General features: G+C 40.0%; 1 protein-coding gene across 13 annotated transcripts; it reads right to left on the bottom strand.

Moving 5' to 3' along the window:
• Positions 1-17,557: 17,557 nt before the first annotated feature.
• On the bottom strand, positions 17,558-185,598 carry MYO6 (myosin VI). 13 transcript variants are annotated; one of them, XM_065588046.1, is made up of 38 exons: positions 172,216-172,337; positions 171,377-171,422; positions 143,758-143,859; positions 142,834-142,971; positions 131,953-132,022; positions 126,644-126,717; positions 124,296-124,425; positions 121,803-121,908; positions 119,632-119,687; positions 116,452-116,549; positions 115,300-115,464; positions 108,052-108,132; positions 105,215-105,395; positions 95,778-95,922; positions 89,157-89,314; positions 87,121-87,212; positions 79,944-80,016; positions 70,821-70,948; positions 69,153-69,248; positions 68,042-68,215; positions 64,561-64,599; positions 61,324-61,417; positions 56,832-56,962; positions 56,618-56,695; positions 55,731-55,860; positions 55,012-55,102; positions 52,399-52,549; positions 50,462-50,670; positions 49,835-49,913; positions 43,569-43,729; positions 38,319-38,360; positions 37,856-37,885; positions 37,381-37,419; positions 28,186-28,289; positions 27,319-27,450; positions 25,183-25,209; positions 22,813-23,031; positions 17,558-20,944 (listed from the first exon to the last, which is right to left on the bottom strand). In XM_065588046.1, the coding sequence occupies exons 4-38, from the start codon at positions 142,951-142,953 to the stop codon at positions 20,745-20,747; spliced, it is 3,903 nt and encodes a 1,300-aa protein (XP_065444118.1). In that variant the 5' UTR covers positions 142,954-142,971; positions 143,758-143,859; positions 171,377-171,422; positions 172,216-172,337; the 3' UTR covers positions 17,558-20,744. The 13 variants fall into 13 exon arrangements, with proteins under 13 accessions (XP_065444118.1, XP_065444117.1, XP_065444116.1 ...); XM_065588045.1 differs by lacking the exons at positions 171,377-171,422; positions 172,216-172,337 and adding an exon at positions 185,308-185,401; XM_065588044.1 differs by lacking the exons at positions 143,758-143,859; positions 171,377-171,422; positions 172,216-172,337 and adding an exon at positions 185,308-185,598.
• Between the last annotated feature and the right edge of the window lie 23,637 nt (positions 185,599-209,235).

The following is a 209,235-nucleotide window of genomic DNA, read 5'->3' as shown; positions in this document are numbered from 1 at the left end:
ACTGTTAGTGTTTAAAATGTACAATAGTTGACTTACCTTAACTCTTTTTGCCTCTGTTGGCTTGTCTGGTTATGCTGAAAGAATGACAGGAGACATTAGACATGGGTTTAATTAGGCCTCAACTTTATTATTAGACAGATGTCTGTGACTAACCCGGTGGATAAAATGTGTGCAGTGCAGATGCAAAATTTATGTCCCTTCAGCAGATTCACTGCCGGGACCTTACCAATTCCAACCAATTTTTTTTTTTGGGGGGGGGGGGGGGGGGGGGGACTCTTCCACAGCTCCCCCATCTACCATGCCCCCTCGTAGGAGGGGTTAAGGTGGACTATAACGATGAGGGGGGCTGGCTCCCTGTTGTACCAATCATAGGAGTCCCCAACTGCCCCCCGGCTTGCTAAATTACCAAGCACCTCTCCTTAATTTCTTTTCCAAGCCATTTTTTCGTTCTTTTGTGCCTTAATTTATGGAGTACCTGCACTGAACATCCGCTATACACTTAAATAAAAAGTTGTGACATATGACCTACAACCCATCATGCTTTGCATGAACACAGCCTACCTGAACCTGCTGCGAGGAAGGCGAAAACCCCCCCACTGCACCTGGCCAATATGGTAGTAAGGGAAAAATTCCTTCCCAGCCCCCCTTAATGGGGCAGCTAGAGTAATGCCCACAGCAGATATAGCTAAACACCGGCATATTTGTGACCTAATTGGGGAGGGGGAGGTTGGGTGCTGCCCAGCCTGTTCTGAGTGAAGAGGGGAGGGGCCAGGCCCAGCTGACCTTTTTAAACCCCTCATTCCTAGGTGGTGAATCTTCCACCATGCTTACTGCTCTTCCAGCAGCTTTAAGTCTTCCCTCCTCCCTCGAACCAGAAAGCATTGCGCCTTCTTCTGGCCAGCCAGCCAAACTCCTCCCTGCTTAAGTGCAGGGTGGCGATTCTTAGAGAAGAACAGGATGTTGATGCTTGAAGCTCAGATTGAGTTCTGAAGGGACACTGCTGAATTCCCTATATGCAAACTCATGATAGCAGACTTGCTGTATTTTGCAACAATAAACTTAACTGGGATCTAATGCCCATAATATATCTACCCAAGATCATGATTTTGCAAGGGCAGAATTTTGTCCATAGAGTCAAATGGCTTAGCTTAAATGCAGATAATGAACATAATGAGAATGCAAGTTTATTAAAAATAATGAATACAATGCCTGTGAATTGTGTCTGGTTACATACTTATATAATTCCAATATAAACTTAAAAAGCTTGTGCAAGCAAAACCAAGAAAGGTATGAAAATAGCAGATCATTGATACCAATGGAAGTACTTCCAAGTAAGAACTTGGCAAGGCAAGTAAAATTCAGTCCAATGTTTGCTTCATTTCCAAAATTACTTCAAACCTGACTGATTTTCACTTCTGATAATCTATGAACCTACCTTCTCATAGAAAAACCAGAGGTCTCACCCAACATTTTGGAAGAGGTTTATTTTATATTAGAGTAGTGTAGTATAAAGCTTTAGACAGCACTTCTCAAGTTAGAGGTCACCGATGAGCAAAGTATAGGGAAGATTTTTAAAAAGAGATACAATTAGAACATATGGAACAAATTCCCAGGGCATTCACGTGCAGGGTTTGGTTTGGCCTCAGTATAGAGCTAGGAATCAGCCACAAAGCTCTGTTCTATATGCAAACTTCCTCACGATTCAGGGGTGGGGAGACAATACTTCAGTCTCCAATTGTTTTATATTGATCATCATGAACTTGAAGATATATTCTTCCATGTATTATTAATCATGCTGCTTCATATGGAAAGACTCTTTTTGATTAATTACAATGAGAAAACTGTTCTTATACTTGTTGGCAGTTTTCCCTGTATTTTGGACACAAGTACTTTGTATTTCCTGCCCTCAGTCTTATGTTTGTTTTTTGCTTTTCCCCCTCTTCCTGTTTAGATGCCCTGTACGTAGGCACCGGTTTTACCAAGGAGAGCGCTGTGCAAAGTTTGCTCCAGAGCCTATACAACCCTTCATTTTAAAAGCTGTGGTTCTTAGCTTATTAAGCCTTGTTTTTCTTGTCATCATTTTAATTGTTAAGATAAGAAGAAAATGCAAAAACCAGACTAATTTGGAGTAAGCAGCTCATGATTTTTCCCTTCACATTTGAAAATTAATTTTCAATAATGTTCCTTAAGTTACAGATTCTTACATAAAACAAAAATGTTCTGCATTATAGAGGTCCTGCTGCTCCCAACAACTGTGGCACAGAAAATGCTGTAAGAATTAATCCCATTTTTGAACATGATGAGCCCATCTCTAGCTTTAGCCATATGCCTTGTAGTGTAAGTGCTTGTGTCAGTTCTTCAGAGATCATTAACCAACAAACATTACACAAATATGGAAAAACAACTCAGTGTGAAGGTAAAATGCATGCACATACATTCTCATCCTCTTCAATGTAAGTTTCCCCAAAATAACAACATGTCCACTTTCATGCATAAACTTTACAACTAAATCAGGTTTTGGTTTGTTTTGCCTCTTGCCTTAGCCATTTCAGAGCTAAAAATACTAATCCCTAAATTTACTAATAATCTATAATATTTACTGCTGCATAAGTTTCATAATAGAACTTTAGAAATTACCTTTTTACAGCTCTTCTGCATGGCTTTGGTGGTCCATTCTATTCTGATGACTTTCCTAATCATTAATGCAATAATTAACCCTGAATATCCTTATTTTAATATTGTAGGTCACCAGATGATATTACAAAACCAAGACTGACAAGTTAGTGTCTGAAATTATGGAGTTCCAGCATCAGCCAGATAAGATAAAGGTTTGTGACTCCATTTTCAAGAACAGTGTACCATTTAATGTTTATTCTCAAGTTTACCATTTGTAGATGTGACCAAGAAACCTCTCTCTGTACTAGTTTCATATTCCTTTTGAAGCTGAAAAGAACATGTACTGTATTTTCCGGCGTATAGACGACCTTGTAACCCAGGAAAATCTTCTCAAAAATCGGGGGTCGTCTTATACGCCGGGTGCTGAAACTTCCGAGCCGAATCTGCGGTCACCACATATGTCTCCCGGGCTGCTGCAGCTGCCTCCGCTCCCTCCCGCCCTGACAGGAGCGTGGGAACCAGCTGCGGCTGCTGCGGAGTGCCCGGGCGGGGGGGATCCCTACGGGGGAAGGGAGCCACGATCCGCACAGGAGCAGGCCAGGGGCGGATCGGGGCGAACAGCGGGGGGCGGGAGGGCATCTTGCCCCAAGGAGTGACGGCTCCCGGACAGAGAGAGTGAGCGGCACTTACTTGATGTCCTCCCAAGCCTCCGGGCCGTAATTCCGGATCACCAGCAGCTCCAGGGCGTGATTGATGAATCCGTACTGGGGACAAGGGGCGAAGGGGTGGGCGTCAGTCACGGGCGGCGAGCAGCGAAGGTGGGGGGCAGGGGACAGTGGAGACACCTGGGAAGGGGTCGCTTATAGGAGCAGTGCGGGGGCGCAGTCATTTGCTGTGGCGGGCCGGGGGAAGGAGACCAGCACTCCCCCTCCCCTCCCAGCCTGCATCCCCTGGTGCGTTATGGGGCCGATCATCCCGCGTGGGAGAAAATCCCCTATCGAGCATCGCCCCCACAGCGGGGCGCCAGCCCCAGCCTGAGCCGCCTCCCCCAGCGCAGCACCCCTCAGGCATCTGCCTTCCAAGGGGGTTGCACGCCCCTCTGCACCCTCCCCCGCCTTCACCCGGCCTGCCCTCCCTGGAGAATCTGCGGTCACCACATATGGTGGGGGGAGCTCAAAAATGGCCGCGGCCGCATGAAAGCAGCAAGGGCGGAGCAAGCAAGAGAGAGAGCGGTGCTGTGCCCAGAAAAACACGCCTCTTTCACCCGTCTGGCCCGCCCTTGTATCCTATTACCTCCTTCTCTGCCTCTCAGATCTCGCTCCTGGCGCGCATGTGCGAGATCTGAGAGGCAGAGAAGGAGGTAATAGGATACAAGGGCGGGCCAGACGGGTGAAAGAGGCGTGTTTGCGCTACCACTCTGATAGTCTTGGAGACAGGGAGGGCTGGGCAGGCAGGGAGAGCTGTGAGGAAGCAGAGAAAGAACTGACAGGAAGGGGATGCAATGCTGACCAATCCAAGCAGGCTTTGTATACAACAACCAGCCAATCGCCGTTAAGGTACATCGCTTGCCGTGATTGGCTGGTTGTTGTATACTGGGTACTACATACAGTACAGCACCAGTATCTGTACCTGTTCATACAGTACAGCACCAGTATCTGTACCTGTTCATACAGTATAGCACCAGTACATACAGTACAGTATACAAATGTCCAACAGTCAAAACCCCATCATGGCTCCACCAGCAAGAAGAAAGAAATATGAAGCCAGTTTCAAACTTAAAGTTGTAAACTTTGCCATGGAACAGAATAACTGCGCTGCTGCAAGACAATATGGAGTAATAGAAAAGATGGTTCGGGACTGGAAAGCAAATGAAAAAGCATTAAAGAGTATGCCAAGGGGTAAGTGTGCATTAAGAAGAGGCACCCCACATTGGCCAGAACTCGAAAAACATGTAGCAGACATGGTGAATGAGCATCGCCAAAATGATTATGTAGTGACACGAAATAAAATACGTTTGTTTGCACTTCAGTGGGCCAAATCTAACCCAGATCACAGCAACAGATTTAAGGCCACTGTATCCTGGTGTACTAGATTCATGGAAAGGCATAATATGGTACTGAGGCAAAAGACGAAAATTGCCCAAAAATTACCTGCAGATCTTGATAGCAAAGTAAATAGTTTCCATCGATACATAATAAAACAGCGCACTAAACATGGCTATGCGTTAAGTAGTATTGGAAATATGGATGAAACTCCAATGAATTTTGATATGGTTGGAAATAAAACTGTCCATCAAAAAGGTGAAAAAACAATTTTAATTAAAATAACAGGACATGAGAAGTCCAGTTTTACAGTGGTACTAGGATGCACAGCTGATGGTGGCAAACTGAGACCAATGATTATTTTTAAAAGAAAAACAATGCCGAAACTCAAGTTCCCTGTTGGTTGTTTTGTACATGTGAATGAAAAAGGCTGGATGGATGAAGAAGGGGTAAAGCTATGGCTTGATAATGTATGGAGCAGGCGACCAGGTGGACTTATTCAAAAATGTAGTCTACTGGTGTGGGATATGTTCAGGGCTCATTTAACTCCCAGCACCAAGCAAAGGCTTGCAAGACTAAACACAGATGTGGCAGTTATTCCTGCAGGATTGACATCGTTGGTACAGCCACTGGATGTGTGCCTAAACAAGCCATTTAAAGATCGCATTCGAGAACAGTGGAGTGAATGGATGGTTAGCGGCGAAAAGTCATTCACAAAAGGAGGAAACATGCGTGCTCCACAGTTGGATGTTTTGTGCAAGTTTATCATAAAAGCCTGGAATGATATTGATGCAGAAACAGTAATCAAGTATTTCAAGAAGTGTGGCATATCAAATTCATTAGATGGTATGGAGGACGACTACTTGTGGCAAGATGAAGAGGAAGCCGAAGCTGAGACCACACCATCTGATACGGAATTCGATCCATACGATGACTGCCTTACAAATGTATCACAAGATGTCATTGATGTACTTATGATATCAGATGACGAACAGGAGGATTTTGAAGGCTTTTAAAGGGAAACTGTCACGCCAGCAAAACCTGTAAAAATACTGTAGCTTGCAGTTATGATGGGCGTTGCTAACTCACCAGGGACTTGCCCGGCACTTGCTCTCTCTCTATTGTTTGTTATCTTCCTCCTATCATCATCAGTTCCAGTTTGGTTGACAGCTTAGAAAACAAACAGCATGGCAGCTCCCATGGGTTTATTGTCTTATCCTTCCTTTCAGCTTTAGAGTGAATTAGGAAAAGTTTAATCCACTTGCACTGTTTTATGTTTGATGACAAACAGCCTTATGTTTATAAGTAACAGTTTTCCTGCATGTCATAAGCATTTGAATTAAAATTACCATATTGAAATCAAATCTGATGTTTTTTTAATTTTTATTTGGTGTGCATTGGAAGAGGGGTAGTCTTATACGGCGAGTATATCCCAAACTCTATATTTTAACTGGAAAAGTTGGGGGTCGTCTTATACGACCAGTCATCTTATACGCCGGAAAAATACGGTACTTTTTTGTTGAAAATGACTTTTCCTTTGGGAGCTTGATAAGTTAGCTACATTCTATTTTGAAGTGCTTTTATGCAATACTGTGCCATTTTGTATGCCAGCTTTCAAACGCAGTAGTCTCTAAAAGACACTAAAATTGTAACGGAGAAGGAGAAAGACCTCGGGGTCCTTGTAGACCGCAGGATGACTATGAGTCGACAATGTGACGTGGCGGTGAAAAAAGCCAATGCAGTCTTGGGATGCATTAGGCGAGGTATATCTAGTAGGGATAAGGAGGTGCTGCTTCCGTTGTACAAGGCGCTGGTGAGACCTCATTTGGAGTACTGTGTGCAGTTCTGGTCTCCCATGTTTAAAAAAGATGAACTCAAACTGGAACGGGTACAGAGAAGGGCCACTAGGATGATCAGAGGAATGGAAAACCTGTCGTATGAAAGGAGACTAGAGGAGCTCGGGTTGTTTAGCCTGACCAAACGAAGGCTGAGGGGGGATATGATTGCTCTCTTTAAATATATCAGAGGGATAATTACCAGGGAGGGAGAGGAATTATTCTAGCTCAGGACTAATGTGGACACGAGAACGAATGGATATAAACTGGCCGTGGGGAAGTTTAGGCTTGAAATTAGACGAAGGTTTCTGACCGTCAGAGGGGTGAAATATTGGAACGGCCTTCCGAGGGAAACGGTGGGGACGAAGGACCTGTCTGGTTTTCAGATTAAGTTAGATAAGTTTATGGAAGGAATGGTTTAAGGGGATAACATGATTTTAGTCAAAGGAACAGCGTTCCATGGCAGGTAAATAGTATAATGGCTAATGAGGGTGAGGCTGGAGAATCTTGCCTACGTGCTCGGGGTATTACTGATCGCCATATTTGGGGTCGGGAAGGAATTTTCCTCCAGGGTAGATTGGCAGAGGCCCTGGAGGTTTTTCGCCTTCTTCCGCAGCATGGGGCAGGGATCGCTGGCAGGAGGATTCTCTGCTAATTGAAGTCTCTAAGCCACAGGATTTGGGGACTTCAACAGCAGAGTCAAGGGAAAGGGTAGGGACGGCTTTGTGGCCTGCATCATGCGGGAGGTCAGACCAGATGATCATAATGGTCCCTTCTGACCTTAAAGTCTATGAGTCTATGAGTCTAAAAGAACGAATGTTAATAGGAATAGTAGTCATATACTTTCACTTATTAGTGCAATGTAAGGAGCTGAGATTACTTAAATTTGGCACAAGACCTTCATACAAAAGGCTCCTAAATTTGAGTTTGAACACTATACTGTATTTTACTTTGTGTATCTAGACTTTAAAATGTGCGACTTGGAGTACAGAATCTCTTGCTTATATGTAACAAGATCTAACTAGGAAGGGTAGAAACTCGATTGAGCTGAGAAGTTCTCTCTGTACTGTCAAGCTATGTCTTCCTTCTTTCTCTAGCCTTAGTCCCATCTACATGGGGTTGGCTCTGAGTCCATCTTTTCCATCCCAGTCTGTCTTGAAGCAGTTACTCAGAAACTCTACAGCTAATCAGTTCCTTTTGTATATCCATCCATCCATCCAGTTTTGGGTCTTCCAACCCCTCTCTTACCCTTCACTTCTAAGTTTAATGCCCTGTTTCCTGTATATTCTACCAATCTTCTTTTCACATGCCCAAGCCAGCTAAGCCTGGATTCCTTCAGTTTCCCTGTAAATAGTACCAGCTTCATACTTCCCCAATTCATTTGTTCAAACGTGGCCTATCGTAATTCCAAGCATCCATCTTACCATTTTCATTTCCACAGTATTCAAGATCTGCTCCTGTCTCTTCCTCAGTGTCCAGCATTTTGAGCCATTCAAAAATGCAGGCCTAATTACTGTCTTGTAGGTCTTACTTTTCAGTTTGATAGGCATTTTCCTAGCATAGATCACTCCGCTCACTTCTCTCCATTTAGTCCAGGCCTTTCCTGTTCTGCTTGTTAAATTCATTGTTGAGTTCAACATTATCTTGCGTTATCAAACCTAGGTACTTGAACTTCTGTATCTTTGTTGGGGGCTGGTCCCTCTAGACTTACAGTCTTGTTGTCTTCAAGGTATCAAGATACCCCTCTAATGCATTGAGCACCGATATGAACAAAAAAGAGGTTTAGTGCCAAACCTTGATGTACTCCAGCTCTTACTAGAAGCTGTTCAGTTTCCCCACATGGTCTAAGTATGGTAGCAGCACCTTCGTATGTGCCTTCAGGTATCGGTTTCATTCTCATACAGCAACAGATAGCTTATATGACCATGTTCTGAGAGACGTCTTCTCAATATTGATGAATACTACATGCAGGGATTTCCTCTTTTTTCCTATATTTTTCCACAAGCATTCTTCATGAAAAGATAGCACCCATTGTTGATTTGCCTGGCACCAAGCCAAACTAATTGTCACTGAAGTTGTGTTGGTTTGTTCCTTCAAAATATTCCACTATTGTAATTTCTCTGAATCATAGTCTGCAAAAGAATAGATTAATTTACTGGATTACCAGGGTAAGGGGAGCAGAGAAACGAAGTGAGTTCTTTTCACTGGTCTTTGCCACGCAGAGGATGTTGGGGAGATACCTACCTCAGCCTTATTCTCTTCAAGTAATAAAAATGAGGCACTGTTATAGAGGAGGTGCTAGAACACACTGATAAAATGAAGATCTGTAAGTCACCAGGGCTGGACTGTATACACTCAAATATTCTGAGGAACTGGACAATGAAGTGGCTGAGCTCAGCTGCTAACAAAAATAAGTCTACTCTTAAATCAGCTACTATAGTTGAGAACTAAAAAGTTGTGTATATTGTACCTGTCTTTAAAAGAGGTGCTTGGGGGGTTATAGGAATGATAGACCAATAAGCTTTACTTCCATACCAGGTGAACAGGTTGAAATATTAAAACACATGGTATTATAGAAATAAACTAACACAACTTCTCCAAAAGAAAACCATGCCTCTCTAATCTATTAGAATCCTTTGAGTATGACAGTGGGTAAAGGAGACATGGTTACCATTTTATTTGAACCATCAAAAATACATTGACAAAATTCCTCTCAAGATTAGGACAGCATTAGATAGTCATGGGGTGAGAGCTGAAGTACTGTCTCAGATTACGAACTGGCTAAAATAACAATAGGAATACTTGGCCAATTTTCACTATGGCTAAAGTTCACAGTGTAGTGCCCCAAGATTCCATGCTAGGACTGATGCTTATTGTATTTGTTAGTGACTCGGAAAAGGTGCTGCAGAGGGAGGAGGCAAAAGGTGCAGAGGACACAAAATTATTTGTGTTAGTATCGAAGTAGCAGCTGTGGAACTATAGTGGGACCTAACAAAGCTAAATGAATGGGCAGTGCAAAAGCTCGGTTTTACCATCTGGAGAATACATATTCATATGGGCTGGGGTTTTCAAAGGATACTACGGAAGTTAGACATCCAAATCTTCTTGACTTTCAGTAGGACTTGCATGCCTAAACACTCTTTGGTCTCTGACAATCCCAGCCCAGATCCTTAAGAAATCATTTTACCAAGGCTTGAAAAAAGACCCAACTCCTTCAAACCGGTGTGTGGTAGATAGAGACGGTAGAAGTAAAGGCTGTTCAGTACACCTTAGCCATAGTCAAAGATAATTCAGAGTTCATAAAAGGGTACGTGAAAATCCAGTATATAGTGCAGAAGTTGAAACAACTCCTTTAGTCTCTACATAAGCTTGAAAATTGCTTTCATATGAAGTCATATGATTACCAAGTGAAAGGTATCTGTGATTCCAAAAGCAAGGATGTGACTGCTCAGAAAAACCCTGCTCGTAACCCAGAAATCAAGTGGTCAAACGAAAGGATTCATGACTATGACGAACCAGGCCCTTATTTTGAAATAAAAGATCCGTGCTCAAGATCAAAAACAAGTTAACCTTGGACAGGGCTAACCAATCTGTAAACCACAGCCTGTGCTAGGGTGATCAGGATCACATGGACTCTGTCCTTTCTCCCTCAAAATATTCCGTAATGGAAGGAAAAAGGGAAAGCTATATGTGAGTCTTGCTCCTCTCTGCAAAGGAAGCATATCTGACACTGAATTTGGGTTCATGCCTGCGCTCAAGCAGACCATTTCATGTTGTAACTTCAGGCAAGCAAGACCAAACCTAGATGACCCCATATGTCAAAAGTCAAACATACAACAGTCCTTAGGAAACTATCCAAAGTTGATCTGATTTTTTGCAACCTAAGCCATCTACTAAGTTGCTTTTCACTCCTGCCAGGTATAGAGCTGAAGAAAACCTCTCTTTCAAAATGCACCATTTCTATGGAAGTATGTAATAGGGGAGATAAAGCTCCTTCCTGAATCTTTAAATAATATATTATCACAGCATTGCCTGTCAGAATCAGTGATGCCTGCCTTCTGATCAGCAGAAGGAGTGTTTGAAGCAGCAGCACATTACTCACAGCTACAAGAGGTTTGTCTGGAGTCTAAGTTTGCTTGACTTTCAAAGCCCAGACATTTTCAGTTGACTGAAATGGACCGCCACAACCCAGATTTGAATATCAATGTCTACCACTGTGAATAGCATCAGAGGTGAGAAAGGCATCCCTTTCCAGGCATTGACTGACACCGTCCACCAATAAATCTAAATATTTGATCTCCTTAAGAAGAAAGGGTCTTATCTGGATTGAGTACAAAGTTCGGTTTGCAAACAAAACTTACGCAACCTTGCAGAAGGCACATTTGCAGCCTTGCAAAAAGTGCAGGAAGTAATCAATTGTAATAGTTTTAGACAAAACCCTATTTCAGACCCTGCCTTTGAGAGCATTTGTAATAGGTTTGCAAGATTCTGTTAAGAACAGGATAATTCTCTCCTGGAGTCCCGAGGCGTCACTATAAATGTCCCATTCAAAGGAGATGGACCCAAAGACCTCAAATAAAATAATTTAGAAGTACTAGAACTGAAGCATATGGGATCCTCCTTAGGTAAATCTGAGGATGATTTCTTGGATTTCAAGTCATTTGGTGCTGGATCTGCCTTATGTGAACACAGGCTCTTCCCACGAAACAGCTGTTTGGGACTGAAGGTCCCGAAGGGCTCCCCCATCATACACGTCTCAATGTATAGTTCCTTTCTCATCTGACCCTGGGGAAAAAACAGCATAACACCCTTCACCCAAGTATTCCAATCACCAGGGATGTTGGTTGGAATTACACAATTTTGAGGAGAAGGAGGAATGCCACAATTTCTTTTCTGCTCCACATCTCATGTATTAGACAAGTGGTCTCAAGAGTAACTGAATTATTGAAATATTCATAGACAATTTTTTTTAAAGTACAAAAGTACAGCAATAGAAATAAGTCTATCTAAGAAAGCCAGATCATCACACAGGTAGGAAGGAGAACTGAGGGACCATTAAGAGACATTTTGGAGAGGGAGGTGGAATGAGAAGGGCTATACCCTTAATTCCAGAATGATAGTTCTGAGGTTTGGAAATTGTTCTGTGAGTTTGTAAGATAAGCTACCTTTACACTGAGACTATATACAGGCAAAGTCATGAAGGAGAATGCTTTATTTCAGCTGCCAGAGCTATTGTATTTATGGATCCATAAATATTTCATATGTGACTACTTCTTCAGAATATTGTATTTCATTCATTGTTTAATGATCAGGAATATACTATTCAAATGAACATACTATTCATGCACCCTTTCACTGAGATTTTATATAAAAACCCCATAAAGCTAAGCACAACAACAACATGACTGCTATAGCATTATCTCTATGCACAACTAAATACCTGCAAGTAGGGGACTACAAAATTCTATTTGAAACAACTTGGAAAATACCCAATATGATTTTAGAGAAACTTTGCCTGCTGATTACAGTGGTGTAGTAAAACATATTCAATTTATTTCAATTTGAGAAAACTTTATTAAAAGACTTCTGTAAACTTTTAAAAACGTTTCTTACAAGAATTTTTTCTTACAGGTATTCAGAAACAAGTTCTGCATTATTCAAGACTGGAGTTCAGGCTAAACTATGTATATGGGCAAATTTGGGGATTACAGAAAGTCTTACAATTTTGTGTTGAAACGGAAGCAGACATCAAGTGAAAGTCACTGTTTTGTTAATGGAAAGCTGCAGCCACTTTGCTCAGTGCAACAGTCTAAAAATTCATCGTGAATAGTGTTAAAATGCATTTATTAAGTGTTCAGTGTTAAAGTATAGTGCTTAAAGATTTTAATTAGTTATTTCAAAGATAAGTGATGCAAGCAGATATCTTGCTGGTGTTACATTCCAGTATGAGAACCCAGTAGAAAAGAACACTTGTATTTGTGCAGTTCCAACCTGCTATTATAAATAGACGTGGAAACATTAGATTTTTATCAGTAAACATCAGTAAACATCAATTTCACTGTACACACAGAGAAAATATTTCCATCAATAATAATCAACATTTACAGACAGGTAATATACAAAAATGCTGCTTGAGAACTTAGCATTTAAGTATATTTACTTTTTATGAGAGCTGTCAAGCGATTAAAAAAAATTAATCGCAATTAATCGCACTGTTAAACAATAATAGAATACCATTTACTTAAATATTTTTGGATGTTTTCTACATTTTTCAAATATACTGATTTCAATTACAACACAGAATACAAAGTGTATAGTGCTCACTTTATTTTTGATTACAAATATTTGCACTGTAAAAAACAGAATAGTATTTTTCAATTCACCTAATACAAGTACTGTAGTGCAATCTCTTTATCATGAAAGTTGATCTTAAAAATGTAGAATTATGTACAAAAAATAATTGCATTCAAAAATAAAACAATGTAAAACTTTAGAGCCTACAAGTCCATTCAGTCCTATTTCTTGTTCAGCCAATCATTCAAACAAGTTTGTTTACATTTGCAAGAGATAAAGCTGCCCGCTTCTTGTTCACAATGTCACCTGAAAGTGAGAACAGGCGTTCTCATGGCACTGTTGTAGCCAGTGTCATGAATTATTTACATGCCAGATGCGCTAAAGGTTCATATGTCTCTTCATGCTTCATCCACCATTCCAGAGGACATGCATCCATGCTGATGACAGGTTCTGCTCAATAACAATCCAAAGCAATGTGGACCGATGCATGTTCATTTTTATCGTCTGAGTCAGATGCCACCAGCAGAAGGTTGATTTTCTTTTTTGGGGGTTCCGGTTCTGTAGGTTCTGCATTGGAGTGTTGCACTTTTAAGATTTCTGAGGCTCCACACCTCATCCCTCTCAGATTTTAGACAGCACTTCAGATTCTTAAACCTTGGGTCGAGTTCTGTAGCTATCTTTAGAAATCTCACATTGGTACCTTCTTTGTATTTTGTCAGATCTGCAGTGAAAGTGTTCTAAAACAAACATGTGCTGAGTCATCATTCGAGACTACTATAACATGAAATATATGGCAGAATGTGGGTAAAACAGAGCCAGAGACATACGATTCTCCCCCAAAGAGTTCAGTCACATATTTAATTAATGCATTATTTTTTTAACGAGCGTCATCAGCATGGAAGCATGTCCTCTGGAATGGTGGCCAAAGCATGAATGGGCATAGGAATGTTTAGCATATCTAGCATGTAAATACCTTGCAATGCCAGCTACAAAAGACCCATGTGAATGCCTATTCTCACTTTCTGGTGACATTGTAAATAAGAAGTGGACAGCAGTATCTCCTGTAAATATAAACAAATTTGTTTGTCTTAGCGATTGGCTGAACAAGAAGTAGGATTGAGTGGACTTGTAGGCGCTAAAGTTTTGCACTGTTTTGTTTTTGAGTGCAATTATGTAACAAAAAAATTCTACATTTGTAAGTTGCATTTTCATGATAAAGAGATTGCACTACAGTACTTGCAGAACAGTACTCACTATGAGGTGAACTCAACAATGCAATTTCATTTATCATTTTTACAGTGCAAATATTGTAATAAAAATAATATAAAGTGAGCACTGTACATATAAATATATTTGAAAATGTACAAAAACATCCAAAATATTTATTAAAATTCAATTGGTATTCTGTTTAACTGTGTGATTAAAACTGAGATTAATCATGATTAATTTTTTTATTTAATTGTGAGAGTTAACTGCGATTAATCGACAGCCCTGCTTTTTATATTTTGACATGCAATGTTGACAATTTGCATTTTAACAGTTAAAGCTTTAATTTGTTAATCTCAACATCTACTGTCATTAAATAATTATTGTCTGACCCCAACCCCCAATAACACTTTACATATTTAATTGTTTAATTCATGGTGAAATGGTCTCTCACTCAGATTTCACACTTTTGGATGGAGCAAAATGATTGCAGTTTTCCTGAAAGTAGGCTTTCCAGGCATAAAGAAATATTCTGTAAATTTTACAATGTACATAAGAGATGTGTTTATGATTACTGTATGGTAGCAAATAGAGTGTGTGTGTGTGTGTGTATGTATATATATATATATGCACATACATACCCACACAAATAATATCTATTCAGCATACACACAAATCTCTCCTAATGGTTACCATTAAGTTTCTGCAGAAGGCATCTCTACAAGCAATGGGCAGCCATACACTTATCACCCATCTGTGCTAAATTGTTTCATAATCCAGATTCAAATATTGATGTTACTTGTCCTATTCATGAGTCTGTCTATGCTGCATCATTGTTTACCATTTATTGTACAACAAAAACTGTAATTAAAACTTACAAGTGCGGTTCTACTCAGTACAGTGTACTACAGCAACATGGTACCTGTTTATTGAAATCTGAATCTTGTGTGTATTCAGAATATTATCTGCTATTTTAGTGACAAAAATTAAGAGTTTACTTTTTAACTGTTAGTGCTGGAGAGCCAGCAGAGGAAAGAGTGAGGAGCTTTATTCTGTGTTATCTTGTGCAGTGTCAACAGAGTAGATGACAAAGTTCCACTTAGTTACATCTGTGCAAACCATAATTTGCCATGCAGAATCTGTGTTACTGGTGCTCATGTGCAAGGTAAAAGAACCCATTTTAAATCCCAGGTTGAATTTGCAGGGCTGACATAACATCTTTATGACTTATAAACTGAGTATTTTGAGTAGGAAATCATTGAGACAATAAACAGGGAACCCATGATGCTATTTTACCAAGTCACATCTCAGAGTAGAACCTCATTTAAAATATTTTTCAGTGGGCACTGAAAGATATCTTCCAACAAATGTTAGCTGTAACTGCTGATCATATCACTTAAGAATGGAAAAAACAGACTATTTTGTGCAATGTATTTAGTATATTTCAATTCACATCAACTCTTCGTTAGTCAGGCAATAAAGAAGACATTCTTAAATGTGTATTTGAATAATGAAATGATTGCTCATGACTATTTATCACTATCAAATATTAATTACCAAATACACTTGCTGGATGTAAACCTTTTGTATTTCAATAAAATATAATAAAACTGTTTACCTGACAATTGTGTAGGAGATTCAATCAGTATTTAATCTTATTATCATAATTATATCCTAATTTGATGTTTGGGTCTTAAATTAATTTGGAAATAAAACTGATAAAAACTGTATGTCAGGCAAGTAGAATCTAGAGTTGAAATAGGGTAGCCATTTAAATCCAAAGGGATGCTTAACATCACTTCACCCTTGTCCCAGACATGCGGGAAGAAAGACAGTTTGCAAGGAATGTGGTTTAATTAGGCCGCAACTTTAATAACTTGTCTCATTGCTGGCTAGTTCCTAGGTAATTTGTACAGTGCAGATCATGATTCCTTCCTTAATCGCTCTCATCTGATGCCATCAGCTCCCCACTCTTCCACAGCTGGTCCCAGCCCATTGTTGGGACCGCTTCTCCAATCCTTTGTACCAGAGTGAAGAGGCTGGACAAAGGGTGTTTTTGCTGTGCCAGATATCAGGAGCCCAAATCCCATTTCCCAGCTGCTTTAGGAAATGCCTTTCTCTAAATCCACTTCCAGCTTATCCCCTGTGGAACAATTCCTTGCATTGGACACATGCCACAAGGAGGCACCAGTCACTTTACTTGGTTGCCTCACACCAGCCCCAGCTGGGTTCCCAGATAGTTAACAATTTCCTCTGTAACAGCCAACAATATATCTGCTCCCTGCTCAGGAAGGTGTACCTCATTGTCCCTGAATAATAAGGTACCAAATACAATAGTTTTGGGTGGGTAATTATGGATCTTCTCCATTCCTGATGAGACATACACCTTCTGGCCTTGTCAACCCAGCATTTCAGATCAGTCAGCATCACCCCCTGAATCTGGATTTTCCCTAAATATCTCTGTGCCCTGATGATCACATCACCCGCTTACAAAATCCCTACTCAACTAATGAACTATAATCATTTCAGGTGTCTGTTTCCGGACTGCCAAAGAATGTAAAACAGACATCAGCTGGTCCCACAGCACATCCCTTCTGCAACGACAACTCAGATTCACCTTGCCTCGCCACTGAGGCCAAGCTATGGACCTCCAGGGGAACCGACTGCCTCCCTATGGTCCCAACACACAGGGCCGGCTCCAGCATTTCTGCCGCCCCAAGCAAAAAAAAAAAAAAAAAAATCTGCGACCGCGATCGGCGGCAGCAATTGGAGAAAAAAGAAAAAAAAAGCCGCCTCTCCGTTGGCCGCCCCAAGCACCTGCTTGTTAAGCTAGTGCCTGGATCCGGCCCTGCCAACACATAATTTTGTGCCCACAGATGCAAACATCAAGTCTCATGACCTGCCCTGCTCCATGTCTCCTGCCAACTCAGAGCTTCAGCCCAGCAATGAACTTCCAGGGGGAAACAACCATCCACCTTTGAGCCAAATGCATAATATTGTGTCCGCACATCCAGTCACCAACTCCTGTGATGCGTTCACATGATTCTGAAGGAAGGGACAAACAGGGAGAGTTTAGCACATATAAACCACTGAACTATTTTCCTCTACAAGGGCCTCCAAACCCTTCTATGCATTTGGATGCTGCCATTGACAGGCATAACATGTTGGGCTCTTATTCCAAACTACACTCTGGATGTAACCAGCCCAATGCTGAATGAATGGGATCCCAATTCACCAGCAAAAATCTCAACATTATGCGCTCATTGACATCACCATAAAATGAAATTTCCTCTTCTGAGGTAACTTCCTTTCCCATGAAGAAAGAGTGGTCTGAACACTAAGCCTGTCTGTATTGCTTGGACTGGGCAACTCTGCTAGTACTATAACTCACCTGGCCATCCCTTAAATGATTTTCTGACACTCAAGTGACCTTAACAACTCATCTACAATATTTCTTTTACTTCAGAAAGGCCTTTCTGCCTTTTTTATATTTTTCTAAACATGGTCAACTTTTCCCACTTAAACTGCAAGTATTGGGTTAAAAGAAAGGAGATACCAGATAGATTTCAACATGGGATGCATTTATTTTGTGTAATTTTCAGTACATCATTAAGAGATCAGTTTAGGGAAACTACTTGAAAAATATTTTTAAACAAAAACAAAAAAGAGGATGCAAGTGCAAAAAGAAACATAGAATCTCATCAATGGAAAGAAAAGGTAGATCCATATTCTTGGGTCATGTGATCAGGAATACAGTCTGGTATGTGTGTTTATTTCTTTTTATTTACTAACATGCTACATGTGAAAAGTCCCAGCTACTCTGGATATCAGGTTTGGTTTGGTTTGAAATCATTCAAACACACAGAACAAGAGACAATGTTTTCTATTCATTTTCCTGTTGACGTGTCAGGTCGGAGCAGTTCAAATTGCTCCTTACTGCTAGATATCAGGAGCAGCATTAGCCAACACTGTATTCTCCATATGGCAACTCCTTATCACCAATGCGATAACCAAGTGTCTAATCTAGCAATCAGCTAGTGCAGAGGACTAGCAAGCAGTCGATTGTGGTCTCAACCGCAAACTTGATTCTGATTTGAGAATGACTTCTGCTGTACTAACAGGCTCAGCCACGCAGCCACTTCCAGCAGAGACCTTTACTGGAATGCGTACTACCCTGTCAAAACTGGGAAATTCTAAACTTTAGAAATTTTTCTCAAATTAAGACAAGAGCAAGTATCAAGAGCAATAGGAAGATGTGGGAAATGTGTCATATGACAACATCCAGCCACCAGTTCCATTTTGACTAAAGTAAGAAAGATTTCTTGGTTATCCCAGACCCATTGCCATGATATCTGAGTGACTTACAAATATACTCTGACATAAGAACCTTGAACATGCCATACAGTATAATAAAGGCTAGTTTCCTCCCGATGTATAACCATAGTTACTATTGAGGGAAGTTATGGGTATGCATCAAGAGAACACTTTTAAATGTGTTAATATCAGGAATAAATCAATACACTGTATTTTTTAAAACTCTTTATAATGTACCAATAAGATCATGAGACTACACATAACTAGGCAATAACTAAAATTCAGATAGACAAAGAAGAGGGCGAGCATCTGAGCTCCAAGACAGTTCAACACTTCCTTAAATGTGTCTATTAAATGCCAGAATCTCTTATAATGTTTAGGATTTCCAAGAATCTGGTGACTGGAGGCTATGAGATTCTGGTCCTAATTCAGCAATGTACTGAAACAAGTGCCTAGCTTCAACCACACAAGTAGTACCATTGAACTCATGTAGTTGAATATATGCATGTGATTGAATAACTTGCTGAATTGGGGCCTTATGCATGCATCTTTCATACTGCAGTCAATAATTACAGCTTAAGTGAAGTGTTGGGTGTGGGAAGAGAAAGGGCATTTTGAGAGCCTGACCAATGCCACCACATGACCTAAGAGCGATGCGATACTTACCTTGAAAGAAAACACACAGAGACATATTCAATGTTCAGTTCAGAGACACTGTCAATCACTTGTGTAGTGGATTCATAAATAAATAACTAGTTCTTTACTAAAAGATTTTCACACTTATTACAACATGGAGTGTATTTCTGATAACAGACTGACTGGCACACAAACAATCTCTACTCTGACAGTTAGGAAGTTTTCTCATCACTTTTTTCTTACTGCACTATTGAACTGTACCTTTTCTTAAGTTCACAATGAAGGGAATTTAGAAACTAAAGTTTTCAAAAAAGATTTCAACCTTAGGATCCAGAGAGGAAATCAGTTTATCTATATAGATAAATAAACTGAAGTCTGTAAGCTTTATTCTTCACTACCAGAAAAGAGAATATTTTGCTTTCAAATGATGCCTATTTCATTTTAATTAGAAGGCATCAAACTACATCTCTATTTTTCAAATGTCTAGCACTGAGATATAAATATCAAGTTTTAATCTGCTGATATATGGCCAGCATTAGGAACACCCGGATAAATAAATAAAAGGCAGTTTTCATGGTGTGAAATGATAATTCCTATACACAAGCATTTTAATTGCAAAGCAAGGGCACTATTACATAAAGCTAGAAACCCTGAAGGGAGATTAAGTACAAAGAAATCAGAGTGATTGAAGGAAAAAGTTTATTACTGGAGACCAAAAAATGTAGCCATTTGAAGTAGCATACTGTAATTAGACACTCCAGTGATGTGTTGCTGGTCAAGACTCTGATGCCATCTAACAGAAGTAACAATGTGTGTGCATGGATTAAAGTAAAAAGGATCTCTGAAATTCAGTCCTCTGTATTCTAATAAGCTATGCTACTATTTAAAAAAAGGAAAAAAAATATTTCCCTTATGCTTTCCTTTACTCTTAAATGTATCTAAAGAAATATCTTAGACAATTTTTGCATCATATATTTAAATTACACTACCTGGGTAATTTAACTATCGAAGGACTCCTAACAAAGTTTTGTCAGAAAAATATAATTGGTGTTTGCAAGAAATCTGCATTAAAAAAAAAATCCTAAAGAAAAAAACCCGCAAGCCTAAATGTACAACCTTTGAGTCCCTCCATTATTACACAATACTTCAAATACCTGTGTGCTCATCTCAAAACATATAGAAGAACAATGTCAGTTAAACTATGAAACAAGGTAAGAAATTAAAGATTTCCCATAAGTTTCTGAAAAAGTCAGTACATACAGATGTTGAGCAGCTTTCAGATCAGGACATAAAATGTCTTTGATCATATAGAAGTACTGTGCACTCCAACTTCTCTGGAGAAGAAGTTAAAGCTAAGGCCTCACAATTCCAGTTATAAGATACATTGTACCCTCTTCACTAGACCATCCTTGAAAGGTTACTATTGTGCATGTTCTGAAGAGGATTTTATAAAAAGGAAGTTGTAATGGAGTTTATCCTAGTATGTACCCTAAGTACAATAGTGTTATTTTACAGTGTTAGCATAACAACAGAAGCTTTTGAGAAGGATGCAGCATATAAAGAAAATGCAACAAACATATTTGACTGAAACTTCTGCAGGGTCCATAGAATTAGTGAGTTCACTACACAAATTAAACATCAAAAATACAAATTAAACTCCCATGATTAATAAAATCTGTTCACTTTAAATTAAACATCTCTAACACAATTACAGACTGTTTAAATCCTCTGTTGCATAGAGGAACTCTTCCCTTTATATCATGGTAAGAGTTCTCAACTCTAATATCAATGTGCAAAGTGACTATTTTAATAGGCTTTGCAACATAGCTGTTGCATATGTAGGGCGAGCTTGTCTACTCTTAATTGCATTTTGAAGATATTGGATGCCTCCACAGCGCTCCCAAATCTCTTCAAACTGTCTCGGCAAAATTTCAGCACCACGCTTTCGAGTTAAGCCAGTCTCTTCAAGATTTAGTTCACACATCTCCATATCATCCTTCCCTGAAATGGTTAAAGCAAAATTGGTTTTATAAAACCATTTACATGGTTCAAGATCCCATTAACAAAATTTACACATCTGCTTTGTTTCTTCCCCCCCCCCCACTAAAATGCGTACAATTCTTTTAAGAGATACAATGTTTTACTGTAGTTTACAAACAAACATTAGTGATATGAGACCAGTTTGATAGTCCAAGAGACTGAAGTTCTCCTACCCATTAAATAAGTATAGCCTATACTGCAGCTGTCCATGCTAATACTGCATGTTTTAACTGACTTGCTAATGTGCTTCAAAAGTGAATAGACTACAATACCTGCAAGGGTCTTTTCTGCTGAGATCACTGACAAGGATGGGTTTTGAGATGTGGGCACCCTGTCCACTAGGAAATTACGAATCAGTTTGTTTCACATAAGCCACTGAATTATCATTATTAAACTTGTTCATATCTGAACAAGTGACCCAGAAGTTAAAGGTGTTGTGTAACACTGCCAAAAGCTGAATCAGCCAGTCTCCCAGACTAAACATTTAAAATGACATTTGTCAACTGGTATTACCTATATGTACATTAAATCCAAATACATGGAGAATGCAGTTAACCAACTAATTTTTTTTTAACTGTGCCAGGAGGTACATTAAACAGTGTACCCATAGGAAACAACATAATTGTGTGTGTGTGTCTCTCTCTCTCTCTCACACACACACACACCCCTTATACATGAAAGAGGCACCAGATAGATAATTCTATAATTATTAAAAATACTATTATTTCTAATTAGCATAGAGAGAACAAACTTCGCTGCTTGGAAACGCACCCTGACCATAAGACAACGCACAAGTAACCTGGGAATGCTCTTCACTAGGGCCTTGTCTACACTACTGGGGCAAGTGGACCTAAGTTACGCTTAGTTTAGGTCGACTTACTGCGGTGTCTACACCGCATTGCGTTGACGGGAGATGCTCTTGCATCAACTTACCTTACTCTTCTCATTCTGGTGGAGTGCTGGAGTTGACCAGAGAGCATTCTGTGGTCAATTAAGACCCACTAAATCGACCCCCGCTGAATCAATTGCAGCAGCTCGATCCCCGGTAAGGAATATTTCAACACAAAGAGAGGAAGGGTCTAACTGATTGTTTTATTTGGGGTCAGGAAATAATTTTCTCCTTGGTGAGATTTGCAGAGACCCCAAGGGGTTTTCACCTTCCCCTGCAGCATGGATCGCTTGCAGGTTTACATGGTGTAAATTGTGAATTGTCTGTAACTTGAAGTCTTTAAATCATGATCTCAGGACTACAACAACTCAGCCTAAGGTTAGGGATCTATTACAGGAGTAGGGGGTGAGGTTCTGTAGCCTGCAATGTACAGAAAGTCAGACTAGAAGATCGTGATGGTCCCTTCTGACCTTAAAATCTGTGAGCCGATAAAAGTAGCCACTGGGGCATGAACAGGGCAGCAGACTGAGGCAGGCGGTGAGAGGTGACAGAAGGCGTCTCCCACAAGTCCAGGAAACATTTATAAACACATTGTTAAATACAGAAGTATTCAAAATTGTAGATAAATGGGTTTATGCCCTAATTTCTGACTTTTTAAAATTATCCTACTATTATAAACTATTTTTCATAATGGAATGATATATTGCTTAAATCTCTCCCCACCCCCAACTGCTTTCACTACTACCTAAAATAAAATAAATAAAGCAGTGACCATGCATTATTTCAGATCACTTTATGTCAATCTTTAGTTCTGATGTTGTTTTGGTCCAGAGGTTATCGGAATCTGTAAAAAGCCTTTTACAGCTACAGTATAAACATGAGCACGGAATATTTTCTATACTTGAGTTTTTCTTTCCAAAAGTTGAGAAAATATACCAACCCGCTACAAGCAGAATAGGTGGCTTGTCAGGATGAAGTTCCATTTGTCGAGCAATCCAAGGCCCATCAAAATGTGCATACCACCAACCTTTCTTCTTGTTCTGAGGATCTTTATACTGGTCCGCTGGGCGAATGAAGGGAATACGGAAGTAACGCTGTTGTCTGTTTATTTCAATCTCCTGTTGCCTGGCAGGCAACTGAGCTGTTGGGTTCTGTTGAGCTGTTTACAAAAAACAAAGTTACAACTGCAGATAAAACAGCAAAAGCAGCCCTAAATGCCTTCTTTTTCACGTGCAAAAATCTGAAATTTCATCAAATAAATACATAAATACATAAATAAATAAATAAAATCAGTGCTAGAAAGCAGATTAGCTAAAACCACACAACTCAAAATTTACCCTCCTGCATTTTCACAGTTAGCACTCTTGCAAGGATAGTGACTTGGAAAGAGCTAGTGTTGGCCTACTTGGTAATTTTCAGCACTATGCTGTCTGGCCTTGAGCACGTCTAGACAATGGGGTGGCTAAAAAGCCACTATGGTTTACAGTAATATTGAAGATATACTATTTTTTATCCAACCCTTTACAAACATAAAAACAAAGTATTAAGCAGCAACTAGGGATAGACTGTCTATATTACAGTCTATCCCTTCACAAAATCAAGTCATACCACAGAGAAGCAATTTTAGGTATAAAAGGCTAATGTAACATTGTAATATCTAAAGAACGATGTTATTTTGATAACCAACAGAAAAATCTTGTAATACCATTAAAGACGTCTAATGTGTTAACAGAAATGCTATTACTGTCCTTTTATTACAAAACACTCACCAAAAATTGCTTTCTGAAATGTGCATTGAACTTACAAATTAGGATTACTTTCTGAGACTCTCAGGGCTTGTCTCCACTTACCGGGGGGATCGACATGCAGTAAGTTGACTCCAGCTAGGTTATTCATGTAGCTGGAGTTGCATAACTTAGGTCGACTTAGTCCCGTAGTGTAGACCTGCCCTCAGAAAGTATTTACTGTATGTCATTAAAATCAGCTCAGTTGAAAAAAATTTCCATGAGACAAGCATATTTTTAGCCAACTTGTTTCTTTTTTAAGAAGTTCTGAAAGCAAGGCCAATGTGATCTTCTAAACAGCAACTTTAATATTAATCTATATTAGTCACCTATAAAGTAGCAAATCTATACTGGACCTTTAATAAAATTAAAACATGGCAGTCACATTTAATGTATATATTTTTGCAGTTTCATAAACAAGACATTAGTAAACAAAATAGCAAGCCCCACTTGCTATCTCTTCCATTTGTACAGAACTAGAATGGTTCATTAAAGTGTAGAAAGCAACATCTGAAAAAAGGCCTGAAATGTAAATGTTAGTGCCTGAAAATTATACAGAAAACAAGAATTTTTCATGTCCACATAAGGAAAACAAGAAAAGCTTTTCTACAGAACAGATTTTTAGTAATGTTTATTACATACGAGTTAGTTATCTGTGGACGCCACTTTTATACACTAGCATTGATAAAACATGTTCTATATGAAAGAATAAAATTCTGAATTTATTTATATTAAACTGCATAGAACTTCATGAATCTTTTTGAATTGCCTAAATGTGCATCACGTCACACTGAAGACATACTACTATAAAACACATCTCTGCATTACAACAGCAATCAGTAGGTCTTGTTTCTATCCTTGTGCACATTTACAACCAACAGTAAATCTAAAGGCTAGAAATTCTGAGCAGTCAGCTTAGCCTTCACTTTTCAATGCTAGATATTTTGACACATACAGAAATACTTCATTTAAAAAAAAGCAGCCAGCATCCTAACGTTAGTTTTTGTTCTAAGAGAACAGCTGCTATATTAAGTTGATTGCAGAGTTTTGCTACAATAGAAAAACGTGTACAAATACTGTATAATAAAAAGGGTAGAATTAAAATAATAGCATAGCATTTCTTGAAATAAAAAAAATGAGATTAACCTACATCAATAAAGTGTTTTTCCCAACATGTAGGATCTAATTATGAAAAGAAATTCCAAAAATATACAACCATTAGAGAAACCAAGTGGGTGAGATAAAATCTTTAATTGGACCAACGTCTGTTGGTGAGAGAGAGAAGCTTTCAAGCAACACAGTGCTCTGGTAATTTAATACATATAGCCATTAGGTGTCCACATGTTGAGTTAATGTTTTTTGTGGTTGTTTTTGTGTTAAGTAGAAAATAGTGAATTATTATTTTTGATTGGTATACTTCGATTCTACATAAAAGATAGCAAAACGCTGTTCAACTGAAGTTAGTATAGAGCTTATAAATGGTTCCTATTTGTTAAAGTTATCTTAAATAACCATCTCCCACTTACTTGAGTTGTTGAAAAATGGTGCAAAATCTGTAAACAAATATTCCATATTGAAGGAAACATAACAATGTTGATGCTGTTAAAGTTAAACTTTACGAAATACTGAAAATGCATCACCAAACCAGATGACAAATGGAGATTCCACTTGTAATGGAAAAGTGGGCGTTGAAGCAATTATCTGCATTTCTGTGCTATTTATTGACAAGAAGAAAATGTTTTCTTTTATTAAGTTTCACAAATCTATGGTTGCTTATAGTCTAACTGGGATATAAATTTGAAATTGATATTTCAGTGACATAGTTCCAGTCACAAAAAACAAACGAACAAAAAACAAAACAGTGGTACAGGTGTACTCAGCACAGATTGCAAGGATAAACCTTTGTTAGTTATTTCATGTGATACCTTTAATAAACTTTTGACATTTTGACATGGAAAGAAAAAGGATTCCTAGATATTAACAGAACTGTGGCAAATTGAAGAAAGAGAGATGCAACTCAATTTTTTTTGGCACTATAAAACCCACTAATTCTAATCCCTTCTCTGAACCAGTGCTAACTTAACATGTTCCATTTCTCATGAACACTGACATCTAATTACTGGACAGTTTGCATAAAACTACAAATATACTGGGTGAGTGGATAAAAACGGAAATATGTCATTTGAATCATGTATTCAGTGACATCTAAAAGAGTTATAGCACAAGCACCCAAGAAATCAGGTAAGTGATTATTCTCTATATTGAAGGTTAGTTATAATAAATGGAATTGAAATGTTCATTTAGTGTAATTACTCACAATAAGAAGAATTTATTGTGACTCTAATATGAATTTCTAAAGGTCAGTATTATGATATTACTACATTTCTCTATCAACAGCAATGATCCCAACTTTTAACAACAAAATATAATGCCATATTTTAAGAAAATGAAGGAAAAAACTATAATGAAAAACTAGAGTTGCTATAAATTTGATTGCTATGTGGTTTATTCATTCAAATACAATACAAATGTGGGAGACCCATAAAAGAGTTGCACACACACATCCAAAGGTAGATTTGTGCTCTTTATGGCACATTATTCCCATTAACACCAAATAGTGTTATATGCAATTTATTAAAATACACCTTTATCTTCCATCTAATCTCTTAAAAAGCAAACACATTCATTCTCATTAGTGCAGTATTTGAAATTTCACATAGTGAACACCATTTCTGAGACCAGCAGGATGAGAGTCACATACTGAAACACAGACTGTAAATCAACTATCATCCCATTTTCACACATTTTTAATATTAAAGTTTATTAAACAGAAGTTAAACTGTAAAAAAGTTAAGATGTTAGTTAAAATGAACCAGCAGGGAACACAAGCTGTTGATGGATAAACAAAGGTTAAAAAAATCTTGTCTTCAATATATTTTTATGTCATGCTCATTCTGAAAACAATCATACCATGGAGCAGCCACCAGCTAAAATTGTCTGCTTTTTTATTAGTATTGCAGCAAGCCAATTATTATTATTATTATTATTTTACAGACACTGTTGGTTCAGGTACAGCAGGTTGACTCTGAGGATAATTAGAATCTCTGATTTGGTCTATCTTTGATAATATCTACCACACAGAATTACATCAAACAGCAGAATTCAGAGAGAGGGTTCTCTTCTAACAATAATCTGATTCCTAAATAATCTAAACTTTTTTTGTGTGTGTTATAGGATGTAGCTGAAGTAGCCTCTAGTAAGGTTTTATGAAGAGTGATCTTCATCAGCTAAGCCTGAAGTATCTTTCTGCCCAGTGGTTAACTTCTAACAAACTGCCAGCACACAAAATACCAAATCTAAAACTATTTCTAATTTATAGCAAATGTGAATTAGTAAATATGATTGTTTAGAAAATAATTATTTTAATTAACATAAATTATACTGGATCTTATGAGTAACACTGTATTTTAACTGCAAACTATTGATCTTAAAATCTGTTTAACGGAGTATTTTACCTACTTTTATACAAACATATTTAAACAAAATAATCCTTTTCTTCAACATAACAGAGCAAAATATTTTTAAAACAATCTGCTTGTTTATTCTAGAAACATTTCACTTGAAAATTTTCCCCTATTAAAAAAAAAATTAACTTTTCTCACCATAGTCAGTGACTGATTTTGGAGCACGCTGTTCTGTTTCTGTATTACGTTTCTTATTCTTGGATTTCCACGCATGATATACTTTTAGTCGTCTGTGAAACTCTTCTCTGCAAGCTGCCAGTAGTTCAATATCTGTCTCAAAAACGGCAGGGAAGGAAAGAGTGCGAAAAATCAGAAGAGAAACCTATTTATAAAACATGTTTATATATATTTGTTACATAATTTTAGAACAAGTTATAACATCACTGTATTCCTTACAATGCAAGTAAATTGAAAGCTTGTAACAAGTGAGAGACGATTCTAAACTGAGCAAAGCAGGCAGATAGGTGCTATGAAGGCTTATTATAGAAATGGCAGGTGACTGGCTTCACATCACACTTGAAGGTGGATCCAAATGCTGGTGAGACCCTCTTCACTGTCCCTCGCTCACATATTCTTCTCCTTACTACAGTCCCGGGACAAGATCACCACCTATGCTCTGTCCCCTTTGTGATGTGTAAAAAAGCCCAGTGGCATAAAGGGAACCTCAAAAACCCATATTCAGCCCTAGAGGATTCCTAGTTCCATTTCACTGAAATATAAATTATTTTTAAACAAGGTCATTAAGAATTTATAGCAAGTTACTCCTGACTGAAGTGTATTAATTTCACAGATACAACTATGAGTATAACAGGTAACATAATAGGATCGGTTTCCTCAATGGGAAATGGTATATTTGCTCTCTCCTTTGGAGAAAAGTCATTCAACTTAGTTTTTCATCTGAGACTAAATTAGTGAGTTCAAAATGCTGTCCTGGTGAAAGAGGCAATAGATTTATTGTACTATTGGAACACAATCCCCATCAGTCCCAAGCAAACACAAACTCACCACAGGAAGTATTGATTGTGTCACGAAGTTCTGCATATTTCCACTTACTAAGATCATGCTTCTTAGTGCCAGCCGCAGCTTTTGTGGCTTGAACTGCAGGGCCCCTACGGTTATAACAAACAATAATAATGTTCAAGGTACAGAAAGGAAAGGAGAGTGAGAAGAAATATTAGTGACAACAGGACAAGCAGATTGCACAATCATCTCTGTGCAATACACATTGCATTGAAAAACATTATATGTTCTAAGAGCTGAATGCAAAAAAGGTAAGATAAAATTCACCTCATAACTTTCAGCAGCATAATATATCTTTATTGTAACATATTGGCATTATTAAGTAGAATATAGATCCAAAATCTGACTTACCTCAAATATATTTTGTACGTACTTTGTATTCTAAATGTTCAATTTGCTCATTGCAAAGAGATTAAAACAAACTAGAAGTTAATATACAAGTGTGGCTTGCTGAAAACAAGGCTGTGTGTATTCCTTTTTGCAGCACCCTTTAAATATAAACTGTTCCCAGAACTACGTATAGTCCTGAGGACATCAATAATAGTGATGCAGAATAAAGGCAGTAAACAACAGCAGCAAAGTAAATTTTATGTTCCACTAGCAAAACAAGGGTAGGGGGAAAATGACTAAGTAGAAAAGAACAAAACTGAAAAGGAAACACCTTACACTGTCTAAAAGCAGGGAGAATAAATGAAATAATCAACGTTTCATCCAAATCTCCCAATGTAATAGAAGAAATAAAATTAATTCTACATTAAAGTATCTTTAAAGTGTCTCACTTATTCACAAAAAATCAGCATTAAGTAACACGGGTGGAAAGGTCACGAGACACCACCATTCACAGAACAAAGGCCGAAAGACATAGGACCCCATGGTAATCCATGAAAGTTAGGATTAACTACATCAGGCCCAGACAAATGATAAAATGACCAAAGTTTATACTTTGATGATTTTTCAAATATATCAGTCTTCACTGTAATACATTCAAGGCAGACAAATTTAACATCCTATAATATACTACTGTCATTTGATTTTGAGCAGCAATGATACAGATAATATCTTTATTTTTCGTTCTTAGCAGTTATGACTGAGGGATGAAAGCACTCTCTTCATATCTGTGATTATCCTGTGCATGAACAGTACAAAAATTGGGATTGTAGCATCACCATCCCTAATGAATGACAGAACATGCTGAATTGTTGAGTGATTTGAGATAACAGATGCATGATTTTGGTAGCCTCTATTAAAGCCCAGGAATAAGCTAGGAAGCAGACTAAATTATTTTTCAAACTCTGGGAGGATCCATTCTCCAGGCCAGGGGTTGAGGTTACCAGGGTAGCACATCACTAAAAAAATGAACAGAAGAAACAATATACCATGTCCTTCTTGTGCAACTGCATATTGTAGTCATGTCTTTGCATGAGTACAATATCATTAGAATGCAACTAGGTATATCTATATGACTGAGAAATTTTACTTTTCTGTAAAGTTTAGAGTGATATTTAGATATAGTCTCATTTTGTTTTTAATGAAGTTACACAAGTTCTCCAAACTCCTAGAGTTTATTACACTTATAAAAGTATCAATATATTATATTATTATTATATTATGTAATTTATACAAAAATATATTAATCATGGAATCTTATTCAGATATAGGTGTTTGGAGAACTTGTGTAACTTCACACACACACACACACACACACACACACACACACACACACACTATATACACATTCTATTCAGGATTTCTCCAGTGACATGAGGCATCTAGTTGTGATTGTCCTTGGAGCAGACAGAATACTACATACACAAATCATCATCAAGGGGATAGAATAAAACCAGCTAATTTATGCAAACATCCTTGTTAACAGCAACTCAAACAACTCCTCACATGTAAATGATTAACTCTGCAATTCCTTACTCTTTAAAGCAATCTCAAACCTGCTATGACCATTCTCATGTGCACCTAGTGACTTGTAATAACAGCCCTTGATTAGAAATATATTACTATACATGTGACAAGTTTCATACCGAAGTTATATTCTTCATCCACTAAACAATATAAAGTTGAAATACATTTTGAAGACATTTCCTACCCCCTCTATAATTACAAGACATGAATATAAAATGTATATAAAATCTCACTTGTGAAACAAGTTACCAAATGGAATACTACTTTTTAAAATATATTTTAATACACTATTAAAATATCAGTACCATGCCATTAAAGGATTGTTGTTAAATGTAATTTCCGCTACATGTCTAACCTTCCTGAACCATTAATTTGACAAATCCTGAGGATTTTCCTTATTTAACAACATCATCCATCACTCCTAAGAATCCCCTACAGAGTTTAGATCAACAGAAGTAGGCCAAAAGGTCTCTGGTCAAACAAGTAATCTTTATGAATGTTAATCCAATTGAATGGCTTAGCCTTTCCATTACAGTACTACTCTGTGCTGAGATCACCACTTTGTTTTTTTCTACGTGGATTTAAATAGCCGGGAAGTAGCAAGAACAAGAACACCTCACTTCATACTGGTTTCAGAGTGGTAGCCGTTTAGTCTGTAGAAGCCCTCTACAACATTCCATACAAAGATGGGCTACAAGCCGTCAGGAACAGTATCCCCGAAAATGTCATGGCAAACCTGGTGGCTGAACTTTGTGACTTTGTCCTCACCCACAACTATTTCACATTTGGGGACAATGTATACCTTTAAGTCAGCGGCACTGCTATGGGTACCCGCGTGGCCCCACAGTATACCAACATTTTTATGGCTGACTCAGAACAACCCTTCCTCAGTTCTCGTCCCCTAATGCCCCTATTCTACTTGTGCTACATTGATGACATCTTCATCATCTGGACCCATGGAAAAGAAGCCCTTGAGGAATTCCACCATGATTTCAACAATTTCCATCCCACCATCAACCTCAGCCTGGACCAGTCCACACAGGCGATCCACTTCTTGGACACTACAGTGCTAATAAGGAATGGTCACATAAACACCACCCTATACCGGAAACCTACTGACCGCTGAACTTACCTACGTGTCTCCAGCTTTCATCCAGACCACATCACACGATCCATTGTCTACAGTCAAGCTGTAAGATACAACCACATTTGCTCCAATCCCTCAGACAGAGACAAACTCCTACAAGATCTCTATCAAGCGTACTTAAAACTTCAATACCCACCTGCTGAAGTGAAGAAACAGAAGAATACCCAGAAGTCATCTACTCCAGGACAGGCCCAACAAAGAAAGTAACAGAATGCCACTAGCCGTCACCTTCAGCCCCAACTAAAACCTCTCCAGCGCATCAAGGATCTACAACCTATCTTGAAGGACGATCCCTCACTCTCACAGATCTTGGGAGACAGGCCAGTCCTTGCTTACAGACAGCTCCCCAACCTGAAGCAAATACCAGCAACCACACACCGCACAACAAAAACGCTAACCCAGGAACTTATTCTTGCAACAAAGCCCGTTGCCAACTCTGTCCTCATATCTATTTAAGGGACACCATCATAGGACCTAATCGCATCAGCCACACCATCAGAGGCTCGTTCACTCACTTCTACCAGTTTGATATATGCCATCATGTGCCAGCAATGCCCCTCTGCCATTGGCCAAACCGGACCGTCTTTACGCAAAAGAATAAATGGACACAAAACAGACGTCAAGAATTATAACATTCAAAAACCAGTCAGAGAACACTTCAACCTCCCTAAATTACCAGAGAACACTTCAACCTCAATTACAGACCTGAAAGTCGCAATTCTCCAACAAAAAATCTTCAAAAAGAGACTCCAGTGAGAAACTGCTGAATTGGAATTAATTTGCAAACCGGACACCATTAAATTAGGCTTGAATAAAGACTGGGAGTGGATGGGTCATTACACAAAGTAAAAACTATTTCCCCATACTAATTTTCCCCCTACTGTTACTCACACTTTCTTGTCAACTGTTTGAAACGGGCCATCCTGATTATCACTACAAAAGTTTTTTTTCTCCTGCTAATAGCCCACCTTAATTGATTAGTCTCGTTAGAGTTGGTATGGAAACACCCATTTTTTCTTGTTCTCTGTGTATATCTATATCTATCTAAATCTTCCTACTGTATTTTCCAGTGCATGCATCCGATGAAGTGGGTTTTAGCCCACGCAAGCTTATGCCCAAATAAATTTGTTAGTCTCTAAGGTGCCACAAGTACTACTCATTCTTTCCACTTCATACTGTTAGTCTTCATTACTCTATACAACAATCCAAATAATGGGTATGGATCAAAACCAAAATGGCAGTTGATTATTAATATTCTGTCTCAAAAAGGAGGTTACTTACCTGTAACCAGAGGTTCTTTGAGATGGCTGGTCCCTATCTGTATTCCACATGGGATATACACACGTACACTGTGTGCCTGAGTCCAGAATTTCTTTCAAGCAGCATCCGTTGGCCCACATGTGTGCTGTAGCTCTCCTTGTGCTCCCGAATGGAGGACATAATGGGTTGATGCCTGTCCAGTTTTCCACTCTTACCAGAGTATAACCAATCCACAGCTGTGGGGACAGAGGGTGGGTAGTGGAAATCAGATAGGGACCACACATCTCGAAGAACCTCCAGTTCCAGATAAAAACCTCTATTTCTTCTCTGGGTGATGGTCCCTATTTGTATTCCACAGGTGGAAGATTAACAAGCAGTAAGCAAACAGATGGTGGGTGCGAGGATGCAGAAGTGATAGCTGTCTGTAGTACTGCTTTCCCCACAGCTGTATGCGCAGTTCATAACTGCGGCAGGGGATAATGTCTTGTGAAGGTATGCAAAGAGTTGCAAGAAGCTGTCCTACATATATCTCTAGTACGGGTACGTCTCTCAGAGATGCAGCTGAAGTAGCTTGCCCCCAGCAGAATGAGTTTTTACCTCTTGGGGGAGTGTGTGTGGGGGGAATAGGAGGAGAATGCCAGCTAGTTGGTAACAAAAGGGTAATACAACCCAAGATCCATTTCAAAAGTCTCTAAGCCAATATACGTTGATTTCTTGATTGCTCAGCAATGGAAACAAATAGTTTTGGTGTCTTTCTAACATCCTTTGTTCTATGTAGATAAAAAGCCAAAGTGCTCCAGATGTCCAGAAAATGCAGTCTTCTCTCCTCTTCCGAGGCACATGGCTTAGGAAAAAATACAGGTGAGTGGATGACCTGACTCATTTGAAACTCGGAAACTACCGTAGGTATGAATCTCAGGTGGGGGCGTAGCAAGATCTTTTCTTTATGGAATGTAGTTTATGGTGGGCCTGCGACACTCTCAGTTCACTGACTCTTCTGGCTGACGCTATAGCTATCAAAAAGGCCACCTTCATGGACAGATGGGTCCTAGAGCATGTGTCCAGCAACTCAGAGAGTCTCTTAGGGAGAGTGATGATAGAACATTTGTGGAAAGGAGTTATCAGAAACTCAACTAGATAGCCTCCACAGATAATGTCTAATACCCATTTATCTGTAGTGAGGTTGCTCCAGTCTTTGACAAACTGGGTAAAGTGGCCTCCAAACAATCTGAACAGGGGAATGAAGAGGTATCAATAAAGGGACATGGGTCTTGAGAGTCTCATCAAAAGAAACGCTTCACCTAGGGATTAGACAACAAATTGGCAGTGGATGTTGCAGAGGCTAGGTTCCTAGGTCTATACACCCTCTGTCTCTTGCGTGGTGGCTCCTGAGGAAGTTGATGGTAAAAGGCCTTAGGAACTGGTCTTGCCCTATACCACTGTCTATGAGGCTTCCTCTTGTGGTATAAATGCCCAGCAAGTGAAGCGCTGTTTGAGTCTTTGAGGGAGTGGTGATAGTATCAAAGGAAAGATCTTGGACAGTACTCCTCAGCTCTCTAGGGAAACCTGAGGATTGCAACCACAAGTCTCTCCTCGTGACAACGGCCACAGCATTCCTCTCAATGTGGTATCTGCTACATTCACCATGAGTTGGAGACAAGTTTTGCCATCAATTTGCCCTCATCTACTAAGGCCCGGAAGTGGGATCCATCCTCCACAGGGATCTTGTCCTTAAACTCTAGAAATCTAGTATAATTGATAAAATTATATTTGGACACGAGGGCCTAATAATTATTGAGATCCTGACCTGGAGGGAGGTGGAAGAGAAGACCTTTCTTCCAGCAGGTCGCATCCCGTGTTCCTTATCAGAGGGAGTATCCTTTGGGTGCTGTTGCTTGGACTGCTCTGTAGCCATATTCACCACCAGCTAGTTTGGCAGAAGGTGAAAGAACAAGAACTCTCCCCACTTGGATGGGACATTGCAATGCTTCTTGGCCCTCTTAGGGGTGGGAGCACAAGAAGCAGACGTGTGTCAAACGGCCTTTGCTGGGTTCATGATAATTTCATTGACAGGGAGGGCCATTCTACAGGGACTGGAGGGCTGCAGAATGTTTAGTAAGCTGTGCTGAGGCTCCTGAATTTCCTCCAGCTGGATCTGTAGCACTGCTGCTACCCTATGCATGAGCTCTTGGTACTGTTTAAAGTCCTCCAGTGGAGACAAAGAAGATGGAGTGGTCACCTTATCCAGTGACACTGAACAGATTGCTCCCAGAACCATCGGATCTGGCTTGCCATCCTCCTTTGAATATGCCAGTAGGGCCAGTTGTGTAGGGCCAGGCAATGGCAAGTAGGACTCATGCATAGATCCTAGGTGTCTGGGGGTAGAACTCCCACGATCCGCAGTAATGCCAATAAGATGGATCCATTGGAGGAGGGGGACCCCATGGCACAGGATAGCCCATGTCGGATTGGAGGCCTGAATCCTGACCTTCTAGAACCCATGTCCAAGGCCACCTCTCCTCCATGCCGCAGAGACTCCTGATGGCTGTGCTTGTAGGCTGGCAGATAGAATCATCACCCCATTCCATCTCCTTGTGATAGATTCCTCCTCCCGTGTAACAACATCTTGGAATATGGATGGACCCAATGGAAATGGTGAAGGTGGATGGGGGGAGACCAAAAGATGTCCTCCAGGGAGACACACATCTCTGACCATCCTAGAGTATGAGGAGAGTCCATTGGGGGGAGCCGGAGCCTCTCTGGTCACGTGGTGGTTGGCTTCCTCCAGGGCAGCATTGCTATTGGTAATGCCTCGTTTCCCAAAGTGGATCGAAGCACCAGGCGCTACCATGTGTCTTCACCACTAGAGCCAGTGTTGGAAGCATGGATCCGTACCCTTGTGTGCCCTCTTGACTTGTCAAGAAGATTTAGGGGGCTGAAGAGCTGAGCACCCATGCGTGTTGGCTCTCCTGAGGGGGTCAGGGAGGGATCCCTTCTTTTCAGACATAAATGACTGTCCTTATGTCTATGAGAATGCCCCTTACTCTCCTATGAAGCCTTCTCTTTAGGCTTAGCAGACTTAGCATCTGTTCCTCAACCCATGCTCAGGAGGTACACTGCCTGCTTATTGAGGATGATGTAGAATGTGTATGTGGGGGGGTCCACAGCCCAGCTCTGATTGGGACTTCATTGCCTTCTCCATGAGGTGTTTTCTGACTCTCAGTTCCCGACCCTCACGAGTTCTGTGGGGGAAGTGTGGCAGATGCTTCACTTAGCAGAAATGTGAGCTTCACCCAGGCAGTAGAAGCAGCGTTGATGTTCTTTGCTCACACTAAAGGAGTGAGGGCAGGAAACAGTTTTTAAACCCCCAGAGCCTGGGCAGAATCCCAGACTTCTTGGGGGAAAAGTTCCTGGGCAGGAGCTATCTAATTATCTGCGCTATACTATAAAAACTACAAAAATTAACTATATAAAATTCATAAAGGAATGACACAGTAAAAAGGAGCTGAGGACACCAAATATTACGACACACACCACATGGCGGTAAGAAGGATCTGGAGAGGCATCGGTCTGCACCGTCCTTTCTGCTGTCAGTTGTGAGCACAAAGATCTACGAAGCATGTGCAAGCCAATGGACACTGCTTATAAGAAATTCCAAACTCAAGCGCATATCTCATGTATGGAATAAATATAGGTACCACCACTCAAAGAAGAATCAAAAGTTTCTAAACAATTGAATTTAACAAGTTACCAGTCACACTAGTGTACATTAAAAATGCTAGGTTATGGACAGAACTTAAAAACTATGCTCCTGCCACTTTTGACCAAAATTCTTGTGATACTTTCTGGAAGCTAAGGGCATGTTAACTCCAGTGACTCAGCTACTCTACAACCCCGCTACCTATGTTCCCCAGCAATTTCAATTGGATGTGCTAATCTTCCTTTTCGCCTGTTCAAAAATACTGCATGTAATGTTTTTGTGCAAACGTAAGCATCTGCTGTGTTTAATACTATCAGCACTACAATTAAGAAATGGCACAACAAACATACTAATATCGTAAGATCACATACACACACACACACAGCATAATATCTTGTTTTCTGAAGGGTTTATTTTTAAAAATGAAAAAGAAAGTAAGATTTCATGTGAACGTCAGACAGCATGTCATAAGGCTGCTTTTTATCCTTGAGGTTACCAAAGACACCTTTTAGTTAGTAACTCAATAAAACAGAATTTTATTTAGAATATAAAACTGCTACATTATTATACCAAGATTGCTGAACAGACACCATCTGGCATTTTGTGTTTCAATGCTTCAGAGAGTACTTCTTCTAGGGTTCTAACAACAAAGTAAACCTCAAATTTTCATTTTGTTTGAAATGGAATTATGTCTGGATTTAATTTCTTATTAAAAAGCTACTTATGGTTACATAAACATAACACTTTTTATATCCTTATTAACACCATCCTGAACTTGTGAGCATGCTGCCTGAAAATTTTGGAAACTTGTCAGTGTCATCTCAGATACAGTGGGAAAAGAATGCTCTTCGAAGCTTTTCCTTATCTATTGAAATTATTCAAAAAGAAACCTTAAGGTGCAATTTACTGATAATTTCCTTCTGAGCATGTTTATGCAATCAAATAAATGTCATGGCAAAATAATTAAAGAAAGAAATCAGATAATGATTTTGAATAGGAAGCATACTGATACAGCAATTTCATTCAAAAGAAAAGGTTGATTTATTTCATCGAGCAATTAAATATGGAATTACATTATTTTATATGCATCAGCCCATTTCAGTTTATGATTTCATTTAATTGAGTGATTAAATTAATTTTGGAAGGTCTATTCACCCACCTAGACAAAACGTCTGACATTTCTTTGGCCATTTGTTCCCTATAAGAAAAGTGATAAGTGTACATAAGAAAAGTGTTATATTCAAATATTAATAAGGTCTGTTATGACTGATGGTATATTATGTCTAAGATAAAACTAATGCAGGAGCAATAAACTTCAACCAAATGCTGATTTATATTGTGGTAACTCCTTATGAATGTTTGCCTCTTTCATACGGGCTAGTTAAAATTCATGGTATTTGCTAGATACTGAATTTACATACACTATTTATAATTAACTTTAAATATTTCTTAGACATAAGCAAAGTATAAGGTATGAAGTATTAAAATTGATTATCAAAGGTCAATGTATAACGATGCTTACTATTATAGGGGAACAGATTAATAAAAGGACAATACAAGAATTTCTTCTAATAAGGGAATTATTACTATAATAAGAAAGTAGTGCAAAACTCAATGAAAATAAAGTGTCATACGCAGTCATTTGAGGCCTTGTTCCATTGACTCTGCAAACAGAAGATATTTAGGTTAGTCTGGCAATTTCCTAATTAGCTTTCTAATAATCTGAAATGTCAAGAGGACAATCAGTTCAACTTTTCCCTCTCTCCCATCCTCCTCTTATTTATCATCTAATGATTTTATTTGATCTAGGCTCAGCATTATGAAGCCTTTTTTTCTTCTTTAATCTTCTGAATTTATGATCAGAGTAACACAATTAGAAAAAGTGAAATTAAAATAATTCAGAAAAGCCTTACTCCATTTATAGATGGCCTTCTCACTTCACCATGACTATGTTTATTACTCTCCTATTATAACCTGGAATTTACTTATTTGTACATAATCAGTTGATTTAATCTTTCTGAATCAAAGACTCAGACATGCAACAGATGTACTTATGTGTGGTTGAGCAAACTACAAAAAAAAGGGAACAATTCTTACTTAGCAAATACTGGAATAGGCTGAATAATTTCAGCATCCAATCTGTGAAAAGACACTTAGAATTGAAATGGTTTGTCCTGAATGTACACAAATACAGTATCAACAGTAATCCATATGGCATACATCCTTATGTACAGTACACAGTTATTAAATACATCCATATTTAGATTTCTCTCCAGAAATATGTAATGAAATAACATATTCAAAAGTGACAGACTAACCAAAATTTAAAAGGGTTAGTGTGTATTTTGATACCAGATACTGTAACCAAGCCAGTAAATGTCAATAGAATAAGAAAACAAAATGGCAATGTATTCATTTACTTAACCTGAAAAGTCAAACAGATCAAACACACAGAGTGTGTGTACACTGAATAAAAATTGAGGCCGTTTACAGAAGGACATGCTACAAATTGTTGTTTTTTTAAACAGCATGATAGGGCAGAACATATTAGTCACTACTTAGGCTCCTTAGAAACAGAACGTACTATTGTATCATCACATGGCTTTTGGCTAAAAAAAAAAAAAGCTCCTGGTGCTGATTATTAAGTACTCCAAAAGGAGTATAGTTCAATGAAAAAAAATACTTTTGCTCATGTCATGATGCAAAAGTAAAACCAAAATTGTTTGTGGAAATGCTATGCGAAGCACTGGAGAGGCAGTGAGGCTGAATGAGTTCAGTATACTTAGTATGTTATGCAACAATAAGGTTGAACATGGGGTGAGGGAGGGGAGAGAAGAAAATGCAAGTTACAGCAATGTAAGCCTGTGCATGTTGGAATGTGCGGTTCGTCTGCCGCCAAGGAAAACACAAAGGTATTAGAGTCTGCTAAAATTTTAACAAATACCCACTGAGCAAGAATGTTCAGCAGTGATTTTTCAATACTTAACTTGTTATGTTTAGTTCCCGCCTCTCCAAATTTCACAAAGGAATTTCTTCTCTCTGAGCACTATTTCCATGCAATGCTTCAAATTTCAAACCTCTCCCTGCAGCCAACGTGACTAAAATGCCTTGTGAGGATTTGTGTAAAAGGGATTTAAAAAAACTTGCTGAACTCAATTTTATCCAGGGGTTCTCAAACTGTGGGTCACGACTCCACTTTAATGGGGTCGCCAAGGGTGGTGTTAGACTTGCTGGGGCCCAGGGCCGAAGCCAAAGCCTGAGCCCCACCATCCAGGGCTAAGGTTATATGCCCCCTGCCCGGGGTGGTGGAGCTCGGGTGGCAGGGGTCGGGTGGACTCAGTCTTCAGTCCCCACTCCTGGGGTAGTGTAGTCATTTTTATTTTCAGAAGCGGGTCACAGTGGAATGAAGTTTGAGAACCGCTGATTCAGACTGAACTAAATTTCCACAACTTTTCTAAGCACGTTTTCTAGGTGCCTATACACAAGCAGTTAGAAATTAAATTAGTTTGCTTATGCCTCAGAGAAAGTTATAACGAAGGCAAACTAGTTTCTTCACTGCATTTACAGTTGAAATAATCTAAGAAAGGATTTACACTGATGGAAAACAAGATGGACGTTTTTGTAAAGTGTTGTCAAAGCTTCCCAGTCAAAAGTATTTTCGTTTTTAAGTGTGGTTGCACTCACTTATTCCCTGAGCCTAGATAGTGTTGCTGGGTTCCCAACTCTCACCATGTGTGTGCGCACATGTCCATGCCCATGCACAAAAACAAAAAAAGGGAGGAAGAGACTCAGTTATAGCTCAAAATGGGTAGATTGTTTTTCAGGTGTGTCTAGGATATCCTGAGATCTCTAATGACACTATATTGCCACATTAAGCTGTCCAGATCCTTGTTCTCTTTCCAGTGGTTCAGAGCAGAGGATTCCTTCCCCTACCATCTGAATAGATAGAGAAACTGGAGAAGTTATGAGGAAAAGGAAGATTAAGCATCCTTTTTCTCTACTCATCCTATGTGCTTCAAAGGGCATCCCAGGCAGGGAAGACAGAAGGGCCAGGCATATCCTCTGGCAGCAGGAAAAGTGGGGAAGATCAGAGCTTGAGTGAATCTCTTGCAATGCTTTTACACTGCTACACCTCTCCCTGCTCCTCCTCCTCCTCACATGTCTTGCAAGGAAGGTTACTTGCCAACCAGTCCCCCTTCCTGGGCTCCAATTTCTGCCTATTTCTTGGCACCAAGGGACATGTCTATCTACTCCCTTTTCAAACTTGAGGGAGGGAAGGTTACGGAACTAATGCCTCTCGTATATCCCAACCCGTGTCCCTATTTAATGTAGGGACTATAAAAATAAAGGGGTTGCTCAGATCCTTACACACACACACACAGTTTGCCAGAAGCTGGGATTAGGTGACAAGGCATGGATTACTTGATGATACAACCTGTCTGTTCATTCTCTTTGGACCACCTGCCATTGGCCACTGTCAGAGGATAGGATACTGGGCTTGATGAACCTTTGGTCTGACCCAGTATGGCCATTCCTATGTTCCCTCCAACCCGGCATTTCTAGGTGCCTCTGGTGCAGCTCTACTCCTTCCCCTCAGCTGTTGAAAAGCTTCACTGGCCTTCCTTTCCTGGGAACCATGTCTCTTGCTCTGTCATCTAAAAGCAAATTCTCAAGCAGAGCTCCGGAAGTCCCTAAACCTCCTCAAAACAAGTATATGTATATAGAATATCCAATTGGGACCATAATATAATCTAAACCTCTTTCTTCACCCTCACAGGTTAAGAGAAGGTCAGGGAAATGGAAGCACTTTAAAGAATAAGATCTATTACTGATTCAAACCTACAGGAGCTGATCTGTCTGCCACAAACTTGCCCTCATTATCATCATGTAGAGCTGCATACCTTAATTTACTCATTTTGCATTCCTACGCATGGTTTTGAAAAGTTGCTCTTTGATTTGAGAGACAGATACAAAAAAGCATAGATTGTATAGGAAACTAAAGACAAGGGAGGAAGTGAAAGCTTCCAGAACTCTGTCTGTGTAAGTAAGTATCACACTTGAATTTCCAACTGCAAGTTACAGTGGTTGCTGTTAAAACATCAACATTTATCAACTGATACCAAACAACAGTATCTGAGATAACTATTGTATGATGACTGTTAGTGACTGTTGACTTTTCAGTGGCAACCTCTGCAAGTCAATACAGGAACTCAACAAAAATACATATCATACCATGTATTTTATAACCATATCATCTATATATACACTGAAGTAAAATGCTGTAATAAAGAATGTAAAAGAACAGAAAAGGATTTTCTGGGTTTTTTCTTGAGTTTTTAGAAATTCCTTATCGTCTGCCAACTTTTCAAGATGCTTCCCTTGTACAAAATAATCACTCTATTCAATCTGTCTTAGAGTGGATTATGGAGGGTTCATTGTTCTTCATTTGACAAGTAAATGGCACTCATTTTTTTAACATTTTATATTTTACTCCTGGGGGAATTCTGTGCCATTGCGCAACGCAGAATTTTGCAGAAATTAATGTTGTGCATGCAGAATTTCCTTCCCCCGCCCCCACCTTCAAAATGGGCTGCAAAGCTTCTGGTTCCCACTGGGGGCCGCTGGACCAGGCAGAGCCCAGCTCTCAAACAGAAAACACTCATCCCGGGAGAGGGAGGGAGCTGGAGGGTTCCCTGCAGCTGCAGTTCTCTGCGCACCCCGAAGGAAGGAAGCAGCGGCACACAGGAAACTCCATGCAAGCACAGGACCCAGCATAAGGCTGTTTCACCCTCTGGATCCTTGGGTGGAGAGGGGATGCCAGTGTCTGGGCCGGGGGGTCTGCAGCTGGGCTCTGCAGAGAAGCAGGAACTGGGTTGTCATAGGGATTTCTTTAACTCTCTACTCCTTGGGGGGGGAGGGGGGAGGGGGGATTTTTTGTGTGTCTGTATTGTTAGAGATATCCTTGCTGACAGGTATTTTTAAATAAATTACCAAAATAATTGAAACTGCAAGATCAGATAGTGCTATTTTTGACAACTAAAATATGCAGAATTTTAAAATATTGTGTGCAAACTTTTTAAAAATTTTGGTGCAGAATTCCCCCAGAAGTAATATTTGTATGTTGATTGGCTGACAGCAGGAGGGTACAAGTTTACTATTGTATTCCTGTACGTATACAGTGAACAGTGATAGAATATTCCAATAGTTTTATATTACTCAGAAAACACACAGACTGAGTAATCATGGCAACATTTAGTTTTCTGGTACACTGTACATTATGTACAATACTTTTCTGGTTTGTAAAAAGTTTATTTTTTTCATTATGTCATGGTTTCTAAAATAGAATTCTGACTGACAAAGATACAATATTGAACGTACAAAACTGCCTAAGCTCTTTTTCTTTAATTCTATCTAAAATATTGGAATGGATTTATTACTGGAAACGTAAAGTAAAAAATATAAGCTTGCAAATATAATCCCTTCTGTAACTGCCAAGGTGTCATCTCAGCTACACCAAACTAAACAAGGTTCATTACATTAAAAGATAGCTCCTTGTTTTGTATAAAATTACCATTATCAGTTTTGTGAAGTGTTATGAAAAAGAGTACTTATATTGTTCTTCTATGTGTAAAATTAAGATCATGGAGATTCTCTAAACTGAATTTTGTAACCACAAGTCACACAGGGGAAAACGCATTCAACACACACAATGAAGAACAGATGAATAGGGCCAAGTCTCACAGAAAATAAAACAGTTATATGTATGTTAGCTGTCTAAGAAGTTTATTAGTAAATACCCAATGCGGCCGCGTAGTACTTACCCTATAAAATTACATGAAAGACAACATAATATCAACGACAAAGCAAATGCTGTGACATTATCTAAAAAAACATTTGGAGGGTCTATATCTTTTAATAGAGTGCCTAAAAAGTCAGTTCATATAGGCTTTTTTTTAACCTTGACAGGATTATGCATGCATTTCCAATTCTGTATTTGCCAGTTAAGATACAGAAGAACTCAGGTGATAGAAACTTTGGGACTGTCCAAAGACTGAGGTACCCCTCTCTTGTTCACACACCATACAGATACTTAGCCAGTGCCAAAAGGGGGATTACATATGATTATATGCACATTGCAAACTAACTAAGAGTTTTTAAGCCAAGCAAGCTATTTTTCAACAAATTTGACAGCGTTATTTGGAAAATTTAATACTCCAATATATTGGTTTGAAAACCTCATTTTACTTTTATTTCTTAATTAAAAACACAAGATCTCCGTATTTTATAACAATAGGATCTGTAAATGAAAAGGTTTGAAAGTAAAGTAAGAGTACTAAATGACCATACCTTCGCAATCCTAAGTCAAGCTGAGCCTCATCACTGATGAGCTCTGCTTCACTCTGTGCAATTCTCATCGCAAGTTCACGGTCACGACGTTCCTGTTCAAGGACTGCCTGTTGTTGGGTCTCTTCTTCACGCTCTCTAGCTAGTTGTGCCTCAATGTCAGCCTGCGTAGTATAAACATATGTTTTTAATAAATGCTTTATACTCACCCACCCACCATGAGAAACTACTACAAAGGTAAACAACTAGGTAAGTGATATTACAAAGGTGAATTTTGAAAAAAACCAACAAACTATAAATACATGATTTGCAGAATTAAGCGCATTATTCTGCATGCAAAATTCGCTGATAGTTTAAAGCTGTCACATCACCAGTCTGACTGAAGAGCAAGTTATACATTCAGCTATAGAAAGGATACCTTCAATGATCAAAGAGGACCCACTGAAACAGCTCGGAAGACTGCTCAAGTGGTAGTTACAGATGATTGGGAAGGAAGAAGGTAATAGCAGGAAGTATTAATGAGGGGAGACAGTGGCAGCAGTAGAAACAGAAAAGACACAGGGATCATTTTCTGACACATGTAAATCAAGAGATACATTAGGGGAAAATAGTTTCAATATCAGCTTCATTCCCTATGTGGTTTATCAAACCATTTGAGCCCATTAACTTAATTACAGCCTCATAATTCAAAAGATGAGACAATTATTCCATCTATAAAACACATCAAGGTCTCCTCACAATTCTGTTAGGCATGAGAGTCAGGCAAGAAGAGTTTATGGAGTCAAAGCTCAGATGCTCTGTAGTACTATAGGTAACATTCCTGAATTTATCTATTTAGAGTATTCCATAAGACTTTGGCAATGAATACTGTTTTTACCAATTCATTTACAAATATGTTTGTAAATATGTTCCTGCATGTTTGTTTATGGCCCATCAGGGAAGGGATCAGGAAAATTACTGTAAATCTCTAAGGGCCTGATTCTGCCTGAAGTCAATGGCAAAACTCTACCAATTTAAATGTAAAGGTACGGGAACAGTTTGTTCTTTCTCACAAGTCCATTTTTAACCACTGGGGTCATGCGTGCATATCAAATGCAATCTGAGCATGTTACCCAAGTGAGCAAAGTTCCATGACCCAACTATCATCAGTTCCTCTCCTCCAGTCAAAAATCTAGACTAAGACTTCAAAGAGATGGTGATGGAGGGCAAGTCCGCGATGCAGTCAAATAACATCCTTAACTGCTAAGTAGTCATCCTTTCTCCTGCAGAGATTACCCTCTGTAGAGTCCTACATTAGATTAGCTAGTAGTAGCAATAAACAGAAGGAGAAATGAGTAATTAACTTTACACAAACCAAAGAAATGCCCTCCTGAATTGGGCATCTGTGCTAGACCCAGAACAGAGAGATTGGAGCTGAGTAGAAGTGTAAGACGTACTTCACATTGCAGACCTACAAATTTCAGACCCAGAAATACAACATATGCAAGCCACAAAGACAATCATAGTGCTAGCTGATCAATTCTTAAATCCTTCTAGCAGTGGGACACTTGCTTCCTCAATGGATACAATTTAATCCATTTAAACTATCTCTGAACAGAAATTATTTATCCCTTGACTTTGAGCATCTGGTATAATCTTGAAAAAAGGGCTTGGATTCAACCAAATAGCAACTAATAGGTCTTTTTACATCAAATTTATGCAGTCTGGCAGTATTTATTATTTTGATAGAGAGACTGGTCCCAGCACAATCAGTTAACGTTGAGCTCATTTTTACAACTGAAGCAGAGATTCAGCCTCTTTGTTATGTGTGTCATGCTAGTTCCACACTTTTGTTTACTACTACTACTATGTGGGCCAGGGTGAGTGAAGGGGAGGAGTAAACAGGAGCGAAGGAGGGTCAGGGTACTGTGGGGGGGGGGGTGGAGAGGAGCATGAAAGGCAGGTAGAGCAAGGATGGCAGCACAGGGATAGCAAGTTAGAAGTGAGAGAAGAGTTTGGAAGAAATCATAGTGAACAGAGTTTAAGGCACTCTGCTGACATTACTGGGCCTTTTCCTGCAGCCTCAATATTGCTGCAAATGCACCCAGCTCCTTCCAGGACAGAGACAATATGCTCTTGGTGGCTACCTTCCCAGCCGGCAGCTCCCAAGGTTTCAGAAAAAAAAGAACAAAAAGGTAATGTTCTGATTCAGAGAATTCTAACATCACCCTGGGAAAGAATTTTAAATAGTAAAAAAGCCTAGATTATCAGTGTTGATAAATGTAAAGTAATGCAGACTGGAAAACATAATCCCAACTATACATAGAAAATGATGCTGTCTAAATTAGCTGTAATCACTTAAGAAAAATCTTGGAGTCATCATGGATAGTTCTCTGAAAACATCCCCTCAATGTAGTCAAAACAGCTAACAATGTTGGGAATCATTAGGAAAGGAATACATAAGAAGACAGAAAATATCATATTGCCTCTATATAAATCCACGGTATGTCCTCATCTTGAATACCGCGTGCAGATGTGGTTGCCCCATCTCAAAACATATATTGGAATTGGAAAAAGGGCAAGAAAAATGATGAGGGTATGGAAAAGCTTCCATCTGAGGAGAGATTAATAAAACTGGGACTCCTCAGCTTGGAAAAGAGATGACTAAGGGGGGATATGATAGAAGTCTATAAAATAATGACTGGTGTGGAGAAAGTAAAGAAGTGTTATTTACCCCTTCTCATAACATAAGAACTAGGGGTCACTAAATGAAATTTACATGCAACAGGTTTAAAACAAACAAAAGGATTTATTTCTTCACACGATGTACAGTCAATCTGTGGAACTCTTTGTCAAAGGATGTTGTGAAGGCCAAAAATATAACAGGGTTCAAAAAAGAACTAGATAAATCCATGGAGGATAGGTCCATCAATGGCTATAAGCCTCTCTTTGCCAGAAGCTGGATCACTTGATGATTACCTGTTCTGTTCATTCCCTCTGAAGCATCTGGTGGTATTGGCCACTGTTGGAAGACAGATATTGGGCTGGATAGACCTTTGGTCTGACCCAGTATGGCCATTCTTATGTTCTTAATTTGGGATGAGAAAAACATCACTGTCTTCATGAATCTAGGAGGATGGAGTTGGATCTGCATTGCATCTATCCATCTGGATGATATATTTGCAACTAAAAGATGTCTTCCAAGAGAGTTTTGTTCCCCTTGATAGCTGTAAGCATCCTGGAACTCTCTAGGTTTATGTTAGGATTGCTATCTGCATTGATATAGCCTGATTGTAGCTGTGATATGGCTTTTAGTAGTGCAAATCTGATGCCCTCTCTTTACCAAGCTGCAAAAGCCTTAAAGACTGAAACATGATTTTGGGAATGAGCTTTAAAAAAAATATATTTAAAAAGTCTAGACTATTGAAAGGCAAAGGCCAGCACCTTCACCTGCACGTCCTCGGAGAGACCAGATATTTTTAGTCCTAGCCGTTACTTGTTCTTAACACTGACCGCTGAAGCAATGGAATGGATTTGAAATTTATAACTATTGTTTATAACTATTTAAGAGAATGTTCGTAAGTAGAGACTGATAAGATGCCAAGAAACATTAGAAAGAATTGTTCTGTAACCTGCCGTCAATAGTGAGAAAAAAAACATGCTTTCTACGTGGAACAAATAGAACAGTGATCCATGGTTGGTGTGTATGTGAGACTTCAATATTTAACACACTGAAATGGTTCTAGGACTCAGGAAAGTATAAGAAGTGACAGACAGCTTCCTGAAGAACTCCAAAATTAACAAAGAATTTGCATGCATTACATGTTCTTCGTTTGATTAACAGTCTGTTATGAACAGCAGGAAAGCAAAGGTGGGTAGGAAGGTAGATGGGATTGTGATATCAATGGCAATTCTGTCAATCATTCTACAGCAGGCTTGCTCTTTTACAAGCTTGTTTTACTGTAAAAATTGTTCTGGGATTTGATTACTTCTAAATTACAAAAACTCTAAATATTCATTTATATCAACAGCATTATGCTTATATGCAGAAATAAGTACACCTCTACCCCGATATAATGCTGTCCTCGGGGGCTAAAAAAATCTTACCGCGTTATATTGAACTTGCTTTGATCCGCTGGGGCGTGCAGCCCCCCCCCCCCGAGCACTGCTTTACCGCATTATATCCGAATTCGTGTTATATCGCGAGTAGAGGTGTATAATGTCTAAGTAAAAAAATCCTATCTCCAACTAGCAAGAAATATTATATTTTACAATTCTTATTTAACGGTAGGCAATTTAACAAAGCTATGGCATAAGACTTTTAAATTAAGATATTTTTATTTTTTAAAACAATTTGAAGTCAAATGTCACAGCTGTAAATAATAGACTTCTCATTACTTCCCTGTAGCAAAGTGTTATATTTCCCAGCTGGGATTTATTTTTCCTTCTTCAACTACTGTATATAGCTACTTCAATGCACAAAATTATCTTAATGCCACATTAGATCAATATTTTAAAATTAAAGCCATGATATTCAGAGTTAAAATTTACAAAATAACTTTAAATTAACCAGTTACATATTATGGATTGCAACAGTGTTTTTTTTATTACATGATTATATTTCATTGAACTGTGACACTTACGTGGTAAGTATATCAGAACCTCACTAATTCTCACTTTGGAACCCACCATATAGAGAACTCATTAAGAAAGGAAAAAAAGGGGGATGGGGGGCTAAGTCTAACCTCACTTCGCAGATAAGATTTAGTAGCACTGTGGTGTGGTTAGGTATCATACTACTAACATTACATTATTTGTAGAAAATACACCATTAGTACAGCCAAATCTGATAATTCATAGAACTTAATTTAATTTACACTTTTTGAGCTGCTGGGGGGAGTGGGAATGTGCGTCAGTGACGCAGAGACAGAGAAAGTGTGTGTGTGTGGCCTCCTGTTATCAATTCAATCTCCTTTTGTAACAATATTGATTCATTTCAATCTTGATTTTGGTTTAATCATATGCAAAATGCTCTCCTCAGTGTAACTAACAACAGTTCTGCTGACAATGACCCCTTCTCCCTCATTTTCCTTTACCTTGGGGGAAGCACAAGCCACTGTGCATTGTCTTGGACAGCCTCTATAGCTACAAGAACATTTCCAGTTCCTTTCTGTCTCAGTTCTACTCCTGCCCATCATATCCCTTGTTCTCCTATACTTGTGGCAGCACTGCCTCTACCTGTCCTTTAATTAAAAGATTCAGCCCTTGGTTTTTCTAGTTTTCTTCCCACACAGACATTTCACGTCTGCCTTTAGAGATGGAGTGTACTAAGGAGCGATTGTTAAAATGGCACCTTCTGACTCTGCTCACCATCTGCATTCAGTCATATCTACAAACAATGCTAACGAGTCCCCATGAATTTGAGGACTCTATTCAATATTGCCTTCTGGTTTTTAAGAACTTCCATGGACTTGTTCATGCTCAGCTCACATAAATAGCCTCAGCTTCTCTTTATCATTTCATCTGTCACTGCTTTCCTCAATGCTGTTCCCAGGGCCGGCTCTAACTTTTTTGCTGCCCCAAGCAGCAAAAAAAAAGCGCCGCCCCCTGAGCCCCCCGCCGAGTGCCGCGCCACCCCCCCCCCCCAGCGCTGCCCCCGCACCGAGCGCCGCTGGAACACCCACACACACCCAGCGCCGCGCCCCATGCCACCCCCCTGCCGAGCGCCGCGCCGCCGGAGCCCACCCCCGCCGAGCGCCGCCGGAACCGCCCCCCCCCGAGCGCCGCACCACCGGAGCCTCCCCCCCTCCCCACCGAGTGCCGCCGGAACCCCCCCCCCCCGCCCCCCCGCCGAAGCCTGCCCCCGCCGAATGCCGCACCGCGCTCCCCCCGCCACCCCTTACCAGGTGCCACCCCAAGCATGTGCTTGGGTGCCGGCCCTGGCTGTTCCACACAAGCTGGACACTGTTTGCACAAAACCCTATACTGCAGCTCCTGCCATCTAGAATAATCTCTCTCTCTCTCCTTCTCATTCACACACACTTGTATTCCTACCTGGAAAATGTTTTTTTTCCTTACCAATCACTATTAAATTCTCCCTCTTCCCCACTTCTACAGTTACTGAATTACCTAACTATAATTCCACTATTTGTTTTTGTCAATGCTTATATTAACTATGGTAACCACAACACTTTTATTATCTTGAGAATAGAGTCTCTAGTTTTACTTGCTCAAAGAGGATAACAGGATGATTTAAATGAAAGATCAGGAAAATTTAATTAAAATGTTACCTGAATACGTTTTTCTTCCTCTTCCCTCTTCTTCCTCTCTTCTTCTTCCTGTTTTCTCTTTGCCTCAATCTCAGATTTTCTAATACAAGAAATAAAAACAAGAGAAAGCATTTGGTAATTACATAAATTATAACAGAACATAAATGAATAAGAAACATAGTTGGAGATTTTTAAGAGCAGGTTAGACAAACATCTGTCAGGGATGGTCTAGATAATACCGAGTTCTGCCATGAGTGCAGCGGACTGGACTAGATGACCTCTCAAAGTCCCTTCCAGACCTACGATTCTATGATTCTAAGCATCTTACATAAATCTAAATGGCAACTTGAGAGGCAGAGTAGTCCAATGGACAGGGCTTTGGATTGGGAGTCAGGAGACCTTTTATTCCCACCTGTGCCTGAGGCGTCACTTCACCTCTCCCTGACTCTAGTTTTCCCTCCTCCATTTGTCTATCTTGTCTATATTTAAACAGTAAGCTCTTCAGGGCAGGGACCATGTCTGTACAGCACTTAGCACAAGGGAGTCCCAAGGCCTCTAGGTGCTTCTTTAATATTAATAACAAATGGATTAGACTGTCATTTCTGTTTGCTTTTGAATCCAGAACTGATTATGTAATTCAAGACTCACAGTCGCCTTTCCTCCTCTTCCTTTCTGCGACGTTGCTCCTCCTCTTCACGTCTTTTCCTTTCTCTTTCCATTTCCTCCTGGATGCGTCGCAGCCTCTCCGCTTCCTCCTCTTGCTGCTTCTTTTTCTGCAGCTCACTCAGAAGCTGCTCTGAGCTCTTAACTAGAGCATCATACTCTTTCTGTATCTGTTCCCTAGTCATCACAGTGGCCTGGAAAATAAAATATGAAATATAGGGGATAATATTCAGTAATGCTTGTACTACATTTTGAAAAATATAAAGCCCTATAAAAGTGCATTACAGGTACATTGCATTTGCATTTTTGTTTTGTTTTGGGGGAGCACAATAGGGAGTTCTATTTTGTCTCACTTGTCACTTTAAACTACAAATAACCTTCATCCTTACAGCTGAGGACTGGCTAGGACCTCACTTCTTTGAAGCATGTCATCCCTTTTCAATCCTTACTCCCTTAAGAAAGATATTCATGTTGATCAGTTACATACAATACTAATCATATGGCAACACAGCGGATGGTTTTACACCTCTCGTTACCCTGGCACTCATATCGTTGTATGGTATTTTTACTAGTCACCAACATTTAAAGAAACAAACATACCAGTATTTAAAATGAGCTTAATATGATGCAAATTATTTAACTGGACAAGGTAATGGTCCCCACTACTTTTTTTGAAAAATGTTTGATAGCTACAGTTTTATTTAATTCCCACTTCACTGTCTTCCCCTTTTCACATTGATTCATGCAAACAATCATGACATTTCATTTATATTCAGTTTACTTTTTTCCTCAGATGTCTTGTGTTCTATGCATAGTAGAGGATTCATCTTTTTCACATGACTATTACTTTTTTTTTTTTTTTTTAAATAGGCACTATAAAGGTTGACTAAGGTCAAAATTCTACCTGCTCTGTGTTAAAAACTTCAGTATCTTCTTAACTGGGATTTCAAATGTCAAAAAAAAGATACTATCCCACTGCAATGGGACCATTGCTAAAACGTCATCTTCCTAGACAGTAGAACCATTCACAATTAAGTCTAATATGTTAGGTTTCTTTCAATGTGCGTCAATTTTGTGTGGACTTTCTCTTAACAATGCTTGAGACAAACGTCAAAGCTACCAGCCTTGGTAGAGTCCTTTATTATAGTCAAAGTTGTCGCCATATAAGACTAAAATCAGAGTTTTGGCACTGCTTCAGTAGAACCAAACAATAAAGACATAGTCTCCTTAAATTATTCCTAGCGCTCAGTGTTTTCATTCTTCTGAGCTAAACCTGCTATTCCCAGAAATTCTTCAGTCAGATATCATACATAAACCTCTTCAGGAGGCATTTTCAAAACCAACACATGAGCTCACTGAGAAGCAAAAAGAAAACATTTAGTCTTTTTAGATAACACTGTTGGCCTTGTGGTAATCTTCTTTGGCTTGATAGTTATGCAAAACCTCTTAAGCACCATGTTCTACTAAGCAATTAAGGTAATACCAAAACCCCAATTAATTTAAAACATTGCTACTGTACATTATTCTAAGCACCATATTTTGCAGCACTAGACGAAGCTTATGTAATACGTTTATCTCACAATATCAAAAGGGTTGCTACATCCATCACAATATGCATTAAGACCAAACTTTCAAACTTATATGCTTAGAGTTAGGGTGCCTAAATATCGATTTAGGTGCCAAATAAGCAGGCTTATTTTTAGTCATGCTGAGCACAACTAAATTTAAGGGGATTTGGCAGTGCACAACACCTCTTAAAATCAAGCCTCTTTATTTAGATGGCTAAACATGAATTTAGAAGACTAACTTATGGCACTTGTATTAAAAACTCTGGATTAAATGCTAACTATAAATAAAGGCTTTGACCTTCTATTTCAGATGAAGTTAAAAACCATCTCAAAAGTTCTATTGTTATGTAGTACCTTAATCTTGACCATCAAAGCATCAATAGATAACTCCAGATCCCGGATCTGCTTGCTCATCTCTGGTTTTCCCTCTTTCAGAGCACTTACTACTTCATTAAATTTATCAAGTCTCTTTTTCAGTGTACGCACTTTTATTAGGCCATTAATGCTGTGAATATAAAAAAAAGATCACTATATTTTAAGATGTTTTTGTAAAGTAGGCGATAAATATTTTTTTAAAGTATCAGTAAATATTCACATTGATTTCTAATCCTGTTTTCCCTTTTTAAATCTGCTGTTTAAACTATGGGCATGTCTTCACAGGTTGGAATGGGGGTAATGTGCACTATAGGAATGTGATTTCTAAAACACACTAATGTGATGCATGTAGGCCTGCTGATGTGCTTTAACTTAGTACTTTTTGAAATAGCACTATGTTAAATCCTACTAGTGGACACTGACAGGGTCCACACAGACAACTAATATGCAACACGCTAGTGTGCTTCAGTAATCTCACACCGATTGTGTACACTGCCACACCATGTAAACAAGCCCCGTAACTCTGCAAATCAAACAAACACATAGGGATTGCATGGCACAGAGGAAGAGTACTGGCATATCGAGCCTTTGACTATTAATAAAGTGAACCCAATTAGCAGTGACTAAAGTCTATGGTCAGAAAGTGACCTACAGAATGTGAAATGCATTTGTGATCTCTAGTGTCCACATCTCAAAAACAAATTATTAGAGGCACCATTATTGGAGAAATCTGAGTGGTTAAAAATTAAGTTTTGCCATTTAATTAACCTGAAGCAGTACTGGAACCTGAATCATCACAGAAACTCAACTACCCAGAAGGTGATCCCTGCAAGGTAGTCAAGGCATATAAATAAGAACTGGAGGAGGAATTCAGCACCTGTGCAGCACAGGGCTTCAGCAGGACACCTTTAAAAGGACTGAATTGAGCAAAAGGAACACAACCAATAAAAATTGAAGTAATTTTGGGTACAACCATGCGTTTTTTGTGGTTTTACAACCACATTTTCTTATTTTTTTTAAAACGGCTTTTCTCTCCTCCCTGTTATTGTGTGAAAGACTCAAATAAAAGAGGAAAATTGCTATCCAGAGAAAACAGTAAAATAGAAGACATCAAATGCAGAACGTACACAAACTGAAAACAAAGATAACAATATTTCACCATGTCTGTTTCAGCTATAGTAGTCTTAAGTGATACCTGTAACAATAGATAGAAATATTCAAAAAGGAGAGGTTGGGTTTTTTAAGTTGAATCCCTTAGGTAATAAAAAGTCCTTCATACTAGCCCTTCATTTGTTCAATAAGAATAGCCAAGTGCTCCCTGCTAACATGGTAGCTGGTTGAGAGAAGTTATCAATGGTTCAGTCATGCTGGAAGGGCATAATGAATCAGTCCGGTTCTGTTCAATATCTTCATCAATGATTTAGATAATGGCATAAAGAGTACACTTATAAAGTTTGTGGACAATACCAAGCTGGGAGGAGTCGCAAGTGCTTTGGAGGATAGAATTAAAATTCAAAATGATCTGGACAAACTGGAGAAATGGTCTGAAGTAAATAGGATGAAATTCAATATGGACAAATACGAAGTACTCCACTTAGGAAGGAACAATCAGTTACACACATACAAAATGGGAAATGACTGCCTAGGAAGGAGTACTGCGGAAAGGGATCTGGGGGTCAGAGTGGACCACAATCTAAATATGAGTCAACAATGTAACACTTGCAAAAATAAACAGCAAACATGATGCTGGGATGTATTAAAAGGAGTGTTGTAAGCAAGACATGAGAACTACTTCTTCTGCTCTACTCCACGCTTATTTGGCCTCAACTGGAGTATTGTGTCCAGGTCTGGGTGCCACATTTCAGAAAAAAAATTGGACAAATTGGAGAAAGTCCAGAAAAAGGCAACAAAAATAATTAAAGATCTAGAAAACGTGACCTATGAAGGAAGATTGAAAAAACTGGGTTTGTTTAGTCTGGGAAAGAGAAGACAGAGGGGACATGGTAACAGTTTTCAAGTACATAAAAGGTTGTTACAAGGAGGAGGAAGAAAAATTGTTCTTCTTAACCTCTGAGGATAGGACAAGATGCAATGGGCTTAAATTGCAGCAAGGGAGGTTTAGGTTGGACATTATGAAAAACTTCCTAACTGTCAGGGTGGTTAAGCACTGGAATAAATTGCCTAGGGAGGTTGTGGCATCTCCATTGTTGGAGATTTTTAAGAGCAGGTTAGACAAACAGGGATGGTCTACAAAATACTTAGTCTGGCAATCAGTGCAGGGGACTGGACTAGCTGACTTCTCGAAGTCCCTTCCAGTCCTATGATTCTATATTACTGGTCTTTATTTGAGAATGTCTATACATAGATTAATCAGAATACTGCACAATATTTGTATTAATTTTCTAATAAGTGTTACTCGTCCATTCAATTTGAATAAGCATGAATGCAAAAACTAAATCCACACTTTAAAAATATTGCTAATATAAGTTATTGTTTGACACCCTCACCTTAAGACTATTCAGTTAGGCATAAGAAATATCAACATTTAAAAAAAAAAAGTTTTTGAACCTTATGAAATCCCTCCCTTCTTACCGTGGTTTGTGCTTTCTCTTGCAAAGCCACATACGAATAGTCTTTTGTATTTTAATGCAGGCACTAGCTCGGTATTTTATTTTGTTTTTCACTGCAAACACACAAAATAAATTCAATGAGTCTGAATGATTTTATAATTTTAAATAGTTCAAGGGAATGCCTACATTCCCTACAAATACACGTTTGATAAGTCCACAAGGTATTTATTTTTAAAAAGTGATGTCCCAGAATGATAAATATATGACAAGTCTCCAACTCTCATCTATGATTAGATGCTTTTTCAGATTTAGCTGATCTGTGAATTAGGTAAAGACTTATTTTCTCATAAAAGTCTCTAACACACAAAGTCCACCAAACAAACCACTATTTCCTTAGATGTAATTGTTTTAAGGTGGCAGGCCTTCTGCTCTATTATTCCAAAAAAGTAAGGTCATTAAGTTGTATAAATTTCTAGATTCTAAATATCCTGGAAAAGATTCATGGGTGATACAAACGTGAATAAATTGGGACCTAAGTGAGTATGTGTAAATAATATGAAGCACTGAGCAGTCCCAATGACTCCGAAGGGATTATTCACATGCCTGAAGTTAAGCAAGTAGGTATTTGCAGGCTGGGGGCCTTAATTAATACTGTTCAAATTACGAAGCAACGATCCAGTTGCTGTGCTATACTCTGTTAGTATATTTTGATTTACTAAAAAACAACATTAAATTACATACATTTAATCACCGAGAGAGAACACCACTGAACTTTTTTCCAGCGACTGCAGATAAGCCAGTGATTGACTCGTTTAACCAGCTCCGCTAGATGATCTGGATCAGACTTCATTATCTGATCAAACTCTGCAAACTAAATACATAACCAGTTTTACATAACAAAAGAATAGATAGAAAATAGACAGTCAACATTATAACCTAACAGAGCACTGAGGACAAAGGTAAAATATCAGTACAGTAAATAGAACCTTGTAACCATGGGAACTTCAGTTCAACTTCCAATTAATTCAAACACGTGAAAAGGTAACTTTGCTTTCACATTTTAATAGGTTCTGTTGATAACAGAAATGACTACTTCCAAGCCAGGCATTTTCTGACAGTTGCTGAGTGCTCAGTGGTTTTGAAAATCCAGAAACATATTTAGGTGCCAAAATAAAGATTTATGGCTACGATTTTCCAAGAGACTTCTCATTTTGAGTACCCCTTTAAGGTATCTTAGATTGGGTACCCAAAGAGAGAAGCCCCCAAGACATTTTTGAAAACCTTGACATACCAGCCTAACTTAACGGCATCCACTTTTTAAAATCTTCAGCTTTTGGATAATTATGTTACTGAGTAAGACAATTACATCTCTGTACTGAAGTCTCACTCCTAGATATAAAAGCTTTAATAGCTTCTCGTCCCTTTGCTCCAGCAACAGCAATGCTCATATTCAGAGAAAGATGATTTGAATATGGATATGTTTTAATGGGAAACCTTTGTTTCTCTGCTATAACCTTTTTTATTTTAAGCATGCAATATATTTTCACTCTAAGGCAATACTTTTCTGGAAGTTTACATAATCTTCAATACTCTATGTTCAAAAGCTGCAATTGAAAGATACTATTTACCTTGCCAGGTCTAAAAAACACCTTTGTTAATCCAAATTTGTAATCATTTTCATTTAAGCCCAAGGCTTTAAATAGTGCCTATAACATAAGAAAAAAAATCAGTTTCATTCATATTCACAAAAAAAGGCACAAAATAAACCAAAATAAATATTTTCTATCAGAGATGAAGAGAAAAAAATATGGACAATTCATTTGGCACTCAGGTGGTTGTTACCTTGCAGAAAAGTCTAGGGTCCAGTCGAGCTAGTTTTGCAGGCATATACTTTTTGTACATATTGTATAGCTCATGAAACGATGCTCGTGATGGGAAGCCACCTTGCATCAAGTCCAAAACAGACACCATACCTATATTCACAGAAATACACACAAAAATATGTATGTCATTAAAATTTAAGTAAAGCAGTTGTTTCATATTAATGAGCAATTAATGGCTTAGGCCATTTGGACATGCTCAAATGCTTGGCCTAAGTCCCCAATGTAGTATGTGGTTCTGCATGGACTGGCCCCAGCATCCACCATTTCCTAGTCAAATGGCCTGTAAGCGTGCGGACTCACCCCTGCGACGCCTCCTGCTGGTCTCTCAGGGAATTAGCTCGATTTCCAGCCAGGAGCGCCCTCTGCAGGCCGGTGATCCATCACAACTGGGCCCCGTGTTCCCCCCAGACCCTGGTGCCTGTTTTCTCTGGGGTGCTGCCGACTGGCAATACCCCAACAGTTTCTGTGGATCTCCCCTCCCCAGGAAACCCCCACCCACTACCCCCCACCTCGCCTCAGTCTGGGCTACTGCCAGTCCTCATCTAGCCCACTCACTGGGGCAGACTGCAGTATAAAAGCCACTCATCACAGGCAAGGGGGTTTGACCTGCTGCCTTCTTCTACCGCCCAGTACCTCTGTGGTCCTGGGACCAGGCCCTGCAGCCTGGGGAGTCGCCAGGATGTATCTCCCCTGCTCCTTTGGCTCTCAAGAGGGTACCTGGGAGTGAAGCCAGCCCTGCTTCACTCCCAGGTACCCTCTTATTCCCCTGCAGCCAGGCCGGTCTCCCTCCACAGCTAGAGAAGAGACTCTGCTCAGCTTCTGGCTGCCTGGGCCTTCTTATAAGGCCCTGCTGCCCTGATTGGGGCATGGCCCAGGTGTAGCTCCTTCCCCAACCAGCTTGGGCTTTTTCTCCTAGCCCCTAGTCCTCTCCCCGGCTGGCTTCTACCCTGTTAGAGTTGGTGCAGGTAACCACTCCGCTACATGGCCATTTATATGAAGTTATTCCTGAATGGCTGAGACAGTCTGCAATAATATTCTGAGTCCTTGCCAGATACGTGGCAACTAACAGACTTCAGTGGGTTACTCTATTAAATCTTTTTTGGCAGATCCACTACTTTGCTGTTCCTTGCCTAAAGCACTGTCCCAATAATTTCTGAACAGACAAAGACTATTAATGTGTACGATGGCACACCAATGATGTCAGCGTGAGAGGCAGTTCAGAGTGCAAAGGTGCAGATGACTGGCATTAGCACCTGTGCCGGCACACCCCGTTTACATATAATGCTGGGATGTGCCTTAGCTGGTGAGATAGTGGCAGAGTGGAATGAGTCTATTATAGATAATCCTAAATACTGCCATCATCTCCAGAGGTGCAACTTATTGCTACCCAAAACAGTAAAAGGCTGGAGATGCTTCAAACAGTAATTAAAACAGACATTGCAATGCCAGAGAGTACGAGTCAAGGCTAAATTCATGCCATGAGCTGGAGTGCAAGAGAGTTTCAAAATCACCCCAGATCTCAGAATTAGTGGGAGAACCTCTGGGATGCCCCAAAATTGCCCAAAAATATCAATGTCTTGATGCATCAAAATGCCTCCAAAGTTGCCTGGTAAGAGTGTCACAGCACAGATACAGGAATTTCATGCCATGCCTTCTATACTCTCTTTCATGCAATGATCTCAAAATACTTAACACCACAATCTCCATGGCAGTTAAATATTAACATATTATACCACTTAGCAGAATGAATAGGAAACTAGGAAAATTGGGTTACATTTTGGAAGCAAGAGCCATCCTTGACCCACTCCCCCCAATTCCATATCTCATTATATCCTGCAGCTAAGTAACATACAACCAGCCATGTGTGTCTGCTAATTTTGAAAAATTCCTAGCAATAGATCTTGTGTATCTCATTTTTAATTTTATTTGTGATTGTTTTTACTGACTCTTTTTGCCACCTTTCCTTATTGCATATTTGTTCTTGGTGAAGTTTGTGCTATTGTCATTCGCCTTTTGATTTACTTCCATTAATACCTTTTTAAAAAAAATTCATATTATAAGTCGCTCTTTTCTAGCTTAAACTTTACTTCTCTCCCCCCAAGTTTAATGTTTATGTATATTTGTTATTTTACCGAAACAGATTATGGTGAAAAATAAAAAGTTTAGTCTATTAATTTGTTTAGTCTCACAAACATAGCCAAGTGCTATTAGCTGCTGATAATGGCGTTAATGGAATCCTAATTCAAGCAACATTGTTAAGCATTTGTGTGTCTATGATTAGCTAATTTTTACTTAAACATAACTTGGCATGACAAATATAAGTATGCTTGCCAAAACACCAGATGCTGAACCAGGAACTTCTGTAGAAAAACTAAGCTCAAACTACTGAACCCACAAAAGGATAATGGAAACAAACACCTGGACAGAAAAGGACTTATGAAGAATGATTCAATTTAATATTATTGACTTATTTATATTGTGCCACCATGATTTTCTGGGAGTAAGTTCATTCTAGTAACCCAGTAAACCATTCATATCAAGCATAATAGTGCAAGAACAAGGCTGAATAAATCTGTAAACAATACCATAAAAATTAAAAGGACCTTGTATTTCCAGATTCGTAACCATGCAGCATCGTTAAAAAAAAAAACTAGATCGGATTGCTTGTACTCATTCTGCATTTGAGTTGTGGGGCAGGATTCAGGTGGGCCTACTTTCAATGGATCAGCCCAGGCGCACTGCAGAGGTCTCAGCTGAACGGATAAGCTACATGGCTGAAGTCACTGAAACGGATGGTACAGGGTGATTTTGGAGTTCATTCAGATGGCAATTCTTCTGCTCATGAATGACAACCAGGGGGTTTCTGGCATAACTCACAGTGTGGGACATATTCAAGATCTGATATTTTGGTTGAGATTGGACCTCAAGGAGGTAGAGATTACTCTAATGGTTACAGACCAACCATTTACCTTCTTCTGTTTGAGGGCAGAGTGGCACCTTGCCTATTTTGATGGTGTACCCTCAGACGGTAATGGAACCAGAGAGCTCTCAGGGAGAATACTATTTAGTCAACAGAAAATTCAGTTGATAATTGAGAGGAACTTCAAATGAACTTCAGTACTTGTCCATCGATACCGTGGCCCCTAAACAAGTTGCTCTGCAACTTCACTATTACAGGTCACTCTTGTTTACAGCTTACCTGCAATAGCTGAAGTGATATGAAAGACGGTTAAAGTGCAAATGGCAGAAATCTCATGCCAAATCACATCTCTTGCAGTCTTCAAATTAAGACTAGATGGCTTTTGGAAGATACGCTTTAGTCAAACACAAATGACTGGGGTCTATACCACGGTAGCTAGGTGAAATTTAATATTCAAAAATTCTGATATTCAAAAAGTCAGACTAGATGACCTGACAGTCCCATCTGCCTTAAACTCTATGAATCTATGACAAGTGCACAATGGAACGGTCTTGTTAGATCCTTCTCTGCTGCTGGATGTTGAGATATAAGCTGTTAGCAAGAGTGTTTTTTTCTACAGATATGTTTAGCAAGAAAAGCACACCTTTCCCTTCAGATGCACATCATTCCATGGATGCCATTCATACATTTGACACTTCAAGCACTACAATGAGTGCAAAATGGGGGATACATCTACCAATCAATCAGAAAACTGAAGATGCTGCAGAATGCGGCTACTTGCTTATTAAGGAGCATTTCGTGCTAAGAACACATAATACCATGATCTATACTGGCTGTCTATTTGTTTCCAGGCAGAGAACAGGGTGTTGGTATTAACATATGAATCCTTCAGCAGTTTGGGACCTGGCTTTCTGAGGTACTGCCTCTTGTTCTATGCAACACTCCTGAAGTTCAGCAGATCTGCTCAAATTGGAACACCATCAGTTTAAACATGAAAAGAGTGCTGACCAGGTGTTTCTTGTAAAGAGTCTTCAACTCTGAAACCCATGCCCTCTGCTCAGTCCATCTTTTGGGACACACTACAAGGTTCATCTTTATTTTCAGGTGTTTGGGGAGGAAGAGGGTAGAGGATTAAAGAGTGATCAAATGTGGAGGTTGCTAGACTTTTTCTTATCTGAGCAAGTATTACATGGGCGATCTTATAATATGCATTGTGAATCTGAATTTGTATTGTATATTTTAATGTTGTTGAGTGCATAGTGCTTGCCAGCTTTTTTTTTAACACTGAAAAAAGTCTAATTAAAAATAAATTTAATTAACAATTATCTGATTACTGAGAATCAAAATTAATTAATAAATACTCATTAGATACAAATCATTTAATTATATCTAGAGACCATTAAATTAAGAACAGAAATATTTGTCCAAACAAGGAAACATTGTTTCAATGACAGACATTCCAACTTTGTGTGAATCTGTAATACACAAAATAAAAAAAAAAAAACAGAAATGAGTAAGAGGCATATATTACCTGAACACTGAAGCTGAGAGAGAATCTGTCCCCCTTCGAAATGGTGACTTGTCATCTTTAAATTAGGTTTGATGCAGCGAATAAAGCTTGACCCCTATTGTCAGGACAACAAGTTAGCAGAATCTACATCAATTTAAACCTTCTGAATAAGTGATCATTTAAAAATTACAGAACAAAGGAATAGTACTAGATTTCTAAAAAGGGAAACTGACTTTTTATGCTTTTCAGTCTTTTCATATCCATTTTGCACTCAACATATGTTGACGCAATTGATCTCAAAGTTCAAACTGTCAATTAGAACCTCACCTTCTTTTCATTCAATTTTTTTCTTACCACCAATAACTGAATCCAATTATTACTGCATTAGTCTAGATGCACTTTAGCTCCACTACTGCAATCATCTTCCTTGAAAAAAAGAATAGCAACTAATACCATCTCTTTGCATCTTTCTTTATGCTTCCAACCATCTTTCTCTCCATACTTTTCATCCCTCAAAATCGTTCCTTCTCTAACCACTCATCCCTGGCTCACCAGCCCAAACATATCAGTGTCTTCCCCAACATTTATCCCCATTCATGTTATGTGTTAGAATAAAATTGGGATTAATATGACCTGTGACTACCCTCACTGTGACCACTTTGACTGTACCTTGCATCTCTCTCCCTCTCCTCTTGGGACCAAATCTCAGCCAAGCTGTAAAATTGTGCTCAGCACAGGTCCTGGGGGACAGGGAAGGAAAGGAAAGGGTTGGGCAAAGGTAGCTGTATGTCACCTTTATGCCCCCAATCCTGGTAACTCTAAGACCACTGGAGTGAAGTAGCACCCTGGCCATGCTCCCTTCCCCTGGACAAGTTCTTGAATACTCCAACGGCTGAAAGAGGGCTGACGAACACTTAGCTACATTGATTCTAAGATTTCCCTAGGAAAGAGGAATTTTCACTGGTCATTCAGGCCAGCTTTAAGTCTGGGGCAGGGCAAAACATACTTGATGACTAGGATCCAGCTCTCTGGACTGTCTTTTGTTATGTCTGAGAAGTGCTAAGCATATTTTTGGATACTACCCTAATATAAACAAGAAGAATTTTAGTGTTCCTACCAAAGTGTCTGAAGACATTAGCTAAAGTAATACTGAAAATAGGGAGAGGCCCCGCACCATTCTGAAGCTTAAAAAGCAGAGAGAATATAAATGGACAAAAATTTAATGGTTCTCTATGATCTAATTTTGTTTTTAAGAAATTAGATCAAATCATAAAGTTTAGCGATTACTATCCTATTTAAATAAGCAGGATAATTTACTACATCTAAAAATTTTTTAAAAGAAGTTTCATTGGCTAAAATAATGTTTTTCCACCTCTATTTATAGAGTTGTTGATTTCCCCAAAGCTCAAATATAACTCAGTTTGATTACTTCCTCTGACCATATTGTTAGAGAAATTGTAAATATATAACTTCACAAGTATGGTAACTCTGACTCAGTGAAAAGTGAGGTAACACACCACTAATTCTGAAATCTATTTCCTGAGCTAAACTCTCTCTATACTAATGGGTAATCTTTCAGCAAGTAAAGCAGAATTTGTTATCCAGATTAAAGATGTGTGAAATATAGGTTGGATTCCCCTCGTCATGTATAGAAACCTTAATTTCTATGCCCTAAGCACTGAAGAAAGACACAAAGAATGAAAAAGGAAGAGAGAAATTTAAAAAACCTCACAGGATAAGACAAACATAGGAGAGAGATTTAAGTATGGAACAGGAAGCTGCTGGTTCATATTTATCACAGAGCATAAGGATACAATCAGCTGTGATATCCTCTCATGAAGTGAGCTGTTTAATGACAAGGAGGCGGTTGTTTTGATAGGGAATACTTCTTGACCTACAAAAATACTAGGAAGATGTATCCTGCACAGAAGAGGTTTCTAAGAAATAGAGTACACATTTATGGAGGGCTTGCAAGAGTAGACTGTTTGCTTCTCTGTAAATCCATATCAAAGACAGAAAAGGTATAGTGGCTTTTTAAGCCAAATTCTAGATACTGAGGGATCAAGCAATGAGTTGTGGAGCCGACGCAATCAGGAAGTTAAAAATCAGACAAATGGCTGTGCAACTCCAGAAGCCATGAGGAAGTAGCAAAAGGCTGTGGAACATGGTTAGTCATGTTTGTCTTTCACTAATGAACTAAAGCTCTTTAAAAATCAATTAATTTGGCTCAAGAGCTTCTTCGAAGACTTTTAATGGAGCAAACCTTTCTAACACTGAAGCATATCAGCCATTTGGTAGTTACAATCAGCATCTTTTACTGAAACTCATGCCTACTATCCTTTGAGGGTCTGCATAAAAATAAAACAAAACAGAATTTACAATAAATGAGAAATATGCTCATCTAAATCCTGGACCTGAAATGTAAAGAAGTAAAGCAAACTCCTCCATCTACCAGCAGTGCTGACCGGCTATGGAGGGAGGGTTACCGCCAGGTAGAGTTTTAAGGGGTGTAGGTGAGAGAAGCAGAAACAAATCACAGCAGAGGATTAGAGAGACAGTGACTGTGAACTAATTTTAATATTGGGAGTACGGATGGAGGTGGTGGTATGAGATTTTTTTCCTGATACCAATTCAACTACATGAATGTATTAGATTAAATTGCCAAAAAACAGATAAAAATTCATCCCTAGATTTTCTAAACTCCCTTCTCACACTTGAAAATGTGAATGTGTAGTGAAAAGGGGATGGAAAAAAAGTGCCACTCTACAACAAATAAAAAATAAAATTATCAGAGTTAAGAGTTTTCCTAGAACTTGTTCAAAACCCTGGCTGTTCATGAGTTAACTACAGATATATAGTGATTCAAAATCTGGTCACAAAAATAAATCAAACACAGGATGGCGGAGTACCCATGAGTGAGAAGCAAATAAACTAGAGGAAAGGGAAATGATCAGGAAAGGAATTGGAGACTTGATAAAACTAAGTAATATTAATACACTTTATCTGAATTTGGTAGAATTTCCATGCTACAATACAAAATAAACTTTCCTTTCAGTAACTTTAATATTTAGTCTATGAATTTAATAATATTAAACATCCATGTAGCAATACACTTCAAAAATGTCATCCGGTTGCAAAACAGGATAATTTTAATTGACTATTTATTATTATAAAACATTAAATTTAAGCCAAAACTCTTGGTTAACATGAGAGGAGTGATAAAGGAAAATACAGAATTTGCATCATATTTATACTTACAGTACTGCGAAGCTTTTCAAGGAGGAAATTTAATTGAGTCTGTAAAAAAAAACAACAACATTCAATACTTCATATTAGAGAACCATAAAGTGTCCGTCTTACTATGATTGTTATAAATAGGTACACAGTAGAGTGACAACACTATTGCATGCATGAGTTATTGTTAGGTGTGTGTGAATAGTAGCTCATTCAGATTTGATAAACCACACATGAACAAATCTTAGACAACATCATGCAAGAATACTTGAGTGACACCAAAGAAACTGCTTATGTTGAATACTCTTGTGTTGAATGGCATAATAATAGCATGCGTATATCTCTTTATTGTCTGAAAATTAGCTATTAGATATTCAAAGTACACACACCAGTAGGAAAATAAATAAGGAAAATGTTGTATACATAGTAGAGTTAATGAGGAAAGTGATTGGACAGCAGTGATATGAATAATTTAAATCAAATTTAAAATCTGTGAAAAGCTACAAACAGTAAGGAATAATGTGTATCAGTATGTCAAACACTACATGGATAAGGACATTCCCAACACAGTTTGCACATCAAGACATTTAATACCACTTTTTTTTTATTAATTGTCTTTACAAGAGATGCTGTGCTCACCTTTGACTCAAGGCTATCTAAGATTCTGATTTAAATATTAATGTGTCATATATTTGGCCAGCTAAAATCCTCAGAATTACTTTACACTGAACTGTTCTTTGAATATGACAATCAGCAGATAAGTCTTCATTTTATTTGGGGGAGAGAGGGAATCCTATATTTATCCTAGATGGAATTTAAACACTGAGAATTTAATTAACGCCTTGATGCTGAAACTGACTGTGTGCGGCAAAGGATGAGAGCCTTAGGCCTCAACTATAGGTACAAGCATCTGAGTAGTACATTACAACTTCTACATATTAGAGTTTGGTTAGGACTTACATATGTGGGGAACCAGCTCAAGAGACATGGTTAAATTTTTGGCAGGGGAGTAGCCTGATCTTTCACAGACTAATGTAATGTTTGACTTGCTGATGCTTACAATACTGATTGTCGAATGTGACTTTACACAAAATTCTGATACCAAGTGGTCAAGCACATTTCTGCCATTACTACTGTACTGTGTACCATAAAACAGAGGCTTGTTTTCAAAATTCTTATTTTAGACTAGCTGGTCTATTATTCTCAGGGCACCTAGTGTGCAGGGATCTATGTTGGGGCCTACCAAAAACATTGCTACTGCTCCAGCTAAATCTACCAGAGTCTCTCCTGCAGAGAAAGAAGGGGTCTATTGGTTATTCTTGCAGACGAAGTTGGTGGACTGTAGCACATACAGTTGGGATGAGTAAAGGAGTGTCATGAGAAGTTGGGCAGGCCCGGCCCAGCGAACCTGCTACTCAGATTTCACTGATGCTACATACTTTCCTTATCTAATTTTAAACAAATTATTTATGTTTACCTACATTTACTAAGGAATGTATTTTATATAAGCATTGTTTTGGAGGAAATAATTGAGTATCAATATGCAGTTTTTTAACAAACAATAACTGCTTTATGCAAAATGTATATATGCTCATGATTCAGTAACAAGGAATGATCCAGTGTGACCCATGAACAAATTCTGTAAATGGGTTCATCTTCTCTCAAGTTGCTCAGATGAATCAGGCACACTTTCAAAACTGGTGCTATTATTGGAAACACTGGTCAGATCCCGAGAACTGCTCAGCACCTGCATCTTGCATTGATTTCAATAGAAACTGCAGAATCTCAGGACTTTTAAGAATTTGATCCATTGTTATCAATAGTAGCGTCTATTGCTCACAAAGTATCGGTTCCTCTCCAGATTAACTTGCCCATCGTTCACTCAACCAATCTGTCTGACTTAGTTATTGGGTATTGGGGCAGGAAGGTGGGGGAAGTGAGACAGAGGTGGGAAGTCATTTGAAGCGCAGGAACAATTTCTTTACTAACCATCAAATAACAATCTTATTTTATTATTGATCTGAGTGTCAATATTGTCTGTATTCAGCAGCTCTCCGGTATTAATTTTAAAACTTATTCACTCTATGTTATAGATGCTTACATTTTATATAGTTTATTTCCCTGATGAGCATTACAAGATTATCTTTTTCTAAAATGTAGTCACTTTGTCTTTTACAAGGACTTCTCTCTCTCTAGAACATTATCTAGGTAACTGTTACAATTAGAGAAATTCAAGATTGATTTATTCACATTTCTCAATAATAAATAAATTTTTTAATAAATTAATGGAGATATCCCATCTCCTAGAACTGGAAGGGACCTTGAAAGGTCATCAAGTCCAGCCCCCTGCCTTCACGAGCAGGACCAAGTACTGATTTTGCCCCAGATCCCTAAGTGGCCCCCTCAAGGATTGAACTCACAACCCTGGGTTTAGCAGGCCAATGCTCAAACCACTGAGCTATCCCTCCCCTCAATATACAAGTGAAGAATTTCCAGTCTTAAACCACAGAGAAAATAAAGCCTCCTATGGTAGTGATAGATTCCCCGGTGCTATCTGAAGTGAAACTGAAATTTCCAATGTGCTAAGTGTTCATTAAGGGTATGTGTTATGTCTGGGAAATTAACACTAATGAATTACTGTAAGTAGAACATATACACTCAAACTGCCACAGAGGTACAAAACATTATGAACACTGATGTATTGAAAAGAAGAACTCATGCTGAAATTGCAGCAGCTATGAAATAATGAGTCCATTAAGGTAATAAATTTACCTGCAGCCCCTGGCTGTGCCTGCTTTTCCTCTCTCAACTTCCCTATAGTTCTCTCTAGCCATCCTGAGCTGAAATAATCCAGCTAAAAATAAAACTGCTGAAAGAGGAAAGGAAGTAGAAAACATGTGGAGAAGACAAGGCTTGAAGGTCAGCTTTACAGTAAGTGGAAGAAAGGAAAAAATTAGGAGAAGCATCAGATACTATGGTCAGGTAGTGAAAAAGGAAGTACTCAGCACACTGAAAATATTTGTCAAAGCAATCACTATTGCTGTCGTATACCATTTTAAATGAGGAAAACCAGTTTTAAGGTTAGCTTTTAAATTTTGAGGTGGCAACTTACTGACAAACTGTTACCTCTATACCTTCAAGTAGAACGGAAGAACACTTTTTGTCAAATTTAGAACTATAGGTTCCAGATTTAGAACAAGAATTTGGAACTTATGCTTCAAAAGCATTATTTGGATTTGGGGAAAAAAAGAATTATAAGCTGCTGCATTTTAAAATAAAAGCAAGGATTACTTTCAAACAATCTTCATTATTTGCATAGCACAGGCCATCATTTAACTTGAATATGTGGTTTTATTACATTTATTTGAAGAATAACTGTTTAAGAGGATTTTTTTCATGAAACTCAAATTATCATCTGATTCTTCCATACTTAAAGTTCCATTCATTTCAAGCAATTTAAAAGCAACATAATAAAGGAAAGAACTCATTTTTAATATTCCAATACCTTGAATTTGTTTCCCACACTGATGAAGCTAAGCTTTCCTGCTTTTTGTTTGGGATCCTTGTTGTTATTAGTGGTAGACTCAAATAGTTCCCGGACAAACTTATCCTTGGATTCGCATATAAGAGATTCAAGGGACATGTGCAAAGCATCATTGTTTTTCTCCACAAACTGGGTCTGAAAAGAAAACAAACCAGTAAAGCGTTGCATATAAATTTCACAGTACTAATAGGTTTACTTTGTCCTACATAAAGACGTCCTTTGTCAAAATATCCCAACAAAAATACCTAATGCTAAAATACCAGGAATTTGAGGGGGGAAATATATTGAGAAAAATATTTAAAATGTAATTGTAGAATATTTATTGTCTATGTCTGACACTAACAACAGTAAAAGGAGAAAAGCTGGTTATATGTTTAAAGCACGGAACTGGAAGTCATGAGATGTGATTTGAAATCCTGGCTAAGCCTAGTCCATACTGAAGTCAGTGCTAGTTCTGCCATTGACTACAATAGCATCAGAATTTCACCCTTGGCTTCTATTTTCAGCTCTCATTACCTCACCCCTCAGCTGTGTTGTGAAGCTGGATATATTAATGCTTGTGATGCTCTTTGTGATCCTTAGAAGGTGCTGTAGAAATGCAGAATTATTATTCAGACCTTAACTAGTACATATTAGGGTTGGCAAATGAAGTGAGAAATAATTGAGATATTTTAGTTGCTAACTTGAAGGTGCATTTAAAAGGTCAGTTTTACCAACTAAATTTAACTAAAACCAAAGACTGAGAAGTTTGCACCCAATGTTATGGTATTGGAATCAAGGAGAATTTTGCTAACAACAAGCTATTATATTTATACTTCTATTGATTAAATAATGGTTAGACGTATTGGGTTAATCATCATAAAGAAGAATTTGAAGTGGCCATGTCTTTTTTTTGGGGGGGGGGGGGGGGGAAAGGAAGGTCATTTAAAGTTAAACCTGAAGAATTTTTAACTTGCCTGATTATGCCAAGCGGTCTCAATTTCCTAGCTTTTGTAAGAAAACACTAATAATATAAAGGAGAACAGAGCAGTATAAATTAAATAATTAACATGAGTTTGTTAAATCAAGTTACCGTCTCATAGCACACTGCTCCAGCAAAATGTCGGATAATAAAGCCCTCATCGTCTCTGATATTTCTGTGAACAGTCAATTTAGACTTCCTGGGAATCTGCAATAAAAACCCAAGTTACACAGAAAAATCATTAGGGACAAAATTCAAACAGTAAATTTTCAAATAATATTTTCTGCCTTTCCTACAGGTTAAGATTAAAGCTGTGAGAAACTCCACTATTTCAGTTCATTGGGATTCAAACTTTTTCTTCATCCCGAGCTTTTTCAAGTTTGAATGAGCCTGCAACTCACAGTAAAATGCCACTGCAACTGCCAAGATTAATAATTTTTATCATCACAACTGCTTCCTAGTCCAACATTAATTCCCACAGGTGGCATAGAATGTTTGGTTGGTGCACAGTAATAATAGGGGATAGAGGCTCAAATTTATCTTTTGGATGAAATTATTTACAAGTAAGACAGTGATGCTGAAATTTGCCTTGGTGAGTTGTCCAAGCATGGGTGTCACGGAATGGAAGCTACAACAGCTGCAAATTAGCTGTGTAGACTTCTGAATTAAGAGCTGAATAGCTGGATCTTTCACCTTGTATCCAACTGTCAGAGCCAGGACTAGGAACCAAAGGCTGCAAGTAACAGCGGACTACTAAAATCTAAAGCGTCTGATAAGAATTTCTCATAGCACAGGAATCCAGTTAAGGAAATAAGTATTAATTTAGAGGAAAACATACTTTTGTTAAATTTGCCTGTATTTATGGAAGTGGCATTTCTTGTGATTTCGTATTTTAAAATTTGCCTGTAAATACATAGTCTGGGATTGTGTTAGTCTTCTAACAGTATATGCCGGGGGGGCGGGAGGGGGGGGAGCGGGAGGAGACACACAAAAAACACTATCCCAGGTGGTTCTACCATTTCATCTTTAAAGTACTAACTGGGAAACTGAGAAAATTGGACTAAACAGATATTTGCCAAAACTTAAAGCTAAAAATCTTGGAGGAATTTGGAGAGATAAGGAGAAAAGGGCTATTTGATGGTATCCATTCTGCCTTTATAAAAGCATCTAAGTGAAAATCCTGTTTATTTTATTTTCATACCTGGAAATTAAAAGACATGCATGGGAGATTGTGATATCCACTAAAATTAAAATTATGCACAAGTTTTACAGAAGTTAAACCTTTAGTGAACCTTTCAATAAAACCTAAACTGAGTTTAGTTTGTAAAAATGTCTGAATGTCATATGATTGGCATTGCATAAAGAAAGGTTTTCACAGAATTAGTTAAGACACCAGTCCCACTTTGTTTTTTTAAAAGGGAGAGATGAATACGTAACACTTTCTAAAATGAAAGTTTTTCTACTTTTCAATAAATCATTCGATAAAGTCTAAACACTGGTTTGCACTGGAATGATCTTGGCCTGGCCATCATTCTGGCCAAGAAAGCTCCAAGGGTCCATTGAGAGAGAGAGAGACTAGGGCTGCCTACTGTTGCCATCCTTCAGACCCGAACTGATTTTCTGAATGGGAGTGCAACATGCTGCCACCAGACTGCATGAACATCACTGGAGGATTCCACTTGTTTTTTTATTCACAGTGATTTCTAACTTACGTCATATTAGCATCCACTCTGGGAACTTATTTTTATAAAATAATGAAGAGGTCATAAGTAAACCTACAGATAGTCTGAAATGCTCCTTGTGTTTTTGATGCACCACAGAAGTAAAATGCTGGTCACTTGGTTGTGGAAGACGATTTTCTTCATCCAAAATATCCAGCACACCTACTAATTTTGCTTCAATCAGATCTATTCGTAAAACAGAAATCAATACGTTTGTGAAAGTGCTATATATAAAATTACATATCAGAACAAGAATATTACATCAAAAATATTACCAACATGGTACCGTATAATTATTACAACCATCTTAATTTAGGTTAAGGAGAAATCTAATCACTACAAACAAGTTTGGCATATATAGCTATTGATTTAAGCAGTATTCTGTAGCTCGTTGTCAAGTTCCAGCTATGAAACTGGGATATGATGGAAATACACTGGTGTACTAGGTCTTTTAAGCCTATACACAGTTTTGATTTTAAAAGTCTCTCACACAGGTTTCTCACTGTGCTGAATCAACAGTATGAGGAAGGATCACAAATCCATGATAGCAACAAGAGAGGATGACCAAAAGCTTAAAAAAGCTGAAAAGACTTCAGCATACTCACAGCAGCACTGGGCATGATTGCTTTTTAAAGCCATGGTGCTTTGACTGTTTATATAAACCCTCAGACTTAATACGTGTGAATTCTGTTTTCTGAAGATAATAGTAATAAGTATACCCATGCTCTTAGGTTAATGCTAAATGACTAAGAAATCTAGGACCAGATGCTCAAAGGGACTTAGGTGCCTAAACTCGAGTTTAAAGTGCTTAAGTTCCACTTTTAAGCACCACTGAAATCCACAAAACTCCTCTTGGCTGATCTCTAGCCCTGTCGGCACCAAAGCTCACTCAGCGCCTAAATTTTTTATGTATTAAAACTATTGAAGTGCATAAGTTCCCACTCTGTGCATAGACCCAGTGCCTCTCTCGAGTTATCTGGATGCCTCTCTCATGCTTAAGCCCCTTAAACTAGGTGCAGATAGGTGTTTTCCAGTCTATCTTGCCTGCAGAGCTTGATCTGGCAAGTGTGCTATCAGCATGCCTACTAGATTGGGACTCATTCAAAATCTGACTAGAGGAAAATAGTTAAAAAAAAAATATATATATATATATATTAGCAACCCACTAATAAACAAATATAAATATAAAGTAAATACTATATTTACCAATAATCACATTTACTATTTGCCCCAACCAAAAAAGTCTCAGCTTTGCCCAGTTGAGAAAGAAGCTATATAAAACCCGCAAAGCCATAAAAGCCATTTTAAATTATAAAAAGGCCAAATGTAAAAAAACCATCATTAAAAACATGCAAAAATGGCAAATTAAAAACAAAATAATGTTACAAAAGCTAAAAAAAGCAGCCCACACCCTAAACATTAAGTGGGTGGGTCCATACTCCATTGTAAACTGCATCTCGCCCGTAATGTACCAGCTTCAACTACCAAAAAAAACTAAAATGGGCACATGTCAATCAGCTCAAAACGTATATTTTTCCCTAGGCTTCTGGTCATGGCGTCATGGGCGTCGGTTGTAAACCAGCCACCTGCCTGGACCATCCAGGTTTCCAGATATCCATAAAATTATCTAATAATTATAATATTAAAAAAATGCCTCCAAAGGCTATCCCTGGCTCACGCCGCTAATGGGGTCCGAACCACAGAGTGGCGCAAGGCTAAAGGGGAGGTGCCTTAAAAACAGTGCATAGTCCGGATAGACACAGCAGGGCCACAGGAAAATACCTGGTGGGTGGCCCCCCAAACCTCCCATGAACCCCCAAAGGGCAAACCCTGTTCCTCATGTAATGGCCTAAAGAAAAATAAAAGGCCCTTTGGCAGACAATAGCAATTATTAAACCCCAAATGCAATATCATTGTTGTAACCTCCTAAACCAAGTAAACAACATCCATAATAAAAGCCAAAAAGGGCTGTAAACAAAACAACTAATAATTTAGGGAGTTTTTGGTCTGTGCCTCAGTTTCCCCAATAGGTGCATTCATGTTGTTCTCTCTCTTTCCTCTTTTGCTTTGTTAACAAAACCAAGCAGTAATAGCAAAAGCCCAGGAAAACCTCAAACAAAAGTGGTGGAACCCCTCTTGCTGCTTCAGGCCTGCAAAATTTATTAATATAATATAACGTACACATAAGTAGCGCATATCTATAAAAATCCTCGGGTGTCCAACGCTTTTGTCCTCCTTTGTTAATTTTACCACTGTTCAAAATTAGCCATGGTAAAAAAAAAGGTCAATTATCCACTGGCAGGGGGGCAATTGTGGCTTAGCATACTAAAAATGTGGCATCACATATTACCTGAGTATTTTTCCAGGGGCCCTGCGTATCCCTCCCCAATAAAATCCCAAACGGAATTAACCCAAAAGGGCCCCTGCTATAAAAATCCAACCAGGCCTTTAAAAAGGCTGCCTCTAAAACTGGGTGGCCCATCGCAACATATAAAAGGTGGTGCCCCCCCACTAACATGGCTAAGCAGTATGTGCTGACTACATCTTCTATCAGCACATATAAATTGCAAAGGGCAACACTTAGCAGCTGTGGCTTATAAAGCCCCCTCAAATAATATATATATATATAAATATTAAAAAAGGCACTGCCAGGTCACTTTTGTAAAATAAATCAACACATCTTCCAAAAAAAAAAGCATCAAAATATGCCCCCACTAAGGCCCATGTGTTTACCAATACCTCTGCGTGTGTTTAAAAAACCACCTACCTCAGGGTGTCCCTTAATTTGCTGTTACACTCTCAGGCACATCATTTCTGCAATGCATTGGCCCGCCGTTATGCAAAGTATGGTTAATATCTCTAATTATGTGGTGTTTAATGTGTTCCTGCCCTTAACACACACACACAAAAACAACTAAAATATTCCAAACAAATGCCTCCTCCTTCACAGTGTGACAGCACACGTTTAATCTAAAAAAAGCTGTCTTTGTCACAGCCATCCAAATGGGGCATCTATGCCAACAAAAAAAAACATGTTATGCTATGTTACTAATGAAGCCAGAAGCCAATACTGGCTAGTGTATGCAATTGTTGCTGCCCTAACCATTTTGTTTGTGCTATATTGCTGTTTATGTAAAAAACCAACAGTAACCCTAGCCACCGTGTCCAAGGGAGGGTAAAAACTTAAATGGTGACCCCTCACAACAAAATGTTGACTCGGGATCAAGAGGGGACTGTCACAACGCAGGGGCCCCCCCTCCCTCAGGGGGTCCCCTGGGGAGGCAGATCAGCATTGCATGTTGCTAACACTGTTGCAAGCATCGCAAGACATTTTGGGAAGGGTTAAAGATGTAAGTGTGGAATGAAAGGTTTCTTTACAGGTGACGAAAGGCCGGAGGGGGAGAAAAACAAACAAACAAACAAACAAAAAACAGGTTAACTTGATGTTCCAGCTACACCCGAAGATAAGGAGCTGACTCCAGCCCAAGGCCATTGCACACACTCTGCTACCTGCCAAGAAAGAATTAGGGGAGTCCACCCCTCCCCCAACCAGCCGTGAGAAAGGAGAGTGGCTGAATAAATTGCAGGGGCTGCGAAAAGGAATAAAACAACAAGGAAAAAATAACTAACTATCTCTCAGCCACCGGTGTGTTTTGGGGAAAGCTGAAAAGGCCACAAAAAACCAGTTTGGACTGGTACAAAAAGCACCAGGAACAGAGGGCCCTAAACAAAAACACCCCCAAAAGAACCCATGACTTAAAAACCCTCCCAAAAGCCAAAGCAAGTCAAAAACCACAGCGGACCCTAAACAACCCGTGCACAGGACAAAAACTCCCATCCACCCTTCCCCCCTTTTCTTCTTACATTACACGCAGGCTTGGTCAGCCTCGGGTACTGCATGTGTAAGTATAAAAGTGGGTTAAGGCTAGGGTACTAACACTTTCTTGCTTCCTTTAAGTAACATAAAAGCAGTCCCAACACTCTCTGCTGTTATTTTATTATTTTATTATTTTATTAATAAAGCTTTAAAATTCAGTCACTTGGTGTGCTCTTCCATCTCCTCCCCTAAAAATCCTGCAGCCTCAGCCTAATCACCTGACGCCCCGGGCAGATTGGTAACATAAATCTGTCACAGTAGTCCCTTATAGCTTTTAGCCTAGCGAGTAGAGCACTCACCCAGGATATGGGAGACTCAGGTTCAACTCCTTCCTCTGATTGATAGGGAGACAGGATTTGAACGGGGGTCTCCAACCTCTTCAGAGAGTGCTCTAAAATGCTGGCTATAGGATATTCTGATGTGGTCTCCTCAATCTCTCCTGATGAAATTGCTCCAATTTAGATAAATACTTAGTCATTGGGCCAGAAAGAGAGAGAAAATGACTCTATAGCCTGGTGGTTAGGACACCCATCTAGATGGTGGAAGACCCAGGGTCCAGCCCCCCTGCTCCAGTGATTCTATTTATCCAAAATGGAACAGCTTCAATCAGAGTGATGGGAGAGCCACATCAGATTGTCCCATAGACCAGTAGTTATGACACTCTCCTCAGAGGCAAAACTCCCCTATTCAAATCCTCTCTCTCCAGCAGGGATAGGGGGCGTTAAACCTGGCCTCCCTGCAGCCCAGACTTAGGGTACGTCTATACCTAGCCGCTAGTTCGGCGGCTGGCAATCGAACTTCTGGGTTCGACTTATCGCGTCTTGTCTGGACGCGATAAGTCGAACCCGGAAGTGCTCGCCGTCGACTGCGGTACTCCAGCTAGATGAGAGGAGTACCGCGGAGTCGACGGGGGAGCCTGCCTGCCGCGTGTGGACCGAGGTAAGATCGAACTAAGGTACTTGGAACTTCAGCTACGTTATTCACGTAGCTGAAGTTGCGTACCTTAGTTCGATTTGGGGGGTTAGTGTAGACCAAGCCTGAGGTACCTAACTCTTGATAAAGTCTCCTAAACCCCACCCCTCCCAATTTTTAGGACACCCTACTCATCTGCATCTCGCTTTGTCTAGTTCAGGTGGCTCTGCACGTGGTGTGCTGGCTTTCTAGTCTTAGGCACCTATCTCTGCACATGCACTGGAGAGGGTGGTGGTAACTTAAGTGGGAGTGGGGATTACAAACTAAATGCCTCATTCTAACCTCCTCATGATGCAACTCAAGCACCCTTCATGAGTAGCGACCAGGAGAGGGCTGCCTCGACTTCAGTGTAGGTATTTACCTAAGCCAAGAAACTGACAAAACAGGCAAGGATCAAATTAGATCGGACTATGCCCAGCCCAAAAAGGTCTGTGCCAGCAGTTTGGGAATTTCCGCTACCACAAAAATTTGGCTAGATAAAAACAAACAGATTGTTTGGCAACAAAATAAGAGTACACATTGGAACATGAGAATGCTATATCAATGCGGCAAAGCCAGAATGTTAGTTAACAAAACTATAACTACATCCTTTTCTATAGACAGTCTCAGAATATGTGAAACACACAGGATTGGAAGTGGCGAACTTTCCATAAAGCACTGTAAAATCATTTACTTTGGAAAGACAGACATGACCAAACAAAAGAAGTTGCCTTAATATTACCAGAAAAAGCTTACAGTTCTTTGAAAAGCTATACATGTGTCATCTCACATAATGAGCATTAAACTACAAGGTATGTGACTATAATACAAAATTACACACCCACAACGAATGCAGAAGACAGCATCATAAGCCAATTTTACAATGAACATCAAGAAGAGATTCCCAGAACCCTCTCTAGAGCTTTTTTGGTCACAATCATAGAATCATAAAAACATAGGGGGTACTTTACTGCCAAGTTGAGGAATGAAAACATGGACTGGGAGACCTGGGAAAAGAAGGCATAGAAATGAGTAAGGGGACAGATTGTTGGCAGCACAGAACTGAAGCAATCTGTTTAAATAACACACAGCATATCAGCACAGATGAGTCAATAAAGAAACAAAGATTTCTAATGATGATACTACAAAAAACATGATCAAAATCATCTTAGTAAAACAACACTGGAAAACAAGTGTCCAAGACTGCAAGATCTACTGAAGGCTAAATACAAACTCAGACCATGGGGCAGTGATTGCTCTGAGTTTGTATTTAGGCTTTTGAAATGTTAATTTGCAAAAGATGACAAAGGGGTCTATGGCATCAAAGCTTTGAAAAATACAGACACTATGGTGACCTTTCAGAACACCATTAGTGGCCACTTTGCCCCTCTCTTAGACCTAGAGAACACACCAGAAGAACAATTCTGGGAAGAGGCAAAATACATAAATTCCTGCCATGAGCAAGGAGCTTTTGGGGTGAGGCCGTATCCAAAAAAGGAAAGACTAGGTGACACCAGAGACTGAAAACCTAACTAGAAGAAATAGAAAGTATAACATCTGAAAGCTAAAGATTGCCCGGAGTGGAAAAAAGAAATGCAGACAGCTCCACAAGGAATTAAAAAGAATGGTTTAAAAAAAAAAAACTATGAAAGACTGGTTTGGGAGAGAAGGCAAAGAGCTTGAACAATACTTACATAAAGTAATGCTAGAGGGCTTTTTCAGAAAGTCAGATTACTATCAAAGAAGTTAACACCTATAACAAGTCAGCTACATCATGCTCAGGGGAACTATATAGTAGATAAAGATCAAAAGACTATTTTAATCAGCTATTGAACACGAATAGTCTTTGAGGCTATCAACTGTGAAGGCAACAATGAAGGAAGACACATATTGGAATCAGAAACTGCAATCATGCCCCTGAAAAATCAACAAGACACCTGGTACAGCTCCTTTATAAACTATTCAGGGACAAAGAGCGAAATCCCTGAAACCTGGCAATACTAAATTATTGTATCGCTATTTTAGAAAGGTGAGCTGACAGATTATGACAACTACAGAGAAATAAGTCTTATAAGCATTCCTAGCAAGGTATTCGTAGAGTGATTCTCGGCCAAATGAGAAGAAAAGCAGAGGAAATCCTTTCTGGCTTTAGACCTGGATGGTCCATCATAGATCAGTGATTTGTATTGCGTCAAATCTTTGGGGGAAGGGGGCAGGAGAGAGAGATCAACTAATCTATTTTGCACATTCGTTGACTTTCAGAAAGTACTCAAATGGTATAGTTTTAGCAGGAAATTGATTCAAATATCGCAGTGTCTGTACAGCCTAGGTTGGCATGCAATAAGAGTCAGTGGGGGGGTCGACAGAGTGGTTTGAAGTGAAAAGGGGAGTCAAACAGGGATGCGTACTCAGTCCAATACTCTCTTAGTAACATCGGTGGAGGCTCCAGAATATTGGGGATAAATTATCCATCACCTTGCCTTTGCAGATAATGTAATGATACTCCCTGCGGAGGAATGCAACCAAGAAGCAGCAACTAACTTGTACACAACATCCAAAGAATGGGGATTAAAAACAAATGAACGAAAGACCAAACTAATGGCAACATCAAAAATCAAGCAACAGGCTAAACTAGTCATCAGTGGTGTAGTAACCAACAAGGAGATGGTTTATGCAACTTGGGTTCCATCATAACATATAACAAATGATGTGAAGATGACACAGAAAGGCAGATAGCTATTGACAACGAATGTTCACGTGCCTGAATAAAAATGTTCGGATAGTTAAATCCATGTCTGTGACAGCTAAAACTAGATTTATATAAAAACAGTCATTATACCCACATTACTTTATGGTTGTGAAACATGGGTACTGACAAAGAGCCTGGAGCAAAAGCCACAAACATTTGAAATGAGGTTCTTGTGCTGTAGGCATAGGTGCTGGAACTAAGGCTAAGGGGTGCTGCCGCATCCCCAGCACTCGAAGTGGTTTCCATCATTTACAGTTTGGTTCAACGGCTCTCAGCATCCCCATTATACAAATTGTTCCAGCACCACTGGCCGTAGGTGTAACAACACTAGATAAACTAGATAAACCACAGAAAAGTGAAAAAGTGCAGTGAGTGACTACAATCATCAAAAGATGTTAACTACAATGGTTTGACCATGTCACTAAAATGACCCCATACCGACTGCCAGCAATTGTTCTCTGTGGAAGAGTGCATGGAGAGAGAGAAGACAGCTGTATAACACTGTATATAAAACGATCCAGGCAACACCTTAACAACAGGCTCAAATGGCAGCTCAAAACAGGTTTGCGTGAAATCTGCTCACAACCTTGGCCCTACCCAACCTTGGCTTTGGAAAAAGGAAAAGATGATGATTTGAAAAGTAACTGTCTAAACCAACATAATCTACCTTTTTATGCTCTCTGTATGTGTGTATATATATCTCCTCAATATTTATTCCACTCTATATGCATCCGAAGAAGTGGGCATTCACCCACGAAAGCTTATGCTCCAATACTTCTGTTAGTCTTAAAGGTGCCACAGGACCCTCGGTTGCTTTTTACAGATTCAGACTAACACGGCTACCCCTCTGATACTAAGCAATACCTATATTTTTATTTTGTTTTTAATTCACCCTGTTCAAGCAACAAGTGTAAGGGGAAAAATCTGACAAAAAAATTTAAATACAAACATCTCTGCTTTGGTTCACAGATCTTTTAATCTCCTTACACAACAAAAATATTGCTCTGTATACCTCACATTATCTGCTTTGACTAGTTTACCTGGAAAATTCCACATGTTCACCACTCTCAGATAATAAGATCTTCAGGGCAAGTCCGATGTCTGAGCATTTATTTATATGCACCTATCACAATGAGACTCCATTACTGATTGGGGTTCTGTGTGTTACTATTATATAAATAGGGCAGAAGACTCTTCCCCGAATTAATTTCTGCCAGAACTATTGGCCTACTCTCTGCAAAAATAAACTTGCAGAGACTCTGATGAAATCTCCACCTTTGACCCTCAGCAGAAACAACTCAGTGGGCAGAAGTAGGCAGTACTTAGAGAGGTGAAGGGTCATCTGCAACAATGGCCACAATAAAATAAAATAAATATGCCCCGATCTTGCAACTGCATCAGTGAAGAGACCTCTGAATCCACACAGACACAGTTGCAGCATCAGGGACTAAAACCCCAGAGCAGGATCCACAATGCTGGGATGGTCACTGATACGACAAAATTACTACACTACTTAACATATTTTGTCTATTCTATTGAAAGCCACTGTGCTCCAGGACCATAACACTTTAATGACACAGTATACATGTTTTTCAAGTACATACCTATACAATCCTGATTATCTACATAGTGCACTTCATTGACTCCTAGATCTTCTTTCTGGTAAAGTTCTTGTTCCTAAAATAGAAAAAATAAAAATATTTAGGGGAAAATACCGTTTGCCACAGTTTTTCCCATGCACCAAAAGAGACAATTTTAACTTTTCTAATGACAATGAATAAACAAACAGGAGATTTTAAAGTGCTTGGATACAGCTTAATATAGTTCCAATTCTATTTCCTTAACACTAACAATACAATATGTATTTTAGATAAATTAGGATAAAGAACTTCAGTGAGATGTCAATTTTTGGCTTGAGAATATTACTTCCCAGTGTTAGAATCAATTGGAGTTCAACACTTTGTGAAAAATAATTAATATGAAAAATTAACAACAGGAAAAACTGATCTTTAAATTTAATTTATTTCTAGTTTTTCAGCAGGGTTACTGGATTACTTTCCAACATATATGCAAGAATTTTAAAAAGTCTAAACAATATATTCTTGATTAAAAATAATGACTTCCTAAAATGAATACAAAAATATTCTAAAAAGCTCTGAATCCCAGTTTAGACTGTCACAATAAACCTGATGAGAAAATTATGACCTTTTCTCCTTCACACCTTCAACATAGGGTACTTTATATTACAGTATATTTTAAGTGCCAATTTGAGCATTCTGATGATCATAAAAGTTTCTCCTGTGCTGTGATTCTTAATGACATGTGAAATGGTTCTAAGAACCAAGTGCAACTAGCACCACTCAAAACATTTTTAAATTCTTAAAGTTTCAGAAATATATTTCAGAAAACATTAAGATATTTTTGTCCATTAAGCTACATCTCAGATACATAGCTCCTTTGTGCCTTCAGCCACCCAAAGTGTGGTAGTAGATGTCGCATGAAGATTATAAAATGAAGAGGTTTTGTTTGTTTTTAAAAAGGGGGACATTTAAAACATTTTTAAATGAACCTTATAAACTTTTGGAGTTCCCTCCCCAATTTCTAAATTCTAAAATTATATAAAATACATTAAGACTCAATCATTCTTCCTCCTTTCCAACTTCCTCCCTACCTGCTCCCCCCCCCTTTTAAAAAAAATATACCTTTTTCCAAACACAAATTGATTTTCAATGCTACCCAGACATAACTGCAGGACACCTTGGACAATAAACTGCTTAGGTTTAATTTTTCTATTTGAAATTCAATTGGGAGCATTAAATATTTCCCAGCTGTGCTTTTACCACCATTTATATTACACAGGGCCCAAACAGGATTGTGGATCTATTCTTTTTCCATGAAAAATGGACATCAAGGTAGAAGACACAGAGATTATTACATGAAAAGTTAACCAATAAGTTGTGGCCCTGGGTGCCCATCAATGCCAAATGACAGAGGGCCCACCATAATGCAACTCACATCACGCTTGACACACTCAGTACCCACAACACACAGTTGTCATAAGTGGCATATAAAAAGGTGTCATGTAAGGTATCATATGGAAACAGACTAGTGACACACTGTTCCCAAAAAGCATTGTGTACAGGCTGTATAAAAAGAGTTATATGTGTGTGTGCTGGAAATATATGTTCTTCAAGTGTGTTTGGAAGGCAGTGCACACACCAAGCCTGATAAAGGAATGTAGATTGGCATGTCTGGCTGGCTTGATTACAGAGTACAAGGAAAGTATATTTACATATAAGGTAAACAAAGCCATCAAGCTAATGAGTGGCAAAGGAGACAATTTAGTAAGCACAGGGGGCGGGGGGGAGAGAGAGGAGGGAATCTGCATCCCAGGAAGCTTTCCTGGCTCTTGAGACAGAGACTATGGATTTTTGGTAATAGAAGGTGCGGAAAGACATTTTAGTTAACCATCATTTAGGGAACACAGGGAACAGCACTCTCTGAGCCTGTGAAAATTGGATCCCTTGGCCAGGAGGACCAGAGATGCTGGTAACTTGATGTATGTGAGGAAACTAACTTGTAACAGTTTGTTACTGCTAAAATTACATTTTAGACACTAAAAAGCGTGTTTTGTTTGCAACCATAGCTGTCTCTTTTTCCCTTGCTTATCATTTAAATCTGTTCTTTGTAAATAAACATATTCTTAGTTTTACTATAAACCATCTCAGTGCTGTTATATTGAAGTAAAATGTGAATCTTCAGCTAAGCTAACAGGCTGATATGTGCTCTGTCTCTTTGGAAGCATTGAATTTCATAATTTCTGTGGGTGTCCAGTGAATACACCAGGAGACATCTCTGGGGAACTCAGGAATTGAGGTGAATTGCTTGTTACCTACAAGACGGTTTAAATTGGCAGGTTCTCGAGGAGTTTGCTGGCAAGGCAGACAGGCTGGACTGGCAGGGAGCTGACACACAGCTTAGCAGCAGCAGAAAAGCTCTCACTTGCTGAGGCAGAGGGGTAAGACAGTGGCTTACAGTTCTGGGAGTCCTGATCAGAACATCACAGTGGCGTGGTCTGGACAGGATTTACACACTGCCGACTGGTTGACTGATGTTCACATTTCAAGCACTGATAAAGTAGATTTTATGTGAGAAGGCTGGGAACAAGTCAAAAACAGTTACAGTTTGTTGTTTTCTGTTTATTTCAGGCAATGAAAGAAAGACTAAAACTGAGCAACACCGAAACATCTATGAAATTAGAAATAGCCAGATTGATGGCTGAACAGAATGATAAAGAATGAGCAGGTGTGACAGCAGTGTATGAATACCAGAAGTGGGAAGCTGAAATGAGAGCCAGAGAAAGACAACAGCAAGGAGAAGCATACCAGAAAACCCTGGAAGAGGAGACAGCTGCCCATTAGAGAAGCATGGAACTGAAAAAATGGGCAGCCCAAAAAAAGGGTAGGAAAGACAGTGTAACCTGAGCTGGTAGGAAAAGCATAGACAGATCCCAAGTGTTCCCTCGTCACAAGGAATACCCAGCTGAGATAAATTATCCCCGAATACAAAGGATCAGATTGTATTGAAGAATACTTCTGTACTTTTGAAAGACTGTGCAAATTACATAAAATTCCAGAAGCCCAGAAAGTGCCCACAGTGATTGCAAAGCTCTCGGGTGAAGCATTAAATGTGTTTAATGAAGTGGAAACTGAACAGAGTTTGAAGTATGATGAATTTTAAAAGGCTGTGTTGCAAAGGTTTCAAATTACCCTTGACGTGTACAGGGTGAGATTTAGAAACCTCCAAAAAGGTGATGAATCACAGAGAATGTGTGTGTAAAATGTGCGATTTGATGAGCAAAGGGGGAAGGTGCTGATTATGACCCCTGTGCATTAGGGCATTTACTGAGCGTTTGCTCTGAGATCAGAGAAGCCATTTGGGATAAAACTTTAGGTTCTGTACAGGAAGCAGCTGTACAGGATCTAGCTGTTTCCTATGAACAAGACAGAGCATCCAGTGGGTGCATGCCACAAAGAGAAGGGCAAAAAGCCTGGTGTAAAGGGGAGACTCCTTTTCACCCTAGGAAAATGTCGGGTGGTTGGAGCCCAGAAACTCCCCAGAGCCGACCCATCATGGTAATCACATTTACAGACCCTAGAGGATGGTCTAAGAAGGTGTTACATATGAAACTCCACTGAACACCTGAGGAACAGTTGCCCTAAGCAAAGGGAATCTAAGCCCACATACCACCCAGCCCACATCTTTGGCAGAACAGAAGGTGGGGGCCATGTGATAAGAAAAGGGAGTGAACAAGTTGGAAAAAACAAACTTGTGAATGACCTAGAAGCTTAGGAGATGGTAATGAATACATCTGCTCTGACTCTAAAGCCAATGTCTGCTCCTGATATAAGAAATGAGCCTTCCTATAGCCACTGAACTAGCTCTGTAAATGCAGATGTGGAGAAGGAAATACTAGGATCTCTTTCATAGAATTAGAAGGAGCATACCCCTTAAAAGATGCAAGACACTCTGAGAATAAACTATCCATCAAGAAAGTAGCTGGTGCCAAGATACAATTAGCTTCATAGAATGCCTACTGGCTTACCTATGGATATTTATATCTTTAATTCAAAATTTTCAGCCAGTATGTATACAAGCAAATTAAAATTCAAAGGCAGTGGCTCCAGACATCTAAAACTCCACACATAGGCTCTAGAGTTTGAGGTACTCAGGAATCCCCACAGGTCCATAGTAAACCTTTCAGGTAACTACAAAATTCACCTTGTTGAAGGCATCAAGAAGAATAAATAGAATAAATGAAGTTTAGAATTTCTATGCCAAGCTGTTCTAAAAATATGAAATAAAAAAAAGAGTTAAGGTACTTTTCAGGGGATATGAACTCATGTTTTCAAACTTCTGATCTTGCAAATATCTTGTCCTATAACTCCGCAAACTTGTGGCAAAACACTATTCCTATATGTCACCAGTCCACAAGGACATTCAGCCAGATTGATTTACTTCTGACAAAATTGGAGGGAGGCATTCAGATAGAGCTTGTAAGAGAAACTTAATTAAACTTTAGATACATTTTGGAGAAATCATCCTCTCTCCACAAGGTTATATTTCATTTAAATGTAGTAACAAACTCTAAAGCCATCTCACATTATAAGTCACTAAATGAAACCCAATCTAAAGCGTTCAAACTGTTAAAATTATTTGATTATATACTCAAATGCCACTTTCATCTGTACAAAGCTTGCAAGCTCTGAGTATGCATCAATTACTGTTTTTTCGATGTATTGTAATTTTAATTAAATATTCTTCCAAGCACTCACACGAATAGGCAGACAACAGCTTTTTTTATTTCCTTATTATTGGCCTGTCTTAGCAAATTTGTGTCTGCAATAGACTGCTAGGCATATTGCTAAATATATAATCTTTCCTTTGGCCACGATCAGGAGCGCCGCCAGCTTTTCTGAAATGGCGCCCCCGCACAGAGGCGAAGGAAGGTCCCGCCGCGGAAATACCGCTGCGGTTGCCGCCCCCGAAATCACAGCGCCCTACGCGACCGCCTAGGTCATCTAATGGATTGCGCTGGCCCTGGCCATGAAAGGCTTTAACCCAGCACATGTGAAGCAGTTCAAATAGTATCCAAACTTTGAAGAAATGCACTATAAACAATGTTTAATATTTAAAAAGATAAAAGGGTCTGCTTGGCTTTAGTATATCTTCAAGGTAATTGCAGTACACTAACTATTTGCTCAGAAAAATGCTACTCAGTATAATCTGACCTTTTACCTAGTTTTCTAGTATGCTTTATAAAGTAATAAACATTTGTTATTTATAATTGTTCTCTGAAAGTACTATCTCACAGAGATGACAAAGTCTTATCTTGCCTTCAAAAGTAAAGCTTGTATGTCCCTTCTAACTTCAATCTCCTAGGAAAAAAGGGCTACCACTAGATCGAACCCAAAAGAGATTTAGTTAATGTTAGCTTACTTTTTTTTTTGTTTTTAAAGTGCTTACTGCTATCAATAATTTAGTGAGTCTTATAAAGGAAGTACATTAAATTTAAATACAGCTAGTAAGACTGATGAGAATATTAGCTCCAAGCCCTGCTACCTCCATACAATCTCAGACTATCAGGACAACATCTATCCAACAGAAAATCCAAGAACTCCAAAAGCTCAGGATGTTTGTAGGTGATTAAATGTCATCATAGTGACCACAAGACTTTAGAAAGGTTTTTGGCCTTGGAATTTGAAGCATTTTCTTAATGTTCCTGCCATGCTGAGGAAAAAAGGTACTCAGACAAGAAAAATCATCTCTCTCACAAGTCTGATGAAAACCTCATTTTCCAACAATTTAGTCACCGATGCAGTTTTACTTAAAACAGCTCTATCTGGGAGTTCATCCAGAAGTTCTTAAACCATGATTACAAAGTCACTTTTCTGATTGCATGGTGGAGTTTGATATTCTCTTTCAGTGACTTACATAGCAAACGTTCTCAGGTCACAAGTCCTAGATACACAGTCCTAAAATTAAAGTTAATTAGTTCCTGGGGATGAAACTGTGCCAAAGCAGCCAGCTTCTTTCTTGCCCCGAGCTTCTAAAAAGCCTGGGTCACTTAATCCAGTGTTCAGGGGAGCCTCTTCAATCTGCCCAATCCGTTACTCTTGTTCTTTAGGAATATGATAAACAATTTTGACCTCTTATGCTCTTATCCCTTTCCTACCTAACTCTTCAATATTACAGGCAGACACAAGATAAGGAGCTGTTTCTGAGTCTTGCCCTTCTCAGACTGCTCCAGCCAAAGTACCAGTGGTCCTTTTCAGAGTTTAACCAGTAGTTTATCCAATCATACTGGTTTTCTACAAAGTCTTTTCAATATGCAGCAGAAGTGCAACCTGAACACAAGTGTTATTTTAGTTTCCCCCCCACACTACTTTGAAGTCCTAGATCAGGTTCAAACATACTGATTTCATGAGCACTACCTTTTGAGAATGGGTCACATTTGATAGTACTATTTGAGGAGAAAGTATTTCTTAATTGAGAGCTTACTGAATTCTGAAAGCTAAGCAGGAAGTTGGAGTAGTGCCAAAATACTTGTGCAGTCATGGGGCACATGCAGTTTAATAAGGGCCCCTGAACTCTCTCTCCCCCCTTTTGCACAGGGAAGACAAGGAAAGCCACAAAAATGGAGCATTTTAGATTTCACCTTGTAGTCCTCTTTCAGATCCCTCCTTAGAAATCTTCTCTGCCACAAAGCCTACACTAAACAACGGTTAGGCATTTCGTGTGCTGTGACCAGTTTATCAAACTAATATGTCATTGTTTCCTGGTGTTTCCCACCCCCATCTGTTGCCTATAATCTCATACTCAGATTGTAAACTCTTCAGATCCAAGACTGTCTCCATTGTATGTCTACTCTAGCCTCTAGATGTTAACACACTACAATTAATAATAATAATTGCTTAGTACAGGAAGATGTGAGGTGCATTAATGCATGTTCCCAAAGATGAACAAAGCACCAACCAACTCAAACTGGGAAATAATTTGACATATTCAACAAATGAAAAATGCTTCAACCAAAAGCAAACTACACTTCTCAAGTATACACCTGACTCTACACTATAACAGACACACAAAGTTCTTTAATTGTAATTAAAAGGAAAATGAACAAAATTTATGGAAAGCATTGCTATTTCACATACCCTTATCTTAATTTTCTTTTCAGAAAAGTCAGTGGGTTACTCAGACATGAAGTGGGATATAAATTACCTCTTTCAGAATCCTTTCATTGAAGAATTGCTGCAGCTTTTCATTACAGTAGTTAATACAAAACTGTTCAAAACTGTTGTGTTCAAAGTATTCTGAAAAACAAAATGTTAAACTGCTTTGAATTATGATAAATTAGTATTCTGAAAATTTAGTTATATAATGTTGGGGGGGCAAAGATTAGTAGAGTTAACATTTTAACATCAAATCTTTTGTTCAGATCCATGACAAGCATATAGAATGAAGTGGTTTTACTGAGTCTCATAGTACCTGTAATAAGTTGGGTATAAACCAGAAATAAAAAGGACGTGAAAGTTCATGTTTCTGGAACCAATAACTTGCAGTTATATCTGATCTCACACTCTCCATTACAAGTTATTACTATTATTATACACAGCAAGAATGCAGTGGAACAAGGCCCTTATCTCCACACTACCACCCTGAAGCTACTTCACAGCACAGCCCTTACAAGAGCCATACCACCTGTGGCTCCCCTGGCCATCACTACGATGGCTGATATCCAATTTCCCTCTTTCTGTTTGTGGTGTTCATCCTCACCAGGAGTGCTTCCACCAACTGAAGAGCAGTGTGGGGGGCTGAGAGCCAAGGCTCGCAGCTCCCCACGGAGAGATCTGCTGCCCCCTAGGCTCTCAGCTCCCTGCTGGGAAGGGGGGGCGGGGGAGGAGAGGGGAAGACAGCCACCCAGGCTTCTCACCTCCCTGAGTGGGGAGCCTCTAGGCAGCAGCTCACCTGGGAGTGGGGAGCCGGGAGGTGAGGGGGGGGGGGCGATGGAGCCATGAAATTGACAAGAAAGCCTGGCAACCATGTAAGTAACGCAGTGTCTACATAGACACTGCACAGCCCTAACTACACCAACATAAGCGCTACACCTCTCATGGAGGTGGAGTTATTATGTTGGTGTACTAGCACACTTACATCGGCAGGACAAGGCTGTAGTGTGTACACGGACATAATTAGTTTGATGTAAGCTGCCTTATGTCGATCTAAGTGTGTACTATAGACCAGGCCTCAGTCTCTTTCTTATCTGCATATCAGTCAGTATACTCCACTCCCCCTAAGATTGTATGAGAAACTATAAGCACATTCAGTGCTGCTCCTGATCGCATTGGTTGTCCAGAACCAGACCCCACTCAAGGCTTTATCTTGAGGAAGGCTTGGGCAGCTCAGTACAGCTTTATACTGACACCTCTAAAGAGGAAGGCTCCCCTCAGAACAGTGAGTAGTCAGTGCTGCTGTTAAAACCACAGAGGGTCATGGAAAGGATCAGATTTTTATCAGTAAAGGTTGGTAAATGTCAAATTGATGAAAAAATACTTCCATAGATAACAATCAACATTTACACACAGACAAATTAAGAAAAATGCTACTTAAGAACATGATTTAAGGACATTTACTTTGTATATTTTGACATGTGATGTAGCCAATTTGTTTTAATGGTTATAAAACTAACTTTTTGACTCTCAACCTCTACTGTCATTAAATAATTACTGTATGACCCCTCATCCCCAGTAGCTTCCCACATCTGTGAACCTTTAAATCAATTAAAATTGAAAATAATCCTTAAAAATAAACATCTATATTATCCACCAAAACTGTAAAAATCCAATTCTGCCATGCCTAGTCTGGGAACTTTCTTGGACTCAAACTGCACAGGCTGGACAGAGCTACACACAGGAAAAAGTGGTGTCTGTGTAGACACTCCAGTGTTCTGAAGTCCAGTTTCAAACAAATAAACCTGTCCAGCTTCACATTTGTGATTTAGAGATTCTGTTAATATCTTGAGAAACTCCCCTATACCTTTGTATCTCAGAATTATCATTAATATACCATTGTACCTACCCACAATGTGTGCACACATACACGAATGATAAAGGACAAGAAAATCCAAAGAACTTTCTACCACAAAATCATGTATGAATCACTGCATCTCTGATAGCAGTAGAATAGGTAGAGCTGATTAAATAATCTGGGAAACATGAAACTGGCACAGACAGACAGACAGACAAAAGAGCACTTACCAAAACCAGCTATATCTAGAACGCCAATGAAGAAAGAGGAGGTCTCAAATGGAAAACACTGGTTTACTCGGTTTACCACATGATCAAAAAGATGACTATATACAGTTTTAGCCAAGGCATCACGTGCATTGTTTGCTTGTTCTACTTTCAAGGGTACCCTACAAAACAAAAAACAGAGACATCGTTAAGTTTCAGAATCTTTTCACTGTTAAGCATTTGAGACTACAAGGATGGAGGAAGACATCTTTTGGTTAAGGCACTGGACTAGACCACTGAAAACCTGGATTCTAGTGCCAATTCAGACACAGCCTTCTTGTGTGATTTTGGGTAATTCAATCACTCTGTGCCTAACTACACTATCTGTAAAATATAGATAAATCTTCCCAACGTCATAGGAGTGTTGTGAAGATAAACTCAGACTCCCATAGGGATAAGTGCCATAGAAAAGCCAATAAAATAAATAAATACACCTCAATGTAACAAAATATTCATCAGCTGCCACCATGATGGTGTCATGATTTTATTTTTGCTTTGTGTTTATTTATTCATTATAGTTTACTATGCTTTTACAAAGACTAGGACATCAGTTTATTAGTAATTGTGGGGATGCAAAACTGGACACAAATCTAAATATAAATGACAATTTGTTTATATGCTAAAAAGGAAGGGCTGGGTTTTTTTTTGTTTTTTTTTTAGTTTTTTTTTAATAGTCTGGAAAAGGAGAACATGTCCTTTGGTTTTTCTTTTTAATTTTCAGCCTTTACACTGCAATGTACTTTTCCCAGCTTCACATTGCTTTCTTGGTTTTACTGTTTAAAAAGTTGATTATGACTTCAAATGTTACAAAATACATGATGAAAAAGCACATTGGGTAAATCCAAAACCAGTTAAGTAAATCTAAGTTTAAATGTATTTTAAAATGTCTATTTACCATATTGGCTTTATGAAGTAACTATCTAATCTCCTGAGAATGCAAGTCTTTTCAAAGCTAGTTGAAAGATTTACATATGAAAAATTACATAAGAATGAAGTATTATATCATCTGGACATCACAAAAATATAGATATACCTACAGAAATCCATCAAATAGTCAGATATTCATATGTGCAATAAGTTATACATTTATTACTAGAAACCAATGTACAACTAGATGTGTGGAGAAAGACATCTAAAACAAGGAAACGTTTAGCTTCAATAGAAGTCAAAATATGGAAAAAGATTTTTTTTAATATATTTTAATATGGTAAAAAACCCAAAACACACACTCAAGCCCCAGTCCTGCTGCCATTGAATCAAACTGCAAAACTCCCACTACCTTCAGTGGTGCAGGATCAGGCCCTTAAAAGAGCAAAATTTTGCATGGAACTGTTAAGCCCCCAGCAAAACCTGCTGTAAACCTCTTTTAAAAGAAAATTAGAATACAATATTGACAGTGCTTTGCTGATAATGGCTATTACAATTTTGTGCAGGGTAAGAAAGGCATGGAATTTAATTTTTCTTAGGAGAACAACTATATGTCTTAGTGTTAAAAAAGATCAGTGATGAAGTGGGATGGACTGAAGGGTAAGGGCATTGGCAGTTGTGCTGGAACTAAGGGTGCTGGGGTTGCTGCCACACCCCCTGGCTTGAAGTAGTAATAACAAATGCATGGTTTCCACGGTCTCCATCATCAGGACCCCCACTACTAAAACTGTTCTAGCACCCCGGGGCTTTGGTATTCAAATATGGAGCTTTTCAAACGGACAAGAATCTACTTATCCCCAGCCCCCACAACTAAAATATGTGCTGCTGACATCCATTTAAGAGGTCGTGGTTTTCATAATTATGAAGCATTAACTACCCTACCACCCCTACAGGGCTCTTTTTCAGTTAGGGTTGAGAAGAAATGGCAGGTCAGAGTGAGAAAGCTTATACAGTGCAGATGTCCATGTTATACTCGTTCTGTATATCCATAGCAGAGTTAGTCTCCTTTTACAAGCACTACATTCTCTTGAAAAAAATGTGTTTTCAAAGACAGTACTTCTAATGTCTGAGATCACTTTCTATCGTAAATGATAAATTAGGAAAGCAAAGACTCCATTCACTATGGACAACTACAGCTACATTACATTAGATAGTAATTAGCCTTAACACACAATCTCTTCTTCCACTAAGTATCTCCTGATTTATCTTATGGTAACAAGTACTGACAGTAATCTTATCTTATAAATAGAGGCAAGGTACCTTTATATTCCCTTTTGATATATTTAAGAGATCAGCCTGGTAATCTTCACAACAATTCATGTCAACTGCAGTTCTCTTATATAATCCAGTATACCATATTTATTTAAGGATATAATTATTTTAGCTATAAAGTATGTAAATGGTTATAAAAAACTGAGATGTTAAATCATTAACACGTGTAGCTAAGAAACTGCTAGGGTATTTATTCTATTAAAAATATTAGAACTACTCAAGATTGAACTACTGCAGCAATATTAATTCCAGGACTGCACAAAACAATTATTGTGAGCACCTACTGCAAACAGAAGAAACCCATGGAAAGAGAAATCTGGTTCTACAAATGCATTTTTCACAACTTAAAATGCACAAAAGAATTACAATATAGTGTCCTGACATTGCATTGAGATGATGGAATGTGGTTGGAGAGTTATTAGGTACTGACACAGAGTAATAATGCAATATCATCAAACTACTTACTATCTAAAAGGAGACTTTTTTGTGATCCAAAATCAGATCTAGATTGAGGTAGTAGTCCCAACTGTTTGTAGTTTGTGAACTCTAGGTTGTAAAAGACTGCTTTACTCCAAGCAGTATTACTCCAAGACTAAGCATAAGAAGCTAGAATGATACCATTTGAAAACATTTTACACTGTATCATCTTCTCCAAGTATATCACCTATTTCACCTTGCACAGTTCTTGTCTCGAAGGATGCATGGAGGGAGAAAAGCTGAGTAACCAAAGATACCAAGGTGCATTAATTTTGAGAGGAATATCAGATTTTGTATCTGAACACATTATTTCTATCTGTAGATTTTCTGGCTATGCATTGCAAGACAGCCATTGCTCTTTCAGGTAAGCTAACAAGGACAGATACATTTAGTGTCACTGACAAGTTCCCTTGGCATGTCCACTTCAGAATAATATTTAATAAATCTATGAAGAGAGCATTTAACATCACCCTTCTTGATGGCTCTATTGTGCATAGCAGAACATAACCTTTTTTATGCTCTGAGCAGAGCTATTTCAGTTGAGCTATTTCTTCATTGTGACCTACTAATTCTCTCAGAAAACAGAAATGGAGAAACCATGAACATTTTTTAGGATATACGTTTCTTTAAATCTAGAAGAAAACATTTTTGTTTAAGTATTATAAGTATTAAACACAGGTTTAACCAATTATTTTTGAAACTATTTAACTGGTAAAACCTAGATATTTCATGAAAATCTAGTGCACACTAATCTGCTTTCATTATAGATTCAATAAGGCACAAGGGAAAGAGATAAGTTTGTTAATGTGTGGTTTTCTTAGCTGAATAAGTTTAGAATAAGGCTGGAGCAGGGGGCTTAATGCAATGATTTCAGGTCTGCAGAGCTCTTCTTACTAATCCACAGAGTAAAATATTGTGAAAACTAAGCAGTAAAAGATCTACTGGCATAAAATAGTATAGCCACCTGAAACAGCATCTGTTAACATTGTGTCAGAGTTACCAATGAAAACATGCTAGTCAGAAAGAACATAGCTGGACTCCTACCCAAGGGGAGTATGCAGGTCTGGCAGTTTAAATATATATATATATATATATATATATATCGGTCATTTTAGTTGTAAATTGAGCAAATTTGATCTGGAAAACCATTATTACAGTCATTTTTAGAGAAGAAGTACCATAGAGACATTTGGAACAGCTTCCATATGTGGAGAGGCTAAAAAGATTAGGGTTGTTGATCTTAGAAAAGAGATAACTAAGAGGGGATACGACTGAGGTCTATAAAATCATGAATGGTGTTGAAAAAGTGAATAGAAAAGTGTTATTTACTCTAACTATATTTCAGGGGGTCACCTGATGAAATTAATAGGAAGCAGGTTTAATACAAACAAGCTGGGAGAGGAAGACAGGGACGGATCATTCCATAATTGCCCTATTCTATACACTTCCCCTGAAGCTCTGGTACTGGCCACTGTTGGGACAGGATACTGGGATAGATGGGCCTTTGGTGTGTATGGCAGCTCTTATGTTCTTAAACATTTGGGGAAAACTGGTCCTGTCTGCTCCAGAGGATTTAGAACACTCCTTCACAGATGCCCCCCTTCCTATTTCCAATCCCATTTTAATTTTTACCGGCAGTGGCCATCCTGAAGTTCTCACTATTGAATTCCCTTCCCATACACAATGACAAGCAGGATGAAGTGTTCACATCACTGCCTAAAGATTCCAACCATTTATTCCAGGTGTGGCCAAACTTACTGACCCTCCAAGCCACATACAACAATCTTCAGAAGTTCGAGAGCCAGGATGCATCTGCTGGGGCTCAGGGCTTTAGCCGCAGAGGGGGCACCTGACAGGGTCCAGGGCTTCAGCCCTGCTCCTATTGAAGCCCCGAGATGACCTCCTGCCCTGCTGGGGAGAAGCCCCTACCCCACCACCCTGCATTTAACTAGAAATGAGAGGAAAGGTCACAAGTGAACAGCCACTTAGTATAATGTAGTAGTGGGAGAAAAAGATGCAGACTAGAGAGCACACATATTGTGGGGTGCAGAATCAATCTTAACAGAGACCTAAAATACTGTATCAGCATTAGTATGGTTCAAGCCTGGAGACCATTCTAAATAGTCTTCAGTCGGGAAGCAGGCCTCAGTGTTACCTACTTTTAAAAAAAAAAAAAATCTCTACAGCAGTTCAAACAGCAGACTTACCTACATTCATGTTGTGGTAAGCAACTCCATTAGATCCTTAAAGTTCAGAGTATGACCAGAGAAATGCAAGTGTTCCAAAGTGTTTTAAGATCAATTTTTCACATCATAAGTATGATAGAATATAAATGTACATTAACTAACTTGCTGCAGTGCTCAACTTACACTCAAGACCATAGCATGATACACCAAGGTTAAACCAAATTATTGCTCATTTTACAAAACCATTTGCTATTTTGTATAGATGTACAACACTTACTCTATTTTTGAAATTATGACAATATTTAGTGCTACAAAATACAAAAAAGATATCAATAGTTATGAGTAGCATTTTAAATCTCAAGTGATATAAATATTTAATAAAAATCTATATAATAAAAATACTTTTAAAAGGAACTTCTGGTTTTTTAATGTGTTATTACTATTTACACAAGTAAATTCAATAACCCTTTTAATGGCTAAAGCACACTTCTTTCCATTTTAGTTTGTCCTCTTGTTCTATTTTTCTAACATTCCTAATGAAACAAAAGCTAACTGTGCAGTTTTCTTTAAGTCTTTGTTGATGCATATAAACCGCAACTGTACACACAGTTCTGCAAACATCATTTGCTGCAGTAGTTAACTGTTAACAGTAGAAGCTCAAACTTCATTGCCAAGAAACTGGAAAAATCACCCATTTTTCTGCAGACAATCATAAAAATTGTATATTTAAAAATAAAAACAGTTTAAAATCTGGAGGACATTCCCAACAAGATTATAGCAATCATATATTAAAGTTTTAGGCCTAATATTAATTAACAGTGCCAGGGTCCCCTTAAATGAATATTTGTTAACACAGAAAATTAAATATTTTGAGAGGTTTAAGTATGGATTTAAGAAGTTACTGTTATACATTTAGATTTAATGCCAACTTCATTGATACAGAAGTTTAAAAAAAATTCAGAAAACTTAGTCAATTTTAATTTATTTAAAATCATTACTTAATCATAATACTGTAGAGCAATCACATTATCCTTCAAAATGAAAGCAGATATAAGAACACAGAAAGGCAACAGATTGATTTTACTAAATGATCTAAAATGTAACTACTATAATAACCACCACAAGCAACCAGCACAATCACCATTACTTACAAGCTAATATTTTTCACTTCCATCTCCATTTGCATCTTGAAAGGTGCTGCACACTTAGTTACAACACTACGTTTTCCCTTACCTTTTAAGTAATCATTGTTATGCTAAAATTGATTCAGTTTGTACTTAAAAGTGGTTAAGCATGTGCCTTAGTTCATTTGACCTTTCTCAAATGTATAAGCAAAGGGCTGAACTTTCTAAACAATTTATTTCAGTGATGCTGCTTATATTGTATTAAATATCTCATAATTGCTACTTTTGTTACACAGATAGTATTCAATTCCTACAGCTGAAGGTGGGGGTAAGAGAATAAAAACTGGTATGGTGGTAGGCATTTTATTTACTGTTTCAAGCACTTTGGTATCAGGAAGTTGACTAACTTACTAAAGCAATGAGAAAGACTGAGAAATCTGCATCAAAGTCCATGTTTTAGAGACTGTTTACAGACAACCAGATGTATGTTGAACAATGCAGTTATTAATTAAAAAAATATCTATAATCACTTTTACCATTTATTTTTAAATGAGCTACTTTTGCATTTACAGCTGAACAGTGGAGTGTTCTGAACTTACTTTATAACTGTTCCTTTGGTGCCCCCTGCTGTTGTAAGCATGACTCTGGTGGTTAAGCTGACACGTAGATCATCCTGATCCAAACCTAGCAATTCTGCACAGTATTCTAGAGACTGACTAGATTTGTTCTTCAGAATGCATCCACCTAGTGAACAAGTTAAGAAAGATGTTACAACAAAAGCCAGCTGAGATGACAATTAGTGACTATTTAAAAAAAAATACTGATAATTTAGTGATTACACGCTATTTACTGAGATGTGCAACAGAAGTTTGAGAAATATAAACAAGTCATATAATGTTATATTAATATGACATCTTTGTATTCACAAATCCCCTTTTTACTATAAAAAACAGCTCCAGTCTAGGAGCAGAACAGGACCAGAAAAAAAAAGAAAACACTGCAACCTGAAGATCGATTTTCCTAACCCATAGAATTCTCGACATCAAAGGATGTATTTCTTGGTTCTAAAAACTAAAGATATATAAAAAGAACGGTTACTTACCTTCTGTAACTGTTGTTCTTCGAGATGTGTTGTTCACGTCCATTACACATTAGGTGTACGCGCGCCGCGTGCACGGACGTCGGAAACTTTTTCCCTTAGCGGCTCCCGTCGGGCCGGCAGGGCCCCCTCCTTCCCGCCAGAGCGGCGCCCCGCTCCAGGGTATATATATCCCTGCCGACCCGACCCCTCCGGTTCCTTCTTGCCGGAGACTCCGACAGAGGGGAAGGAGGGTGGGAAGTGTAATGGACGTGAACAAAACATCTTGAAGAACAACAGTTACAGAAGGTAAGTAACCGTTCTTTCTTCTTCGAGTGATTGTTCACGTCCATTACACATTAGGTGATTCCCAAGCTTACCATTGGAGGTGGGTAGGAGTCAAGGTACAACTGACTGTAGCACAGCCCGTCCGACCATCGCGTCCTCTCTGGTCTGATGATGGATCGCGTAGTGGGCTGCGAACGTATGCACGGACGACCAGGTGGCCGCCTTACAGATCTCCTGGATAGGGACCTGCGCCAAGAAGGCCGTTGAGGACGCTTGGGCCCTAGTCGAGTGGGCCCGGATCTCTGGGGCCGGAACATCGGCGAGCTCATAACACGTGCGTATACAATGCACAATCCATGCCGACAAGCGCTGTGTCGAGATAGGCAAGCCTTTCATACGTTCCGCAATAGCAATGAACAGCTGAGGTGTTCTGCGGAACGACCTGGTCCGTTCCAGGTAGAATGCCAATGCCCTTCGAACATCAAGGGTATGTAGGCTGCGGTGGTGAGGGTCCGTATGGGGTTTAGGGAAGAACACTGGTAGACAAATGTCCTGTCCCATGTGAAACTGCGATACCACTTTCGGAAGGAATTTGGGGTGCGGCCTCAGTTGCACCTTATCCTTATGAAAAACTGTATAAGGGGGTTCCGAAGTGAGGGCCCTCAATTCCGATACCCTTCTGGCCGATGTGATGGCCACGAGAAACGCCACCTTCCACGAGAGGTGCATGAGGGAGCAAGTGGCTAGGGGGTTCAAAGGGGGGACCCATGAGCTTTGTTAGGACTAGGTTCAGACTCCACACAGGGACAGGCGGGCGCGAGTAGGGAAACACTCTCTCCAGCCCCTTGAGGAATCGGGCCACTGTGGGGTTGGAGAACACTGACACTCCCAACTCACCCGGATGGAAAGCCGAAATGGCGGCTAAATGCACCCTAATTGAGGCGGGCGCAAGCCCTTGATGCTTGAGTTGCAGTAAGTAGTCCAGGATCGACGGAACTGAGGCCTGTAAAGGCTGTATGTGCTGAGGCTCGCACCAGTGGGAGAACCTTTTCCATTTTGCCAGGTAGGTCGCTCTTGTAGAGGGCTTCCTACTACTAAGGAGGATTTGTTGAACCTGGTGAGAGCACCTGTGCTCTGCATCGTTCAGCCAGAGAGATACCACGCCGTGAGATGTAGCGAAGACAGGTTCGGGTGGAGCAGGCGACCCTTGTCTTGTGTGACTAGGTCGCGATGGAGGGGGAGGGTGATTGGGTCGGCTATGGACAATTCCAGCAGGGTCGTGAACCAATGCTGGCATGGCCAGGCCAGGGCGATGAGTATGACTGTCGCCCTGTCCCTGCGGGTCTTGAGGAGAACCTTGTGTATGAGTGGGAACGGAGGGAAGGCATACCTCAGGCTCCCTCCCCATGGGATCGTGAAGGCATCTGCTAATGATCCCTGGCTCAGGTTCTGGAATGAGCAGAACTGAGGGCATTGACTGTTGTCCTTGGTGGCGAACAGATCCACCCGGGGAAAGCCCCACCTCCGGAAGATTGAATGCAGGACGTCTCGCCTCAACGTCCATTCGTGCATTCGGTAGGATCGGCTGAGGCAGTCCGCTAAGCCATTTTGGATCCCCGGAAGATACGTCGCGATGAGGTGGATCGCATGGGCTATACAAAAGTCCCATAATTGGAGTGCCTCGCGACAGAGGGGAGAAGACCGGGACCCGCCCTGCTTGTTTATATAGAACATGGCGGTAGTGTTGTCCGTCAGGACTGCCACGCTGTGACCTTCTATGGTGGCGTGGAAGGTCTGACAGGCGAGGCGAACCGCTCTTAGCTCCTTTAGATTGATGTGAAGCAGTTTGTCTTCTCTGGACCACAGCCCTTGGGTCCGCAGTTCCCCCAGATGCGCCCCCCAACCCAGGTCCGATGCATCTGTTACCAACGTCAGAGTGGGCTGTGGGGCAGCGAAGGGGATCCCTTTGCAGACCTGCTGTTGATCGAGCCACCAGCGGAGCGAGCCCAACACCTGATCTGGGATCGTCACCACTCGATCCAATGGGTCTCTGTTGGGGCGGTACGTTTGGGCAAACCACAACTGCAAAGGCCGGAGCCTTAGGCGGGCATGTCTGACCACATGTGTGCAAGCTGCCATATGCCCCAGGAGCTGCATGCAACACCTTGCCGTTGTCGTGGGGAATTTTTGGACTGAGCTTACGGCCCTCTGAATTGTCAGGAACCGTGACTCTGGGAGGCTTGCCCGTGCGGTCACCGAGTCCAGGGTCACGCCTATGAAGTCCAGTCTCTGTGTGGGGACTAACGTGGACTTGGGCACATTGACCCGGAGGCAGAGTCTGTCGAATGTCTGCAAGGCCAGCGTCATGTGAGATCGGACCTCGGCCTCCAACCTGCCCGCGAGAAGCCAGTCGTCCAAGTACGGGAACACACGCGCATCCTTCTCTTTCGAAGGAAGGCTGCTACCACGGACATGCATTTCGTGAATACTCGTGGTGCTGATGCCAGGCCGAAAGGCAGGACCGTAAATTGGAAATGGCGCTGGTTGATAACGAAGCGCAGGAACCGCCTGTGGGCCGGATTGATAGCGATGTGAAAATAGGCATCTTTCATATCGAGGGCAGCGTACCAATCCCCCGGATCCAGGGATGGGATAATAGTTCCAAGGGAGACCATACGGAAGCGCGCTCTGGTCAGAAACTTGTTTAGGTCGCGCAGGTCCAAAATAGGACGGAGGCCCCCTTTTGCCTTGGGGATCAGGAAGTATCTGGAGTAGAATCCTTTTCCCCTTAGGTCTGGTGGGACCTCTTCCACTGCTCCTGCTGCGAGAAGGGTCTGTACCTCCTGCATGAGAAGTTGCTCGTGAGAGGGGTCCCTGAAGAGGGACGGGGAAGGGGGATGGCAGGGAGGGGGCGAGGAAAACTGGAGGGTATAGCCCGCCTTCACTGTGCGCAGGACCCAGCGGTCCGATGTTATGCGCAACCATGCCCGGTAGAAATGGGACAGGCGGTCCTTGAAACTCGGAGGAGGATCCGGTATAGAATGTGGTACGCTTTCCTCGGGCGTAGCTTCAAAAGCCTGGTTTGTTCCCTGGCTGCGGCTTGCCCTGGCCGTGACCTTGGCCCTGGTTAGGTGTATTGTTACGTCTCCGCCTGTTATCCCTGCCACGACGGCGGTACGGTTCGTGCCGAGGGCGAGGGTGGTACTGCCTCTGTGGTGGCTGAGGTTTAAAGGGCTTGCGCTGTGTCACCGGGGTGTGCATACCCAACGACTTAAGGGTTGCTCGCGAGTCCTTAAGGCTATGTAGCCTGGCGTCCGTTTGGTCGGAGAACAAGCCCGAACCTTCAAACGGGAGGTCCTGCAGTGTGGTCTGCACCTCTGGTGGAAGGCCTGAAGCCTGTAACCATGCCGAACGCCTCATCACTACCCCGACGCGATTGTTCTAGCCGCTGCGTCGGCTGAGTCGAGGGAGGCCTGCAATGAGGTCTTGGCCACCGCCATCCCCTCGTCCACCAGGGCCGTGAACTCAGGATGCGCATCAGGCGGTAGGGAGTCCTTAAACTTGGAGACTGATGCCCAAGAGTTAAAATTGTGTCTGTTTAGAATCGCCTGGTGAAGGCCCCCAGATGAATAGACTTTCCTCCCGAACAAGTCTAATCGCTTAGCTTCCTTGCCCTTGGGCGCAGGAGCTTGCTGGCCATGACGCTCTCGCTTGTTGACCGCCGAGACCACCAGTGAACAAGGGGACGGGTGTAAAAAGAGGAAGTCAAACCCTCTAGATGGGGCGAAGTATTTCCTCTCCACGCCTCTTGCAGTCGGTGCACTGGAGGCCGGCGTTTGCCACACCGTCTTATAGTTGGACTGGACTGTCCGTATAATCGGGAGAGCGACTCTGGAGGGCCCCTCCGGGCTCAGGATATCGACCATGGGGTCCTCCTGTTCTACAGTCTCCTCCGCTTGCAAGCCCAGATTGAGGGCTACCCGACGAAGCAGGTCTTGGTGCGCCCGATGGTCAATCGGGGGAGGGCCGGACACAGTCGTGCCCGCTACTGCCTCGTCCGGCGAGGAGGAAGAGGTCGGGGCCTTCTGCCCATCCTCATCTTCCTGCAACCCGGCATCGACCGGTTGCTCCTCTGGGGCCTGACCCACAGTGTGGGACTGGGACGGTACCGTGCTCGGTGCCGAGTCCACTCCCTCCCGCTCCGGCAGTCTAGAGACCGTTGCCTCCTTATGCGATGGCGGGCGGTACCGCGGGGAGCAGGATCGGTACCCTGATGGCCCGGATCTCGAGATCCTCGATGGGGGCCCTTGCTGGTGGTAGGCCCAGGGTGTCCAGAATGGCCATTGGCTCGGTTGGCCCCACTGGGAATGACCATAGGCTTCGTAGTCCCTGCTGGCCTGCGCCCTATGGGCATACCCGCCGTACCGGCCCGAGTCAGTCTCCGAGATCACGGACGGTGACCTGGAAGGCCACGGCGGAGCCTTAGGATGGTGCCGGTCCGGGTTTGGGGAGTAGCGCCTCCACAACCGGGACCTGGAGCAGCGTCTCGCCGACCTGGACCTGGATCGGTACCGGTGATCGCGGGACCGGGAACGACTACGGCTGGTCGGCATCGGGTAACGTACCGCCGACGCCTCGCGGTGCCGACTCGTGCTTGGTTGCTGAGTCAGTGCCGACCGCTTGTTGAAGCCCAACTGCTGCGGTGCTTCCTGCGCCGAGGGCAACCAGGAGTCCACTGAGGCGGAGCTCGACCGGGACCGGTTTCCTGAACGGTGCCGAGACGGCGACCGTGATGGGCGCACCATCGCCGGCTTGCCTCTGTGTGGCAGCTTCGACGGAGCGTCCTCAGTACGTGTAGGGGCCTCAACGGACAATGCAATGAGGTCCTTAGCTGCCTCAAATGTGTCCGGAGTGGAGGGCTGTTCCAAGAGCTCCTCCAGCCCTTCATCCTCACTCGACGCGCCTATCCCGGGGCTCGACGGGCCTTTCGGCGCCGGAGCCACTACCGGGGTCTGTGCCGGGGCCGTACCGGCCTTAGGCGCACTTGAGGTCTTCACCAGCGCCGCCCTCTTATGCGGGGAGCGTCCTCGGGCCTTGGGTTGGCCCTTCGATTTTGCCGGCGAAGACGACCGCTGTTGTACATGCCCCCGTTGGGTCGGTGCCGTGGGCTTCGGGTGACCCGCCGGCGCCGGTTCCCGCACCGATGCCGGGGCGCTCCGCACGGAGGCAGACGGTGCTGCCGAAGTGGAGGGCTGCAACGCCGTCTCCATGAGCAGCTGCTTAAGGCGAAAGTCTCTTTCTTTCTTAGTTCTGGGCTTAAAGGCCTTGCAGATCTTGCAGCGCTCTTTCTGGTGAGCTTCCCCCAGGCAGCGGAGACACGAGTCGTGGGGGTTGCTCAATGGCATAGGCTTGCGGCACGTGGCACAAGCCTTGAAGCCTTGGGCGTGCGGCATGCCCCGCCGCCCAGGGCCGGTGCCGGGGTTGACCAAGCAACCACAGCAGGAACTTTAAGTACCTAATGAGCTGTTAACTACTAAGCTCAACACTACTACTAAATAACTGATAACTGCTAATAACACTAATGACTATGTTAAGGGACACTCTCAGACGAGAGACAGAGTTGTTCCAACGCCGCCACGGACGGTAAGAAGGAACTGGAGGGATCGGGTCAGCAGGGATATATATACCCTGGAGCGGGGCGCCGCTCTGGCGGGAAGGAGGGGGCCCTGCCGGCCCGACGGGAGCCGCTAAGGGAAAAAGTTTCCGACGTCCGTGCACGCGGCGCGCGTACACCTAATGTGTAATGGACGTGAACAATCACTCGAAGAAGAACTACCAGCTCTTAAAGAAAGGATTATCTCAGAACATAGAAAGAGAGTTGGAGAAATAAAGGTTAATGTTTGATAATGTAGTTGTTTATACTCTTCCTAATTAGTTATTGTTATACTGCTTTATTGTATATATTTTGATAGCTATTTTAGAAAGACTTTTTAAAAGATTCCTATGTTTGTAAATATTTCACCCATATATTTACAAGTCTAACAAAATTATTACATATCTTAGTTCTTATTTCACTTGATGCTTGTTGCATTTAATTTCTGAAGCAGTTTATCCCCACATGCCATATAATAAATCAGACTTTACTATCTCAGAAACATGGCACTAAACATGATAACCCTGAAATTAGTTAACCATAAACTTATATATGGTACATAAGAAAAATAAGGGTTGACTTGGCAGAAATGACACTAGTTTCCATTAAATGCTTTCTTTGACAAATGCACAGTGAAGGACTTTCCAGCATTACCATGTTTCATGATGCTGTAAAGTGTAATTAGAGTAATAGATTTTTAAGGCCAAACCTGTCTGTACTATAGCAATTCTCTTATAAAAAGACAACCAGTCTTGATTTAAAGATTTCCAAAGCAAGAGAATCCACCACATCCTTAGGTAAATTGTTCCAACTGTTAATTACCTTCAGTATTAAAAATTTATGCTTTATTTCTAGTCTGAATTAGAATCTGCTCATAGACCCACAACAGTTTAGCAAGGCCTTGACATTAAAAATCAGCATTTTCCCATAGTTAAGGTTTCTGTATCTTCAATAAAATAAAATAAAATGTTATTACTTTTGCCAGAAGCACAAACCTTTTATCCCTCATAACCCTAAAACTAAGGTGGAAATATTGTGAGGGTAATCACAAATGATGAAGAATTAAGGGATTCAGGCAGTCCTCCACTAACTGTTCATTGACAGACAATAAAATATTTGAGTTCTTTAAAAGACTAGTGGTTTTGTGAGAAAATGTAATGCCTGGGAGTAAACTGAGCTCCACTGACATGCCACTTTCAAACATAACTTTTATAAAACACAAGATTTTGTCTGGAAATTCTCCAGCTTTCTGAAGCAGCAGCAAAAGTTTAAATCAGGTTGGTATAAACACACTTCAAGAGTGGAGTCCTGCTCCAGCAGAATATATACGGCCCATCAAAGCTAGGCTACCTTTCTGCAAGTTTCAGCAAGTCTTTTTGACACCTCTATGTGTGTACATGGGAGGGGGGAGAATGGGTGGGGCTTTTACTCACATTTAAAAAACTTTGAGCTCTTAAAGATTTTATTCTAGAAAATAGTTTGAATTCTAAGTTTAAATAAAAGACTCTGCCCTTTTATGTCCCCCTCCATCCATTTCATACCGTTCCCAATCCCTGACAGTCTTACTTCCATGTCTTCTGGCCTCTGCAACTCCCTCTTCCTCCCGACCTGTCTCCTTGCTTCACCCCAACTCCACCATGCATCCCATGCTCCTGCCCCTAATCACCCATTTGCAGGACCAAACAGTTCCTTACTACCCCAGCCCACTGCCCATCTTTCCCAGCCTTCTCTTCTTTCACATTTTCCACACCCAATTCATGCCTGGAACAAAGAGCTAGTCAATTTACACTTATAAACCTCTAAAGCCTCTAAAAATAAACCTACCTTATAAACCTCTAAAAATAATTTTAAACATTCCTCTACATGCGCATTCTAACAAATTTGTACAAATATGGACCTGGTTATGCAGGTTGCAGGAGGTGGGGAAGAGAACAACAAGTTAAAAAGCCACTATCTTACCATCTTAGTTATACACAATTTCCACACAGAGAATATTTCTATCCTGGACAAATTCAAAGTGTCAAGATTGGGGTTCTCTTAAGTCTCGCCCACAAAACAGAGCAGCAATAAATAAATAAATTTAAAAGAAACAAGAAGGATAGCAAAATGGTAAACAGACCTAACAAAGTCTCGTAAATTGCATAGTAAGATTATCAGTTTCCCAGCTCCTCCGTACTTCCCCTCCCCCAGCCTTCCTGTACCTTCAATTTATATCTCTGCTCTAGTTAGCCCCCAACTACCCTCTTCCCTACCAATTGTAAGATTATAAAGCAGATTATATTACAGATCTTCCTTCAGCCCGAAATTACTAAAAGGAAGGTATTTCTCTATACCCAAGTAAACAAAACAACAGACAGCTGAGTTTCTAATCCAAGACATGCTAGTGATAAGAGCCAAAATCAAGCTAGAAAATTTTTAAAAATTGAATGATAGGTAAATTTTCAAAACACAGCAGTGCAAAACTTCATTTCTGATTTCTACCAACAACTTTCCAGGAAACCTGTTTCCTGAACAATTTCGAGGGACTGTGTCAGTGCGTTTGTATATTTGTTGATAAAGTTAGAAAACAGGACTTCAAAAAAAAAAGAAGAGGTTGATAATGGGCAGCTAAATTAACTTTAGCTATGGAGCAGATATTGAACAGGATTGTGTTTCAGAATGTAGTGTGCAGTTTACCTCAGTTAGCCATCTTCTTGACAGAACAAAAAGCAATGGTCTCAAGTTGCAGTGGGGGAGGTCTAGATGGGATATTAGGAAACACTATTTCACTAGGAGGGTGGTGAAACACTGGAATCAGTTACCTAGGGAGGTGGTGGAATCACCTTAGAGGTTTTTAAGGCCCAGCTTGACAAAGCCCTGGCTGGGATGATTTAGTTGGGGACTGGTCCTACTTTGAGTAGTGGTTTGGATTAGATCAGCTCCTGCGGTTTCTTCCAACCCTGATCTTCTATGATCTAGTCAAGAAACATTCACACCTTTTTAGAAGAAGACTACAATAATTAAAAATTTCATCTAACCTGAAGTACTCCCAGCTTCCTCAAAATCAATATTTCCAAGGTGAAGGACACCAGCTACTACTCTGAAAAGATCAAGCTTCTCTGCATCATCCAAGCCAATCTTTTTCATTGCTGTGCACATTCTGTTGAAGTCTCCATGGTCATCTAGTAGAGGATCCTTCAGGGAACCTACTTTTAGGTACTATTAAAGAGCAAGAAAAGCAGACAATTTAATCAAATGATTGAAAGTAAATTGTAATTAATAATTTAGTTTATGAACAAGCAGCACAAAACATGCAAAAACAAAACCATAAAAATATATAAAGGGACTAAAGATGTTACTATTTGTACATGCTTAAAAATACAAGTTATAGTATTTTTAAGTGTCCTTAACTCTTAGAACATTAACCAATCTTCAGAAGAGACCTAACGAAGTAGGAGAGTTTGACAGCTAGGGGAGGGGAAACAGGAAAACAGAAATGGTTCAGCAGTAGGTAGCATGGGTGATGGCAAAAAAGCAGTTGTGAAAGGTTCAGTATATGAACTGGGGTGCGTTTCTAGTCTTTGATGGGGAAAGACAAGTTGGGGGGCTAGTGACAACATTATTATATGTATGACATTGACAGAAGGAAGGAGAAGGGGCTACAGGATGATTCAAAAATGGAAAGGAATGGGAGTCTTTCATCGGGTGGTTTACAAAAGTATACTTGTTTGCATTTCCTGTTCAGAAAAGTATATTTGTCTGCAGTGCTTTAAAGGTTAAAAGACATGCACCTGTTAAATATTATATTCATCTTTTACTGGTTGTCTTGACACCAGAATATCACATAACTGTATTATTTCAGGGTGGCGATAGTAAACAACTGCTTGCAGCCAAAAGGCTAAATCAAACGTATACACAATTTTTAATTTTACAATTAAATTTTAAAATGCTTTAAATTGAAAAAGATTCCTAATTTAATTGAAATAAGAGTCCATAGAATAGCCGATAGTGTTTTCACTATCATGTCAGAATAAAATAGCGCATGCATCTGAAAGATTCACGTCAAACAGTAGTTAGACACACACACAAATTAAACTACATTTTCTAATTATGTAAAATGATCACCTCATCTTCCTGATCAGGAAAAGAAAAATAATTTCAACATTAATTTACCATTGAGCTATTTCTATTAAAATATACAAAGGGAACAAGTTTAATAAGTGACAGAGCAAAGAAGACCACTGCCTATCTAAAAAGAACTGGACAATACAATAGTTTCCAGTTAGATAGCTAGACTTGAGGTCCTAGTGGACTATGAAAAACTTGCTTTTTTCTATTACTCCTCAGTAAATAGTTTGCCATCCAATCCCAAAGAAATGTAGTTCTTCAAAGACAAGGGCTTAATACTTAGTGGTATCATGTGTTTCACTACTTAGTGGTCAACATTCATTTTCAATATCATCTCTTTCTTTTAGTACATTTTAATTCAGACATTAACAATGGTTTCAACGTGAACTTTGGTATAAAAAGTGTCCACCAAAGAACAGTATTTCTATAGCTCAGCAGCACTCGCAATGAACTATTAGATTAAACATTTTCTTTGATTGGCTTAATTATCTGCCAAGTAAGACATTCATGATGATACCTTACAGCTTGGTAGTGGAAAGTCAAAATTTAACGCTCCCTCTCACCCACAAAACAGTAATAAACCACTCCAGGGTGCACATTAATAGGCTATTGGTACACGAGTGGGATGCATTATCAGGCATTCAACCAAAGATCAAGCGCCTTGAGCCACCTGAGAAGTTCCATAATAGCCTTGTTTAACTACCTGAAGTGGCTTACTGTTATTAGAACATCAGTTCCAGTCATTTAAATTACAGTTTACAAAATAATTAGTTTATTTTTGTGGGGGAGGTGTGAATTTTCACATGTTCTACTCAGAAATGCATTGTTCCACTGGGAAAAATAGTTCCTACTAGTAGGATAAGAGAAAACAGTTGAGAAAAAAAAAAAAGTGTGGTGAAGAGAACGTGCTCTTCCTGGGGATGAAGTCATAAATTGTGCTTAAAGAGTTGGTGTGTGGCTATAACACCACTCAAAAGGCCTAGCCAGCCAGTGAGATCATGGCTTTTGACACTTAGTGCCCCCAGTCACATGCCTAACTTAGTAACTACTATGAAATACAGAATTGTTCAAAACACCACAACAGCACCAACAGAGAGATTTTTTTTTTAAATTATGAAAAAGAGAATTCAATCTCAACTGGTTAAACTTTGTAACAGAAAAAAAAAGCTTTACTTGTATTTTCTGCTTATCTGTTTCTGCATCTAACTCATAGGAATATAATTAATTATACAGTAATTCCAAATAATTCTCTGGATAAATATATCATAACCAGCTATTAACAAAAACAAAGCAAAAAGGTTGTCAACAAAATCGTAAGTGGTAAATAAACAATGCTCTGCAAAGTATCACTGTAAGAGAAACAAGAATTAAGATAACATTCTGTACAAGATATTTGTTTTGTCTCCTGTTGAAGATCTGCTGGGCCATTAAGACAAAAATAGATATTAAAGTATGATGAAAATTAAAAAGGGATTTTTAAAATATTTTAGGGGTTACATTTTAGGCTATAAATTTACATTTTTGGTTTTTAAAAAGTCCTTCCAGTATTGAACCTGATAATAAAATATTAGTAATACTCCAAAACTAGAACTTTAAACATGGCAGCCAGTTCCCATTTAAACCTGTCAAGTAAGATGTGTAAAATGAACATTTCATTTTATTCTAAACAAGTGTGACTGACATTTTTAACATTATCAGCATAAGACAGTAACTTGAAGTAACTGAAAAAGTGGAAAATATACCATACCTCAGGACTTTTGCGATTTTGCAAAATTTGCTTGTCTGTCTCTTTGGTAGCAAAGTATCTAGTGCAGCCACGATTTAAATACTATAACAGAAGGGAAAAATGCATGTCATATATAAATACAATAAAACAGCAAGGAGATAATTAGCTAATGAGCTAGTGCTTCGGACAATTACAGTATATTATACTAACTCAGAGGTGCATAACATCTTCTAACTTCAACATATGACACCAATTGCATACTATCGGGCATTCAGGATTACTTCCTTGAAAGCAATATTTTATTTATAACAATCATATCACAGAATTGGAAGATGGGAACAAATTTGAAAGTAATTTAATTCTAACAAAAGTACTTCTTGTAAGCAAATTGGGAAGACACAGTCAGAACTAATAAATGAACTATTAAATCAGACACACAGCTATTAAAGGAACATCTTTGTGACTTGAGAGAGACATATAATTCATATACATACCTCAGCATTTAGTACTGAATTAAATCAACCTCTATAAAACCTTGCAAGTAAGTAACAAAAGAAAAGGCGCTACTTCGTAGAAAGCCAGCTGTCTGTTTCAGCATTTCAATTGTTCAGCACCAAAGTACATTCTGTGATATTAAGTACTCTTGTAAAGCACATCAAGTCAAGTCTAGACTATTCTCAAGTAATTTCAGTTTGGGTAACACACACATCTCTTCAAAATTTTATAATACATATCTGAAATCTCTTAAAATTTATCTCCACACCAAAGAAATTAGTGATACCTCAGCAAAACAAAAGCTAATAATGATGACGTACATCAGACCACTGTGTGAAATTTCACACCAAAAGGACACCTGCTGTTGGAGGAAAACATGAGTTTATGCCCCATTTTAAAAAGCAAAACATATGAAGATGCAACTGGTACCCTCATAATGGACTGCTTTCAAAAAATAAGAGAAATGAAGCTCCAGATAAGAGAAAAATGGTTTAGAACTGGACAAAATGTGTATTCCTACACCCATACATAACTGCAGTCAAGCTTGGTTTTGGGGAACTGCATTTGCCTTCCCATTTGTAGTAGGAAGCTGCAGGGGGGCATCAAATAATAAAAACAGTACTTACTAGCATTTTACATTTTCATTTACATTTGTGCGATACACAAACTTTACCTTAATTAATCCTCAGAGCATTGTTATGAAGATTGGTTAGTATTATCCTCAATGTTAACAAAGCTGCCAAGTTTTACACTGGTGAGAGAGACAAGCTTTCAAGCCACACACAAAAGATTGTCTCTCTCACCAACAGAAGTTGGTCCAATAAAAGATATTACCTCCCCCATCTTGTCTCTCTAATATCCTGGGACCAAAATGGCTACAGCTACACTGCATGCTGTTTCATGGATAGGTCATGGGCAGTAAACAAAAATTCATGGCCCGTGACCTGTCCATGACTTGTACTATATACCCCGACTAAATCTTGGGTGCTCTGGGAAGGTGGGCAGCCTGGAGATGCCACACCTGCTGGGGAGGTGGGTGGGCAGTGAAGAACGGCCCACGACTCCCGTTGCTGCTGGGGATGACGAGGTTTGGCAGGGCTGGCAGGCTTCCTACCTGGCTCGGCGTGGCTCCCCTGACACGTCTCTCAAGCTCCTAGGCGGAGGTGCGGCCAGGAGGCCCCACATGCTGCCTCTGCCTCGAGCACTGGCTCCGCAGCTCCCGTTGGACAGGAACTGCAGCCAATGGGAGCTGAGGGGATGGCGCCTACAGGTGGAGACAGCGCACAGAGCCCACCTGTACAATACGTTTTAAAAACAGAAATGTTTCTCTATGCAGTGAAACACTTAAGGAGTTGACCTCAGAAATAGTTTTGTAATTGAGAAAAAAAGTTATATGTTTACATGAACAGGACTTGAGGTTTCCAGTGGAAATCTTACAGGTTGACAAAGTGAACGACTGTGGAATTTAATAGTTTCCTATAAAGAAGAAGCTTAATCCAAACATTGTGGGTTTTATTATAAAACAAAAAACTCCAGTCAATATATGTATTAGGTTTAGGGCAAAAAGATATTTTCAAAGCATATAATAAAAGATGACGATTAGGGTTTTCAGAGTTTAGCAAGATTAAACACCAGTGTGTCATTTTCTTCAACCTTCACGGTATTTGTTGTCCACTATCATCCTCAATTATAAATAAATAAGGGATTGCATAATAGATTTGAGTCCTAAGAGGACTGACACTAGTTTGGGACCTCAGTTTGTAATCCTGAAATCTGTGAGACTACTTATATAAAAATAACCTTAATATAAAAATGAATTTTATGGAAAGGGAGTTTTTTACTTCAGCTTTTCTAAAATAATCTTAAATTTCTGTGATAACTGAAGAAAAGATGATGTACCTTAATCTCAACAAAAGAGGGAGGAAGAATTAAAATGTTACATTTGCTGTTTGCACAAAGTGAATCTTTCTCACCATGTAAGTCATTATTTGAAAGCACTTGATTAAACATCTAAATAAAACGTAAACTATTCTGCAATTATGCAGACTGGTGAAAATAATCTTAAAACATATTCAATGAAACTGAAACACCTGGGAGGAAATAATGTTTAAACAACCTAACTTTAGTAGCGAACAGCAAATCAAATCAGTTTATAACCTGGTACAATTGCAAAAAAATAGCCAGTGTGATTCTAGGCTCCTTAAATAAATGCATCATCATAAAACAGTAAAGTAACAGCACTTCTGCATAGGCAGTGGTACCAGTTGTTACCAGCGCTGGTCTCAGAAAGCTCAATTTTAAGCAGAGCATAAATCTGGCCTCCACTTTTATAACTTTGCAGAGGTTTGAGATTCAGCTCCTGCAGCAAAAATGAACAGGTATGTAGGAACACAATAAAGAAGGTAACTGTGGAAAATTGTTTCCACATGATGTGAAAACAAACGGATTTGTTAAATAAAAAACACCCGAAAACAAAAAACAAACAAAAAAACTTTTTTAGTCGCAAGTATTTCTGGAGGGAAAAAATCTCATCCTAAAGAACTGAAGCTGTCTTTCCTCAGTTACCACACACTGTATGGGCTTCATACACAATAGATAAATTGAGCAACAACATTAGAAGAATCATAGGAAGAATTTGTAAAATGCAGAATAAAAAGCATTACAGATCTACTGCTATCCCTGGAGCCCAAGAAAGTATTTGATAAAGTAAAGTTCTTAAAAACACTAATATTAGAGATGGGGTTTTGAGGCAATATGAAGACCTGGCTAAATATATTATGGGACACCACTTCCTCTGCCAGGATAAAAATTAAGGTGTTCAACTCTAAAGAATTTCATCTACAAAGAAGAATCAGACAAGGTTGTCCTCTATTCCCTTTGTTGCTAACCCTCTTCAACGAACCTGTAAGAATAGCAGCATAGCAAGGAGTTACAGTTAATAAAACAGAACATAAAACTGCACTGTATGTAGATGATGTGCTATTAATGCTTACCAATCCAGCATAATCTATTGCTTTCTGAAAGAAATTCATGAGTTCAATGATAAATCAGGCTACCAAAAATACTAAATCTGAAGCATCAAATATAGGGCTTGAGTAATCTACAGTGAAACAGCTACAAGATACATATGAGTTTGTATAGACTAAACAAAGTACTTAAAAGAAAATATTTCTCCTAACCTCCATCAGCTACATGAATTTATTTTCCTCCCATTATTCCCAAAAAAATGTGTTGGATTGGAATAAACCAACATTTTTGGGGGGCGGAAACTACACCCACTACTGGAAAGTCCAACTCAACAGGCCCCAATCTCCACATGGCATACGTTGTTACTGATCGATCCAGCAGATAGTGATGGAAAAAATGGAGAAGTAGCTAAGAACATATTATTTTGGATCAATGGGGAAATGTCTGGAAATGTCTGTGTAATCACTATGGAAAATTATTATAAAATACTTTATGAACAGTACCTCACTCCATTTAAGCTAAGAAATTATACAGAAAGGAGTCAACTTTAGATATGGGGGAATAGGGTCTGTATTATCTGTATTACCATAGCACTTAGAAGCCCTAGTCATGGTGTTGTACAAACACAGAACAAAAAGACAGTTCCTGCACCAGAGATCTTACAATCTAAGTAGAAGACAAGAGAAAACAGATAAATACAGGCAGGACAACAGGGGAATACAAGGAAACAATGAGACAATATTGGTCAGGATGAGACATCATGGCAGAGTTCTAAGGAGACTCTGAAGGAGAATAATAAGGCAGCTTTGCAGATGTTTAGGGGGACTTCCTCCCAAGCATGAAGGGCAACATAGCAAAGCATGAAATTTGAAAATGAAACAAATGAGTATGGGATGCTAGCATCATGGGCTGACTGGAGATGAGAATAGACATCTGGATAAGTGTATGGGAGGCCATAGGTAGGTATGTAGGGATAATCTATGAAAGGCCTTAAAAATGGAAAAAAAGCAGCTTATGTTTGATGCGATAGAGAAGGAGAAGTCAAGAAGAGAAGGGGGACATGGTCAAACTGATGGACTAGGACAATGATCTTTGCAGCAGCATTCTGAAGGGATCTCAGCAGATTGCATTTGTCAAAATAAAAGATGACGATGTCCCAGGAGACAAGACAATGAAAGACTGGAGGAGCATTTTAGCTGTGTGGGTGCATGAGAAAGGCCATATCTTAGAGATGTTATGCAGAAAGAATTGGCAAGATTTAGACTTAACCTGGATGCGAGGCGAGAGAAAGGTCCAAGCTGAAGAGGATGCCCAAGTTATGAGCCTGACAAACAAGTATGATGAGGGTGTTTTCCATAACAAGTGAGAAAGGAGGTCGTGGGGAACAAATATATTTTAGTTATGTTTAGCTTAAATTGAGGGCTACTCATTCATGAGGAGATGTCAGACAAACAGGCCAAGATTTTAGTTTGGATAGAAGGAGAGAGGCCTGGGGTAGAAAGGTAGATCTGTGAGACCTCAACACAGAGGTGATAGCTGAATTTATGTTTGCAGATGAGATTATCCAGAGGTAAGATATAGCAGAAGAAGAGAAGAGGACCAAGGACAGAGACCTGTAGAACCCCCATTGAAAGTTGGAGAGGGGATAAGGAGGATCCTCCAAAGGACATGCTGAAGGAGCATTTCAAGAATACAAGGAGAACCAGGAGAGGATGAAGTCACAGAAACCAAGGGAGCACAAGGTTTCAAAAAGAAGAAGATGGTCAATGGTGTCTAAGGCAGCTGACAGATCAAGGATAAGGATGGAATACTGGTTCTGAGTCACTGGGTCAAGTGGAGGGGTTAGGAAGAGGGCAGATGAGAAGCCTCTGACTGTCACAAGGAGACTAATAAAAGCATTGTAAGAGGGGAAATGAAGGCAAGCCAAGGGGATGGGATTTTGTGTGTTATATTTTGTCAATTGGACTCAGGGAAGAAATTGGCAAGATCCTGTGCAGAGAGGAGAGTGGAGGCAACAAGAAGGGAGGGTTTGAGCAATGAGTCAAAGACGACGAAAAGGCAGCTGGGACTGCAGGAGTGGGATTCAAGTTGTAGTAGTAGAGATGTTTAGCTATGAAGATGGCAGAATTGAAGGAGGAAATCAACCTGATTACAGGATTCCTGCCAGAGAGACACTGTTGCATGCAAGGAGGAGCAGAGGAAGCAGATGTGCGGGGAGAGCAGGGAAAACTTTACAATGAGGGAGAGATGGCCTAAAGAGTCCAGGATGGAAGGGAGTGAAGCGTACAAAGAATCAAGCACCATAGTAAGGAAGAAAGAGAAGAGAGGACAGGGCTGAGAGCAGAAGAGAAGTCATCAACACTGATTTACTGGAGATCATGGAAAGGCCAACTGACAGGTTATCGGGGGGGGGGGAGGGAGAATCATGAGGGATGGTCAGAGAGGGGAACTCAGCAACAGAGAGATTAGAAAGAGAGCAGTGCTTGGTGAAGACTAAGTCAAGTGAACAGCCCTTTGGCTGAGTGGGAGAGTTCAACCAGGGCTGTGGATCAATTGAAGAGGTGAGGGTGAAGAAGTGTGCAGTCGAAGAGTTGGATGGGTCAACAACATGGAAATTGAGGTCACAGACGATGAGTGTGGGAGATAAGGAGAGGAAAAAAGAGAGCCAGGAGTCAAAATCAGAGAGGAATGCTGACAGTAGATGACAGCACCATGGAGTGGAAGGAGAGTCAGATGCAGTGTGGTTCAAATAAGGAGAAAGTGTGGAGAGTGGAGGGTTGGAAGCAGCAGGAATGGGAGAGAAGCCCACCGCAGTCTGATCCAGAGCAGAAGTATCAAAGAAGTCTCTGGCAGATGTGGCAGCACTAAAGGAATGTCCTATGAATGGATCCTGATCTCTGAGAGAGCCAGGAACTGGAAGGTGTGAGATACAAAGAGGTCATGGATAGCTGAAATCTTTTTAGAAATGGAGTGGGAAATCCAGAGACAGAAAGAGAAGGGGAGGAGGGATGGGAGAAAGAAGGGGATTATTGGCAGGAGGTTAGGTGGCATGAGAGGGACAAAGATGGTGGCAGGAATGGATATGGGAGGTGGAGATTGTGGGGGTAAAGGGAAGGGCAGAGTTGGGGTAAATGTCAACAGAACTTAGGAGGATGCCACGAATGTGGGACCTAGATTTATGTTGGTGGAAGGAGATGAGGGTGGAGAAGGGAAGATGAGTGGGTGGAGCTGGTGGGAACTAGAGGGGGATGAGAATACACAGGAAGAGGAGACAAAACCAAAGAGGAGAGGGTTCAGGGGGAGGGAAAGGATGCTATTTCCTGGACCTGCCTGCATATATAATGCAATTCCTTAAGATAACAGTATTTTGGAGAAAAATAAGTTTAAATTGTCAGGGCAACTGAAGTTAGGTTACCCACAGAACCCACAGTTGATTCCATTAGGTTAAAGTCCAAAGGAAGTATCACTGATAAAAATCACTACTACGATCCAGATGTGTAATAGCTCATTTTTGTAAAAGCACAAAAATTCCCCAAGATTAGTGGCATGGAGAAATAAACTACGGGAAACCTTTTAAACAGAAAAATGATAGACAGCCTTATATTAGGATCAAGTAGATTTTATAATGGTTATGATCAATGAATAAATAAATAAATACACAATAATAAGAGATTAACACCACAAATTGGTCTTTTAAAGGTAATAAATAGAGGTTATGAATAAGATTTGTTGACATTTGTTTGAAAAGTTCAGGTATGTTAATAACTAGATAAAAAGGTTAAAAAAAAACAGCAGCAGCAAACTCACCCTAAAGTTATCTGGAGAGCTTAAATACAGTTTTTGCCTAATATCTTCAGGAGCACCTGCACAAAGCCTGTAAAAGATGTGGTAATTCCTCTCCTCTTTGCCTTGAACACAGATCCTGGATTTCTCCAGAAGATAATGTGACACAAATCCACCAACCACCAAATTCTAGGAGAAAGAAAAACAATTACATTTTTAATCATCCAAAAAAATACAGACTTTTAAAAATATTTCTGCTTGGTCTGATCAAGAGTGTTCCAACTGTAGGATGGCCACTACCAGGCAAAAGATGAAAACATTTCCTTAGATACTATTATATATTTAAAACTATTTTTAAAACACAAATTAAAATATAACTTTTGTTAAGCTGTATAGTTATAGGCATTTTTGGCACAAAAAACTCAGTCCAACAGTATGATTTCATTCAGCCCCAAAATACCAGCTATAGACATGAGGGTCCAAATTTTCATACAAACGCATAAAAATGTTCATTCCTCATTTAGGTGTGCAAATCCCCAAATGTATGCAAGTAATGCATGCACACCCTATGCATAATGTGCAATGTTTACTTTTGTACACATATCAGGAGAATTGTGTGCCAAAACCTGGTTAAAATCTGTTAACAGTACATTTTTAAATGGAGGGGAATATCATTTTTTAAAATTAAAATAATATTCCATCAGTTTGGCCCCACAGTTTGCCAGTAATGACATGGTAAGGGGTGGCTTCAATTCTCTTTTTCAAGGACTGCAGAATACAACTTTCCCTTGAGTCTGGTAAGCAAGCTAACCATTGCTTCCACTCAGTCTACTTCTGGTCTGGTGTATCTGTTCCCAGGCAATGGTTGAATGCTGTATTTGCAACCACTTGAAAATGTGAAGAGATTATCTTCAATCCTCTATATCAGAGTTTCTAAATCTCTTTGATATCAGGGACTGGCTGCTGCCTTCCAAAACTGTGTCAGGGAGATCTCAGGGACCAGTGCCAATCCACGGACCAGTAATCGAGAAACACTGCTGTATATGAATCAACAATGATTGAGGATGAACAGAGATTACATATTCACATGATGTAAATTTTGTGCCACCCACAAAAACCTATGCCACCAAACAAAACTCACCACTGAATACCTAACTACAAACAAAGTACTCAAACCTTTTCGTTGAAGTGGATTTCTACAAATTTTCCAAAACGGCTGCTATTGTTGTTGCGAACAGTCTTTGCATTTCCAAAGGCTTCTAAGAGTGGATTGGCTGTTTAAAAAATAAAAGATTTCAAAATTTGATTCAAAGATGACTAGCACAAAAAAAAAAAAAAAGACTTCACATCACTTTGAATAATTAGTTATCGTAACTGTAAAGTAACTACTGAGGATGACATTTGAAAGTTGAATAAGTCTTTCCTTTAGAAATAAAATTAACATGGAAAACAGCATTTTTTTTTTCCAAATTGTACTGAATCTATTGCGGAAGCAATTTGTAATACAAACTTTAAATATTGTACACCAGGTGCAGTTCCTGAATCTGAACTATAAAATATTTGGTGGCTATCAATCAAAATGATTCAGCTAGTATTTTCCTAAAGAAAACTGGGTAAATAATAACAAACAAAATACGATGGACAATTTGAGCTCCAAGTGGATTGCCCCAAAATACAACTAATTTTCCCACCTATTACTCAGGCAAAAGCATGAATAAGTATATATGAGGTGAACACTATGCACAGTAACATTAATAGGGGGGGGGGACCAAGAGCTGTGCTCTAAGAAAACCCAGCATCTATCCCAACAACATTTAGTTTTAAGGACTTAAAACTGTTGTTAGAATGAGGTAAGCTCTTCAGTAGCAAGGACTCCAAATCACATAAGGCTTTACAGTTCAAAACTGACACCTTGAATGCCCACAGATACACAATGGAAGACGGTGCTGACTTTGGAGAAGACTTGGAAGGTGCCTCCTATCACTAAAGTCCACCAAGCAGGTAGCCACATTCTGCAGTAGCTGTAGCTCCCAGTCTTCAAGAATAGCTCCATCCAGAATGCATTGCAATAATTCAGTGCACACATATTAAACATGCACCGTTTAAGCTGTGCAGCACAGTGCTTCTGAAAAACAATTTTGCTAGCTAGCAAAAGCAGCAGTAGCAGGCTTGGCAAAACTGTTTCCACATTTTGTCTATCAAACCATAGAAAACTATTTTTAAGGAACTGCTGACAACCTACAGTGACAGACTGACAATATCCTGTAATATCCTGAGGAACCCTTATGGAGTTGAGATAAAGTTTACTGAATTAAGGTTTATTGAATTAGGGTTGATACCTTTGGGGTACATTGTTTTAAAATGCAACTGTGTATGTATTATTGTGGCTTTGTATGTATCTTCTCTAGCAGGAGGGGGATGCTAACATACTTCCTCCATTATCAGCGGAAGCCACCCCCTCGGCGAGGCGTGCATATACAAGTTCAAACTGGATTCTCCAGGGACCAACAAAGAAAGGATTTTTGGATAAGTAGCCTGGTTTTAAACTGGCTCACGGCCTTCTTCTTGATCCATGGAGGGCCCAATCCTTAGGGTAGTTTTGGAAGGACTGGTCCTACTGAAGCCTCTGAAGATTATGTGCTTGTTCTAAGCTGAAACTGTGATGAATTTATAACTATAAGGAACCCCTTGGGTGGGAATTTGAACTATGCCTGCCAGAATCTATGTTAGGGTTGCGATGAAACCTGGTAAGCTTATTAGCAAGCCTGCAGGTTCTTTTATTGTTTTTAATGTTTTCTCTGTAATGCTTTTATCTTAGGAATAAAATAGGCTTGCATAGAAAGAACTGTGTGGTAACTTATAGTTGTTGACAATCACTCTTATCAGTCTCTGAAGAGAAATCAAGCAGGTGTGCTCAGGCAGCTAGTATCTGCTGGGAAGTAACACAGTGAAGGCAGGGAACAGTGGAGCCTGGAAATTCCCCAGTCAGAAGGGGTGACATATGGTTCTCCACTCAAAAAGGCAATGGCTGGGGAGCTGGAAGCCTGGATGTCCTGGCTGGACCACTGAGAGGAAATACAGGTGTAGTTGCTCTGCACTGTGACACATGCCTTCACCTTAAAATTGAACTCTATTAAAACTTAAAACTAAAGAAATTCATTGGGAACTGTTCCAAATTTAAAGTCTCTTGAAATTATCTACAAATCAGATGCTACTAACATTAAAAGGTTATCAATAGGAAACCCACTATAGTGAGATAAATTAAGGATGATAAAGTGTCAGCCCTTCCTTGGAATTTTGTTTTTTTTTATTCAAAATTATAACCTGATGGTTAAACTTCTTAATATGGCTTTCTTAACAGTTGTTATAAACAAAAAAAAGTTTATGAGATATGAAAATCTGGGCTTCAAAGTTGCTACGTTAATAATAAATACTTATTGAAGAACTTAAAAATAGCTTTACAGAAATGTGGATTATTGAATAAAAAGGTGACAAGAGGTCTTTCAGATCAGTTACAGGTTCTCCTAACAATACAGCGGTTGTGAGCATGCTTGTTAAGAAGGTGTTTACAATTGATTAAAAATTGCTTCAAACGTGCAGTAGATGCTATTGTAGATAGCACAATTATTTCACAGCTTTTTCCAAGAATACCTACAGATACCAATCAACATTATGGAATGCAGCTTCAGGCATTATGTCCAACTGTCAGTCACTTTCTGAGATCCCACGGCACATAACATGGATTTGGATGTTTATATACCCAGCTGTAATTAAGCAACATCATGCTTATTATACCACATCGATAAAAACAAAAAATGAAAGCCTGCTCTATTTCTCTGAACAAGATCTAATGGCTAGAAGTTGAGGCTAGACAAATTTAGATTAGAAATAAAGTGCAAATTTTTAACAGTGAGGATTATTAACCATTGGAACAACTTAATAAGGATTGTGGTAGATTCTCCTTCACTAGAAATTTTTAAATCAAGGTTGGATATATTTTTAAAAGACATATTCTAGTTCAGGGAAGTCCTGTGGCCTTATTATACAGACTAGATAATCACAATGGTTCCCTTCTGGCCTTATAATGTATTAATATGACAAATGTAAATCCAATAAAGATGACATGGAAGTAGTATTAAGAATGAGTTGCTTTAAGACATATATGAATTAACATGGCAGAAAGATTGATTGGAGAAACCTTATTCTTGAAAATTGCTTCTGTGTTTCCTACCAATTTTGAGCAAAACAAAACAACACACCCAATTCCACTAAAAAACACTGTTGTCAATGATTGTCTAACTGCCCCTACACATATCAAACCAAGTAAGGTTTGTTCACTTTAATAAAATACAATACCTTCTACTATTCTTTCATCAATATCTTGACCGGTACCATAGGATTCAGTCAAATACCTGTAAAGAAGAATAAAAAACAATGTCTCTCTTTTACTCCCAAGTAACGCTGCCTCAGTCTAATTGAGGAAATTGTTAAATGTCTGTATTATATGTTGGCCATTTACACAGAGGAGAACATATCTGAACATTTTAAATGGAAGATTATTTTACAAGTTCTCTGTGCATAGGCATTTAAATAAGTTAAAACACTCTTCTTTTGTAAAAGGAACATGCGTATTTTTGTTGGCTTTAATGTGGTTTTTGGTATTTCTGACTTCATTTTTACAATCTTTTCATAGCTGTATATGTATATCAATATTTGTAGAAGTGAGTTTTTTTTTGTCAATTTGACTAGTATATTATTGTGCCATCTGTAGCTATTTGTTAAGCTTTTATACAGCACTTTTTATCCATACATCAAGAATTAATGATTATTCACACACATACTGTCTGGTAGCCTATAAACAAAATCCTGTTTGGATTCTGGAGGAGCAAATTGCAGCTCCGTAATTAGGACGGTGGCCTCCTAAGCTGTCAAAAGGCAGAGAACACCACTGAGGAGCAAGTGATTTTGGGCAGTGGCCATCTTTTCTGGAGTTCAGAAGGGAAGGAAAACTAGGGCATCTGCATGCAATGAAATGTGGGATGCAGAAGGGAGGGGGAAATTAGATGTGCCTACAAGGGAATCTGGAGGACAGGAGGAAGATGGAAAGTGATATGTACACTCTCTGCATTACAGTACTCTGGCAAAGCAAATGAGCTGATAAAGTAGGCTTTACTGAGCAGTATTCTCTAATTGTGCTGTTCCAGCGGGGCATCAAGCAGCCAGGGCATAGCAGTCAATAGAGTCATAAATGTTAAGATAAAATAAAAAATGATTTAAGGTTGATACTATGCATCTTCAAATCAATATCACATTAGTGTTCTCAGTATTTGTTGTTTAGTGTTCACATAAAAACAAAAAAGAAATTCCCAATAAAACCCGATGTTATGCTGTGGTTGAAGTTGAGCATACATATCAGTATTTTTAAGATAATTACTTTTACTCTAGACTAAGAGTTAGAAACCCAGGAAATTCACAGTTAAGGTTAAACTTAAAAGAAATACAAGCATGGTAAGGTACAGAAATGCACAGTTAGGGTATAAACCATAATTCTGCCCTAGCAGGACACCATTAAGGAAAACAGTAAAAAAAAAATCTAGTATCTGTAAAACTCATCTTTATCTAACCTGGGACAACAAATACCAAAACTCCCAAAACACAATCATATGGTTATTGCATTATGTCACTATGGTGTAGAGTAAAGGTTGTTTGGGAGCTCTGTCATTTCCATATTTTATCACTAAAGCTACAGATTTGGCATGAAAATTTTGAGTAGAGTTCATGGCAGACGTGCAGGGAAAAAAGTCCCACACAAGGGTCACCAAATGTAGTTTTCACTTTTACGTAGTAAAATTAACGTTTCACCCCAAAATATCATTTAATCCATAACTGCAGTTGTTGGTAGGCTATTTGGCTATATTTTTCTTTTAAAAGGAAGACTGACACCAAAAAAGTGTACCATGGGGGCGGGGGGACGAAGGTGAATAAAATAGTGGATTATATAGTGGGGATGTTGAAAGGTGAGGCCCAGAACATGGGAGGAAGGTTGGAAAGCAATGATTCCTACTGCAATCTGGTTACAGCACCACTGAGGTTTGGCCCATCCGCTCTCCCATCTCTATCTAGGGAGGATGGACAAACCAAACCCAAGTGGCGCTGCAAGCACATGTGCCAGGTTGCAATGCCCAGTATGAAGAGCTGGCCAACCAGTGTCCTGCAGGACAGGAGCCATTGCTGCAGGGTGAGCCCATTACTGACTTTACTGAAACTCATGATTACTATGAACACAGTGACCACCATTCCAAAAATCAGTCTTATTTATCCTGTTTGCATTTCTTTTAAGTTTAACCTTAACTGTGTATTTCTGAAATCAGAGGGTTGGGAGCATTCAGCTGTCTTGCTGGATCATGCCTTAAATATATATTAATAACATTACAAATGACTTTAGAATTTATCTCTGAACATGATATACTAATGTATCAATACAAAAGATTCCCATTGAATAATTTTCTGGTTACACATGTACAAACCTCAGAACAAATTTTGTATTTTCTGTCTTGCCAGCTCCTGATTCTCCAGAAACTATGATGGACTGACTCATCTTGAGTACTTTCATGTCACGGAATGCTTTATCAGCTACAACAAAAATTACATTAAAGGACACAAAGTTATGTTACCCTTCCTACCATCAACTGATAATCAGAATTAAGTTATGCTGTACATGACACCCAATTTAATCCCTTTGAGAACAAAAATCAAAAAACTCTACAAATTTAAATTTCTGCATTACATCCTATGAAAGTCCATTTCTGCTACCTCCGTACCTTACATTACAGTGGCCCACCCTCAAAGAATGAAGCCTTGTATCTTCAAAGAGGCTGTGGCAGCAGACCAGACAACCTATGTATGACCCATAACAACTTAACAAGAGGCATTTGTATGCAGACAATTCACTTGTATGTGAATTTCAAAGAGATGTACTAGAGTAGCAATCAACTCATTCATTTTTAGTAATAGAAATCAAGGGTAGATACTAAGTGTATTTGTCTGTGTTTACCTATATTCTGTTAGATGTTTAACAATGTAACCAAATTAGCTTGTAGATGATACATGTGTTAATTGCCTTAATTATGTATGTGACTGTGTCCAGATGTAAGATACTGTAGGAAACTAATAATATTATTATCTACATTGTCTTCAGCTTAACTATCTATGATATAGTATGATATGATCATAACTATCTATGATATCAGATTAGCCGGAGAATCGGCTAATTGCCTTATGTGAATGGGTGTAACTAGTTTACCTGTGTATGCATAGAAAATAGAAGATTAACTTCAAAGCAGTGGTCCACAGGCCATCTGCACTGCTATTCTTCCTTGTGGGAAGGCCCTGCTGTGACAATTTCTGTGAGGAGGCTTGTCAACCTGCTAGAAGAGCTATAAAAGAGAAACCTCGGGCCTGATCCTGCCATCTCTAAACTTTGAACAGGGAAAGCATAAGTCATAAGATGGAGATCTTCCAAATAAGTATTTGGAATACCTTGGAAAATGCTTGGAAAGACTTTAACAGACTTTACATTTAAGCAGCCTTTGGATTCTGACCTGTTGGGATGATTCCAGAGAGACTTTTACAAGTTTATTCCATCACTGCTGTGATTTTCAACTATGAACACTGGAAGTCACTTGTATGTATATTGATATTTTAACCATTTATAACTCTCTTCTTTCTTTTATTCATAAATGTTAGATTTAGTTATTAAGGATTGGTTGACAGTGTGATATCTGGGTAAGATCTGAGATTCATATTGACCTGGAGATAATTGTCTGTTCCTTTGGAACTGGTGAACCTTGCATATGGTGAAGAAGGTTTTCCAATAACTTTTCATTATATTAGACATGGTTGTATTGATGGGAGCAAAGAGCTGGAATGCCCACAGGCTCCTTGTTAACCAATATGGTATTACAGAAGTTCTTTTGTTACTGCCTTGGTGAATCGAATTATAGAATAAACCACCAGTTTTGAGGAGTATTTGCCCTATTTCCTGCAGTCTGCCCTGAACATGGCATTCTCAGTCTGGCCCATCCAGGCAGCAGAGGCATAGACCCACACGGCTATTGTTACACAGGGGAACAAATGCAGGGCTAATAGAACTGAACTCTGGAGTTTATTTACAAAATAGCGGAGGGTTGATTTTATAGCTATGAAGGTGTTTTATTAAGAAATTTTCAGCTTCACATGACATTGTGACAAATTATATCCAGACACACTGACTCATTTTCATATTGTTTCAAACTTCCCACATTTTGTTGCTGTGTAAGAGATCCTGAAAAGGAACTTTAATGAAAATTGTTTAAATGTTGTTTGATCAAAACAAAAAAAAGGATAGTTTTCATACTCTGTGAGAGAAAGTTAGCAGCACATCAAATTGATTCAATTATGACTCATATTTGTTGTCTTTTTGAACAATCTTCTATACACTATATTACCTTCAGACTAAACATATAAAGAACTTAATATTCATATTAACTGTTTTCTTTGTTTAAATCAATCATTTAAAGGCATTTTAATGCATAAGAGGCAAAATGTAAAAGAAGGAACAATCCACACTGACAACATGCTGAAGTAGAAAGGGAATGAACTTACTACTTACTGGCAAGGATTGAAATTTTCAGAATGTGGATAACATCACAACAGAGGCCATCGTTCAGTTTTAATGATGGCATTTCTCATTTTTTTAAATATTGTAGTCTCATTTTTATGATGCTTTGATTGCATTGTTTATTAAACTATACATAATCTACAGTCTAAGCATTTTTGTTGGGAGATCAATAATATATTATTATTAAACACCGAAGCAGTATATCAAAGGTGAAACGATTAGTCATTTTAGTACTGATTTATCTTATTTAAACATGGTTTAAAAACAGATGCTATTATATATGTTATTTAATATGTGATTGCAAGATGAAGTGGGGATAAAAGCATATTTTACAGAAGAAAGGCATAAATGGTGGACATACCTATTGCGTAGACATGTGGTGCTAATGTCCCAAGTGATTTACCCTGGTACTTTTTAATAGTCTCCAGAGAATAAAGTTTAGGAATATCAAAATATGGGTTCACTGCAATAAGAATGTTGGCTACATAGGTCTGTGAAGAAAAAAAAAATCATAGTAAACCACTAGCAAGAATTCAACTAACTGGTTAAAAGCAACTCTGAATTGCTATTAAAAACAACAGAATTCTATCTCAGAATTTGGAACAATGAAATTAGATTGGGGACACAATCAAATATTGCCAGAAAAGTCTCATTGTTTAGGATTATATACAACTAATTCTGACACCATACTGCAAATACAGACGGGTAATGCGCTCTTGGAGTGGCTGTATTTCTTAACAGTATTTAAAAGACATCTCAGAAGAAAGCAAAAACTTCCAAAGCACTTTCTAAAAAAAACCACCCTCATACCCAGTATAACTGTGCCCTAGACAACATTCTACCCACCCCATAAAACAAGTTCTAAGTCACAAAGATGTGTGTAACCTGTCAATGAGCACATGAAGGCTGCTGTGAATCTACACAGCCACTGTATTACCAATGTGTATCTCATTGGTCTTGGATGTATTGATCATCAACATAAGTCCATATTCTACTGGAATAAAATTCCATAGATACACAGAAAAACATTATGCAACAACTAAATACATAATGTAGATTTTCTATCAAGCTAGAAAACAATTTGGGGTGATACAACTTTATATTCACTTTTTAAAAAATGTTTAAATAGTTAAACAGCAAAGGTAGCAGATCATACTATCCCGCATAGCAATATAAGGCTATTCTTCTGATTCACAGTTACAGCCAGACCGGACAGTCACAATTCCAGGGGTGGAATGGGGAAGAATGAAGATTCCCTACCTCACAGAGGAGTTATGCGGATAAATTCTTGAATGTGTGGGAGGTGCTCAGATACTAGTGATGATGACCAGATTACATAAATGAATAGTTAGATGCCTGAGGATGAGACAAGAGATACTCTTGCACAAAAAAAGACCCTAAAAAAGCCAGATGATGAAGTGACTCAGGCTAACTCTTTTCATTTGCTGTTCTGAGTTGAGAATAGTGGAAAGCCCCAAGAAGGGGGTTGGATACGGGCCACTAACCCAGCATACATGTTCTGTGTTGAAGTGGGGAGAGAACTACACCTGCTCACAGAAAGGTTATTTCAGCTACTTCTGTTCTCACTATTTCCCTGAAGAAAATTGTATGTGTAAAGATGTTCAAGAGTCACTAGTACTAATATAACACTCCTGTAGGTAGCTAGATAGATTACATACCACTGATTCTGAAAACAGCATACAAAATAATCTTGTTTACTCCAATTATATTTGACGTTACCAGGGAAAACTAGTTATAACAAAAATTGAACCAAATTGTATACAACATAGATTCTGGGAAACACATAGGTAGCATTTATTTAAAACAGTTTATTTAAAACACTGTTTCAACCTCGTCTTTTCTGCTTTAGATATCTGTTTTGTGTATTTTGGGTTTTGTTTTTTTTGTTTTTAACTGCAGTCAAATTATTGACACTACCAGCATGGTTTCTAAAGCGGTTGACTGGTATTCTGTAAATTATTCATAGCTGTATAGTGTTCAGTTCAGCAACAACTGAAAATGAGTGAACACAATTTTTGATGGGAAAGCTTAGGTCTAAACACATTTGAGTACAACTGATTTTTAATGCAAATGTTGCCTAGCTCTACCATCTCAATGCTGATTTTTTTTTTTTTAAGGTGAAGAAAAATAATTTTATATAACTACATGGATTTCCCCCCTGCCCAATGCTTGTTGCCTCTCTTCTATTTCACAGCTGTCATTGCCAGGGCAGATGGCAAGGACTAAATGTAATTTAGTCAGAATTCATTAAGTATAATTAGGCAATTTGATAGCAATATAAAAGATTAAGATGGTCATCTGAGCTAGAAAGTGTCAAAGGAGGCACCTGTTTGCTTCGTTCAAAAATAATGAAGAAAAAGAGCCATCTTTGGTAACAGCAGACCTACTGGCAAAGTAGCATACCTAAAGGAATGCAATTTGCTACCATGTAATAAAATAATGAACTAAACAACATACAGAAAGTCCAAATTACCCAATTTACCTAATTAACGGACTACTTTTACCCATCTGAATGAGGTGGCACACCAGACTTTCCTTAGCAAAAACCCTAACATTCATAAATGCTACCAATTATGCTTGGGCTATTTTCTGCTATAAAACAAAATGGCACAAAAATATTACATAAACAACAGCATAATTACATTTATTTGGCATATTATACAAGCTAATACAATATGTAATACTTACATAAATTCTGTCTTTACAGTACCGCACTTTGATATTGTGAAGGAGTGTAGCTTCATTTAAGTACATTAGTGAACCTGCAATTTAAAAACCCACACAGATATTTTGACAAATAACCATCTTAGTGTACGATCACTAAACTGAAATTCAGCATTAAGAAGAATTCTGCTTCCCCTCCTCTTTTTTGGCCCATGAGTAGTTTAATCCCGCTGATTCCTTCAAAACCTTTTAAAGGGACACTATCAACTTAAAGAAATATAGTTTGTCTGGAAAATGTCTACCTAAATTTACTGTGACAATATCAAATAATATTATTTTCTTATAACATTTAATAAAGAACATTAGAACATGGAAGTATCAATCTCTGACTTCACTCCATCAATGATAGCAGCCCCAAACTCCCTCAACAGCTTTTCCCACAAGCACATTCATGCTTTCCTCCATACTGCCCCTTATACATGGCAACAAACTTCTTGTAAAAATCCATAAAGGCACCAACTTATCCTCCTTCAAATCTTTCTCTGCCATTGTGCATAGAGAAAATGCAATCTAACAGCTAGGTAGTTGAAATTGCTAATTCTTAGCATATCCAAGTGGTGATTTTCAAATATTCACAACTTGGTCAAATCAGGGTGTATTTTCATGGGGACAACAAAAAGCATCCCTCTGATCCCTGGACAATTGTCTTGGCCATATATATAAAATCCCTGCTCCAAACTCTGTAGGTGCGCAAAGAAACTATTAAACAAAACTACCTATTTTTCCTTAACCTCCTTGCTGAAAATGGGCAAACCAATTTTACTGAAAAACTTTAAAAAACCCATCTTGAGACAGAAAGCAAGCGTAGAAAGTTTCAGCCTGAATAGTTAACGTTTGGCAAAGCTATAAAGAACTGAAAACAGGGTTAACAATGGAAAGTGTTAGGCAGTCTTAATTCTAGGGCATCAATACCCGCTCCATCTATGTCAACAACAGCATTATCCCTAAGGCTATTCTGTGAACATCTCTTACGTAGAGCTTCCTCAACCTAGGAACTTCCTCTACTCCTGGTCTCTCTAGTTTCCGGTTAGAATTTCAAACACAGAACACACACATCCTTACTTTTCGGTTTCAAACAACACCTCAGACTGCTAAACTTTAAACAATCAGCAACACAAAATACTCTATTATTTCAGTTGGTTTCCTTTGAGCATTTGACAGTACTTTGTTTAGAGTCAAGTTTCACTGTTTTCTTGATGGCCAGTTGTACTTCCTGTCTCAGGAGCTCTCTAACTCCTCTACTGATGCATTGCTCATGTGCAAGTGCTCACCACACCCTGCAAGAAGACATTGACCCACAAAATGAAAGAAAGTGACCACTGTTTCTGAATTTGGGCCAGGAAGGACACCGTTTCCAGGATTCCTGCACAGAAAAACATGTTTTTTCTTCCTCAACTTCCTGAGGCTCAAATAACTCATTCTATTTCCAAACACCAAAAGCTTAGTATAAAATGGTACAAGACCCACTACCAATCAGGACCCTCTCAAGCCTTAACTTTATACAGTTATTTAACACCCCTCTGCAACAAAACCATCCAGTTCTTATTGCTGAAGGTCAACCTTCCCAGCTACTTCAATCCACAGGGACATCAATCCCTTGGGACCTCTGAGGCCAGACAGGCAGCTGGTAACCTCTTCATCATCCTCCTTCTGCCACAATCAGCAACTACAGTCCAACAGACCTTAGCAGTGGACAATGGGAGCTTGGCAACAGCAGCAGAGCCCTGTCTGCCAATGCCATTCACTCCCTTCAGCAGTGAGCAATGAATCTGCCTCCTACCCAAATGTGCCAGACCAGCTTGCAACAAAAGCAGATTCCCACGGCCACCCTTTGGTGTGTACAGCTCCAGCAAGAAGCAGCGCTTCCCTTTCTGGAAGCGATCTAAGAGTAACTTGACTTCACATATGGACTGCTTAGGGAAGGCATTTTTAGCTATGGGAGGATACGAATAGATACTAGCAGAAGGAAAACTCCTTTCCTACACATCTAAGTCTTCTATGGTAAGGTCAATGAAGGAAATACTTAGGCTTTATCCTGAGCAGACGCTCGCTCTGGTCTGCAAATCACTCAAATTGTTCCTCATCCTATTTCTCAAACTAATTTCTCTCCTCCCGAGAGGACAGCCTGAGGTGTTCTTACTGAACCAGACAATCGGGTACTTTAATGAGATTTATTTCTCATCCATATGTTCCATCCTACCAAACTCTTTATCCTTTTCCCTTCCAGGAGGATTATACTTGGATGGGGAGAGAAAATCAGCCAAATAGGCAACTTCTTTCCACACTCACGGTGAAGTCTCTTCCTCTTCTGATTTCTCCCAGGAGTATAATTCAGATTCTAACCTTGTGGGACAAGTTAATTTCTTGAATATGTGGAGATTTATAATCCCATGACTATTAAAAGAGAGACCTCTCAAAATGAAAGAAAATATAGAGGGAAACAATCCTCTCCTATTTCTGCATCTTTAGAAAATACTACCAAGTCAGAAAAAGTTCTTTGAAGGGAAGAAGAGAGCAAGCTTATGAAGATCCTAAAGATAAAGGGTCCACATTTTGTTCTGTCCCTAAAATAAATTAAAATCTCTTCTCCCATCAAAAGGTTGTTGCTTCAGTTGAAGGGGTTATTATTTTTTAAAGTTTGTTTATGAGAAGGTCATGTGATACAGTAACAAAAGCCTTACTAAAGTCGAAATCTACGATAGCTACTGCTTCCCCCCTATCCACAAGGCTTGTTACCCTGTCAAAGAAAGCTATAAGGCTGGTTTGGCCTTTTTAATTTTGTCCCTACATGCTTGTTGTTGGGTTTATGTTCATCCTTTGTAATTTGACCTAGTTTTCACTTCTTGTAGGACTCTTTTTCGAGTTTCAAGTCATCGAAAATTTCTTGGTTAAGCCAGATTGGCCTCTTACCATATTTCCTATCTTTCTTATGCATTTGGATAGTCTGCTTTTGTGCACTTAATGTCTCTTTACAAAACTGCAAACTCCTGAGCTCTTTTTTCCCTTTAGACTTGCTTCCCATTGGATCTTACCTACCAAATATCTGCCTTTGTGGAGTTCATTGTCTCTATTCTGCTGTTTTCCTCCTACCATTCCTGAGAATCATGAACTCTATCATTTCATGGTCACTTTCACTCAAGGTCCTCCCTGTTTGTCAGCATCAAATCCAGAATAGCCTCTTCACTAGTCACTTTCTCTGTCTTCCGTAATAAAAAGTTGTCACCAATGCATTCCAAGAACTTGTTGGATAATCTATGTCCTGCTGTATTATTTTCCCAACAGATGTCTGGGTAAGTCCCCCATCACCATTAAATCCTCTGTTTTGGAAGATTTCATTAAGTTGTTTAAAAAAAGGTCTCAGCCACCTTTTCTTCCTGGTTAGGTGGTTTATTTTAGAACCCTACAATGATATCTTCATTTTTTTACCGCTTCTACCCTTACCAGAGACTTTCAACAAGTCTGCCTCCCATGGCTATCTCAACAAGGATGCTTCCTCTTTCTCCTCCACACTGCCTGGGCACAACCAGGGAGGCACTGAAGGCACAGGAGAGAGAATCAGCTCCCAAGATTCATGAGGAGAAATTGTAGGGAAAGTACTGCTCATCCCTTGCAGTCCGGGGATGAAGCATGCTCACTTGCTCTGTGGAGATAGCTCATTGTGCAGTCCAGGCAACGGCTAGGAGATGTGTAGGGATGGAGCATGCTCACTGCAGATGGAATCTTTGGAGAATTTAGTTGCCAAACTCCAAGAAGTCTCTACTGAGTATACAAGAGGTCACTATGTCAATGTGGGCAGCCACAAACCATGACACACATTGTTGAGGACTGCAAAATGACTGAACTTCCTAGAGGTATTCGTGCCTTGAACATTGCTGATAAGAACGCTCTGGCTTGGCTTGACCAGATTGCTTATGTCAAATAAAATAAATAAATAAATAAATGAGAACTTATATTCAGATGCTTATATCCCAGTCAAACTGGGGGGATTTTCACAGAGATGGTAAAATGCACATCCCTGTTACCACAGGGTAACTTCCTTACAAAACATCAAGTTCCTGCTCCAAAAAACTAAGGTTCTAGAGCATCTCAATGAAATGGCAGTGAACAATTTAAAAAAAAAAAAAACACAAAGTATTTTTTCCTAACCTTGTTCTCAGAAACTGCTCAATTATTTGACACTTTAAATCAATCAATAAATAAAAATAAGCCTGAGACAGACACCCAGCATGGAAAATTACAGCCCAAATAGATACGACTTTGGCAAAATTATAAGCAGTGAAAAGACAACCTTCTAACAGAAAATGTTAGCTCCCAATTCTGCCTATAATGACCTTACACTGTACATGATATCACGAGCTTCAGGTCTTGTTTTCTTCATTGTTGCAGAGTGGCTACATATCTAGGTTCAGTCACAGGAAGTAGATGCTATTGCTTTCAATGAGACTTAAGGTCCTAAGTCACGTAGTGCTTTTGAAAATCTCACCCTCTATGTATTTTATATTAAGAACAGCAGAAGCTAGTCTTGGCGACCATGTAAAAGGCAATTTCAAACATCCAGGCCAACAGTCCCTGGGAAGCAAAATTTAAAAAGACAATTTCTTCAGTTTTTTCCCCCCACAGAAAATAAAAAACTCTGCAAACAGATTATATTGCATAAGGCAACAACAAAATTATAGCCAGTGCTGCCAGATTAAAAAAAGGAGGAAAAGTACAGAAGCTTACAATAGCCTTAACATTTTGGGTATACAGCATCCCTCTTCCATTACTACCCCCCAAACTGGAGTACTGTTTGACAAAACAGGTAGTTTTTCAACACATAACAAAAGATCAAATCAAGCCCTGTATTGCTGCATGTAGCTCACTCTACTGTCCATTAAACTGATGAATCGTGTCACTACTGTACTATGACGCAGTTGATTTAACATATTCAAATCAAACTGACACAAGTTTTGTTACAGTTTTATAAGAGTACTGCAGCTCACACGCTGGAATGAAACATGCTCCTTTTGCATGCTCATTTGAGAATTGAGAACAGCAATAAATGTAAGGTACAACTACCTCTTAAAATTGGTTTAAACATAGGACACATTTATAGCAATAAAGATCCATTAATGCTATGTGCAACTTCAAGCAAACAAACAGAGAGAAGTAGAGATTTGGTTACAAAACAAATGGATCCTTGCTATTATACATATACATACACACACACATATACATACACACACACATATACATACACACACACACACACACACTATAAAATACATACTTACAATTATCCTCCATATCCTTTTTACTGTCCTCTTCTGCAGGAAACACTTGGTTGATAACAGCCAGAAAAGTCTGTCAGATAAAAACATTGATATTCTCAGAATTTCAACTGCAGATGGGAAAGTAGCTCTAAGATGTTGTGAGCTATGTTTTCAATAAGTGTATTATTTGTGTTAAGTAAAGTGAAAATTTGCCATTTCTATATTCTACTTGGCAGGTTTTAGTGTGTTAACCCAACCACCACAACAATTTACTTCTACTGCAGTTGCTCCTAAGGACACTGATCAAGGATTTGGGCCTCATCACAATAGGTACTGTATAAACAAAGATACACCCCTGATCAAGAGCATTTATCATTCTCGTATTTAGACAAATGGAGGGATGCTAATGGTAAAGATAGCTGCACTACAGCAATCATTGTAGTCTCAACTGTACTACTGCTACTAATACTTGGGGAACTATGGATGAAAAATGTTAAGTGCTTTAAAGGTAAGCACTATCCCCACATATTTAGATACTTCAGTGATGGGCATTATAGAAAACAGTAACACAGTTATATGTATTTTATTCAAAAGGAAACACATTCAAAAAGGATGGGACTTGTTCAGAGTTATACAGCAAGTCAACAGCAGCTCTAGGGAATAAGATCCAAGTCTCCCGATTCCTAGCATAGTACCCGCAATCATGCTTCAGTACTCCTATCCCATTTAAATACATTCCCATTTTAAAATGCACTACATTAGTTATATAAATAGTAACACACAGTATATTCCCAAACACTGAATTTTGATTTTACAAGCACTTCCTTTAATCCTTTATTTCAGTTACACAAGAAAACCACTTACCCAGTGTTCATCACTCACTGGAACAAATTTGTAGCAAGAGCAAACTTGCCTCTTTAATACTCCAGAAACTGTAATTTATATTGTTTTAAAAAAGGAAAGAGACACATGCAAGAACAGATCTATCAGAGTGTCCACAGTGTATAAACATGCATTGCATTTTTTAACAAATTACACACTTTTGTTCAGACATTTTATCTGAGTCTATACAGCATGCACAGGTTATTTGCACTAGAGAATTGTAGCTATCTATGAATGAACCTTGATGTATCAATTAATGTTACAGCTCCTATGCTGCTACAAAGATAATTTCCATGAGGAGAAGGGGATTAAGGCAGTGAGATTAGTCTACTTTAACTAAAATGGCAAAAGACAAGCAACAAGATCTTTATCTAGCATAAATAACGATCTTAACATTTTAAGCAAGTTTGTCTATTTAAAACTTTGCTCAGTGAGAAACCCTCATGATAAACATCCTGTTTTCTGTCACAGTCTAAGACACCCTCTTACTTCGGTACAATAGAAACAATACAATGTAGGTCACACAATCTAAAATTTCACACAGCATTAAGCAGCCACAATTCCATTTCATTTTGAAGGGGCAGGTTCCTTAAATTGAAGTATTAAAGTATCTATAAACTAAGTGTCGCCAGTTGGAAAACAGTAAAAAAGCTTCCATGATTTCCTTCCCTGGTATAGGAGACGCTTCATGGGTCATACACTTCTTGTCCTGACAATCACTTTTTTTTCCTCCTACCTCTCATTAATGCTAAAACATTCTAAAGGAGGGGCTACACATTGCCTTGGAGATGGTCAGAATCTAGATTAGCCAGACCTCCTCGGGAAATCTATATAGCTGCTAGATACAAATGTTGTTCAGTGAAGCATGTTGCAGCCATGGAGAGCCCTTTCATAGGTGACACATGGGGGGGGGGGGGGGGACAGGATCACGTGCTCCCTCCCTCCCTCCCCCCCCCCACCCAATTTCTGCTTGGCCTGCTAGGGGGGAATAGGGGCTCTCCCCCACGCCTAGCATGCTCAGCCCCTTTCCCTGACAGCCGGGCCAAGAGCAGAAGGGGCAGGACCAGCCACTTCTCATGGTGGCCACTCTGGGTCGCTGCTCTGTGTGGCACAGCCGCTGCCTGAGAGAGCCTGGCTGAGGCAGCAGCAGCAGGCCAACTCCTTCCCGGACCCATCTGCTGAGGACAGGGGCCGAGTGAACCGGAGTCCACTCTCTCTCCCGGCATGTTTCCTTTCAGCCTGCTTGAAGCTTGGGGGCAAAACCAGTCCTGTCAGTCACTGGTAGCAGAGAACTACTCAGCCTCCTGAAATTCTCCCCAGTCAGAAAAAATTCAAATCTACTTTCCTAAATTACAGATTATGTTAAATATACTTTGAAGGAAAAGCACGACAATTTCTCCTACTGAGAGGATGGTAAATCCCACGTAACAAAACAAAACAAAAAACCCAAAACAACAAAACCCACAAATCCTTAAGTGTCAATTTCCATCTCTATCCTGGATGATCTATTTGTCTCCAGGGTAGGACAGATCTGAGGACCTTATTACCCAAAGAAAGGAAGTTTTCAGGTAAGCATGAATACAGTTTCCTGTTTCTCTTCATGCTAAGGTCCACAGATCTATTACAATGGCGCTTTCATAGCAGTGTGCCTCCAGGATGGGAAGCAGGAACATCCTTTAAATGTGGAAAACCAAAACAAGGTAAATATCCTGTACAAATACCTCCTCCACCAAACCATGTGCACTAAGGCATAGATAAGACTTCTGTCAAAAAAAGGAAATGGCATTGGCTAGAATTGAATGACCAATATGCAGAATTTGGTGAATTTCTGCTTTATTGGCCATCTAGCAGGTTTCTATATTGGAGATATGACAACACTGCCCTGAGATTTTCACTGCTCCTAAGTGCTGGACTATGATACTTAACCAAAGGAGGAATAGTCTTGAATGTACTTAGGAAATGAATGCTGTGACAATTGTGAGGACTGAATTAAAAGTAGAATATTGGGTCCTGTTAGAGGAAGCTTCCAACTTCAAATAAAAAAAAATTGTCTGATTGGAGATGATAGCCATTTTAAATCCTACTCTAACGGATAGGAATGTAACAACACCTCCTGCAGAGGTTCATTCTGGGTAGTGCTCTGAAGAGCAGAATGAGGTTCCAAGGTCATGCTCTATGGCCTTGCGGGGCTGGAATAAAAGCAATGCCCTAAGGAAGCATTTAATGTTGAGATTTGTATAAAACTTGCTTTTCATTAACATTTTAAGAACATTATGCTACAGAGACTTGACCTTTTTGCTTCAATATTCATACACCCACAACATAGCCTTCCAGTAGGAACTCAAGGTTGCATACACAAATGCAAGAAGCCTGGGAAACAAGCAGAGAGAACTGGAAGTCCTGGCACAGTCAGGGAACTATGATGCGATTGGAATAACAGAGACTTGGTGACTGGAGTACTGTCATGGATGGATATGAACTGTTCAGGAAGGACAGGCAGGGCAGAAAAGGTGGGGAAGTTGTGTTGTATGTAAGAGAGGAGTATGACTGCTCAGAGCTCCAGTGTGAAACTGCAGAAAAACCTGAGAGTCTCTGGATTAAGTTTAGAAGTGTGAGCAACAAGAGTGATGTTGTGGTGGGAGTCTGCTATAGACCACCAGACCAGGGGGGTGAGGTGGACGAGGCTTTCTTCCGGCAACTAGCAGAAGTTACTAGATCGCAGGCCCTGGTTCTCATGGGAGACTTTAATCACCCTGATATCTGCTGGGAGAACAATACAGCGGTGCACAGACAATCCAGGAAGTTTTTGGAAAGTGTAGGGAACAGTTTCCTGGTGCAAGTGCTGGAGGAACCAACTAGGGGCAGAGCTTTTCTTGACCTGCTGCTCACAAACTGGGAAGAATTAGTAGGTGAAGCAAAAGTGGACGGGAACCTGGGAGGCAGTGACCATGAGATGGTCGAGTTAAGGATCCTGACACAAGGAAGAAAGGAGAGCAGCAGAATACGGACCCTGGACTTCAGAAATGCAGACTTTGACACCCTCAGGGAACAGATGGGCAGAATCCCCTGGGAGAACAACATGAAGGGCAAAGGGGTCCAGGAGAGCTGGCTGTATTTTAAAGAATCCTTATTGCAGTTGCAGGAACAAATCATCCCGATGTGTAGAAAGAATAGTAAATATGGCAGGCGACCAGCTTGGCTTAACAGTGAAATCCTTGCTGACCTTAAATGCAAAAAAGAAGCTTACAAGAAGTGGAAGATTGGACCAGGGAGGAGTATAAAAATATCGCTCAGGCATGCAAGAGTGAAATCAGGAAGGCCAAATCACACTTGGAGTTGCAGTTAGCAAGAGATGTTAAGAGTAACAAGAAGGGTTTCTTCAGGTATGTTAGCAACAAGAAGAAAGTCAAGGAAAGTGTGGGCCCCTTAATGAATGAGGGAGGCAACCTAGTGACAGAAGATGTGGAAAAAGCTAATGTACTCAATGCTTTTTTTGCCTCTGTCTTCACAAACAAGGTCAGCTCCCAGACTGCTGGACTGGGCAGCACAGTATTGGGAGGAAGTGGCCAGCCCTCTGTGGAGAAAGAAGTGGTTCGGGACTATTTAGAAAAACTGGATGAGCACAAATCCATGGGGCCGGATTCGCTGCATCCGAGGGTGCTAAAGGAGTTGGCGGATGTGATTGCGGAGCCATTGGCCATCATCTTTGAAAACTCATGGCGATCGGGGGAGGTCCCGGATGACTGGAAAAAGGCTAATATAGTGCCTTGCCTTTAAAAAAGGGAAGGAGGAGGATCGGGGAACTACAGGCCAGTCAGCCTCACCTCAGTCCCTGGAAAAATCATGGAGCAGGTCCTCAAGGAATCAATTCTGAAGCACTTAGAGGACAGGAAAGTGATCAGGAACAGTCAGCATGGATTCACCAAGGGGAAGTCATGCCTGACTAACCTAATTGTCTTCTATGATGAGATAACTGGCTCTGTGGATGAGGGGAAAGCAGTGGATGCGTTATTCCTTGACTTTAGCAAAGCTTTTGATTCAGTCTCCCACAGTATTCTTGCCGCCAAGTTAAAGAAGTATGGGCTGGATGAATGGACTGTAAGGTGGATAGAAAGCTGGCTAGATCGTCGGGCTCAACGGGTAGTGATCAACAGCTCCATGTCTAGTTGGTAGCCGGTTTCAAGCGGAGTGCCCCAAGGGTCGGTCCTGGGGCCGGTTTTGTTTAATATCTTTATTAACGATCTGGAGGATGGTGTGGACTGCACTCTCAGCAAGTTTGCAGATGACACTAAACTGGGAGGTGTGGTAGATACACTGGAGGGTAGGGATCAGATACAGAGGGACCTAGACAAATTAGAGGATTGGGCCAAAAAAAAAAAAAAAAAAAAACCTGATGAGGTTCAACAAGGACAAGTGCAGAGTCCTGCACTTAGGACGGAAGAATCCTATGCACTGCTACAGACTAGGGACCGAATGGCTAGGTAGCAGTTCTGCAGAAGAGGACCTAGGGGTCACAGTGGACGAGAAGCTGGATATGAGTCAACAGTGTGCTCTTGTTGCCAAGAAGGCCAACGGCATTTTGGGCTGTATAAGTAGGGGCATTGCCAGCAGATCGAGGAACGTGATCGTTCCCTTTTATTCGACATGGGTGAGGCCTCATCAGGATTACTGTGTCCAGTTTTGGGCCCCACACTACAAGAAGGATGTGGAAAAATTGGAAAGAATCCAGCGGAGGGCAACAAAAATGATTAGGGGTCTGGAGCACATGACTTATGAGGAGAGGCTGAGGGAACTGGGATTGTTTAGTCTGCAAAAGAGAAGAGTGGGGGGGGATTTGATAGCTGCTTTCAACTACCTGAAGGGGGGGCTCCAAAGAGGATGGAGCTCGGCTGTTCTCAGTGGTGGCAGATGACAGAACAAGGAACAATGGTCTCAAGTTGCAGTGGGGGAGATCTAGGTTGGATATTAGGAAACACTATTTGACTAGGAGGGTGGTGAAGCACTGGAATGCGTTACCTAGGGAGGTGGTGGAATCTCCTTCCTTGGAGATTTTTAAAGCCCAGCTTGACAAAGCCCTGGCTGGGATGATTTAGTTGGGAATTGGTCCTGCTTTGAGCAGAGGGTTGGACTAGATGATCTCCTGAGGTCCCTTCCAACCCTGATATTCTATGATTCTATGTCACTGGTATATCACTGTAATTAAATATGGACTTTGCACCAGGCAGTAGAATAAACTGTATTTGTTGACTTCTCTTTTGGGGTCCCTGAAAACAGTAATCACTTAATACAAGTATTTATTGTAAACAAGTTTGGTCTCCGATGGATTACTGGTCTTGCGTTAGCTCACCTCCTCTGTATGACAGAGGCATCCAAGGAGCCAATACTATATTATAGCTCTCAGGCTTGATTAACCTCTTTAGCCAGAAAGGCCTAAATAGATATCACTGCTGCTCCCTTGCCCCATTTTTGGAATCTCCTGAGGAGCTGTGAAAAAAGTGGGAAGACATATGTAGTAGGGACCTTGACTAGGTTTTTAAGATGCCATTCACCACTCCACATCCAAGGTCCTGACAGAGAGGCTGTAGAGCACTTTATTTACTATTTCCGTATGCAAAAGGGTCAATCAGCAGCCCACCAAACTGACCTGCAATGAGCGATGTATTTTGGAGAGCATCAGTCACTCTGCAAATCTGATTTTGCCAGATAAACCTTGGTGTTAATCTCCCCATTGATAGGCACTGTGATGGTGTGGGGAAGACTGTCTGTGTCCAATTACGAATTCCATTTGGTTTTATAAATGCTATTTGTAATTGTAACAGTCACGTGGATTTTTATATCATTCATTTTGTAGTAGGAACTTGGCATGTAGTGAGGAAGCTGTCTGGAAAGCCATAACAGAACCATCAAAGGCCATCAGCATTGAATGGCTCTCCCATTGGGATACAGTGGGACTGCTACCACCAGGGCCATTGACTCTGAATGGAATCTGCAGAGGAGTCTGTCTTGGGGAAGAGAGCTGGAAATCCCCTGTTCAAAGCACATGGCTGTGAGAACAGGGTTTTTTTCCCCCATGACTAAAGAAACAAAGGCCATTTTCCAAGGGGTGGGTGTCATAACCAGAACTGTTCTGTTATCCATGGAAGGAGCTGTGCACTGAGACCTCAATAAATCATTGTGTTCTAGCTGATGGATGCTGTGCTGTCTCCATCTGTTACATATACCCTGAACTGAACTGGGAAGATGTTTAAAACAAAACAAAAACAAAAACCATGATTCTCTGCATTCACCAGTTGTAGGAACAGAAAATATAGATCTGCCAATGGATGAAGTAGCAATGTAGAAGGGATACAGAGAATTACTGGATAGGTATCATATGAACTCTGGATCACTGAAGCATGCCTGTGTATCAGACCAGAAATCCCAACAGGAACCAATAGGAATTGGGTTTGCATCTCTTTGACACCACTTTCTATTATGGCCATCTTCATCTTCTGTTAACCTTCTCCTTGAGATGAGATCTTTTACCTGATAGAGTCATTCTCAGTTCAGGGCCTATGACTGGCTTCCCTGGCACCATGTATTTGTGTTTGCCCTGAATCCAAGATACTCCAGGAATCACATCACTCTATGTGTTTGCTTCAGTTTTTCTGTCGTCCAGAACCCAGGTCAGAAAAATTGTCCAGGAAGAAATAAGTGAATTTTCTTCTTTTCTAAAGCCAGTATAATTACTACCAAGATCCTGGAGAGAGACCTTGAGAGCACATGTAAAATAGTATGGTAATATTTGAAGTTGGGAAAAGAAAACAGCTGCCATCCATCTGCAAAACATAGGAATTATCTAAGGATAATAAAATGGGAATGCTTTGAAGACTAGCCTCCACTCAGAACTTATTTAGATGTTTTAGACAGGGCTCTGCTCTGCTTGTCCCCAATTCTCTGAGGCTAGAAATAGCATTGGGAGCAGGTAGCAATATTCCAATCTGAAGTAGATTTTGGATTACTTCATTCATGTCATGGTCTTTCCAGGTTGCTGGGACTGGGAATGGGACAAAGTTGCTCTTGAAATTTTTGCACAACTCTACAGGGTCCCTCCTCACAATGTCCAGTGAGCTCATTTGATCAAAGCTATAGGTAGCCCTTTTGCTCCCAAATTGAGAGAGCCTGGCACCAATTTAGGGTCTAACTCCAGACAGCCATTTGTCAGAGATAGCTCTGAGGCAAAAATGAGCAGCTAATGACCCTACTACCACTTGTGAAGAGATTATTTTCTCCTATGTACTTCACAGACTGCTTTACCTTGTCACATGACCTGTATTCCTTTCCATAGTGTGTGGCAGGAGTCAGGATCATAAGTTGACTTTTCTGTTGGCTCTGAATAGCCGCTGCTTTCCATAAAGTTTATTGTACCACTAAGATAGCTCAGAACAGATTTCCCTGAGTATTTGATTCCAAGGACCAAAGCCCCATACAGCTGCATGAAACATATTTGAATGACACTTTTTTATTCTTCTCTTTCCAGGGAGAAGTCTGTAGGACATGCAATTTTTAGGACGAGAGGCAGCATACTCATAATACTGTCCACCCATGCTAGTATTGCTTATGAAAGCATACAGAGTTACTTAGGAATCAGATAACAATTCACATTTGTTTATTCATTCTTGCTGGCCCGATGCCACGTGAGAGTTTTCACGGCAAAGCAGGGGCTGAGATAATGCCTGCATGGACTGGGCTGCCAGTGAAGTGCCCACATATTGAGGAGGCCACTCTTTCAGGTAAAAAATCTCCCACAATTAGAAATTCCGAGTCCCTGCCCACTGTGGAGAATATTCCCATTTATCTTTGGTAATGATACCAAGTTAAATATTGACCAGTGTACACGGAGGAAACTTCTGGTCTTAAAGAATGAAGGCCGGGAGAGGGTGTGGTAGAAAGAAAAACCATGGACCAAGAGGCCCCTCAAGGCCTTCTGGTTCCTCCACATCCGGGGTGCTGTCTCTCATCTGCTGAAGGGAAGAGGTGGTGGTGCTGGCAAGGCATAAAATTCTGCAACAGAAGCTTGGAGCAATAACCTGGATATTAGGGCATTGTGTCCCACAGCAGCCACTGAGAATGATGGTTAATAATTTAGGGAATGGTGACCTACAGCTTTCCCAGGCTCGTAGGAGTGGCAAGAAACCCCTGTTAAAACTTTCCAGGGTAGATGAGAAAGGATATATAATTTGTCTAGGTCATTTGCAGACTTCTTAAGAGTAATTTCACAATATGCAGTACACTCCCACCTGAAAGTTCGGGTTCTGACACCAAGGTGTAAACAGGCTGAAGTGCCCATTGTATCTATCTGTGGCTCTTACCATGAAGAAGAATGACATCAGATGGCATTACACTTGGTTTATATTGTTATCAAGCAAAGATGACCAGCTTCCTATTCAGGTTTCTTCCTAAGATATATACCCATGTCCCCCAGAAAAGGAAGGTCTGCTCTGTCACCTCTTGACCTGTCACTAAATTCCCTGCAATTGTCAATATGAGAAAGCTGATGAGAAAATGAGGGTATTCTCCTTTCTTACAAATTAAGTTATAATGAGGGGGAACTTGTTGGAAATCACACACAATTTAAGTAATCTTCAGAAACACCAGAACATGAAGACTTTCAAACAGAGCTGCTACCATTCTTGCCAGTAAAATGTAAAAACATAACTTCTTGGCTATCTGAACTAAAATAACTGGGTAGCATGACATTTCTTATAATATGAAGATATTCTGTCATAAATTGATGTTCAACTTAAGACTACTGGATGTGAATAACATTGTGAAAACTCCACCAATTTGAAAGTTCATATGTCAGGACAAGGAATCCATCTCCTCTTCAACATGGGGGGGCAGGGGGGGAGGGATAGCTCAGTGGTTTGAGCATTGGCCTGCTAAACCCAGGGTTGTGAGTTCAATCCTTGAGGGGGCCATTTAGGGTACTGGGGTTAAAAAAATAAACACCCTCTGGGGAATTGTCCTGCTTTGATCAGGGGACTAGATGATTGCTTGAGGTCCCTTCCAACCCTGATATCCTATGATTGAATTAAGCCACTGCATCAAATTAAGTGAGAACCATCACAAAAATATAATCCAAAGAGCTCTTGGGGTTTGAGACCATATTACTTTTGAAGAGGTCATCTGGAGGAGACTGATGGAATGTAACTGTTGCTACTAAATTCCTTAAATTACTCCTTAAAAAATGTTTTTCCCCAGCAACATGGGTATTGTTCAATTACCAAAGTTTCCCTCACCATAAATGCAGTGTGGGGGGGGGGGTTATTTACAAGTTTTCAATTTTATCTTTAATATTCTGGGCTTCCTTGGGTACAAAGACCCAAATTAATGATACTCATGTCTCACCAGTCTGAACACATCTAAGAGTTAAGACACTATGGTTTCAAATTCATTATTCAGTATCCCTCAGAATTACCTGTCAGGTAATACATAATGCTTTCAGACATTTATGAAGTGTCCTCAGAAAATGCTTTTCCCTTATAAAATTAATTCTATTGAAACTGTGAAGCTATAGGAAAGAGGGGGGGAAATCTGACATTAATCAATACAACCAAAAGTTGTGTTTATAATTCATCCTAGATTTTGAACCATTATAAAAGCAAGCATAGGGAGAGGGAGAAAATGGAGGTGTCATCTCAAAGATAGATCCTGAGCCAGTCTCAGTTTCAATATGGGAAAAGTAACACTGCACAGAAAGACACACACATATTCAGTTACTTACTATAGATACTGCAGATACATGGAAATTTGGCAACCAGAAACCATGTGTTTCTTGCCAGTGGGAGCCAGTATTGCAGAATTAAATATTATGATCATTTTTCTTTGTACTGAGGAAGCTGAGGCAAAGGAAATGTTAAGTGAATTGCTCAAGTCAGAGACAAAGCGGAGATTAGAAATTGACTCCCACTGTTGTGCTCTATGCATAGAACTATGTGATGGTATAGTTCTTTAAGGATTCCTTAATCCCTTTCTTACCTTGCCTTTCTGGTTTAACGGTTCAATAGTTAAGCTGTCAGGGCCAATATCCACGATATTCCCCATCTGAAACCCATCAGTTGGGTGTGGAGCCCAAACAGGCTTCCCGTCCTCCATCATTGGAACTATTCACTATTCCTGTAAGGGGGGTAAAAAAACTGTATAAAAATCTGACCAGCTGTCTACAAACTTTAATTTGTTATTTTTAATCCAAACACAGAGTATATAAAATGAGAACATGAAACACTGATTTCTAGTATTAAGTAGTTACACCCATATGTACGCCTTATTGATTAAAAAACTTTGACTGTAACCTCTGTCCAAATGTTCTTTGGAAACAGTTTTAGATTATGTCTTGAATTCAAAATGCACCATTTGTTATGCAAAAAACACAGGCATCTGAAAAGGATAAATATCTGAGGCCAACATTTTCCAACTTGGATTCCTAAAGTTAGGTACCTAAACAAGTGCTCAGTTTACAGAGTTACTCAACACATACAACAGCAACTGAATTAAATAGGAATTTTGCCTGGATTTGGACTTTCTGAATAGGTCCAACACAATATTTTCATATATTGAATTAGTCTTCATCCTGGATAACTACTTTAATACTAGATAATCTCTATTATATAGATTATAAATCAGATTTGTGGATTCCACCGAGTCTGACAGACAGGTTCATTCCAGTTGCCAGTTTCTTCCTTTCCCCTCAACACACATTCACACATTAAAAGAGATCTGCTTCAGTCATCTCTAGAGCTTCAGGGTTTGTAAAAGTATACTTCTGGTATACGATCTACTCTTTGGCCATTATCCCAAAATAACCTGCACCAGTAATCATTAAACTGGAAACAGACTTCAAATAAACATACAAAACACCCATGAAAGGTATGAAAGTACTGTTTAAATGGAAGAATAACTCACAATTTTTTCCCTTCCCACACCCTTGAGCTAGAGCAGTGGTTTTCAACTGGGGGTCCACAGACTACGTCTAAGATTTCCGAAGGGAGAAGTCTGCACCTCCATCTGAAATTTTTAAAGCGTCCACAAATGAAAAAGATTGAAAACCACTGGGCTAGAGGAACTTCTATACCTGTTACATTCAGAGGCAGCTCTGGATAATTGTGTTATGTGCAAAAAGGAAGAAACTTATATGTAGGAGGTCCTCACCCACTGGCTAGTCAAACAGCCTAAAAGAACATATTTATGCAAACATTATTCAGCTCTAAAAGTCAATTATTTTAACTTTGAAAAAACATTTTTACAGCTTACAATCAATCACCAAATAGCTAACTGTAAAAAAATATATTCTTTTGGTTTTAATTACACTCAGTATTTGAAATTATCTTCAAACGTATTTCTAAGTGTCCTCATGATATAGAAAGTTTCACCTAATTATAGCACAATAGTCTCATTTCTCAGATTCCACTACCGTTAGAGGATGTACTGAAATATGATGCATCTAGGGTAGTTAAATTTGTAATATTACACTAGTGCTCAAAATGTACTGGGCATAGTAGACACACAGGAAGACATCCCTCAGCTTACAACTGAAGACGCAGAGCAGATGAAATAGGACGGAGGAAGTACAACATACAAAATAATCAGGGTAGCTGGTGACTGACACATTTAGTCACTTCCATGTTTTGTTTTTCTCCAAAATACTGAACCTATCCCCATCTGCCCCTCTCCCAGCCATTGTTAACGTTTCTCATTTATTCCACATCTATTTTGCTCAGTTACCAGGCTAAAAAACAAATGATTTCCCCCTAAATATGTGATATTTCTAATTGCCAGACCTGCAAACTCAACCCAGGATCTGGAAGTCAAGCTATGACCTTTCTGAATTCTAATAAAGACTGCAAGACAAAGTTTTTCTTTCAGGTATATCTGGTGCAACTCATGTTTATTGTGGTTGCAGAGGAATAACCAAGCACAATTTGAAGACAACGTCGTTGCACATACAACTGCAACTTAATTGACATCAAAGCCAGAAAAAACAATGTCAATTCATTCTCCCAGTACTGTGCTGGTTCTGCATGGCTGGCAGTAGTGAAAGTAGTGGCTTTAAAAAAAATAAAAAAAAAATCACACATACTAATGCAAGCAGATATGACAGAATATACACAGGAAACAGATTTGTGGAGTAAGGTGATGCTGTTTATACATAGCATTTTCTCAAAATAGAATTCACTTTAAAATATGCATTGTTTCTCAAGGGGAAAATTATTAAAAGAGTTTCTATAAAAAAGACTGAACTCTGAGGAGTCTTATCAAGATTACGTGATATCTAACATCTAGATCTTAGAATGTGTGTGTGACAGATATTGCAACCCCATCAATATTTGTGGTGGCCCACTGTATTAAATCTACAAATAGTCTATGCATGATTGTTCATGTATGCGGGAGGGTTACCACAGCTCCTCCAGGAACTAAAGACAGTGAATTAAGGTGAGTCACTGAGACTAAACAATTCCAGAGAGGCTCCCTTCAGAGGCTTATATATACTGATCCAACCTTGATTTTCCAGAGACTAGGAGACAAAGAAAGTGTTTTTGGCATAATAGGATGAGCTTGAACTGACTCAAGGCCTTCTTTGTGGTCCAGCAAACCATCAGGACCCTTGCAGAAGGATTGGAAAAACTTTGGCTTACTAGCACCCCACAAGACTGAGGAGTGACTCCTGGTACACTTAGCGTGTGTTTAAATCTATTTATTAGGATTTTTGTGTGTTTTCTCTGTAATGCTTTGATCTTAAGACGAAGTGTGCTTGCTTCGAAAGAGCCACGTGGTAACTTGTAACTGCTGGCGATACACCGTTCATAGCTCTCGGAGAGAGAAAGCAGTGCACAGGGGCTGACCTTTATACAGACTGGCTTGCTGGGGTATCAGGCAGGCTGTGCAGCCTTACCACCACATGTCCTAAGGGAGTGGGACAAGAGTCACACAGGTGCCAGCTGGAGACCTCAGACCTGCTTGGGAACTCCTGGAGTGGACCATGGGGTTGGAAATACACGTGCAGTTACCTTGAAACTATGACAGTGTGCATGTGGGCTTAAGGTGTATGAATCTAGAATTAAGATTAAAAAATGAAGTTATTGGGATATATACTATTGTAAAAACTGTATTGAATATAACAGAAGCCTCTAATTCTATATTCTCTCATGTTCAGAGTATAAATCTTCAACATCTATCCAGCTACAGAAAAGTTTATGTTCTACAGTCAAGTTTGGTTTATGTTTACTTGAAACCTTCAGCCACATTCCATAAAGTCCAAACACCCGATTATCCTGGTCATGTGTTGTCAGCAACATACAGTAAATCCCTTAGAACAACATCTGTATTCACTCAGACTTGGCTGCAGGCCACCCTTTTTTTTTTTTTTTTTTTTAAACTTCTGCAAATTTGATCAAATACATACCACAGTTCTATAGGTCTTTAAATACTGTGAGCCAGTCTTGTGTCAATTGTTATGACTCAAGTCCAATTGTTATGGGTGTAGCTGCTAAACATTTAAGTTTATTTATAGGCATAAGCAGACATTCATTTTCATAAGCCTATCATTTTCCTTTGAAATGCTTGCTCAGGTTGGTACTTAGTGATATGTCACACAACCATTAAAAACAGGGGAAAGCCTTGTTTTATGCGGAACATTGCCAATACTCCAGATGTAACCACGTCGCACAACAAAATACATCCTGAAATTAACATATAGTATCTCTTACCGCTACAGTTTCCGTACAGTACAGTCAGGCTTCTGACAAATTGTCTCTACTTAAATTTGAAACCCAATCCCTCAAATTAGCATCTTCAGGCTTTGACTTTCTTTGTTTATCCAGGCTTTTGCCTTTTCATACTCTCTGCAGTGTGTTTCACATCTTATTGGTAAATTACTGATCAAATGTTCTGTGAACTTACAAAACCACTTCACTAACACAGTTACAATAATGAGGACTAAAAACATAGTGGACAAATATTTGAGATCTATTATCTGACCACTCAGATTATTTTTAATTTTAATAACTACACTCACAACTATCTAAAAGCCTTTAAAGACTAAGAAACAGCATAATACCAACACCTGTGCTAATCTATTCATCTTGGGCACCTGTAATACACCCATCTCTATTAGTATCAACTCTGAATTTGTACTTCTCCAACACTTGGCACATGTCATTGAAAAAAGCAAGTTGAGCAAAAAAAATTTAAACTATGCTTTTGTAGTTTTAAAATACAAAACTTTGAAATACAATCTGTATTTAATATATACAAAAATGGAGAAAAGTTATATTTAAAAAGGGACACTGTGAAAATCATATTTTTCATTGTAAAACAGTACCTGTTGTTGTTACAAGTCACCCATAACATTACTACAACAAATGTTAAACACATCCCTCTCCCCCCCTCCCGTTTTTCAATTTATTTTGTGTAGGGATACTAATTACATATAATCAGTTTCACAATTTTGCATACCCTTCCCAAGCACTACAAGCACATTGTGACAGCAGCAGCCGAACTGAAACTGAGGCCTTGTCTACACCATCAGGGTAAGTTGACCTAAGTTACTACTCCATGTATATGAATAACGTAGCTGGAGTCAACATAGTTTAGTTTGACTTACTGCAGCGTCTACACCGTGCTGCGTCAATGGGAGACACTCTCCCAATGACTTATCTTATTCTTCTCGTTACAGTGGAGTACCGGAGTCGACTGGAGAGCACTCGGCGGTCGATTTAGCCGGTCTTCACTAGACCCACTAAATCAATCCCCACTGCATCGATCACAGCACTGTCGATCACCAATAAGTGTTGACTGAAAGTAAACAGATATCAAAGCAGATGTGTGCACAAAGTAAAGGGGAGATGAAGGATAGGCCCTAACATCTGTGGCACTGCTCTCAAGCTCACCCTAAAGATCTTTTTAAACAAATGAGAGAAAAAAAGTAAAATTTTTTTAAATTTTGGGACATAGCATTTCAAAAATAGTACTATTTGATAAAGTTTTTTGTGCATGTTTCAAAAAACAATGCAAGTTGATTGCCCCTTTAAGGGTGTGTTTTCACAATTAAAATGCATTACAGAACTGAGCACTAACGTACCTTTTCATTAACTGCCAAATTCTGTTTCTAAGATTTATATTAAAATTTGATTATACACACATTCAGCAGCAATTCTGCCAATTGCACCCACCCCCAAAGTGAAAGTTAACTTTTTAGCAATACTGACTCCTTTACTAACATTCATTCTATTAAATTGGAATCCAACTCCATATCTAACAGTTATTCTAACTAATTTAAGTAATATTTGTAATATTGTCCCCTCATTTTTCCATTACATTGACCACTGCTGGTAGTTCTACTGAGAACAGGATTCTTCACTTCCTGTCCTGAATTGCTCACATAGATGTTAAACAGAAGTAGCTATATTTCAGCAATAAGCAAAGATTTTTATACACACTTTTATTTATGATAACCTTAATTTTTTCCTTCTGTGACTGAAAACCAATTGTGTAACAAAATAGCAAGTGCTGTTTGCTTAAAACTAATACACAGAAGGTACCAAAATAAGCTCACAAGAAAATAGTTGACCTTACACATCAGTGATGACATCCAAAACTGATTCCTGCTAAATGTGGACAACCAGCAATAGGAAGCTTATGAGGCAAAAAATTCAGCATCCTGGGGCCCCAGCCTACGATGGCAAAAATGCAAACATTCACCTCAGATAAAAATAGACAGTTAAAAAGCAACAGTATTAACAGCTCTATTTCTTCCTCTCCCAGATAATGTTTCAAACATATTGATCTTTTTAAAAAAATATATTGAATTGGTAAAGTGCTAAGGAATCCCTTAGATGAAAGGCTCCCCATATGTGTAAGTTACTACTAGAACCCTGTGTGGATACAAAATTTGTATCCACACCCAATCTACAAACGTGATCTGTGGATATAAAGCAGATATCCACAGATTTACGGGCTCTAGATATAAAATTTGGATCCGCATCTGTCTGAGATCCTCAAATATCATTTGTGGATATCCACAGATTTGCAGAGCTGTAGTTATTACATCATCCTAGCACTTATGCATACTGAATTAAAACGTAACCATTTTTAAACTCACTTCTGATTTCCTTCATTCTCCCACTAAGTGCTCTGTCCAACTTAACCCTAGCACATGGTGAAAGTTCTACAAACTGCAACATATAGTGTTGCAATTTCTAACATGGTTATCGGAGGTCTGAGGTAGACACCCATGTGTGAAGTGATCTGTGAACTATCAGCTTACTACATCAATGCACTGTACTGATTGCTAAATTAACTAATTAAACCAAATGAAAAATAAAACTGATCTGGTTGCACTGAAGAACAGATGGTATCCCATCATAATGATTGCATCCAGATTATACACACCTGCTTGTGTGTGTGTGTGTGTCTATATATATATATATATATAAAAAGACACAGCAAAAAAAATGTACGTGGTTACGTTTTGTTAAAGAACCTACTTTACACACATTTTATAAAACTGTACAAAAGTATGATCTGCAATTTTCACCTGGATTAGCATGCTACAGTACTTTTGGGAAAATACTACCAATCTCTACAACAGCCAAAATTGGGCAAATAGGTTGGTTAATGGCAATTAAATGGCATTTTTTGACCCTAGTTCCATATTCAATCGAGGACTAAAGCCTGCGTACTCTGCAGCAAACAAAATTCCATGACAACATTCAGCACTCCGTTGCAGATGACCAGAAATTCTGTAGCAACTTCAGATAAATTAAAATGGAGGGTTTCCTTGAACTAAACATAACAACAAATAGATTCACAATGGTATACTTTATGTTATTTCATTGGCCATTAAGTCCCATTTATTTGATGATTCCTGTACAGTTGCCAATGTGCTGAGAACTTTATAAAGCACTTAGCTGCATTATAGAAGTTTTTCTGTACAAACATTTGAGCATTGTTCCTTTAGAACCAGGAACTGGACCTCATTAGTCTATTTTCAATTTCCAAGCATGCGCACGCATGTGTGAGTAAAGTAAATTTGATTTGTCAAATGTACAGCTTCATTGGTTCTCTTGTGTAGTCAGTCAGTTTCCACTTCTATTTGTGTAAGTCTTTCATACAACAAAAGAAGGCATTGAGAAAAATATTATTCTAAAATAACAAAAAAATTACAAGAGGTTTCACAGGCAACTGTACTACCTTAAAATACTATAATTATTTGTTGTTGTTGTTATTTTCAACGGAGAAGATTTCAAGGTGGCAGAGTCACTTTAAATTGTTCTTTCTTAAACCCTGAGGTCCTTGGCACTGTATACGCCAGAAAAATAAAATCAATCTGCCCAACGAAAGCCTGACATGGTTAAAAAAAAAATAAAGTGATAGTGATACATAGGGAAACCCAAAGGATGGAACAGCGTGGATACGATTTTTTTTTATTTAAAAACAAACAAAAACAGAAAACACTTCTTGCTCTTGTGATCATTATGGAAGAAGCAAGTCAGGGATTTGAATGGAGCAGAGGATGGTTACTTGATGGTTACAAATTGGTAATAGAAAGGCATTACATTCACAGGGCGCAGAGTAGACAGATGAGTGAGAGAAGTAAACAAGCAGGCTGCAGAGAACAGCATGAAGGAAGTCAGGATGCCATAAGAAATCAAGTCTGTGATATGTTGGCCAGGACAGATTTGTTTATAGCTTTTGTTTAAAGCAGAGGTTCCCAAACTTATTTGGCCTACCGCCCCCTTTTCAGAAAAAAAATTACTCAGCGCCCCCCTTTTCAGAAAAAAAATTACTCAGCGCCCCCCTGGAAATCTACCTTCTTTAAGCGAAAAACAGAAAGATGCAGTGACAAATTTGTGTTCTTTTATGTATCTATATTTCTACCTACGTCCTACAATATAGTAAAGAAAGATGTTATTAGAATATCGCCCACGACATCAGGTATACAGTGGTTTTTGCGTAAGATGGCAAAAGACAACCAAATGAAAATACTAATGAAACTAATAAACTGGGTTTTGTTCTTTGCTCAGCATTAGATATATGTATTTGATATTAAATTGTCAAATATCAAACTAAATTTATCAAGAAATAATTAATTAAAAAATAATCAATATGCAATTAAAAATCAGTTGTTAGTTTTAATTTAGTTTGCCCTTATTTAAATAATTGTTCCTTATTAACACACGCCTTATTTACCAATTAACACAGATGATTCGATAGATATAAATAAATGTTAATAGTTAACCGTTTTTTTACGATTTCATTCCCGTTTTCGTTAATATTGTAATAAAAAATATGACAAATATATTGACTGTACACTTCAAATAGTACTGTACCGACACAAGCCTGCTACGATTTTATTATTAGTAAGCACTAGAGACACAGAAACGTACGGTAGATATGTAAGAAAATGTATAAAAATACTCACGTGTAAATTGCTGTTTTATTGAAACAACAATAATACAATTTGCTTTGTATGTGATCCGTAATCCGTAAAGATCGAAGGTATTGAATATGAATAAAAAATTTTAAATACTTATTGCACTATTGTTAACTGCTTTTTACACAATTAAGAAACAATCTAAATTAGATTTCATACATGTCGCCTATTTATAGTATCATATTGTAAACAAGTCATTACATGCACATATTCCTGCCGATGCATGCTGGACTTCCCGACAATGCGCGACATGCTCGCCTGCCAACACTTGCTTGTTAAGAGCTGTTGGCGGACTTGACACCTGATCGGTTATAATTTGTGAATTTATTTGGAAAATAAAGTAATCACTACAACTTTAACTCTATGTTACACAATAGATGAAACATGTACGAACGGTTTTTCAAAATTTTCTTATATTCTTTCTTTATGCTTCCACCGCCCCCTTATTTTTATTCAACGCCCCCCAATTGCACCCGAGGCTACTACTGCCCCCCTGGATCGTTCCAGCGCCCCCCAGGGGGCGGTATCGCCCACTTTGGGAACCTCTGGTTTAAAGCCTTAACCACTATACTGAGTGGTAAGTTTTGGTTCCACTAGCACTGAGGCCATTCAGGGTACACTGTAAATCCCATCTTCCCCCTCCTCCTAACTGGCATTTGAAAATAAGGAGGGTGAGGAAGAATTAGCAGAACATATTGTTTGTGATGTATTTTAAAGTTATATCAAGAGTGCCTAGAGCATATATGGGCAGGGGGAATTATTTAAGCACCTCTATCAATCTAAATGAATAAACTGAAGCCAATAACAGGATTTACATGATCATCAATGGGACTAGGATTGATTCTTAATACCTATAGCCTGGTAGCATTTATTTGTATCTTTAAAAAGAAAATGCAGACTACTTGTGTACTAGCTCAAAGCAAAACCTTGCCTAAACTGCTATTACATTACAACACTTTCCCTGGCTAGCTGTAAGTACATATTACCCTGTTGCAAGAAGGGGGTAATCCTCTGTGGATAGGGAAGAAACCTACCCCTTCACCATAAGCCACTCAGGGCATGTCTACACTGAAACTGAATGTGTGACTGTAGCATGCGTAGACATACCTGAACTAGCTTTCATCTAGTTTGCTCCAGCACCATAATGGAGAGTGAAACCTGGGCTGTAGTACTGTAATAGTGCAGCATGGGCTTCAGCAAGCCAGCTGAGTACAAGCCCACCAGGGACCCTGGGTACATACTTGGAGGTGACTAGCCCATAAAATTATAGAGTTTAAGGCCAGAAGGGACAACTTGTTAATCCAGTCTGATCTTCTACATACCACAGACCCACCACCACCCACTGCACATTAAACCCAAAAAGTGAAACGAGACCAAAGTATTAGAACCTGCAGGAGACTAGACTATTATGTGTTACAGGCAGAGAATGGGAGAGACTGAAGTTCACCAGCAGCAGGGGCCCCTGCAATGGCAAGGAAATGATTAAGTGAGAGATAGTCAGACAATCCAGGGAAGTAATCAGCACCCACACATTACAGAGAAAAGCGGGGAGGAAAACAGTCTTGCCAATCTGACCTTGAGGGAAATTTCTTCTTGATCCCTCAGTTAGACTCTGAGCATGTGAGCAAGAACCAGCCAGCCACCCACCTTAGAAAGAGAATGCTTGGTGACATTTCAGAGCCCTGGCCCACCGCATACAAAGTTCTATCTCCAACCAGGGCCATCCCTGATGTTCCAGAGGAAGGAAATATTTTAAGAACTCAGAATACATGGGGGAAAATTACCTTCTTGACCACTGCAGGTGGCCAGCTAAAGCCCTGAAGCATGAGCTTTGACAAGCATAAATGGGAAGTGAGCCCCAGGGCTGCTAGTCCCTGCTCCCTACCATCACAAGCTACTCCACCTTACAATCACACTCAGAAGTTTGTCCAGTTCTTGCTCAAAAATAATTAAGTTGTTTGTCCCCCATAACTCCTTTGGAAGGCTGTTCCAGACCCTCACCTCCCTGATGGTTAGAAATCTTCTACGTTCCAGCCTGAAATTATTCATGGCTAGTTTATACCCATTTGTTCTTGTGTGAATGTTGTCCTTTAGCTTACACAGCTCTTCAGCCTCCCTGGTATTTACCCCCCCCCCCCCCCAATGTATTTCTAAAGAGCAATCATATCCCCTCTCTGCCTTCTTTTTGCTAGACTAAACAAGTCAAGCTCTTTCAGTCTCCTTTCAAGACAGGCCCTCCATTCCCTTGATCATCCTAGTATCTCTTCTCTGCACCTGTACCAGTCTGAATTTATCTTTCCTCAATATGCATGACCAGAACTGTATACACTATTTCAAATGAGGTCTTACCACCGCCTTTTAGAAGGAGATTAATACTTCTCTCTTTCTATATTTAAAATGCCTCGCCTAGGATCCCACAATTGCATTTACCATTTTTATAGCCTCATCACACTAGTGGCCCGTAGTCATCCTGTGATCGACCCACACACCAGGTCTCTCTCCATCTCTATCTCTTCCAACTCATAAGCTCCCAGCTTACAGCAGAATTCTTATTATTAGATCCTAAGCGCATGACCTTGCACTTTGCAGTATTTAATTCATCCCGTTTTCATCCCACTTCTGTCACCCTTCAAGGGCATCCAGATCTTCCTGTCTCAAATTCCAGTCCTTCTCTGTATTGATGATGCCTCCCAACTTGGTATCATCAAAAATAATGTCATTAACACACACCTACTTTTTGTATCAAGGTCTTTCATAAAAGTATTGAATAAGATTAGTCATGGGACCAATCCTTGAGGAACTACACTAGTAACTTCCCTCCAGTCCTATAATTCATCTTTCAGCAAAACCCAGAGCCTTCTCCCCTTTAGCCAGTTCCTTATCCACCTTACAGTTCTTGTATTGATCCCCATCTTTCTAATGTAACTAAATTTCCCATGTGGTACCATGTCAAATGCTGTATTGAAGTCCAAGTATATTAAATCTACTGCACTTCCCTTATCTAAAAAAATCAGAGGAGGACATCAGGTTAGTCTGGCATGATCTCCATGAATTTAATTATTCTTTCCGTCACAATTTATTCCAAAGCTTTGAATACTTCTGAGGTCAGACTAGCAGGTCTGTAATTGCCTGCATCACTTTTTTGCACTTTCTTAAATATAGGTATGATGTTAGCTATTCTCCAGTCATGTGGTACTACCTCAAATAGACAGATTAAAAATCCTTGCTACTGGACTAGCAGTCTCATGTGCCAGTTCTTTCAGTATTCTGGATAGAAATTATTCCCTCACACACACTCCTTCCCCAATTTGACTATATCAAGCTCTTTAATTTTTTCTTCCACCACAGATGTGCTAATTTCCATTTATAGACACTCATTTCCATCAGAGGTACAGCCCTCATCCATATTATCATACTTCTTGAAAATTGAGGCAAAGTATTCATTTAGATTTTTAGCCACACCTAGATGATCTTTAATCTCCTTCCCATCCACTTTGCATAATGGCCCAACCTTATCCTTTCTTATTCTCTTTTTATTTATATCACTAAAAAAACCTTGTTCTTTATTTAATTTCCTTTTAAGAGATAATTCAGCTTGACTTCTAGCATTTCCCACTTTATTCTTACTTTTTTTTTTTAATCAAGAATGTAGCTTTGTTGCTGATTGAGCCTTTTTCCATTTCCTATTGGCTCATTGCTTACTACTTACAATAACCTTGTTGAGGTGGTTATTCATCCGGCTGTGGCTGGAGCCTTTCCTTACAAGTTTTTTTCCTCTTGCTTGGAATGCAAATTTCAGGTGCTTTTTGTGTAGTTGATATAAAGAAATTCCAAGCCTCCTCCACATTTAAGTCCTTGAGTTCTTCAGGTTAGTTGACTTCTTTAACTAAATCCCTTGATTTCGCAAAGTCTGCACTTTTGAAATTAAAAAAACCCTCATTTTGATTATTCTTCCATTAAACCGAATTGACTCATGATCACTTGATCCAAGGTTATCTCCTATAACCTGCTTTTCTCTGATGTTCAGTGTTTATCAAAACCAAGTCTAAAATTGCATCATCTCTTATTGTGACAATTCTGTTGCCACAGATTAATTATTATTGGTACCCAATTTAGCAAGATTAAAACTAGCCTGGGTATGTCTCCCTTGCTACAATGACACCTTTGATTACAATGTAGACATACTCAGGAGCAGAGTCACTTTGTGACTGATAGTCCAGCCTCAAGAAGGGAGTATACACCACACAGCTCACTTCTCCCTACAAAGGTGGCAATGGCTGATGGACCCACGCAGGGACACAGACCAAGGACCTGCAGGAGTTGGTCAAGAAATAACAATAGCTGAGTTGGTAATAGGGATAACAATAAAATTAAGTTCAAACATCCTCAAGGAAGGAAAGATACCAAAAACTAATACAGGAACACTATATTTTAGGAAGAGTTCAGTAAAGTAACTTACTCAAAAAAGGGCCTAAAATCAAAATTAAAGGAAATAAAATCCTTACATATATGAAGACTATGTAGGAAATAATAGTAGATGATCAGAAGACATACATGCCACTGAACAAAAAGAAAAGCAGGATGACAAGACCAATATAGCCCATATTGCCAATACATGTAACTTGAACAACCACTCAAACTTTGCTAATCAGAAAGAAATCCTTGAGAATTTGAAAGTCTAATCCTAATAAAGCCAATATCAGGAACATAAATTTCTGCAACATTAAGAAGGAAATTGGGGAGGACGATGCTAAGATTTTAATATAGATAACAAAAAGCAACTATATCAGAAGAAGAAAACCTGTGAATGGATCACCATTGTGATCACCATCTGCTGGATCACCATACCTTTTAAAAAGTAGCAGTTAAAGAAAATGGGGATATTTGTTTTGTCAGCAATGATTTCATTGCATCAGTCTTCCCCATGGAGAATGCTGGTGACAACACCAGAATCAGCAAACACATAAGCTTGACTGATCTTGTCCACGTTGAGGACAAAATTGTGTTTAGCTTCATGTTAAGTGGTGTTGGTCAATACATGTTTCTGGGGCAATGGATCAGCATTCAGGTCACACTCCCCATCAGTACCCAGCCTGAGCCAGGGAAGCTAATGATCCAATCAGCGGACTAAATTCAGAGATGAATCCTGGTCATATGCCACTTGAAGCACGTTGTGCATATGCTAAGAACACCACATTTTTCTAACATGACATATTTGCCCAATATAGACCATAGGCCAGGAGTGGACACATGTTTCTCAAAGAATTAGAATCTGTCTCCCTGATTCCAATTCTTCAAGACTTTTTCCAGAGATGCCCCCATAACTCTCCATATCTATTTGTATTCTAAATGTAATACTCTTCTATTGTAAAGAAAGTACACCTCTACCTCGATATAACGCTGTCCTCGTGAGCCAAAAAAATCTTACCGCGTTATAGGTGAAACCGCGTTATATCGAACTTGCTTTGATCCACCGGAGTGCGCAGCCCCCTTCCCCCCCCCGGAGCACTGCTTTACCGCGTTATATCCAAACTCGTGTTATATCGAGTCACGTTATATCGGGGTAGAGGTGTATATGTAATTTCACCATCCAACACATCCCATTGCCCAGCCATTGCTCATCTTCAGATAACTTAATGGAGGAACTAATTTGTTTATTTTCTTTTTAAAGAAATGTCCATCAATTTCTGTGGGCACTGGACAAAATATATAAACAATTGAAACAATTCAACACCGAAGTCTCCCCAAATCCACACACACCAGCTCTGACACACCATGTGCAGAAGCAGATTCCTGCCAAGATTTCTCAAGTGAGGAAATCCTGTCTGCAGTCCCCAGACATTCAAACAAGGGGACTACAGTATAACCATATCTATGTAGCTATAAGAGTATCTGTCATTAGCTATAATAATTGCAAAGACTTCATTGGATAAGAAGTAATTTTTCAAATAATCAGGAAACAAGCCCTTTAGTGCTTTACAGATGAGTGTCAACATCTTTGCACCTGAAAATAAAATAGGCACCCAGTGCAGTTTTTCAAGAAACTGATGTAATACATTCTCCTGCAGGTACATCAAACCATAGAGTGGGAAGATGTTATATTATATGCCATCTTTAGGTTCTTAGGAGCCTTGAACAGTCACCTGTAGAAAGCACCCAGTAATTCATGGGAAAGGTCAGAATGATGTAGCAAAGTCCACACAGAAAGGGGGGGCGGGAGGGGGCGGAAAACAGTTGTAAGCACCTTGCCAGATTCAGATAAAAATGGTTGTTTAAAATATCTGGAAATCATCAAGCAACAGGTGAGCTCAAAAAAAAAAAATCCCAAATTATCAGTTTCAAAAAAATTACTGAAGAGAAAAATTTTCAGTAACTGGTGCTAATATCATCCATCATATTCTCTAGGTGCTTCCCTCAACTCATTTGCGTTATCCATACTGAACTTCAGCCAGCTAATTTTCATTCATGACCCTATCTCGGTGAGCCACTAAAGCAAAAAAATGCACAATCTGAGTTTGATACAAGACAGACCTACATGTCATCTGTGTACCAAATGCATCACAGCTCAAATTGTCTCACTATCTTCCTTGGCATACATGTTGAATAGAATCAGTGAAACCGTACAGCACAGAACTTTGAAGGCCAACAACCTATTGCCCAACGCCACTTTCTGGGATCTCTGTCAGAGGACACATGGAACTACTGAAGGTCACTGGTATTTAGTTAATACTAAATTAATTAATAAATTAATAATAAATATACCTATTCAAGCAAGGACACACAACCAAATCAACCAAACCTAGTGGTCAACAGTATCACAGGCTACTGACAGTCCTAAAAGAAACAGTATGGACATTTAACCTCTGTCCATTGCAAGGAGATCAGACACCAAAAAAAAGGTTAGTGCAATTTCTGTCCTATACCCAGGTTGAAAGTCAGAGTGGGAAGTATCAAGAAAATCAGAGGTTTCCAGATATTACCAATGTTTCTTGTCACAACCTAAAGAGAAAGTTTAAGAAAGGGACATAAACTGGTGAGATAATCAGCATCCAGAGATTATCAGGATTGATCCAATGACTGTTCCCTTGAAAGAAGCACACTGCCCTCATGTAGAGAGACATTAATGATCTCCATTAAAGCTAGCCGGAACTTGACAAAAACTAAACTTTGACCAAAAAAACAAAAACACAAAAGTTTTTAAAAAAAATTTTCACAATTATTATTAGTTATTCTAACCAGCTCTGATCTCAAACACCACAATAACCCTCAGCTGATTATTCTACTCATGAAAAGGTATGAGTCCAATACACAGGTTGCAGGCCAAAGCTTCCCGTCACATTTAGACTACCGAAAATTGAAAGAAAACTACCATCTCTAAATATATAGCCCTGGCTCTGAAAAACCAAGCTATGAAGTCCAAGTCCAATCAATTAATCTTGTTAATACAATTTTTCTAATTTTGTGAATACCTGGATACTGCCAAATAAATACAGCCCAGATTCAGCACACTGTCAACCACGAAAAATAATTCTGCTGGCTGGGATTTAAGGAAGCTTTTATACTCCATTATATTAAGAAACAAGACATTTAAGATCCAGCATATTGATGACAGAAGACAAAAATTGATCATAATGTCCTAAGCTATCCTGAAAGAGGGGCATTGGCCATAATATATTCACCAGCACATAAATATGGAGCAGTGTGCGCCCATAATTCTCCATGGGAGGACTGATGGAATACGTCTTCTATTCTGACGGCAGAAGAGATAAGTAGTAATGTCAAAGTACAGGTGGAGGCTGGACAAAAATCACTTATAGCACCTCAGTCTCAAGGATATCCAAAATATGTCCATTTTATGTGCAAAATCTGCCTGGAACAGTCATAAGTGTTTGAACCAAGCCAGAAGAGTTGACATCTGCATGTCTGTGGAAGCATAATAAGGCTGGGCATCTCCACAGCAACAAGCAAGACAAAACCCTCTATCCATACAGACAGGGTTTTGGCCTGAGCATGGGGAGATGGACTACATGACCTTTCTAGGCCCATTCCACTCCTAGATTTCTATGATTCTATAGCTTTCGGCAGAGGAGTAATCCTGTCTCACTGAAATAGAAACGGAACTACACACCAGCACAATTTCCATATTAGCCACATCCTGACCAGAGCTAACCTCCCATCTATGGATCCCTTCCTGCCCTACTTGCACATAGTGGACAGTGACTTGTTTTTCTGTTTAATTCAAAATCACTTTTTGGGATACTAGATTAGTGTAGATTAATAGGGCAGGGCATCAAACCAATATTTGGGGTGCCAAATGATTGCATTGCAGAGCTGCAAATCCCCACTCTCCCTGTTTTTGGGGGCGTGGGGGAGATGAAAACATTTTCTATTCTGTGACACAAAACACGTAGGGCCAACCCTGCCTTAGAGCTTTCAGGACCTGCCATCCTATTTTAGTCACAGATTCATTTTTAAGCCACGGGCAAGTCATTGTGCCTCTGTTTCACATTATTAGTAATATTTATGTGCCTAAAAGAATGCTATAAGGCCTAGCTAATTTGTTTACTAGACACCATTGTGACACTCTGTACCTCGGGGGAACACCCAGCACCCCCATGTTCATCCTTATAATATGATTGTGTGGTATCCAATGCAAATTTTGTTATGTCGGGTGTCTTCAGAAGGCTCATGATGCACTGAGCATTGTTATAGTAAAGTTATAGGTTGTAATTTCATATATATAGTTATGAGGCTGAAAATGTGTTCTTGTGGCTTAAAACAAGCCCAGGAAAAAACTCTCCAGGAGCAGAGGCCCTAGCAAAACTCTCCAAGAGCAAAGGGGCAGTTCACACCTCATCAGGGCAGGTATGGAACAAACCCAGCCCAGCCTCACAGGAACAAAGGACACTGGCCTAGGCAGCAACAAAGGATCTGTTGGACTCTCCAGTGAGTCACTCCCCTTCCCTTGGTCAGTTTGGGACTACGATGAGATAATGCTCACCTGACTGAAGGGGGGGGCAAAGCCAAGAGGGAAGAAAGTACATGATAAAAGGGAGAAACGTTTACCATATGCTCTCTCGTCCACCTCCATCTACAGACAGCACCACCAAGCAACTGAAGCGCTGATCAAAGGGGAGAGCCTGGCTGCAGGGCAACAAGCCAGCCTGTGGTGAGAAGCATCTGAGTTTGTAAGGGCACTGAAAGTGTTAAGATCAGCTTAGAATGCGTTTTGCTTTTATTTCATTTGACCAAATCTGACTTCTTGTACTTTGACTTATAATCACTTATAATCTATCTTTTGTAGTTAATAAATTTGTTTGGTTATTCTACCTGAAGTAGTGCATTTGGTTTGAAGTATGTCAAAGTCTCCCCTTGGGATAACAAGTCTGGTATATATCAATTTCATTGTTAAACGGATGAACTCATACAAGCTTGCAGCATCCAGCAGGCATAACTGGACACTGCAAGATGGAGGTTCCTAGGGTTGTGTCTGGGACTGGAGCTATTGGCTCGTGTCATTCAGTTGCACAATCCAAGCAGCAGCTGGCCAAAAGCGCCCACTCACGTAGCTGGGAGCAGCTTACATACTAGAGGCTGTGTGTGAACAGCCCGGTAGTGGGGGTTCCCACAGTGGAGCAGGGTAAGGCTAGCTCCCAGAGTCGAGGATTGGAGTGACCTAACAGATCACCGGTCCAGAGAACACCAGGGGAATGTCACAAAAAATTAAACAAAATCAGCAATTTCCAACAGTGGCCACACAGCATTATCAAAACCGTATTTTTTTCTTTTAAAAAAGTGAAACCTGCTTGAAGTGACCTGAATCTAAGGACCAATAAAGATCAATTGCTTAAGCAAAGGAGTGGAACAAAATCATACTCAGAAAGTTTGGAATAACATTGGGACAGTCTCTTAAAACAGGATGTTTACTAAATATTGTCTTGATGCAAGTTGCATAAAAATGAAATATGAATTAACTAGGATAAGTATATGATAGTTGTTGATAACAGCTTACTTTTTAACAACTATTGCTGCAGTATTGCTAACCCCAAGTCTTCAAGAATCATGAGGTAAGCCCTGCACAAACATGAACTAGCTTAAAAATGGTTAGATTTTAAAAATAAATACATTTTGGGCTCTTTTGATTTGCTTTCAGGGCTTTGAGCCTTTAGGGTTAGTGTTTTCAAACTTTACACCCTAACTTTTTTTTTTAAAGAGGAAATTTTCATGCAATCACATGACTCCAGGAGCTAGGGAGTTAAGAAAAACACCAAATATCATGAGCCTTACAATAAAATCATGGATTGGAATCACTGTATCTGTCCAGTTCTTTAAACATGTAGAATACTGAAAAAATGTTTTATTTTTTTTATGGAAAAATCAAGTGCTTTAAAAAGTGTCCCATCTTATGTAGGAGCTATCAATAGTCACAATTTGGATTGGAGGAACTGGAATACATCCGAGCTAGTGAGACTTGGCGGTTCGTCACCCAGTTGCAACATAAGAGACTTTGAGGCTTATGACATCAGAGGCCCTTGCAGGCTACTGAAGTTTCCTGTCGAGATGTTTAAATGGGTGCAAAGGTCATGGCAGATCAGGCCAAGAATGCCTAGAATGCTATATCATCTCCAACAGTGACTTGTACCAGTGGCTTCAGTAATGGACAATTAGGCAAGGATAATCTGACTAACTCCCAGAAACTGGTCATTGAGTTTCTCTAATCCACAGGGTTGGAATCCTTTCTAAATTTTTTATAGTAACTTGATAATTTTTACTATTCAGGTCTCCAATCCTTTTTGGGACCTAACAACTCTTGACATTAATATCTTGCGGTAGTGGGGTCAACAAGTTAATTACAAAAATCTATATTAAAAATATACACACACCCAAGCTCCCTTTCATCAATATTAAATATGTTGCTTTTTCATTTCATTCAGGATCTTGTCTTCTATGAGACAGTATGAACAAGAATGCACAAGCGAGTTTTTACTCCATTTTGTTTATGATTATATTGTGTGTATACATACACACATATATCATGTTACCAGTTACTCTGCTCATTTTTATAGACCTTCTCTGGATCCTATTTCTGCCATACCGGTCTTGAGATGGGGTGACAAACACTGTATACAGTATTCAAACTGAAGGTGTACAATTTACATAATCCTACTGTCATTTTTCATTACTCTTCTGTACCCCCTTGACCTGCTTATTAACCAGATATTTTCAATGAGCTGTCTACAACTACACCTACGTTCCTCTACGCTCCTTCCCCTCCACTTGTTTCATTCCTACTTGGTGTTCTGTGATAAGCCAAGATTTTAGACAATTTGGGACAGTGCATTTTTGTTTAATTTAGAGCAGTGGTTCTCAAACTTTTGTACTGGTGACCCCTTCCACATAGCAAACCTCTGAGTGCGATCCCCCTAATAAATTAAAAACACTTTTTAATATATTTAATACCATTATAAATGCTGGAGGCAAAGCGGGGTTTGGGGTGGAGGCTAACAGCTCGCGACCTCCCCATGTAATAACCTCGTGACCCCCTGAGGGGTCCCGACCCCCAGTTTGAGAACCCCTGAGCTAGAGCCTATCAATGTAAACCAGTACAGTTACTATTTCTTCCCATGTGCATTATCTTGCAATGGTCTATAATGAACTTCATTTGCTATCTTACCCAATTACATAGTTGAATTATCTATAATTGTATCAACAAGTTTTGCCACCTTCAATGTGTGATTTTGCAGCACCCCACTGCTAACCTCTTTCCAAGGAAGAGCTGAACATATATCCTACTCTGATTTCTTTTATCCAGTTTTTAAACAGATGATCACCTTTACCTCTCACCCCATGACTACTAAGTTTCTATTTTATTTTATTTGTAATCAAGATGCATGAGCCTTCCAATTTTTTCTTTCATAATTTTTATTTTGAATATCATAGGTTAAGCTCTCTCCTCAGTCTAGATGGGGATTTTAAAATTACAGTGACTGTGGGAAAGTCAAATCAAATATATTAGTTTTGCATGTTCAGAAGGAAGTGGGATTTGTGGTCAATTCAATGTTTTGTAGAAGCAAGCTTCATGGTTGTGGGCAGCTGCTATGAAAGCTCCATCTCCTGCACTCAGGAATGTCACTCTTGAGATTGACTTCCAATTTTTCTAGTGTAACATGGCTATAACAGGCATTCCTGGTCTCCTTGAACAAGTTAGTTCCTCCAGTAAACTGGGCAAATCCCAAAGTGAGCTTAGAATATCAGGACCAAACCTTGAATATGATTCTATATTCCATTGGGGAAGCTTATGCAGAGAGCAGAGCACCAGGACAATGTGCTTTTAGCAGCTCATGTATTTTGGTAGGTGAACTGCAACATTCAGTACTAAACAGAGCTATTTTGGCATAGAACAAACCATAAGAATCAAGCCTAAAGGTCAAAAATGCATGGGGCCAGATCGGCGTCTGATAGAATAGTGCAGTCTTCTGCAGACAGACCAAAGCATTTTTACCCACCATAGTCATTGGCATTTATAAAGTAACAAAGGGTCCAGAAAACCCCAAAGGCTGTGTACCATCTTGATGATGAGATGACAGATTTCAGCAATGGACGGTATGTTATTGACAGCAAATTTCTCAAAGCCCTTTCTCTCACCACATGCATAACCTGAAAGTGTGTCAAGTTCAGTTCCAGCTACTCTTCTTTACACAAAGGCTGATGACTCCCTGGGCAGTGGAAATGAGAAGCTCTCTCTCCTTATAGGAATTTGATGTTAAAGAGATACATAAGTTGGGCATTGTCCAAATTCCCAATACGTTTTTTATGAGTGTCACTGAAAGCTTTTAGCAGTCCAAATAACTACAGTTCTCCTTCATTTAGTTTATTTCTCTCCAAAAATATTTGTAATATACTAGTAATGCTTACATAGGCATTTTATAACTAATATTTTCTTCAACTAATTTACAGCAATCTAATTTCCAGGACCTTTTATAAAGGCTATTCACAGAGTCTTCCTGAATAGTAATCTATCAACCAAGTCAGCTACACATTTTTGATAGCAGAAGAGTCACTTAATTCTTAAGTTTCTACAGAACTTTACTGAGCAATATCTAGCACCAGTGATTTATTTCCACTTAATTCATCAATGAGTATCATAAATAATTTAAATTCCACATTTTTTCCTATGGGAACTAAACGAGAATGCCCTCTTCTCTTGTTGGCTCTGTAAGGAATTCTAGCAATGAAGATTTTCAGTTTTCATAAGCTAAGGGAGTACCTGAGATGTCTGCATACTCGGGCCAGCCCCCAGGAGTTGCAATTTATCAACTGTATATTTGAAGAATGGCACAAGAATGGATGGGAAAACGATCAATTTGTGTCTAAAATACGTACTGTACAATGGACACAGCTGACAAGGAAAAGCTGTGGTATCTCCAAACACATTTGCAAACTAGGATATTTTTTCTTCTTGTTTATTAAGTTTTGTTTGCAATTACTGTGAGATATGAATCCAGAGCTCTAGCATCAACCAGCAGGAATGCTGCTTCAGGTTAAAAGTCTGCAGCTTCCCAAAACATATTTAAACAAACACAATATCCCTTTAATTATTTATTGGGTCCCTAACAATAGCAGTCTACTCTATTGTTCTCTAGGTATTTTGTCCTACACCTCCCATCACAAATTTGAGAGTTACTTGGAGTGGTTACAATGAAAGTGAAGAATAGGTCTAATATGTACAGAGCAAAGCTCTGCGTAGTATTTCAGCACCATGTTTACTTTAAAAATCTTCATTATTATAGCGCTCAAATAGTTACCAAAATATTTTTCCTTTCAGAGATTATATAACCAGTCATAAGCTTCTTTAAAAAAACAGGATAATTATAAATTATCCTCAATTCTCCCCAAATTTAGTAACACAAGCAGTTAAAATTCTGCTAGGCTGTGACTAACTTCAAACTCACAATAAACATCATGCTAGAACAGCGACCTGTTAAAACTGCTAGGAACTAATCAAAAAATACTATCTACGCACAGACAAATCAGGTCAAGTCACTAATTTACTTTTCCAAACCTGTAGGGGGCAAGGGCAAGGGGGTTTGGAGGTATAAATTGGGATCTAGATCTTTCTGGTGCCACCACTTTCATTTTTTCCTTCAACAACCTTTAAAGGAGCATGGATACATTTTTTTTTAACCAGGGCTTTCACATGGCCTTTTGAGGTCCTACCATAAAAGTAGAATCCCCCATGACTCTCTCCGGCTTCAAGGTATGGTATGTTGTTTGAATTCCCTGTATGTTTTCAGGGCTTGAAAAGCTGCTAAGAAATGTAATTACCCTTTGCCTACTAGCCTGGATGAAAAATATAGTACTTCCATGCCCCCCGCCACCCCCAACACCATGCCTATTGAAATTTACATTGCCATATATTTCCACCACCCTTCCCCGCAAATAAATCTCCATCTTGCTGTTCCTACTCCCCAAAGAGGGATGGAAAAATAAGGCAGGCGTTGACTGCCTTTGCAGCTAGTGCCTGAAGTTTAACAGATCATTACAACAAGGGAGAGGAAAGATTTCAGGCTCATCCCACCCTTTAACCAAACATCCACATTATGGGAGGTCCAAATCTTCTCAATGAGGTCACTGCTATGCATTAACCGGGAATTTGTGACATCACAGCCTGGCACCAAACGGAAGGTCAATCAACCAATAATTGTAGACAAGTATAATCCATATTAAAACTGGGATATGACTAATCAAATGCAACTAGCATGAGCCCTACTTGAATGGGTTTGTCAAGCCAGATGCTCATGTAGCCGTTGCAGAAAAGAACACCCATAGTGTAGTCTGACTGCAATCCAGTGGCTACTGTAGCCTAATCAGATAGAAGTGCTATCTCCCCAGAAGGTGAGGATGTAAACTGGAAACCAGGAAACAGCAGCAGGAAGTCAGGAAGCTGTAAGTTCTGCAGTTTCACTATGTGACAAAATGCTCTTTCCTTAGCTTTTTTGAACAGAAGCATAACCTTTGTTCAGTTTACACTAAGGCTTTCATTTTTTGTTGAATCTAATTTACACTGCAGTTTCCTTTCTTCTCATGAGAATAACCTCCGCACAACTGACCTGTAGAAAGGGAGACTGGAGGTAGCAAAAGCATTGTTTAAATGCCAACACTTAAGCACATTACCAAAATGTTATTCGCATACTACTTGGCCAAGTTCCAGAAACAAAGCTATTCATTTATTCCTTAGTAATCTGGGTTCAATTCCTAGTGTTTCCTTTATAAAGCACTTTCAGATCTACTGATAAAAAGCACTAGACATTATTATTATTATTATATTTATTATTAGAGTACAATGTACACTTCAGTTATTTTTAAAACTATTCTGGAGGTCATCAGATTTGCCCATATTAATGCTAAAAAACCTTGAAGAAAAAAATGCAATAAAGTTTACATTTATAAATTTCAGCGTACCAAAATAGGTAGACTGCTATACAACCCACAAAGCAAGTACCTACACACAAATACATCAAAGTTCCCTATTCACCCCAGAGCACTCGCCTTCCTTTCTCCATAAATTCTACCCCTCCCAATTCTCACCAGTCCCCTCCTCAATTTCCCCTCCTGCCCTTTAACAAATATTTATCTGAAACACCCAAGCAAAAATCAGGGGACATCATGTTATTCACATGACTGAAGTTCAGATTTAAGGCTTAATAGTTTTAACATTTCACCTAGCAAGCAACAAAAACTTTTTATTTAATAGCTTATTTATAGAAGTACAGCTCTCATCAACAGTTTCTATGTATTTTTTTAAATCAACTATGTCAAAATAGTGAAGTATTCCTATTCTAAAATATGTGATAATGTTTTGAAGAATTTTCTTAAGTGGGAAATAAAAGTGGAGGAGAAAGGAGATGGGTAGATTGCTGACAGGCTTTCAGGCCTTGACAATAATCATAGCAAAATTAAGTATCCTCACACCTTCAGAAGAAAATTATTTTTAACCAATATTAAAACAGGAATCAACCATCCATTCCTAAAGAGAAAAACTAAGTCAGTGTTTATTTTAGACACAAAGCACACTCTGCAAACATGAGCTATATCTATTAGCATGAAGAATTGTAAGCAACCTTTTCCTGTACTTGTCTCTTTCTTAATTAAAATAATCTACATTATGAAGAGAAGTTAATTTTAAAGCCAAGCAGTAAACTTAAAGCAAAAGAACATGCTAGGATTGACATGTAATTGTATAAAGAACATGAAAATACCGTAGTAAAAATTCACATTCTTTTAAATCATATATTCCTAATCAGTGCAAATCTCCTGAAAGAGCTATATCTTCTGAAATATTAAGTTAGGATTTCTCAATGGTTATGTCTATGGGTTACAAAAAACTTATGAAGACTAAACTATCTTATATGATTCCCCAAAAATTCTGGGGTTCTGACGAACTAGCTAGGATTGCCATACAACATTTTCCCCAGTCATCTCTCCAAGTGACAAAGTAGGCTATTTTTGTATGTAGTGTTATTTGTAATTGTATTGGTCCCAGAATATTAGCGAGACAAGGTGGGTGAGATAACGGTTTGGTTTGGACCAAACTTCTGAGAGAGACAAACTTTCGAGCTTACACACAGCGCTCAAGTTGGTCCAATAAAAAAATACTATCTTTTTAAGAAAGTACCAAAGTTACCATACAGACATCATGATGAAAAGAAGAGGAAAATGAAAGGGAGTGAGGGTAGCCTATTTCAATTGGAGAGGAAAATAAATCCAGACATTCTCTCTCTCACTGGATTACAAAAATGGCTAAATGTTTAGCTTAATTTTGTGCCTTTTAAATACTTTCTCCTACAGTTTGACACACAAAACCTACAGTTGAATACTGCGTATGTTACTTACTAAACAACAGGAAAAATTGAGGCAGATATCCAAAGGTCACCTTAAGTATTAACAATGTTAGGTTTAAAAAAAATAGGAAGACTAAAATCCCAAACCTTTTTAAAAGGTGTTCTCCAAATGACATCTCTGATTAGGTCTCTGTACAATATTTTTTAGAAATCAGAATAATTTTATATTTCTCACTCAGATAATGTCATCAATAACATTTTCAAAATTTTCAGAAATATACTACATCAAAAATCTATGAATTATCTTGACACTGGTAGATTTTAAGTGTTCACAAAGAGTACAGAGTTTCTGAACAGTTTCTTTGGAGGTTAAAAAAAAGTTTTAAAATGTGTATTTAGCAAAGCACATGCACCTACTACTACCTCTTAAGCAACTGCATATGTATTTTTCCCCATATTTAGGAAACAGGACTTCCTGACACAAATAAACGCAAAAGAGACTCCTTTGTAAAATACATCAGGGGTTTTAGACTAGATAAATTACTACCCTTTCTTAGGGCCATCTGGTGGAGAAGGGAGGGTTGGGGATAAATCACATGTAGTGTTTCATGTAGGAGTGGGGTACTTGATGTGGACTTCTAAGATGTGGCCAACACAGCTTTGTAATCAACATAGCCTTCTCCTAAAGCAATCAGAAAATGCTATGTTAGGCTGCACCAGTTCTATCCACTCCTGCCCTAGATGTCCAGAAATACAATCTAGGAATGTTGCAACAGAGGCTCTTCTTCTAACATCAATAAAATAAATCAGCCATTGGATTTCTCAGAGGTCAATGATATGTTTGGGGAAGGGGAGGTTGGAGCACCTGATGCACCGCAGAGAAGTTAACTTGGCATAGCACTTGTTTTTAAAATCACATTTCACTATTCATAACCTCCCCACCACCCTCCCCCAAAGACAGTCACAACCCAATTTAACTCTACCTGTTACATATCATTAGTATTTTCCCAGGTGACACAAGTGAGAGGAAAAAAATCTTTCTTCCCAATTTAATTAGATCACTTAGATCAATTGCCGCAGGATCCATGTGTTTTGTTATTTGGCACATTTAAACCTATTATCCAGTTACTCAATCCTTTGGAGAGGAGGATAAAGCCAAATAATTCTTAATCAAGCTTCAAAGAAACTTAAATCTTCTTATACTTTTTTTATTCTAACACCTTCTGTGATCTCAGGAACAGCACCTTCAACTCATTATACCAACTCCAGCATGTTCTGACTGACTAGACCTGGAAATCCCTCCATCTTAAAAATGTATTGTTACTAACTCTGAAGTCTGAAGATCCTTCCCCTGGACCTTCCAAACTAACTTATGGTAAGTCTCTTTGCTCCTTCCCATATCTGAGAGTTACTAATGAACTCAAAATCCCAACCCTGGTTTAATAACCATCAAAGAAAAGATTCTGGAGATTTCATTACATACTTTTTAAAGTATCCATTTTGGTTTTATGGCCTTCTGCACCAATTCAATCCAATTCAAGGCCATCCATTAAACTCTCAGGCACTTTTTTGGACTTTATATAACAGGCCTCCTCATGTCAAATGTTTATAAGAAGTGTTCAATACCCATGAACTTTAGTAAATATCGGTAAATCCAATAGTAACTTATTCTAGAGACAGGTTCTTAATTTTGCACTAATTCCAGCACGGATCTTCTCTGTTCCAAATACATGTAGGTGATGCACTCAGTTAGCATTCTTCTCCTCAAGGGAAATGGTTTTTTGGAAGTAAACAAGCAGCAAACACTGCAATCATGATAACCAGGACAATTGCTAAAAATGGCCAGTTTAATCAAACTCTTTCTTGGAGATGGTGGTTTTAAAAAAATGTATCTATTTTAGGGTTTTATACTCCTGGGTATCTCTGTAATATCTGAGCACCTTCCATGTAAAATCAATAGCAACAACAAAGTCCCTAGTGGACTTCATGGAGTCTCTGGCACTTCTCCCTCTTGGGGGGGTGGGGGGGGGAGAGGAGAGGGGGAAACCCACAACCTCTGCTGCAGGTAGGGTTTGGATTTCGAGGGATTTTTTAAAGGTTTTAATAAACTAAATATTCTTCATGAGAACCAGAAAACTAAAAGCTTTTAAATTATGTTTTCCATCCCTTTATATCACTAAAGAGTCCTAGGAGATCATATCCTAACAGATCCACAGCACACCATGATTATCACAACGCTGGTTACCCCTCTGCGAAGACTGGGGGACAGATCTTTATTTAATTTTAAGAAAACCGTATATCTCTATTTTGTTTGAGTCTTGTGGTGTAGCTGGATCTATGAAACCCAAAGGAGCTCTAATAGACAATAAAAGGAAGTCACAGCTGAAAGTTTGCCTCCAACCCACCTGGAGTGTTGCATTTGACCAGGAGCCCTGCTTGAAACCTGGGTGAGCCTTAAGGTGGGAACCCTTGAACAAAGGAACTTTTAAATGGATAAATGCCTGTGACCTCAGGGAGTGACTAACAGACTAGAGAGATCAGACCGCAAGAGAGGCAGAGGTTGCAGCAGGGCAGCCTGTCTTTCCCAACCCCTTGAAGGGGGTGGGTGGTGCCTAAGTCCAGTGGGATCTACTTAAACTTAGCCTTCCCATGACAGTTTTGGTAAGACAATATGCATTTAAGATTTTGTTATGTTAACCTTACCTCTCACTTGGTTATACTGCTATAAAATATTAATCATACCATGTTTTGAGGAAGCTATTCTCTGTCACTGCAACTTCATACTACTCACAAGCTCCCAGAGAGATATCTATAGCAGAGTCCAAACTCTGTTGGACCTGCTGAGGTAAAATGGTTGGAGAACAGGGGGTGCTGTGGTCTGGTCAAATGTGGGGTGAATTGAGGGATTCCACTCTGAAAGAAGTGCAAGTATAGGCCTGTCACCTGGAAGGGGTGCCTCAGAGACAGCAAAGATACAGCTTACCCTCTGACTCACACCACCCTTCCACCCATCCTTGGCTGGATACATGCCAGCAAACCTATACTACTTTTCATGGACAGCTCTCTCTGGCTGGTATGGCTCCTCTACCCTGTATTTTTACTTCTTATTTTTCTCTTTCTAGTTCTCACTAAACTACTTGCAATGAGGGTATCCTTGGTCTCATTGAGAACACATACATACTGAACTACCATACCTTGATTTTGAGGACACATTACTCAGAAATGTAGTACCTATAAAATATACTCTAACCTGCGTGGTGGTGTGATTCACTTTGTCCTTCTGTATTTAAGTCCCCCTTTTTTTAAAAAAAAAAACAAAGGCTAGGAGAATATTCTTTTGCATGTACTTATGATTAACTACACAAAACATAAAAATTACATACATATGCACATTTTCCTTACAAAATGTAAAAGAAATATAAAGTGTGTATCAAGTCCATCAATTCTAAAAGTAACTCATGGTCCATTAAACTGGAGCATAAACAGAACCATACAGAGAAACAGATGGCTAATAAATGAGTCAGTGTCCCCATTATACCATGTTATTGGAGCCTCCACCCTCTCTTCACCTTGGTTCCACCCTTTCCAACAGCCTTCCCATGCTAAATAAATTAAACAGGCTACACCTCTCGTCCTCTTAAATTAAACTATAAGCAGGGCTGAAGATAATTTCCAATCATTTTTACAGAAAGTGCAAGGTTATTTAAAAGAAACAGATTACGATTAGAAAAAGAGCACATCCAACATTGGATTTGGGGAAGCCCAAGCTTCACCCACAATCCCAAAGCAGCTGTTTGTTTCGGCTAACATGAATGGTGAGAATTAACACTATTAACAAAGTTAACAGGAAGTTTCAGAGTTAATGCCCCGATTAAGATGTGAATTTCCCCTTTTTTACTTTCCAAAGTTATTGCTTTATCTGGATATTTATAAACAATAAAAAGAGCACCCAGTTACTACTCTAAGTGCCCTGTACAATCTTTTTTAAAAAATACACTGAAGCTAACAAACACATCAGTTCCACCCTCCCCTCTCAATCAAATTCAATAAGCCAGTAACAACATAAACAACAGAAATTAATGGACCCACCCCACAAATCACCAGTCTCTCACCAGCGCCACCAGGCATACCCTATACCCTTCTCCTCACAGGCAAGGGAGAAAAGATGGGTCTTACAGCACATCTTGCAAGCTAATGAAGTCTGTTATGATCTGGAGAGGAAGAAAGTTTTAGTTTGTCAAAAAACACAGGTGCATCAGTTCTCCTTTAAAAGGGCTAGAAACATTTATTTTTGTTACGTGAAAATGACGAACTAGAAAACTGTGCTACCAACTGGCAGCTCAATCTGAACCTTGGGTGAATCTACCTGTATGAACTTCATAAACACCCAACAGCTACTATAAAGCAGTTAATTCAGTTACATGCCTACCAACCTGTGCTGATTGACAATCCTTTTCCAATGCAGAAGTATTTACTGTAAGGAATCAAATTTACAAGTTTAAACTCTGAAGTTTCTGCCGTCCCTCTCTCTCTCTCTCTCTCTCTCCTAGAGAATTATATACAAACGTCTCCCTGTGGTAATGCCAATAAAACACATGGCAATAAGTCGTTACAGATGTACTAGGTGCATACTTCAAGTATGTAACTTGAACCACCCAGGAAGTGCTCTAATAACCATAACTACCCAGGTGTGGCTTATTGTTGTTAGAGTCTTCAATTAATATTTTTTAAAAAATTTTAAAAATATATTTGAAGGGAGGATTTTTCATCAGACATGTTTTCACTACAAGAAGGAATGTAATAAGGAAAATTACTAGATCTACTTTATTATGATGTGCCATTTCCTGGACTCTCATCTCCTCCCTTCCTCTTCAGATTCTGCATCCCTTCCCCTCCTCCAACTTCAAAATGAGCTTCCCTGCCTATTACACAAAAGACAACTGATTTACACACAGTTGGGACTGGACAGACAGCCACAAAATGCTATCTGAAAGGGCAAGCAGGCTCATTGTAAGGGACTTGGGGAGACAAACAGTTTACATTGCTGCTTCTTCACCCCAGAGAATCAATCCACCTCTTGCAAACAGAGTTCTTTTATAAACTCCAAGGATGAAATTGTGTGCTTTGCTTCTTAGAGGCCCCCAGAATTATTTAGACAATCCTGAGCGTCTGTCTAAATTATGCTAATCTCCTTAGGATGTCCTGTGGTTTGCAGCACTGCCCAGGACCTCCACAATGCTGTATCCCCATCCCAACACTTTTCCTGGTATGCCCCCCTATGCCAGGGTTTGCAAGGAGGTCCTCAGAGGACAGCGTCAAAGCTGTCTTTTACAGTGCCTGCACTGGGGGTATCCTCCCCCCCAGCCAAACACAGGGTTTTATTCCTCTCCAGCCCTTTTACCCAGGGTAGAGAGACCACACCAGGCCATAAGGATCTCAATTTAAGTGTAGTATTACTAGATAATCTGCACTGAAGCCCTGTAACAGGTTCCAATTCGGCCTTTTAATGGACACCTGAATCTTAGGGTAGGCCAATAATTTACAGTTGATGTTTCAGAGCATAATGGATGTGCTGGGGGGGAAGGGAATAATTCCCATTTGGGTTTAGTAATTTGAAGAGTGCTAACAGCGGAGCTTGAAACCAACCAATTCCTTCCTCCAGCCCAGCCTCACTTAAATGTTTACTTCCATCACTAAATTTCCTTTCTCTACCCCCATGTAGATCCTCCATAAATTCCCTTTCCCAAGAGCCTGCTCACTGCTCTCACATTTGTCTATATTAGACTTACTAGAAAACCATTTCCACCCCAACGTCTGCCATTCTGAATGCACATATTTTGGCAAATTCACAGCTTGCATTTTCCTCCCTCTCCACCAGCAAACAGAGTGACATTAAAGAATTCATCAGCATCATACTTGCTCAGCCCCTGAGAGAAGAGATAGGCCTGGCTCATTATTCTCTGACTTTTAGCAAACACCAGAGAAAATAGCTTCTAAAAATGCCTGCTGTCACCAACCTTGAGCTGCACTTAGAAAAGCATTGAAAGCCAAGGCAGCACTCTCTGGAGCACAGATGTCCCTTACATGGAATACTGTTCAGACAGACAGCACGCCTGCTCTTCAAGGGAAGTGTCACACCTGAAGTACAACCACCCTTCTCTTTATAATAATGTTCAGCATCCTCAACAATAATCTCTAGTAATTACTACTGCTGGAAAGAGACCAATACCAGATGCTTCAATAGCAACCCTCCATTAGGCAGATGTGGGACAATCTGCCCTCAAACAGATCTTCTCTTGACCTCTAACTATTAGAGACTGGGTTAAACTCTGCAGCAGGAGGTTTAATATCATTTCCAAAAAATGTTATAGTTAATTATAACAAATGAATATTCTTGATGGCCATATAAATCGCCAATTCCTTTTTAAATCTTAAGACCTTGACATCAACAACTTTCTGTGGTAGTAAGTTCCATGGCTTAATTATACATATCAAAATCACTTTCTTTTGTCAGTTTTTGAGTTTTCCACCTTTTAATTTCCACTCAAGGTCCCTTTTCTCTTTTGTTATCAGAAAGGGAGAACAGAAGTTACTGAGTCTAGCTTCTCTACACCATTCACTATTTTATATATTTTTACCATGACCCCTCTTATTCCTCTCCACTTTAAGGTGAACAATCCCAGTCTTCTCAATCTCTTCAAATGTGATATTTTCGTGCCCTTGATCGTTGTCACCTTCTCTGAACCCCCTCTAATTCTGCATTATCCTCTTTAAGATAGGGTGAGCAGCAAAGTACAGTCTCCAGATGAGGCTGCATTGTTGATGTATATAAAAGCATAATATTATTTTTGTTTCAGTCACCATCCCATTCCTTATGCAACATAACATCTTGTTTGCTTTTTTGACCACAGCAGCACATTAAGCAGAGGTCTTTATTGAGTTCTCCACAACGCCCAGCTCCCTTTCTTGAGCAGATACAGTTAATTTGCCCAATCATGCTAACCATTCACCTAGCTTGTTTAGTTGCGTCTGAAGTTCACCACACTCCTATTTGATCCTGACTAATTTAAATAACTTTATGCCATCTGAAAATTTTGCTACTACTACTCATCGCTCTTCTAGTTCATTCATATATTTAGGTTTGGAAGGATGAGATTTTTTAGTCGCTGTCAGTAAACATCAATTTCACCATACACACAACAAACCAAAATATATATATATTTCCATCGATAATATAGGCAAAGTAAGAAAATTGCTGCTAGAGAATTTATTGAAGTTTTATTTAAGGATTTTACTTTGTATATTTTGACATTCAATGTTAACAATATGTTTTCTCAGCTATAAAGCCTGAGCTCTTTGAATCTCAATGTCTATTGTCATTAAATAATTGTCTGACCCACACTACTGATCCTCCCAAAATTTCCTGCAACTGTGAAAATTTAAATTGATAAAAATACAAAAAAATCTTAGAAATAAATACAGATGTTATGTCAAAAAAATGTTTTTAATCAAATTATTCCAAGCTTAATTGTATTAAACATGGGGACCTAATACATAACCTTTTACAATGATGAAAAATTACAAATTAATCCTACTCTTTGCTTGCTGTCTTCAACCCAGTTTTTAATCCATGACAATACTTTGTCTCTCACCCCATAACTACTTAACTTCTTTACTAGCCTCTTGTGTTGAACCTTGTTAAAGACCTTTTGGTAGTCTAAATAAATTTAGTAAATGCTCTCTTATCCACTGACAGATTCAAAGAATTCTAACAGATTAGAGACAATTTTATTTTGCAGAATCTCTGTTGGTTAGACCTGATCATATCAGGATCTTCCAGATGTTTTGTTATTCTGTTTTTAATTATTTTAAACAATTTGACAGACACGGATGTAGGATTTACTAGTCTACATTCTCTGGGTCAATATTGGAGCCCTTTCAAATATAATCACAATAATTTCTGCTTCTCTACTGCATCTCAGCATGTATTTTAGAAACTAGCAGCAGACCAAACAAGCCAATTGTACCTCAGTTGCTCCTAGTATTCTTCCTCAACTATAATATTAAGTATTGAATCTAAAAGATGAAACATGCATAAAAAGTCGAGGGAAAATTGCTCAAATGGTTTTCAATATTGTATAATTTTGTGGGACAACCATCTATACAAATTAGACACTCAAAACACATCAGTTTTAATTTTAGTGCAATTTATTAAAAGGTTTAAATATTACATATTCCATACATTGAATATAATTTCAAAAACTAAGATTTTTATTCATTAATATCCACAGAAGACAACAAATGATATTGCATGCTTCTGAAAATATTTTGCCCTTCAGATGTTTTCAGTCTTACAGTTATCTAGACTACTTTCATTAAATATTTACTTAAGAAGAGCTGAAATATCAGATTTCAGGTTTTGAGACCTTTATTAGATGTGTCTGTACAATGCTAGCTGATAACTGTCATACGGTATTTTACACCCACATTACAGCAGCTATTTGTTTTTATTATCAGATACAAACCTTAAAAAAAAAAATCTTTAAACTATTACCTATGTTGATGCAATAAAAACAAAGGAACCGAACCAAGCCCTAACCTTTTATGCACTATGGTACATAATTTTCCTATGAACTGCTTTCCTCATGGAATGATTACTAATATTCCAACCACATGCATCTGACATTTGTTATGAACTTTTTGACAGATTTACACAATTATATAAATTTCCACTCAGTTCAAAAAATTCTGTCTTCATAGTTCACAATATCAGAGGGGTGGCAGTCTCTCTAATCTGCCTATATCCACAAAAACAACGAGAGTCCCGGTGGTACCTTAAAGACTAACAGATTTATTTGGGCATAAGTTTTTGTGGGTAAAAAACCCACTTCTTCAGATGCGTGGAGTGAAAATTACAGGATGCTGATCAGGTGGTTCCTCAGTTTCTTTGAGAGCGTGTGGCACAATCTCTAACCATAGTCAGTGTAGTATGTCGATTGATATGGATTTTTTATCTTCAGTCCATTTGGTATGATGTCCATCTGTTTACAATCGGAGAGGAAGATGATATCTATCTGTATCTGTGCGAGTTTTTTCATGAAGTTGATGGATTTCCAATAGGGCTAAATTCAGCTAGTGCACGTCTGCGGATCAGGAATGGTAACATACAAAAGCCAGTAGGAGAATACTTCAGTCTCCCTAGACACTCAATAACAGATTTAAAAGTAACCATTCTTCAACAAAAAACCTTCAAAAACAGACTTCAAAGAGATACTGCTGATTTAAACTTTGCAAACTTAACACCATCAATTTGGGCTTGAATACGGACTGGGTGTGGCTGGATCACTACAAAAGCAATTTTCCCTCTCTTGGTATTGACACCTCCTCTTCAATTATTGTGAGTGGACCACAGCCACCCTGACCTAATTGGCCTTCAACACTGGTTCTCCACTTGTAAGGTAACTCTCTTCTCTTCATGTGCCAATATATATTTATGCCTGTTTCTGTAATTTTCACTCCATAGATCTGAAGAAGTAGGTTTTTTTACCCATGAAAACTTATGCCTAAATAAATTGGTTAATCTTTAAGGTGCCACCGGACTCTTTTTTTTTTTTTTTTTTTTTTTTTTAATAGTTCACAATAGGTTTTTTAAAAGCCAGCTTTAATTCTGGAGAAAGATGGAAACTTCACTTTTCACTTCATTTTTTGTCTGTCTTTTGATCAGTCATTACCACAGATGCCCATTCTGCATAACCAATTTATTGGTTCTGGGGAAAAATATTATGTTAATGGTATGGTTATCCATACTGTCTGAAAGTTGCAGAGACAATATCTCAACACAAGAAAAACTTATTAGTAAAATAAAAAATCGAAGGCCAACCACTGTGTGCCAAGTTTCAACAGAAGCAAAATGATAAAACAGAGTATTTTTATTAATTTCACAGAATATTTTTTTTTAATCTTGAAGTGTAGCCCTACTCTGAAAACTCTTAAGTAAAAATTGTCGTCTTACTCAACAGCTCTATTCTTGGTGTTTGTTCATAATTAAGGCTAAGATTTTGTCACCGTTATTTTTAGTAAAAGTTATGGACAGGTCACGGGCAATAAACAAAAATTCACAGAGCCCATGACCTATCCCTGGATAACCTGGCTGCAGCCCCCAGTGGAAGCACAGCCTCTTGCTGAAGCTGCAGGGCTGGGACACAGCGGGGAGTGTGCAGCCCCAGCTCTGGAGCTGCCTACAGTTTAGGAAGCCAGTGGAAGCTGCAGGGCTGGGTTGCACGGCTCTGGCTGCAGCCGCGGGACAGGGGAGCACAGCCCAGCTGCAGTCCCTCCACACCCCCCACAAACCACAGGTCAGGGGCTGCAGGGTCCTGATTCCAGCAGGGAAGGGGCACACAGTCCTGCCTCTAGCCCATTTGTCGTCTTACTCAACAGCTCTATTCTTCAGAGGTCTGGTAAAGTCACGGAATCCGTAAATGCCATGACTTCTGTGACTAAATAGTCACCTTATTCATAATGCCCCTCTGCCATGTACATTGGCCAAACCGCAAATACGCAAAAGAATTAATGGACACAAATCTGCCATCAGGAATCATAACATTCAAAAACCAGTAGGAGAACACTTTAACCTATCTGGTCATTCAATGACAGACCTGCGGGTGGCAATTTTGCAACAAAAAAGCTTCAAAAACAGACTCCAACGAGAAACTGCTGAGCTTGAATTGATATGCAAACTAGATACAATCAACTTAGGCTTAAATAGAGACCGGGAATGGCTGAGCCATCACAAACATTGAATCTATCTCCCCATGTAAGTATTCTCACACTTATCAAACGGTCTGTACTGGGCTACCTTGTTTATCACTTCAAAAGTTTTTTTTCCTCTTACTTAATTGGCCTCTCAGAGTTGGTAAGACAACTCCCACCTTTTCATGCTCTCTGTATGTGTATATATATCTCCTCAATATATGTTCCATTCTATGCATCCGAAGAAGTGGGCTGTAGCCCATGAAAGCTTATGCTCAAATAAATTTGTTAGTCTCTAAGGTGCCACAAGTACTCCTGTTCTTATTCATAATATTTACTTACCATGGTGAAAAAAAGTGTGTAGTACATCAGGGTTCTCAACCTTTTTCTTTCTGAGCCCCACTCCCGCCCCCCCCCCCCAACATGTTATAAAAACCCAATGGCCCAGCTGTGTTGCAACAACTTTATGCATATAAAAGCCAGAGCCGGTGTTAGGGCAAGCAAGACTACGGCCCAAGGCCCCATACCACAGGGGGTCCCGCAAAGCTAAGTTCCTCAGGCTTCAGCTTGAGGCTCAGGTGGCAGGGTTCAAGACCCTAGGCTTCAGCCCCACATGGTGGGGCTTCGGCTCACTGCCTTGGGCCCCAGTGAATCGAACACTGGCCCTGCTTGGCGGTCTCCCTGAAACCTGTTCGCAGCCCTCCAGGGGGCCCGGACCCCAGGTTGAGAACCACTGTACTACATTTTGTTCCTGCTAACGCTGCAGATCCCAATACATCTGTGAAAATGGAAGTCAGAATCTGTTCTGTTTCAGGAATCAACTATTATCCAAGTACAGTTCTTGGTGCAGTGCAAGATAATACAATTTTGGGTTTACTCCCCAGGCAGGAATGCACTGGAGTGCTGGGCAATTCCTTAGCTGAAGCCTTCCCATGCAGTACTGATTTCAGTGTCTGTGTCTTTCTGCAGCTGGGTGTGTCCCTATCTGTGTGTGTGCTAGAGATGGCTTGAGGACCTGGCTTAGCAGGACAGGGTGAGGGGGCCCAGGCTGGTGGAAGAGGTGGGCTCAGTGGTACCCCAATACATCAGGCGGCACTCGGAAGGGCAGGGCAAGCCGTCACACTGTTATTGAAATTTACAAGAATATTAGTCTCAGAAAAATAGCTTGATCCCAGCACAGAACAGCTAAGGACAGCAGAGGAATGATACAATGTGCAGGTGTTCCCACAAACCAATACATAGCTGGCAGGTCTAATTTTAGAAAATGTAAATGGGGGGAGGGCGAGGAGAATGAGACTGACAGACGTCAGTTAATCCAGAAACCAAAAGGAAAAAGCAATAGAAAACAGAAGATGCAACAACATCGTCATCCTGTGGGACACGTAGACAACACTATTAGCACTGCAGCAGAAACGTACAATACACTAGAGGATCACTCAACTCTCTGAACACCTTCCAGTAACTAAACCCACCTGCATGGGTACAGAAGTAGTGTTAGGCTTAAAGTGATCAGCAAATATTATTAGGGAAAAAATGGTAACTTTCAATGACTCCATAAAGCTAAAATTGCATCCGAAGAAGTGAGGTTTTTACCCACGAAAGCTTATGCCCAAATAAATGTTAGTCTTTAAGGTGCCACCAGACTCCTTGTTGTTACCATAAAGCTAAGCATACATGTATCTTATTAAATTCCTTGTCCACATAGAGACATCTAAATGAAGCGTGTTACAATCACTAAAATACCTGTTTTAATATTTTTAATCCTTGTACCCTGTCATCTGAATGCTGGGTATGTTTTGAAATTTCCATGTAAATTTAAGATTAGAGCGGCTGAACTTGCTGCTCACAAATATGCAATCTCTCCTTAAAAATGGCTACTATACTGACTTGACTGCACTCGCACTAGCCAGGATCCTGGAGGTTGTGAATAGATGTGGGTCCATACAAATATTTCCTTAATAACTCTATGCAAGCCTGAGAGCAAAGTAGAGTCAGAGCAGTTGACAGATGAGCGAGACCGAGCTCTGAGTTATCAGTCAAGAGCAGGATTTGCTCAGAGATAACATAAATATAAACAATACTTGTAATACTCATAAGACTGTGTTCGCCCATGTTTTCTAAGTACTTGATTTAACCCTGTGAGCATCAAAATTTTTGAGCACAGACCAAGCTCCAGGCAATCTATAAAAGTAGGTAGCTTAGTTTTACTTCAAAAAGCTGCTGCCACTTAATCAAATAACCACCGCCCTACCCGATATAAGCAAGATTTGCAGACCTGCCAGATTTATTGCTTTAGTGCTATTGGGTGTGTATTTCAACATATAAATTTCACTTGGTTCAAATTTTCTGGATTTCAACCAATTAACTAAAAAAAAAAAAAAAAAAACAGAGACTCCCACTATAGTAAATGAAATAATCCACTATCAGATAAAACTATGCCTTTAACAAAACTGAATTGTTCATTTAACTTCATTTTTGCAAAATAGGTTCAGCAGGATCATTTGTGAAATGTTGTTTTAGAAAATGACAGATAGCACAGAATTTCTCTTTTCATTCAATATTAAATAAAACTGTACAGGTATGCCAAGGTGCTATTTAGCAAATTACTGTTTAAGGGTTCAATCCCACTGCAACTGAAGTCAATGGGAATTTTTCTATTAATTTCAATAATTTTGGATTGGGCCCTGAAATAGACACACTGTTCACTCGCCTTTCCTGCTCCTAACAGGAAAAGTTTGCTCCACTGAGAAGTCAGTCACTTTGTCTAGATCAATTATTTCTATCAGTATGGTGAGGGTTTTGTTACACTAGATGAACAATATGTACGTCAAGTAAAGTGCATAAAAATTACATTTATATGCATAATCATTAATAGTTAAATATGATAAGTAATTCTACTGCAAATGAAAAAGCCCAAGAATTTATAGCTTCATCTGGATATTAAAAATTTATAAATTTAAGAACTCCTGACAACCGGAGAAGACTGCTTAGTCCATCATGCCAGCTCCTTTTAGCTTTCCACATAACACAGGCACATTCAACTTCTTCAACAGACCTTTAATTCAATAGCAATTCTATTCCATATGTTCATTATATCCCTATACTATTCTCTACTGTCAATATAGTTAAGTTAGAGAGACAAGGTGGGTGAGGTAATATCTTTAAACTACCAACTTCTGTTGGTGAAAGAGACAAGCTCTCGAGTTACACAGAGTTTTTCTTCAGGTTGGTCCAATAGAAGATATTACCTCACCCACTTTGTTTCTTTAGTATCCTGGGACCAACATGGCTACAACAACACTGCAAACTACAATGAAGTGTCTGTCAGTTCTTCGTTATAAACACATGTATTCAGGACTCAGCTATCAGTATTTACTACAAGCTGGCACAAAGAAATGTAGCATTTAAAACAGGAATGCAAGCACAAAGCTGCCACATTTCAACATCGTATACAAACTTAATATCTCTTAATATATACATTTTTATTAAGGTGTAAAATCACATCACTACAAAACAATGAAAATGACAGCAGTTTGACATTATAGAAATTATACTTATTTTAAATAAAGTGGCTTTTTCTAGACATGCTGGAGATGTTACTATAAGAGATATGATGATGTATTTAATATGAATTGGACATGCAAGTCCACACAGGTCTAAAATAGCCTTCTGGTTCAATCCTATGGATTTAATCCATGACAATCACATTGATTCCATATAGCTTCACACTTTGAATTTTGACACAAGTTTACCAACTCAATTAACAGTGTCTTCATTTTTTCATTTTTCCTCGGGTCTTCCTCCTGATTTTGCAATTTTATAACAAATTTCATAATGAAGCAGGAACTGTACTTCTACTAAGGTCTGGTCTACACTTAAAAGTTACATCAACCTAGCTATGCCATTCAGGGTTGTGAAAAATGTTGTGCCCTGAGTGCCGCAGTTCCATTAAATAACCCCTAGTGTAAACACAGGTTGGTCAACAGAAGAATTCTTCCATCACCGTAGCTACCACCTCTCAGAAAGGCAGATTAACTACACCCCTAGAAAAACCCCTTCCATCAACATAGGAACGGTCTATACTACAGACTACTGAGGCACAGCTGCAGCACTGGAGCTGAAAGATATAGGCACATTAAAGTTTATTTTACCATATTAAAACAAACATTTTAGATTATGAACGATTTTACATTTCACTATCTTTTTATTGTGGGTTTATTCTCTCAATTTGGATAATGAAATTAAATCAGTTTGTAAACAAAAGTGAAACTGTCATGTTCTCTTTCTGGATCTTATTCATAGGCACAGTTCTGCAGTGTCTGAATAGCAAACACTACAGGAACAAAATTGTTTTTTAAAAAAATCCAGTGGAAGCTTTAAAAAATATCATAGAAACATTCCTATTGTTCTCCGGTTTTACCAACCTTATTTCCTTCTGAAAAACTAAATTATAGATGGAATTTAACCTGAGTATTTCTCTTTACGCTCTGTTAATTTTTGCAGTAAAGGAAAACTTGACTCCGTTCTCAACCTTTGTACTCTGATCACTGCAGAACAAGTTCATAGGCTATTTTATAGCCTAATAAATTCAACTGAATTGTCAGAAATTAACTCATTCCCCAGAAAGTTCTTTACCCTGAATGAGTAATCCAAGACACTTATTTTAAATAATGACATACGCTTACTCTCACCTTTGACAAAAACAGTGTGGGTTGATACATTCTATCAATAGCAGTTACCTAAGTAATAAGTAACAAACATCTTTTCATCTAGTCTATTAATTTAGCCATTTCAAGTTTTTACAGGTATCTGGTAATATTAGGATTTACTAGTTAAGAATCCATCGGTCAAGCATGAGTAAGCATCTACAATAGATAGGATATACTGTGCATTGTATTCCAAGTAATGGTTGATTAATTGTGCAGTGAAAGAACATTTTTATTAAACTTTGTTCTGCTTGAAAATTAATGTGGAGATACAGAGCTTAGAAGTCAGCTTTTAGATAGTGTAAATCATTTTTGAGAAAGTGATGAGCACAAAGTAATCAAACCTGCAAAAGGGCAAAAAGCTTCAACAGAAAGTATGCTTTTTGCAGTCCTGATTATGTCCTTAGACCGGCTGATACAAAACCTTGCTTCGTGCACACGAGGAGTCTTTACTTTGTATAGTTGTACTCACACAGAAATGTTTACTCTTTTGAAATGGAGACAACAATAGTCCAAATGAAACCCAGTGTAATTTTAGCATTTACCTTAGCAGCGATTGTATAAGAATAAGAAAACACCACATGAAGGAATTTCTGAGTGAGAGGATTCAAATGACATTTTCACTGCACTTTATCTGTATGTATGCACAGTAAAAAAGTTCTCACTGTCAGAAGAAGAAAAAAAATCACCCTGCCAGGAAAAGTCTACCTTCTTCCAGATGACTCCCTGAGCTCTCCCTTTCAATTGCTTAAATCTTCAAATACATAATTTAGAGGCCCAGCATGAGACCTTGACTCTTTAACTACTGTGTAGGAGCTCAGGATGTGTCTGAATACTTGGGACTCATGGCTAGTTTTGCCCTTCTATTTCTCCTTCCCAATTAATTGGCAGACTGTATGTTTATTTAAAGAAAGGTGTGGGAGCTGAGAGAGCTACTGTACACCACGAAAATACAAGAGAGAATTGGCTACTCTCCTCCTGACGTTTAACCTCTTTAACCTTCCAATTTTTAAACCTCTCTAGAAAAGCATTTACTCTATATTGGATATAACAGGGAATTTCGAGAGTCGCATGTAAGTCAGTCTGATGAATAAGTATCTTTTCTACAGCTGCTGGGGTAAGAGACTTGCACCCTACGAATAATGCTCTGGACACGGACACTCACAATCTGATTTGGAAACTTTTCTAAGCATCAGCTCACCCAGAAAGTTCCCAGAACCTCTCACTCCCTTCCCAGCCCGACACGCTGCGCGCCCCTAGGTCCGGCTAACGCTTCCCCGGGGCTGTTCCCAGCACGACGCCCTGCCGGGCCGCTTTACATCGCCTGCGTGTGTTTGGCCCCAGCATTTCTCCCCCCGACAGGTGCGCGCCCCCAGCTCTCCCCGGCAGCGGGGCTCCCGCTGCGACCACCCCGCAGTGGTCGGGGGCCGGCTCGCGGCCAGCACGCAGTCAGCGGAGCGGCCCAGGCGAGCCGGGCACCGGGAGAGGGGGCAGGAGAGACCCCGAGGCGGGCGGCCAGCGGGAGCCGGACCCCAGCGCCCCAGGGCGGGGGAGTGGTGGGGACCAGGGACCCCAGTGGGCCGGGGTGGCCCCAGGGGCTGCCTGGGAGGGCAGAAGAGCCCGGGAGGGGGGTGGCGAGCCGAGGGCCCGGGCCCTGCCACGGAGCTCTCCTGCCCGGGGAGCCTGGCCCCGGCCGGCCGCTGCTGCGCCGCGCTGTCCCGGTTACCTGCCGCCGCCGCGCTCTGTCCCCAGCTGATGCCGCCGCGGCCCCGGCGCTGCTGCAGCCCCGCCCCGGAGCCGAGTCCAGGGAGGTGCCGCAGACGTCAGCGCTACGGAGGGGGAGGCGCGTCTCGACCCGGCCCGGCCCAGAGCGCCCGTCATGGGGATTCTCCCCCGCCCCGCCGGTCTGCGGCTCATCACAGCCCCGGTCCTCTTCTCCGCCGGCCGGCGCCTGCCCGGGGCCCTCCCCCACCGCTGGGAACCCGGCTTGGTGGACTCGCTCCAGACCCGCGACACTAAAACGGCCCTGAGAGTGGGGCTGAGTCCGGGCGCTCCAGGCACCGGCCTGGTTACCTGCAACCCCTGGGCCCTGCTCGAGCCTGTCCTGACTGTCAGGGGGGAAATGACCCTCCCTGTGTCACCCTTTAGCCCTGGTTCCTACTCCTGGCTCAGGCTCTGCTTTGTGACCTAGTGTCTGGCCAGGGAGTTGAAGGGGTGGGGGTTACCTCCACCCAGCTAAGTGCTAACATCCTGCTGGTGTAGTGATAACTGGTTATTTGCAACAGGAGTGAAAATGGCATGGAAAAGCCAGTTGCAAACAGTACGTCTACATTGCACTGGGGGGAGGTGTGATTATATCGGGTGTAGACATACCCAAGACAGCTTGAATCTAGCTGGTTCTGTAGTGAAGTCAGGGCACAATGGGCATTGGCCTGGGCTGGCCACACCAGTAAGTACCCAGGGTCCTGGGTAGGCTTGCACAGCACATGCTGCTATGGCTTCACTGCTATCCCTAATCAGGCTAGTTTGGGTACATCTACACAAGCTACAATCACAGCTTGGATTCATTGTAGACATATCCCAAGATTTTACCACGTTAGCTAAGAAGTGGTAACCTTTTTTCCTAGTGAAAATAAGATCTCTGCCTCTGTTTTCTCCTATATGCAGTGTTCTTGTGCAGTTGGTCCCAGGATATTAGAGAGACAAAAGATATTACCTCACCCACCTTGTCTCTCTGTTTTCTCTTATCTATTTAGGCCCTGATGCGTCAAAGTCTTAAAATGCTTACTTTTACACATTGTGGGTAATGCCATTTAATTCAGTATCCACAGTACAAAAGATTATGAACATGCCTTTGTCTATACTTGAAAGTTAATTTGGACTAAGGTAGTGTGGGAATTCTAATTGCAATAGTTACTGCTGAATAACTCCATGTGTGGACATACTTATTCTGGAATAAGAGAGCTTTATTACTGTTTAGCCTTTGTAAATTCTTCACAGCAGGGACTGTCTCTTAGGTCTGGTCTACACACAGTTTTTGTACTGATCAATTTACAGATGTGATTTTTCTTCTAATCAATGTCATTATATTGGTACAACCCTCCCCAATTCCCCCTCCCCCCCCACCCGCGTGTGGATGCAATTATACAGTATAAATGTGTGTTTACAAGTATGGCTTATTCCCATCCCAGAATGGAAATAAGGCATGCTTGTATAAACATATTTTTACCAATATAACTGCATCCACATTAGGGACATTGTGCCATGCTGACTATACCAATATAGGCTATAGTTAAAGCAGTTCAACTTTGTTTTGTAGACAAGGCCTTATTGAGTGTTGGTACAATGCCTAACACAGTGGGGCTCTGATCTCAGTTGGAGTCGCTAGACACTATTGTAGTACAAACAATAATTTAAATGATTAAAATTGAACAATTAAAATACATATTTTTCTTTTGACTATTTATTTCTTTGTTTACTATTTGCTTTTTGCTCAGCTCCATCATTGAAATTTACCAGACACTTCACTTTGCAGTCAATTTCAACTCAATTTCAGTTGAAATTCTGACACTAATACAAGGTTGCAACATTTAGACTGAAAATATTTCAGTTTCAGTATTTCTTAATCTTTTTAAAGATTTTATTGAATCTTTTAAAATTAACTATTTTTTTTAAATGAAAATAAATGTGAAAATAAACTACTTGGCTGTGTTCCTTTAATGTGAAAGATTTGTTTACTAGTTTCCATACATAAGAGGCGATAGAAGTGCTACTTCTTCCTTAATATCTCCAAGAGCTAGCCTTTTCTTTCCCTTCCCCAGCCAAATCTCTTATTCAGGCCCTCAATATATTCTGCCTTGACTCCTAAAACATCCTGTTTTCTGAAATTCCCAAAACACACATTGCCCCACTTCAAACAAGATGTAACCACTAAAATCATTTTCCTCGCCTGCCCATGTGATCATGTCACTCCTGTCTTTGAAGGTCTCCACTGGCTCCCCATATGTTATTGCATCAGATTTAAACTTCTTTTCTCCACCTTGAAAGTCCTACATAATTCTGCCACTCCCTAATTGAGTTTCGCGTTGCTTCCTTGCCCTCCATTCCAACCTTCTCAACTTTGTCCACTCATTCATCAGCTTCTCCCACAATCACCTCCATGCCCTCTTCTACACAGTGCTATGTGAATAACATGACCAGCCTGAGCTTATTCTCCAAACCTGTACATTGTCCTCCCTAAGTCCCTCAAAAACCCACTTCTATTATACTGCTAGAGAGAGTCTAATTAATTTGTATCTAATAATTCGCTATTCCCTTTCTACTAACTTCTATATCTTTCTGTCCTTAGACTTGGCAGATTAGGACCATTCTGTCCTGAATGTCTGAAAAGCTCCCAGAACATTGTAAAAATACAAATATATTTTATATATATATGTAAATATACAAAAATAAATAATTGCAAAGTAATAGTCTTCAAACTGTATTTTACCCTTAAGAGCTGATGTTTAGCCATGCCTATTGCTAGCCTCTATCCTAGGAGAATATTAAAGGAACCCCTTTCCCTCCCCCAGGATTTTTCCAAAATAAGTACTCTATTGTTATTTATTTATATAGGACCAACACTGTACTAGACACTTTATGGACAATACGAAACGAATGTGTTGTCTATGATTAAAAGTGGGTGCTTAATCATGCAGCTTGGGCGGAGAACAGCTGGAGCTAAATCCTGTGTCCTGACTAACATTCTCTGTGTCAATAAAACAAGTTCTGAACAAGTTGGTTTTGTTCTCTCGGTCACTACATGTGCATGTAAAGTGCCAGTTTCAGTCAGCAGCTGCATAGCTGACATGCCCATTCTGCAATAATTGCAGAGTTTGAATTTTGTCTGTTTGACCCAAGTGGTGGAGGGCATGGATCACACTCCCTGTCAGTAGCTGGCCCGGGCCTAAGAAACTAAGGATCCAACCAGCAGACCAAATTCACGTGCCACCTGAGGCACATTGTGAATACACTAAGAAGACCCAAGTGGCAGGAAGTGAGGTTCTACACACCTCCACTTTATCCCCTGAAAGTATGTTAGCAATAAACAGCAGCTGGGGCTGTTCCATTTCATGGCATGTCTAGAAGAGGAGAGACACCAGAAATGCTGTGCTGTGATTGAATTCTACAAGACTCAGGTTTCACAACTTTTCACAAGATGGCAAAGTTACAAGTATGCACACTCCTCAAAACATTCAGTACATCTTTTCAAATTTCATTGTTCCTTCAAGTGTCACTGCACGTTTATTTATTTATTTGATCTCAATGGAAATTTACACGAGTAATTGCTAATACAGTAGAATAGGCTGGTGACCACTTGTGACTGCTATTATCAATGAGACTTCTAATTTATGTAAATATAATAATCTTTGCTGTTACCTTTTTCCCCAACCCACCTTTATATGTCAGTTTATTCTTGTTACATCTGCTCTTAATCTGAAATTATGAGTGATAAAGGGCAGGGACAGTCTTTGTTTTATTTATTTGTATAGTACTTTGAACAACGAGGGCCTCTAGGTGATACCACAATGCAAATAATAATAATTTCACTCAATATTAGGGTGGAAGAATCAGGCACTTTGTAAGTGCCAGTTTATAATGTGCTTAGAGTGGGCGACACAGCACAGATTAAGGGAAGGAATAGAAGACTGCTCTTTCAAATGGCGGTTTATGCCTGGGGCTGTTTTGCCAATGAGAGTGGGACTGGACTATTAGAATTTATCCCATCCTTTGCAATATTCCACTATAGGTATGGAGTAGAGTTGGGGAGAATGTGAAATAAGACAGCTATTAATACTGCAGAACACTTCTGTGTCAAATACAACCTTTTATGTTTGGACTATACATAATTTTAAAAACATGATTTTTCAACATGGCAGTTCATTTGGATTTTTATGGACAACTTTATTTGGCATCATTTAAAATAATTAAGAGTTTGAGTAAATTACAATATTTTTACGTTTCTAGGGCATTGGAGTGGCACTTCTCATTTAAAGCATTACCCTTTGGGACAATATTTGTAAATTCTATAAGGGCCTAATATTGTTTTCCATTTGCAAAACATACACAGATATGGGTAATTATTATCTAGGGGGAAAACCTGTGTATTTGTGAAAGGAAAACTGAGTTAAATATAAATGTGCTGAATAGTTAAATTCTGTCATAACAGAAACAAGATACATAATGCCAGGAAATCATTCAACAAAATGTATTTAAAGTATATAAATCACTCAAGTCCATTCTCCCTTGGAGAGGGTTTCTTTTCCCATAAAATTAAGGAAAGTGAAAAAATGATAGTAGCTGTACTTTGGAACTTTAGGATAAATGGTCCTGAAACAGGGAGGAAAAGTTTGCAGTTACCGCCATTGCTACAAGGAAATATCTATAGAAAAGTATGTGAGAGTTAAACATTCTCAGACTGCTGATAAAAAAAAAAAACCACAAGTGTGAACACACTATATTATTCCAGTCAGTAAACTGAAGTTTATTTTCTGTTTTGGAACAAATGATTTTTTATTATAATATACTGGATCACTCATATTTGACCTTGCATACCTACTGGGGACTATGGCATCAAATTTATTTTATTTATTGATTATTTTATTTAAATTTTATATAAAAACATTTCTTCAATTTGTTGTGGAATTATTAGTATCAATGATTTACAAAGAAACACAGTCTGGAAGATGAATGCAAATAGTTCTCTTGAAGTGAACCTTGTAAGGGATAATTCAGTTAATGGATATTGCCCTATTAAATGGATACATTTTGTGATAGGTTGAGTTAAACATTTGAAAAACTGCTGTTGCATCTGAATGCAGGATGCAATGCTGGAGAGAGTATCTTCATGACCTTAAGTTCCATTTCCTGGTTAGAGGGAACAGATCTATCTAGTCTCGCTCTTTCTCACTCAGGTAGTTCTAAAAATAATCCAGGAAATAGTAAAGTAAAGTTTGTTCTCTAACTCTGTCAGATTCCTTCTTTTAGAGGAATATCCCCACACAAGCTGAAATTTGGGTGCAAGAATTTTGACCCATAAACAAAGAAAAAAAATGAAGAAAAGGACAACATAATTCTTTTAAACTCTTACCTTCTTTTCTGACCATGCCATGGAGACAATGGCAAGAAGCATTTCAAACATAATTAATAGAAGAGATTGAATGAAGCTACAGAACTTGGGTCTAAATAGAGACTTCGCCAAACAATGGAAGGTAGTGATGTGCCCAGACTGGGGGGTTGGCAAGACCCATTTTCGCTTTACAGCAATTTCAGGAAATGAATACTTACCAGAGATAGATATAGTTTAATGGCTAGCTGGGTGGAAGTAATATTTACATGTTAGCATCCAGAATGCTTGTATCACAAAAACAGAGATTCTTCATTTAAATAAAAATGCTTAACACCTTATTCTATTACATCGGAGGAGGCACATGGAGAAATATCCATTCAAGGGTTATATGCAAGTGGGACATGTAGGCACAATGCTCACTAAAAGGGTTCCACAATGCTTACGATTGACCAACATGGGACCATAGTGAGGAGTAAGAAATAAATCAGCACTGTCCTTGCTGCATGAATGATGAGTACTAGAAAACCCACTAGGTTCCTGTGACCATCGTAAAGGGCAGAAAGACCGTCAGAGGAAGGTAACTATAGATTTTATAAGACCATATTGGTATCAATCTGATCACCTGCTCTGTGTTATAGTGTTGATGGATTGCAATTCAAAATGGCCAAAATGCATTCAATCCAGCTCGGACCGAAGGAATCTACAGTTGATTTCCTCACTGCACTGTTTAAACAAGAGATGACTCAGAATTATTGTGACAGATGTAAACAATGATTATCCTCAGAGTTTTCAGACATTGTAAAGAGCAGCATAGACCACTGTATAGTTTCATTGTATTTTGCAAGCACAACTATATTGGTAGAGCACATGAACAGATGGGTAATGAAGGACTCAATACAGCCTCCCTAGCTAGCAGATCTTGGGAGGACACCCTATATTTGCATACCAAATTGTTACACACCGTGACAGGTGTTGCTGTATTTTAATTTTTCATAAGGTGAAAATCTCACATATGATTATCCTGCCGTTCAAGATCTTGACCATCCAAAGTAAATATTAATGATATCAGAAACAGCATGAACACAAAACCTATCAGGTGTACACATGTAGAAAATATAATGAATACCCCTGAAGAAGAGCTTGTCTCTCTCACCCACAGAATTTGGTCCAATAAAAAAGTTATTACATCATCCACCTTGTCTCTCTAATATTCTGGGACTGAGATGGCTACAACTTGAGGGGGCCACTTGGGGATCTGGGGCAAAATCAGTACTTGGTCCTGCTAGTGAAGGCAGGGGGCTGGACTTGATGACCTTTCAAGGTCCCTTCCAGTTCTAGGAGATGGGATATCTCCATTAATTCTATTCTATTCTATTCTATTCTATTCTATTCTAAATAACATTGACATTTTCAAGTTGATGGCATAGTCAGAGGAAGTTCCTCTTCTCAAATTTTATAGAGAAAACTAAAGTACAGAAATCAGGGTCCAGAACAAATACAACTCCTTAGTGTATATTGTGAAAGGCTAAAAGGGTATTTTTTTCTGTCATGTTATTTCAATTGAGTTATTTGAACATGTCTGAAAAGCCACTTTAAGACACAGAGTAACATGTCTGTAGTCATGTTAGCTGGCCATGTTGTACCCTAGATACCACCTTAGGCTAAAACATAGCCAGCGAACACAGTTTCAGATTTGGGGTCAAATCATGTTGAAGTCAAGTCTCAGCAACCTGTTTTACTTGTTATATAACACATAAAAGAATGATTTGCATGTACTTTATTTGGCAAAAGCTTGTTTGTACATGGATGCAGGTAAAACAGAGCAGGAAACATACAATTCCCCCCCCCCAAGGAGTACAGTCACAAATTTAATTGACGCATTATTTTTTTAATGAGCATCATCAGAATGGAAGCATGTCCTCTGGAATGGTGGCCAAAGCATGGAAGGGGCATAAGCATGTTTAGCATATCTGGCATGTAAATACCTTGCCATGCCGGCTACAAAAATGCCATGCAAACGCCTGTTCTCATTTTCAGGTGACGTAAATAAGAAGCAGGAAGTAGTATCTCCCATCAATGTAAACAAACTTGTTTGTCTTAATGATTGGCAGAATAAGAAGTAGGACTGAGTGGACTTGTAGGCTCTAAAGTTTTACACTATTTATGTTTGAATGCAGTTACGTAACCAAAAAAAAAATCTGCATTTGTAAGCTATATTTTCACGATAAAGAGATTGCTCTTCAGTACTTGTATGAGGTGAATTGAAAAATACTATTTCTTTTGTTTATCATTTTTACAGTGCATATATTTGTAATAAAAAATAATAATATAAAGTGAGAACTGTGCACTTTGTATTCTGTGTTGTAATATTGAAATCAATATTGAAAATGTAGAAAAACATCAAAAAATATTTAATACATTTCAATTGATATTCTGTTGTTGCGATTAATCGTGATTAATTTTTTTGAGTTAATCGCGTGAGTTAACTGCAATTAATTGACAGCCCTATTATATATGAGATCTAATACCTTGCAGAGGATGGTCCTTCCAACTTCAACACTTTTATTCATTTTTATTAGGCTATCTTACTTTTTTAAGATGTAAAATCTTTACCAGCTGGTGAGATAGGAAGATCTAAATACCTTCCCAAACAAGTCTAATACTTCATGCAAATGCTTTGTTCTCAAATTTTTTACACTGCTGCATTAAAGGTTTAATTCTTTTCAGTGGACTTTGGGTTAACCATTATATGTGGTCACACAGCTATTGCCAATTTTTGAATCCCTCTAAATGCGTCATCTTCTGACTTCTCCACATCCGTTCTGTATTCCAAGTTGTTTGTTCAAGTTACAAGTTGGTTAGATTTTGTATCTAAGGCACCAATTACTATGTGAATATGGTCCAATTTCTTTTTAATGAGTGATTTCAGTAATGAACTTAGTTTCCCCTTTCTAGTATTAAAATGTATGTAAGCTAAACAGGAATTGATTATTCTGAATTTGCACTTATAGTGATGGCATCCCTTGACCTTTTGCAGTTCTGGATTTTGGTTGAATGCAATTCTGCTGGCCAATTTCTTGCATTCACAGTGCCTAAAGAGCATTTCTTTTTCTTTCTTTCTATCTACAGCTATAAGTATTTAAAAAACATAATTCTGAATTCTAGTTCCAAAGAAATGAACACAAAATAATGTTAAACAAATCAAAAGGAGAAGCAGAGACAAAATTAGAGGGAGGGATTGTTCAGTGGTTTGAGCATTAGCCTGCTAAACCCAGGGTTGTGAGTTCAATCCTTGAGGGGGCCACTTAGGGATCTGAGGCAAAATCAGTACTTGGTCCTAATAGTGAAGCCAGGGGGCTGGACTTCATGACCTTTCAGGGTCCCTTCCAGCTCTATGAGATAGGTATATTTCCATAAAATATAGACTTGCCTCAATAATTTCTTTACCCCCCCCCCACCCGCAACCTGCTTATCTCAATGCTTTTCAAGACCATTGCTTTTTGTAGGGTCACATTCACTCCATAGTCCCGAACAATGAGATCCATTAGGGGGTGAGATTACAGCAGCACAAAAGTCAAAAAGAATGATTATTTACCTAGCAGTAACAGTTGCTCTTCAAGATGTCTTGTCCACATGGATTCCACTCTTGGTATGCATGCATACACTACATGCACACAAAATCTAATTCTATTGGCCAGCATTGTCTGTTGGGGCTGCACCTGTACGTTAGATGTCCTCATATCCCCTCACCTGAGGGCATAAAGAGAAGAATGGGTCTAACTGTCCCTCAGTTCCTTTGCCAATACAGAATCTCCAGTTTAATAGTGGGGAAGGAAGGTTGAAATGTGATGGGTGGCACAGAGACCCTCCGGAGCTCCAAGCTGCCACAAGGGGTGAGGGGAGTTCCCACTTGCTGCAGGTGGCAGGGAACCCTCTGGAGCTTTCTGCTGTCACAGGAAGCAGGGTCCTCCCCAGAGCTGCTCAGCCATTGTGGGGGGGGGGGACCCCAGAGCTCTCACTCACTGAAGGGGTAGGGGACCTGGAGTCCCAGCAGCAGTTGGTAAGTTGGTACTTAACCTACCTCCCCATTTTGTCATGGATATTTTTAGTGAAAGTCCGGGACAGGTCACGGTCTTCCAGGAATTTTTGTTTATTGCCTGTGACCTGTCCATGACTTTTATTACAAATATCTGTGACAAAATCTTAGCCTTACTCATAACCATTTTGATAATTTTTATTATTGCCTGACCCTTAATCCTTTCAGCAAAGGCCATGATCAGGCTCAGTGTGTTCCTGAATAGTTTTGTCCCAGTAGGGTAGTATGACAATGCCTTTGGTACATCATGTGTGTAAGCAGTCAGGATGAGCTCTACCCTGACATCTGGTGGTGAATTATGGCGAGGGTGGAAAAGAACTCCAGGGGCTGATCTTGTTTGCATAGGCACACCCACTCGCCTGGCATGAAACCACAGCAACTCAAAGTGGTTACTTTGGCTGGTGTGGGATCCCCAGTTTCTCTGTTATTGGGGCAGGAAGAATAAAGTTTTGTTACCCTGATTCTGTGAATCAAGGCCAGTGGAACTGTTGTATGACAGAAGGACTGAGTGAGTCATTCACCATTACCTAAGTAGCATTTGCTTGTCAAGGGGCATGGGTTACAAAACCCAGTGAATTGAGAGAGGATGGGGACAGGTATTTGTACCTGATGGTGTGGCCCCCTCCCCAAGGGGGTTGAAACACCAATTGCACTACCTCCTCTCTCCACTGTTGAATGTCAGAGCTAACTTTGATTCCCTTAGGAGTCTAGTTACAGACTGCTGAGTTCGCTTTGGGCCAATAGTGCGCCAGCACTGGGGCTCCCCTACTACTAGCTGAAATCACTAAGAGCTGAAATCACAAAAGAGCTAAAGCTATTTAAGAGCTGAGATCACTGAGGCTGTGTTAACTAGTGGGGGAGCCTGAAGCTATAGCTAAGCTAACTTAGCTTAGCGGGGAGTGAGCGGAGCGGAGCGGAGCGGCTCACAGGTCGGTGAGCGGAGCCTTGTGGGAGCGGCCCAAGGGACGGCTGGAGCGGAGCGGAGCGGCTCACAGGTCGGTGAGCGGAGCGGAGCGGAGCGGAGCAGCACGGCTCACAGGTCGGTGAGCTGAGCGGAGCGGAGCGGAGCGGCTGCCAGAGCAGTTCGTGGGACTGCAGGTGGAGTGGAGCAGTTCGTGGTGAAGGCTGCAGTGGAACCCCACGGAGAAGCAGCCGGTTGGCCTCGGATCACGTAAGGTGCCCCTTAACACCCTGCTCACCCCCCCTTGAACTCTGGGGCTGCACTGATCATGGACAGAGACTTTGGGGGGTTGTCGGACTTTTGGGACTTTTGTGATTCTTGGGTTGCTGGACCCAAGAGACTTTGGGATTGGTGGACTTTTGGGACTTTGGTGATTCTTGGGTCGCTGGTTTCAAGAACCAACGGGAGAGGACACGGCCCAATTTGCTGGGGTGGGTCTTCGCTCATGGTTTGGTCTAAAAACTCTAGTTGTGGTGTTTTTTTTTCATTTAATGCTAATGTTGTTTACCTCATGTTATTAAACATTTTCTGTTACACTCAGACTCCGTGCTTGCGAGAGGGGAAGTATTGCCTCTTAGAGGTGCCCAGGGGGTGGTATGTAATTGTCCCAGGTCACTGGGTGGGGGCTCGAGCCGGTTTTGCATTGCGTTATTGAAACGGAACCCCTAGATACAGAACCCGGCCCTTGTTGCTGCCAACTTAGATGGGCAGAAGGGTTACATTTTTGGGGGCTCGTCCGGGATCCCCTGGGTCAGTACCCCTCGCAAGCACCTGTTGAGTGTTCCTCTGCATTGGAAAAAAAATTGTGGTTATATTTTGAGGAAATTACTGTTTGTATAATGGCTAATATGTCGGGTTTGTTGGGCCCCGGCCCTGCAGCCTCTAGCTCAGGGGCCACAGCCTCAGCCAATGATTGGACAAAAGCACTGGGGCAAATATTGGAAAAGGTTGTGTTGTCCCATGCTAGGTCAAACTCTTGTCGTGAGTTAAGGTTATTTGCTGGGGCAGAGGAGTTCGAACCCTGGTTGGAGCATACCACTGAAATGCTGCAGGAGTGGGCCGTACCTGATGCAGAAAAGCGAAGATGTCTGATAGAGAGCCTTAGTGGCCCAGCATTAGATGTGATTCGCACCCTGAAGCTCATTGACCCTGGGGTCAGTGTGAAGGACTGCCTAGAGGCCCTTGATCATACCTTTGGGAGTGTAGAGGGCCCTGAAGACAGTTACTGTAAGTTCCTTAATTCCCGACAGCAAATTGGCGAGAAGATTTCAGCCTATATACAGAGGCTGGAAAGACTGCTTCAGAGAGCTGTCATGAGGGGTGCAGTGACTGCTGAACAGATGGATCGGACCAGACTGGCTCAAATTGTAAGAGGAGCTCAATATCAGAACTCGATTCTACTCCATCTCCGGCTAAGAGAACGACGGGAACATCCCCCAAGTTATTCCCAGCTGATAAAGGAGGTCAGAGAAGAGGAAGAAAGGCAGGCTGCCAGCGAGTTTTGGGAAGCCCAAACATTGGAGCCAGCCGGCACAACACCACTGCAAATGGCCAGTGTACTGATGGTGAGCACCACAGAGGAACTTGCCCAACAAGTGCAGGTCCTGACAGAACGGATAGCTGAACTGCAAAGCACCATTGACCAAGCTAAGACTTCCGGGAATAAGGAGCCTCTGACCGTGGCGATGGAGAAGTCAGCATTTAGAGCCACCATCCCATCTGGGCGAAGAGGGAAAGGACAATTCTTCTGCTACCGATGTGGTCAGGATGGACACAGTGCTGCCAAGTGCCATAATGAAGAAAACCCTTCCTTAGTGTATGGAAAGCTGAGGATCAGTTGGGAGAGATCTGGTAGCTGCCAGAGAGTCCGGGGACGGAGACCACCCAGGCCTGCAGGATTTGAAGATTCCCCCAGAAAAGACTGTCCAGCTGGGATCCCCGCAGGACTGATAGGGCCTCGAGCAGAGGTCATGGTGAAGATTGAAGGGGTGGAGTGTAAAGCCGTGCTTGACACTGGATCTCAAGTGACTATTATATTTCAGTCATTCTACCAACAAATGCTTAGGCACCTGCCTATACAGCCACTGACTGGCGTTGGTCTGTGTGGCCTCAGCATGGATGAATACCCCTACCAAGGGTATGTCATAGTGCACCTGGAATTCCCAGAGGAGGTTGCTGGGGTAAGAGAAGAGGTGGACACAGCTGCATTAATATGCCCTGACCCTAAAGGGACCTCTGATGTGTCTGTGCTGATAGGGACCAACTCCAGTCTCTTCAAGGTGCTCGCGGATTACTGCAGACGACGGGCTGGGGACCAGTACCTGAATACCCTGATGATCCATACGCTTTGTGCTGAAGCCTATAGGAAGATTGAGGGTGCTAAAAAGGAGACATCTGAGCTACCGATTGGGGCGCTGAAGTACATGGGCACAACCCCGTTAGTAGTGCCTGCAAGGACGGAGCAAGAAGTGCTTGTCATGAGTACTCGGCTGAAAGGCAGTAAAGGGGCATTAGCAATGGTAGAGCAGCCGGTTGAAGGAGAGCTCCCGGAAGGAGTGCTGGTCCCCAGTGGAGTCATAACCCTACCTGCTGAAGCCCAGGAAAAGGTGACTATACTGATTGCTAATGAAACAAGTCGAGATGTTGTTGTGAAGCAAGGACAAAAGATAGCGGATCTCTTTGAGCCTGAATCAATTGTAAAACCCCAGTGTGAGACTCAAGTTCCGCCAATAGACCCTGCAAAGTTTGACTTTGGAGATTCACCGTTGTCCGAGGAGTGGAAAGATCGCCTGAGGAGGAAACTTTGTGAAAGATCCAAGGTGTTCTCATTGCATGAGTGGGATGTGGGATGTGCAAAAGGAGTAGAGCACAACATCAGACTACATGACTCTCGACCTTTCAGGGAGAGATCTAGGAGGATTGCCCTCTCCGAGATGGAAGATGTGCGACAACATCTTCAGGAGCTGGCTGCGAATGGCATCATTACAGAGTCCCGCAGCCCATATGCCTCACCCATTGTGGTGGTCCGTAAAAAGAATGGGAAAATCCGGATGTGTATTGACTACCGCACCCTAAACCGCCGTACTGTGGTTGACCAGTACACAATGCCTCGAGTCCAAGATGCCTTAGACTGTTTGCTGGGAAGCCAGTGGTTCTCTGTGTTGGATCTTCGGAGTGGATACTACCAGATCCCTCTGGGTGAAGCAGATAAGGAGAAGACAGCCTTCATCTGCCCATTAGGGTTTTATCAGTTTGAACGCATGCCCCAAGGGATCTCTGGAGCACCTGCCACATTTCAACGTCTTATGGAGAAAGTTGTGGGAGACATGAATTTACTGCAAGTGTTAGTTTATTTGGATGACCTGATAGTGTTTGGAAGAACCTTGGAGGAGCATGAAGAAAGACTTCTTAAAGTGCTTGATAGGTTAGAGGATTATGGTTTGAAGCTTTCAATTGACAAATGCCAGTTCTGCAGGACCTCAGTGAAGTATGTGGGTCACATCGTGTCCCAAGAGGGTGTGAGTACTGATCCCGATAAAATAGAAGCCCTCACTACATGGCCATGTCCAAGTAACTACAGAGAACTCAAGACCTTTCTTGGGTTTAGTGGCTACTATCGCAGATTTGTGAAAAACTATGCTACGATTGTAAAACCTCTGAATGATCTTACCAGGGGATACCAGTCCAGCAGGAACAAATCTAAGACCAAGAATAAGGGAAGGTCCCCAAAGCCTCCTGTGCAGAGACACTATGGCCCCTTCGAACCATTTGGGCCACGGTGGGATGAGAGATGTGAAAGGGCTTTTCGAGAAATCATTACTTGCCTAACTCATGCTCCAGTCCTAGTCTTTGCTGACCCAAGCAAGCCATTTATCCTGCATACTGATGCCAGTTTGGAGGGTCTGGGAGCAGTACTGTACCAGGAAGTGGAAGGAAGACGTAAACCTGTAGCCTTTGCCAGCCGAGGACTGTCTGATAGTGAAACTCGCTATCCCACCCACAAGCTGGAGTTCTTGGCCTTGAAATGGGCCATCACTGAGAAATTTCGAGACTACTTATATGGTGCTCAGTTCCAGGTGTGGACAGACAACAACCCACTGACCTATGTGTTAACAAGTGCTAAGCTGGATGCTACAGGGCAAAGATGGGTGGCCGCTTTGGCTAGCTATGACTTCAGCATTCAATACCGATCAGGGAGAAGCAATGTAGATGCAGATGCATTGTCCAGGCGTCCACAGGCACCAGGAGTTGCTGTGATACCCACAGATGGAGTGAGGGCTATTTGCAGTGTGAGTCGCCGGGAGCCAGAGTCCCATGAGAGTCTTCATGGATGTGCTGCAGAAGCTTTGGGCCTGCCCCCTGAATGCGTGCCTTCTGCTTCAGTGAACTATATTGCGTTGGACCAATCTCCTTTGCCCATGCTCAATGCAGCTGACTGGCAGGAAGCCCAGCTGCAAGATATTGGCATTCGTGATACACTACTTGCCAAAAGGGAGGGGCGAAGCCCAGCTGTGGTTGTCCCACCTAACCCGGAGGGTAAACTACTATTGAGAGAATGGACCAAACTAAAACTGATTCAGGGAGTGCTACATCGAGTGACCACAGACCCTTTACAAAAGCAACGAGCACAGCTAGTGCTGCCAAAAGAGTACAGAGCCCTGGCCATGAGGGCCCTGCATGATGACTTTGGACATTTAGGGATGGAGAGGACCCTGGAACTTCTTCGTAGTAGATTCTATTGGCCTCGGATGGCTGAAGATGTTCGCAGGAAATGTGAGACTTGCGCTCGATGTGTTCAAAGGAAAACTCTGCCCACGAGGGCTGCATATCTCAAGAACATCACCAGCACCAAACCTTTGGAACTGGTATGCATCGATTTCTTGTCTTTAGAAGTAGACAAGAGGAATATTGGGAACATTCTAGTAGTGACTGACCATTATACACGATATGCGCAGGCATATCCCACGCGTGATCAGAGGGCCACCACGGTTGCTCGAGTACTGTGGGAGAAATATTTCTCAGTTTATGGATTTCCAGCCCGGATACACTCGGATCAGGGGCGGGACTTTGAGAGTCATCTTCTGAAGGAGGTGCTGAGGATAGCGGGAATTAAGAAGTCTAGAACAACGCCTTATCACCCGCAAGGTGATCCTCAGCCAGAGAGGTTCAACCGAACCCTATTAGATATGTTGGGGACTTTGCGACCAGAGCAGAAAGCAACCTGGAGCCAACATGTTGCATACCTGGTGCACGCCTACAATGCCACAAAGAATGATGCTACAGGAGTCACCCCATATCTCTTAATGTTTGGACGAGAACCAAGATTACCCATAGACCTGTGCTTTGGTGTATCAGAGGATGGAGATAGCTATGAAACTCATCAGCAATATGTATCCCGACTGAGAGAAAAGCTGCGGGATGCTTATCACTTAGCTACATCTGCGGCTCGGAAGAACGCCGACCGCAACAAACATCGATATGATGCTAGGGTACGTCTGCAAGAACTCCAGCCGGGGGACAGAGTTCTGCTGCGAAATTTGGGTATTGCTGGCAAACACAAGATAGCCGACAGATGGAAGGCAATACCTTACTTGGTGATGGAAAAGCTAGGAGACCTGCCGGTCTACAAGATCAAACCTGAAGAGGGTCCAGGGCAGACAAAGACAGTGCATAGAAACCTTTTGCTCCCTGTGGGGGAATTGGTAGGCACCCCGTATGAGATGGGCCACAACAGGGCAACTGGGCAGAACGAAGGTGCTGGACCAAAGCCGCCCTCCAACGTGGACAGCCAGCCCCCTGCAGCTAACCTACCCCCATGCAGCACATCTGAGAGTGAGTCTGAGGAGGAAGACACAACCATGGTGTACCCTGGGATGGAGACAAGATTTCAGTCTCGATCGGCTGAATCAACAGAGAGCTCCTCTTCTTCCACCCTAAACCCCATGGCAGAAGTATTTAGGCCCATTCCTGACACCCCTGAGCCACTGGTGGGACCCCCATGTGATGACACACCCAGGTTATTGGACAGTGGAGACATACAGGTGGAGGATGTCCTGGGCACCTTGGACCCTCCACTGTTAGAACTAGAAATGCAGGGGCCTATGCCAGTAGCCGAGGGACCCTCAAAGGAAACCTCTCCATCCATCGGTCAAGAGGCTGTCCCGCCCACCACGGCAACAGAGATTCTCAATAGACGAGACAGGGTAATAAGACCAGTAAAACGGTTGACTTATGATGCACCTGGGGTAACTAGTGAGGAACCAATATGTTTAGCACACAGGCTTGTGGAAGCTAGAGTGGGCTATCTGAGGCCCTTTGGAGGGAACCAGTGAGTTGTTATAATAGGGAGTGTGATTTGTCGGGACGACAAATTTTCGGCTGGGGGGAGGATGTAAGCAGTCAGGATGAGCTCTACCCTGACATCTGGTGGTGAATTATGGCGAGGGTGGAAAAGAACTCCAGGGGCTGATCTTGTTTGCATAGGCACACCCACTCGCCTGGCATGAAACCACAGCAACTCAAAGTGGTTACTTTGGCTGGTGTGGGATCCCCAGTTTCTCTGTTATTGGGGCAGGAAGAATAAAGTTTTGTTACCCTGATTCTGTGAATCAAGGCCAGTGGAACTGTTGTATGACAGAAGGACTGAGTGAGTCATTCACCATTACCTAAGTAGCATTTGCTTGTCAAGGGGCATGGGTTACAAAACCCAGTGAATTGAGAGAGGATGGGGACAGGTATTTGTACCTGATGGTGTGGCCCCCTCCCCAAGGGGGTTGAAACACCAATTGCACTACCTCCTCTCTCCACTGTTGAATGTCAGAGCTAACTTTGATTCCCTTAGGAGTCTAGTTACAGACTGCTGAGTTCGCTTTGGGCCAATAGTGCGCCAGCACTGGGGCTCCCCTACTACTAGCTGAAATCACTAAGAGCTGAAATCACAAAAGAGCTAAAGCTATTTAAGAGCTGAGATCACTGAGGCTGTGTTAACTAGTGGGGGAGCCTGAAGCTATAGCTAAGCTAACTTAGCTTAGCGGGGAGTGAGCGGAGCGGAGCGGAGCGGCTCACAGGTCGGTGAGCGGAGCCTTGTGGGAGCGGCCCAAGGGACGGCTGGAGCGGAGCGGAGCGGAGCGGCTCACAGGTCGGTGAGCGGAGCGGAGCGGAGCGGAGCGGAGCAGCACGGCTCACAGGTCGGTGAGCTGAGCGGAGCGGAGCGGAGCGGCTGCCAGAGCAGTTCGTGGGACTGCAGGTGGAGTGGAGCAGTTCGTGGTGAAGGCTGCAGTGGAACCCCACGGAGAAGCAGCCGGTTGGCCTCGGATCACGTAAGGTGCCCCTTAACACCCTGCTCACCCCCCCTTGAACTCTGGGGCTGCACTGATCATGGACAGAGACTTTGGGGGGTTGTCGGACTTTTGGGACTTTTGTGATTCTTGGGTTGCTGGACCCAAGAGACTTTGGGATTGGTGGACTTTTGGGACTTTGGTGATTCTTGGGTCGCTGGTTTCAAGAACCAACGGGAGAGGACACGGCCCAATTTGCTGGGGTGGGTCTTCGCTCATGGTTTGGTCTAAAAACTCTAGTTGTGGTGTTTTTTTTTCATTTAATGCTAATGTTGTTTACCTCATGTTATTAAACATTTTCTGTTACACTCAGACTCCGTGCTTGCGAGAGGGGAAGTATTGCCTCTTAGAGGTGCCCAGGGGGTGGTATGTAATTGTCCCAGGTCACTGGGTGGGGGCTCGAGCCGGTTTTGCATTGCGTTATTGAAACGGAACCCCTAGATACAGAACCCGGCCCTTGTTGCTGCCAACTTAGATGGGCAGAAGGGTTACATGTGTATGAAGTTCAGTGTCCTCTGGTGTTCAGACATTCTTGGGGAAGAAAATTGGTAGAGATGAATCAATTGGTTCAAATAGAGTTGTGAGAAAACCTTGGGCAGGAATTTGGGATGAGGCCTGACAGTGATCCTTATAAAACAATGTATAGGGGGGCCTGCCATGGGAGTCTGAATTTCTCCTGCCCTTTAAACTGATGTAATGGCTACTCAAAAGGCAGCCTTCATTCATAGGTGCTATAGGGATTAGGGTTCCACCCTGTGAATACTATAGTCAAGGGGGAGAAAATACTATGTGGCCCTGAACAGGAGGGTAATGTGAAGATATTGCTGCTAGAGGGACCTATATGGAACTAATAGAAAATCCAGATTGTTTCAGGACTAGTAAATAATCCAGTATTGCTGAAGTGGGTGTTGTCACAGGAGACAGCTGGTGCTGAATTGCCCAGATATTCCACTTAGCTTTATAAGTCAAGGACTTTCTGCTTTGGAGTAGAATGTTCTGAACTTCAGCTGAACACCGTTTTTTCTCTGGATGTCAATCGGCCACCATTATCCAGTCTGTTGGATGTAACAATGCTGGGTCCAGGTGTTGGATCTAACCGTTGTTCTGCACATACGTTGGTCACAGGAGGCAAAATGATTAGGGGCTGTATTGAGCGGTTTGTGAGATATGAATGCCAGAACAGCCTGTCTTGTGCCAAGGCTGTCATGATCACTGATCCAGCATCTTATCTCAGTTTCCACAGGACCCTGGGTAGTCCTTGATGCTTGAGGCCATGTCATCCCAGGAGTCTGAGGCATGCTGTCACAGATGTCCTTTAAGAGAACTTAAAGTTCGTTGATGAGGTTCACTATAGTCTGGAATCTTTCTTGTGAAAGACAAGCTCTTGCTGAGATGGAATCTAATCTTAGGAACTCTATGCTTTGAATCAGAATCATTAAGGATTTTTCTCCATTGACTTTGAGGCCCACTGTGGTGAAGAGTTTTATGGTCACTTGAAACAAGTTGGTCATCTTGGATGAAGTCATCATTGTGATATGGCTAGATCTGGACCCCCTCTTTTCTTAGATGAGCTGCCATGACTGCCAAGCACTTGGTGAATACCCTTAGTGGTATGGAAAGACAAAGGGACCTATATCAGTAGTGAGATGTTCCTACTAGGAATCTGAGGTATTTCCTCTTAGCTGGATGAATGTATCTGTGAAAATAGACATCTTGAAGGTCAAGACCTGTAAACCAGTCTTAAGGGTCTAATAAGGGAATTAGCGGGCCCAAAGTCACTAGCCTGAATGTGAAACAATGGATGAATTTGTTGAGACATTGAGGGTTCAGGATGGGCTGCCAACTCCCTTTGTGCTTTAGAATGAGAAAATAATGGGAATAAAACCCTGCCATAGAACTCTGTGGGCACTTCTCTCCACTGCTCCATGTGATTAGGGGCTGTAGTGAGTGGCTCATGAGATATGAATACCAGGAAAGCCTGGCTCCTCCGTAGAAGGGGAGTAGGGGATAAGAATGGACTGGAATTGGCTAGAATATCCCTTGTAGACAATTTCCAGGACTCGCTGGTCCAAGGTGATCCAAGTCCAGGCTTCCCAAAAGTAAGAGGTGGTTGCCAAATCAGGGTTGCTGAAAGAAAAGAGATCCTCAAGAGCCAAGCTCTCAACATTAGCATCAAACTTGCCACCTAGTGGAAGACACTGACTGTGCAGCAATGGAAGATGAGGCAGAGGAGCATCATCGGTGGAACCTCTGCTTTTTTTCGTGGCTCTGAAGTCCTCTGAAGGTTGTAGTAGAATTGAGCAGAGAAACACTGCCTGAAGGTGCTGTAAGAACTTACTTGCTTCCTTCTTGGAGTTGGGACATACAGGCCCAGGAATTTAGGGTAGTCCTGGTGTCCTTTAATGAATGGAGAGCCTCAACTGTCTTTGAACTAAAAAATTAATGGCTTTAAAAGGGAGGGTCCTCAATCACGATGTGGTCCTCTTTGGGTATCCCTGATACCTGAAGCCAGGATGACCTTTTCAGATGTGGCGATGGTGCATGCAGGACCAGCTCTAGGTTTTTTGCCACCGCAAGCAAAAAAAACCACCTCCGAGAGCACAACTGCTCTGCAACTGCAAAGGGTGACCGGAATGCCGCCCCTGAAATTGTGCCGTCCCAAGCACGGACTTGGTTTGCTGGTGCCTAGAGCCGGTCCTGGGTGCATGCTATATCTAGTGCTGCTTGTAAGGAAGTGTGGGCTGTCAGCTTCTCTCTGTGCATTATAGCTTTTTAACTCATCTCTGTGTTCAGGAGGAAGCTTGTCTGTAAGTTTAGACAGTTTGTCCCAATGTAAATAACTGTATTTTGTGAGATGTACTTGGTAATAAGCTACTTGTATTTGCAGGCTGGCTGACAAATAGACTTTACATACACATAAGTCTAGCTTCTAAGGGTCTTTTTCCCTAGGTGTTGATTTGGGAGGCTCTTGCTATTTGGACTTCTCCTGGAAGCTGAAACAAAAATCCTGGCACTGGATGAGAATAAAAGTACTTGAATCAGACGGACCAACCCCAGAGTCTAATTTAAAAAAAACAAAAACAAAAAAAACCCCAAATGCCACTGTAATTTTTAGACCAATGTCATGATTTTTTTTGTCTGACTCATGATATTTGAACTATGGGGCTGGTACTATTGCTAGAGTCCCTCCCCGCCCCCGATTCCCAGTGTGATTCCCATAGAGGAGAAGGAGGGTGAGTGGCAATGGGGATTCTCAAATGGCCCATCATTTAAGTGGGGGAGGATCTCTCTCCTCTGTGGTATTGAGGTCTCAGTGACCAGAGGTCTAGCCAATACCACCATACATGATCTAAAGTTTTAATCTGGGGAGTGTGTGCGTGTGGGCGGGGGAGGAAGGGGTGTGGTTCCTAGCTTATAAACTAAATATCTGACTTTTTTTGTGCCAACTGGCAAAATGACCAACACACATAGTAACAAATTAAAATATTAATATGTAACACTCATGCTAGAACAGTGCATGGAGAAGCAGATGGACATTGCAGGGGTTCCGTCTCATTGCCATGGGTACAGGTATAGTTGGGCCACTGGTGGAAGGGTGCTAGGATGTCAACAACACAGGTGTGGACCCAATGGACACTGCTTGCCAAAAGAATCTGATCTTGTCTGCATGGTCACATGTACCCAAACAGCTGAATCCATGTGGCCAACCACTCAAAAAAGAACCTCCCTTTTGTTGATGAGGTTGTTAGGACCAGTGCTGCCCAAAGTGTGCGTAGCAGTTGGACAGAAAAGCAGAGTGTGTCTGGCTCACTGTTCAACCCCAGGCTCTACCCCCACTCCACCCCTTCCCACCCCCTCCCCTGAGCCTTCAGTGCCCTCACTCCTCATCCTACCCCCACAGAGCCTCCTGCACACCATGAAATACCTGATCAGAAGATGCGGGTAGGGAGAGGCACTGGGAGTAGGGCCAGGAGCTGATGCCATATTACTGTGGCTCTTCGGCAATGTACATTGGTAAATTCTGGTTCCTTCTCAGGCTCAGGTTGGCCACCCCTGTACTATAAGAAAGTCTTTAATTACACGATTGCATACTATTCTTTCCACAGGACCCTGCCTCATTCAGTTCACAGGCTGGACCTACTTTGGGAATGAATCATGGTTATATAGATAAGAAAACTGTTGTCTGCCTCATTTGTTGCAAAAGGTGGATACTTACAGCTGAAGTCAGTGGAAGCTGCATTGTAAAATGGCAAGTTTTCTAAAACTCAGCCCATAAGCATCTAAATTGGGCACCCAAAATTAGTGTAGACTTTTGACAATCTCCGTGCCTCTGCTCCCCATCCGTAAAATGAGGACAACAGCCCTCAGCTCACAGGGGTGTTGTGAAGATAAATTCATTCAATGTTTGTGACGCATGCATAAGCTAGTGATGGGCACCATAGAAAAAGCATATGAGGAAATTAATAGTTCTGTAGTTAGAGCAGGGTTTGAATAGTGTTCAGTAAACAAGGCATGGGGCTACATGCTGAACAATGGGGCTAAAATGAAATGTTGAATAGTTGCTTATTCAATGCGCATTGTCTATCTTGTGCAAAGACAATCTTAAATCAGGCATTTCCTAATTTATGACTTCCTGACTTTGCAACCTCAACATCCTTTTAATGTGGTTTTTTGGATGCAGTATTACAGTCCGGAAGTTTCCTAAGGTCACTCAGATGGGATGAAGCTTTTGTATATCTTCTCACAGCCTTTTATTGCACCCTGGTAACTTAGAGAGATTATAGTGCAGCATTGATTCAGTGTGGTTCACAAAACAGGCAGTTTAATGCTCAGAACAAAGTAAATGTTTTCTTTTAAGTCAGAAGCATGTTTATCTGTTTATTTACATTCCTGCGCACCACAGGACTACATTTAGATTCATTTCCCACAAGAAGTGCAATTAAATGATGTAATGATCCGAGTGTTCCTTTTGCATTGGCCTACCTTGTTTACTTGTATTACAGGACATAGGTGCTATCTGGCATATTGCTGTATACCACCATTTCCATGAAAGTTCCAGGAATGAAGCAACATGGTGTGGAAATTAGCTAAACTAAAATAATTGTGCTGCTTTTCTTTAACTTACTATTTGCATTTAATATCCAACTTATAGTGGCAATTTTAAACTCCCAATCAAATCATAATCATATTCTTAGTGCTCTGATTAGGTTGTGCTTCTTCTCTATCATATTTCAGTGGTTTAAGTTATTTTACTAGACTTCATTCTTTCTGCTTTTTTTTCATATAAACATTTATAAAAGGAAAATACATTCTTATCCTTTAAAGATCTAACAATGAAATTATCTTTAAATACCTCAAAACTAATGAGTTTATAATTACCCATATGCAGAAACAGGATTATCTCCTTTCTGACAACACATTTTTTATTACTAGAGATTATGGATATGATTTTGTCAGTAAAATTAGGCAAAATTCACAGACCAGTTCTGGTAAAAATGTACAGTCAGGGTATACGTCACAGCAACAAAAAATGTGTAACAATTTAACAATAAAGTATTACAATGTAGGCATTGACACTGACCCACCAGCTGGATGACCCAATGAGGCGAGTCAGGAGGTGGAGGTAGCACTCCTTCCGCGAGCCCTGCCGTCCAGGGCTGGAGCCCGAACTTGTGGACCTCTCTTAAAATCATGGAATCCGTGACAGAATCATAGCCTTAGCAATGAGGCTCATGTAATAAAGAAAACAATTTAACAGCTAGAATTCAGGGTGCGGGGTTGGCAGCTGGTAGTTATTAGTACATGGGACCCAACTGGCTCTGAGTCAGAGAGACCCAAACCAAACTCCACAGTCATTCTCCAGAGTACAACTGCACTAAGTTGGGTCCTAAGAGCCAGAACATATGTTTCATCACATCAACAAACAGGTACAACGGTGTTAAGAGAGATGGGGATTTGGCTTGAAAGAATCCGGTGAAACATGTCCAGGTCATTGTCATCTTGACCACCTCGGTTATGGGCTGAGATCGTGACAGAGAGAGTAACGGTGGCTATTTCCAGAGAGAGATGGGAAAGTGTACATGAACTCCAGGAAACTACTGCACTCAGCAACCTCTCCTAGTGCATCCAAGCACACTGTGCACACAGAGATG

Source organism: Chrysemys picta, chromosome 3 (genome assembly GCF_011386835.1).
Source record: "Chrysemys picta bellii isolate R12L10 chromosome 3, ASM1138683v2, whole genome shotgun sequence".
NCBI lineage: Eukaryota > Metazoa > Chordata > Testudines > Emydidae > Chrysemys > Chrysemys picta.
Note: the sequence above shows the minus strand (reverse complement) of the source record. Positions and strands in the feature narration are given on the sequence as shown.

Bases quoted from the DNA above. Each gene is read 5' to 3' on its own strand.
- MYO6 (XM_065588044.1), bottom strand. From the start codon at position 142,953: ATGATGGAGGACGGGAAGCCTGTTTGGGCTCCACACCCAACTGATGGG. The intron at 119,688-121,802 runs GTTTGTACATGT...TCTTCTTTACAG, and splicing joins AATACAAAATTTGTTCTGAG to GTATTTGACTGAATCCTATG. The intron at 37,420-37,855 runs GTATGACACTTT...CTTTTCTTATAG, and splicing joins ACAAGGCCTCAAATGACTGC to GGAACAAATGGCCAAAGAAA.